Genomic DNA, 288358 nt, shown 5'->3' with positions numbered 1-288358 from the left:
TGCATCATGATGCACTTTCTGGCTTGTGACTGTCTGGTGTACAGCAATTGAAAAATACAAGAATAATTACAGAAAATACAAACCCTTTGCCATATAGGAGATGATTTACATAGCATACAATATGTTAACAACAACACAAGGTAAAGTCAGTGCCAGTTAATTGCCTCTGTCCTTTTAGATGTTCTAGGCCACTAATGGGCTACAAGCAAAACAGTGTATTACCCTTATTTTAAAAACAAAACCACAGTATCCAATCTTCATAGAGAAGTTGTTGGGGTATGGGCTGGATAAGCAGATGGTGAGATGGATATCTCCTATGAAGACAGGATGAGAGAGCTGGGGTGGTTCAGCCTAGGAATGAGAAGGATGTGGGGTGACTTTATTGAGACCTTCCAGTACCTAAATGGGGCTTATAAAAAAGGGAACAGTAGCTTATTACATTGACAGGTACTGACAGGACAAGGGGAGACAGTTTTAAACTAAAAGAGGACAGATTAGGCTAGTTATCAGAAAGAAATTCTGTACTCAGTGGGTGGTGAGGCACTGTAACGGGTTTCCCAGAGAAGTGGATGCCCCATTCCTGGAGGTTCTCAAGGCCAGTTTGGATGGGCCTCTGAGCAACTTGGTCTAGTGGGTGACATCCCTGTCCGTGGCAGGGGGTTGGAACTAGATGCTCTTGAAGGTCCTTTGTGGGCCAAGCCATTCTATGATTCTGTGATGAGTGAGCTGGATGGTAGAGCAGAAAACTGTGCTTCCAACCAGTGGGATCTTAAAGAGATCATTACTCATATCTTACCTAGCCTTCTTTCAACAGAAGAGACTTTGTATGGACAGGGAATTGAACTATTTCTTTGTGTGTGTTTATCAGAAGGGAACATTTCGAGGGTGATTTTAACAGGTGTCATGTAAGAAAATTGCCTCAGCAGCTAAGTAGCATAGCTCTTCTTTGACTGCTACAATACAATTGTTTAAGAAGGAAACATTGATACACCATTAAACAGAAGACATTACTAATAGCTCCAGACTGACATGCCATTGGTAAAGACTCTCATATTGAAAGGAATCTGTTGCTATCTCATGAGAGTGCTTTTAGAAAAGTAAGAAATTTGTAACAGGATAATTGCCAAAGCTATTAATTTCCTAATATAGATCTTGAACAAGATCCTAATCACCCCTTATTTCTATGCAAATGATAAAAGGAGTTATGAATCATGTTAGTAAAAAACAGAATTAGTCACTCTCTGTTAGGTTTTCATCAGTAACAATGGAGATGAACTCATCCCTTTAGTCAATGATTTCTCCTCTCTCTCACATACATTCTTTCTTAGTTCTTCAGAAGTAGACCCTTCTAAACACTCATGCCATGATAATTTTTCATCTCCCAGATATGTAGTGGTCCTGTTGCATTTATATATAATTGCAAAGGCAAGCTGAGTGCCTGATGAAGACAAATTAAAAAATGCTATTGACTTTCACTGTACCTGAGATTAGCTAAACTCACAGCGTAAAGGAACAGAACTCCAAGCATCTGCACTGGATAAGGTGATATACTTTGTGAATTCAGGATTTTATTTCAAAAAGCCTAATCTGAATGCAGTACTCCAGTGGGAGTCTTAGGAGAGGAGTGCAGAGGGGAAGCACCACCTCCCCTGAGCTTTGGATGCAGCCCAGGATGTGGTTGGCTTTCTGGGCTGCAAGTGCAGATTTTTGAGTCATGTTGAGTCTCTCATACACTCACATTCCCATGTCCTCAGCTCCAGTTACCACTACTGAGAATTTATACTTGGAATTATGCCTTCAAGGAGACTCATGCCCTCCAAATCCAACCATTAAACCAGCACTGCCCTGAACTGATGTCCTGCTCATGGTGGTACCCACCCCCAGTTCTCCAGCCCATCTATCTCTCCAGATGCCAGCACACTCACTGGAGTACCAGATACCCCAACCCCCCTAGTCTGGTGGGTTTTAGCAGTGCTCAGTCCCCACTGGGGTCAGGCGCTGAGGGTATTGCACCCCTATCTGTGGGATGGATGGAAGAATCATAATATTAGGGCCAAAGAAAATAAGTAATTTTTCACATAATTATATTTTCACATTTTGAATAGGATTTGGGTAACCTAGGAGGTTCCTGACCCCACATTCACTGGATGCTCAGAATTAATGAAATTCAGGTTCTATTAATCATCTTCTGGGTCCAGCTCTGCCAGCACAGGGGCAGCACAGGGGCTTACAGAAGGGCTTACATGGTGGGGTCATGCCCCTATCTGCAGCCTAGTGCACATCCACCTGCAGCAGCTCTGAGGGGACACTGTCCCTCAGGAACCTCAGGAGCTACACCTTTGCACGGACACCTCCACAGGCCCCCAGTTCCACTCTCCACTGGACCTGCTCCTCCTGCAGTGGCTCTCAGTTCCACTCAGACAGCACCTGGGTCTGTGGGAGGGTGTGGATAATCTCCAGGGGAGCACATCACTGTCTGTCTGGGAGGCTGCTGGGGTGCACCTCCACATTGTAGGGATCTGTGCCCTGTCCTTGATGTTTCCAGCAAGCGTCCATGCTTTGGATCTGTTCCTGACAGTAGCTCCAGTGGGGATCCTGGTGAAAGACCATCCCTGGCTTCCTTACTCTCCTCAGGCCAACCTTGCAGAACTGACATTGTTCCATGTCGTTGAGAATGATCAGGTCAATGATGGCATGGGGCCAGAAGGAGGAGTCTGTGGAAATGGAGCTGTGACATGACACATTGGTCCTCAAGGCTCCAAGGGATAGCCATGCAGGTAGGCCAGTAGGGACAGGGACTCCTTTCTTGAAGCCTCCATATTCACCATCCAGAGAAGAGGGAAGAGACCCTGGCCCCTGTGTCAGGACCTGTGGACAGCCGGCTCCTCATCTATTGGACAGCACTGCCCTGCATGGGCACAGACAGGGCATAGGGTGAGAGATTGGGGTTGGATCTGGTGTTCTCTCTCAGCATTCAATGCCTCTCTGAGCTCAGTGTGGGCTCCTGCACTTCTGTGCCTGCCTGGAGAGATGCTGTCAAGAGACAACAGCCCCTGGCACAGTCTTGAGTTGTTGCTGCCATGAGGTGTTGGCCATTTGTGGGGTGCTGGGTGCCAGGGCCACTCTCAACTCTGCTCCTGTTTAAAGGTTTTTGATGTGCTTCTGCAGCACTTCTAGTGCTCTGCAAAACCCACAGGATGGGTAAGAGGGAAGCAGCTTCTGGGCCCACCCTGCAGTCTCTCATGGCTCTCGACACCACATAATGCAATACCATTCCATGTGAGCCCCAAACTGCCCAGTCCCATGCCATGGTGCCATGCAGTTGCTGCTGACCTATAAACACTTGGCCTGAACTGTGCATTGAGCCTGTGGATCTCCAGCATATGTACCAGGAATGCAATCAGCCTTGATGGGGATGTTGGAGCACTTCATGGCACCAGTCCTAGTGCAGCTCCAGTGCTCTGTGTCACCAGCACAGGCTGATGATGAGGATCTCCACTGACACCTGGATTCCCCAGTGATAGCTCTGTCCAAATGACTGGGGCAGCAGAGGTCAAGACTGCAGCCTGTGAAAAGACACTGAACTGTTGTGTCCAGTTGATACAGCAATTATGACACCTGTGCAATTTGGTTTTTTAGATCATCTAAACGATCAGAAAGAAGTTCAGTGTGAAAATTATTAGTGTTTGGCAGTGGAAAAAATTCCATTTTTGCAAATTATTAAAGTGGGGTATTCTACCACAGACAGAAGCTGTACTGTGTGCTGTGTCCTGATCAAAGATCAAAGACACATTTGATGTTGCATAGCTTAAGATTCCCAGCATCTGAGACACTTGAGATTGCTCTTTCTGTGTAGTGTTATCTTTAATAAATGGTATTTGAATTGATACTTTGCAGAGTCTGATTGCCTTTCTTACTGAATTCATAACAAACCGGCAGATTCTGGTGCAAAACAGATGGTTGATGCTGTTCAAAGCTGATAAACTGCAAGCTGCAGTGTCTTTGGAGGAAAGACAGGCTGGAGTTGCAGCTAAGTTGCATCAGCAAGTTCCAGTAAGGAAAAACAAATCAGTAGTCTAGAGGGAAAATTAAACTTGTAAGAGAAATTCCTACTCTTCCAGACGTGGGTATAAATATACGATGAATATGAATAGCAAATGAAAAGTGGAAGAATAAAAATGTAAATACTCTGTGTACCAATCTAAGCAGAAAGACTAAAGTTTTGGTATTGCATAGAGATGACTGCAGTCTCTAATGCAGAGCTTTCCCTGAGTCTGAATCCTTTGAAGAGGGTAAATGTTATCAAGGTACTAGCAGGGAAAGAAACCTGTGATCCAATTAATACAGCTGCGAACATCTGGGCCTGTTGGAATTAAGTGCAAATACTGCTATGTGTTTGTCAGAAATGCTATAATAGTGCCACTGTAAACTGGAAGCAAGAAATCCTAATAGTTTTATCACTTTGAATTAGAGTAACAAAAGTGTACTCCTTCTGCTCTGAAATAAGACAACTTAAAAGCAGTATTCATATTCTGTATTGTTGATTTATGTCAAACTAAGTAATTGCTTTTTCTGTCTATTGCACCCTCATTATCCCTACAGGAGAGGCATCACCTTGGAGAGATTTATGGCAGGGGGTTGCCAAGAAAATTATTCCCTTTCTACTCTTTCACCCCAGGACATTTCCCCTTCCATGAAGCAAAATGAAACTAAGCATATATGAAAAATTTCTTGTTAGGGGTTGTTCTCACTGAATAGCCTGAAGAAATTTTCTGTATGTATTCTGCCCTTGTCAAAAAATGGACATGTTGTGTATGCAACGTTTTCCATAGAGCTTCAAAACTTATAGTGCCAGGCTGAATCTGGCCATAGTTATTTGTTAAGGGGCACATTACTGCAGAGGAACATCTGCCAGACCAGATTTTATTCAATATGCTTTGTCCTAAACATACAAATATCAAATAATAACTAAATCTTGATTATGAAGAATTTTGGCACTGCTCCTCTTGCTTGATTCTTGAAGGAATCTCCTGTTACCCATGATGTTCATGTGAATCTTAATTTTTAAGAACTTTTGAGAAAGATTGGATGAGAAGCAGGAAATGCTTAAAGATGGCAGGAATATCTAACCTAATTCCTCTGTTTCAGAAGTATTTTTTATTCCTTCTGGTGAGAGGGAGGTAATAATTTTCATTTTCTCGGACAGAGAGCCACAACTTTCATTTTACACTCAGGTGCTTCAAAACTGAGTGAAGAAATAGAATGGGTTTTTTGTTACTTTCTTGGACACTTTTTCCTAACCCCTTAAGTGCTCAAATATTAAGATATGTAATGCTGTTCTTTGTTTAAGATACATAGATCAGTCAGATGTTTGGATTATTTTTTCTTCACCCCTTAAGTAAGCAGGTATAGGGTGTAAGCAAAAGTTTTAGGAAGCAAATAAAAATTTTAAATTTATAAATAATAAATTTTTTACATTGCAAATATGTGTACAGATTACAAATTAATGATTTTCTATCCTATGAAACTCAAAAATGGTAATTGAGACTATGTTTTGTTTTTATTCAACTGACAGCTTAATTTATATCTATATCTATCTATCTATCTATCTAGATAGATAGATAGATAGATATACAGATATATACAGATATATACAGATATATCTAGATAGATATATAGATATATAGATATGTATCTAGATAGATATATAGTGAAAGATGCACAGGAAAAAGCTCCTGAAAACTAGAGATACAGGAGGAATTACTGAAACTCCCTTCAAAATACATCAGATTTTCAATGGAAGTGATTTTACATTATGTAAATTACCTTTCACGGCTCTTTTTTTTTCTCCATGTTTTTCTTTTTTTTGCTTCCAACTAAGATTTGTAGCAACAAAAATATCAAAATATTTCTTAATTTGTAATTTTGCATATTCTTTTAGATATAGTTGCCTACAATCACCCATGATTATTCTCTGTGTATTAGGAACAGTTGATAAGTGACAAGTGATAAGAAAAGAAGCTGCTGGCATTTAAATGGTGTTTATTTTAACACAATAGCACATCACAGTGCTGGTCCAGAAAAGAAGTTCCAATGATTTATGTAAGTCTTACATTTTGTCTTTTAAATACTAGGCCTTTGTGACTCTTCAGTTAACCACCTAAACTGAACTCAATAACAACAATTACTTGAAACAGATAACCTGGTTTCAAAACTATGAATGATGAACATGTTCTTTGGTTGTCCTTGTTTATAGGAACGCTCTCAGGCTTATAGAGGCTGAGACAGACTTTGTGTTTCTGGTTCTTTCAGTTAAAATGTTTCCAGTGTTTAGATAAGTTTACCACCACTGCTTGACAACATAAAGGTCAAGAACTGATGAGATTGTTGAACTATGGATATATCAGGGTATAGACAGCAGCAATGGAAAAAATCTATACAAGTTCTGTATAAGATGATGGGTGGTTTTAGGACAGCTACAAATAGGTACAGCTGCCAATGAATCATGAAACTGAACATTAAGCAAAGCTTCTACAAAAGACTCCAAAGAAATGTTAAGAAATTAATAAATGTAGAAATATTTCTTCACTTGCTATGTTTTCTGTCACTCTCAGTAACAGTCTTAAAATGAAGAACTGGAGACATATTTTACTTTGGAGTAATTTCACTCTTTGTACAACAAATAATGAATTTTAGCTGCCTATTTGGTCCTGACCATTTAAGAAGAATTTACAAATATGTTTGTAAAAATATAAGATTTGGTTGAAATGGGTCTTGAATCAGATTGATTAATACTTAAGTACAGCATGGAAACTTACCATAGTGTCACGGACAATGAATTTCTAATGTGCTCCAGTGCGCAGTCTAGGCATTAGAAATGTATCAATACTGTAAATTGTATGCTATAATATACAACAAAGCTTGGATGGTGCAGGATTTACTGTATTGCTAAAGAGGTAAAGTGCCTGACTAATATCTGTACTTTTCTTTTTATTATTAAAGAATTGCTCTCTATTTTGGGAACAAATGACAGTTTAGTATGCATGTTTGGTAAAAAGAAAAGAATACTTGAGCTTCTAGATAATGACATAGTTTAATGTTTCAGGAAACCATTGCATAATAAAATATGAGAATATTGGATAAGCTACTTAAGCAAAAGTCCTAATCAAGAAAAAGACAATTTACTTATTTTTCTACTAAATAGTGGCTTATATTTCAGAAAATTTGATATCTATATCAGTCATAAGTTTAAATTCTGTGAACTGCAATTTGGGATTAATCCAACTCTAGCCGTTAGTAGGCTTCTTCTGCCATGGGAGTAATTAGACTAAGTTCAATAGATTTCACAGGAAGTGAAATTGCAAAGACACCAGAATAAGGCACCACATGCAGCCTGACAGTGAACAAATAGCAGAACAGTGACAGTGAAAAGAGCAAATTTATGAAGAGAAATTAATCCATAATTTGGAACAGGACTAGATGGAATTAAGTTTATTTGCATCATCTTCCTTCACAATGTAGAATCCCTAAGACAAATACTTAACTGTGGCTGCAGAGTGGATGGCAAGATATTTTTGCATTTATTTCAGAAGTAGCTTCTTCTTGGCAAAACAAAAACAAAACAAAACAAAACATTAAAAAAAAAAAAAAAAACCAAAAGGGAGAATTGTGTGCAGAATATATACCTAATTTTTACAAAAGTGTACAAAATGGTTGCAAAATCAGACATTTTTTTCTCAAGCTGAACGTTTTTGAACTGAGATACTGTTAATGCTGCAGAGAGATCTTTTCCTAGCTGAGAAATTATGCAATTTGTTAATTGTATCAGATTACAGTGAAAGTACATAGAAATAGGTAAGTTCTCTTTTCTAAATCATGGCATTTTAAAATACACCAAGCCTACTAGAGTTCAAAAGGTGTTTGGATTAGGCTATCAGGAATACAATGTGATTTTTGGGATTCTCCTGTGCAGTACAGGAACTGGTCTCTCTAATCCTTTGGTATTCCTTTAAATTCAGGATATTCTATGATTTTATGATGCTATAAAATAATCTGGAACATTATAAAATACATTATAACAATTCTTGGTTAGCTGAAAATTATTACACTTCTGTGTAAGTCCAAATGGTTTGACTTTCTACCAAATGGTTATGACTGTTAAAGTAGAAACCATTGTTAAATTAGGCAGCATAAATAAAAATACGCAAAAGTATCTGATCCCTGGATAAGTGGTGCATTAACAGAAGAATAATCTGATAGAAATTAATGAATTGGTTATTTGTTCTTATTTTGCTTTGATTGTTTTATTGTTTTCATTTACCAAATTGACTGCATTTTTTTTTTAAACCTCTTAATAACCTCATAGTTACATTTATGCTACTTCTTGCTGCATAGTGCCTACCCTTCATGTAGACTATGTATAGGAACAGAAGGAAAAGAAAGAACATTAGTTAACACCTTTGAGAATGTGGTATTTTTGTAAATTTCATTTTGGTGCCAGTAAATCAGCATTTTTCTAGCACTGAAGTACCATTTCTTAAGTTGCCACATATGCATGGTTTACACACAGTGGAGATTCCCCAATGTGAGTGATAAAATAATGCTTCCCTAAGCATGCAATGAAGAGAATGCATTTCTACTAGCACTTTGAAGAAAATAATTATTACAGAAAACTTGACAATCATGGTGTTTACGTGTCACAGGTAACATACATTGGAAAAAATTGGATTCAGATTAAGTCCTAAAACCAGCATTTAGTGGGAGATTAATAAAATGTGGAAACCTGTCTATGAATTTGGTACAATTGACCTCCAAGAATTAAAATTATGTAGTCTGTCTCTGCAGAGTCATTGTGCATTGATGCTTTTTAAACAGAAATAATATTTTTTGTTACATTAAAAGTAGGTTATTGACTTTAACCACAATAAAAAAAGTTTTTGTCCTGGCAAAATTATGTAAATGTAACATCATATTCATCTGAACAGAAGTATCATTAGTAGCTATCCCTAGTAGAAAACTAGCACATTCTTTTACAAGGTCAACTCCTCTTTCCTCCTCCTCAGAGCAAGCTGTCTTCTTTGTTCAGAAGGTAATATTTTTTTAGGTTAATTATACTAAACTGGGACTTTAGGCTAAGATAAGCTCGATCGTTACATAGCTGTAAAGCAGTGTCTTGGTAAAGGTAATTTGAATAAAATTTTTATAGTGTAGTTTTCTGTTTTCAGTTAAAAGAAGATTAACATACGTAAAGGAGTTAACATACGTAGTAGAAATAAAGTACAAAAAATATAACTGTAGCAGTTCCTTAACTATTAACAAACCATAATATGTGCAGCAGCACCAGCTAGACTGAAATAGATCACTTCTGTGCTACCTGTAGTGCCATGTGACTTTTTCAACAAAATTCCTATATATCCATTTAAAAGTTATATTAGGAATAAACAATACCTGAGAGAGAATAATTACTTTTTTTAAAAGTACTTACATGCAAAATGAGTTAAATACTCTTCCTGCTTCATTGAAGGCAGAGTTGAAATGATAATATTTCACTTTTCAAGTTCAAAATGGATGGTCCTTATCACAGTTGTCAGACATTCCTAATTTTCCTGCACAGAACAATATGAGATGGAGGACACCATGAGGAACAGTCTTCTCTCCAAAGTCAACATATCTGTAAAGTAGGACAATTGTTTTTCAGGTCTGCACAATGGAAGTCATGGGACTTGGAAAGAAAAAAGTTGTACAAAATATGGGGATATTTATTGAATGCTTATGGTATACATTGAAAAGGTTTTAGACCTCTTAATGTCTCCTGTAACAGCTACTTTCTAGAGTTCTTTCAATGTTCTTTCTGAATTTTGCTTTTACATTCAGAAGCTTATTTTCTTAATGTAGAGAGGTGTCCCTAAATATTGGTCTAAAGTATTGTACATATTTGTTATTTTGAATACAGCTTTTTTGTCAGGACATGCTCTCATAAAAACTCTGAAGGTTACTTGATGTGCTTTTTAATTTAAATAGCCAAGAGTTTATTCCATCAGGCAGCTCTTTAAGCTTTAAAGTTAAAACATTCGCTGCTTCTTTCACTGAATTTGATGGGTGAGAAACAGCAAAGTCATCCAGCAGTTACTAAGACAAATATTTTTGTAGTTTGACTGTTTTATGTACTTTTATGGATTCTATTTATTCTTAAAAATATTGACTCAATTTTACATCCTGATTAGACTTAGACTTTTTCTTGTGTAAACCCAAGCCTAGATGACTGCTACATATGCGCCTTATTTATTACACGGAAATACTTTGTTCGTGTTCAGCTGAGATGCAAATTTTATACAATTGAAGAAAGCTCTTTCAGTGGTGTAATATCCTTGTCACTAATGAACTTTACTAGTTAATTAAAAAATTAAGTCCCCACAATATTATATGTTTTAAACTGTGTGTATATCCATTGTAAATAATAGAGTAGATCAATAGGTGGCATCACTACTGGAAACCCTCCTGACTTTGTTACTAGTTACCATTATAGCAGTGTTATGTCCTCTGCATTTCAAAGGGCTGACAGTCTGCCCTTTTAAGGAGGGGAAGAAATTAATTACAATTATTCTTTTTCTCTTTTATTATCATTTGTGCTGATGAAAAATGATTAGTGTAATTTATGTGTGAATATTTTCCATTTTGTTAATAATTTTTAACTTTTTTTGTAAGTCTTCGTCTAAACTAGTCTGTGGGAAGAGTGGTTTCAGGGAACTGTCTGACTTTTCACTGTTATCTTTAGACAACCCTCCTCAGAAACTTCTCCTGAGGATACCTATATCATGACCTATTTCACCTCCAATGTGCATTTCACAGCACATCCACGGCAAAATAAAGTTTCTTTCCACTTAATTTGATGGATTAACTTGGAAACTGATAATGCCGTGGTCCATAAGGAAAAAATGTCACTTGGTAACCATCAGTAACTAGGAAAAATGGGACAAGATGTGCATCAACTGACGTAGCTGGCAGTAAAGTGACACTGACTGTATAAAATTAGATAATACCTGGAAAAATTCAAATGGCTTGATGTTGTCTAAGGTGTTATTATGCAACTCTAGCTTATGCTTGCTTTTAATAATCATTGATAATATCTGGCTCTTTTGAACAAATTATTGGTCTTTGGGTTTTGTTTAAATGTAAATAGTACATTTCAGTATATTTTTAAACTACCGTATTATTCTTCCTATAAATGTGGAAAACATAGTTTAACAGAAGGAAATAAAATGTAGTTATATAATCATGAAATGAAATGAAATAACATCTAGTAAATTTTTATTATTGTTTTTAAAGTCATTGAAATGTGAACTTATTTGAGATTAATGTTATCTGTCCTGCACAATTCTTTCCGTTTTTCTCATTAAACTCCATGTACCAATTAGTCTGCTAGTTAACCTTCCTCTCCGGTGTCACACTGTGATCTCAGAATGCTACTGCATTTTCAAATTTTAGTTCAAGATGTCACTACTGATATAATTGTGTGTTTTGTACTCCACAAGTTTATTTATATGTAGTAATTTAAATCATAAAATTTAATTAATATTTAAATCAGCAAGAAAGATGTTTGCACTTAAATAATTTACTTTAGTCTTGTTTTACATTAATGCATTTTAGTCAGTGTCTAAAAACAAAGTAGAGCTTCTGCTTAGTAAGAATTTAGGATAGGATGGCTATTGAAATAGTATTTGTACTGCATTTAGTGGGGGTTATCAAATGCAGCAAAAAATTATTTCTTAATCTCTTAAATATATATTAAGAAATATTAAGGACTATGTAATGATTCTATATTTTTAGAGGTATCATATAAATAAAAATAAAAGTATTTTAAAAAGTAAAAACTCATCTTTAGCATTTTTGGTCTATTTAAATTTTTGCGTGTTTGTTGTATTAAGAAATTAATGGACCATCAGTAACTAAAGGTGGAAAAGTACATTTAAATAAAATTTCATGTAACGAAATACATTTACAAGAAAAATGGGAAAGAATTTCTGAACCTATTTGGTTACCCTGTCCACTAATAACAGATTTGCTATCTGCAGATACTGCATTTTGTACCTCTTCTTTAAGATAATTTTAAAAAGGGGTTGATATTTTTATATATGTTTTTCTTCTGGTTTTACCCTTCAATGACAATAAAAATAACTTTAGGACAATTCAGGTTGCAAAGGACCTCAGGAACTTCTTTCCTTCTTACAGAAGGATCAGTTATGTGATCTCACACTAGGTTGCTCAAGACTTCATCCAGTGGGGCTTGAAAACGTCTGGATATGGTGTCTAAATGGCCTCTATGGATAACCTACTTTTTATGCTTGACTGTGCTCAAGAAAAAAAAAATCTTATATCCATTCTGAATATCTTATTTTTTTTATAAAAGATAATATATAAAAAGCTTGCAAAATTCGGTTTCATACTTGACCCTGCACAACATAGTTGATGACAGAATATGCTATCCAATGGTTTTAAAAACTTCAATAGCAACTTTGAAGTGCCTGAATATTATTTTTGTGTTGTATTTTATCTACTGAAGTTCAAGTGAGAAGGGGTCTATACACCATATATCCTAATTCAAATTTAAAGCATTCATTTACTGGAGAAAAATGTATTTCTTTCTTAATAGGTTTGAATTATTTTCAGCTGGCATAAACATTCTGAATTGCACAAATGCAGCTTCATATACCCAGTAGTGTCATGAGATATGGCTGCTCCTTCCATTGAGACTTCCTTGAATAAAGGTCTGGTAACTTTTTAGATAAAATTTAAAAATCAACAAAACAAAACAAACCCCAAGCTATCAAACAAACAAACAGAAAAAACCAAATAAAACCAAGCAAACAAACAAAGCCAACAAAACAGAAAATAAGGATGAATTATAGGAAACCAACACATAAATACATTAGACTGGCTTTATATTCCAGAGGAAGCAGGGAAAACTGATGACTATTTGAAGATGGGAATAGGAATGCAATTACTAAGCAAGCAGGATCAAAGCCATAGGTTAGACACCTTTGTGAAGTTGCCCCTTAGATCTCTTTTCTAGACATTGAGATACGCAAAAAGTTAAAAACCACCACTTGGTCTAATGTACTTGTGGTACAATCAATTTCAAAATTAGATAAATAATTGAAAGTTAAGGACGTTTACCTAAGTTCAAATGACTAGGTAATAAAATGATTTTTCCTTTTTTTTCCCCAGAATCTGCTCAAATATGGAGTATTTTAAGATATTAGAAGAATGAATTGAAAACCAGGGTCTGTAAAATTTGAGTAAAAAATAGCAATACCTCTTATGATAAATGAACAACAGAAATAAATATACATTAAAAAATGCCATACATATACTGTCATGAAATGACTATGACATATCCAAATAGCAGTGCTTACATTCATTTCTGTATACAAAATCTACAAACTGAATTACTTTCTTTTTCTTAAGCCCACAGACAATTTTAGAAAGTAATTTTTAAGGTCTGCCTTAGCTTGTGCTATACTGCCCATTTCTTTGAGCGTTGGTTCAGTGCCGTACTTTCCCCATTGTCACAAAAGGCTAAGGGAAATCTAAGAAGTTCTTTCAGGGAAACAAGAAATCTAAGAAGTTCTTTCAGGGAAACAACTTTTGCCTTTGTACCTACCATTCATTTTTGATAAATATCCAAATGATGGTAATTCTCTAGGTGCCCTAGCCATCTTTGGTGTGGAAATAGACTTAACATGGTTAAATAAATAGCAACAGTGTGAATATTTGAGTACATTACTTAGGGAATCTCCTAGTTTCTTTCCAAAATAGTCTCATACTTCATTTGAGACAAATGAAGGCATTGGTGTGAGCAGGCAAATATGGGATTGTACTGATTCTTACAAACTAGTGCTGCATTTAGGATAGGTTAATTTAGTGTTAAAGTCTTTAATGCTCTATAACAGTAATACCTGTAGGCTGTTTCAAATTCACCACCATTAATACTTATAAGCATTTCTGAACAATTTGACATATCACAGAGTGGCGTTTCAAATTTCATACTCCCAGTCTCCAAGTACTGCATTATTTCTCTGAATCCACATATTTTGCAACAGATTTCTGTACTTTCACAGGAAACCTGTATTAAATCCCCTTTTATTCCTTCGTAACTGATGGCTTTCTCTTACTTTTGCAACATTTTCCATCTAAAAACATGGAAACAAACACTGTGGGTAGGTGAGGGGAAAATTCTGAGCAGTGATCTCATGGATTGCTTTGTAACATTGGTTGAAGAAACATAACTCTGAGAGATATTAATTCTTAATAATAATAATCTGAGTAAAATCACTTTATGCACAAACAGCTCTGCTACTTTTGACCTTGAACATTAAATATATCTTTGGCTGTGTAAGTTTGTGTTGTAGATTTTGCTTTGCCCTGCACCTTTCTCATCTGATAACACCTAAAAGCCAGGTGGTAGCACAAATAAATATGAAAATGTATTTTTATGAGTATCTGAACTCTTTGTATGAGAGTTTCTGAGATATCTGAATCTCATGAACTGAATTTTTATGTATACTCTTATTGTGAGAGATACTAATGAATATGGTGCTTAGTGAGTAATATGCTTCATTATGACTGAAATTATGTGAATCTGCTCACCATTCTTTAGCATGGAAGTATCTGTAAAAGAAGATATATTAAGTCTTTCTTGCCTTGATGTGTCTTGGTGGAGGTTACAGGTTCAACACCAACTCTTCCAAGCATCTGAAAATCTAGCAGAAATGTTTCCACTTTTGCCTTCTTACTCGTTTTGAACTGTGACCACTTTAAAAGTAGCTCTGTAAAAATAAGGTCTCTACTTCCAGTGAATTGTATTTGACTAGGAAAGTAATAAGAGTAAAAGAGGGCCATTTGTAGAAGGATAATCCGCATTTTAAAGTAAAGTAGAAATTTTAAATAAAATCATCAATAGTAAAAAATATTTGTTTATGATCATAACCAACCCTGAAACTGACATTTTAATTTTCTCAAAGCCTGCAGTTAAAATATGTTGAGTAAAAAAAAGGCATTTATTATTTGAAGTTCACAACTGTGATAGAAGAATGTAATTTTAATTAATCAAAGCATATATTTCATTAGTAAGATCCTCTTTTAGCAGTGCTATGTATGTTCTGAATTAAGTATTCATCTGACAATCATGGTCTATTAAAATTAGGAATTATGCTAATTTATGATTCTAAATTTGTGAAGGTTGGTATAATTAAGATAGGCATGCTGACAGAAGAAATGCTTCTATCAAACTTGTTCAAGGTGATCAGTGTCAACATTTTGATATTTAAAGCCAAGATTTTAAAATTGTGCAATATAAGTTAATTATCAAAATGTGGAGGAAGTGTCTTTGCTTCCTCTTGCTTAAGAATGAACGATTATGGCATTTTATTTCTGCCATAAAATAATCCTGAAACTGAAGAAATTATACATGTGAAATTGCTTGAATTTGCTGACTTCAAATCTACCAAGTTTTGTTTTTTGAAATGTGAAGCCATACTAAAATGTTAAATCTATAAAGTATGGATTAATTTCAAAGACTCCAGTAGGCAACAAAAAGCAGACACAAAATTTTATGTCCCTTTGTCTGGGTTTCTCACTAGTGTGATGAGAGTTACATGCTGGTCCAGCAAATTTCATCTGTTCAGCGATTTCTGTGAGGCAGGAGACAAATCTTAGTCTGTGGAATCTGTAAACATTGAAAATGGGCTAATTTTACATTGCATGGGGATTAATAATTTTACAGTTTCCAAGGCTCATTATAATGTTTAGCACACACCTTGATTAATCTCTCCCCCTTTGTTCTTCTGATTTGTCAGGAGAATGAATTGTCTTTGAATATTATTAGACTGAAATAGTTTATAGATTAAGGTGGCAGAATTGTGATCTCTTCAGAACTATGATCTCTTCAGGAGGTGGTCTCTCTATCACTTATGATCCATAAAGTTAGTAAAGATTTATTATTTCTGTAGAGCTGTTCAATCTTCTATCCAAAGAAAAGCATATCTTAAAAATTAGTAGAGCAGAAACAATAACAATATTGGGTGACAGTGCCTGATTCAGCTCTTAAAAGTAAGTTGTGTCTGCTATGTAGAGCTTATCCTAAGGAGGGACGTGTGGTTTAAAAGTAGGTCTCTGTGAATAACACATTTTCCAAGGTGGTGTGAAATTTAGGATCGTAATAAATAATGGTAATCTCTCACATAATAGTCCACTTCTCAGGCAAAAAAAAAAAAGAATTATTTTATTTATTATTATTATTTTTACTTTTAATTTTTAAAATTTTTTTAAATTATTTTTCTAAGCAATCCATATTAATTTTCTTTGTAAGAAAGATTAGAGTAAAAGCTACCTGAGAATACTAGGCGGCCTGACAGACACAGGAGTCTTTTGGCAAGAGAGGAACAAAACCTATAGGAAGGAAGATAAATAAGTCACATATTTATTGGAGAAATATATTAGCCACGGGAAAATTGCACAAAACAGAACAGGAACCAAAATTTTGTTAATGCAGTGATAGGAACTGCAGTTAAAACTTTTATCAAATTTATCTTAAATTCTTATATGGGTCAGGAACAACTGAACTTGTGTTTTCCCACTGCCCGTTAAAGAAAATTATTAATTAAATTTGAATTAAAGTCTTTCCAGAAGCAAACTACTTATTGGTACAAAACTTTTTTGCACACTTGCACCAAATTATTAAACTTTTCTGGAACAATATTAAAAAGCACGGTAAAATAGCACTGTACTGGCCCTCTCTTCACTCTTGCTGCAGTTTCTCTAGTAATAAACATTCTACCAAAAGGCAGAGTTATAAAGAAAACATAATTCAGTCTTGTAACCTCAGTTACCTGGATGACCTGATGAAACAGCAGATGATATAAATAATAAGATTTGCATAAAAATCACTATCTTTCAAATCACATCAGTTGTGGTTCCCCACCTCATCCTAGTTCTAATGGCACAATAAAAATGTAGGTCTAAGTTTATGCCTGGGTGGAAAGTGAATTTAATGTATATTAGGATAGTGAAATGTAGATTACTATAGATTTTAGATATAGCAGACAGGGATAGAAGACACATGAGGCTTCTCCTCCCAGTAGCTGTCAAAACTTTATAATCTAGTCTGCTAATTGTCCTATAAAAAATAGGAAACTATACTTCTTTCACATCACATTCCTATATCTCTAGATTCACACTCAGCCAATATCAAAATCATTGTGAGATATGTATAAAAAAAGAATATACTAAAATTAAATTTGAGAAAGAGTGAAAACATTTACTGATCTAAAGGGAATACAGGTTTAGTTTAACTAGAATATATTTTTCCATAGCTGCAGCAAGAGCATAATTTCCATATTCTTAATCTATCAGATTTAATAGATAATCAACTAAACTATGGCAAAAATTATAATAAAAATTGAATCCTAGAGCTTCATAATTTCATCATTAATAATAGGATTTGTGAGATTCAAGTTACTTATAACTTCTGAAAAGTAAATATTCTTATACTTATCTCCTAATAATATCATTAAAAGTCACAATACAAATCCCTTCATTCTTCACCCTATACTAGCTACACCCAAATTGTTTTTTCCAGAATTCTTTCATGAGAAGCTTCTCAAAGAGGTTTATTTACTGTATATACTACTGCATTTAGGTGATTCCCCTGATAGTCATGAGAAAAATGAAATGCCTTTTTTCCAGTTTTTGACATAAATGTTCAAATATCATATGATTCTAGGCAAATAATGTACAATTATTCCTTTCATCTACTCTCTTTAGATTTCTTAGAAAGAAATAAGTTTTGTTAGTGTTTAATACACGTTATTAGGGTTTCTGTCACATAGCATTGTGTACACTTTTGCTTTCCAGGTGCAAAAAGCTTCCTTCTTGTATTTTGCATTTACATGGAAACTATAATGGCATTTTTGTCTGCTCCAAGGATTTAAAATTCAACGCAAGGAGACTTAAGATAACCCTGAAAGAAACTGGAAAAAAGTATGAGTTTCCTGTTTGTGAAAGATCTCAAGAAGAACCACAGCTTTCCATCACCCATCACACGGGTCTTGATACTTTCCTGTGCTCCACAGGGTGCCTAGGGTTTACCAAAAGTGTTTCTGTTGAAATAGTGTCTTAAATCAGTGGCAACTCTAGTAGCCAGAGTTCATCCCAGCTCTCCCACATTCCAGAGGTGCTGTGATCGTTCACACTTTCTTATTTCTTGAATTCATGTATCAGTTTTTTATAAGAAAAATTTCAACCAGCATAAGAGAATGATTTTCTGCCCCACTCTCCCCTGCCCTACTTTTCTAATCTTTGACAGATTGCTATTCAGTTATTTCACTCTCATTCCCTCCCTTTATTTTGCAGGGTAAGGCCAAAAAATTTACGAAATTCGTCTGTGTCTGCCTTTTTAGTTGGCTTAGACTGTTCTGAAGAACAAATGAACAGTGTGAAATAGGAAGAAAAATTTTTATTTGGCAACAGATGGCATCTAACATGGCTTGTAACCTCCCCTTTGCTTTCTACTCCTTATTTGATTGATAGTACTGACTCAAAGCATAGTATAACCTTTTGACTCCTTACACTACTACACCTACTAGATTTATGCTATGAATAAACTTTGCGTGGTAACTATTTTTTTGTCTGAAAACTTTGTTAAAAATGATGAGCTATATCTATTTCTCATGAGGGTTGCATACCCTGGGAATATTAATGGCTGAGGATGTGGCTTGTCACACTACTCCACAGAAGTTAGATTTTGTGATTTTTTATCTTTGAAAACAAGTTCATAATTTTTGAACTGTGGAGATATTTCACATGTACTTTTCTTCCATGTATGTGTGGTAGTGAGCAAATAATGTAGTTCAATGTAAACTGCCAGTTTTGGCTCTAAGTTTCTAGCAAGGCTGAGATGGAGCAGGAACATTCAATAATTGGAGCAAGTGTTAAAACCAGGTCTGAAAGGATGCTAGATTCAATGTCTAAAGGTTTAAAATAAGTGCTTTGAATTATATTTTACAAAAGGCTATCCTGCTGCTGTTAGAAAGTATGAGAAAGGAACGTGTGGGTGCAGTCTTTTCCACCTGTGCTGGCCGTCGCTGAATCAGCGGTAGGTTGACCTAAGCAGCTGTCTCCAATTTGGCTTTCTACACTGGGTTCCCTGGAGCAAGATTACTGCATAGCAGCGGCAGGTGCACCTGATAGTCCTGTATAAAAGCCCTTTCTAAGGTAAAATGTTTAGGTATTAATGCAGAAGATATGGAAGCATGTAAGAGCGGTGGGGTTTTTTGTTTTGTTTTTGTTTGTTTTTTGTTGTTGTTTGTTTTTGTTTTTTGTTTTTTTTTCTAAGAAATTTGGGGAAGTCTCTTACTGCTTTCCCATAGTTGTCTGAACTCTGTAGCTGTTTTCTTCAGGCCTTTAAAATCTGATAATTTGGTTGTAATTGCAGCTGAGGAAGGGCCTTCTGTAAACTGGTACCATGATGTATCTATACAGTAAATTGTTGGGGTAATTTTACCCTGAATGATATTGGATTCTTCCCTGTCCCCTTATCTATGAAATTAAATCTGTATGAACAATCAGCTAAAGACTGTAATTTAACAGGAAAATTATTCCACTTTTTAAAAGTGAATATCCTGGTCAAATTAAAAGCTGTGGATGGCTTTGAAGTCACCTTTGTGTGACATCATATACAGTTAAATATTATTTTGTTCTTTTAGATGTGACAAAATTTGTTGATTCCGTGTTGGAAAGGACCTACATCTCCATGCAATGTATAGCCTATTTCAGCAGAATGGACAACTTCTTTTTTACACAGAATTTACCTAAAAGCAAAAATACATTGTGGGTGATAGTACATATAAATTCACATTTTAAGAAAAGGACTTGTGTTGCTGTCTAGTAGTTTGTCACTACTTTTGGAACACAATTTTACCTCATTGTTCACTTCTAATGAAATACTATGTATTGTGGCAGACAGTGAGGGAATTTGTCAAGTGCTTTGTAATGAAATTAAATCTGCTTATTAACAAATTTTCTATGTTTAATTATTTAAAAAACAAATCAAGTACGAAACCCCTCATTAATTCCAATAAGTGTTCCTCAGAAAAGAATGAATTTTCTGAGTTTTAGTGTTGTAACATCAGTGAAATTATGGATTTCTTCAGCTATTTATAGTTTCATTTTCTTAGTTACAAAGTCTTGGGGTTTTTTTAATTACAAAAAAAGTTTGAAAAATTAAAAGAACTCTAATACCTCTTAGAATAATTTGCAATATTTTATTTCGTGTTTTATTACATTTTGAAAACCAAAAGCCAGTCAGAGTTTTCTTATACTTGGAGACATGCACCATGAAAAGCTGTGTTGGCAGTTTTATTAAATGTTGTAAAGGGATCTTGTTCCATCCCTACTGTGAGAGCACGTGCGTAACAAATTGTCCACTCACACATTTGCACAGCAACTACAGCACAACTTGTAACTACAGAAATCAGGGCTACAGATGCAAAAAAGTATAAAAGTTGGGAGGGAAAAGACCCAGAAATATTAATATTCAAGGTGTTTGACTAATAAGCATGTAGATTTATAAGAAAGTAAAAGATATTTTCTTTGCCCTGTCCATGGACTGTTCATATGCAAAATTACTGTAAGTTTGCTGTCTTAGCTTTCATGGGGACTGCCGATTTTCAAATGAATCCACAAATTTAAAGAGCCACTCTGTGCCTTTCTGTTTCCAAATGGGTTTAAGGGGCTCTATATTGTGACCCTCTATTTATTACTTAGCAGGCAGCAAGTTAAAATTATACCACTTTTAATATAACATCTGGCAAAATGATATCTGTGAAGACACATCCACTTCATAACTGATTACCCATTTTCCCATCTGCCATGTAAAAACTTGTGTGCTGTCCTCAGTGCTGTGGGGAAGAAAAGAAACAGTTAAGAAGGTGTATGTCTTGCACCTCACAGACTAAAAAAATCCCATGTTTTTTCTGAACTTATCATTAATCTCCTTTCTATGTTGAAGCTACAGGATTTGTGTTGTGAGTGTGGTTTGTGCAAGGAACAGCATTACACTTATAAAGTCAAGCAAGGTATGTAATATAGTATCTCAATTACATAGATAGCTCTTGAAATTATACATTTGGAAAATGTTGATTCTTAATAAATACTATTGCCTACATCTTTGCAAAAAATAAACCCCAATAATTTTTTTGGAAATCAATGAGTATCCTGTGAAATACTAAAAATATTATATTCAGGTTGGTTCAATATTAAAGAGATTGATTCTCTTTGCTTTCTTTGACTCTAGATTGCTGGGATAAATGTTACCAACAATGACTAAAAGTCCTTGTTGGCTCTAGTCTATGTGAATTGGGTTTATAGATTCATCTAGGTTTGGAGTGATGTGTGTTCAGCTGCTGCTTCCTTTAACCAAAAAGTACATTAAAATATGAATTTTTTGTCAAAGAGTTTAATATAAGCAAAACTATAGTACTGTTTCAATGCAGGAATGTGACTCAAGTGGTGGGATGGGAAGTGACCACTCCATGAGGAAACTTGATTAAAAGGCTAAAAATGGCCTCCAAGATTAATTTTTCGTGGTGTGGCAAGACAAAGTTACCAAGGTCATCTCAGAAATGAAATTATGGGAAAAGAATTGGCATAATATATTTATTTATGCAGCCAGATAAGATGAGCCATTTTCATGTGATAGTCTTCTGCAGAAAGGTATTAGAACATAGAGGGGTGAAGATGTAGAGAAAGAGCTACATTAAATATTGTATTCAGATATCAGTAAAAGATGATGGACAAACCAATGGGATAGTCCATAGGAGAAAAAAAGAAAAGGGAAAAAGGGAAAGAAACCCAACAAGAACCCAAAAGAGAGATTTCAAAAATCCTTGAAGAAAGATATTAACATTTCCATTTTACCTATATAAAGTTAATGTAATGGCTGGGATGAGAAGATTGTCTGTGTAGCATAATAAGCTCCGATTGTACTTTTACAGCACAACATACTGAAATTTGACATAGTGAGTGCATTGAATCATAGACTATCCTGATCCACAAGGATCATAATGTCCAAGTTCTGTCCCTGTGCAGGACAACCCTGGGAATCACACTATGTACCTGAGTGTCTTGTCTAAACACTTTTTTCTTTCTCAGGCTTGATGCTGTGACCCTTCCCTGGGGACCCTGTTCCAGTCCCCAAACACGCTCTGGGTGAAGAACCTTTTTCTAATATCCAACCTAAACGTCCCCTGACACAATTTCAGGCCATTCCTTTGGGTCCTGTCACTGTCACGAGAGAGAAGAGATCAGTGCCTGCCCCTCCACTTCCCTCCATGAGGAAGTTGGACCTGCAGTGAGGTCTGTCCTCTGTCTCCTCCAGGGTGAACAGACCAAATCACCTCAGCTGCTACTTTACCATTTCTGTTGTCCTCCTTCTGGCACTCTAATAGCTTTATGTCCTTTGTATACTGAGGTGCCCAAAATTGTACACAGCACTCAAGATGAGGCTGCATCAGTGCAGAACAGAGCAGGACAATTCCTCCTTTTTCAGGAACCTAGAATGATATAATTAATATGGTTGGAAAAACCCTCTAAGATCATGATGTCCAACTATGAACCCAGCCCTGCCACGTTCATCACTAAATGACTCTCGAAAATGCCAGCATCACATATTTTTTGAATACTTCCAGGGATGGTGATTCCATCGCTTGTCTGGGCAACCAACTCCAATGCCTAACCACCCTTTTAGTGAAGAAAACTTTCCAGATATCCAATCTAACCCTCCCCTGGCACAACTTGAGAGTGTTTCTTCTTGCCCTATCACTTGTTATCTTGGACAAGAGGCTAATGCCCACCTCTCTGCAGCCTCCTTTCAGGCAGTTGTAGAGAGTGAAAGGTCAGATTCCTTTTCTCCAGGCTAAACAACCCCAGCTCCTTCAGCTGCCCCTCACAGAACTTGTGCTCCAGACCCTGCTCCAGCTCCACTGCTGTTCTCGGGACATACACACATGGTCCAGCACTTCAGTGGGCTTCCCATAGTGAGAGGCCCAAAAATGAGAACTCAGTTCATGGTGTGGCCTCACCAGTGCTGAGTACAGAGGGACAATCACTGCCCTGGTGCTGCTGGCCACGCTTTTGCAGATCTAGGACAGGATGCCATTGACTCTCTTGGCCACTTGGGCACAGCTGGCTTGCGTTCAGCCATTATCCATCAGCATGTCCTTTTCCACCCAGCAGCTCTCCAGCCCAGAAAGCCTGTCCCAAGCCTGAAGCACTTCTTGGGGTTGTTGTGACTCAAGCACTTGGCCTTGTTAACCTTACACCATTGGCTTCTGCCCATCATCCAGCCTGTCCAGATCACTCTCTGCAGAGCCTTCCCACACTCCAGCAGGTCAATGCTCCCACTCAGTTTGGTGCCATCTATCAGCTTACTAAGGGTGCACTTGATCTCTTCATCCAGATAATTGATAATTAAGCAGGACTGGCTTCAATAACGAGCCCTAGGGAGCACCACTGGGCAGTAGCCACCAGTTAATTGGATTTAACTAAATTCACCACCTTTTCCTGTGCCTGATCATTCCGCCAGTTTTCTACTCAGTGAAGAGTGCACCCATCACACCATGTCAAGCCAGTTTCTTCAGAAGAATACAGTGTACCCACTGTATTATGGTGTTAAATGTTTTATATGGTATTAAAGGCTTTACCAAAGTCCATAGACAGCATCCACATCCTTTTGTTCATCTAATAAGCAGTTCACCTTGTTGTGGAAGGAGGTTATTCAGGTTATTCAGGCTGGACCTGCCTTTCACAAACTCATTATGGCTGCCCTGATGCCCTGGTTGTCCTCTACGTGGAACATGATTGCACTCAGAACGATCTGTTCCGTGACATTCCCTGGCAACGAGACCAGGCTGAGCGCCCTGTAATTTCCCAGATCCTCCTTCCTGCCCTCACATTGGTGACTAGCTGTACATCCCGGTGTTCTGGGACCTCCCTGCTTAACCAGGACTGGAGAAGAACTTCACAATGTCAGACAAAGGACAAAGGTCTGAAATGATCATGAAGATGATGGAGGACACCTTTACATTTTCTGAACTAATCAGAGTAGGAATTTTCATTCACAAAACATAGGAACAGAAATATGAGTTGTGCACAGCTCTAGATATAGGATCTTCTGGGAACAGATTTTAACTAAAAAAAAAAAAAAAAAAAAAAAGTTCAGAAGCCAGTCTTCCATCCTAATGCATCTTTAGATAAAATTACCAGCAGATAGCTTAGCACATCTGTAGCTTGAAGCTCCATTTGACTAATTGTTCCCATTTAAATGAGGACTACTTCTTTCAGCAGACTGTGAATTGCTTTTAAATCTAAGTATGGTCTAGTAAAACATGGAACAATATAGAAGGATTAAGTTTTTCCTGTTTTCTTGAAGCACCTATCATTATTTAATTTTTCTTTAAGCAAAGTAAATGTGTTATTTTTGTATTTTGCCTTCAACCGACTAGTGAAATTCATGAAAACTTTGCAAATTGACTCCAGGGCCTTGTTCTTCTTGACAAATACATTAGACTGTTAGAGTTAATAGGAGCTACATACAGTCATTAAGGTGAAATACACATCAGCTTATCTTCACCTTGACAGGGAGTTAGGGGAGTAAACACCCACGCTGAATTTTTGTATGTGACAGCTACTTTTCCTTAAAAAATCCCCAGCTTGTAATGCAATGTTCAAATATTTAAGAGTGTGGCTTACTTTCTAGACATCTATTCTGAGAATCCTGAGTACATACAGGGCTTTTTACTTGCTGTTTTCTAAAGCATTTTCACTTAATTTTTGTGGTATGAATCTTCACAGCACAGATAATCTACAATTTACCTTGTATGAAAGAACTGAAGGTTGACAGCCTTTTTTTCTTAGAGAAAGTGTATAAATATATATAACACATAAATAGAAGATGTAATTAGGTGCTTTAAGAGAACTGGGTGGTCCTATTTTTTGTATGCAGATTTTTTTTCTGTGATGTAAATTCATTTTGCAATAGCCAATACTTTAAAAAAAAATAATTCCTCCTTTACTCAATCAAGATCTGATCTGGAAAACTAGTCTTTTAAAAATAATCAAAGATTCAACCTAAAATCCTCATAAAATACATACATGAATTAAAGATCATTCATTTTACACTGCCTTTTTACTTAGGTTAGTTTCAGCTGTGCTATGTTCTTTTTAATAGTGACTGTTGCAAGGCAACCATGTCTGTGCCGCTGTTTAACTCACACCCAACTATAACTTACATTGCACATTTATCAGTAGTTGCAATATACTTACTTATGCACAGCTACCCCTACCAGGAGACGTTTCTGCTTTTCTTCCTGTACACCTTCCAGAAATGCTGTGACTCTGTCAAGTATTGATTTGTGTTTGTGACTATAAAGCATCTTTGAGCACGCATATCTTCAAAATAAATACAGCAGCTGGAGTTTCAGAATTGTTTTGCCCTTCACCTTTGTTATGGATCTGGAGCGTATTGAGCAGGGTGGAAGAAATCCCTGGCTGTGGCTGAGGAGAGAGGGATATAAAGACGTCTTTGTACTCGTGCTATTGCGAAGCTGTTCTGCATCCAGGCTGCTGGCACAAGCGTGCCGTGCTTGGCCCGCGACTCCCCAGGCTGCCAACGCAGCCAAGACTGGCTACGTGTCTGCACCCTCCAGGGGTTGTTTCTGCTTCCCTCTTTATTGTGCTCCTTGCAGAAGCCCTGCCTCTGCTGCCAACACAGCTCAGACAAACTTTTACACATAAGGAAGCCTGTCACAGTTGCTGTGCGCAGTGTACACACAGTTGTTATCAAACAGAAAAAATATCTGATGACTTTGTTTATTCGTTTGATTATACACTGCGAAAAGTATTTTGGGGCAACTGAAAATCTGTGTCCGTGCAAGCTACTATCTATATATTCAGATGTTTATTTTCTAATATCAAAAGCAAGTTCAGGCATGCTACTTGAGTTTTCTGAATGTTATTTACCTTGTTCTATGAAATGACCAATAGATATTAAACAAAGAGTAGAAATCACTATCATTCTACAAATAATAAAACACATTTTTGTGTTTTTATGGTTCAAAATGCAAGTTCTAGAACATTCTGAAAGAACATGTAAGAAAATGGATCAATATAGATTTTTTAAGTAATAAAATGAGGAATAATTTTTTTAGAAATTTCATTTTATTTCATAAATTCACAAGAAACTTAACTTGAAAATTTTCTGTCTGCTATATTAATGCTAGAGGTAATTGCTACTGGGCAAATCAGGACTAGGTGATCCTCGTAGATATTTTGCCTATTGAAAAACAAAATTTCAGCCTTTTTGTTTGCAAAGTAAATATCTATTCCAGCACCAATCTTTAAATCCTATTTTTATCAATTTCAGAGAATGTAGCCTCATGAAACTCTGCAGTAGAGTCATTCTGTAGGTTCACAAATATGAATAAGGGTATCACCATGTGATCAGAGGTCAGAACCAGATGGCTGGATTTATCTTTTTCCTTTTACAAAAATGAGCTTTTACAAAACAAAGAATTTGACCATATATAAAGAGTCCAAAATTATGCTCTGAAATTAAGATCTGTAACATATGTCTATTTCTCTTTCAGTTTTTGAGCAGGAAAATGATGCATAAATAGATTTACAGAAACTGCTCTCATGTATTTTACATCACAAATTTCAAGTGGTTATACCTGAGCATAGGTTTTGAACAAACTACTGCTAATTTTGCACAGGTTTGGCAATGGTGTATGTATACATATGCAGTCATAATGAAGATCTTTTGTGTTTTGGAAAAAAACCCCTGTTTTACTTAATTTGTGCATCTGTTCTGAGCAGACAAATTAGAGAATCCTGATACTCTGGGACCTCTCTTAAGCAAAATAAGGACTATAACCATTCCCATTCAGTCTACCAAATATGTAGAACTGTTTTACACAGGTCTATGAAGAATATGTAGTAATTTTGCATCCCACTTCCACAGAATTTACCAATGGAGTAACCAGTTCAGGTGGCATTTCCTTCATGGCCAAACCTTATTAATATATATCTTAATCTTTAAATATTTTTGATACATATTCCATTAAAAAAATGATGTTTTATTAGCACCTAATCATCTTGATAGTGTGTTTCCTTCTATCCATACACTTTGCCTTGTAATGACTCCACTAAACCATTTAAATGTTTCTCAGACTCTTAACAGGGCTTTAAGTATTCAAAAGGGTCTATAATTATCCTTTAAAGGACCTTCATTTCTTTCATGGTGATGAATGTTTAGGTCTGAGAGATCTCTTTATCTCAGCAGGGTTTTTGTTTTCTTAAAATCACCTTAGATGTCTTTTTTGGTAGTACTTTAACACTATGTGTGTCTTGCCACCATAGTGGCTGCTTACCTCCGTATTTCATGGTTAGTTATATTTATGTTCTGTATTCTATATTGCATAAATTTCTGAAGCAGAGTAGAAACTGTATCTTATAATGGTAAATTCATTACCAAATCCAGCAGGGGCAGGATAGAGGACAAGGAGGTAGAAGAGATAAAGAGAAAGCTAGTAGTGAAGCAAGAATTTGAACAAGAAGAAAGGCAAAAGTCAGAGAATATGAATAAAGGGAAAACTACGAGGAATGCTCTAGACTGTAAGATCTGCTTTTAGATAAGTGAAAGGGGTTAGGAGATTTCTATACAATAAATTAGCTTATTCTTTGTAATCAGCATAAAGGTAACATTGCTACGTTACGTGTTTTGTTTTGTGATTTTGGTTGGTGGCTTTTTGTTTGTCTTTGTTTTGCTTTCTGCATCCTGTTATTCAGCTTCTCTTTTCCAGACTCAGAGTCACAAGCTAGCAGTTTGTAAGAGTCTGTAAGTCTAAGAGACTGGAAAGTCAGAAAAGAAAACCAAGCAAGCTACGGCTTTGGCCCCTGCAGGTTTTGATTGCTTCAGAACTTCAATCAAAATGCCTGGTTAATGTATTTTACAATTCCTCCTCTTCTGCTGCTCTTCCCGTTTTCACTCAGGAACAATTTATTAGAAGAACAACTTCTGTAAAGAAATGAAGTGTCAATTTTGAGTGCCAATATGAGAAAACTGAGAATATAAGTGAAGGGTCTTTAAGTAAGTGCCCCTTACTGTTTCAGTTATGAAAACATACGTGCAGGAGACGTAGGAATTGCAGGAATATTGCCTGTATCTCAGACTCTTTTCCCAATAGGCACCCATTCAGCAGGTTATTATTCTGTGGCACAAAGTTGTATGGGAGATGAAGGCAATGGCTGAAACTCAAGGGTTAGACTCTAGATCATATCAAGTATGTGGAGCTCCTTGAAGATAAATGCAAAGAAAATCAGCGTATGTAATAAAAAGCATTTTATCAGGAAGCATTTAAGGCCCAGACACCAATTTCTTCTTTCCTTCCTCCAATTAATGTCTCATTTCTGTCATAGTCAAGTGGACATATTTATGTATCATTTGGCTCTTTTATATGTGACATTTCCACTAATGCAGGTTTGCAATTAGAAACAGAGTAGGTTGCTTTCACTGTCTTCTTTTACTTTTTAAATCATAAATATAATATTAATTTTGATGTTAAACAGCATGAATTTGGGGTAGGACTAGAGGACCTTCAAAAGTTACCTTTCAACTCAAACTATTCTGAGCTGAATATTCTATGTCTATAGCCTATGTTCACTATTTCTATTAAATACATGTACCAGTCACTGGTACAAGAAAACAGTGGAAGTCTAGCTAGAATGCATTTCTTCCTGATGAATCATGCTGGATAGTGGATTTTGATATCTACTAATAATAATAGAACCTTACTCTTGATGTTAAATGAAATGGGGTCAAGTCAGTGATGTTTGTTTTTGTTTTGTTTCATTGCTTTTTCCTGAAAATTCCAACTTCTCTTCCAAGTCTCAGAATTATTTTCACAAGACTTAGAAACTGGGTCAATTAATGTAGGTGCCAACAAAGCAGTACATTCTGTGCCTAATTTTAAGCATTTGTCTTCGAAATGGCCACACAGAACACATGAAGTCTGAAAAAACCAAAAAAGTGCAAACTGTTAACTAAAAAACACTAAACATGGCTTTTATTGTTTGTTTGTTTTAATTTGAAAGTCTGTATTTATATGCTGTAGGTGCACAAATCAAATTGTTTAAGAAAGACAATCTGTTTGTCAAACCTAGCTAGATCACAAAATCTGTTTAATTTTATCTCTTTCTTCCAGAGATTTTTGTCTTTATAAAAAAAATTAAAAATCCCATCTCTGGTATTTCTTCTGATATGGTATGATGCCATGGCCACCAATCTTTCATAGAACTGTTGTTCTAGGGAACAAAAAACTTTTCCCTGTCATTTTTCACTTAACAGGGTACCAATTCTAACTGCAGAATACTATCTTCTAACATCATAGGATTATGCCTTAACTGTAATGCTATCTCAAAGGCACAAAACTGAGCGTACCTTCATTGACACCATCAAAAAAAAGAGGATAAACTGGAAGAAAAACTGTGTGAAAAAGAGGATAAACTGGAAGAAAACAAAGACTGCATAGGACTTTCAAAATCAAGGTATAAGATGTTTGTTGTGGAGCCTGAATATCACATTAAGAACTCCTTTGTAAAGTTAGAAGCAGAAATCTCTGGGAAGGTGAAGAATGTGTGAAACTGTAATTCCACAGTTTGAGCAAAGAGTTAAACACAGATCACTGGCCAGACCATTCTCTCATTGTTGGGCAATCGTACAAAAACGATTGTGAGAAGCCTCACTTTTAGAGCATCTGTTTTCTGAATCACTGCAGGTTGTATTCCAAAACTAGGAAAGTCCACACCTAAGCTGGAGTAGAAGGCATAAACATTGTACAGAACAGACCAGGCACTGCCAGTGGTGGATGGCTCTTACACAAAGATCTTTATCCTGCAGCATTTAAATGACCACTTCCAGCAGTGAGTGACCCTTTGTTTATAAATTTATGCTCACAATTTCTCCAAACAGTCAGGCTATGCTTTTATTAATTCAGTGTGTCATTTTCTGGGCATAATTTGCTGCCTTCAGTTAGTGAATATTCTTCTACAGAGGGCTATGCACATTTCAATTAATGATGACAGGATGATTCAGAAATATAAGCGGCTGTGCAAAACTTTCCTTATCTCTGGAAATGAGGCTTCTAAACACTTGGTTACAATTTTGTTCCACTAATTTTCATCCACCACAAAGCTGTTTTAGTTACCTTTTTTCTGTACCTCAATTAGTACTAAGGGATAATGTCATTCAGATAGTTGCTGGAGATTAAACAAAGTCAGTCAGAAAATAAAATACATGTTATAGAGAAAACAGGTGCTTATAAAAGAAATAAGGTCTTTTTTGTTGTTTTGTTTTGGTTTTTTTTTTTTTAATTTAAGACTAAGGAAGTGTAGCTAGAATTCTTCAATACTGTTAATTTGTTTAATTTATTAGAATATTAGGCATTCTGAAAGTGTTAAACTGGGGAAACAATGTATTTTGTCACCTAAAGATTACTGTCACAATAACGTCACTCTTCTGTGAAGGGATAATCACGCTTTATACATTGTGATACTATTGTAATATTGGTTTTTGCTCCAAGAGTACAATAATTGCTCTGGAATAAGAAATTAAACTATTGAGAAATGTTTTTTAAGTTGATTGGAACATTCTCATCGTCACATTATTATATTCATGCATACATCTTAGCAGAAGTTAGGATAGCATTGCCATTACTGAACCATAATCACAAAAATCCTGATGAAATCTCCAGAGTTGGGGCTCTCTTTAAATCCACTGTAGCCTGTGCTCCTGTGCTGTAGAGGTGCGCAGCAACTATTAACACTGGTACAAAACAAAGAGAAATTTTCACCTTTGAGTTTCATGAACTTCCACAGAGAAGCACTGACACATGGAAAACTTGCTTCCAAGCTTTGAGTTTTCCTACTAGGTACAAAATTTTCGGTTTCCTTTGGATGACTTCTACAAAATCTGTTTCAGCTTCTGCTTGTTCCAAATGCCTTTCTCATACACCTCATTGTAGCTTCGTCTTTAACCTTTTGCAATTTATTGTGGACATTTATCCCTTCCCCACTTCTCATTATATCCAGCCTGTGCTGGAGAACAGGTTTTGCATACACTAATCTCAGACATTTCTAGCTCTGAACTCATTGCACAGGGTAATCTCACGCATCAGGTCTCTCACAGCTTTTGGAAAATTAAAATTTCTAAAGCCTCTAGAGACTCAAATTTGATACAGAGAATCAGCTAGAACAAGAGAAGTTTCTTTGGCTGTGGATGTCTGTGGATAACAGAAACTGAAAATAAAAGAAACGGTTTTATAAAACTGATAATACAAAACCCTTGCTCACAAATTTGACAATTCTCAAATCAGAGGAGTTATCCTAACATGTAAATTCAAGAAAGAGAGGGGAATGGTGCCATATAGTTCTTTCAGACATTTCTGTTGTGCATGTTTCTAACATGATTCTTATATTCTGGCAACGGTTGTTTTTAGAAAAAGACATGTTGGTTACATGAGACATCATGATACAAGTATCGACTTGGATCATATTTAATTTGTGACATTTCATTTTTTTAGTTTTCCTTTTTTATTCATATCTCACATAAATGCCTGCATGTCTTATTCCAAGATACTAAAAACAATTGTGCTTTCTATACAGATTGAGTATACAGAAAATGCTACTACAAAAGTAAAACAGACCATGCGACAGAGGAGACAATTTTTTAAAAATGGTGCTAGTCTTGTTGCTCAGTAATCCCTCAACAAAGGTAAGCAGCTCTTTTTCACACTGGTAACCTGTCCTGAGTGAATCTCCCAAGGATCAAAACCGAGACCAAAGATTTTTAATAACTTACTAGGAGATCTGGAACATGGGATCAAGTGTAGGGATGAAATTTTGGGGCTGCTATAAAATTGAGTGGGTAAGTGAACATTTCAGCACCTGCAGGGACACCTGGATAGGCTGAAAGAGGGGGCTAACGAGAACCTTATGAAGTGCATCAAGGACAAGTGTAGGGTCATGTAGCTGGGAAAATACAATCCAGAAGCGCAGCACAGGCTGGGATCTATCCAGCTGGGCAGCAGCTCTGTGGAAAGGGACCCGAGTGACCTGGCCAACAACAAGCTCAGTACAAGTGAAGAGTGGGCTGCTGTGGCAAAGAAAGCCAGTGGGATGCTGGTCTGCATCAGCACCACAGATAAAGATATTGCCATGCTCTACTCGGTACTTGTCGCCATACCTGAAACCTTGTTTTCAATTTTCATCTCTGCTATACAAAAGAGATATGAACTGGCTGGAGAGATTCCAGGTAAAGGTCACAAAGCTGATTAAAAGACTGGGAAACCTGCCATGTGAGGAAAGACTGGATTTGTTCAGCTTTCAGAAAAGAAGATTCAGGGGAAACCTTATCACTGTGTTCCATTATTTAAAAGGGTAGTTACTAAGAAGATAGAGAATCCTTTCTTACAAGAAATCACATGGAAAAACCAAAGTTAGTGAATATTTCAGCACATGCAGGGACACCTGGATAGGCTGAAAGATTGGCCTAACAAGAACCTTATTAAGTTCAACAGGACAAGTATAGGTTCTTGCACCTCGGAAAATACAATCCAAGGTACAAGTTGAACCTGGAAAGATTCTGATTAGAAAGAAGAGAAAAATATTTTACAATGAGAACACCAATATTGGACACTTTTGAGATTCAGCTGGACAGGGTGCTGGGCCATGTAGTCTATATTGTGCTTTTTCCGGAAAGGCTGGTGCAGACGATCCTCAAGCTCCCCTCCCACCAGGTATTTTGGTATTCTATAAATCTAGAATACTATCTAGATTCCTTTTCCATCTCAATTACTTACCAGCCTTCCTTCCCCTAGAAGCTTGTACTCTGCTTCTACAGTAAAAGTAAGAACAACATATTACAACCATTATTTTTCTGTGTTGCCAGCCAGCCTTTCCTTGAAGAATGGAGCCCCCTGTGAATCTGAGTGACCAGCCCTGAAAGTTCACTGACACAAGATGGGTCATTGCTGTTGTGTTTAAAATACTTGAAAAGATTCTAGGTGGGACTTAAATTAAAATGAGAGGCCATCATTACCACTTGCTAATTCCTTCCTTTACTTCTTAAGATACAATTGCTATAATAATTATTTTAACTAAAATCTACATAAGCTTTTCTGTACTTAGCTTTTGATTTTAATGATGTTTTAGCAGATTCAATTGTTTGATTCTTAAAGCAGAAATTGAATTTGTTGGCTCTAACCACTATCAACTTGTTGCATTAACAACCTAGGGGAGGTATTGGCAAAAACCACCATGAAAATGATGTAATTTCCTTCAGTCATATCATCTCAGTCGAGAACAAGTCTACTTCTGGAAGTCAATTAATTACATGCACTTTTATATGTAAAAACAAATAGGGCTTGCTATGGTATCCTCAAAATTAAGAAAACTGAACATAAAATATCATTTGTGGCTACCTAAGGTGTAAGTTTGCAAAGAGGTTGCTTCATGAGACACAAATTTTTATCCCAAATACTGTGCCCCATACATATGAGGCAACCATAAAACAAAACCAAAACAATACAAATCTAGTTTACCACATAAAAGAATAATTTTTTAAAATTATGCATTATTAAATTTAATTATATTTGACATTTAAATGGCTTCACCATTGCATTATCCATGCACTTCAAAATTAACAATATTTTCTTTTTATATACATTGCAGCCATGAGAAAATATCAGTTATCTATATATTTAAAAAGGGGAGGGAGCTAGGAAAGGCATAAGGCCCAATTCCACAGCTGACAGAATAGGAAAGCTAATTAAAAAACCTGGAGCTCTACCCTGATGATTGTTTCAGCATTCTGCATACAGCAGGCACTTCCTAGAAGACAGACCAAATCCACGATGCCTGCTGGGAGTTCAGATGCATTCTCCTGACTCCTAGGTTGTAGTATCATGTTTGCTGGCTTGCTTTTTTTCTCATTTTTTACGGGCCAGGGAATCATAAACTACCTTTTTTTAACAAGGGAATAGCTTCAGAAAATGGAAAATACTGCCTTCTACCATTGAAAATCTATCCTTTGAGAAGCTGAGAGACATGGCTTTCATTTCTTTTGAGGCTGTGTGGTGTTTGCCACTCCTGGGGCAACATTTAGGCCATTGTGAGAGAGGAAAGTTAGAATGCCTGGGTGGTTTTGCCAGTAATGCATTAAATAATTAAACTCCTTGTATATTCACCAGACAGTGGCTATAAGTGCTCTGTGAAAGATGCAGCAGGGTGAATGCTGTAATTACGGAGGTCAGCCACGTTTCAGAAAAATGGCTTGCTGCTCAGCTCAGGAAGACAGATGTAGTTTGGTGATTAAAGGTGATATCAAGACTAGTAGGTGGCTCTGCAATTTGGGATGGAACACCTAGCTCATAAGTCTTTGCTACCTTTCTTTTGATCTTGCCTTAAATGGCTCAGACTTATTCAGAAAAGCTGTGCCAACAAAGAATACTCAATAACCTGAATTAGATTAGCACCAAAATTATTGGCTTATGCTTCCTCTGTTATTAAAGCTGACTGAAATTTTCAAGTTAACCAAATTCCAGAGGCTGAGAAATCACATGTAAAGCAATGCCAAGATGAACTTAGTTATTTTCAATTAGTCAAAACACCAAGAATGTATAAACTCCTTGACATCCTAGACCAATAATAATTAAATGTCATATGTGGTAACAGAAATAAAATCATAGGCACCTGTTCTGAAGATGTTAATCTAGATATAAAAGACTATGCTTTTTATTATTCCTCTGCTTTGAGTCTGTTTTCTACTTTAGTAAAACTCCCATTGATAGCTTTGTGACTGAGACTGGAACACGGGAAATATAGTCCTGTGCACAGACATAAGAGAGAGAGTTTTGTATTGTTTTTGTTGTTTGCTAGTATTCTAAAGTTCTGGAAAGTAAACTAAATGAAGGAAAAATGAATACATTCTTGAAATATATGATTTCATTGGAAATTTTGAAACCAGATCCATAAAAGGTGTTATTAGTCATCAACTAACTCTTTTCTTCCTACATATTAAATGCAAAGAGTAAGCGTTATTCAGATGAAGTCATAAATCAGTTAAATCTCATTACTCGGTTCTCAATATAAAATCCCAGGTTTTAACTATCCCTGTTTCCCATATAGGTTATATAAGAAATATAAGCTTATTATCATTTGCATTCAGAATGTGCATGATGAAGTTACATTTTAAAAGACAGTGAAGCCAGTTGAATATGTAATTTGTTTCTTCCCTATTATTAAAACATGAAATAGCAAAAGAAGACAACAACTATAAAACATATTGAACATGACATATATGAGATTAATGTCTGATCATGTACAACATACAAATGAATAAGCAGATTTGTCAGTATACAACATTGTGATTTCTTTAAACAAGGACTTTATAAAAGCAAAAAGCCCTATTATAATCTCTGTGTCAGATTTTCAACATAGTGACTTGTATTACAATGACTATGCATTTAAAGTTTTTAAAGATTTTTCAGAAGAAAGGAAAGAAGTTTTGAGGTGAAGAAAGTTCATAGCAGCAGTATAGATGACTTTCAGGGATAGTTTTGAGGAGAAGAAAGTTTGTAATCAGCAGTATAGATAATTTTCAGGGATACAGTGTTGCTCTTACTGGATATAAGAAAACGGGACTGGGAATTAAAGAGCGTATAGAACCTCTTTCTGCTAATTTTCATTAAAATTTGCGAGTTTCTGTGGAAAGCAGCAACGGATCTGTTCTGTAGAAGCTCTAGTGATGTCAAATTAGAAGTAAATAGGAGTAAACCTAAAAGTCCTTATTTTTTTCCTGTGTCTCTTAGATTTTTTAATCTCAGAAATACACATCCAGTCTTCGCCAATGTGTGCTTCTGAGATTATGATAAATAGAAACAAAACCGTACCTGATTGTTTTGGCTGACTCTAACCAATTTTATAAGTACCCTTGAATTTCTCTCCAGCATGACATAATTAATGTTTATGCTCGTCCGTCTGTCTGTTGCTTGCTTACTTTCTTCTACATTTCTGTAAAATCTGTGTGTTTCCTAACCCTGTTTAGTTTTTAACTGCATTAGCAGTATTGCTGATATCAACAGGGGCACACAAAGCTCAATCAAGGTTATATTACAGACAAATTGTTCCCTTCTATGGGAAAAGTGCAGAGAAAGATCAATATTAAACCTTGGTTTGTGGAAAACCCAGGGCATTAGCTACTGTTTCAGGAGGGATAAATGGAAGAATGGAAGGCCTAAAGAACATAAGCTTCCCTGTAATTGCATCAAGTGTGAGGATCTGAAGGGAATCTTGATTCCTAATGCAAAGATACAGATGCTTAGCCTCTGCAGTACCCCTTTCAAGGCATTCCTCCTCTTTGCAAGGTATACGGTTCAGTGGATGCTCTGCTGCTTTCAGGTTGAGTATTAGTTCTTGCTTCAAAACCCACCAGTCTGGACTCAGTGTTGTTTTAAGTAAACTGCAGTGGCAGTATGGCAAGAGCAATTCATATATAAAGACAGGTGCTGCCTTCAGAATGAGTGTGCAGAGGATAAGTGTTGAGCACAAGAGCAAATAGGGCAATACTACATGATAATACAGTTCTGTATTAAAACTACTAGGCACTTGCTTTTCTTGTTTGTTTGTTTTGTTTGTTTTTCCAGCCTTGGGTGAAAAGTCTTGCTGGCAGTAAGGATGCAGTAAAATCTGGGAAAATCAGAGGTGCCTCTGATTCATTTACATCTTGTTTGTCATGCCAGGACTTTGAGATGTTGTATCTCATGAGATTTCCCTAGAGATCAAACATAAAAAACATAATTCCCAAGGAATTCTCCTTCCCAGACAAGATGTGGTCTGGGTTCTTAATGCATTATTCAGCAAAAAAGACAATGTAAACATGTGAGTGAATTTGTCCAGTCAAGTCTGTAATAACAAAAAGAAGCACAAAAATAAGTTTTTTTTTCTTTTTGGTTATATAAAAGAGCATCAGAGAAGACAATTGCTCATTTTACATTCAGAATAAAACTGCATTTGCAAGAGCTTGATTGCTTGCTGATACGGATGGGGAGAACAACTCATGTGGTTGCTAATCTTTCTGTCACTGCTCATATCCCAAATGTCTCTCCCTCTCAGTGTCTGTTTCATAATGAAATAAAGAAAGACTACTTACCTGAAGCACACCTCCAAAGCAATCTTACACCTTGAAGAGATAATGATCATATTTAACAGTGAGGCACTGGTACTAAGAGTTGCTCATGGTATCATGTGATGTTTATATTCCTAATATATATACATATATGCAAAATATTCAGGCTGGATACTTTGCATATAATCCCAATAGGCATATAAAAAAGGAAAGGGAAATAAGAACATATAAAATGATTTTCCCTTTTCTGATGTCTGCAAAATAATATCTAAAACAGGGAGAAAAAAAGGAATTAAATAATTTCCCTTCAGAGAATTGTATGTGTATGTTTCAATGCATTGAACAATGTCAACAACTGTTAACCTACAGTATGTAGAGTCTGACCCTGGTTTGTAAAATACAGCCCAGATCAATGAAACATTGGCTATTTGCAGCTTACTCTCAGTGCTGACAATGCAGGTGAGACCTACACATTCAATTCAGAGATAGTCACATTTTTGAAAGAGCTGAGTCCCATATTTTTTGATCTTCTTCAACTTGCAGAAACCTGTTTACTAACTTTCTTCTTTTGTATTATCTCTCTGTTACACATTGCTTCAACAAAGCACCAGATTAGTATCCTAATTCTGCTGTCAAATGAACAATTTCACACAAATTAAGATAGAGAAGACATATTATATGCCTTTTTTTCCTAACATGGTGGAAATAAGGCTTGCAAAGTTACATCTTCTGTTGCACGACAACTGAACACTTGACTGCTTTCCACAAAATTTATGGATTTTAAACATGAAATAATTACATATAACTAAAGCCTTGTAGCACTGATTTTGGTACAGTCAAAAAAATTTACATAAACAACTTTTTCATGTTTACCTTCCTAATATTCTTCTTCAAGGAGAGTATATTCCTACCTCAAGGAGACTTGTAATTTGCATAGAGAAATAAACCCAGGCTCATTATAGAATCATAGTTTCATGACTCTTGCCTTCTTGGCACTGAAATCCAGGCTTGATACAGGAAGAAATACAGAAAATATCTCAAACAGAGAAATACAGAGCTGAGATTCACTTTTCATACGTCAGGTAGACAGACATATTGGAGCTCCAGGCTGGATGCTTTGTAGTCTCATTTACACCTGTGTTTGTAGCTGTATTCTTGGGCATGAAGATATCAAACAACTTCACAGCAAGCAGCTTCACCTGACTTTCAGGTTCTTGAAATCTCCAGATTTCAGCCAGGCAAATAAGCTCCCTATGTGATGCCCAGGGTATGCTAGTTGTGAATGAGAATTATACCAAGACAAACACTCACTGAGCAATGATGGAAGTTAGTCTTCATAAAGCACTAAAGAAAATAATCTTAATTCCCTGTTTCTGTTGAAGGAAACTATATAAAGTAGAAGTCAAAGAACAGAGTCTTCTTCAAGATTTACTTGACTCCTTTGGCAAAGGAAGAAAATGTTATACCAATATTTGAAAAGATTTGCAGAACATCTGGGAGTTTGCATCCCAATCCAAGGCATGGATCTTGAGTTCTTGAAGATTTTTAAATTCGTATTTCGTAACACGGGTACACAGCATGGGACAGGGAATCTCTGGTTACCTTGTTCATTTCTGCTCAGACCCCTTTGGCTCTCACTCCATTCCCAGCTTCCCAGCTCAGAAACTTTCCTTTTGCAAGTTACAATTGATCTCTTTTTTTTTTTTTTTTTCCTGTGGCTCAAACTAAACTTATATTCATCTCAGAGTTGGCTGATTCACCTAGGATCCTCTGCTTCCAACTAAAGAACTAACTTACAGCTGGCGTCATCAATATTAGCCTCGGATAATGCACATTCTTGCATATTTTACCATTGCATAGCCTCTGACTTTTCTTTGGGAAGGTCATCTGTGTGACACCTTTCCTACACTGAGTGCATTTTCCTAAAAATCTCCCAAACTGTATGCCCCACAAGCCTGTTCCTGCTTTTTTCACTGTAGCCATATGAATGAATACATTAAGCAAGGCTTATACATAAATGACACTTTTTTCACCTTTCTTTACTGCCTTTTCTTCTGATTCATTGCACACATGCTTTGCTATCCTCCATCTTTTTTACATTATCAAAGAAACATCATAACAGTATCATACTCATATGCATCCAGTGTCAAAAATTTATACTCTTCCTTTAGGAAGGAAGCAGATATCAAAGAGAACTATGAGCTTTGTATACTATGATCTGCCTTTGATAAATCCATATTATATTTTATGCCTTCACTGTGCCTTTCTGAACTCCATGCCTTTAAATATTCTATCCTTCAAGACATGGTTTAATTAGGTAACAAAAATCACCAAAGTACCTTAGCATCAAGTCCTCAATACTGTTTACTTGCTTTCTTTTGTTATTCACACATTTATTTCTACAAATGACTGTGAATAACATCCTTTTAAAAAATATCCATGCCACATGCGAGATGTTAAAAATACTTACTAAACACTGTTGTTTTTTATTATTGTTGTTGTTGTTATTGTTATTACTGTTGCTACTAAAACGCTTTTTATTGTCTCTATTAAATATTTAGAAAAATATTTGAGGCCAGTTTTGTTTAATACCTTCATCAATGATCTCGACAGGGGAAAGGAATGCATCCTTTGTAAGTTTGCAGGTGATAGCAAGTTGAACAGGAGTCTTGATCTGCTGGAGTGTGGGAATGCCCTGCAGAGGACGCAGGCAGGCTGGATCAATGGAATGAAGACAACAGCATGAGGTTCAGCAAGGTGAAGTGATGTGTCTTGCACTTGGATCACAACAAACCCAGGCATTGCTGCTGGCTGAGGCAGAGTGGCTGGAAAGCTGCCTGGCAGAAAAGGGCCTGGGGGTGCTGCTCAACAGCGACTGAACACGAGCCAGCTGTGCCCAGGCTGTCAAGAAGGCCAATGGCATCCTGGCCTGTGGCAGCAATAGTGTGGCCAGCAGGACCAGGGCAGTGATTGTCCCTCTGTACTCAGCACTGGTGAGGCCACACCTCGAATTCGGTGCTCAGTTCTGGACCCCTCGATTCAACAAGACATTGAGGGGCTGGAGCACGTTCAGAGAAGGGCAGTGCAGCTGGTGAAGGTTCTGGAGCATCCTGTGAAAAGCTGCTGAGGGAGCTGGGTTTGTTTGGCATGGAGAAAAGGAGGCTCAGGGGAGACCTTACCATTCTCTACAGCTGCCTGAAAGGAGGGTGCAGCCAGGTAGGGGTCAGCCTCTTTCCCAGGCAACCAGCAACAGGAAAGAAGGAAATGGCCTCAAATTGTGTCAGGGGAATTTAGATTGGATATTAGAAATAATTTTTTGACTGAAAGAGTAGTAAGTGTAACAGACTTTGTAGCAAATGATGGAGCGACCATATCTGAAAGAATTTAGGGGGCATGTGGATGCGGCACTTGTAAACATAATTTAATAGCATAGATGTCAGTACCGAGGTAATGGTTGGACACGATCATCTTAGAGGTCTTTTTGTACCTTAAAGATTCTATGATTGTGTGTATAAGTTCATTTTCCAGTACCCTGTATTTATTTCCCATGTTGGGAGGCACAATACACAGGGTGTTTATGACAGAAATAATAAAATTCTTGACTGTGAAATGAGAAGAGCTAAGAAGAAGCATTTTCACAATCTCGGAAAAAAAGCTGTCCCCAGGATTTTCATGGCACCCTTTCTTGTGAAAACCCTGAATGGTCAGACAGTAGCAGCAAAAGAACTCACTGTGTAGCCACGTATCTTGTTACAACCTTCAAATACAGATTCACAACAGTGCTAAAGGCATGAATCCTTCTGAAGGTGCGTGGAGCCATGTCTGCTCTGGTTTGTGTTCTGTGTCTCATCTGAGAAAATAAAAAGGTTTTAAATCCTTAATGAAGTCATTAGTGTAGGTGCAATAAGTGTAGCTGCAGTAGGCAGTAAAATGAGCCATACACAGACGGCTTCCATCCCCTCCCCTTTTAACAACTACAGCCTAAAAGGAAATTTGTAACTTTGCAATAAAACAAAATGTGCTATGCTGGCACTACTGGAAAATAACAAACCAAACAAAAACCACAAAACTAAAACATTGTTAAGACTAGTAGTTTTGCTACCCTGATTTCTGAAAATCAATTTTTACTCTATCTCATACCTACTATAAAGAGATCTATGATTAAAATAATACATGTAGCAACATAAGGTGCATATGAGAATTAATTTTTCTTTAAAAATGGCTTAAAAACATTGCAAATATCACTTACAGTGTACCTGGCATTATGTGGTTCTGTTCATTTATTTTTGATTTATATTTGTCTTTGAGCATTTCTGCTGTCTGCAGTCTCTGCAGACAATTACAGCAGGTTTTTTTTTTTCTGCAGCGTTAGGAATAGTACTGAGAAGATTTTACGTGATCATGAAAGAATTCGATTGCATTAAAAAGACACATTCTCCAGCTGCATGGTACGACTGGGTGCTGTGAAGAGGAACCTGCAATGCCAAGGCAACTGCAGCAGGTGGCACCAGAAGGAGGGTTAACCAAGGCCATGACGCAGACGAGGGCACCGAGGAAACCAAATAGGAAAAGATGAACATAAACGTTTAAAATTTTAATCTTTATTTCTGGCCTCCTGAAATAAAGTTGCAGTGTCACTGTTAGTTGGATAGTAAATGTGAGCTTGATGGAGCTGAATTAGTGAAGGGTGAGGTGAAGAAGGTAGTAAGTGAATAGCTAATTTCTGATTTGGTTGATGTCTTTGAATGAGGAATTTACTTGGAAGGAATAAAACAAGTGTTCTCAGTTAGCCCGTATGGACGCTGCTGAATTTTCATACTTTTATTATTGTGCTCTGCAAGCAAATTATTATTTTTTTGTTATTAAATAATGTGTATTGTATAACTGTGATACACTTAAAACAATTGTACTGTTGTGAAGTGGATTTCGTACCAGAAACAGAAGAAGGTGCTTATAACCGTCCTTTTTAAAATTGGTTTACAATTAATAAGCAGATCACAATAATACCAGGACAATGGTTAACATGAATTTAAAAGTGTTTCTTCTTTATAGACAAAAAGTCTCAGTGTAAAAAGAGGAATTATTTCTGTTAGTTTTTGTCTGCTAGAAAAGGACTTCGCTACAAGGTCCTTCATCTGTAAATGAAGGCTGGCAATACCCAGGTCAACTAATTAAAGTTTTGAACAACTAAACTTTGCAGATGCTTTATCTGCAAGGATTAATTTGTAACAAGACACAGTTCTTCTGGGGAACTTGCAGTCTTTCTAAAGAATACGTATATGAAGATCAACTGGAAAGATTCTCTATCAAATCAAGTGTTCATAATGCTGCATTTCAAAGGCAAATAAAATGAGTAAGGTTTTTGGTGTTTAGGGGAAATTTCAAAAGTAAGCTATGAGAAGAAAAACAAAACATTCAAAGAGTGGGGGAAGTTTTAAAATACAATAGGAAAAGAGGCTCGTAAGAAACAGAAAGACTTGTCTGAATTCCACAAAGAGGATCTCGGAAGTTAGTGAAAAATCTGGACACTGTATGGAAGAGAAATGGCAAACGAGATGCTGGCATACAGAGATAAGATTATGTGAGCAGAAATATTTCACGGATGCAGGAGAAAGATACGATGCAGAAGCAAAGAGGAGGTTGCGATATTCTGTGTGAGTCACGCTATGCTATTTTATGCGCTTTACCAGTGCCAGATACCATAGATTCATCCCTGAATAAATAGATTATTATCTTGATATTCCAGATACATATTGTATAGACTTCTGTAATTCTATCTGTCCAAACAGAAACATATGTACATTTTTCGGCATACCATTTTATTCTAAGACTGCTTTTTCCATAATTATAAAAGTATATTATATCAATTTGTATATTTGCATTCAATTCAGTCAAAAAAAGAAAAAAAAAAAGTGGAAAATTCTATGACCTTTGTCTGTTAGATATTCCATTTTGGTGACTGTAAGCTATTTTATAAGACAAATATTTACCCACAATGGCATTGGCCTTTTTACTGAATTTGCATTACATTACCAGAATAATAATTCTTTCTGATTCAAAGCCCTGGGGAACTTAGAGCTAATCCTAAAGAACATCATTACATTGAAAGTCCTTGCCAAGATTTTATGTGATATTTGTCCTATTTTTAAGCATGAAATTTTGTATAGCTGCAGAGTCAAGGACCATCTCATGGGATATTTTTTAGAGATGGGATGCTGCACATGGAACATTTTTATGCTCATATTAATTTAGTTAGAAGGTCAATATTAACTCAAGGAACTATATAGCAAAGAAATCCAGCTTCTGGACAGTGACTCTATGGTTGTACTAAACTCTGGAAACAGAATGTAGAATTTAAAGGTTGATTTAGGAGAGCTGGAAGGCAGCTTATGATTCACATAATCTTTAATACAGTTTCTTCATGCATTTTTGTTCAAATAAAAGTTGACATGGAGAAATGGAAGGCCAGCTGCGTAATAGATTATTAACTTCAAGATTATTAACTTGAAACTTTCTACCCAATTTAGAAATAGGCCTCTTTGTCTCAATCATGCTGATTTTTAAAAGGATATAAAAAAACCTGCCTCTCAAGTTTTTTACTTCAGTTGTTTTGGCTGAGCTGAAATACAATTTTGTAACACCTAACACAGGTTGGCTTTGGTAGCATGAAACCAGAAGCCATTTTACTCTTACTTCTGTAGATGAATAAGAGCATCCTTCAAGGAGTGAGGAAACTGATTTGAATAATGAACAAAAATTCAGAATCTATGGGAGCTTAATTCATGTTTTGTTTCTATCCCACAGTTATTCTTGACACCGAACAGTTCTACATAGGAATTTGCTGAAAATTCTCTGCAACATGGAAGAGAGAGCAGTCAGCAACATTGTACCTAGTGTCTAACCCACACACAGCAGTATCACTTAGGATGAAAAATCCCGTTGGTATATATGAACTGCTAGATAGCTCACATGAAGTAGGAAGACAAAGTTTAGACCACTGGGCTGAATATAAAAATGCTAAGTCTGCTCTTTATATATCTCAGAGTCACAAGGCATGCAGATTCGTATTGTCATAGTAATTTCTGCAAAAACGTGGACAGTTCATACAGCTTAATCACTGCAGAAGCAGCGGGGATGGGGCCATTGATGTGGTCCTTTAATGCAGCTTTTACCCTCACTAATGTCATGAGTTTGCTAATACGCAGTTATTACACAGTTTCTCATACTTGAGAAAAAGTGTCGCTAGAGTTAGCATATACAGTAACTCAGCCTGTTTTGCAAAAACCCACAAACAAACAAACAGAAAACCAAACAAAACCACAAACCAAAACCATACACTTTTAAAATATAGTTTGAAAACAATTACTTAAAATTTCTCTGAAACTTTTTCTCAAATGAAGCTATTTCCCAAACACAAGCAATAGGAGGGTTTAAAGACAGCTTTGTGAAAGGATAGGAAGCAAAATGCTCTATGTGCTATGTGGGGCCCAAAGTATTTTGGGAAAGATATGTTTAGGTGTTTACTCTTAGGAGTTGAGAATGTAATTCTTTAATGCCAGCATTAATAGCGATAAAGCCCGCCAGGGACAGTGGTGGTGCCTTTTCCTGAGGGACAGTCAATCACTCACTCCTCAAATAAAGGCAGGCTGCTCATTTTACTCGCAGGCTTAGGCTCTCTCCTACAGGCAAATCGCTTTCCTTTAAGAGAGCAAAACTCGCAACGCTTTTGCAGCTGAAAGTGTAAAAAAAAAAATAAAAAAAAAAAATAAAAAAAAAAGGAAGACATTGCTACGCCGGGAGAGGCTGAGCGGCGGGCAGAGCGGCGGTGCCCAGGCGCAGGGCAGGGCGGGCTCCAGCGGGCCGCCCAGCGCCGCCCCCGGGGCCGCTCGGTGCCGCCCGCCGCCGCCGCCAGGGGTGTCCGGCGCCGCCCCCGCGGGCTGCCCGCTGCAGCGGCGTGCCGAGCCGGCCGGGGCGCCCCGGGGCCGCTCTGCCGGCGCGGGCAGATTCTCCCTGCTGCGCCTCTGGGCTCGCTGCTGCGAGACTGCGAAGCAGATCCGGAGGTGTGCGTGCGTGTGCCAGGAGATGCGGAGCGCGTTTGGCTGAGGTGCCTGGCCCCAGGGAAGCTGCTCTGCGAGGAGAGGCGGAGAGAGGCGGTGGGAAGGAGGCAGGAGCAGAACAGAAGTGCAGCACAGCTGTTTCCGAATACTCTGGTTCTTTTGCGTGCCTCAATGATTGTGAACATGGATTCTGTCACTGAAATCTTCTTGAAGCTGCTCTTTTTCCTGTGTGTTCACCGCCAGCACATGGCAGTGACAGGGAATAAATGTAAGTATTGCATATGATTTAAAACTCAATCCAGAGTGTGTTGAAAACTTCTGTGATTTTTTTTTTGTTTTTGCATTTGGAGTAAATATAATTTTTGAGATAAACATTTATGCTTTGAAATCATGACATCAAGCTTCCAGCCTGAAAATGTTCTAAAACTCTTTTTTGATTTTTGTCATGAGTCTATGTACAGAATGTTGTTTATAAAGCTTACTGTATAAGAGTATTTGAAAGCAGCATTTTGCTAAGGGATGCAGGTTCAGCTGTATTTTCATTTTTGTTTTCCCTTTTGAAGTGCAGTATTTTCCAAGAAATTTTGTCTTACCTGGAATTACTGGCAGACTTCTATTGTGCAATGTTTCTATTGTGTAGTGGATTTTAGCATTTGAAAATTTTGAAAGCTAGTATCTGCATATCCTGGATTAAGCTGGCACTCAACTTGAATGGCAATCACAGTGCAGTTCAAAAGCAGTAGAAATGTAACAAGGAAAAATGTGGCTAGCAAGACTTTAGAGTCTCTGCATTGATTGCTTAGGGAGTATTGTTCATGCATGACTACAGAAGAGAATGCTAACAGTTACAATAGAAAGTTTGGTTTTTGTTTTATTTTTTTAATGAGTTAGCCAGCAGGGTGGTATCCCAAAATAAAAACCGTGACTACAGTTTTAAGGACAATCTACTCTCTAGGAGGTAAATCATATATATAGAGATATATAGCTAGATAGACACACACACACACACATACATATATATATATATATATATATAAAAAATATATGTATCTGAAAAATCTGTTTCCAGTACTGAATTAGATTAATTACCTTTAAATTAAAAAAGGAAAACCTTATTAAGTAATTAATTTTCAGGGCTGTTATAATTCAGTTATAGAAATGAATTATTCTTGTTCCATTTGATTCAGCTTCAACAAGCTGAAGGATTTCATTTTGTGTTCTGTGGTAGTGCAGGAGCCTAAATGCCAGATGCTCATAACCTGAACTGAACATATTTTCTCCCCTTCCTGTTAAGGCACTGCTTGTGCATCACAGGAATGGGAAGGGATGAAGTAATGATTCCATGGGAAGAAAGTACATGTCAAAGCACTGAGGAATGTTCAGGAATAACCTTACACAGCCCAGTGGCAGGGGACAGCTCCCTGGAAACATTTGAGCAATGGCAGAGAAGTTTGAAGTGCTCAATGGATCTATAGCCTAGGGTTTTGCATATGGATGGTTTGTAAACTAAACATGCTCCCCTGAGCCAGACATTCACACTGCAGCACCAAAATGATCTTGTGCTGTCATTCAGTAATGATATCTCATTTGATACTCAAGTGCATAGTGTAGCCCTAAACATGAATACTAAGTTCCTCATGTTAAACACCCTGCTGCAATCCAGTCACAGCTTTAATTCTCTTCATCATTCTGCATTGTACAGTTTATGAATACATCCATTTTCACAAGACCATGATAATTGAATTGCACATTAATAGCATTTGGCACTATGCACGAAACTAAATCAGTTGCTTACAGGAAGGCATATTAAAACCATTGCAAAAAAAAGACTCGCATCACACAGCAAAGCAGTAAAGCACTAGAGGTCACTCTTACAATTTAGGAAGCAAGGTTGGAGGAAGAGGCTCAAGCTTCTTTCCAATACAGAATTCTGAAGGATGAAACAAATAAAGTATAAAATACGTTCACTACTGGCTTTCTCAGAAACATCTCAAAAACAGGGAAAAATCATGTGTCAAATGGTTGAATTGAATGAACAGATTTTTTCATGTAAATGCTGTTATTTATAAATACAAAGTATTTTTATTTAGGAATAAATCCTTACAACTGTGTCAAAACACTCATCCAAATGGAAAATACAAGAACTCTGCCCATGCTACAGAGAAGATACCATTATTATGGAAAAAATAATTTTTTTTATTTGAACACTGAACAATAATATATTGTTGAGAACTTGGCCACCCTAATGCATATTGTTAATTTTCAAGATCTAATCTGGAAAAAAATTCCATATATATATATATATATATATATATATACACATTGTTTAGGAAGTGAAAATTTCTGTAGGAGAGGTAGTTTGTTTTAGAAGTGACAACTTACATCTGAAGTATTATGGTATAAATTTTGTTAGCATGTTACAATTCAAAAAAATTACCTTAGGAGAAAAGGTTTTTCGTAATTGCTGATTATGGTAGATCCATGCAGGAGCCATTATCTACCTACTTGAACTTACTTTACTCCTTTCTTCTTGTGTGTTAACCAGGAATTGAAATCCTTTTAAGTAGGTGCTTCTACTATTGGCATTAAAGTTATTAAACCCATTTACAAAATCAGGTGAAGTTTGAATGTCTTGAATGAATTTTGATGGCTAGATTTTCCAGTAGGCTGCCAATCATCAAAGATGATAGGATGGAGTTTTAATTTTTCCTCTGTATTAATGTATTCTTCTTGTTTTAATTTTATGGTTCCTTCTGTAGTAATAGATCCTGAATACTTAAGTTTTCCTTTGCCTTTAAGGCCAGCGGCCAGTAAGAAAAGACAAAAGTAAAGACCTTTAAATGTCATCTTGAAGTGTCATTGGTAATATTACTAAGTCAGTTGTCCAAAGAGAATTTCCTAGATCAAAAATTGATGTGTTTAAAATAATTTCTATCTCAAAGAAATCACAATATTCTTCTTTTGATAAAATGATTTTTAAGTTCTTAGGTTGTCAGCATATTTTTAGTATTTTAAATAAGTTTCATTTAAATATGAAATTTTATTTCTAGGGTGTTTTTTTTTTGTTTCCCCTGAAAATTAACTCTGACACTTCCAACCAAGAGAAGTAATAATTGGTGCTGAAATTCCAAATATTTTAAAAGTTCTGTAATAGTGCTGCTTAGAGCTTTCCTCTACTTTCTTCCTCCCAAAGAATTGAAGTTCCAGTGTAGTTGAAAGAAGTTTGAAGTGCAGAGCCTTAGTAAGTAATTGTATAAGGTCAAGTGTGAGTTTTAAATGAAAGATTAAGGCAAGTACTGCTCTAAGTTTTTTTCCACTGGAGCTATGAGACATTTTTATTTTATTGGTAACTGTCTCTAGTGTTGTAAATCAGCAAGTTACTAAATCATCACTTGAAAACCTGCCAGAAATTGGTACTCCAGTAGGTGCAGGGGCTTTTTTTTTAAACTCTCTAAAACTGAAGTGTTGCAGAAAATATAATTAAACCCTCTATACAGATCAAGTCAGCTGTGACTAAAAATTATTAAGGGAAATTGTTGCAGTGAATGGAAATAAAGACGAATTGGGGAGTTTCCATGCAAATTCTCACTTCTGCATACCTACTTCTCTGTGTTAAAACTCCCCAGTTTTTCAGAAGCTTTTATGAATTCAGATTTTCACATGTGTACTGTGATGATCACAAGTTCTGTAAGCGCATAAACATTTATTATTATTATCACTACTACTACTGCTACTATTATTATGACTGCTGTTGATTTTATTTTACATAACAGGAATTTCTCATTAATGCTAGATTAGAGGACCTCTCTAAAGATGACAGAGAATGACTATTAATGAAACTGAAGTTTTCAAAGAGAGGACTGAGTGAATACATACCTTGATTATACCATCAGATGCAAGTCATTGTACAGGTATTACCTGTTGGGAAGGGATTACTTTCTACAAGGAAAACAGTGTATATCAGTTTTGAAATTATTACCATTCTGATGTTAATCATTGGTACCAAACAACTCCGTAGAATAACTGACAATTTTATGGAACCGCATTGAAATGATACTGAAGTGCTGTTAATCAAAAGCAATTTAATTTAAATTGTAATTCTTTTACTGTTAGTTTGTCGTTGATATGAACTGGAGGGGAGGAGAAAGCAGTCCCTTCCTTAATTTTCTTTTAGCCTAATCAATATTTATTTTCTGTTTATTATCATCTATCTCTGCTATGAGAGGGCAATGGAGAACTCATCAGAGATCAAGCCATCTCTGGGCAATTACTTACGTGAATAAAACATTACAGACATCTCTGGTATATTTCATATGTTGTTTCTACAGTAACATCAAAAACTTGCATCAACATCGAATCTAAACTAACACCAAAAGAAAAATATTTTTTTTTTAGACTTTAAAGGCTTAGAATTCACAGAAAAGCCTTGGATTGATCACACTGAGTATAATCAGCAATTCACATCCCATTGCTTCAGGCTTTAGAATTTCCATGAATACACTTGTCCCTGAGCCCAGTCAGAAGGATGGATGGAGCAAACTTGGTCATGACTGGAGGAGTCATGACTGGAGAAAAGTGAGAGACAACTAATGACGTTCTCAAAGTATGATAGTATCAACCACAAGCAGAAAATGCAGTAGGATATATGTTAATTATTTATTACATTTGCTGTGTAAGTTAGGACATCCTATATTTTGATTAAATGCCATTCAGAAATTCTATAGGAAGCACTAACTTCTTCATGTTCTCATACATACTCAGTCATGGCCATTCTGCTTTCCTTCTTAGTACATTAGAGCATGTAAGCCTACATCTGTGTTCATCCATGAGAAAGACAACTTTTGGCTAAGATGATTTGCCAAAGTCTCACAAAATAATGTGCACTTCTGTCATATTTTTGTGTATGAGGAACAAAGCTCAGGTTTAATATTCTTTCCAGGCATTTCTCTGTTGCATTAGAAAAAAATCCACAAACAGATAATCTGTACTATATATTTATAGGTCTGTGTTGTTTTAACCCCAGCCATCGACCAAGCCCAACATAGCTGCTCAGTGTTTTCCCCACCAGCAGGTAAAGATGAGGAAGGGTGATAGGTAGAAAAGTTGTGGATGGAGAAAAATTGAACTTGATGGTCCTCATAGGGCTTTTCCAACTCAGAAATTTTCTAATTCTGTGCATAGAAAAGGCAGAAGTCACATGCACAAGCAAAGTAAAACAAGGAGTGTTTCTTCCACTTCCATGGGCAGGCAGGTGTTCAGCCATCTCCAGGAGAGCAGGGCCCCATCACACATAGCAGTGCCTTGGGAAAACAAATGCCATCTCTCCAAATATCACTGCCCCACCCCTTCCTCCCCCTTCCCCCAGTTTTAGATGCTGAGCATGATGCCATGTAGTCTGGGGTATCCCTTTGGGTCATCTCTCTTGGCAGTATCTTGTCCCAGCCTTCCATGCATTCTTAACTTCTTTCCATTGAGACAGTGCAAAAAGCAGAAAAGATTTTGCCCCTGTGTGAGCCCTGCTCAGCAATAACAAAAGAAAAAAAAAACACCTCTCTGTATTACCAACCTTGTGTTCTGCACAAACCCAAAACACAGACCCATAGCAGTCACTGTGAAGGAAATTAACTCTACCCCAGTCAAAACCAGCACAATATCTCATATGATATACTTGCTAGTACTCTGTCTACTGATTAATCTTTTGAAAAAAACTTCAACAATCTCACCTTCAAACAAGTTAAGCTGAGAAAAAATAGGCCACATATCCTGCATCCCTTCTCAATCCTGCTACCTCCCCACTCCAAACAAGCAAATCAAAGAACACTTGAACAGTCAAGATGCATTAAATCTTTCAAATATTTCTTTTCTTTCCCCCCCAGATAAACCTGTGCCTTTGTGCTGCTTGTAGATCTGAGAGTTCGGTGTGCTGTATCACACAGGATTGTGGGAAAGTTAGAACTGCTTCTCAGTACTTTTAATGTTTAATGTTAGCTGCTCTCAACTAACAAGGTGATAACAGAGGTGGGAGCTGTGAGAGCCATCACTAATTCAAAGGGCTTTCCTTCCTAGAACACTCCAGGCAATTTTTTAAAAACAGTGAAGAAATAACAAGTAATAAAATTAATCATGTCTGTGTCTGTCACTGACTCCAGAAGTATACATTATTTTTAAGATGTTTCTGAAGTAAAAAGTTAAAATTTGCTTTTCCCTCTGAATTTTCAGTTGTTTTATGAAAAGGAATTGAAAAGTGAAAACAACAGTGAAAACATTGATTGTGATGAGTTTCTGTAGAATTGCTTGTATTTTGCACTGTTAACTGTTTTGTTAAATTGATCTGATAGTTCTTAAGTATAAAATTTCTTTGTAACTTGTAATTTTGGCAGTCAGGGCCTACATGTGATTTGTAGATTAAAAATTGAAGAAGAGGTGTCTTTCTCAGTATACCGATATATATTAGATAAATATTATAACAAAGGCTGTCCTTCTAAATTTGAGAAATAACATAAAACATATAGGAGAAACAGCATGCTGTCAATACCAAAATGTGTTGCTCTATTTGTTTGTAAAAAATGATGCATCTTTACTGCTAGAATTTAGCCAACTGTGGTTTGCTGGAATTTTACCTCTGCAATGTTTTGTATCTCTGTACTTATTTGTCATGTGTTTGTGTTTTATATATGTGCGAGTATCCCATTACAAACTAATGTTATTCTCTGTAGAATATACAATACTCTGTAGGTCATCTATTACCACTTGAAATTGAGGCCAGTAACCTTGAGTTAAATCTATGAAACACAGTGGAGGATTTGTGTCCAATTATTTTGCTTTCCAGAAGAAGGTTTTAAAGTGTAAATTGGTGTGCTATTTTTAGGAACCAAAATACTGTGAGGACCTGAGGTAATATCTATACTGTAATCTACTTAATGAGCATTTTTTGTGCAATAATTTGAAAAGTGATTGAAATCTTGGAAGCTTCATTTTAAGTAGATTAAAATTAAGAACAACAGAATTATTATTTAAATATCATACTCCCTTAATGCGCAAGTAAAGAAAAGTGCCTCTAGGGCCCTAAGTCTCAAAAGATAGAGAAAAAGTATGGTTAGAAAATTTGTCCAGCTGGGTAGTGGGTCTAATATTTTTTCATTAAGTAGATCTTGTTATTTAGTTGTGCTCAAGAATAAGTTATTTCTTGTTCCTTGCTGTTACAGTCCTTGTTTGTTTCTAAGATATTATTTGAGCAATTAGAATATTTGCATATGAGGTCTTGAGGGAGAAGTAGATTAGAAGCAGTATGTTGGAATATTTGAATTTATTTTATTACTTAATATAATTTTTTCAGCCAACAGCTGAAGAACATCTTTCCCTTTTTCAGGTTTTCCTCTGTCCTCTTCTAAATCTAAGTAGAAAGTGTTTTCAAAACCTTAGTTGTATCTAAAAGTAAGATTTTCTATTTTTTTTCCGATTATGTTTAATATTTGCTGCAAGAAATCCCTGTCTGTGTTTGCTTGATCTGTTCAGAGTTATTGTGAAATAATACCTTTATAGAAAATTCTAAAGAACAAAACAAAATTCTCATAAAATACGTGGTTAAACAGAGTATGAAAAATGTTGTTACTCAGGTGCCACATAACCTGATAAACCACACCTGGAGAGAAAAACAGAATATCTTGTTACTAAAGAAGCCCTGGCGCAGAGGTTTTCAACAAGACAGCAAGAGTAAAACCTTTTGAGGGGAACATGCACTAAAAAAGTGTTGTTCCAAACAAACCGAGTTGCATACAGGGAGCCCATAACACTGGTTTAGTTCACTGGCAGCATTTTGCCGCATCCTGAGTTACATTAGACTGGATGCGCTCAATATGGATGTTCTGTAATTACCTGAAAAATTTAAGGGGACAGGCAAAGTTGATTTCTTCAGTATTACTGATTATGGTAAAGTTAGATGATGTGTATGGAATACTAATAAGAAAATACCAATTTGAACCTCAAAGACTTTTGGAATTAGAAATAAAACTATAGATTTTAGCAGGAGAAGGGAGAATTTCCTTGTTCCATTTATTTGCAAATATTACTTACTTTTGAGGCGTATGATTAACTTCTGTCTTCCTCTGAGACAGGAAAAATGAGATTTATCTCTATGAAATTAAAAATCTGAAATTTAGATATTTGCATCTGAGCTAGCTAAGTCCCTTATTAGTCATATGAAAGAAAAAAAGTTTTTCTTATGTGAAGAAGTTGTGACAAAGACGGAAGGAAGAAATCGTATTCAAAGGGAATTTGCAGTATAAATGTGCCATTTGGCTGACATTACTGATTTTGACCAAGTAACTAGGTAATCTGTATGCTTTGTAGACATCTACGCTAGATGAGATGGGTTCCAGTTCTGTCAAAATATCTTACTGTAAGTAAGTGTTAGAAAAAAGTATACCAATCTGTATTGATTATCTTGTCCAGAAATCACCAGCTATACCTGGCAACTCATTCATGTTTGCTGTTAAGACTCCCCGAGTCTCCCTTTTCAGTGTTTGGTAACAAAGGTGCTCCTTGATTTCCCAGGGTTTAAGGCTGCTGCCATTGCTAGACCTAGACAAAACATAGGCACTAAGTAAGAAGCTGGAAATGTCTTACCAGTGAGACTGTCTTTCATTCCTGGAAGTGTGAAACAGGTATTTTGACCATACACAATGTTCTGGTAAAGTGCAATCTCATCAAATTAAATAAGCTGAAACTGACTGTTCTGTCCACCTGAGACAGTCTGATCTTTCCACCCCTTTGATAAACCATGATTACAGCTCCATCTTAACCCCAGACTTGTCAAAAGTGTAGGAATTTTTTTTCTTCCAAAGAAAGCATCGAGTGAAATAGACTCAATTATGAAAAAAAACCAAAACCAGAACGCTACAGCATTTCTTTTCATAAAACAGTAAACGAAATAAAAATGTCCTGGTACTTTTGTGGTTACTTTAAAGCCTTTCTACCATCCAGACTGATGGTTATTTAGATTAGGAAGCTTCAAGGCAGTAAACTGTGGCTCTCACTATAATTTTTATTTTCATTCAATGACAGGAAGCCTATCTGCAGTAGTCTAGTTTGCAATACTTTTTAATCATAGTGAGATTTACTTACCCCTCTTTTTTAAGAAGAATAAGCAATCTTTAGGAATTGGTGGGGTTTTTTTTTTTTTGGTTGTTGTTTTTTTTTTGTTTGTTTTTTTTCTTGTTTGTTTGTTTGTTGGGGGAGAGTTGTTTTTGTTTCAGTCAAAAATAGCACTGAATTTCATCTTTATTCTTTATACTAAAGCTCCTAGGGAAATCAATGGAAGCTTTGCGTAAATAAATATTGAATAAAAGCTTTAGAAAGAATGAGCTGAATATTCATTCAACAGTGATATGCTGCATAGTTTGAATATGACTGGTCTCTTTATTTCCTTTCGCTATGCCTTGTTTGGAGGGCTCAGATACACAACTGTACAATAAACAAGAATTACTCATTTGTCCTGCTTGACAAAATACAAATATGAGAAGAAAAAGACATTTAGAATTTTAGCTACTTACTGTGGTTGGGGAATTTCTATGCCTGTATTGAAAAACTACTGCTGTTTTCTGAGTCAATGGTAACTTTTTAAAAAAAACTATCAAGATGATTGATTTTAATTTTCAAGGGTGAAATAGCCCTTAAAACTAAATTCTTTCAGGACTATCTGGATGCAATGGAGCACACTGACGACTGCTGAGCTCTGCCCTGAAACTGATAAAGTATGTTGCAGTAAACTCTTAGTTTTATCAGCCTGAGTGTGGAAGTTTTAGGGCTGTTTTTCAGTTTCACCATGCCAGCAGGCTCTGGAGCTCCACTATACTTGTCAGAGATTACATTTCTGTTTTCAAGCAAGGTCTGTTTCAGAGGCTACTTCTCAAAGACTAGACATGTCCTCCAGTAATTAACACTGAGAACAAACCAACCCTGGAGAAAGGAAGGATTAATATAAAACTTGTTTGCAAATACTAACCCATAACTTTACTCCTAACATACTTGCTCTTCCATAAAACATATTTGTAAACAAATGTGTATGCCACTGAATATGGTTTTCTCCCTGCAAAACAGAACAAACAGTACCATGGTACTGTTTGTAATCTTATTTCCTGGTGTACTTTTGGAAGATCTGGATAGCAGTGTTCAGCCTGGCACAAGAGAAGACTATGACAGGGTTTTTCTCAGGGCACAGTTCTGTAAAAATGTTATTTGGATGTCAAGTAAAATAAAATACAGAAGGAATTCAGTGATAGATCAATCAGCTGCCAAACCTTTGTTAGGTTTTGATCTACTGTTACCCAAAGAGACTATCAATAGGCTTTTATATCTGGGTAAAATTTGCAGTGCATATAACAATAATTAAGTTTAAAACTCTCACCTAGACACAGATGACAGGTTAAATGTTGCTATAGCATTCTCCTGAAGAATCCTTTCAGTTATGATAGGCAGTGTGTAAGATTTTTTTATGGAATATCACTTTAGCATCTACTCCTTGTATATTTTTAATGTGTTTGGGGTATGATGACTTTTTAATTTTTTGTTTTTCTTTCTCAAGGGCTCAAAAACCTCCATCTCTACTCAAATTGTTTTGACTTTTGTGAACAGTCATTACCTCATGGATCATACTTATGCTGTATATCTGTGCTTTACTGTGTTCTGATTAATTCTCTGTGGGCAGGAAAATAAAGAATTTAAGAGGTAGAGACTGGGAAAAAGGAAGATTGATGTGCAAGTACCTGTATGTACATTTCTGTACTGTCTGCAATGAAGTGTTGTTATTTTCAAACCCTTTACAAATTGTCTACATCTCTTTGCCAGTTTGCTCTTTGTAGCCCACCAGTGGTAGATACACAGTCAGACTGACCCAAATTTAGAGTGATGGGTGAGTGATGGATTCACAGTTTTCTGAACTTCCTCTCTGTTATACTTAGGAAACTGCAGTAGAAAACAAGCTTTTTTTTCACCATTTTGTGTCATGTTGGGGCAGGGTGGGAGGGTGGGTGGAGGTGGGGAATCTACCATGGCAAATAAGTCTTTTCTTCTTGCATCTCTACAGTGACTACATAGAAATTTGACCACATTCTGCTTCTTGGGAAGGATGGTAGTATATTCTCTGTGGATATTCTACACAAGGACAGCCTGAGAAACTCTAACAGAGAATTCTCTGATCTAGCTCTCAGCTCTAGTAAAGTCTATATGTGTGATGGAGGTACCGAAGAGAGTAGTCTCTGTTTTGATGTTTCTAATATATTTTTGTAATGTCTCAGTGGAAGTGTTTCTAAGGTAATGCCGCAGGTGTTGAAAACGTATATTGAGTAGAATCAAATTATGTCAAGTTTCAGTGCATGGTTGTGCATACTTGAATATTATGGATTTAAAGATGTTCATATTTACATGTTAGCTTTTATAGTTACATGTATCCTTATCTTGCTGAATGCTTTAATGCTGTCTCAATAGATTTTTTTTTCATGAGAGATTCATTCATCTTTCACACCTGAATTTTTGTTCATATGTTACCATTTACTGATGGCATAGATATTTAATTATAATATCATTTTTGTGGCTTTAACTAATGTAGAAGTACGTTTGGGAAACATCCCAGACTGGACATGTGTCATTTTCTCAGTAATTCACAATGGTTAAATGTAATAAATCTACTCCTAAACCAGGAAGCCCAGAAAGAATTTTTAAATGTTTCTGTCATCCTTCCTACCCTGTCTCTTGCCAGTAAAAGCTATGTGTAGGAGAAAGTTGTGATGAAGACAGTGTTCTGCTGACTTTGGAACCCCACTGCTAAAAATATGTTAGAACCACTTTTGTGGTAGTGGACAATTTTAGTTACAAAATCAGGTATTGTTTGGTACAATTTTTTTTTTTCCAGACTAGAATATTCTAAAATACTGGATATTTCTTAAACTGTAATTTTTCATAAAACATAACCAGGTAAATAGGTGGCAAATAGCAGTGAGTGGTAATCACTCAGTGTGTTACTTCTTGGAGTATAAACAGTGGTCTGTTTTATTGGACCTTTTAATATCTGCCTAAAAATATTTGACAGATAGTATCTTGATTGCTTAAATTTATTCCAAGCAAATAATTCATTCTCACTTTTACAGCAATTAATCTATCATCACTGAGAGAAGAAATACTATGCCAGATCAGTATTATCAATATTAGAATATGGAATTTTTATGAAAGAAGAATTGTGTTATTCCTTCAGATTAAACAGAAACTTTATTTTCAAAGCCTAAATGTACGACTCAGAAGAAAATAAAAAAATTTTTAAAATATAGTGATATATATATAAAATAAAGTGATATACTGCTTAAACTAGTTGGGGAATTTTTATTTTATCTGTCAAGGCATATAAAACACATGTTCATGCTTAAATATATCTATCTATATATCTATACCTATATCTATATCTATCTGTCTATATATACGTGATTGATGAATAACACAGTGAGCAGAATCTCACTTTAATAAGTTGTTTTAAAACAAGTCTGCATAGATGCCTCTTGACAGATGTTTTCTACCCACTAGCCCCAGAACCAGCCCTGTGAGTGGTCACACCTTGGTCCACCCTTTGGTCTAGGCCTTCTCCCTGTTCTGCTGCCCAAATTTGGACCCAATCACCTTGCTGGTATTCCTGGATTGCTGTAAGACAATAGGGAGTCATCTATTTGGCAATCTTCCTCCTAGACCCTTTAATCCCTTCTGAGGCATTCTTACCCTCTGTACCAAATTATTTCTCAATCACAGATTTACTGCTGATGACCAGTTAGAATTTGACTTTCCCCTTTCCACTTTTCTACTTATGTAGTTTTGCAGGTAACTGTTTTTTTTTATTGTAGTTGAGAAGTCTGATTTTGTGGTTCTAATGTTAAAATAGAGTTTGTACCCAACTTACACACAATACTATGTTTGAAGTTCTAGACTATGGGCAGCAACAAAACACAGATGCCCATGTCTCAGTCTGTTATGTTTTCAAACAATATTAAAATTGAGGAATGATGCCTTGCCCAGATTTTTTAGGACTTGAAAATTCATTCATTTACTATAAAAATAATTACACTTCTATGCAGGATTTTTTTTTCTTTTTTTTTTTTTCTTTTTTTTTTTTTTTGGTTTTTTTTTGCAGTGGTGGAGTTTGCTGTAGTATGAAATGATGTTACATGGTCAGTCAAAACAAAGGTTTGTGGAACTAGACTGTAAGGGATACTCTTTATCTCATAAACTCCTTCAATTCCCTTTTGCAGGTATCAGAAATTCAGATGCTTGATTGTTTCATTCACCATGGCCTCATTTGTTTCCCTGGCAATTTTTCCAAGATTTGGGATTATCTCTATTTCTCACACTTGATTTGGTTTCTATGATAGGCGTTGGCCACTCTGCTCATTACTGTTTCTTACTATGAGAGTGAGAAATGTGCAGTTTTCTTTCATAGGGATATGAGCAGATAGGTCCTTTGAACTTGGAAGTCATGCATATATTTGAATATTAGAAGGAACAGCTCATAAAATAAAGAGGACCCTGATAGACACTAAACCTGTGTACTGCTGACATTCCATCTGTAACACATCATCTCTTGTGTTAGCAAATGGGTTTACTCAGAACCATTGGTTGTGCGTGTCAGCGCTGCATGCAGAGTGTTGCTATGTTGTGTGGTTTTAATGCTGGGTTTTGATATTGTACACCCCCTGTGTAACTCCAGTATTCAAATGGTTTCACAACATGAAGTCTTTCCAATGATTTTTTTAAGAATTAATCTTTCTAATTGTGGAAGAGAATAAAACAAATTCATGAGTTGCCTCAGCTAAGGCATGAAATACCTGTGTGTGGCTCTAAAGGATTTTAAGTCTGGGTCCCAGTCTGGGCTCCCAGTCTGTCCTTGTTCAAGAAAAGATTTCAATAGGAACCTAGCTGGCATGAGCACCTTTAAAAGAGCAAGAATATATTCCCTGATTTTTCCATTGTTTTGCATCTTAGTATTTTTTGGTTTTAAGAATTGGTTTTATTGCTGGGAAACTCAAGCTAACATTGATTGTATTGCCAGGTAACTCAAAATCGGGGGAAAAGAAAATCACAAAACCAGCAAAGCACTATAAAAGAACTTTTCATCGTTTAATTGTCAGGAGCTAAACTTCTTAAAATTTTTATACATAATATCAATGAATTCTATAGGGCGGCAAGATAGCACTTGTAACTGTACTCACAAATCTATATGTAAAGAATTATTTCACAAACCAGTGGAGCTTTTTGTTATTATTTTTACAATTATGATTTAAAATTTCTTTTAATGAAATATCTAACATACATTAGGGTTTTTTTTAATGTGCCTTAGATTGTGGAGCTCTCTTAGACCTTTCTTTTTTGCTCAGTTTTAACATGGTTTTCCAATTGATGTTTATGTGTTTATATTCACATTTGCGAATTTAACACAGGACACAAGCGATCAAATTGCGAATACCAATGCAGACCCTGCCTGAGGGTGATCAGGAAGATATCTGTCATTACTCTTCAGTGTAAATTTCAGAGTTAGTTCTGACATGCATTCACAGTAAAAAAAACAAATGCCAAACATCCTGCACAAACATTTCTGTGTTTTTTTAGGTGTGCCATTCACAGCTGCTGTGTGTTGAGCTCACATCTGTAAGAAGGGATGCCTTTCCAAGTAACAGAATGCTTCACTTAATATGTCTTTTTCTGTCACTAGTACAAGTTTTAACTATTTTATGCAACACCATTGAACAAAGTGAAAACACCAGTTTCTGTCAAAGGAGGAGGAGAACAGCCATGACCTCCTCTAGATGTGTATGTCTCTGATAGTGCTCTCTTCAGTCAAGCCCCCCAAAACAGCTGCTTCCCTCACCACAAGTTTAAATTATTGATCTAACAGTAAGAAATACTTGGTTTGATATTATAATTAGGCACTATCTTGAGGAGAAAATGGATAGATAATACTTCAATAATTAGAGCAGGAGCATTCTACGCAATGAAAGATGAGTTTTATTTTAATTGTAGGTAAATTCATTAAGCAATAATGAAATGCAGTGTTTTTCTATGTGCTCTGCTATGCTATTAGATGGGTCAATTTGTTTTCTCTAAAGGTGAATCACATTTCTTTAAGCAGACCAGCAAGATAAGACAGGCTCAGCATAGTCTTTTTGTCTCCACAGCGATTTTTACAGCTGTGTATAGAAATGTGAGAAGGCAGTACTAAATAGAAAAGTCTAGCAAGGGATTTCCTTTCCATGCAAAGACTGCCTTCATGGAAAAGAGTGAAGAAAAACTTGATGAACTAGGGCTAAGAGAAAAAATTAATTAATTCTATCAAACAATGCATACTGTTGAGAAAAAAAAAGAACCCAAGTTATTTCATCTATTGTATTTTTGAGATTTCAGTATTTTCCAAGAGATTAAGATACCAACTTCAGCCTAAAACTATAATTTTTTTTATGGTTTGAGTAAGCACAACAGTAGCTATCTCATACAAATTTTTCCCTACTAAAAAACTAACATAATGATAAGAAATGTGATAATTAAGCTAACAAAGTAGGCTGGTCTTATAACCAGGAAGGTGAATTTTTTTCAAAATAATCTTTCTTCTTGAAAAAAGAGTTATTGGATTGCAAGATTTATGTAGCAAGTAAATTGAAAATTAAATTATACCTCAAAGGCCTTACTAATTCTTCAAAACCAATTACTAAATTGGTTTTAATGTGTTATTTTTGCACTGTTACTTTAACACAGTATTTCAGTTCTACTAAAATGAGAGAGTGCAAAAAAGATCTTTTTCCTTTCTTACATTTCTGTTTTTTTCTTGAAAGATTTCATAATAATTTTGCAATATTCTACTCGAGGAACAGGTTGAAAGGGAGTGTCCTTGTGAATTACTTTTGTTTTCGTTATTTCACATAGGCAGCTTGAATAGCTTTACTTATACTCACATGAATATGATAGTGTTAGCAATCAAAATAAGGCAGGAACTCCTAAGGTTGACTGTCCAAATGTTTCTAATTGGCCCTCAATTATAGTGCACTTGGAAACTTTAAACAGACAATAGGCACAAGATGTTGGTTTTCACTAAAAGGTCAATATTTAAAAATTGGTTTATCTGTTTTAATAGTTGTTTTGGTTTTCTTTTAAGGCTTGGTTTCATCAGTATTTTGTACTGCTTTATAGTGAGTGTGTCATTACGTCAGTAGAGCTCTATCATTCATCTGAGAGCAAGCAATCAGTAACACTGGATTTTGTTTTCTATCCTAGTACTGTATTCTTCCTTGTGAATATGTAAGGAAAGATGAGAAAAATGACCCTTGAAAAACGAATTTTTTACCTTTCTCTAAGTCTCTTAGTCCAGAATGAACAAAACCTTGATTTTTTTCTGTCTTGGTTTGAAACACAGGTGTCTGCTAAGGAAGGCAGGAGCCTCCCTTGGAATGGAAAATGTAAATCCCCTCCCACTGAATTATTAGAATTTTGAAATTAAGGGGGTCTCAGGCAAAGAGATGAGGATAGGAATAACATTTCTTTACTGGTGTGTATGATAAAGCAAACAAGCACCCACGGCTGCGGCACCGACACCGAACAGGCCCCGGGCCCAGTCCCGGCCGGCTCGGCCGCGGGCCCTTTCCCTGCGCTGCAGTTCCGGGCACGGCCGGCAGGGGCGCTGCTGCTCCCGGGGCGGGGCGGGGGCGGGGATTCCCCGCGCCTGCAGGGGGCGCTGTGGCGCGGGCCGGGCAGCGCGCGGTGATGGCGGCTCGGCCCGGCCGGGAAGGGAGGGAGGAGCGGCTTCGCCTCACGGCCCTGGGGCCGCCGATCCCGGTGCCCCAGCAGGGCTCTGAGGAGCACCAAGCCGGGACGGCAGGGTCTCGGCAGGCAGGCAGGGAGGGAGGGAGGAGCGGCTTCGCCTCACGGCCCTGGGGCAGCCGATCCCGGTGCCCCAGCAGGGCTCTGAGGAGCACCAAGCCGGGACGGCAGGAGTCTCGGCGGGCAGGGGGAGCGGGGCTGCAGAGCAGCGAAAACTCGGAGCGGTGCTGAAGAAACAGCAGGGACAGGGTCAGGAGAGGCGAGCTCAGGATCCCGGGCACCCCAACAGTCGGGCATGGGTCCCTCTTTTAGTGAGGGAGGTGATAAAAAGTCTCCGTTCAGTGGCTGCTCTCACGAGCAGAGGCTCACCCCACGTAGAAGCAGCAGCTCCGGGCTGGGCTCTAGTGGCAGCAGCGAACTCCCTTCCCCAAGCAGCAGCTCCGACCGTCCTCCTCCAAAGCCAAGAGAGAGAGAGAGCAGCTGCTCCAGCCCCGTCCTTTACCTGCCCAATTCTCGGAGAGAAACTCCCAGATAAGAGAAGTGCAACCAGACGCCCTCCTCCCCTGAGCTTGGCCCCTCCTTTTGTTTTTCTTAGGTAGCCGCTTGTTAATATTTCTTAGCAACTTATGGGGAAAATTCTGTAAGTAAAAAGGAACAAAAGGAAATAAACCCAACCCCCTACAATTTTCTCCTCTGTTTTTCTTTCTTGTCCGTCCAGATGATTGGCGGTTGTAGATGAGATGTTATCCACTAGGACTGGCCTATAGTAAATTGTATATATCCATATCTTTGGGGCTGGGACATGGATTTGTAATTCTTCATGTTGAGGCAGCAATTGAATGTGATAAATTTTAAGCATCCACTTGCTTTTTTACACGTTTAAATAATTTTATGTCATTTTGTGACTGACTAGTACGCTTTGGTCATGTCTGTTTAATAGGCTTCTGACTTGAGCTGAAATTCTTGTTGTTTTCAGTCAGGTACATGACCTTGTATTTTCTGATGCCAGACTTCATTCTCTGTTACACTGCCATCATCTAGCTCTGTCTTTTGACATCTTGATTCTGCTCTGTATTGATGACACCTAATTGTACAGGGAGATGAATTCATGGATATATCTATAGTTTTTGTTTCATGATCTTAATGAAATTAAGGAATTCCTTGATTCTGTGATTACTAAGTCATGGGTGGTTTGATTCTTCCCTTCTCAGTATCTCATACTGCCATTTTCCTGTTTTTATGCAGTATGTAGTTCCTTTTCTCGTGTACTCATGAATGACTAGCAATTTCCTATATAACAATAGATAAAATCAGCCACTGCTTTTCTAAAAATTGCCTGTCACAGAAAACCACAGATTACTTTAACTTGATCTACATGAGATAAAGTTTGTTCCATTTGATCTAGTTTTTGATTTACCTTCATTTTCTTAAATATTCTTTCAGAATTTTCCTAAATTCTTTTGTATTATTGAAGTCAGATTTACACTTTTTTTTTTCTATCAGTTTTTTTTCTGTATAGATGATTTTGTCCACTTACTCTGTTCTAATTCGCCCTGTTAGATTAGTTTATTTGCATCTGTAGTGACATGTATCAGGTTTTCAGAATTCAGAGACAGACACTTCTGAACAGAGCTGGGGTGCTACAATACACTGCTCTTGACTTTTCTTTGTTTTTCATTTGTTCACATTATGCATTGTACTTCAATATCTTTGGTCATCAGTCACATTTATAAGATCGTTTGAGGGAATTTTTTATATAATTTAGTACATAACATTGTATTTGTGGGAGCAAGGAAATTTCACATTTAAGCCTGGATGTTTTCATGCTTCAAGAGGAAATGAGATGTGTGTAGTGGAAAGTTGAATGTCTCATCAATAAACATAGGCACTCTGTACTTGTTGGACATAATGATATGCAGAAGCATGGATATTAAAAGATACATGTGTACTCAGAATTAATTCTTAAATTTCATCATAAAATAAGATGGTAACAGCCAATAAATGTGTAAGTAATATGAATATTGGAATTCTTTCTGGGATTATTGCTTCTAAGAATACTTTGCATGTACTTTATATTTGCTTTTTATTACATTATGAGGGAACAATCTGATTTAATTCTGTACTCCTGGCTTTTCTTTTGCTTTTCTTAATCTGGTTAGATCAAGTAATGTGTTTGAGCTGTTACAAGTGAATAAATGGTTTTCATATAATAAAAATACGTAGTAAAATTTAGATCTTCACCAAACAAAAGCAGATCTAATAGCAGTAAGTTCTGTTTAACTGCCTAAATGTGTTGTGCCCAGTAGAAATGTTTTGTGTAGTAAGTTTTTTTTTTTAATTCTTAAAAATATATCTGTTTTTCAAGTTCCTGCACAGAAATTTTTGGAGCCCCTTGATTCTATGGTGAGAGTTATTAATTTATGCCATTTAGCTAATCAAGTCTTTTCAAAATCTGGTATAGATCTGAAAAAGTGTGAAACTTGATTCTAAGTATCTACGTTTGTATACCTTGAAATAACATACATTAATAACTTTAAATAGTTAAAATAGTAGTACACAGACATTTTTCTAGATGAAGCAGGGAAAAGTACTTTGTTTGCCATTTGTCTGAAGTTACCAAGTTTTTGACTTCTCTCCATTTGTATAAATTTAAAAGAAAATTATTAAATTATGCTGCATTATAACTCTAATGGCCCGTCATTTTGAATAAATACAAGCAGTTAAATGTAATGATGGTTTTATGAAAATTACTTTGGCTCAATCCCAATTTTAGGGTACTTTTTACCATGTAACAACTTTTAGATAACTGTTATATTAAACAACAATATGAGTATTCTAATAGTATCTCATGGACTTTAGGTAGGAAAGAACTGCCAGTGGCTTATATTAAAATGTGTCTTTATATGACCCTCAGTCCATTATATAAGATTATACAAGATATGCTTTTTTCACTATTTTTCATCTATTGTTTTGATATTACCATCAGATTGTGTATTTATCTGCTTGATTTAAGGTTTTGTTTGCTTTGTCTAAAGAAAAAGATTAGTATTCTGCAGTAACATTGTGCCTTCTCAACCCTGAATAAAAATACAGGAAGGAAGGAAGTAAACTTGATGACATTGCGTGATTGACTTGAGCTTTTATAAGCTTTCAGACTGTAAATATTTATGACTTTTTTAAGGAGAAAATGTAGTATTTTACTTCAACCTTAAAATGCTAAAACATCCCAAAACCAATTTTGACCTGCTTTAGAGTAAGTTTCATCAGAGTGTACTAAGTATTGATACTAATAAAAAATACTGGGGAATAAGGGTTAGTTATCCCTCTCCCATAGGTATCTCTGTTTTGTTTGAGTTTTGTGGGTTTTTTTCTTGTTGTTGTTTTGTTTGGTTGGTTGGATGTTTTGGGTTTTGTTTGGTTTTGTTAGTTTGTTTTAAAATTTCCTGGCAGGCTCACCATGAACTCTCCTGCTAAAGGTCAATGTTCTTAGTACTCTTTAAAATGATGAGTGTCAACCTTATTCACAGGCAGTTGAAACCTTTGAAAACTCTCAATTTTGATAGAGCTCTTTTCAAATTTGGTTTTCCTCACCAGTATTTAAGACATCATCAGCACATTTCTTCAATTGCCACGCACACTGATTTTACATGACTGTGTGCACGTACACTGTTCTGTATGTAGAGGAGAAGAACCTCTGTTTCATTTCTACTCTTTCAGGTTTTATTTCTCCCTCATATTAAAACCTGAAATTTTTAAGAAGAATGGCAAACAAAATGAAAAACTTAACAGATATGATATTATAATAATAAAACCATTTCATTTCTACAAATAACAACTTCTGTATGGGGAAGAAGTTGGCAGGAGCTGATTAAAGATTTTAATACTTCAAAAGCTGCAAATGTGTGCATGCAGGTATGTCATAGTGTAGTTTGGTCCTGTCTCTAATAAATAACGTGATTGAGAGTAATTAATGAAGCTGAATTAAGGAAAGGTGGAATTGAATTTCTAGAGGTTTGTATTTCATATATCTAATCTTAAAATATTTTTCTATTTAAAATTTTGATTTAAAATATGGATTAAAATTTGATCTTAATTTTTTATTAAAAATGTAAAATATTTTTCTTTCCTATACCTAGGGGTTTTCTAATTCAATAAATTGGAAATACTTAAATAAATCCGAAATATTTTGTATGACTGAATTGATTTTGTTCTGTTTGAGGAAGAAAAAGAATAGGTCACCACTAAAGAAGCCACCTTTTGATGGACTTACATTTTGCAGTATAGAATTGAATATATTTAAACTGATATAGATTTACATTTTTCCATATTTTGCAGTATAAAATTGAATGTATATAAACCAATAAAAGACATTTTGAGTGCCACTGTAAGCATTTGTCTGTGTTGGTGATTATTTGTAGTTGATTGTTTAGATTTTCTGGTGCCTTATAAGAAGAAGGTCCATCTGGTATCCTTAATAAAATCCCTTTCCGTTATGATCTCAAAGTTTTGATGAACTTTACTATCGTTATAACCTCTCCTGTTCTTAAAAATGAGTTGAAATAAGGAAACATAAAGCAAAGTTGGACAGCAGAATAGGGGAGAGACATAAATAGACACACATACTGTAGAAATACATAGTTACAGAATTATTATGTCTTATTTCTGTAGGGAACCAACTTAAACATTATAACACTTTCTTGATGTAGATTTTTTAAGTTCTTGTATGAATTGTGAGGAAATAACTGTCTAGTTGCATATTGCTTGTGCTACAGCCACCAAGCCTTTTCTTTGTTTATTCACACCACCTGGTATGTGTCAGAAACTTTTGTGAAGGTGAATATCTTGAAAATTACACACTCTGATGTCACAGTAATGGGTATTGTGAACTAAACAGGAGAGAGAGAAATTTCTTTCAGTTTTGGTCTGTGTTGCACCAGAACACCATGGAAGCTGTAAGCTCCTGGTTAAACTCTTAAGTGCAGAAAAGAAATATCAAACCTTTAGCAGTTTGTAATACATGTATCTGAATCAAATGTCATGAAATTTAAACTGGACATGAAGATGGGCAGATATTTTGCTGGCTAGTTTTGCTTCAAAGTAGGTAGATAAGTCTGTGATTTCATTTCCTGTTATTTGCTTTTGGTGTAAATGTTATGAAATTGCTCTGAAGGAGAACATTATGAATTTTGCAGATTAAACAAGGACAGTCTGTAGTTTCCTGAATATGGTTGTGCAGCATCTTCATCTGAGAGCATTTAGGTTTGCTGTGGCAAAAGTATTAAGCACCTCTTTGCTTTAAATAGATGATTCTTGGATATGATTGAAAATTTATATTTTTTAACCTTCCAAGAAATGACTTATGTGATTGCAAATTTGTTATTGTTTAAAATATATACTACTTTAAGTCAATGAAACTTGATTCAAATTCTCTTCAATGATGGACAGAAATATTTTAATCACATGGCTCAAAGATAATTTTCCTTATTCTCAACCCTTTTAAAATCTCTTTGTGCTCTTAATTAGAGCTTTGTTTTGTAGTGAAAGTGTATATTCTTGTGAAGCACTGAATTCTGAGGTTCATGCTGAGCATCTCAGAAAAGTAATCTAATGAGCAAATCTGAGAGAAAAAAATGTGGATGTGTATACTACTGCTCCTTGTTTGTTTGGGTTTTTTTTAATTTAAAACAGAATATAAATTAATTATTCTAGGTTCCGGTCTCAGAGATTGTGAATTACAGATCTTTTAATTTCATATGTACTTCCCACCCATGGTCAGAGGGGGAAAAAAGTCAATTGGCCAGAGAGAGAGGAATATTCCCATTTGTTTCTTCATCCATTTTATCATTTTATGAACCACATAAATTCTTCTTCATGTGTAGAGCAAGACAGTTCATTTGAATAACATTGGGTGAACACTTGTGTTGTGATTCAATATCTTATGGTCACTTTAAGAATCACCTGCAAAGGTATCAGTGAATATGAGCAAATAATGTAAAAGCTAAATCATGACGGAGTTCATTGGCAAGGTTCACTCTACTTGCTGGATGCTTGAGACACACTAAGAAAAGCAGACTAAATTCTAAAATCAAATTAAAACCAGAATCAACCCCAAAAGTGTCTGTCTCAAAGGAAGGGAAAAAGAGCAATAGTAGGAAAGGGTAAGGATAATAGGAATGTTATTTAAGGAAACTTGAGATAAGACACCCCGTGCTAAACTGATTTATTTTTAGCACTGTGAATAGAAGAATTTTGTTGTAAAAAATACTCTGCATTACACATATCAGAAGTGAAGTTGATTTATTCTTTATTGCAGTGAATCTAAACTTTATCGTGCAAATAATTTCTTTACAGTGGGTGATATCCACTTCTGGAGCATTATCTCTCTGAGGGTCATGTGTGTCCAAAAGAGAATGTTTCCAAGAATACTATGAATTTTAGGTGTGATTTCAATTCAACTCAGTATTCAAGTTAAAAAAAAAAAAAGAAAAATGGAAAAAGAAAACCAAACTAAAACTTGAGTGTTTTCCTCAGAGTTCCTGACTAATAAAATGGTCCTATAGCAATTCCATAAGAAAAGGAAGGGCAATTTTATGCTCTGTTCACTTTCTTCATGCTGAGATCAAGTCCTTCCTTGTGCTAAGACCTTTTAAAATTAAAACCAGATTTACCAAGAAACAAGAGAAATGGTAAATGAATTATAAGTGAATCTTTTCAGTCTTTACAAACCTATAAATGGTGGGATTTTGCCTTTGGGAATAATTGTTAAGTTATCACAAACTCTTCTAAAGTATGATCAACACAGCCTTCTTTCTGAAACTAACTAAATGCCCTTTCTGCAGAATTAAACACCTGACAAGTATCTCATGCTATCAGTTAAAAAGAAATCTTCAGTGAATACGTAATTCCGTTGAGTTTGTGTGTGGTTGAATAAGTGAATCTTTCTGTAAATCATAGAATTAAAATTAATAATAATAAAAATTAAAATTAGTAATTAGTAATAATAATAATAAAATAATTAGTAATAATAAAAATAAAAATTAGTAATAATAAAATTCAGTTTTTAACCATGAGTTGCTATGAAGTTTAAAAATCCTATTTTATTATAATGCAAATATTAGAATTGTCTTCTATGGAAAAGAAAAAAACGTATTTTTTTAATTTAAAAAATATTTTTTAATTCAAAAATAAGGTAATTACATATCAGAATAAATACAAACACGCTTTGCTTCTGAAAGCAACATCAGTATTTGAGTGTTATTCTTCTAATACTTTAATGTGTTTGAAGTTATAATCTATAGAATCAAGTATATTTTTAATCTCTGTATAGCTAAAGGAAGATAAACATGACAAAAGCTATAAATCTATTTAAAATTTTCTGATATTTTTACATCAGTCAACGCTAATGCTGTAGAGGAAATTGTGGGTTAAACAAAGTTTTTTTCTTCTTTTCAGTGCTGGATGACAGTATACAATTTCCACTGTCAATCATGCATCTCTTGTTTGATTTTTCCACTTTTATTTGATAGACTACCAAATTCCAAGTTGTTTTGAAAACTTCTCAGTGCATTTGTTTGCATAGAGAGGCTTGTAGGATTGTTGTTGTTGTTATTTGTAAGACAGAAAAACATAACTATTCTCTTTCATTTAGACATGCTCTTTGATATAAAATGGAAGGGAGGTAAACTTGGGGTGTAACTTTTGTTTTTCGGGTGTTATGTTCAGGTCAAGCTGAAGACAGTTCAGTAGGAAAGACAAAAGCCATGCACGCAAGCAAAGCAAAACAAGAACTTCATTCAGATCTTCCCCTTGGCAGTCAGGTGTTGTGTCTTCTCCAGGAAGGCAGGGTTCTACTCCGTGTAATAGTGACTTGTAAAGATGAAAGAGAATTGTGCAAAAGGCAATTCTTCCTTCCCATTTCTTCCCCCAGTTTTCTACACTGAGCATTACACTGTATGGTATGGTAGTGAAGAGGTTTTTCAGCATCAGCTAACTGTGTGATTTGCAGTTCCTGAAGACACCAGATTGGTGCAGATTAATATTTTGGTGACTGATACTACTTTATTTTAGAAAGTACCTACTCTTCTAGGATTTTTACAAAGTACCTGCTCTTCTAGGATTTCTTCACCACCTACTGGACTTAATTTTTGCCTTGTGACTTCGTTTTTACTCTACCCACATTTTTATGCAAGAAGAAAAAAGTAAAATGACGGTTTTCCTACGTCCTATATTAATAGATCTTTTTTGTTGCCTTTAATTATAGAATTATCTGTTTTCAGAGTACTTTACTGTGGATCTAATTAATTGATAGATGAAATAATTTCTTTCAGTTAATTTAAAAACCTCTAAAAGTTTGCTTTCATTTTCTTCCTACCACTGCAACCCTTTGGGGTTTTTTTTCCTTTTTTTCAGTAAATTTTATTATTCATAATCAATGAAGTGCTTCAGTTTTGAGTAGTTTCTTGTAAAGATTTATAATCCGTCTTTATTGAAATGTTTGCAGCTTTACTCCTTGCTTACTGTCTATGTAGCGTTTCATAACTACTGGAATCTTTTCTTTCGTAAATGCATTTTTCCATAGCAACTAAATAATAAGAGGCCTCAAAATGATATTAAAGTGTGATATGATGTATGTAGACTAGATAAGATAAGCCATGTGCTAACATCAAATTGATTTTGTAACAGAAAACTGTAAAATTCCTCAAAATCAAGCATGAAATTCTTTACTTTGAGAAACTGTAGATGTTCGTAATATAAGGATTTTTATTTTCAACTTTCTGAAAAAGGGAAAATTATTCACAAAGTTTAAAAAACATGAAAAATAAACCAATTTAAACCAAATACTGTAGCTAGGAGTGAAAATCAGTTTCTTAGCTGAGTATCTCCATTATTGCTTGGCTTTCTACTATGAGTTTTACATACATAATATGGGACTTGGATTTTCCGTGTGATAAACTGTGTCATGTATTAAATCCAAGCAAATGCGATACATCTCATATTTAGTTAGGTATACTAGAAGGAGCATAGCTCACTATGCAGCAAAGAAATTCAGTTGTAATGATTTAGAGAAATAATGTTGCCTCCTTCAGTGGGATTTTGTGAGCACATACTGTGTTTTCATACTTAAAAGAAACTACTCCTATGTTTTGGAAGTCCTGTATTGATCCCACAGTTAATGTAAGTGTAATCTTAGGAAAGAAAAATTGCTGTGAGATCAATAAAGTCAGTCTTCCCCCCATATACATCTATATAACTTAGTTTTGCATCCAAAATGCTTTAATCTTCTATGCTAACGTAATTGTGAGGGAAGGCTTGATAACTTTAAGCACTAAAAAGTCTCAACTTAAATTTCTGAAATCAAAGGACTGCTCCTTTGTTTTGAGTTTTGATGTTGAGTGTTTTGTTTTTTTTTTTTAAATACTAATGTGAATAATCTAGCTGTAGAGACTAATGACTGCAAGACAGCTGTGGAAAATAACATTCAGAGATATGGCTGCAGAAGGCTGGTGATGATTGAAAGGAAGATATGATTTACTCAAAAGTCAGGTCATAATGACTTCTGTTTTTTTCTCAGGCTTTCTCTCTCTGCTGAGGGAAAACAAAAATGCTTTAGACCAGATAATTATTCTTGCTTTCATATATTAAAACAGTCATGAAGCTGGTGAATTGATGACCTGAAAATCATCTTCTTTAGGGGGATATGCATGACTTTGACCTGTTATAGAAGGCCCTAATTCATGTCAGTCTTAGCCTTGCACTCCTGGTATGAATGTTAAATAAGAGCCTACATGATTTTTGATACTGAAGGTTTTTGCAGGCACAGTAAATTAACAAAAATTATCAATGCTATTGCATTATTTTGCTTTCCTTAGCTATGTAACTAACTGTATGTTAGATGTTGTTATGATAGTAGTATGTTGTTGATAGTAGCTATGTAGTTACATATCTACTTAGATGTAGCTATGTAACTGTATTATCTGAGGCAGTTGTTTCTGATGATTTCAGTGTAAGATTGGGTGAGAATTACCTTATTTTGAAAATTATAGGTTACAGGAGATATAAATCTGCAAATGCCATAATGTGATCAAGAAAAAGCAGTAAATAATTTACTATGTGAAAATAAACGTCTAAGATGTTACTTTTCAGTGTTAATAATTTAAAATTCTCAGAATATAATGACATATAATTTTAGAGGTTTTTTTCATTTAAATTTTCCTACAATTAGTGGTGAATCAGCTGATCTGGAATCCCATTATGCCACTGTGCTTCCTAGTCTACAGTTTAAATGAAGTTCCAGATACACAGTTAGCTTCCAATGAACTTGTGCAACAAAACCAAACCAACCAACCAACCAGCCTATCAACCAAAAGTTCCTTATTGTAAGGCCGTTCTTTCCCAAATCACCGTAGAAATCATTGTGAAAAGACACCATAATTTAAAATGGGCTGCCATCTGCTGCTTTTCTGCCCTGTGTGGCATTGTGTGGCTTCTATTTGAATTTGAACAGTAAAACTTCATTGTAGTCAGAACCCTGTGTTCATCCCTTCCTGAGACAAAAAATTTGGTATCTAGGGTACGTTTTCTTCAAGTCATGTCAAGAAATGATGAATAAAATGTTGACAAAACAGAATCTTGGAATTCAATCTCTTTGCCATCCATTCATAGAAATGTAGTTAAAAACAAACAAAAAACCAAAACCAAGCAAGCAGACAAAACCACAAGGAAGACAGGCTTGTTTTGTTCAATGTAGATTTGTTCTTTCATTGTGAGTTGTCCATTATTTGACGTCACTTTAAGTCACTTTACTTAAATTGGGTGGAAATGAAGTTTCAAAAAATCTCTGAATGATTTGCTTAATAATTTAATTATTGAAGTGTTTATAAGGGGAAAAAAAGAAAATAAAGGAAGAAGAAATTGTTTCCCTATTTTGTCAAGTATGCTGTTGGAAAATGTAGGATTGACTCTGTACAACATGGATATTACTCTTCCTTTCACTCTGTGCCATATTGCACTAATGTTATCCTCATAAACTTAGGTTCTAGTTTAAATGAATGCCTACACATCATAAAACAAGCATCAGTTTGAGATGGCACTGTTCAATGATTTGGACATGTATTAGGGAGTTACCGTATTCAATTCCATTTACAGTGCTAAAACAGTGGAAAAATCTATATGGCATAAAGTGGTTAAAGTCCTTTCTCTGGGCTAGGCTGACTTGGCAAAGCATGGTGCTGCAGTTTTGCTTAGGCTATGTTTTAATGCAGTGCCAGATACACAGACAGCTTCAACTAAACTTGTAAAGAAATGGAAGTCCCTATTGTAAGACCTCCTTATGATGAGTATGCTGCTGTGCTGCTGCTGCTGATGATGATGATTATTACTACCCAAATCACTGTTAAAGTCATAAGGCTAAGATATCATAATTTAAAATTGTGTACAGTCCCCTGTTTTATTTAGATGTATGGTGTCATTCCCTCTACTTTGTTTCATTACAAGCAATAATGCAATTATTTTAGAAGAGATTTTGCAGTTTTGGTTGCTATACGAAGACTTATCCAAAAGTCTTACAAATAATTTTGTTTCCATATTTCCTTCATGTTTTTATTAATAGCAGTAATAGAAATTGCAGTAGTATCTGGTTATTCAAGTAGATAGAGTTGTGCAAAAATTTAATTTAACAGAGAAAATTATTTGGGAGGATTTTCAGGGAAATGTCCCAAAAAATATGGCATGAAGTAAAACTCTCACTGCTTAGCATTTAGCCAGGTGGCATAAATTTGTAAAACTAGCAGATTATGGAAAGGAAAATATCTTCCTTTGTCTCTCTTCCTGGGATAGAGTTGAGCATTGAACCAGGAGTGGAAATTTGCCCACTGATAGTTTTGGTCTTCCTTCTGTTCTTTACTCAGATTTAATCAATGTCTATTGGGTTCCACATGAAATATCAATTTGTTTTACTTTAGAGAGGAAATAATTATTGAGGTATTTAAGAGAAACTTCTGTGTAACTCCTAGAGAAATGTTTAATCCATTCTGGATCTCCAGTCACAGAAGAAATTGCTAGATTTTGTCCCTGTGAAGCCTGCATTTTAAGGAGTTTAATTTGTGGAATCCACCCTGATATTTTAACATTTGTTATATTATTGTAGAATGTTTTCTCTTGGGAAACATGGAAAAGACATAAGTTATGAAAACATTATTTTATCTCAACAAAGAACTTGATCTTCTCTGTTTACTGGACTGCAGCCAAGACTTGCAGGACATTTTAAAGTGTGCTTGTGATGTAGCATGATGTAGGTCACCTCAAATTCTCTCCCACCCCAAACAGATTAAATGGATAGTCACACACAGGTGTTTTTAATCTTCCCTAGTGAACTGATAAATACTAAATAACTCATCCAGTGCAAAAGACCTGTGTGGTAGCACGCTCCAATCCAAGAGTTTGGAAGGGGTATTATCCCTTTGGAGCAAGGAGCTGTTCATTGCCTAGCAAAGTAGATACGTCAGCCAGCCTAGAAAAGATACAACTGTGTATTTAAGAAGGTGGAACAAAGATTATTTTAATTATGAAGTGTGGTCATCTCAAGAAGGGAATAGAAGGAGATATGGGAGGAAAAATTAAATCTTTCTGAATCCCTAGGAGACTTGGAAGATGAGTTTGCCTGTAAGAGTTAGGGAAGCAGTCAAAAGGGGGCAGCTCAGCATGTTCATTAATGGAAGAGCTCTCCCCAGCTGGTATTTTCTGTGACAAACAGTCCTGAACAGGCAACTATGGTTTATAAGGACTGAAGGGCAAAGTAATTGAGCAAAAAATTGACAGACAAAGAGAAATAGAAAAAATATGGTTGTTGTCTGATGTTATGGGCTTTCACTTTTCATAAGAAGAAATTTTCCAAATTCTTTCTTTATCTTCTTTCTTAATTGAAAGTGAATTTAATGAGGTTGAAAGTACCTGGGTAAGAAGTAGGCATTATCTGTCTGTGCAGGTAGTTTGGAATGTTAGCTCTCAGAATAATTCTTCCAAAGCATGCAAAAAGTAATAGTGTGTGTATTCACTCTAGCTGAAGGGGCAAGTGGAAAAATGTCACCAAAAATGAAAGAGAAGTTTGTTCCAGCACAACATAATAATTGAGAATGCACTGTAGCATGCAGTGACATGCAATGAGGTGTGCATGCCTAAGCTTCAGGATTTGTGAGGAGTGTGTAACATTTCTGCTGTAAGTATTTGTACTGGTTTTTTATTGTATCCTTATACAAAATGATAGATTAATAAGAAGTTTATATGGAGATATTACCTCTGCTTAAAACAATTTCCAACTTTCGAAATACTGCTTATTTTTATTCGCAAAATCAGTACAGTAAGTTTGCATGGGCATTCCTGGGAAATCGAAAATATTTCCAAATTTAATATGCTTTTCTTGTTGATTGTTCCTAATTTTTTTTATTTAGGGTTTCATTGTGTCTTTAATTATACCAGATTTAATCATACATGCCGGTGAAGCTGACAGCCTATTGCATTGTTTGTTATACATGATGATACCAGGTGTCAGTTGTTCCCAAATATTGCAAAAAAATAAGATGTTACTCCTTGTTATCCATTCATGCCCACGCATTCTAAAAGGGTCTTAATACCCCTATTCCTTATTGGCATTTGCAAGTTATAAAGTGGTTAAAAAACTTGTGAAAGGAGGTGAAAAGGAATTGTATTTGGACTTTGATGAAGTTGTAATGAAAGTTTTTAGTGGCAGAAATCACTTTCATAAAGGTCTGGATATGATTTAAGAAGACAAACTTATGTAACATCCTGTAGGTTTGATCTACTGTGGGACATTATTTAAGGCTGTAGGATTCAAATAAATTCTTAAACTTAAAAATTCACTAATAATCAGAAGGAGTAAATGACATATTAATTGAAAACCAATTATAAAAGCACTTCTAGTATATATTTCAATAATTCAGTCATGTGAGGGATTTTTGGGTAAAATTTTGATTAAAGAATTTCCTTCTGTGTTATTTATAGGAAATCTTAAATTCCAATAAACTGGCTCAGTGCCAGTCTTGAAGCATACAGGTGTAACTAAGGTGAGATCACTGGATTGAGCATTGTTTAGAAGGATGCCTGAGAGACACGTACTTAATCGAATCCTGTTTTGTCAGTAACATATGCTGGGGTACAAATTACATGCTGCTAATAACGGAATTACTTGGATGAAGAAATAGACTGCCTCCTCAGCAAGTTTGCTGATGATGCAAAAGTGGAACAAGGACCTGTACAGGCTAGGAACTGACCTGCAGGAAAGCACCTGTGTGGAGAAGCACCTGGGAGTCCTGTGGGACAACAAATTGTCCGTGAGCCAGCAGTGTGCCCTTTGAGGCTAGGAAAGCCAGTGGGATCCTGGGGTCCGTTAGGAAGAGGATTGCTAGTAGTTCATGGCAGGGGATCTTATTACTCAGCCCTGGTGAGGCACAATTGGAGTGCTGTGTCCGGTTCAGGCCCCCCCAGAACAAGAGAGACATGGAGCTTCTGGAAGAAGTCCAGCAGAGAGCTATTAAACTGACTAGGGACGTCTCTATGAGGTGTCCTGGTTCTAGCCAGGACAGAATTAATTTTTATCGGGAGTGGACATGGCCAGCACCCAGAGGTTATTCTGTACCACCTCACATCATCTTCTGGGGATGGAGGAAGGGCTCCTTTTCATGTTAGGTAGCCTGGAAGAGAGAGATTTTGGGTGTTGTCAGGGGTTTCCACAGAGGGTGAGCAATGTGAATCCTTCCTCTCTTTTTTTGGTGCACTTTATCATTAGTATTGTTACTTTTATTGTTCTTTGTTTTATTTTGTTTCTGTTTCCAGAGAAGATTGGAAAAAAATTTGATCTAATAATTTGTCGGTTTAGATCCAGAGTCACTGGTCACAATTTGTTTGGTCTCTTCATGTGATTGTGGTACCTAATCTGTATATATTCCTATATATGCACTATGTGCTCCTTATAATGTTCTTTTTCAGAGCAGGGAGAGGGATCACAATTTTTTTTTTTTTGCTGTACTGTGTGATACCAGCTTATGACATCAGAACATTAAGGGCAATGAAGACAACTTGGAATGTGTATTCAGTGTTGTTGTGCTATCCTTACCTTGGTTGTTACCTTTGGGAATCTGTTAATAACTGTACTCACTGGAAAGAACAGGGGAACATGAATTTCTGCAGCCTTTCACCCCCCACCTTTTCTTCCTTCAAGCCTGTTACAACTGCTTTTGAGAATTTTGAATTTCTCTTTGATGTTAAGGAAAACATGTTCTTGTTGCTAGGTCTGAGTGTGGTTCACACCTGTGTTTGTGCCAACAGGAGTGACAAAAAAGATTTTTAGGATGGTCTTTCAGACATCTGCCCTCGAGGGTGGATGAATGGCATGGGAGGTGGAAGAAAGTGGGTCAGCTTTTGAAGGACTGATCTGCTCCAGTGGTTCAGAAGTCCGCCCCTGAAAAACTACAGGACCCTGATTAGGTGGCAGAATATCTGGAAGATAAATTGTGTGACAGCTCCAGAGAGGCACGAAGTTTTGCAACATGCTGGGCTGTGGCTGCTACTTACCAGGCACTGCTTGTTACTGTACACTCGGGGAGGAGAGGAAAGCAGAGCAACAGGCAGCAAGCCCATTCAGACTGCAGCTGAACCAGAGGAACAACCCATGCCAGCAGCAGTTGCTCCTATACAAAAATAAGATCCAAGAACAAATCCATTAGCTTAGTGAGGAATGAAGAGGAAACAGGGCTGTCAGAACTGGAGGAAGTGACAGAGCAAGAGGTAATCATCCAGTCTCTATTCTTGGGTGAGCTCAGAGATACATAAATAAATTTCAGCTGCCAGTTGAATGGGCCCCATGTGACACGCCCACTCTGATGCTGGGATATCATGGCCCATGGTATGAAACTAGATGGTAGTGAAGCCAAGCAACTGGGATCCCTGTTCTGGGATGTAGGTGTTGACAAGGGGATTAAGAAGAGGACAGAAACTCTCGGCCTTTGGAGGTCTTCTGTGAATGAGAGAAAGGTGTTCTCTCAAGGGTGATCTAATAATGCATCCAAGCCTTTGGAGAACAATGGACAAAAGTACCCAGTACCTGAGAGAATGAGCTGTGCTGGAGGTAATCTATAACGATTCAAATAACAAGTTGTAGACCTCTTTGTAGATCCATGTGAGGACCAGTGTACACAATCCGTGTGGCAGAAGTTTGTACAGAGTGTGCCACTGTTGTAGGCCATCCCATCATCTTTGATACCAATGAAAGAAGGAGAACAAACAATGCTTCAGGTGACTACCTGACTCTGTGAATGTGAAGATCATCTTTTCTCCTCCCTGCCAAAATGTAACTTGTCTGTGGAACCTGTCCAGGACTGCAGACAGACTCAAAAGACTCAAATAAATTAGAAAGAAGATGCCCCGTGCCCTGCCAGAATGGACCAGAGTCTCTTCTGCAGGGAGCAAGCATCCCATGCTTGTGAGAGAGAGGATCCATGCCATGAGGTAACATGGGGTTTTGCCCACATGACCACAGAGAGGACATGAGGAAGTGGGATGGAAAGCCCACTTCTGCACTAACAGCAGGGGTACATAAGCTGAAAGGAAAAACAGGTAGCACAGGAAGTTCTTCAGGGATAAATGCCACTCCAGTTTCCAATGGCCAGATCCTCCCTCAGACAGAATAGGAGGGCTGGTGTTACGTGTGGACCTCTTGAAGGGACATTAGTTTATATTTAAAAGAAGTGAGCAGTGAGAGCCATGACCAGGACTAGAGGGGCCCTGACTCCAGCCAGCTAATGGAAAGGGACAGTCAGATCTGTTGGACTGTGAGGATCCCATTCCCTGGCACATCAGACACGCAAGGGTATAAAGCTTTAGTTGACACCAGGGCACAATGTACCCTCATGCCATTGAGATGTGTAGGGGTAGCATCCATCTCTTGTTTCTGGGGTGACAAGGGAATCCCAATACCTGACTGCACTGGAAGCTGGAGTGAGCCTGGCTGGGAATGAATGGCAAAACACCCAACTGTGACTAGCCCAGAACCTGCATGGATCCTTGGCATAGATTACCTCAGGAGATGGTTTTTCAAGGACCAAAAAGGTCATGGTTAGGCTTTTGGAATAGCTGCTATGGAGACAGAGGGAATTAGACAGCTGAATAGCTTGCCTAGTCTCAGAGGACCCTTCTGCTGTGGGGCTGCTGAGGGTCAAAGAACAACAGGTACTGATCGCTACCACATCACTGCACTGCCAGCAAAACTGCACAGCTGGGACTCTGCGTCCCCAGCCATGAGGTGATTTGTGAGATGGAGACCCAGGGAGTGGCCAGCCAGCCTTGCTCACCCTTTAACAGCCCTGTATGGCCAGTGTGTAGGTCCAGTGGAGAATGGAAACTGACAGTGGACTGTCAGGACCTGAATGAAGTCTGCTTTCACCTGGAGGGGCATGGAATACACCTGGAACTGACTGCCCCAGCACTGGAAACACAGCCCCACCATTTGCCATGGATTGATCCAGACTGCAGTGAAAAAGGGTGAAGCTCCAGAACAATTTCAGGACACTGATGACATCATGATGTGTGGCAACACAGCAGAGGAAGTTTTGAGGAAGAGGTGAAGACGATTCAAATAATCCTGAAGGCTGGTTTTGCCATAAAAGAAAGTAAGGTGAAGGGGCCTCCCCAGTAAATTCAGTTTTTAGGAATAAACTGATGTCACAGTCTAGGAATAGTACTCCCCAATTTAGTGTTCCTACTGGGACTCTCCAGACCACACTTCTGCTCACTTGCTTCTTTCTGCCTTCCCTCCCGCCCTTGCAGCAGGCTGGAGAGGAGAATTTCAGGCACAAAAAGTAAAGATCACAGTTGAGATAAGAACAATTTATGAGAAACAGCAATGAGATAAGGAAATAAATGATAACAGCAATAGCACTAACAACAGAGTGTGCAAAAAATAAATCTTACTGCTCACCAAGGAAACCCCTGAAAACAGACAATACTCAACTGCCCCTTCTGCAGTTGAGAACTGAACCCCCACCACTCCCTCTGGCACAGAACCAGCGCACCCAAACCACTCCAACCAGCATAAACCAGAGTTACCCCACCTCTCAGTCCACTACACTTGCTCGATGGGAAGGAAGCCCTTCTCCCCTTCCCCTACACCCTGTCAGGTTATTCTGTACCACCTCAGGTCATCCTCAATGACATGAGGTGGTACAGAATAACCTGACTGTCCTGGTCTTCTACTGGCTACTGCATAAATTAACCCTGGAGTGAGCCTGGATGAATGGTAAGACGGATGTCATTGGGATTCCAGTGGATGTGGTCAAAATAGCAGCTACGTCCCCCACAATGGGCAAAAATGAAATTCAGCCTTTCATGGGTGTTGTGGGGTTTTGGAGCACGCGTATTCCAGATCACAGTCAGATTGTAAACCCTCTCTCTCATGTGACCTGGAAGAATAATTTTAATTGAGGTCCTGAGCAGCAACAAGATTTTGAACAAATTAAATGGGGGATTGTTCATACAGTAGCCCTTGAGCCAGTCAGAACAGGACGGGATACAAAAAATGCACCCTACACTGCAGTTGGAGAGAATTGTCCTTTCTGGAGACTGGCAAAAAGTATCCAGGGAGACTCATGAGGTTCTGGAGTTGTGAATACAAAAGATCTGAGGCCTGTTACACCCCAAATGAAAAAAGGCAGCTTATGAAGTGATTTGAACTGCTTCAGAAGTGATTGGCACTGAAGCACAGCTCCTCCTGGCTGCCTGAGTGCCGGTGCTGGGATGGATGTTCAAAGTGCCTTCTGCATATCATGACACTGATGTGATGTGAAGTAAATGGGTTGTGCTGTTCACACAGCGAGCTCAAATACGAAACCCCAGTATTCCAGGGATCTTAGAAGTCATCACTAACTGACCTGAAGTCAAAAATTTGGGACCATCATCATCATAGGAAGAGGGGAAGATGATATGTGCTGAGGAGACCACTCAATATAATCAGCTACCTGAAAATGAAAAGTGATACATGCTCTGAAATGATGGATCTTGCCATCTGCAGGGGTGCATCAAAAATGGATGCCCTACGTGATGAGTCACAAAAGTTGTTGAGGATCAAGTCAGAGCTGAAAGCCTGGCTTTAGATATTGCTGAAAGGGAAATGGCCAGCACTCTGTCTCTACACTGACTTGTGGATGGTGTCAGATGCTCTGTGGAGGTGGCTGCAAGGATGAAAAAAAACCAATTGGGATCACAGAGACAAACCCACCTGAGCTGCTGAACTGTGGCAGGATGTCACTGCCTGGATAGAGAAATTGGCTGTAGAAGTTCATAATGAGATGTACATGAGATGCACAACTCATGTGCCCAAGAGTTGGGCTGCTGAAGAACATCACAACAATGGACAGGTGGATTGAGCTGCCAAGATTAAAATGTCTCAGGAGGAGCTGGACTGGCACCATAAGGGTGAATTATTTCTGACTTGGTGGGCCCATGATGCCCCATCAGGGAAGAGAGGCAACACCCAGATGGGCTTGTGATGAAGGGATGGGCTCTTTATCCCAGGTTGTCCATAACTGTGGAAGGTGCTGGCGTCAGGCAGGCCAAGAAAAACCTCTGTGGTATGCTAGACAGTAGTCACAGAATCACTGAATATTCAGAGTTGGAAGGGACCCATAAGGATCCCTGAGTCCAGCTCTTAAAGAAATGATCCACATAGGGATCAAATCCTCCACCCTTGGCATTGTTAGCACCATGCTCTAATCAACTGACTCAGATCAAAATGCGAATAAGGAAAGGTTTGATTGCGTCGCGCTCCTGCAGATGTACCAAGGCAAGAGCTACATGCTCTCAATGGTGGAGACAACCACAGGGTAGCTGGAGACATACCCCGTGTTTCATGGAACAGCATCTTGGGCCTTGAGAAGCAAATTTGACAGATATGATATATGAAAGTAATCAGTTAAAATTTGCTTTCAGCCCAGAGGAATGACCCCTGCTACCAGGATTTCTGCTTGTACCTTTAGTTCAAGAAGAAGCTGGAAATGCTGACTGTTCAAAGTATGCCTACAAAGTGATGCAGGGTGTGGAAAATAGGGCTTGCTGGATAAGACGGAAATAATTTGTTTTATTTAAGAATTCTTCAGGTAATTTTATCACCATTGGCATAAACTTTCACTTGAAGTAGTGCAACTGATAGTGAAGAAAGGAGATTTTTTCTATACAAAAGACACCTTTGGATCTTGCTGTACTGCAAAATTTGAGGTAATTAAATCACAGTCAAAGCTTTCATCAAACCAAACAAACAGCTCTTTCCCCCTTTCGTGTGAAATCTCTCTGCATCTGCTGGTTTAGGAAAGAGCAAAAAGATTTCTGTGTACTTCTGGTAACAAGACATGTAAAATACCCTCTCTTGTGTTAAAGAAGCTTTTATTGATCTCGAGAAACATGGATATATTATCTGATTATGTTATTCTGGATGAAAAGAATTTATTTCTAATAAAATATTCCAAACTTAAAAATACTAGGACATAGCACTAAGGTGGTGAAAATTTAATCAACCAGCAAGAAAGTTAAGGAAATACCTCATGAGAGGACCATACCTCATGGTGCTACAAAATTAGTTTTCATATATTGCACAATGACATGGGAAAAAATGAATGCTAATGGTAAAGTTTATGTGCTTTTGATCTATATAAAATATTTTAATTATAAACTGTTAGTATTTTTTCAGTTCCCTTACAATGTATGTATTCATTTTCATTCTCTCTAAAAACCTTGTCTTTTCTACCACACATGCTTGAAAAACTTGCAACTGACATTATAAAGTGCATTAGTCTTTCATAACTTTTCCTAGAAAAAACTCTGTTAGACCTACTGGAAAATTTGATCTGATCTTATTTACCCACAAGATCATACTTACTAACATTTAATTTATTACTGTCTTTTTATACTAAACGCATTTTTTTCACCCTGTAGTCCAAGTTGCTAAGATCCCCACCAAAACTCAATGAAAATGCATGATATTTCAGAAATAGAAATATTAATTAAATATTATTTTGAGTTTATACAACCAAATAACCAAAAAACTCTGATTCTGTGATGTTTTGGAAAGTATCCTAATTTTGCCATTCTGACTCGTTTTGAGAATAGGCCTTTAAGTCAAAAGACACAAAACTTGCCCATCTAGTAGAAGCCTTTCTACTTGATTTACTGTAGGATACATCCTGAAGAAGTTAATCTAAAAGTGTTATTGAAGCATATTTGCTTAATTAATAAATTTTGTCTTATTCTTTCAAAGTGAATAAGAAGTTCCTAACTGGAAGTCATCCATTTCCACCATCACCTCTCAGGTCTAATTTGTCCTAGTCTAATGTTTTTTTGGATCATATGCTTTTTCACTACTGAATTCACAAATAAAAAATGCAAATGGAATCTGTGAAAAAATACAATCTTTATAAAATCATCTTTGGACTTACTATAAGAACTTTTCAAATGGTAGTAGGAATTCTGGAGGTTTCTGGAAAAGACCAAGAGAATCAGGAGTGAGTTAATTCCCTTGTCTTTCGTGTCAGTTAGTAGTAGTAGAGTTTCTGACTTGTGGCTGGTTTCTGAGTACTCAGAACAAGAAAGTCTTTTATTTCACTTGATCACGGATTTTCAGAACTCTTTGTGATTTTCTGGCTCCCTTTCCCTAATATATATATAACAAAAGTATCATGTCAGCAGATAAAAGCAAAATAAAAATAAACAAATAAAGACCTAAGGAAAGCATAATTTCCAGCCATATAGCAACCATGCCAGCAATTGAAGATCTGTTGCAAGGTGTGAATCTTCACAAGTGTCTGTAGGGAAACATTTTTTGTATCCCTTCCATTCCTGTATAATTAAATTCTGATCTATATTTCTGCAGTGTTTATCTTATTCCTTCTGGTTTGTCATTTTACGTTTGCTGTGTTTAGTCACAAAAAGTCTTTCATGTCCCTGGAGAGCAACAAGGCTGTCTGTGAACACAGAGGAAATTTGGCTTTTTGTACTCACTAGCTGTTCTTGATTTCTTGTTGGCGTGAAATAGCTGCAGTTGTGGAAGGGGATGGCTCCTTGAAAGGAAGAAAATATAGCATTTCATGTACTTTGTTAGAGTAGAAGTCACATGCCTGATGTGAATACAAAAGGAAGAATTGACTGCTAAGTGTCGGAATCCTGTGCTGAATTTGTGTTAGCTGCTGTCTGGAGAAGATGATCAGAAAACTGGAAGACTTTTTTCAAGTTCAAGAAAATCATCAGCCCTGCCATGTGGGTTATGTCCCTGATAAAGTCTTTACCTTTGCAGAAAAACTATTTCAAAATCCTAAAACCTTCTTTTTTTATCTTGATCAGTCAGCTCCCTGCCTTCTCTTTCCACCGTCTTCAAGAAATAAGTGAAATCTATTAATGAAAACTGGTCTTTAAATAATAAATAAATTAAGAAAACCAGCCTGAGCTACTCACAGGTAAAATTTCAAAATTTCAAAGGTTAACATCTTTCAAATAAGCAAACAGCAGAAACCTTAGTGAAGTAAGGCATTATGAACTCATTTGGCTACTACATGCAGTTGAAATGTAATTATGTGGAAATACCTAATATGTTCCATAAAACGAGCTGAAGAATGGAAAACACTGGTGGCTATCAAAAGGCATGAGTGAAACAGTGCAACTTTCCTAGTGAGTTGTTTTTAAGCTTCTAGCTGCAAAAAGGCAGGAGTAGACCTGAGATAAAGAAGTTCTTCAGCTCTCTGAAAAAGGATAATTTATCCCTGTCCAGGAGGCAAATGCAAGCATAAGCATATAGCAGCAGCAGTAATGACAGGCTGGGTCATCTTAAGTGACATTGCATCTTGTGTTGCTAGGCAGCCTGAAGACTGTGAAGGTCTAATGGTCTGTAAATCTGTTGACTTCTCCTCATTTCTCTTATTGATGAAGATTTCACTAAGATTGGGACCAGCATAATGGTCAGTGCCTCTCAGGAAAACAAGGAGAGGGGAAACCTCTTTTCACCTATGTCATAGGAATCTCATTAAATTCAGTGACTCTTTTGGAACTGATTACAAGCCTGCACTCTGACCAAAGACTAAATTACCACAATTAGCATACTTAAAAATTCTGTTAGGTAAAATGACATCGGTGCTCGCTCCTGGGGAAACTAAAGTCTCTTTTGTTGAAAAGAGTAGACAGGCTAGAGAATATGTGGTCTTCTCACAGTGTTGGGAGAAGAAACTTCAAAGTGCACATAACAGAACCAAAGATTTAATAAATATCTGTTGGAGGGCAAATTTTGTGGCACCTTTTTTTAGGTTTTAGCAAGCACTAGTCTTGTTGCTACAGTATGACGTGCTTTATTGTTATGAGTCTTGTTCCTTTTCATGAGGTTTTTCATCATAGACATTAATTTATTAAAAGTTGGTAGCAAAGTTGATCCTTCTTAGGGCTTACTTGCATGGGAAAGATGAATTCTATTACATTTTTGAGAGACTTCCAGAGCTGTTGCCTCTTCTATTCTGTTCCACTATGATTGCATTTCTAGTTGTTTTTAGCTGTTCTATTTGTCTGATGATTAGGTATTTAGTTTTCCCTACTTGAAAAAAAGTTGCAAAACTTTCTTTGATTTGTTCTTTTTACTCTTGTGTTGTTTTCATGTGGTTTACTGGAACATTTTTTTTTCTTCATAAAACTGAAGAACTTGATAGGTTTCTTGGGAAGTCAAACTTCATAAATTTTTTCCTTCTATGTTTCTTCTGTCCTGCCTTATGAGAAGTTTAATAGTTAATTTAGGAGTTGGTAGTTCTTGTTGGTTGAGGGAGCTTGGAGTAAATTGAATTTTAATTAAAAAAGGTGCATGAAACAATATAATAGCTGAAAATAATTTCATTAAAATGTAAAATAAGTGAAATTGCAATATATTAATTTGTGTATGCACTTGGGTTGGGGTGTTTTAGTTTGAGCTGAGATATGTCATGAGTAAAGTCAATGTGGTGATGAAATGCATGTACGTTTTTGATAGTTATGAACAGAATATAATTTTTCACATCAACTTGTGGTAGCTATACACTGTATGTTGACATTTGCTTATTTAGAGTAAATTTGCATTCAAATTGAAAAGCATTAAAATCTGTTAGTCATTATTGTGGACCAAGCTGATAATTCAGACAAATAAATTGTTCCATTCAAAGTAAAATCAGTGCCATATATTTTTTAAGTTTTCACAGAAAAGAAAAGGTTTATGCCTATAAATGAATTTAGGTTTTTTTCACTACATGGAAATTAAAATATACACACATGCATTCTGATTTAATAACTCTCAGATTGTCCCAGTATTCTGCTATTTTTATTACAATTTTTATTTCAGCAAGCAGCTCCTTTGGTAGAAGAAACAAAATTTATTTGTTCAACCATAATGTTGTAAACATAGTGATGATAACTGCAAATATTGTTATTGTAACTGTTATTATTATAGGATGATATCCTATTTGAACTCTTTAGTTGTAGTTCATATGGCATGATCTATGTAATTTATAGTACTTGTGTATTAAAAATTTCTTGGCTTATTCTGTGTATGCATAATGGGATATTGTTTGGAGCTGGAAGAGAAACGATAGGCATACTTCATTCATGCATCACTTCAGAGTTTTATTCCTTTAAAATGTCTCAGTTGCTTTGTAAATTTGATTAAATTCACACTGGAATTACGGTATATGGAAAGGCATGCCTTATATAGCTTGAATAACTTTTCTTGAATAACAGATAATATGTATTTTGTTTATATATTTTTTCTTTCACAAAACCTTATTTGTTACCAGATTTTTGTGCATACTGAAGAAACCCAAGGGTTCTTTATGCGTTTGGTATTCTTGTGTATTGTTTAGAAAATATATATTTATCACAAAAAATGTAATAAATGCTATATGATGGACAACTTCTAACTAAAATGCCTTGTTTTAAATCTTGTGGTAGAATGGTCTATTTAAGTGTTCCTTTAGCCTAGAAGAAGCTGTGTGAAATATCACCAGAAAGCCCTACATTGCCTTCCGCAGCAAGATGTGTTCTGTTGAACAGTAGAAGGCTGTCCAAGAGAAATGAAAAGTCACTGTTACCATGTGAGAAAGCACTGAATTCGTAGAGTGTTTCCGTTGTGTAGAATATCTTCCAGTGTAAGTGAAAGCATACAGAATTGTCACCCTGTAGAGAGTATTCTTTCATTTATGTTTATTTACATTAAGAAACAAGTTCATACTGGCCATCTGGTTCTTGACAATTTTTACAAAGTGTTTTGATTTCACTCTGGAATTCATACTAAATTTTGAGTTAAATTGCACAATGGAAGTTGCCACAAGAATATGTTTTAAGCTACATGTGCTAAGCAATAAAGCAGAAGTTTATATGAAGTAATTTTCATGAAATAAAGCATAGTCGCTGTTGTAAATTAAATGTATAATTATTCAGTGTATATCTATTTGTGACAAATTGCTCATTTCTCATATTGTGCAAAAGGCAGAAAGCCATATCATGTTCTGTTGGATTTTGGATAATACCTCTTTTAATATTCAAAACTTTATGTGCCTTTCTATTATAAATCAAGTTTGACATAAACTGTTATATGATAAATGCTAAGTGCTCATAGAATTCTTCTGGGAATATCTCAAAGCAATATGTGTGTTTCACAAATACACATGTATTAGACCATCTGGGTAGAATAATTCAGTACCATTGATTCCTTTCCAACATGTACATTAAAAAGAAAAAAGGTGAAAAATGTATTTGGCAGAAGCTAACATTACAAAGGCAGATGTATCATCCATCCAGCGGAAATGTAGCTTTTTTTGGTTTATTTTGAATTGAAATTTGTGAAGCTATACCCAGGGGTGATTTAAAAGTAGTGTGCCTGCTGTTGTTTATCTACTAGTGCTTCTATGTATTAATGGCATGCTCTCATTCCTGATGATTCATTTCATAACACATGTCACCTCTCACCAGAAGATCAATATTTAAAATATGAGGCATTTGAGAGAGATGAGACATTCTGCTGCAAGTAGCTCTGCAATTCTGAGCACAGGGAGGACATGGACCTGTGGAGCAGGTCCAGATGAGGGCTGAAAAAATGTTCAGAGGGATGGAGCAGAAGCTTGCCTCGAAGGAGAGGCTGAGAGAGCTGGGATTGTTCCGTCTGGAGAAGAGAAGCTGCCACGGAGACCTCGTTGTGGCCCTTTCAGTGCTTAATAAGAAAGTCTGTAGCAAAAGAACAAGGGGAAATGGTTTTGAAACAAAGGAGGGTAGATTTAGATGAGTTACAAGGAAGAAAATTTTTATTATGGGGGTGGTAAAACACTAGAGCTGTTTACCCAGAGGGGCTGTATATGCTGCACACTCAGAAACATTAGATCAGGTTGGATGGGCTCTGGGCAGTCTGGTCAAGTGCAGGTGTCCCAGCTTATAGCAGGGTGTTGGGCTCTATGACCTTTAAAGGTCCTTTCCAACTCAAGCTGTTCTGTGGTTCTGTGGGTCCTTGATTGTATATCAGGCAGATAGATTTGAGGAAAAATGGCTTTTATTTTCTCCTCTTAATATGCATCTTGGTGTCTAGGCTTACAGTGTAGGCTTTGGCTGTAGAAAAGGGATCAGTGACAGCTGAAGCGTTCCCTTGAATCAGCAGTGTAAGTAGCTCTCTGTGTGAAGCACAGCATCATGACATTCTCTTTCTAATGCAATTTATGACTAATAAGTTCTTTCTGTTTTCTGTGCTGTAAAGAAATTTCACTAATGAGATCCTTTTCTAAGACGTGCCAGTGCAATGCATTTACTCATAAAATCTTCAGTTTTTTTTTCTTTTTTGTGCTTACCGCTTGGACAATTTGTCCCAAGTAGAATTCTTTCACCATTGTAAATCTAATCTGTGGATAATGAAGTGAAAAAATGACTTTGTAGTTGGACACTAAAGAGTAGTATAATTTGTTTTCCTTTTTTATTGTGTAAACCTAGAACAGGAAATAAAGTTCTGAAAGTAAGAATAATTTTATTTTCATTTTTTTTTTTTGTTTAATGAGAGAAGTACTCTGATCTTGATAGAATATGGCATATGTGACTTTATCAAGAGCAATGATTTAAACCTGCTGTTTGTTGTGAATGGATATTATTTATAGAATTTAGGAGAGAATGTTTAACTGTAACAGTCAAGGCCACTACTAGGCCTTTCCTTTAGAAAGAGTTTTCCTCAAAGAACTAAATTAAACAACTTCAAAACCAAAATTTTTGAATGTGATCAAAAATCCCCTTGAGACATTCACATTAAAGTCTGCGGTTAATTAGAAATATCTATAATTACTTAGCAGAAACACTTAATTATTAATTAAGGTAAGGAAAAGATTTTGTATTCATTAATATTTATGGGTTTTGACTGTGAATCCTAGTTGACAAATAGAAGGGTTGGAAGAAGAATTCACCGATGACTTGTCAGTTACTAGTTGCATCCAAAGAATGTGATTGTCCTGAAAAGAAACACTTCATAAAGACTAAAATTTGACATAATTTCCTCTTTTTCTAAAGAACTGATGCCAGCCCCAGTAGAGTTAGGGAAGGACTTGCTGTACTTGAGTTTTTTAAAGTTAATTTTCTTTCAGCTGAACTAGATCAGATATTGATTCTCAATTGATACATTTCAAATTTAAATGGAGAATGAACACATATACTCTGTAGTAATTCAGCTGGAGAGGCATTTAAAGCTAGAGTATTGATTACCATTTGCTTGTTTCTTCACAATTGATTGTGAACTGCAGTTAAGTCTTCTTTTTCTGAAATGCTCAGGTTTTATTCTGTATGATATTAGGACTTGCATACTAATAATTGTGAGATGATTATTTTGTTGTGTCTGTGTCAAATGCATATACCATTTGAAAAGCAAAAATTTTTCCATTTTTTCATGTTCACTGTGCTAAAAAGGGGTGAGATAACTTTTTTATTTAATTTCATTCCGTTTGCTTGGCTTTATGATTTTTTTGTAGAAACAGCTGTATTAAAAGTGATTGCACATTAAAAGTGATTGCTAAGACCTGTGCTGGCATCAGGTCAAAAGTACATAAAAAACATGTGGTGAGGTTGTAGGTTGGTGCTGTAGCAGAGAATTGAATGTGTCACTTGCTATTTATGTAAATCATAGTGAGTGGACAGTGAACCATTCCTTGGTGTGATCTCAGAAGTTAAGTCAGAAGAGGGTAAAACCAGCTGGTTAAAGAACATGGTAAATTATTGTCTGGCTGTCTCATGAAATGCTGGGTAAAGAAACCCAAAACCTGTGCCTCAGTACTGATACTTCCACACATGGTACTGCTAGAGGAAATGTTTAGAGATATGCTGCTCTCAGTTGCAGAGCTGATTATGTTACAGTTCCAGTACATGGTTCTGTGTGATTAACTTGAATATGATATTTTTCATTGACAGATAATTGTGATGATCAGCTGGTGTCTGCCTTGCCTCAGTCATCATTCAGTAGCTCATCAGAGCTGTCTAGCAGTCACAGCCCTGGATTTGCAAGGCTTAATCGAAGAGAGGGTGAGTGATTTTTACTGGTCAGTTGTTAATTCTGGGTTGGAATGAAAACAGTTTAGATACTCAAGAGCATATGTTATCTTTCAAATAATTTTTGCCTGGTGTTTGTATACCAGCCATGGATGACAGTGTAGTCTCAGCTCAAGGAAGTTATGAATCTCGACTTCTCACCCTGTGGTAAGCTGTCTGAGAACATGAGCCCTCAGTGGCTGGAGCTGCTCTGTGAACTTATTGAAGAGGCAGCATCTATGGATACTGACTTCTGTTTAGTTATTACCAATGAGGAATCTGATGAATTAACTGTTTCAAAGGCACTGTCCTCGGAAAATTCACTAAAATGTTACATCTTAAGTCAGAATCTAGTTCTTAATAATTCAGCCACAATATTAGTGATGGTTCCTTAGAGAATTCATACCCATATATAATGTCCCTCATGTAGTCCGTTGTTGTATTTTGCATTATTTAATTTAGAGGTATATAAAATCTTAATAATATTTTGTCCTGCCAAAGTAATTTCTGTCATTGAACCTCTATGATTTACTGGAATATTTGCTATGTCTGATAGATAGAAATACTATTGTGAAGAAGAAATATCCCTATCTGTTTTATTGACCTGGTATGAAGTATAAGCATGAGCTTCTGTTTCGGATGAAGTTGCGATATCAGTGGAAATTATATATCCTGGAAGGAATTCCCTTAGTGTGAAGTAGTATATGCTCTTAGAATTTTAAATAATGCCTGTATTATCACCAAAGTTAGCATTTTCATATTGGTCTTCCCTAAAACTGTATGTTTGAAAGCTTTTTCCATTTGGCTCTTTTCATGTGTATGAAATTGTTTATGCCATGTTAAAATGCATTTTTTAGATTTATAATTCCCTTTACTTTGCCCTGTACCGTATGCACGCATTAGAAATGCTTATAACCTTACATCTGGTCTCATTTGAACTCATGTAGATACAAAACAGCAGGTAGCTTAATTAGAAGATTGTGGCTGTCTGCCTTCTCATTCTGTGTACCTCAGGTTCATGCAACTGAACAGAGTACAGCTTTAAATGTCGTATTCATTTGTCGTTTTTTAATAATATGACCAGATTGTTTGGCTAGATATCTTTTGCATCATTCAGACATAATTTTATGGAATGCTGTAGATGTGGTGAGATGAAAATTTCTTCAGTCTTCAGTAAATTAGTCCTAATTAAATTAGTTTTAACTTATATTTATTTTTTTTTTTTATTTTTCGGTGAGAGTAGAGACTCACTACTTGCTGTGGAACCAGGAATACATTTTCTACATTGAATTTTTGTTTTGCTTTTTTTTGTGAATTTCCTGTGCAAAAGCTGATTATATTTATAGGTGTATATACATGAAAGTTTTATTTGGATGGAACAAAGCTTGTTATTATTATATACGTGGTTATAAACAAAAACATTTAGGCACACAAGAAATGATTGCTAAACCATACAGACTGGAAAAAGCATCTGTTAGGAAAATATGATGTGGGCTGTCAGTGATTTTATAAAAGCAACGAACACATCATTAGAGTTTTAAAAGAGATTGTGTGATAATTGAAAGTGGGTTTGCATTTAATAGAGATCATTCTCTACTTTGAACAAGAGCTTCTCTTTTTACCAGCCAAAGTTAGATTGTGACCTCCTAATATGCATTTAGGACAAGCAGATTGTGTTTTTAATACAATAATATGCTTGGTTCTTAAAATGCCAAAGTTAGGGAAAATCAAATGTATTTTTGACAGAAAAAAGTTGAGTATTTTTACACAGATTACATGTAAGTCAAAATGTTGTCCTTCATCAATAAAAAAATAAACTAAATGTCTATCTACACCTCCACTGTTTCAGTTGGCAGTGGAAAGTTAAAAAATAGCAGGAAATTTATCAGAAATGTGGGAAGTTGCACTGAAATGGTACTTTAACTGTGTAGATTTGTGTTTACTAAATGTAGAAGATCAATAGGAAAAGTAAGAGGATTGAGGAAAGAAAACTTAAGCCTAAAAAAAATAAGTACAATATGTACTTTATGTGAAGACATAGCAAAAATGATAACAGCAGTGAATGATTAGTAAAACAGCTTACTGATAATATGTTTCAGCTTTCTCTCTGTAAAGCAAAAAGATAATGTGGTTGAACTCCTTGATAACAAAAAAAAAATTTCCAATCCATTAGCAGTTAGGGAAAGTGATAACATCCAGGAATAACTCATTAAATGTTCTTCAGAGTTTTAATTATTACTAGTTCATTGATTCCCTGAAGTTTTCAGATACTCAATACTCAAGCACAGCTAATGAATACTTCTGGTAACTGCTAAAGTAGTTACTCTGACATCAGCTTTGCTTGCAATAATGGAAAATTAGATAGAAAAATTAAGTAAAAAGAACTAAGTCAAAAAACTCCAATCACTAATAGTAGTTGAATATTTTTAATGGAAAAATAAAATTTTTAAAGCCACGATTTAATTGTTTGAGGCTAGCAGATATAAAATGCAGGGATTTAATACAAGTAGAGTTTGACTTGTGGGCTAATTTTGTATGAATTTTTAATTTTAAATAGTAGCACCATATCAGTGCAGTTCAAATTAAATGTATTGAGATCTAGCTGGTGGACCTCATGACGCATTTATCATTTTTATGTAAAGGTGTTTTCAGAGAAGTTCAAAGGAAACTCTAATGCCAGCTATGTTCAATACTTTTGTTGATTATAAGGAAGTAAGGACAAATCATTTATGATGAAATGCATAATGAAATGAAGATTGATGAAATAGTGACTAAGCATGGCAAAGCAATTATGAAGAAATATGTAATCAATCAAATATACAATATAAATATACCTAAATGTATAATATAAATAAACACTTTAACAGGGTGAGTTATAAAGTATTTAGAGGAAAGAGCAGAGGTCATACCTATTAAAGAGGAACTCTATTCTACAAAGCTGTGGCTCAGATTAATTTGGGGATTTAATAAATTAGCAATCCCTCTTAGCTTCTTCTCTAGCAAAAAAAAATACCCAAACCAAAACAAACCAAAGCAAACAAAAACCAAAACCAAACAAACAAACTTACGTGCAAGCAAACAGAAAAAAAGATGTTCTTATTTTCTATATAGCTTTATACTTTACCACTGAGCTGTGTACTAAAATTCTGGATGCTGAAAGTGTGGTTGAAATTCTAGACTCTTTTGCTATACCAGTGGGAATAGGTGACACAAAAAATGTTCAGGGGAGGCGCTCTCTTTTTACTATCTATCCACAAGAGAGTAAATTAAACAAAAAGGAAAAAAGAACAAAGATAAAGTGCACCTCTTTATAGGGCAAACTGAGGCATCCCAAAAGAAGAGAAAAGGCAGACAGCATTCAGAACATGTCAGCCTGGGATAATGATAGGAATTTAAATACCAATACCTAACCAGGACCATCAAGGATGTGTTTCTGTCCACTCATTGCCAATAATTTACACGATGAGTACTCAGTTGAAGTCTGGTGCTACAGAGGGCTTGTTCTGTTTGCAAATTCTTGATGTATTGACCCCCAACCATGAACTGTGAAAGAGCCCTTTACCACATGGAGAGAAGGTTGTGTCATTGTTGAGCTCAGCATTTTCTGGTTTTGTCTGCAGTGGGCTGTCAAGCTGGTTGTACGAACTCTCTAATTCACCATTCCAATACCCTTGGAAAAGATACATTAATTGCACTATGAATCACCACACCATGAGCCTTTATACCCAAGAACACAGGCCTTCTGTTGAATTAATGAACTTCTGAAACCTTGCAAGAAAAAAAATTCAGAAGACTGTTGTTCTACAAGACTGAACATACCATTGGAATAGCCTTAATATTTGGACAGCTAAATAAGCTGGATAAGGATTTGGCTGTGATTATCTTGCCCCATATTCACACACAATTAATTGATCAAAATATGACAGAGTAAAATTGAATATAGAAGTTGTTAAGTAGCCAAAAAAACCTGGCTTACAGCTTTCTCTTTCCCTGAAGTAGGAAGAAACCCATGTATTTTAATTATGCTGTCAGCTTACCCTGCCAGTTTTTCAAAAGCAGCCTGAAATTTTGAATGCCTTAACAGCAGGTGTATTTTTTTCCCCTCTGGTGTATATATGGAACTTCTTTGTCTTTTTCATTACCTTTACCTTACCATTACACTGAATATCCTACGCTTTATCACATTCTTTTTGTTACAAGGAATATTTAAAGGATCGTTTATTCAGTAAACTCCATACTTATTTTTTTTTTTTTTATAAAACAGTATGCTTTGATCACTTTTTGAGAACTGACACTAAGTAGGTCAAAATGGATAAATGAATTCTAGCAATCAGTATTTAAAGAAAACATCAAGTCAACAGTTAAAGAAAAAAAAATTGTTACACAATAAGAAAGTCAGTTTTCATCAATTTTTATAAGAAGCAATTTAGCCTTCATAATGTAATGCTTACAAATAAAAAAAAATTGTGCACAAATTAAAAAAACTTAATTGCAGCTAGGATTGTATGACACCAAAGGATAATTAGGAAAAGCTTACCCCCTCCATTTCAGCAGTATGCAAATAAAATTTATTAAAGCTGACATTTTACTTTAATACAGGGAACAACAAAAGGAAACTAGAATTAAAAAAAGTCAAGTCTGATGTTAATCATTATGTTTTTATAAACAAACATCAGATCTAAGTTGAAGCGTCTAACATTATGACACATTTTTATGACTTACCTGTTAATGTACGTATATATGTTAGGAAAAAGGCAAAAGTAACAATCTGAGTCTTTTGCTTTTAAACAAAAAACATTAAGAACTTTTACAGTGATTTCTTCATAAAGGACCGAATGATGTACTGTTGTCCAGTAAAAGCACAGGACCATGCAGTTTCTGAAGAAGAAATCAAACTGGTTTTCTTTGGTTGGTTTCTTTCCTGTAGCTAACTATTACAATAATTATATCTTTTAGTAAGAGCCTTACCATGGATCTCTCAGCATGTTAATTAGAAAATTGTTTTTAATGCCAATTTACTTTCAATTTTTCTGCAGAAAATGTTTCTAATAAGGGTTTTAGATACCTTAAAAAATTATGCCTCTAGGCACATAGAAAAGTTGTTTACGGTGTTGCACATGCATATGTTGCATATACACAATTTTAAAAATACGCAGGTGTATATCAGCCTTATAAAGGTAGAATTTGAAGCAGTATTATTGCATTAATGTCAAATTTTGAATTTATGCTGCTTTTGTTTTGCTATATCTTCTGTTTATATGTGTATATGGTGTGATTCTAATAGTGCAAAAGCATGTAGGGGTGAGAAACAAACTGAGAAAAAAAGGAAGAGAAAGATAGAAAGAAGGAACTAAATTGCACTTAAGCAGAGTGAGTAAATAGGATCAAAGACTCAATAATATTTTAAATATTTGCAGCCCACTGTACTTTCATGAACATTTATGAGTTGGAATATTTGTACAGTTACTTCAAGAAACTTAATTTCAGACTTGTCATCAAAATTCATTTAAGCATAATAAACCATAAAAAGAGGTTTCAGCTAGCTATTTAATGTTTCATCACTGGAATAGCAAAATCCATGGTGAAATGCACAGAAGAGGTAAAAAATGTTAATAAGGGTACTTCATTCTTGAAATTGTTTGGGACTCTTTTTCTACCTGAAATATAGCTATGGGAATAGAAAATTTTTTGAGAACTGACACTAAGTAGGTCAAAATGGATAAATGAATTCTAGCAATCAGTAGTTACAGAAAACATCAAGTCAAGAGTTAAAGAAAAAACAAGTTTTATAAAAACTTGTGTTGAACTACTCTTACAAGCAACCTTGAACAGGCTTGAGAATAAGATTAAATAAAGATTGACTTCAAAAATTTTGAAGCAAAAAAAAAGTTTGCTACAACCCATGTCTACTGTCCCTTTTGTTAAAGTTAATAGAATGAAAAATAGAAATTTGGATATAGCCATTTTTGGGGAGTTTAGATAGTTCTAAATAATAAACTTCTAAAATCTTAGATAAAGGCTGAACTTTATGCAAAATTTGAATCATTAATATATCCTTTAGAGAGTCAAAATAAATTTGACTCCCAGGATTGCTTTGCAGTAACAAAGAATTTAAGATCATGCCGCCTTTAATTTTTTGAGGGATGGAAAAATAGATCATAAGTGATCTTATTTTCTTCTTTTTTTCTCTTGTATGTTTGGGCCAAGGGTAAAGGAGCTTAAATATTTTTTCAAAAAAACAAAAAAAGTACCAATTGCTAGATGGGATAAAACCAGATTTTGGAAAAATTCCTGACTTAAAACAGTACAAGATCTTCTATGTTATGTAATAATGACTGATTTCAGCTGTAGTGCAAAATAAGGCTGAGTGTCATAAATTCCAGTTTCTAGAGAATTATGACATTTTCATTTTTAAAGGGGAATGCTATAAAAATAGAAAACATTCTTCTTGCCACACCCCTACAAAAAGTTATGAGACTTTACTTGTACAAAGGATCTGTCTTTTGACAACTCAGTTATAATAGATTTCCTTAGCTTCTTAAGGACCAGCTTCCTTGCATTAGGAGACATGGGTTTTTCCCCTTTCATCATCCTGCTCGTACTGCTGTGTTAGTGCCATACTTGATTGTTTGAATGGAGAACTCAGGATTCCTAGAATAATCTCAAAGCTTTTCAAAATGGAGTTATTCTAATGAATATACTCTTCACTATTTCCCTCAGTGTCATATAGGCATACAAATATGCCTATACCATTCATATAAATATTGTAATTTTTATGACATTTATATATTATGTTATAATCTGCGTCTTTAGGTATCTCAAAGAGACAAAAAATCATGAACTAAGCTACTTCAAATAAGAGATAAGAGCTGAAAGTACATCAGACACTCTTGAAACAGGTCTGTAGAAAGTATCACTCATATTTAGTTGACTAATGTATAAAGTAGAATTTTCTGATGAAAAATGACTTTGACTTGTCTCAGCTTTTTTATTTGTGTTCAGCAGGATTTTATTTTCAAAGATAGATGTAATAATAAAGAGTAAGTGAAATACACATATCTATTAGATAATGGCACTAGGTTAGCAAAATGTATGTTTGTATACATACTACCTTTTTCATACACATTTTTAAACTTTCTGTCCCAAACTACTCCTGCTCTGGACTTAGCATTTGCCAAGTGAAATAAGAAATGAATTTGTATTACTTAGCGGTTTTGAATAAATTTCACTGCTCTTGGGGCCAGATAAAAAAACAGCAGTCTCTGTCTAGCTGTCTTATATCCCAAAACAGGAATAATTTAAGTTCCAGAAGAATAATTTTCAATTACCACCTGTTGCATATAAAGAGTTAGGCAGAGAAATTAGTGCTAGGTCATGAAAATGAGTGTAAAATAAACCAAAAATCTACTTGTTGCTCTGTTTTCTAGAGATTTTTAATGGACAGTGAAGTTTATCCATCATTCTTCAATAAACTTCCCTATTACAGTACCTCAACTGCTAATCAGAGAGATTGTAACAAATTATTTTCATGTAGATAATTGAAATTATTTTCATGTAGATAATTGAATGAGCATATAACAAAGGTTTGGAGCTCTACAGAGAAGAAGAAAACAACACACTAGCATTCTGTTCCATGTTGGAATTAATTCTAGTCATTGCTCCTGGTGCAAATATCACATAAAGCTACAGTGGTTCAGCTGTATTAACTTGGATGCATTAGCTTGCAAGACAATTTTGTGTACTTGACTTAATGATCTGCTGCACTCTCAAGGGAGTTGTTTCCAAAACTCCTCCCAATAGCTTAAAGTAGTAGATAAAGGTCAAATAACTACATCAGCAGAAGGTTTATGTAAAAATAGAAGTGCTAATGTACTTTTAGGTTTGATTTGTTTTTTTCTTATTTCGTGGTATGATGATCAATATCGTGGTAAAGTGGGCGGAACTGATTGGGATGAATTCAGTAGAAATTTTTTATAAATATTTTTAAGTCCTTCATGGAAGTACCCTTTTTTGGAGAGCTGTTTTGCCTGCTTCTTCGTTTCCTTTGTTATTATTTATAAAAATTAATAATTCTGTGAAATTTTAGTTTATTATTTAACGCCATTTGAGAATCAATAGATTATAATTTATCATAAAATAATATTTATATCATTTGTAGGATTTAAGATATTTCTATTAGTAATTTTCTGCTGTTAAATAATTTATGAACATGTGGATCCTCCAAAAAGCCTTCACCTGTGTGTTTTAAAATTTCCATGAATATGGCATGCCAGGTCCTTTGTATGATTTTGTAGGTTTCTTCAGTTTTAAAATACCAGGGACCTAAATGACAGTGTCATGAAGATTCTAGAATTCAAATAATTTCTTTAATGTTCTTTCTGTTGTTGTGGTCTCTTCCTAGTGTCATATTGGTAATTGTAGATTATAGCTTACCAACCATGTTAAATGAAACTAAAAGGTCATCAGTAAATTAAGCTGCTCAATCTTCAGTATCTTAGGTTATAAAAATCATTGTTCTTTATATGCTATGTGAATTTATCCAGACTATCAGCACTAATGCTGATTTGTTTGTCTTAAAAATAAGAACATTACATTTTTTTATGATTATCTGGTGTGTTGCTTATGGGATTGTTTGTTTTTGGGGGTGGAAGCTTCTCCATTTTTTTACAGTCATTTATCCTACATATTAGTATGACTTTCATTCTCTGTTTGACAACTGAAATACAGCTGTGCATTAGTGTCATCATGACTGCGTCTAGAAAGAAGATGAAGGGTTCCCTATTTATTTATGCACGTGTTTTATTTCAAACTTTTTCTAGAAGGTGATGTGGGTATTTTATTTTCCAGTGTCTTAACATGCTAGAATTGCATGTATGCAGTGATAGTCATTGCAAAAGTCAGATCTGCAAGCATTCTGAGGTCAGAAACTGAGTGTAATGTATTTATCATACTTTTATTCTGTAATCCTTCAGTAGAGAATTAATTTGAATAGAAATTGTGCTGTTATCAGATTCCTGTGTATCAATTCAGGCTAAGGTGCCTGTCTGCCTGAAGCATGCATGGGTTGCAGGATGTCTCACTCATAGATTGTTCTCTCTACCATTTGCGTGACAACATTAAGAGGTCATTGATAAATAGTATGACCTGCAAAGGAACAGAAAAATAAAATATATTTTGCAATTAATGGTAATTTTACATTGATATGAGTATATTTCACAATATCATCGCCAAAAGGCTAATCTCCCTTGTTTTGGAACAGAAGGATAAGCAGAGAGAAATGTAACCTTAAGTAATGCTGTTTGAGGAAGTTGATTTAAAGGAAAAAACAAAATAAAAACCCAAAGTAAAGTCCAAATTATTAAACTGTTGCCTACATTAACAACTATGTCTCAGGACAGGTAATTTATTGTAATCTAAACTAATTATTGCTTCTCAAAATATTGCAATCAACCTGAAAATTCAAGAGGGGTCTGCCAGACTTTTTAAGAACTGAATTTCAAAACAGAATTTTGATTCCATTACCTGGGAATTTTGTGAAAAATAATTATATAAAAAAAATTACAAAGTAAATGTCCAGAAAAATGGGGAGGACTTAGTTAAGGTCATTTGCAACTTTGCTAGCCTAGTATTTTGCTGCAATGTTCAATTAAAAAAAAAAAATACTCTGAAGACTAAAAGAGCCTGTTTTGCTTAATAGGGGCCAAGAATGGTGGATAATAAAATAGGAAAAATATAATCCCTCATTTAATGATTCGGTTTTGCATTGATAAATTGAAATTATCTCTTTTAAAATTTCTCAAATGTAACAAAATAGATTTATTACTGAATATGTTGTGTGAGCAGGATACTACATGTATAGCTAATAAAATTTTGAAATGTAGAGGGCATTTTAAGTACATAATTCGTGTCATTGATCAGTCATTGATTTAAAAATACACACAATTGAGATCTCCAGTGTTGCAAGCTACAAGAAGAAAAACATGAAGGTGGGAATTTTAACAGAGGTACAATACAGAATGCTTTGTGCTTTTAGCATCATTTCAGATAGGTGGTTATTTCAGTAATACTACGAAATTCAATTGAAAAGTCTGCATTTTTAAAAGAGAGTGTTGAATAATTTTAATAATTGAATAAAAATATTAAGAAAATGGATGAATAGATTCCATCAAAATGTTTTTCAGCATTATAGTTTACTTGTTTTTTGAGTGATGAGTATAAGTTGTGCTCTTTATTTTTAGATATAAAGCAGCTGAAGTCTTCCTTTAATATTAGATCTTTGAGCTATAGAAAGGTGAATGTCTTTCTGATGGGAAATCAAAAGTGTCTATTGACTAAAGTGTAAATTGTCAAAAAAACACTGGCAAGAGCTCACTGATAAATCAGTTTTCAGAAAGCCTTGATATTTCAACTTCTAACATTTTAAAAGGGATTAAGCTGCCTCGTGTTGAAGTGCACCTGGTTTCTAAATATAGAATGAAGGGATGAAATGGAATCTTCACTTTTGCTTTTGTTGAGAGGGATAATAGATTTACATCTGGCAAGCAGAACCCTTTGTTTGTGGTTATTGTATGTCTTTAATTCTGAAACAGGATGTCTGCAATTTAAGCCCATTTATAGAACCCCTGATGTTTTTAATTAAGCCCAAAAACAAACAAACAAAAAAGAGCAGACCACAAAATGTGAACTATAGCAAAGGATGTATTAATCTTGAATTCAGGAACCTAAATATTGTAAAGTACCTTAAATCAAACAAGATCAGGGTTGATTTGGAATGAAAAAGAACTGGAAAAACTAATGGTTTTTTTTTAATAATTTAGATTTTTATCCTTTTATTCCAGCTCATTTTACACTAAAGGTTTTTAATAAGATTTTCAGTAGACCATTCTCATGTCTTTCCATGTATTTTAACAATATTTATCTGCACAGTGTTCAAGACATCCTCTAAGCATGTTTAGATTAATAAATTGAGAGAGTTTAAGGAGACATTTTAACTCTATTAGAATTCTGGACAATGCATGCGATTTTCCTTTGTTTACTCCTTTTTTATGGAATTGTTTTATCTCTTTAGATCTTCACTGTGTTCTAACAAATAATCACCTTGTTAACTGAATATCCTTTTGTTTTTTTTTTTAATATTAAATGTGTGACTCATTACATTGCGAAAAGGAGTACTGCATTCTAAAGTGGACACTAGTTGGCAAAAGGAACACATCTTCCTTTTTATAGAATAATTGCTCCTGAATATATCTGGTAGTAAAAAATATCTTCAGTTTCCTTAAAAAGTGAATGCTTTACAGTTTTTCAGGGTGCAGCTATTAGAGGTAAACTATTCTGAATTACTAAAATATAAGTATTCTGATAGTTTTGCAAAGTTTAACACATACGTTGCCATTTTGCTGAGAAGCAAATACTCAGTAGAAATAGGAGCAACAGCTCTTTGATCATTAACTATGTGTGCCTCATGTCTAATCTAAAATACAATGAACCAGAGCAGAGTTTAGATTTGCTATTGGTTTTTAATGATTGATCAGGATCCTTTTATTTTAAAGAAATAGTTCAATAAGTTTTTTTCTGTGTCACACTGTTTTTTGCACTTACCCTCTAGCTCTGTGGCCACATTTAGGTATAAGGTTTTTTTCATATATTGAATTTTTTTTTTACTTACCTAGAGACTTCATTCTATATTGCTTACCTAGACTTCATTCTTTTCCACACCCTCTAATAGCAGTAATATCTTTAAAATACATTTTGGAGGGAAATCACTGTATAGTAAGTAATAACTGTATATACTCATAGGACTAGATTCTAATATGATGCAGAAGGCCAGCTGTCTACATTTAGCAAAAAGTCGACCTTGAAATTGGTAAGCTTAGAAGAGTAGTCATGAAAGTGCAGTTCAGGCAAAAAGGAAATGATCCATTGAAATCATAGCTTTCACAAGTCATTACATTGTTTACTGTGTTTCCTCTAGGGATTGTTTTGCCTTTTGGATAACTAAGAAGCCTTGATTATTTTGCTAGCCTTCAGAAATATAAAAAAGATTTTATTATTTAACCTTTTGCTAGACACTTACATATATATACATATTAAAAAAAAAGGTAATTTCAGATTACTTCCTAATAGAGCAAAAGAGAACAATGAAAAAACCCCACCTCACCTTCTATTTATAACTGCAACAAATAATGTCTTATTTATGCTGTTACATGAGTATTTGTCACATAAAACTAGTTATGTGATCATTTTTGGGTCCTTAAAGTTTTCTGCTGTGTTTACATGGAAACAAAGATTAACCTAGTCGGACTGGTATGGGTAGAGATGCTTAGGGGGGCGCATGCATACATAGGATTCTTCACACAAATGACAAAGCACAAAACCCTTCGTGGATTTGTTCTCATTTCTCAATAGCATGCAAGGTATTTTTTCTCTAACAAATCCAGAAAAGTTGTCTGTGTTCATGTTTCCCAGAATTCTTAAATACTTGTTTCTAGATTAATCTGTGTGACCGATCGTGCCTCTCACTGTAGTCCCAAAAGGCAGTATTTTCAGCTAGAATGGGATTTTGTGAGCTGCTTTTAAGCAGTTTTCCCTCAGGTATTCATCATTTTCTGGGACTGGGGATTGCAAAGAAACCAGGAAAAAAATTTGGTGAAATTGACACAGAACTGGGATTTCTGGCACACATAATTACAACACCAGAAGCGGCAGTATGAATACTGCTGTACTGTTTGACCTAGTGCCAGGATCTGAAGCAGCTGGAGCCTCATCCTGGGAGGGCATACATAATAAAAAAAAACGAATTTTCTAAATGTCAAAATTTTGCTTGAGGGAGACCATATTCCCAGTACAGTTTCTGGCTGCATTCCACTTGCAGTAGCTCTCAGGTCCTTTTATGTGCTTTTTACACTCATTTCCCTAACATTTTCACAATTTCTAAGATCAGAAAAGACAAAGGCACAATTATTTTTGTGGCTTTGTGCTTGCTGGGGCAGTTTTGGCTTATGTGGTTACAAATGTCCTTCTGGCCTTTAGTCCAGGTTCCAGACTGCCTGGACTCAATTTCACAGTTGAACTACCAGAAATGCAAAGCAGATATGAAGGCAGTGCTCCTGGCTGACTGTCACAGGTAAGAACTGATCTTACAGATACAGGATGTCCCACGTAGCATGAAAATAGCTATCGAAATACATTTTCCACCTCAAAATCCCTATGAAAATAGAACATCACCTGCAAATGATTCATGTTTTGGAACCAATAAGCTTTTGGCTTCTCATCAAATCAAAAGCAAATAGTATCTTAGTAATCTCATCCATGTCAAAAAGTTGATTATTGACAATATCCTTCATTTGTGCAACATCTTTGACCTTGTTTTTTCTTCATCTTACAGCATCCATATTTATGGGCAAAAAAATAAGAAACAAACAAACAAACTAAAAAGAAACCAACATTCAAGGAACATGTTCTTTCCAAGATCACAGTTTATTCTTTCTGCATGTCACTCATTGCCATTCCCTTATTCAGCCTACTTAAATACTTTCTTCATATACTCACACATTCGGTATTGATGGTGAATCTGGTGCAGTTATTTTAAACTGCTATAGAAGAAGTCCACTTTAAGTCACAGTGTTCTTTGTACCAATCTGTACTTCTCATCTTTGATCAAATTCTTATCTTTCTCTATTGCATGTTCTCTTCACTGAAAGAAAGCAGATGGAAATGAACTGCAAAATAAATTTTCTCATTTCAGTTTTTGTACCTGGTTCTAGCCCATAAATTACAGCAGTGCCTGTACTTCTGTGGAGTAATGCAAGCAGACCTTTCAGGGTTAACTAATAACCTAGTAATATCATGATCATTTGTTTCTGTTTTATATATCAGCTAAATGTGGTGGTTGATAAGAAAAAGGTGGAAAAACCCACATTCTTGGCACATACTCATCACATAATAACAAAAAAAAATCCTTGTATTAATCTTAGAATGCTAAAAGCATTTCTCAGATAAGAAAAAACAAAAACAGGACTAGAAGAAGAGAGGAAATAAACCTGAAAGGTGCAAGTTTTCAGTCTACTTATAAGTCTGACTGAATTTGAAGTACCTGGAAATAATGGATAACCTTAATAATAAACTGTACTACCAAGATTTCCTATAATGTAATTCTTCGTAGCTTTTTTACAGATCAGTGGATTTGAAATCCAGATCTATATCTTTTCAATTTCACGTAACTTAATAAGGGAGGAAGAACATGTAGCTCTTGGCAAGCTGTGGTTGGGCAATCAACATTTGGAGCTGACATCTAACTGTAAAAGGCCCCTGTAATGTGATCAGCTGAGGGCAGGTTTGGGATTGATTTGTGGCCCATTCCGAGCCCTTTTGTATAGTATCCTATTCAGTAAAAAGCAACATACTTGTTAATGCTTAATTACTAAAGGAATATCAGTTGAAAGTGGAATTTCAGCTATCAGATTTCTTATTTGTCTGGTAGCTCATATGGCAGATTGTCAGATCTAAGTAAGAAAAAACCTAACATAATATTTGTGGGGGATTTTTCATCGAGTTTTTTGCTACAGGCTGTACTTTGACCTCTGAATTACCAACACTTTCTTAACCTAAGAGCAGATACTTGCTTTTTGGTCGGAGTATAGTATCTTGGTATGGAGTATTATACCTTTGTATATATGATTTAACCACTTAAAAATTACACAAATTCGTTCTATGCTAGAGTATTTTATGAAAACATTCAATATAATTTCCTCCCTTTCACCCCCAGGTAAGTCTGTGATACTGTGGATATACCCTGTAACAGTGTTAGGGAATAGATCATTCTTTCTCGTCTTATTTTTGAAGTAGCTACATATTAGTAGCTCTCCAAAAATCCTAATTACCTTCCAGAAGAGAGTCCATCTATGAGACTTCAAAATGCAAACATGTAAGAAATTTACAGTTAGAATTTGGGGAGCCTGGTTTTGTGTGTTATTTTGTGACTGCCTCTACTAGGTGGGAGATGACAGATGTTGGATAAAATATCTCTGATGAAAAAAAAGGGAAGGCTTTTTACCCTGCTTCCTAGCAAATAGCATTGTGAAAAATTTGAGTTTTTTAACACCCTTTTTTAATCTGTCATCTACTGCATTACTACAGCATTCTAGTCTTGACTACGACAGCCGGTTTATTTCTGTTCAAAATTATCTTTTTGCTGGGAACTCCAGTTAAATTTAATTATCAGAATTAAGATCATGTTGACCTTCCTATCCAAATTTTATGTGCCGTATCTGTATTCCTCTTCATTTGTTGGCATAATTTTTAAAGCATGTCATAAGCTTTTTGTGAGGTTTTGGCTTCTATTTTGGCCTTCTCTTAAGATATGAAACTGGTTTAGTATTGGTAGTCAGAATATAAACTTTTCAACCAGCTGCAGTATTTGACAGTTTCTGCACTCAGTCAACATTATTGTTATTGCACAACTGTAAAAACGAACATTCTGGCAAAAGCAATTGTAAATTATTTCCTTTTGTTTAGCTTGTGATTTTGTTGTAGCCCAGTAAAAGGAGAGACTGGTAATACAATAAAGGATATTTCTTTCTACAAATGACAGCCGCAACACAAAAAGATTCAAATATTGATGCATAACTAATTAAGTATCCAACTTTAATTATTAACAGCTTCACTACCATCTAATTGTTTAATAACAAAGATCAATATTCTATAAATATTAGTTTTCAGTGTGAATAAATCTTTACTGTATTACATCTTCATTACCCTGTATAAGTAGACAGAATTTCTTCATAAGGACCGAAACCTGCAAACCCAAGAAAATTAAGTATTATGATGTAGGCAAAAATGTAATATACATAATGTCTCAGAAGTTTAAAGCTCTAAACCCACATCTCTTAGAGGCAGAGACTGAGTTTTTATTCTTGGACAGCTTTTAATCCGTTTGGCTTCAATCCTTGACTAAATCTCTTTGGACTACCCAGGAGTAAACAGAAGGGAGTTCTTGAATTCATAAATCCATTTGCAATCCAGTTGGTAATGTACAATTTTTAGCCACCTTAAATCGCTATATCAAATAAATAAAATGCTTTTAGAATTTAAGGGATGTTAAGGGATCTCTGTGTGTGTATGTGTATATATATGTGTGTGTATATATATATATATATATGATTTTTTGGATAGATTGAGTCAGCTTCTCTTTTTCTATTATACGTGTATATACACACACACATGTATTTATTTATATGATGTGTTTATGTGTATTTCTACATATAATATACATCTATATATAGATATATGTATGTATACATATATACATCTGTAACGTTTGGTATCATATTCTACTTCCAAAACTGTTTTAAATATAGAGGGGTAAAACTTCAACTCAGTTCCATAACACTTTACACATAAAAAAAAAAAGTGCAGAGAGAACAGTATGATTTTTTAATTGAATATCTATCTAGAAAAATCACAGATATCCCATAATCCAGGATAATGTTTTAGGACATGGTGTTAGTTAAACTGGGATATGAACATTTTTACTTAAAGAGCAGCACCACAACAATAATGCTGTTAGACCTTAGCTTGCAGTTGGGAATAAATAATTGTATAAATATAGGTTTAAGTGAAGGAGAAATATTGTCTGGCCACATCCTATTACTATCTATATTTTTGGCTTTTATTTTGTATTAAATGAGTTTTTTAATTTTATTAGTTAACATTTTATCTACCTGTGTGTTGTGAGAAGTTGAAAATAATTGGCAGTGATTTTATACCTCAAAATACAATAATTGTATCAGTAATTCCTGATAAAAGATAAACTTACAGTTCTTTAGGATCATGCTAAAGAAGTCTCAGTTCACAAAATTAAATCTTAAGGACAAGAAAAGACAATATAAACATTAGTAAGTTGCACTGGATTTCATTAAGTTACATTTTTACTGTTACTTAAATTTTCTGCAATATTTTAGGTAATATAATACTTATGAAGAAAAAAGTAAAGTTGGATCATGCTAGCCTGCAGAATTTGTACCGTTCAATTCCTCAAGGTTTTAACAGTAATACTGCTTTTCTGAAAACTGTAGAAATTTTTCTACATAATCACTACCATTTATTTATCATTACATATATTATATAGTCTGATTCTAGTAGCTGTCCAAAACAGCTGTCATTAAAAGTAAAAAGCTGTGATGACCTTTGAAGATGGGATCTGAATATGCATAAATATGCATTTTTTAGTCTGAGAAAAGCTTTTCAGTTAAGCATAATTTTAGAAGTAATACAGCTTAGTTGTGCATTAGTTATACACCAGTTGTCCTAAATCTGATGCAAATAAAAAATCCCTAAATTAGTCGTTTGTCTGTCGAGATTGGCTGATTTAGTTTCATAAACATTATAATGCTAGTTTTGAAAATCACAAATGAGGACTAATATTATCATCATACTCTGGGGAAAAAAAATAAGATCCAGAGTGCTGAAAATTTTTCTAAAATTAAGTTTCCCGAGGGACAAAATCTTAAATGAATGGAACTGCATTTTTCTTCATTGTTAAATAATTCAATTAATAATTTTTTCCTCCAATATGGTAACAATAATAACAATTGGAACAATAATAAATATCTTTTATTAACAGCATACCACCTACGATTTAAACATTTAACCAACAAAGATGTTATCTCCTAGGTAATCAAGCCAGATGTGATTATATTTCTTAATCATGAAATTCCATTAGTCTAGCTCAATTCCATTTTCACTGTTATTTTTTTTTAGCCATCATTATTATACTCTCAGGCTTTGTGCCAATAAAACTGAGTCATAAATCAATGCTGTATAAAAAGGTTGAAACCCCAAAATATTCAAATCTCTTCTTATTTATGAGCACTTCTTTCCAAATTATATGAGGAAGTAATGAGGTCATAATGCATGGACTCTGAAAAACACAGATGTTACGCAAATACACAAAACCAGAAATTGACTTAGATTTGAAGAGGAGCAGTATATATATTTTTTTTTAATTCTTTTTATAAGAATAGGAATCTTAGACCATGGAAGGTAAATGATTGGTCAAATCTCGACTTTGTAAAACCTCCATAAAAAATTTCTCTAGCAACGTTTTGTTGTTGAAATCAGTATGAAAAATATTATTGGAAACTAAATACAGGAGTTAGGGAGAGTTATACTGACTTCCCAGCTGAGGATCGGGCATAGTGTCTCATCTATAGATACCAATTAATGAAGTGCTAAGTGTCATATGAAGTATATTTGTAAGTTAAATTATTTGTGTTGTAACAAAATGCGGTGAGTAATGACTAGAGCAGCAAATTGGGGAAATACTCTACATGTAGGGGATAACACGTGTACCAGTTTTACCTCATCCTTTTATATTCTTGTCAGGTCAAGTCGCTCCAAGGTGTACAGAAGTGGAACTGCACATGTGTATGCATACTGTTATAATTGTACCTTACATAAAGCCAAAATGTAATCAGACTGGACACTTCTGTTGACTTATAGAGTATCTGTCATTTCACTGCAGAATATTCATATTCTTGTGCACATAAGCACAAACAGATTTAAAGAGTAAAAGGCTGACGCTGCACTTGTTTTCTTAAAAAATCACATTCTCTTTGTGCATGTCAGATATACAGATATACAGATATGCAGGCTCGTAACTAGCTGGAGCCAGCCAGCATCTCTCTGGTGCCACTTGTAGTAATTTACACCCACAATAATGGAAATAAAATAGAGCTTTTCTGTTTTAAATATGTATACTTAGAATATTTTTGCTTGGAAACTGTGCATGTCAATATTTTTTCTGTTCGCTTTGCTGTACTGAAAGCATCATGTGTACTGAAACAGGGGGCAGAGTCAGTGAACCAGCATTTTGAAGGCTGAAGTAAGTTTTTCAAAAGTACCACCAGAACTACCAAAGTGGATTACTGAGGATTGAGATTAAAGTAGTGATAAAAATGACAAGCACAAACATGTTCATCAGCTCAAAGTTACAGTCCTGCTCATTTTGTTGTAAAGTATACAAACATATCACTTTGCTAAGTAAAACTGGAGATGATACATCTAGTTATATATTAGAACTGGGTGATAAATGTCAGGGGATTTAAGATTTGATGGATAGTATTTTTGAACTTGTTGCTGATCCTTCTACAGTTCACTGATACTGCTGTGCAACATTCTTCAAAGCAGTAGTCAAGTCCTCAAGGAAAGTACAGTAATAGCTGAAATACTCATCTACTGGGTTTTTTTTGCAGCGAAGTTTAAAAAAAAAAAAGTTACTTCATACCTGTGTCAATCCATCCTTAAATCTGTTCTTAATAAGTGTCACCATTTCCTATTAAAGTGGTGGATGTATATTTGAGGAGACAGGGACACAAATCACAAATGAATGTTTGTATAACATTCAATTCCATGTGTTCCACGGGGTCGGTGGCTGGAGACAGGGACGACACACACACCCCAGAGCCCCATGGGACAAACAGCCTGTCCTTCTTACAGAGGGAGTTCAACACTGCCAGGTCTCCACAGCTCACTGCTCTGATCCTCTCACAGCCCAGCTCCTGACCAGGGAGATGCCAGCAGCTCAGGATGGAATGGGATAGGTGAATGCCCCTGTCTCCCAACCCAGAGCCCGATTTATGAAACCAGGCTGGGTTTCTTATTTATCAGTACAAGCCAGCTTGTACAGTAACATGTTTAGATCAGAAAAATACAATTATGGTACACGAATTTGTATGTTTTGGTGTAAGTCACGTCACTGGAGATTGTAGTGTATATTAGGAAATTTAATTTAATTACCCTGGAAAACCTTGTCAGAATGCTGTCATAGTGACAAATACATAAAGTGTTCAGTCTTCTTGTGTCAGATGTACTAAGGCCAACTGATCAATGCCAAATGTTTTGTGTTGCTTTCATTTTCTTTTAATTCTGTGGCTGTAGTCAGTAAAATATTGGGATGGCACCCTAGCTTGAAGTGAAGAGGAGTAAATTCTAAAAAAAAACAGGTTTAATTTGGTTTCAGATTATGGTTTTGCCTAGTTGTTTCACCCTGGAATTAATGAAAGCAAAACAGCTAAGAAAGAAAGAAGGAATACTGAAATACCTGCAAGTGAATTAATTGCAGATATTTAACTGTAAAAAAAAAATCAATGTCTCAATATAAAAATATTTTGGCCACAAAAACTATGGCTAATTATCACTACTAGCTTTAAATTGCAAGACACGAGTGTAACATTTTGGGCAAGACCACTGAACAAGAGAAACAAATACAGGTGGCTCAGTGAGAGCAGCTGCTCTGTAAAGAACATGTAAAAATCTATTAACTTGAAAAAATTATATAACTGTGATGCATGGTGTATTTGAACTAACCATGGGGTTTTTTTGTTTCATTGTAAGAAATATTTATATATTTTCCATTTCCATGCAGTTAGTTTATATTTCCTGACATAATGCTCTATATCCAAGAAATTACATCAGTACAGAAATTTAAGTGAGAATGCTGCTTAAACTCAGTGGTGTAGTGAAGGGTGGTGGCAATGAAGTGTCATTATTTTTGTTTTCCCCATTAAATTTTCTGTTCATCATCTATGAACAAAATAAGTGCCTCGGGTAAAATGTAGAATGGTCAGTGATGCTCATTTCACTGATGGAGAAAAAGAGAGAGAAGGTTAAATATTGTAAGTAGTGAACCAAACTTCATGCAGATAGGATTTACTAGTACAGCATCCTAAACGTGGATATGGCCAGAGGCTAGAGATAGAGAAGAGAATAACACTATCACAAGAATCCATTCTCCTAAGGAGGAGACAATCTCCCAGATTAAGTTCTGTTTTACATTCAGCCTTGGATTATTGTCAGAATATGTGCCAAAAAGGTGTACAAAAGCTATGTGAAATTCCTAGTTTGTAGTAAGGGAGATAGTTTGCTTATTGTCAAGTAAAAGTGGATGGCAATAGCCAAGAATGATGTAAGTCTTGCAATGAACTGGGACGTTTCCAAAATAGTTTTTCCTGAGAAACTTTGTGGAGAATACATCCTTTTCTTCAGCAGAAATCTGTTTGAATGACTTTTTTTTAGTATTTCTTTCCTGCTAAGGAAGAAAAATCCACCTTTTTAGTACAGTGCTCAGAAGTGGCTCAGATTATATCCTACACAATTACAGCTTGATTACCTATATAAAAGTTCTTTACTCAAACTTGGGCTTCCCAGTGCACACAAAAGATATTTCCTACTATAGGGCACTGATTTATAGCACTGTGTGGTGTGCTGGTGATGAAAAATCTGAGCAAAATAGTGGCTTTGATAGGTCTTTGAACCATTGCCAGTTTGCTTTCCTTTTGATAAACCATCTCAGCTTATCAAACGATCTCCTTTGATATATTTACATAATGATTAATTGAGGAGAAATTTCTTCAGAGCTTTCTGAAGAAACATAAAATGGGATTCACCAACGCACTCACTCACCTAATTTAATGTTAATGCAGAAGGGGGAGTGAAATAAAGTTATCTACCTTCTTCTGTTTGAATGATTCAAAGTAGATCAAACTTTGTCACTATTAATGCCATTTTCTAGTTCCTTTGTGTTGCGCTGATTCAAATTCAAAATGCCTCTGAAACTCCTCCTGACATAGTAACTACTACTTGTCACAAATTATTACTAAAACCTAATATTCATTTTATAGTACCTGTCACAATTTTGAAAGTCAAGTTCCTTAAATATTAAATATTCTGACAGTTGAAAAAATAAACGCAATTGCTCCTTCCCTTCTAAGATTGTACATGTTTTCTTAAGTGATATTCAGTTCAAGAGTATCTTAAAATAAGGTTAGACCTTCCTCCAAAATTAACCTTATTCTGCCTTTGAGGCCACGTAAGTAACTGCTACACCCACCTCCCTTAGAAAGTTCTGTCTGACTGAAGCATTAATATAGCTCTCTTTATCTTCTGCCTTGAAAGTATATGAAATTTTTTAGTAGTTTTGATTTCTATTGTGACACCTCTCCATGCCACTCATGAAATAATCCTTAGAAAACATAACTTCCCTACATGGATAAGCCAAAACATACTTGTTATGTCTATACTTATTCCTGAAAATTACTCAGGTAGATTAATCTCATTCTTCAGATTTTAAGAGGCAAGATTTCTTCATTCATTTCTTAACAGCAAAAGTAATTTACAGGTTTCAGAATCAGATGCCATTCATGGGATTTTTCAGTCTTTATTCAAACACTATGTCTCATAATAAATTCCTGTGAGCGAGAAGTTCTGATATCAGGCCCTCAAAAATGTGTCTCTTAGTTATTCTCTCACAGTATTTGCTGAAATCTGGCCAAGAGCTTTCCTAATAATCCAGAAAATGGCGGCTTATCTGTTCAGAAGGAAAGGGTAGTACTGAAGACCTTCAGAGTTTATATAGTGCATCAGATTTGGTTTTGTTGTAGTATACAGAGAAAAGTACTGTTTTCCAAAAAGAGGACATAATTCAGAAGAGTTCTTTGAAGGGGAGATACTGTTTTTGATTTCTTGAAATATATCCCAGATTCCATTCTGTTTCTGTGCTTTTTTTTTATATTGAGCTTAACTCATATCTGTCAGTTTGCAACATAGGAAGACAAGACTAGAAAACAGCTAAGAAGCTATCCATGAAGCTGGATTATGTAAGAGTATTTCTTTTCATCAGTTCGTCTTAGTAGTTACAACAGCATCAGCTAATACTTGGTTTCTTAGATACAACTTACATTATTTAAACTGTTCTAAAATAGAAGGACAGTTGTGAAGACGTTGAATGATTTCCTGTGAAATCCAGTTATGGAAGGATACTAAACCATGACACTGTCCCGAAGGACAGCCATGGAGAATTTCAATACACAGGTAAGATTACAGGTAACACCTGCTTTTAGTCTCCTTCATATGCAGAAAGTAACTGTGCACTAGAAGGGTTAAGATTCCCCAACTATTCAAAGCCCCTTGTTCTAGTAATCTTTAAAGAGATGTTTCTGTGATCTTATGCTTTGGCTGAATGCCCTATATCATCCTTACTTGCAAATCTTAAAATCAGAAGAGACTGTGGAGATGAAAGCATCAGTTTGTTAGAGTATGGTGCTAATAACACCAAGGATGCAGGTTTGATCCATTTATGGACCACTCACTTAAGAGGTGAACTTGTTGATCCTTGAGAGTCTCTTCCATTTGTAATATTTGGTAGTTCTGTTTCCAAGGCTGTGCCTCTTGAGACCAGCTAGACATGGGTCTTTCATCAGGCAATAGCAACTCTTTTTGAAGAGCTGCGTTTTCCTGCACTGAATGCTCTTGTGGTTTTTTAGGTGCTAAGATTGGTTGTTTTGTATGATAGTTTTAAATATAGATGATATGTGACTATGAGAAAGACTTTTTAGTCCCGATAATAATCTCATAGAAAACAATAGAATGGAAGCTTCAGATAAAGTTTGTCGAGGACAACAAGGACAAAGTTCAGAAAGAAACACTTTGCTTTGTAAACTCCTTCTTAGAGAGGAATCTAGGTGAGGCAGGATCCATCCTAGTCCCAGACTTAGTCAAAAGTTTATGTCTAATGGTTTATGTAGGTGTAATTCGGCCTTTATGTAAATTTCTCCGACAGGATTAAGGACAGCAAACCAAACATATTTATATGAATAAAGTATGTTGTTTTTTGAAATTGATGATGATATGATGATAGTGATTAGACAAAAAAAACTTTAATCAGAATTACTTCCTGCACAGTATATCTACTACATTTTAAAAGCAATATTGAAATAATTATATTAAGACTATCAAAATAATTATTAGCAGGAGACTTATGTTACTCAGCCATACCAATGACCCTGGGCAACTCTTTCATTCAGTCTCAAGGAGTAGCCTTGAGGTGATGTCCCCACTCAAGGGAGGAATCTCCACATGCACTCCTAGAAGGAGTGTGTTGCAAGTCCCTGCTGTAAGAGGGGCTTATACTGTGAGCTTTCATAGAATAAAGTGGTTGGCTGTTGTTCATGTATTTGAAGCCTGCTGTGTCAGCTCAGCAGCCTTTAGATAAATTATGACTATTACCACTTACTGGTTCCTTTATAAAGATGTCTATATGCTGCATCCTCGCTGGTATGAGTTTCTGTAGGGAAATGTTGTTCTTCACATCCTCAGAATGTTTAGCTTTGGGATTGATGTGTTAGGCTCGCCTCAGTGTTCTTTAACAACAAAAAAGCCCCTCCTCTTCAGATATAATCAGTAAGTTTGGAAATGTGGTGAAGACTGTTTTATCTGCACTTAGGCAGAGCATCATGCTACATATCAAAGGCAAAAGATGGACAGCTGTCAAAAATGTGGCTGAAAATTACCATGCAGAAATTTTATATGTGATGCTGTAACTGCAGAACTGGGTTCTGATCTAGCTGTCCTTCTCAGTCTTCTTCAATCTCTGTGGAAAAAAAAAAATTCTGTGTCTTTTTCTTATTCATAGCTCAAGGTCCGTCATCCCTGGTTTCAAATTTTGAGGCTTTTTTCTTTGTCTTTTATCACTGAAATATGGCTCAGAACAGCATTGCTGTGGTAACTTCCCCACAGTCTTTCTGAAAAATATGCCAAGTTGTGATTTATGTTCTTTAGCATCTTTGGCTATTTAGATTCTTCTTGATAATTACTTTTCTTGCATTTTGCTAGGCTATGAAGGGGAATTTCTAATTATCTGAGCTCTGTGTCTTGAGTTGCCTCATCCAAACACAGGAGAACTAAAATGAAAAAGGCTAAGGGTTTATCACAACAGTACTATTACTCCACACACCTTTTCAAGGGGCCAGGAGGATTATCACCTGCTAGCAATGCATCAACATAATTTATCAGATATTGCACCCTACTCCCCACCTCCATTATCTGTCAGTAAACTTAAAGAACAATACCCTTGGACTGTTTATATAGGTATACACCTAGACTTTTATTTCTCAGTTTGTGAAAGAGGATACCATTCAGCTTAAGAAATTAAATAGCGTCATATTTTTGTATTTTAGAGGTTTTGAATGCTGTAAACCATGTAAACCAGTTCATTTTTCATTTCACTAAAACCTTAGAAGACTCAGTTGTCAATTGCTTGCATGCAGAAAATCTGCTTTGTAATAAGTGCAGGCAAATTCATCCCTGCTGCAACTTTATTGACTTGAAATTAAAATCAGCTTTTGTTAAATGATCCATATGGGGAAATACACAGTTTGATTAATCAAAGGAAAGCATCCTTTCTGATGTGTGTTAGTTTTAAACCTTAACTTTTGCTAAGGTCTTGCAGTTATTTCAATTAAATATGCAAAAAATTCACAGAATTTAAGAGTGATGTAAATGCTGATGCTGGCTAAATGGTCTAATGAACTGCACGTGAAGAAGCAGATGTCAAGACACGTATGAGTGTGGACTGTTTTGTGGTTTACATGACAATACAGGTGATTGCAGTCATAGAGCCAGGTAAGCAAAAAGTGGGGTGCTGTTCACACAAAGGGGCAATCTTTAGGTCAATTTCTATGCTATATAGTTTGGAGTTTTTAAAATGAAGCAAAAGTAGCTAGACATCCTGATAACTACACAGAGAGGCATCCTGATAACTACACAGAGCAAGTTTGGAAAGCTTAAGCATCACCTAATAAATTTTCTGCCATCAGGGTTAAAAGTTTTTAACCTGATATAGCACTCCAAGTCCACTGTAGCTATAGTCAGGTGTTTTCTGCCCTAGATGTGAGATTTGGACCAAATCTTCAGTCATTTTGAGTTTTGTTCTCTTGTAGCTATTTGCTAACTTTGCTGAGTTTATTTTTTTTTTCTATTTACAATGTTAGTGATAATGTTATTGTCATCCCAGTGAAGCTAAGGAAATATGAAGGCAGAAGCTCTTTAAACACATATCTTAGCAGACAGGAACCCAGGGTAATTAAATAATACCCATTCAGTGTTGTGATTTGTTTATATTGGTGGTCATGGAAAAGGGCAGAGGATTTTTTAACCTCCAAAAGCAAGAAAGGTAGTTAATAAAATTTAAACCACTTATGGAGAGCATAAAAATTGAATTCTAGAAATAAAATATCTAGAGGTATCTGAAGGAAAGTAAGTCTTCTGCTAGAATTTTAGTGCATAAATCCAGGGCAGATTTAAAGCTGCAGTCTTGTTTACAGTTTGACAGTTGTAGTGATGAAGAAATTGCTGGCTAAACTGATGAATGGTGCCACCTTGTATAACTCCCACAGAAGAGCACTGTGCATTGCTTGGAGTGAATGTGTGAGGAAACTCCAATATATTTCACTTAACTGACTTGAAAATAAGTGTATATTATTGTAGAAACAGAAATCAAGAATAACAGAATTCCACAGGCAAAATTTGAAATATGAAAGATGCATGATTGCTTAGATTTTAAATCTAGCACATTAGTCAATTTTAATGCATTAAAACATAAAAACTTAGAATTTTTTTCTATCATTTAATAATCAATTTATTGATTAACATAGTATAAAATGAAGGAGGCTGTTTATGAATTAGTATGTATAAGTGACTGATGGAAACTCTAAACTTTGCTTTAATTCTCCCAGTAACCACAGATCCTTCATTTACTTATGAGCCATCAAGTAAAACTGGCAAGTTCTTACTAAAATGGGATTCATGATCTGGAGACAGATCATGAATCTCTGTCTTACTAAAAGACAGAGATTCGTGAGTTAAGAAAAAGAGTTAGTACTTCAGAAAAAAATATTGCTAAATGTTTTTAGTGAACTAAGTACTTCAAAAAAATACATCATGTCTACAAACATTTTCAAACACTGGTATTTAAAAGTATATAATAGGAATTATAAGTGAAATGAAAAAATTCTTTTGTATTACCTGTGTGTTCAACTTGAAGTCAGCATGTTCTTCATAAAAAGAAAGTGTGCAATGCTTGGGGTTTTTAACAGAAATAAAGGATGAATCCTGAATGCTCGGGCAGCTTAGATTTTTTGCATGTTGCATACAAATCTCAATATTGGCATAAAAAAGTGGAAAATAAAAAAGTTTAAAAGCCCCCTGAGATAAAGTTCAAATAAAAGAACTCTACATACAGATTTTCTCTCCTTTGAAAATTATTTTTCTGATTTGCTGTTTGTTTGCAACAAAAGATGTTTCATCAGTTACTGTAGAACATAGGTTCAGATGTAATTGAAGAAAACATGTGCTTTAAATAAAAGACACTGACAAAAATAAGAGAGAAGAGAAATAAAGTGAAAACTTCAAAGTCAATAATTCAAGAGTTTTATAAATCTTAGTCTATCCTTGAGTGTTCATACATTTTGGCACAGCCTTGTTTAATATAGGTGGCATCTGCATCCCTGTGAGAAGCTGTTTAAGACCTCTCCAGATCTTCCCAGAAACACCCACACCGTACAGCATGAAATCTGACAAACAAGATCCTTTTGACATCTGTTACGCAGCTGACTTCTGTGCATCACCATCACCAGATATATTCTACAGCCAAAAGCGACTACGGTTTGGTACACACATTAATCTTGCTGCAAGGACAGGACACCCTGTAAAGAATGCTGGGTCAGAAGCTAACATGCTCTTCTTGTGTTTCCTGCAGGACTGGGCAGACATTTCATATTTGTGATGTTTCAGGTGGCAGTCAGATGCTGGGGGACACTTGGCTGCTGGACAGTCAGACAAAAGAGCTCATGAAGAGCCTTTGACAGATGAAAGCATCATGTGAACCAGTGTTGTGGTTTTTCAGGAAACGTGCTGCAGCTTCTGCCTGGTGGTCCAGGCTGTGGCTTAATACAGGCTGTTGGAGATACCATGCTGCTTCTGCTCAGTGGTTATTCTTTATGGGACTTAAGTTGTATTGGTCAGATGACTTCTGGGACTGCATCTTTACTGCAATGCCTCAAATCAAACAGCCCTGACGTCAGAACACTGTGTACCTGTGTCTTTATCTCTTCTTTCTTTTCTGGATGTAGTGCAGCATGGTAAGGGTGTATACGCTACGTGGTGACGTGCCTTGCACAAACTTCTGGAAAACACAGTAATAAAGACAGGAGTGCTTAGCTCAGGCTAGAACCAATGAGTACTGCCATAACACACTGCTATTCAGGCATTTTTTTTTTACATTCTTCTAATTTCCATTACTTCATTCTGAATAAAGTTCTGCAGTCACCAAGTGAAGGTGTTTTGTCTAAGAAGGAATTTACAAATTATGTACTCAGCACAGTCTGCCAGATTACTCCTGTTGACTACAATTCAACCCTGCCTTTCAAGTGGAAAGTTCAAAAACGTCAGCAAACTTAGCACGGTGACACCTAATTCTAGGAAGGCTTTGGATAACACAGCATGGCAGAATGTTGTTGTGCCTGTAAGTGTTCATGCATGAAGTGAGCTTTTGCAAGTTAAGGAGGCGGTTAAGTCTTAGTGTGGCGATGTCACAGGATATGATGTGAATGTGGACCACTGTGCCTGGGGGTGCAAGGACCCTTGTTTAACCTCCAGTGCTGACTGTTCACAAAGTCTGCTTGTTTGATGCCACCACACTGTTCTGCACAGCCACTAAAGGATGAGTTTATGTGGTCATAAGGAAAAGCTTTGGAATCTGCTTGAGAGTAATTGAGATGCAGCCACTGAAATCACGTATTTGCATAAAATTCAAAATACTGATTTAGATAAAGAAAGAAAAAAGTATACACAGTATTTAACTCCATAGTTTTAACTGTGCTGCATTTTAATTTGCTCTTAAATGTGTGGACAAAGGAATTGCTACATATATGGGACTTTATGTTTTTCTCTCAGTTCTTTCTGTACAACAGACCTCACTTTTTTGCAATTTATGAATACCTATATAATTTCCCACCATTTCATTTTTAATTTTTATATTTAAGTAAAAATTCTTTTTCATTTTCTTTTGTGGAGGAGGTAATGTTTAGAACCTGGCTTATGACTCCAAGCAGAATTAAACAACATGTAGTATTTAGCTATGAATTTTTCTACATCTTGAAGCCCATACAAGCATAAAATTGGATTGTAGCAAACTGATTGTTGTGGAAACTGGATATGTCTGTTCTGATTCTGTGTATGCATGCTTTAAAAACTTTTCAAGGTACCTCTTATATTGTGTTTTTCAGAGTCAGATCTAAATATTTTCTTAAATAATGGGTATTTTTTAATTTTTACCACACCATTCTCTGATAAAACTCAGCAGATGCTGTGTCTGAATACTTGCATATTTTGCATTGTAGTTCAGTAAAAAAGTGTATTTTCTTATGAGATTGTTTGATACCTACCTTTGACCTTTTCCACCCAGCTTTACAGGAAAACTAGCATGATCTGAGTAAATGAAAGCAAACAAAGGAAGACAAAGCAATGCTGAATTGATTTAATTTCTTCCTTTTAATATCTTTCTGGTTAGTTAAAGTACTGGAGGGGTAGCTCTCCACTTTGGGTGAAATATTTTCTTTGCAGACAGGTGTACCTGTGCTTGAAACTGCATGTATATCTTGTACTCTTTTATCATTTTGCTCACAAATGTTTTGGTCATTTTAAGGAGCATGTGCACATTTGCCATCTAACTGGGCTTTATTGTTTCATATGCAAATTTAAATATCCAGGCCTCACAGAACATAGTCATGCAGAATCACTGAGACAGGACCTCTGGAGATCTTCTAGTCTATGTAAAATGAAATTGAGATGCATAAAATAAAAAGAAAAAAACCAGATTTTTTTTACTTGTAGAGTCTGGTTGGTAAAAATTACTCTGTAAAATTTATTGTAGAACTTCAAGACAGAGAAAAGTGTGTGAATCGCTTATAATTCAGAATAATTATATTTGGTTACCAATATTTAGTAATCTAGTATATATTTTCAGAATACTTGCTAAATAATATCAAAATAGTTTTGGTGCAACTATAGCTGAGAATCATTGAATTGTTTGAGCTGGAAAGGACTCCTAACAGTCATTTAGTTTGAAAACTAGATGAAAAATGCTGGATATTTTTCACTAGATACTGTTGCTCAAATGAACGAAATTATTTTTGTATGTACAAGTTTTGTGCTGACTTGCTTGTTTTTAGGAATACTTTTCACTCTTTTTTATTCTTTTTAAGGTGCTGGTGGCTGGTCTCCACTTGTGTCCAATAAATATCAATGGCTTCAGATTGATCTTGGAGAAAGAACTGAGATTACTGCTGTTGCTACTCAAGGTGGTTATGGGAGCTCAGACTGGGTAACAAGCTACCTTCTGATGTTCAGTGACAGTGGACAGAATTGGAAGCAATATCGTCAAGAAGAAAGCATTTGGGTATGTTCTTTCAATATTGAAAATTATGTTTCTGCAAAAGACTTAAAGGCGACTTACTGCGCATTGTTGCAAATCTAAGCAAAGCTGTAGAACATAAAGAGCTACGCTAAAAATGTTTAGATAATTAAATATACAAAGCAATTTAGCTCTTGAAAAGATGAAAGACAGTAAAAAGCAAACAAACATCAAAAACCTAGCCACAGAAGTACTCCATTAAGACACAAGGAATTATTCTGAGGATTACAAATGCACGACAAAATTTCTTTTGTCTTACTATGTATGGCAAACTTTTTTTCCCAAAAGTATTGATCCCATTGCATGAAACTTGGCTTTTAGTTACAGTTAAAAACTAAAACAAAACAAAAGACTTCCTTTATTTTTTGTGCATTTTTTGTGCATAAAAACATTTAAACTTATTGTAAGAATAAAATGAAGCAAACAAAGAACTTAAAATCTTAACAAGCAAATCCCAGTCCATTTACAAAAAATAAATAAATTAAGCAATATTTAAGTTTTGGTTATTGAATTCAGAGTCTAGTTTCTGATGCCGTAACCTGCTTGTCTCTGACTAGCTTTGTAAATTTTAATGATGATTAATAAGCCATTAATAAGATCATAATTTTCTTTTTGCATAAATATAAATGAGGGCAAAGGGTACAACACCTGAGAGATTATGTCCAAAAGATTATGAAAAAGTGGATTATATAGTTTTAGTAAAGGGTTGCATCTTTCCTTGATCCCCAATAATTGGCAGCTTGCACTAGAGGAAGAATATTGGAACTTGTGTTATGTTATTGTAGCCTGTCAAGTGAATTCTGTTCTCCATGCATAGAGCTGATTAATTTCTAAATTTTTCTAAGCCTTAGACTTCACTTATTTCTTGCTGCAGTTAAACATTATGTTAAAATGTATTTCATTTTATGCGTTTTGATTTTGTTGACTTTTAATTCAAAATGTTCTTGTCACTCTTACTGTCAAAACCTGTCTGTGGTATAATGAGATTATGCAGTGTTTTACTTGTTGCATAATTATCCTGCTTTTTAAATTTGCTACGTACTTCCGCTTCAGATTGTGTTTTCATAACAAAGCGAAATAAATGAGTTTCTAATCCATATGGCTGTGGGGAGTAAGAAAATCAATCAATTTTCCAAATGTTAAATGAGCATAAGCTGCTACAATATTGTCTTTGCTCATCTTAAGACAGACTGACAAAACATATCTGAGAGGTAGGGCAGCTTGGTCTCTAACATGACTGCTCTTTTGAAATCTGATAATCTGATATTGGTATTGCAAACAGTGATGCAGATTGTTATTTCTTGAATATTGCCACCAGTAAAATATCAAATGAAAGTTAAGAAAAATAGCTAAATGCTGATGCAGACATTGGATAAAGGGGGTTGTTAGATCTATAGGAGCGAAAAAGTGAAGCTTCAATTCCATCATCTCAAACTTAATAAAAAATGATTATTTTAATGATTGCAATGCAGATTGAAGGTATGGCTTGCAGGCAGTAATGAATAATTCAAGAATGCAAACCATCAAATTCAGGGCAGTCTATTGATCTTTTTTATGCATCTTTATTTAGGAGTTCTGCTTCTAGGGGAATATATTTTCTCTTTTCTAAACTAATACACAAATGTAGTCTCGAAGTGAAACTCTTAAATCCCTATTTATTTTATAGATTTTCTCTGACTGTTATCTCTTTATGCTGACTTCTTAAATGACATGCTCAAGTTCATTAAGGCAAGAATCTCCAACATTTTATAAAATCTGCTGTGTTGCTGTGTTATTTTTTTCTTATGTTTAACTGAGTCATTGGCCTGTTACAAGGCTACTGACCAGAGGTAACATGTAGGGTTTTTCTAATACTACTCTGCGTTAGAATGATGGAAGTTGTCCAATTCAGAGGGCCCTGTGTTGAAATCTTCACTATAGAAAAGAATTTTTACTTCATAACCACTTTTTGTAGACTTAAATAGAGATAATCTCTTGTCTGCAAATTCACCGCTTCCTAATTTCTATATATCTTTTCAGAAGATAGTTTTGAATTTTCTTTATTTCCTTACTGCTTATCTTAAGGTTCTGAAGCTCACTGTGCAGCTATAACAGCTTTTTTGTCTTCTGTAAAAATTTTATAACAGCTGAGGTGAAAGAATATTGTCTACACATCTGCAAATTATCTAGTTATCAAAACTCTCTCAATAGTCTGTGAAGTGGGTAGTTTTTTCCAAGGCTGGCTCCTCTGACCAGAGGTGTCTTGCTTGGGTTGAAATGAACCATGTTTCACCTTCCTTTGCCTATAAAACTTCATTGTGTGTTAGTGCTGAATTTGGATGTAAAATTTCTGATGTTAGATGGGATTATCCTCTGTCCCTTCCCTGCTGCTAATTATTAAATATTTGTTTTCACTTTTCTGTATATTGGGAATTGGTTTAGAAGGCATCATGGTGAATAGCGTTTATTCCTGCAACATATTTTCCTCTCAGTGTTCTCATTTTTTTGTTTTACTGATGTCCTAAATATATGCCTTACTTGCTGTCTCATAACTGGAGGAAGTCTGTATTTTATGTAGATTTTATTTATTGCTTAAAGTAATTTAATTACTAGAAGAGTTTTGGAAAGACTAACTCCATTATTTTTAATTCATAGGACTCCTTTCACTATAGATAAAGTATTGTTAGGTATATTTAGCTATATGTTCTACAATATTTCAGCCATACATTTTGATTTCCGCTCTCAGTGGTATTACTGTCACTGTCTTTTTAAAGTTAACTGTAATTATTTTCTACCCTCTTCTTGGTATTTATGGTAAGATTTTTTCAGTCAGACCTTAGCAGAATCAATATTTTTATCTCTTTTAGTAATTGATACAGTTTCAGTCAAGATATAATTCTCAAGCGAAATAGTTGTTATTAGTGGTAAAACACATGTTTTTGCACAGAAATAATTCCCTTTGGTAATGATTAGTTGAATTTCAGAAAGAAATCAATTCAACTCAATATTATATTTTCTTTAATTTTACCATAAATATAGAAGTGTTAGAGCAACATATGCTGTGCCCTTTTATATTCAATCTTTTTATTGTGTTCCTATTCATTAGGATGTAGTTTCAGATGCAGCAGTGTTCAAACTCCCAAGCCCAATCTTTTGCCCTGTTCTTTTTTTACCTTTAATATGAGCAGAGGCCTCAAATCTCTTTGTGTATTTTCAGATTATTTTCTCTAGAAATGATTATTCTTTTCACTTTTCTTCTGTCAGACATCAGGTGGTATACAGTAAAACATCATAAAAATATATGTTAAGTTTTGGTCAAGAAGTGCTAGGAGATCTTATGTCTGGAAATACTACTTTTATTAGAGGTATTGCTATTCATTTGTCCTCTTGATTTGTATTTGTATTCTTCCTCATAATTCTAGATATCATCACTTGTATTTTGGTGGTAAAGAATCTCCTATTGTAATTATATTTATCAGTTTGGGGCTGTGTATACCGATCCTTTCAACTAGTATAATTTCTGGGTTTACCTAATTTCATAGTTTTGTATCACAAGAGTTTTTGTGCTGTATTCTCTCCTTGACTTTACTAATGGCTCATCTTTTAAAAAGAGAGTAATAAGATAAAGAGATTAAAAGAGAGGAGTTAAGAGGGGGAAGAAGTATAGCAACTCACAGTTTGAACAAGTTTTCCATGGCTGACAATTTCCGTGAAAACATGAGTCATCTAACTCATGGAGAAAAGCATCTCAATGTTATTAATTAGCAGGAGTTTTGAGGAACAAAATAAGTGCAATTCCTCTTTGATTTAATGGTGATTGTTTCTTCTCTGACACATCTTTGGAAATACACATTTATTCAGCCTTCAGTTTTTATTTTTTTTCCTGTGAGAATAGTGATTTATCCATTCCATAGCTGAAATTGAGTTTTCACTTCTATTTGTTTTGAATCTTCCCTTTAAAAATTATTTCCAAAGAGAGAAGTCAAAATTTACAGAGAAAAATAGCTAAAATGTGGGGAAATTATGACTATTTTAGTAAATTTTCTTTTAGAAGACAAATTTGTTTATATCTGTTTATTTTTGTACATACATTTAGGTTCTGAGTCTACTGGTTTTTTAATTAAACTTAGCCGAAGTTAAAACTGTAAGTTGGTTTTATCATAATATATGCAACCCTGTGAATTTGCACAGAAGTATTTTCAATGTAACAGTTACTATTTTAATGGTATGTAGGATAATTTTATGGATGGTGAAGAATTAATTGCCTATGCATTGCTACACATATTCACAACTTTCTTTTTGAAGGAGTTGGGGCTTTTTATTTTATTGGAGACTTCTCATGGTGTAAAACAACTCACAATTATGCAAAGTTGAAGGTTAAGAAATACCGAATCACAGGTATTCTGTGATATTCACATTGTGAGTTTAGAGAATGCACTGTTTTGGTAAAGCTGGTGACTCTATCTTAGGCTCAGTGATTCATATTTGCTATGATCCTCCTCCTTAGAGAGCGGAGTCATCATTCTTTGTCATAATTTGCTTCACTTTAGTAGCAAAAGACTGCTACTTTTATATATGCTACTCTTTTGGACTTCTGCTGATGACTTTTTGAATCCAGGAGGTTTTTCTGTGGTTTCCTTCTGCAAGCCCAGTCATAGATCATTTCAATGGGTACTCCATCACTACATTTTCCATAGGTACAGTTTTGGAATTTTGTGACTTCAGACTGCCTGACACTTCTTTTGTTAGTCACAGGAAAGAGACAAACCTCTTTATCTATTAATTAAAGTAGAGCATATAGTAATGACCCCCATGGGGGACCCACACCGGCCCCTAGAGTAGCTGAAGGACTGCAGTCTGTGGAGAGGACACATGCTGACGTACAGAAGAGTGTGAGGAGTCACCCCCTTAAAGAGGAAATGTGTGACAGAAACCACTTCTCATGGAAGGTATCCCTGCCCATGGCAGGGCTGTTTGGACGAGGAGATCTTTATGATCTCTTCACACAACTGGCCCCAGCCCGTCAGTCCAGCCTGTCTGAATCCATTTGTAGAGTTTTCTACCCTCCAGCATATCAACACATCTGCCCAGCTTGGTGTTGTCTGTGAGCTGATGGAGGGGGCATTTGATGGTTTTTGTTTTTGTTCTGACTGGGGAAAGATGTAGGGGAATGCAGGAATAGGCGGGAAAAAAAGCAAAGGAGGAGAATAGTCTTAACTCGAGGTATAAAAGGAGCTTCAAGGGAAATATGAAAAATTAAGTATGAAGAAAAAAATACAAGGAATCTTGGGTGGAATAATACAGGCAGAGGACTACTCTGCAAATGCCTTTGTGAAATTGTTTGCATGCATAAACTTCCACTTCTGAGGACATTTTAATATTTATTTAGGACATTTAAAACATAAAATTTCTGAACTTATCTTATGAGCTTTTGCATTTCTCCGTCTACTTCTATTTCAAAAGCACTCTGACCGTAGTGCTATTTTTAGACACTTAAATGGCAATCTAATAAGGCTAATTTTGCAGTCACAATGATTAATGTACTGTATAAAATATCTTATATTAGGTGAAAAGATGAATGCATGCATCAAGGTTAACCTGTCCCAGAATATTTAAGATAAGTTAAAAGGAAGGAAAAAAAGAGAAACATCAGCAAAAAATGTAGTGCCTTAAATAAAGCCTATATAATTTTTGTGTGTAAATATTAAAGGAATTGTTAATGCCAAAACCAGTAAAATATATATTGACACTATGTATAATATTGCAGACCATATTGTGGAAAAAAACCTACACACACACGCATTTAAAAAACGTGTATAACCAAAGACAGCAAGATACCTTGAAAATATGCAAATCCAGCAGCATACGGAAGTAAATACTCTAGGTTCAGACATTCGCAGGTTATTTTAAATGTGTGTGTTAATGCTGCAGTCATAAAATTAACAGCAGCTTTGGGAAACAAACTAAATGTGTTGGAATGATACTTTTTTATTTTAAAGATTTCCGCTATGCAAACTACTAACTTTGTACCAAAATTGGTTTCTGGGACTGATCTTGATCAGGGCTTTTTTCCAGACAGTTTCCAGCTGCATCATAAGCAATAGCAAAAAAGTTACAACTTTCTATATTTGGGTACTACAAGAGAAACAACAACCATTGGGTTCTTTGCTTCTGCCTTGTCTGCACGTTTAGTGAGTTTGCGCTATAAATGACTTCGCACTTCTAAGATGCAGAAATCCTGTAAATGACAGTGCTATTATCTTGAGTCTTTTTTGTAAGTTAAAAATAATGCTTTTTCATTAATGTAGTTATTTTCTTTAGATGTCTGATTATCTGTACTCTAAACATATTATCTCTACTCAAATATATTGATGCCAGTACATAATTTTTCCATTAAAATAATTCACTGTGACATATGATGAATTATTTTATATCGCCTTTACCTATTGGTTATCTTAGTAACATTGTAATATTCATACGTGTGTGGAAAATGCCATAGCAAGCATTAGAACTACAAAAAAAAAAATTAGTTCTTTGTCTCTCCTCTCAGGTGTTGGCTGCTCTAGAGTGATACTGCACTCATCCCTATCATTTTCATTCTAATATGAGAATCTTATGCTTGAACACATATGCCTGCCTGAAAATGACTTATGATGGATGAAGAAAATTGTGCTATGGCTGGGAAAATATTGTCCCTATTTTCTGCAACAGACAGATTGTGTGCTTGAAGAAATCAAGCTGCCTTTGAAGAAAGCATTTCATCTTTATAATCAGAACAGAGTGTGTTCAGTTTGCTCAAGGCTTATTGAGCAACTAAGTAGTAGCACATATTCAGCTTCTCTCTTGTTTATTCCAGCCACTCTCCTTAAACAGAGCAAAAATACTTTGAGAAATGGACTTCAGACCTGATTTGAAGAATGTCTCTGTCATATAGGGATTTGTTTTATGCCTAGTATAATTGAAGTTAACAAGGTGAAATCACTGATTTTTTATAAGAACTTCAGTCATTGAGCTTCAGAGAAAACCTCTAATTATTTTGAATATATAATATATCTTTACCCTGGTATTGGGATGGTCATGCCATTTTAATAGTGTATGATTTATTTTATTAATATATCATGTCTACAACATAGTAATATTTAAATGATTTTCACATTTCCATTTTAGACACCTATATTTCCTTTACAAAAATTTTTATGCATTGAAACTAAAGTCCTAAAAGTAGAAAAAGGAATTTGGAGATCTAAGTGTTTCTTGAACTTGGCAGTTCCACCATATGCTTAGATGCCCAATTTCCTCTTTTAACTTTTAGAAATCTGATTTTTGTCAATAGCATTTCAGTGTTTTCAATCTGTTTTCATCTGCAATTGTTTCATCAATTTTCATCTGTTACTGCTCTTTCTTTGTATCTGCATTTCTGTAAAACACATGCCATGGCTAGTAATCTTCTTCTCTTACATGACTGAATGCCAGTTTTCAGGCTACTGAGGAACTAAGATCTGCCTTTATTCTTTTGTAGCTGTTCTGTTTCATAAACTCATGCCTAGCATTCACTGGAAGCCTAGATAACCTCTGCCTCACAATTTGTTTATGAAGTAAAGGCTGTAAATAATGGGTAAGAATTTGCTTCTGAACACTTTCAGAATGCAGAGAGTTTTGGGGAAAAAAAATCAAAATCTATTTTTGAAGTATTTTTCTTAATGGGCAAATACAGTTTAAATATAGGGTGAATCACAGAGTAGTTTGGGTTGGACAGGACCTCTGGAGATCATCTGGGGTCCCTGAGGCCTACCTTTAGCAGTAAAGACTAAACTGAAAAAGCCATTCAGTATCCCCTCCTTCTCTGTGTCCTCTGTAGGACACGTACAACATTCTGCATCAGATCGACATTTCCCCTAATCTTCCTTTTACTACCAATGTCTTTGAAATCCCTTTCCAGATTTAATTCCAAATAGACCCTAGCCTTCCTTGTGACCTTCCTGCATGCTCTAAAAATGAAATCTTTATGTTTAAGACAGACGTATACACAAATAGAACTTTTTTGAGATAGTGGATACAATTTTTGTTGCTTTTTGAAGTAAAATGTTCATATACCTTTTAGTGTAAATGTCTTATTTTATCAACATCACCTTCAGTTGATACCAACCTGACCAGTATCTTGGTAAAAACTTAACTGTGCATACTTTTTTAGCTGTCTAAGAGTCCATGTGATCATCATATCTTCATAGTGTTGGTAATGGCATAGAATTTGCTAAAGTTTTACAAGCTTTTACTTTATATATTTTTGATTATTGGAAACTTGAATATTGGGACGACAAAAAAGGTTAGTAATTTGTATATCAATACTGTGTACTTTCTTGTTTGAATATTTGAGGGCCTTTTCATAAATGGAGAGAAATGTTATTCCTCTACTGGACATGTACTTAAATCTCAGGACCTTGCATTTTTATGCTGAATAAGGAGTAGATTTTAGGAATAGGCGTTTAGCCCATTTAAATCTACATTTTCTGCTGCCAGACAGTGACATTTGCTACCCCTTGTTTTAAAGGTCATTGGTAAGTAGTTTTGAATTAACTTCATTGCATATTTCTTCCCTTGTATAAAACTTGCTAGACTTAAATTGTGTAAGGAATATTTCAGTGTGTTTTAAATAAGTGATTCAGCAACTATAGCAGTACTATTCATATCTAGTGAAGATTTCTGTGTTATCAGATCTATACTTTGAAAATTCAGTGAATACCTTATTCTTTCCCACTTCTTAAATTGGCTTATTTTTTCAAGGTTAAGTAGCCCTAATTAAAATAGCATTGGAAAGAACTCCCTTAATGTTCCTCAAGGAGTCCCTTCCTCTACTTTTCTATATAGTTATCTGTGAATATGCTAGCTAGAATTCATGGGGTTTTTATCTTCAGATCTGAGTCAAAGTATCAGAAAAGTTTCATGAAACATTCTAATTTACAGCATTTAACTTATTTTAAGCAAAAGCATGCCCTTTATCAAAAGTTTTTATTTCCTATATCTGTTTATTTATCTGTAAGTTTTCAGCAGACTTCCTAGTGGGAAATTGACATCTTTGAACAGGAATTGAGCATAGAGTCTTTTTTGGGTAGACTTCATTAACTTCCACAATTTTCTATTAAAAAAATCTGAATTTTAATTTTACCTGCTAGATAAAGTTTTATTTGGGTTAGTAGACAGGTCATGGATTCTCTATATTTGTCAGTTCTGCTATCACATTCTATGTTGTAAAAGGCATTTCCTATGGGACTCCATGGCATTTACAATAATTATATTTTTTAAATAGCTGGCTGTGCAGCTTTTTCCTACAACATTCAGTATTATTTTTTAGGGTTTCTGACAGGAATTTTGGGGGAAAAAGGATAGAAGCTCTTTACTAAGGGCTTAGCACAAATATCTACAACCACCTGATAGGGATTATGCGGTTAAATTACTATGTTCTTAAGAGAATTTTAAGAACTCGGTGGTGTTAGTGCCTAGTCATAGATACAAACTGGAGTCAGCATGGAATTTTTTTTTCAAATTTGTGAGTTATTATCTTAGGCTTTTTTCTCTAGCAGTCTAGTGATTGGAAAATAGAAAAAGAGTGGAAAGTATTTTTTAGCTTTTATGCATGGTTTTGCTGACTTAACTGATTATTTTCCCTCAAAGAGACACATCTATCTATATTAGCCTTGGCATGGCAAGTTTTAAGAGCTCTATCAGTTACTTTTATGAATCTGTTTATCTTAGTCAAACGTACACTATATTACTCTTTCAAACAACTCCATCTTTCAAAACTTAAAATGCATTATTCACCTCCAGTTAGAAATATTTGGGCATTTATTACTGTTAAGAGCCATTAACCATAACATTTCAGTCTCTCACAATTCAAATATGTAATGAAAAATAACCTTGAAAATTTTAATCAGTGAAATGCAAAATTTATCAGATATATCGAAAAGAGTTTTAGCATTCAGCATATCTTCAGTTGTTGCTAATTATGTTTTAATACCTGTTTGGTCTTAGTGTTTGTTGCTGTAGGTGGAGATAAAAAAAGTACAAAGGTCAGGCTTTACCTCTGATCCCTAGAAAAACACACAACAGCTTGTTTTGAGGCGTGAGAGGAAGTAAAAACTTGCTGTCCTTCAAACTCTTTGTATATTTGTGAAAATAGTTATATTTTTGGGGTTTTTTTCCCCCTTGGGCCAACAAATCTCCAAAAGCATGCAGAAGCATTATAAAGCTAAGGAAGAATACCTTTAAGACACAAGACGAGAATTATTAAGCCACAGTAGTCTTAGCCACTACCAATCATCATACCAATGTCTTCTTAAGGAAAATTGTCCAGTGCAATTTTTTGTCATGATTTAATGAATTGATTATGTATAGGCTAATTAAGTGGTGAGTTTATGTGATGACTTTATGAGAATGTGCTTGCTGCAAAGTTATGACCAGGTTAAGACTCTGAAGTAATTTGAATTTTAAAATGAGAGACCCAAAGATGGGCTTTACTTAATGCAAGGAAAGGATTGAAATTTAAAGTAGGGGGTTTCATGCTTTTTCACCTAGCAAAATTAACAAGTTGGGCAGGATTTTATTTCTTGATTCTGATGTATTTTGTATATCTTCAGTGTATTTAATTAGCCCTGAATGCACATGTTTTCTTCAGGTTTTGTTTTTCGAAGACTGAGTCTAGGTTTCAGAGGGCTATCACACTTATGCAAGCTGACTGTGAGAAAATTTGGGATATTCCACTAGAAAATTCGTCAATTTAAACTCTTCTTCATATCTTAATATTGTTGTGGTTTTTATAAAAGCATACTGAAATCCATAGTAGATGAGAGATGAGTAGTTGCATATCTGGAGTTTTTAAATTAATCTGTAAAACTGTGTGCCTTGATTTAACAAATGAATTTATGATTAGATTGGTCTTATGATGTCTTCATTAAATATACTCTCTTATGGAAAGTTGTTATTTCAGGGTACTGGAAGATGAGGAAAGGAAGTGGTCAATTTTGTTGTTTTCAGGGATTCCTTTTTCCTGTTATATGTCAAAGATTTTTCTTTCTGCATAGTTTCCTTCTCTGCTTTAGCTTATGGAGTTACCAAAGGTTTATATCAAATTTAAACAGGTGTGATGTTCCACTCAGGGCAGTTTGAGTTGTAGAAAGAGGGATTTGTGGTGATCTCAACAGCGAAAGCTTTCCCTTTCTTCTTTGCATTGCTGTAAATTGCAAGCATTCTGGTTTCTCCTTCTGTCTGTCCATCAATCTTCATCACATTCTGGCACAGAGTGGGTGGTAAGAGTTGAAAAAGTTTCAGATTCAGGACAGCCGTTTTATCCTTAATGTTTCTCAGACTGAAAAAATTGTCATCATAAACTCAATTGTCCCACAATCTTATTGTTCATCAACAATAGAGCAGTAAAAAACTGAAATTAGCAAACTAGTGAAGTGAAAATTTATATCAAATCTTACCAGGGTCTGAAACAGTGTCTTCATCCACCTATATGTCTCTTTGTTTCTCCTGTTACAACACTCTTAAATTAGACTTAGTGGAATGCCTAACAATGGAAATATTGAATCTGGGACAGAATAACAGCATTTCGCAGAAAATATCACCGTTTCTGAAGATACCTGTGAAGTAATATAGGCAAGTCATATACTTTAACATGGTGTCTTGGTTTGAAAGTCAAGTGTCTGCCAAGAAAGATGGGAACCTCCCTTGGAATGGGGGATATGATGCACTTCCCACTGAATTATTTTAACTCTGAAGTTAAGGGGGTTTCAGGCAAAGATACGAGAAACAGAACAGCAGCTCTTTTCCAGTGTGCATAGCGAGGCAGGCCAACAGCGGGGGCAGCGACAGCGAAGCAGAGCGGAAATCCCGTGGAAGTCTCCTTCCGCTCTTCAAGCGCTTTCCCATCGGTGCGGTTCCGGTGGCGGCCGGCAGGGGCGCTGCTGGCTCCCGGCGGGCCGGGTGAGGGCAGCGCTTCCCCCGCGCCTGCAGGGGGCGCTGTGCGCCACTGCCTCACGCGGTGATGGCGGACGGCCTGGTGAGAGTGGGCCCCAGCAGGAACCTCAGAGCAACAGCTGGAACCTCAGGGCAGGCTGTGGCTGGAACCACGGGGTGTCCCAGCAGGCAGGGGGGCCGTGCTACTCTGTAGGAAAAGCTCAGAGCAGCGGCAGAGGAATGAAAGTGCTGCAGCCCTGCTCTGGAGCCCAGAGGCTCCCTGAAAGAGGGTAGGGCTGGGGTCCCAAGGTTTTCTCCTGAGGCAGTGGAGCAGATAGTAAAAGGCTTTTTTTAAATGAGGCTGTTAATAGCATCCTAATAATGTTAATAACATCCTAGTTCAGTGGCTGCTCTCACAAGCAGAGGCTCACCCATGACAGAAGAAGCAGGACCAGGCTGGGCTCTGTTGGCTGCCATGAATTCCTTCCCTCCTCTCACACCTCCCCCCCAGTCCTCTCTAAGCAGCAGCTCTGACCATCTTTCTCCAAAGCTGAGAGAGCAAGAGAGCTGCCCCAGCCCCCTTTTTCCCAGACCAATTATCACGATATCTCTGCCCTTCCTAAAGAAACCCTCTGATAAGAGAGTAGCCAGCTGCATCCTTCCCGGGGCAACTTCATTTCTCTCACTACCGGGTTGTTAATGTCTCTTAGCAACAAACTGGGAGAAAATTCCCTAACAGAAAGAAAACAAAAGGAAGAATCCTAACCTCCAACACATGGTTTATAATGAATTATCTCTTGCTAACATGAAAAAAATTATAATGTTCACTGGAAAAAAAGTTGCTTCTGTCAAAAAGTAGAGATCTCTGTACATCTCATGTCTCTATTCTGTCACTGGCCATGATATTATTAAACCCTAAGGGTAAGTAGTTGTTTGAGATGTTTGAGAGTCATTTATGCCTATGCAAATAATGTTTTTACATTAGGGAAAGAGTAAACCTGTATCTTCTTACTAGACCTTCTTGTAGACGGGGCTCACATTTGCTAACTTTGAATCACCGGAGACATCTCCGATTAACCAGGACTGCTGATCAGTGGTTGGAAGTCTCTCAGTAAGCACTTCTACCATCTCCCTCGGTACCTGTGGGTGAATTCTATCTGGCTTGGTAGACCTGTGTGTGACTAAGTAGTGTAGTAGACTAAGTATTAATGTAGAAATTAGATTTCCCCTTTAATTTTGGTCTCTTCATTCTTCTCCTCACCCTGCCTTCCAGCACAGGCACCGAAGTATCCCCAGAACGAATGGTCTTTGTAAGACTGTACCTCCTGTCACAAAATTTCTGGGAAACAGCGTCAGTATATGTTTCCAAAAATTTATTTCCGAAAGCCACTCTAGTTTAGTTCTGCATTAAGAGTTCTTTTCTTTCACTTTGTAGTAGTTTGCCTTCTGAAATAAAAATAAGCTATCTTGAAAGCTTAAACTTAGTATTGTAAAAATTCAGAATAAAGAAGGTATTGGCAACAACATTTTGATGTTAAAACCTGATTTCAGTATAAGTTACCATTTTTGAGTGCGGTCTGTGATAATAGCTATATTGTGAAGCCAGACAAATTTTTAGAAGGAATTTTATGCTCAGGTGTTGTAACTGGAAATGCAGTTACTTGAAACAGATTACTGGAAAACAGTAGTTTCTGGCCAGCGGTAATATTATGGAAGTCTGTCCAGGCTACATTAGTTCAGTCCTTGTTTTGAAGGAAAATCTCATGGACAATAATATCTTCTGATAGTGAGAGGGAGCAAGGGACAGACATATGTGCAGTGGATAAGTTTTGATGTAAGAAAAACAGCTCTATTTCCTGTCTATTGTTCAGCCTAAAAAAGAGCCTGTGATTTGTGTCTGTGTGTTATCTTCAGCAGTGTTGAACACCGTCTTTTATGAACCCTCTATATTGGTCTTACATCCTTAGCTATCAAAAAAATGTAAAAAGCCTTATGTTATATGGAAAAATGTGCACATGAAGAATTCCGTACTGATCTTTTGTGTCTTAAAAAATTTAAGTGGATGTATGCCTTTTCCTCAGGTCTCTGTATGGGTCAGTCTATTTGTGAATAATGATTAAAATGGACAGAACCTCAAATACACTTAGAAAAAAATCCATGGATAGTTCAGGTAGGCTTCTTTGATTTTTTTCAAAAACCAGTGATCACCACATAAAACTGATGGCATGTAGTTGTGACATCAGTCTATTAACAGTAAGACCGATGTTTAGGGCATCTTAAAAACTGCCATCGCTTGAAATTGTTTAGCTATTACATTTCAGTTCATTGATAGTACAACAAATTGCTGTCTCACTATTAGGAACATTTCTTAGCTATTATTTTTAAAAAAATATGTTGAATTAAAAAGCTTGCTCAACATGGTTTAAAAAAAGAAGTAAAGTTGTTTATCAGCATCTATGCAGAAGTGAGATTATGATTCTGGTAAATAAAAGTATGCTTTAAAAGATTTGCATTTTGCTTTTCATCTTCGTAAGATGAAGAGTTGAACAGAGTTGAACAGAAACTTGAAATTCTGAGGAACGCAAATTATGCTTTCTTTTTTTTAATTTTGAAAATATTTTGCATTGAAGCCATTCGCAATGTCAGATTTATTAACAGGCTGTTATGAATGACAGGAGATAAAGTGGACCCAAGTTTATTGTTTTGTCATCTCTGCTGAAGATGAGATGTTCAGTTTTGTCTTATATTTAAAAAGTTAAGATATTCAGACATTTTATTATGCCTAGATCTTCAAATTTAGTAGGAGGTCAAAGTTTTTGGTTTCCTGATATTTAATTGTAAGACTTTGCATGAAGCTTTCTTTTTCATCAGAGTTGTACTAATTTAATTTTAACTGAAAGAGAGGAAGAACTTTGGATAATTTCTGTTTCTTTTCAGGAACACTACCTAAACTGCAACACATATATATATATATATTTATATATATCTATACATATTTATATATATTTATATATATAAATATGTATTTATATATAAAAATATATACTTTTTATATATTTGTATTATTTTTATATATTTATATATATTTTTCTATATTTTTATATATTTATATGTACACACGCACCTAATTGTTCAAACTCTGAAATGTAAGGATATATCAGTGTAGTCACACTACAAATGGCATGAGGAAAAGTAGTACATGACCCCCTGAAATCCCTTGCCATTATACTCCTATGAAAATTGTTGGCTTCCTTTTGTTTTGTTTTTTAACTCATAGTGATCAAGAAGCTTTTCATAAGCTAGAAATAAACTTGAACTATGATTGCCATTCTGAAATTTCAAAAAATTTTAGCCCTAGTGAACTCAAGCCTCTAAATTCACTTTCTTTATTTGTTTCTTAAGTGTGTTTGACCACAATAATGTTGTCTTTTTGTATTTGTAATTTAATAAATACTTTCCATATGTGAATTTGAATTTTTTCTTCACTTTAACAAAATTTTATTTCTTTCTTTGAGACTGCAAATGACTTCCATTTTTTCTTGAATGACTGTATTGTCTTGAGCATATTTATAGATTTTTGGCATCCTGCTGCATGCAAATTTTTTCCTCTGTTCCTCATATATCTTCTTTTAGTTATTCAACTTATATAGTGTGAGAGACAGGCAAATTTTATTTTTCCTAACCTTTTAAATGCATTTTTAATGAAAGAATACCAATTCCACTCTGGTTATATTAATCTGTATTTCTTGCATGATCAGATTGCACCTAGGGTCAGTTTTACAGTTAACACGATGTGAAAATAGCATGGCACTTGGACATACACAAGAACATATATAAAGCCACATCCTTCTTTGTTATAAACCTCTAGACAGCATATCTGCTGGCAAGCACTGGTTCAGTGGAGAAAGCCAACACCAGCAAGGTGTCAAATGGAATTGACAGGTCAGAGGTATCATTTACACTGGGAAATAAAAAGTCACTTTAAGTGGAAAGAAAAATGCTTTTGACAGTTGCATTTCTTGCTTTACCAAAAGTCTGCCCAAAGCCAAATTGTCTGCTCCAAATCCAGTGCTATTCTTGTATTATTAGGCGCAATGGAAAATACTTGGCCAGAGGTACTTGCTGTTTCTTTGTCCTAACAAGGTGGTTTCAGCAAAATGTTAAAATTTGAATGGCAGTGACAAAGCATTGCTGCAAAGCCCTGTACACAGGCTGAAGAAAAATTTTCATGGTTTCTGATTCTCCACTGACCAGATGTTAAAATCTACTCCTTGTCTCCATCAATTTCGCTTCTATGGATCTATTAATTCATTAAGAAATATCTTTCCTGTTTATGTCCATATCTCATCCTACCTTACTGGACTGACATTGTGCACGATAAGTGTTTTGCTTTTTGTTTGTTTTGGAGGTTTTTTGCTATTTTGTTTCTTTGGGGTTTTGGTTTTTTGTTTGCTTTTAGGTTGTTTTTTTGGAGGTGGGTTGTTAAGTTGGTTGGGAGTGGGTTTTTTGTTTGGTTTTTTTTTTGTTTTTTTTTGTTTTTTTGTTTTTTTTTTGTTGTTGTTGTTTCACATTTTTTTATTTCTATGTTTAAATATGTGAAGGAAGTGTGTAAATTTTGTATGGTTTTCCTGTTCTAGTGAATATAAATACAGTATTTTTCCTCCATAATAGACAAAGAATAGTCCGTTAAAATGAACAGGAGATGGATCACAAATCCATACTCATTTTCAAATTCTTTATCACATATAGGAAAGCACACTCTATTAAACTAACCTGTCATCAAAATTGATTTCTTTCATTGTATATATTTCTTTTCTATAATGCAGTGCAAATTTCAGCTCTATATAAAAGACCATTGATGAATAAAAAACAACCCCATTAATCACCGAATACCGAATCTCAGAATGATTAAATTTGGAAGGTTCCACTGGAGACCTTCCAGTCCAACCTCCCTTTTTGAGAGGAGTCTCCTGGAAAACATTGTTGAAGATTATGTCCAAATGGCTTTCAGATATCTCCACAGAAAGAAACTCCTCAACTTCTTTGGATTGCCTGTTCCAATCCTTGGAAAATAAAAAAAAGATCTGAATTCCGATTCATTCAAAAACTAACTAAAGATTTTTTTTTCTCTGACTTGTGAAAGAAGAAAATCAGAAGGATGGTAAATGTTAGATCAACCCTTCTTTGAAGGTTAGTCTTGATACCATATTTACTTAATATAGTGTAATTAATATTGGGAGACCAAAAAAATCTAGAAAGTGTTAATTCACATGCATTTGTGCCCCCTACAAAGATGAAAAGGCACCCAGCTCAAACCAAAAAATGCTAAGAACAGAGTAGCTTATGAACAAAACCAGTTAACACTGGATATTAAGGCAGTAAGAAGGATGTAACTTGAATTGAATGAATGAAGGAATGAACTTGAATGAACCAGGAGCAGCAGAGAGCTCATCATTTACAGGACCTTTATGGCTTTTTTTTCTCTTGGTAATATCAATCTAATGCAAACACCATCCAATTTAGTCCTATCTTCCTCATTCTGTTAGATGCCTTTGGGACTTAAACACTGATAAACATTCTTTTTATTTATTTTTATAGCACCAGGAAAAATATGTTTGGCCTATGATACATGATTCGCACTAGGAATTTACTTAGGTTTACTGGGATATGGAACCATTAACACCCTGCAACTCCAGAAACCATTCAAAATCATTGCAAAATATGGGGAGAACTTCATGTTTACATGCACCAGGGTACAAATAGGTACACAGAATTTTAGCAAAGTGATAAAACGTCCAGCTATGCTTATTTATATGCTTATATATAATCTAGTCTGTACAATTAAGCATTGTATTTGGACATCTGCTGATCTGTTCTTTCACAGAGTAGGAAATTAGGTATTAAATATTTTTCTGTTTAGTTCTTTGGGGTTTTTTAATTGTCATATTTCCAGGAATTGATGAATTCTCCTTCTAATATTTTCATTTCTGTTGGGTTTTTTATGATCTTATTCAGATCTATGACTGCACTTCTTGTAGATTTTCTGTGGGATCCTCACTTGGGTATGATGTAATTTCTTTAGGTGGTTTTGCATGCACTCTCCTGCTTGCCCTGTTTTGACAGTAGTTTCCCTTTCTTCTCATAACTAACAAAACAAATTAAACAAAGACCTCTCTTTCAGAGAGAGATTTAAACATATTAGGGATTATTTGATTTGGATTATTGATGTGTAAATGACTTGACATTGTTTCTTGTGATTTGCCTTTCTGACTCATGGGGTCCTAGTGTTAATAATATTGCTTGCATGAAATCAATATATAAACTCAAGTTAGGAAACTGTGCATGATTGCCTAAGTGTCTGGAAGCTGAGACTAATAAATGAGTCAATTCTAGCACAGTCAGACATGTATCAATAAGTGTTTCATCCACACCAGCCTAATACGTACTTTGATCATGTGCTAATATACAAAAATATACTGTAGCAATAGAGGTTTTTATTTTTGTATTTCTCTGTGAAATTATTGTGCACAAACGAGAAAGCCTGAAGAAAATGAAGTAATATAGATCCTGCCAAATTAAAATTATTCCTCTTGTCCAACACCGTGTTTATAAAAAGGCAATATTTTGTCTTATATGTACAGAAAAATATGATTGCTTTAGGGGAGGAAGTATTTAAGTGTTATGTTCTGCAGTTTGTATTATACAAGTTTTAAGTTATGTTTTATACAAAGGTATTTAGGAAAATGAATCTTACCTGCCTGCACAGCCTGAATTCAAGGAAGTATTGAATTACTCATGAATACAACTTTGGAAAAAGCAAAACGTAAAGATAGCAAAAATGGCATTTTTAATTCTAGTTTTTACAAACTGTTACATATTAGTTTTTACAAAATCAGTGTAATAATGACTGTGCTCAGGATAGAAACCTAATGGGTTTCGGAAACAGTTTATAATGAAAAGTTTCATGAAACATCTCACAGGCCACTTGTTTGGTTTAGCTTTATAGTCGTCCTAAATTTTCTGCTAGCTGAATGTATGTAGCTGTGAATAAATGCACATTATGCACATTTTGAAAAGACTGAATTGTCTTTAATCTATATGTTAATGCACTTTCAATGTAGTGTGGTGTTTTCTCTTTTATAATGTTACTGATGGAACCGATAGCATACTAAATACTATAATAACTGAAACACAAAAATTATTAACAGGGAAAATTATTCATTACATAAAAAATAGAGCATGGAAATTAAAATCACAGAACTGTTAGTAAGAGGAAAAACTGAAGAAGGAATGTTTTCCTCTTAATGGCAGCAAATATAAAATATTTTTGATCAAGTACAATAAATTATTTAACATGTATGAAACCAGTTTTCTCAGTTATTGAGCAGAAAATCCTCAAAAAAGACAATTTTTACATGTTGTAAGTCAAGATTTTTACTGTTGTCCAATTGAATTTGCTGTGTTAGATAATCAAACAGTGTTTCCTGGATTTTCCTTGCAAAACTAGAGTTTAATTTGGTGTAACCTAACAAACATAAAAAAGAAGTTGCAGTTCATGAACATGGCTCAGAATACCTTTTTTTGTTCATAGTTTTCAGCAGAAACATGTTCACCTTTTTTTTTAGAGATAGTTCAAAATTTTTCTTGATTTTTTTTTTTTTTTTTACTTTTTTTTCTATTTGTATTTTTGGACAACTTTGTATTACCTGCTAAATTCGTTTGACAGGCTGTATCTCAAACAGAAAATGTGCTTCTTGAAAGCAAGAACACCTCATTTCTGCATGGACTATCTTCAACTCATTAGAGTGCTGGTACCGATTGCATAAAGGCCCTGAATACCCCACTTACTTATGCAACATTCTTGAATGATGACACTCGTTCACAGGATATCAGTGAACGGCAAGATACATAGATCCTTGCACAACTTTGAGAGCTGGTTTTGGGGTTTTGTCTTTCATTACATGTTATGTCAGCACTTCTTCCCATTATAGGTGCAATTTGCTTCCTTGATAGGATAAAAAATGCAGTTCTTATTATGTCTTTTTTTTTCCTCAAAATACATTCAGTAATTGGAAGGTACCTTTGCTATATACTTGCACATATAGTGAGTAGCTAGAAAATTTTAGGATCCTTGGTGGAGACAACTGGATGCTCAAGACAAAATCCATTTCCATACTCCATGAAAATATAACACATAGACTGATAAGAAGGCTACACAATCTTCATATTTCTAAAGTCAAATTAATTTTCTAAACTACTTCTCTTTTCAAATAAATTAAATACCTCTCCCTCTGACTCCCTCCCTTTTGTTTACTCTTTCTCACTCTCTCACTCTCACAGAAGTCAAGAAAAACCAGAGAAAGCACACTAAAGTGTTTTACGTTCTCAAGAAGAATGTGGAAAATTTGTTAATCTTCCTTAATTTACATATTTTTGAATTTTCTAAGTTTTGACAGTCATGGCAGATTAATATTGCTATAGGGGCTTCATGCATTTCCTTCTGTGAATATTAATGTATCCAGATATTTCAGATAAATACCTTAAATATAAAGGTAATTTTGAATCTAGATAAATTTATTTTTCTCTTTTGCTTTCTTCTACATGGACCATAATCATACCTTGGAGTGGTGAAAAAAAAATACAAAAAAGAAGTTGTTACACACCACCTACGAGAATTATCATCCAGCTTTGTGCTTGTCATCGATCACATAAATATCCCATTTAACTCCAGTGCTTGTCTTTGTAGTTGATTGTCCACTTACATTTAGGAATATTGTCTGAATAATGGCAGAGTTACAGTCCTAGCCTTAGAAAAGACCATACTGGTTTTGAACTCAACAGGCAATTCCTTAGGGAAAAGCAGAAACAGAAATGGGGTGTGGGTGGCACTGCAAATATCCCCCAGGAAGGATGATATGACACATCTATTAAGATATTTATTGTGGGTAAACTTTGCTGTGTAACAGTTTTGTTCTTCAATTCTCTTTCTTTTCCTTACCATAGTCAGAAAAAATGTGTATTTTAAGTAGTATTCAGAACCAGATTGTGTATCCTTTCATTTTTTTTTGGCTCTTCAGAGGGATTGTCTTGCTGCCATTTATATAGAAGTAGTTAATCCAGTGTGTATGAAGCTGTGTCATGGTATTTAGCCATGTGTATTCAATTAGATGGAAAGGATTTCTTCTTTCATGCTACTGACTTACTGAGAACTGCTTCTAATGGAAATGTGGGGAAGAACCTCATGTGTGAGAAGTATACATTTCGAAATTATTTTGTGTCATTCTAAAAAAACAAGTAGTTTTGACTGGATGTGACAGTTTCAGTGGGAAAATTAGACATGTTTCAGACTTTCAATAAAATAAATGGAACCGCATGATTTTTTTGAGACATAAGATGCTATTGAAGGAGTTAAAAAAATCAATAATAAATAGTGAATCAAGAGCTGTTCTTAAACTGACTTAGATTATATTGTACATTTATATTCTATATACTTTCATAGAGGTGGAGTTTCTTCGTAGGACATCTTTCTCTGCCTAATGTCATAAGAGATCATATAACATTTCCAGTTTATTCTTTCTGTGTTCTCTATATGCAACCTAGTAATTAGGGTGTGAATGAGCATTAATGGATCACTAATATTGCAGGCAATAAATAGATTTTTTTTTTTTCCCCTTCTAAAAAAGGATACTTTCATGTTTGATTTCCCTTTTTCAGTCAGTGGGTGGAACTATAGAGAAAATAGAATAAGAGGGGTGGAAGTCATACTTATTATTATGAAATCGTCTTAAAAATCCCATATCATTGCTCTTGTATGTTATTTCAGACTACAGAGTTTATTGATCGATTCTGTGGAATATTATTTAGCTCTGGATACTATATTTTGTTTTCTGTGGGTTTCTTGATTAGCCTGCTGTTATAAGAATCTTGAACAGGGGGTATTCTTTTACTATTTTATAAAGGGCTTATGAGGATCTTGCTTTGTTTCTGAAATATTTTGAATTTTTTTATTTATTTGTTAATGTAGAACTTGATTTGGGCTTTTATTTAACATGAAGCATCACTAATGGTTTATGATTAAAATTAAATTAAAACTTTTTTATTACTGTGTCTCAGCATATGTCATTTGAACACAAGATTCAATACAATTACAAATTAGGATTTTGTCAATGGGTTTTCATGGTGTGAAAACATTTATTCCATTGCTGTTACAATATCTCACCTTGAAATTAGAATGTGGTAGTCATTATGTTGGTGCCAAAGTCATTTTAAGGAGATGAAAATTAGTGTAGTGGATGAGTTCAGGTATAAGGTAAATAATCAGTAGTGGGATTTCATCGGGGTGTAGTCAGGGTTTAAGGTGAAAAAGAAGCCACAATTTTTGCTATGTATATCCCTAGTAAAAATAAAAATTGAAACTTAAAAGGGATTTTCACCCATCTAATATTCATATGATTTCCAGGGTGAACAGAGGCAAAAGAAAGAAAAAAACACCTGTTTTTTTAGTATGAATTTTATTTTCCTTTCTTTCTCAGGAAATGTGGGTCAAGCACACTCTCTCAAGTCATAGAAAACTCCATTAATTTCTCTACCTTCTTCTGTAGTAAATGTGACCTGCTAGTCCTCTCTTTTCTAAGATACAAAATCTCACATGGAAGAAGAACATAATTGATTGCAGACATTACATTTTGGTAACAATTGAACAAAGGATAAAATATGATTAACATGCAGATAGTGTTTGCCTAGGTATACGCAATGTCATTTATATGTTGAATATATAAATAAGTTCCAGGAAAAAAAATTAATTTGTCTAATTAAGTATTTTGTGTAAAATGTATGCCCTTCTTGAGGCAGGGTGGGAATTTGTTTTATTCCCAAACTGTTAATTTACTATTCTATTGCATTAAACATTGAAGAAGATCATTCTATTGCTCTTCTATTTGCTCTTCTTTGCATTAAACATTGCTAAGAAAGAAAATTGTCACTTTCTGTGAAGAGCATAAAATATCTTTGGTATGGAGTGATTTCTCCATAAAAATAGTGCTGATATTTGGATGCATCTCAGTCTAGATAAATATACTGAATCTCATAATCCCATATACATTCAGCCTCCGTCAATTTTTTAAATATGTTTTAAACAAAATTAAATATTTTATTGAAATATGAAGGAAAAAAATCTGGGTTACAAAGAAATACAATGAAATTTGAAATCAACAAGGAACTAGTTACCTTATATGAAGTCAGTTTTTTTCTCAAAGAAACATTGCACTAAAAAGAAATTTAACCTTTTCAGGCTAGCAGAAGAGACATCTAGTAACTACTAAATAAGAAATTATGTGGTCCCTAGAACAGCTGTTACATGTGCTCAGCTATGTATTTAAAAAACCTAAAACAATATTTTTCATTCCTAGAAATATTTTCAGCTTTTCAGGATTTAAATTCTATTCCTAGAAAAAACTTTCATTTCATGAATTTTGTTTTCCATTCTTGCAAGGAATGGCATTTTACCATCAGAAATTTTTTGAAATTTTAAATATTTCAGATATTTCCATTGAGTTACTAAATTAAAAAAAAATAAGAAGAAGGAGAAGAAAGTTAATTCCTGACATAGATATCAATTTCATAATTTTGTTGTTGATGACCTTGTTTGGCAGTAATTTTTTTACCTGGTGTCTTTGTTATTCTTATGCTAAAAAAACTAAAGTTGGGCAATGCTGGAGCAAGACAGGCAGGACTACTGCAACCCTCACCTAGTTCTGTTTTGCCTGACAGTCCAGTGAGCTCAGCTGCTTGATTGTCTGATAGAAAAGATTTCTGGGAATTCATGCAATTCATGCAAATTCAAGAATTTGCCATCCTACTGGGAACAAAATAGTAGCCTTCTGGATTACTTGCGTCAATTTTTTCACTGAATGATGTCTCAAAGCAAAAAACAATGGACAGTGAGGCTGGTCTGTTGAAATTAGAGATTTATTGTGGGTATTTGTTTCAATGTCGTTAAGTTTGTTACAGTTTAATATAATCATGATTAGCCCTGATCAGCTCCAACATATCTTCTTATTCTCATATAAATGTGCACAACTTTTAGGCCACATCTTGAAATCATATCACTTTTTAAAACAGACTCAATTAATGGACATTCAAAAATTGTGTATATACGGTTATGTGATTTCATTAAAGGCAAATATTTGTGTATTATGTGGCAGTATTTTAGATTTCACAGTGAAGCAAAAAGGCTGTGTCTTTTCCTATTATGAAAGAGAGAAAAATAAGTCTTTCATTAGAAAATATTTCCATCCTAGTTACATTCATGTACTTGAAGACATAATCCTCTTCTGAGCACTTTCCACAAATCAGTCCACTGCTGTCTTAGCATATTTAAGGGCTTGTAATGCAGAATTCAGGAGGGGGAGGGAAGAAATTACCATTATATTACTGTTACGCTCCTGGAAGGTGATGTAAATTATTTGACTTAATTCCTGATAATAAATTTTCAGGAGTACCAAATTAGTGCATAAATATACCATCCTACAGAGTGCTATTTAAAAAGGAACTGCAGTAAAACTCTTTTTAGTAAACCCATTTTAATTCTCAAAAGACATTAATGGAAAGGAAAAGGTATTATATATGAGAAGGGCATATGGAAAGTTTTGCTATAAACAGCATTCCACTGTTCAAGAGCTTTATGGGCCACTTAAATTTCTTTTGATCAGGTTAGCATTTAAGCTGTATTTATTACTTTTTATAACAGTACTGGGTTACTGATACTGTGGGGTGTAATATATTTCTACTCCTACTGTCTTCTAAACCAAGATCAATTTTGCCAAATCCTTAAAATAATGAGAAAAAAATCTAAGAGCAGAATGAAAAAATTAAATGTCTGTGGGGTAATAAAGATGTTTAATTCAGAGACTGATAATGAGGAAAACATGAGGTGATCACTTTATATTTAAAGTCTTCTAGGATCACAGTATCAAAGATGTTCTTGATATTAGCTAAAATGACCTTTTTCTTCTTATTTGCTAAAATAGGTAATGTGCTTAATAATATTTAACTGCTGCGTTCTGACAAGAATGGAATATATAAACATTCCAAAAGAAAATGAGGAAGGAGTTCAAGGATGCAATAGAAGGGGTTCTTAGGATACAATTTCCATAAGGAACAATGAGGGGTAGAGAAGAGGCTGTGAGAGTATTCCTAAGACAGTCATTATGATGTATAGAATAGGGAGTGGTTTTCAATTGAGTAGTAAAGCACAACACAATTTTTAACCTGAAAAATTTGCTTGTGTTGAACAGAAAAATAGCAAAATTCCCACCTGATCTGATGAATTTATCTTGAAGATGTGTAGATTAAAATAAAAAATGAGAATTTTTTAAAATAAATTATTTAAGTTTTTGCAGTTTGTCTTATATTCATTTTTTAAATGGAAGAGAAGTATCCAAAATGAGGTACTTTTATTTGTAGATTCAAGTCAACTGAACTTCAATAACCTAAAAGGAAAAAAAAGAACAAGTAAATGTATCATTAATGTATTAAAAAAAAAGATACCAGTATGTTTGAATGCTTCTTTTACTTGTGTATTTCATGTTTACATAAAATAAAGAAAACTAATCTTGAAAAAAAAAAAGATTTTATTATTCCCATTGTACACTGATTGCATGAAAACAGAAATAGAAATGTACAGAAGATGTGCACCCTGCACTAGATTTTTAAGTTCACCAATTTCTTTGAAAATTGATAACTTTACAATGCTATTAGCAATAGCATTGATAACACTATAAGTAGTGTAAGAACACGTATTTAGGCAGAGAAAAAAAATCATTTTTTCTTTATTTAGTGACTTTATTTAAAACAAACCACAGACTAAGTAGAGAAGCTACATTTATTCTACCTTTATTCTACCTTTATTATATTCCTCATTGCTAATTTAAAAGTGTCACTTCCATTGAAGGACACTGTATTAACTTTTCCAGTCTTATATGGAAGCTGGTAAGGCTCAAAACACAAAAACTAATTCCAGATTGGAATTCTGTGGTTTACAGAACGACAGAGTGCTGAAGCTTTCCATTAGAAACTAGATTAAGATCAACAAAATCTTCACAGATCAACATGCAATCTTTGTCTGTATTATTCAATCACTGCTGAGTTGAAATGAATTTAAACTGTCACCTAGAAAAGAAAAGCTGTTTTTCCCATTTCTTGCTCTCTTCAGTGTTTAAATTCAGATGCAGGTGTAATATCTCTATCTTGGTCAAGTGTTTCAAAGAGTGATGTCTTCAGCATATGAATTAATTGGGCTCCTGACAGTTACAATGATGACAATGACTTAAATGGTATGGAAATAATTTTAAATCTCTAAAAGCCACTTTTATCAAGTTATAGTTCATTTTTGTTGATTTACTTGAGTAGTGGTTCAAGATATTCCTCAGAGATATGCTAGAAGCTGAGAATTCTACAATAAAAATGATATACTGTGTAGCAACAACTATTCTTCAGCTGCAGTCAAGATGGAAACTGCTCTGCCCTGTATTTTATATTGTGTTTTCTCTTTGTGGCCTGCCTTTGATTTTGTTTGTGCTTTATATCATAGGATCAGTTTGTCCCTAGAATTCTATAGGGAAACCTCTGATACCTCTTGTTTATTTTCTCAGATCATATACCACACTATAGTGTGTGTTCTAGGGAAAATTATTTGTAGTTTAAGGTTATTTTGTTAAAAACAGATGTTTGCAGTGCAAGCCTTGAATAAGATTCCATTAGAGAGCTCACAACTCTCTTACTCTGAGTGTGGGATTGAAGAAAGATTTTCAGATAATCCTGTTTATTTCTGATAGGAAAAAAAAAGTAACTTTGCTACCTGAAAGTGTGCTTTCAGAACTGCTCTTTCAGGGTTTGTAGCATTCAGCATCAGAACAGAAGTCACACGTTTGTAAAGCCATATGTATTATCCAGTAATAGAAACTTATTTTTGCACTGGAAAAATACCAGTATTTCTGTGTCATTGCAAACGCGAAAAGCTAAGGCATTTGTAAGTACTTTAATTTAATTCCTTTTGCCACAACAAAATAATTCTGAGATAACTGATTTTTCAGGGCCAGTTTACATTCAGGTGAAAAAGATTATCTCTGATTCAACAGTATTAAAATCAAATTTCTGATCTATATAAATGTCTTTAAGAGAAAATATCAGCCACCATTTCCTTGTAAGCGTAATTTTTTAATTTTTGTTTTCCAATGTAAATGTCTGTGAAATATATGGAATTGCAAGAACAGAATAATAATCAATAATATGCAGTTGGTATCTCTACAGGCTTGAATTTTCTTCATATTGTACCTTCAACTAATTGAGAGAAGTTAGCACTACAGTTGTATAAAACCAGCATTACTTGTGAATAGTAGACAAATTCTTGTGGCATATTGTGAATATATCTTAGATGAAGTACAAAGAATTCACTGTTTTAATTAAATAATCAATTTAAAAGGGTTATTCAGTTTTTTTAAAGCATGTTGGTCTGCACTTAACTTGCGCTGCTAAACTCACTGCTCTCAAGAGAGATGATTAGTCTTTCTGATGTTGGTAATGGCAAGTTTTACATCATAAAAGGAATTAAATCAGAAGTCTGTCGTTTCTGGTAGGATGGCTGAGAATCTTCCTTTCTACCCAAACTGCAAAAATAACGTTCAGCAAGGATATGAAACAATGGTATGGTGTCTGCTCATCCTACAGCACATTTTAAATTCTTATGTAACAGGCACTTGTCATTAATAATGTGAAGATTAAAGGTTTCATATGTTCTGTTTTCCTCATAATTACAATTTAGGTTACTTTGAACCACTTTATGGAATATTGTTCACATGAAAAGTTCAAATGCCAAAATCGGCAGAGAATCTAGCTAGAGTATGTACAATAGTATTTTTGATGTTGTGGTTTATTGATCAGTTTGAACCACAGCAATGTAAACACATGGACTCACAAAGCTACAAAAAAAAACCCCACCACCACCAAAATTAACAGGTTTTGCATTAAAAAAATCCTCATCTACTTAAACATTTAAAAAACACCCTAATGTGAAAAATTCATATTCCCTTACTTTTCAGGATTAGATTGATTTTTTTCAATAGATTCCTGAAATTATTTTGCAAAATATAAATGATATTTTTTTAAAACTCAATTATATTTTTCATAAGCGTTACATCCCTTGATGGTTTTTTTTGTCTACTATCCTGTCTGAATTTCATTACCGGCAACATTATTTTCTGCCTGAAATTCATTACAACAGCTTGCACTGTTGCTTTTCTCCATATATTCCAGTCCTTCGGAAAAACTACTTTTTAAAACTTAATTCAGTTCTTTTTCCATGGTGAAGGTTGTTGACCACCAAAACAGGTCTGAGATATGTTAGAAATATAGCTGACATTGAAAACTCTTAAATCAATAATTAAATAAATAAATGTTAGAAATGGAGCTCTTTGCACTATCTCAGTGTTGCCTTTAAGAATATGGTCATATATATTAATGTGTTTTTAAAGATTATTTTGAATAAATTATTAAAGATTCTAATTAAAAATTATCATAGTTTGTCTTTACTTCTTATTTAGAATCAGATTTAAAATACCCTCTTATTCATTCCTACCTCTGCCATTCCTGTTATATCATCATTTTTGGAATTCAGGTGTCATTCTCTTCTTATCTTTATCTTCTCCATAACTATCTTCCTCCTGCATCTCCCTCAGAAATATCAAGCATACTGGAAAATCCGGCAATATAGCTGAGAAATTAATACTTTTCAGATTGCCTGTACAGTCTGTTTGTATTTCATAATGTCAAATAATTTTGACATAATGCCTCTTCAAAATATTTCCCAAAGGAACCCTGTAGACTCATCTATTCATGTTGCTCAGATTGTATTGTATCTGCATTTACTCCCAGAAACCTTTTTATTTGCAGTAGCACCTGGTGAAAAAAAAATCAGAATTTATTCCCTTAATTCTTCACTGATAGGTTTCTCCCTGAGGTACAGAAATGAAAATTTAGCAGCAAGTTATTCAGTAAGTAAATTAAACATGTGTCAACTTTATGGTAATAACATTTTAGAAAGTTGCCTCTTAGGATATTTTTGAGCATGATGAGATTTGATATTTCTTAAGAACCTGCTTGAGTGGCATGAATCAAGTCAACATTAAAAACAAACAAACCAGCAAACCCAAACCCAAAAAGACCATAAAGCAACCAGCCAAAACAGCAATGAAGCAACCACCAAAACCCAGTTTGATGGCAGTGAAATTCTGCTGCTTTTTTTGTAGTGGAAGTCTGGGTAGTTTTATGTGTTCTTTTCAATGTCTACAGACTGGCAAGAGATATTGGAAGTTAATATTTCCTCTTATTTAGAAATCAGACATTTCAGAAAATAAATGCCATTAAAGAAATTTCACAGAATCACAGAATAATCTGAGTTGGAAGGTATGCTTAAGTATCATTAAGTCTAATTCCTGGCTCTGCCCAACACCATCCCCAGGAGTCACAGCATGTGTCTCAGAAATTTAATTTAATGCTATTACCATTTCTTAATTTATTATCATGACTAAAAGACTATTCAGAGATTATGAAAAAATAGAATTATACTTCATCAACATTCTTGACAAAAATAAGTTAAAAGAAAACTTGAAATAATTTCATTGAGTTTTACTTTTTATTGTGGCTATGGATGAGAAACCTGTGATTTTCAGGTGTTTTTAAACAAGGAATTGAAAAGTATTGACCTGAAATTGTGAGATAAAATTCTGGAATGAGGTGATGAAAACTGTTAAAAATAATCATTAGCAGTACTACTGGCAACATGGCACAGTAGTTATTTTTTACATTCATATACCTTTTTCTACACATAATAAAATATTTTATAGAGTGTAAAACTGTATTTCCATTTATTATAAAATATGTTATTTATGTACATACAGAAGCATACCATGGTTTATGTTGTAAGGGACTGTAAAAATCATCCAGTTCCATCACCCCTGCCATGGGCATGTTCACCGTCTGCTAGACCAGGCTGCCCGCACAAGGATGGGCACATCCAGGGATGGGACATTGGGACATCCACAGCTTCTTGAGCAAACTGTTTCAGTGCCTCATCACCCTCAGTGTAAACAATTATTTCCTAATTAATTCCTAATCTTAGTCTATTCTCTTTCAGTTGAAAGGCGTTCTGTCATATCCTGTCACTTCACGCCCCTGTAAGTAGTCTTTCTCCATCTTTCGTGTAGGCCCCCTTTTACTGGAAGGCTGCTCTAAGGCCTCCCTGAAGTCTTGTGTTCTTCAGGCTGAGCAGCCCAGCTCTGTCAGCCTGTCTTCATAGGACAAGTGCTCCAGGCCTCAGGTATCTTCATGGTCCTCCTCTGCGCACAGGAGAGTCTAGCCTTAGATTTATATTGTGAGAACAATAAAAGATGGTGAAGATAAGATCTTGAAAAACCCTATCAGGACCTCAATGTAAAGTTTCCATAATTTTTTTTCATCCTGATTAAGTTCGCAGTTAATTTGCATTATTAAAAATGTCACCTGACATTGTTAGTGTAATATTATGCTGATTTGTGACCTTTTAGTTCTGAAGGGTAAGCCCAAACAACCAAGCAATATGCGTAATTGTGTTGTATGTTACTTAGTTTTTGCTGTGTTTCTTTAATTTAGCCGATACAAATTCACAAAATTGCAAAAGAGGATAATGATTCTTGCTTCATTGTTGATGTGAGAAAACTTGATTTCATAGTGAGGAAAAAGATCTGCATTGTCCTCGAGAACTTTTCTTCCCTCAGTGAGATGGTAATTTTCAGCTTCTCCTTGTTGAGTTGATATCAAGGAGGGCACCAGTAAGATGAAACCAGTAAAAGCAGATATAATTGAAGAATTAAGTGAGTTGAATTTCATTATATTCTTCCATGATTTTATTTGGTCTTAGGGAATTCAGGTAGTAGCAGGCTGTAAGCAAAGTTCTGTCCGTTTATATACAAGACAAAAACTTTTGGATAAGCTGAAGTAATGAAAACAAACAGGTCGTCCTTAATTATCAGTACTGGTATTTTTTTCACACTGTTTAGGGAATACCATTTAGGGGAAATGTGTCTCTATTCTCCTGAGGTGCAAATACTTCAGATGCAGAGAAGCTTTAGAGACTTACAAGATACTTATTGTGTCATAAATTATGTACAGTAGTTCAGTTGTTTGCATTTTCTGAGAGTGCAGTGGCACAGTGTCGAAACCTGGAACCTGTACTGTGGAAGTTGAGGTGATAAAATAAACATACATATCAGGGAAAAACTGGTGAATAGCTAATATATTTAATGCATTTTTAATTGTCATATATATTTTAAATTTTAAAATTAGATAATATAATTTCTTGATGTTCTATACTATCTATATATTAGTACATAAGCAAATAGAATCTAATTCTCTCTAATTTTTTCTTCCCTGTTTGTTAATGGCATTTGGGAATTGAAGGTAATGAAGTCCAAGTAAAATTGGATTAATAACGCATTTTTATTTCCAAGAGTCTGGCTAATGAAATGAGATCCTCATGATGTGCCCAAGCTGTTTAGTTTGTAACAGTCAGCATCATGTCATTTTTTTTTTTAAAAAAAGGTCAAAACGCCCCCCCACCACCTGCATATAATTATTCACATCATGTGATATCCATGATATTTCATCTCTCTTCCAGCATATTTTCTGCAATGTAAAGCGAAATTGCTCTGTTAACCTCTAATCTACTTTGGGTGGTGTCTGGAGAAATATCACCAGAGGCAGTGTCCCATATGAGTGACTTCATCAAGATATGATATACTTTGCATCTCTGAAGAATCAAACCATTAATAATCTGATATAAACAGAATGAATGCTTAATTATGCTCTCTGCTTGTCTCATTTCTTTTCTAACCTGTTGTAAAAGTGAGAAAACTGGGGAGAAAATAAAATTTTCCTAGAAACAGGTTCATGTGACAGATGTAAGGATGCACAGCAAAATATTAAGACAGGTACTGGGAAAGCCCTGAGAAACCTTGTCTGTCCTAGTAGCTGACCTTCTTTTAAGCAAGAATTTGGAATATATTACTTTCCAACCCAAATTACCCTATGATTAAATGAAATAGTATTCTCTTCAAATATTTCTGAAGTTTAGGTTAGCAATTCACCTTCTCCTTTTTTTATATTGTATGTTTCTATACTTCTGTTTTGCAAAAGGGAATACTAGTTACACGATATGGAAGCAAATGAAAAACTATTAATGTTTTATTTCATTTTTGTAGAAGCAGGATGATTTTAACATTTACAATTTGTTGAGCTCTCATAAAATTCCTATCCTCATCTACATACCCAATGCTGAATTATCACAGGTTCATATTCAAATCTGTGCAAATTAATAATGATAGCATGCATCCATAAAATATGCACATATTTGAAAAGATTCCATCAGTGAAAATTACAAAGCTATACATATTTTCTTAAATATTCACTGTTTCCTGCCTCTTTCTCACACAGACATAGAAGTATCAGTTTAAAATACTGTTTGACATTATATGTGTGTAATTTTGAAAGTGTGTTCCTGACAACCATTCAGGTCTTGTTTTGTTTGTTTTTTATTAGACCAAACAATAATGTAACTTTGTATGTCAGAGAAAATTCACATTTTCTTTGAAGCAAACATACTGTATTGATACTTCACCAAAGGCATCTCCTTACCGGAGGTAGGAAAAAATGTGTTGCAGTAACAAGTGCATAACTCAAAATGTATTAAACAATTAACATATTGGTTTACTCCATAGTCTTGTATATGACCTTGCTATTTTAAATTTTCTCTGATATGGTCCAAAATTTCTTCTTGCCTTCTTTTATTTAAAAAAAATTAAGAGAAAAAAAAAAGGAAAAGTTAAAGAAAAATACTTCTCCCAGATGAAGTTATGACTTAGCTTTTGGCCTGGAGCATTTATGAGGCTTTCTAATATTTACATATAAAGTACTGTAATTAAGCAGAAATACAAATATTCTGTCTTCATTGCTAACAAAATGTACATGGCAAAAAATTCCCCCAAATTACACCCCCAAAAAATCTGCCATCCTTTCATGTTAAATGAGCGACTTTGGGATGCTCCTTCCAAGATGACACCTGAAAACTCTGGAACATTTATAATTATCAGCTTAGTCTTCTGGAACAAAGATGAAAATAGAGTGTTAGAATTATTAAGAAATTTGTAGCAAATGAGACAGAAAAGCTTATTATTCCACTGTGAATGTGTATTTGTTGTTGATATTTTCAGTGCTGATCTGATCATTCATTGCAAAATAATATAGCTGAACTGGAAAAGATTCAGAAAATTATGTTTTAAAATATTAAAAAGCAGACATCTGGCATGGAAGAAGTGACTGAATAGACTGGGATTCTTTGGCCTGGAAAATGAATATTGGGTGCGAATATGACAGAGTTCTGTAAGCACAGTGTCATGAAGAAAAAGAAGGTCAGTTCTTCATTGCCTCTACCAGTAGACCAGAGTGAAAATAACATACCCTGCTCATGACTCAACAGAACTCATCAACTCATCCCTTTGGGGATGTTTTTTCTGAGTAGGCTGCTTAAACTGGCCCTTTGAAGACCAAATAAGGGACGCATCTTACACTGCAGCATGTCTGACTATTCCTTATTGATATTGCATTAAAAAAAGACTCCATTCATTACAGGAGTACCCTTAAGGGCAAATGTAATGGTGAATATTGTCACTAAAATAAGCATATTTCACATCATACTTTATATATTTTCTAAAACATCTTGTAAGTGCAAATAACTAGGGATGCTTGCTGTGATGAAATAAACATTCTGTGTTTTATAATATTCCCAAATGCAGAAAATTTCACTTCTTCTTTCTAAGAATTAATTGTACCAGTGGTTTGTATCATATGGCAAACACATCTTTGATATTAAATTTGGGATGTTTGAATAATGGATAATCACACTGTGGTATTTTCTGTGGCTCTTATCTGTTTAGACAATATTTATCATAATGCTATTATAATTTGTTTGAAGACAGATTTTGTTGTTCATATGGAGTCTGCATTACAGTTTGGTTAATTAGTGTTGTGAGGTGTTGATATTACGTTTTCATTCCACTATGTTATCTCAGAAAACAAATGTTATTCAAGCCAAAAAATCCTACTTAGAAAATATCTAACATAGAATAGAAATTAGTCTGGAGTAGTAAAGAATCTGTAGTTTTTATTTAGTAAGGCTAGAAGATCATAGTCTTTAAAAGAAAGAGGTGTATTTTTGTTAGATCCAGATGCTCTGTGCTGTTACTAGCTTCCATATAACAAAGAGCTAACATTAAAACAAAAAACTTGAAAAAAAAAATCCTCTGTCAGAATTACTTTAGTGCAGGATATAATCTTTTGAACAACTGCAACCACTCCAATTCTATTTGTGGTGGTGAGCCTTAGGAACAAGAAGTACCTTGCCTCTGGCAATGTAGACAGGAGAAGTTTAAAGTTTGAAAGATATTGTCATGAATGCCAGCAGGAGAAATCTGAACTCTTTAATGGTAGCTTCTGCAAGACTGAAAAATTTGTGTGGTCTCAGGTGCAGAAAAATATAAAAAGATATATGTGAATATAGTGTACATAATATAAATAAATTGCATGACAAAAATAACACTCGTTATTGAAGCTAGGACAAATTTATTAATGAAAAACACTGTTGGACTTTGATTTAATAATAAACTTATCTCTTAATGGTAAAAAGTTGAACTCACTAATGTGATTAAATTTTTTCTTAAGAATGGTTCAATCAAGCCCTCAAATTCATATAAAAAGAGATTTAATGTACAAAAAAAGAAAAACAATGATACCTCTCCTTACTGAAGGCTAAGCTAACTCATGATTTTAAATATATTTAAAATTGCCAGGACCAATATGAAACATGAATATTTTTAAGTTTGACTTTCCCTTAGTTTCCATTCTTTTGCATTCTAAGGTAGCTTATTTAAAATAAATTCTTAAGAAATAAATAAAAATACAAACCGCAAATGCACCTGCATTGTATTAGTTGCTAAAAAATGAATTATTTTTAGTTTGTTTATAGCACATGCTTTCTTTCCTTTCAGAAATAATGAAAATACATATAGTTAGTAAACTGACTTTTAAAATAAGAAATAAAGAAAGAATTATAAAAAAACCCAGAGGAGAAAAAAAGAACAAAAAACAACAGAAAAACAAAACTCTAAAAGCACAAACAAACTTTCTGAAAATAGGAAGATGGGAAATAATTAAGACTGCCAAATTCTAGTTTGATGAAGCGAAACAGTAAGAAAGAGCTAAGTTCTTAATTGGATTAAGTATCCATAGCTAATTTTCTGACAAACAGATTTTACTTAAGGAGGGCTTGAGTGGTTGATTCATCATGCATGCATTCCTCAGTCTAAATAAAGCACACTGCAATTATTCTAACTTGCATTATTGGTTTGTTACGGCAGATTTTCCGCATACTTTGTTCTTTCATCTGACATGTTTTTCTTTCTATTTTTCTAATTTCTCTAATAAAAAAATTAAACTTTATTACTTCAATTGAAAATACTCTCCTCAATGGAATTCTTTTAAAATGCTGTCTTAGTCTTTTGTTCACATGAGATCAGATCTTTGCTTTGTTAAAAATGCAGTCAGTTTAGGTGATATCAGTGGAATTATGAAGCAGTATTTTAGCTGAGCAAAAGTGTTTTCTTAGACATGTATTAAAATAATAAATATTCTGAATTTAGCAAGTAGGTTTTTTTTGGTGTTTTTTCCGCTTTTTCACACTCTGTGTTGAATATACCATTGAAAAAGTTTTACACTTATCATGTTTTCTGTCATTGTTGAAGACTGTAATTAGTTTTCATACTTGATTTTGATCATCCTTGGAAGGTTAGTTGTAGCATGGAAGGAATGTCTCTAACACCGTCCTAATTTACAATTTTCTGAAGCAGTGAGTAAATTCTAACAGAGTTTTGGTGGCATGGATTGAAATTCACTTCATAACAGCCTGTATCTTTTCCCAAAATTCCCTGTATTTTCAATAATAGAAGTAATAACAGGACTTGAAGGTCATATTTGAAGTACAATTTACTTGTGTAGGGCAAGTTTTTTGTCTGGGTGTGTGTGTAGCTTGTAGACCCCATACTCAGGCCTTCTTGCCAAGGTGAAGATGAGCAGCATGTTGGCAAAGCTCATGTTGCAGGGATCAAATCTCTGGCAGCATGAGAGTGGATGTATTGCAAGGGTTGCAAAGAGTAAAAGGGCGCGTGAAGGCGCCCTGATGTGGCCAGGAAAGGGCAGCTGGTTGTAAAACTGCAGTGTCCTCCCACAGTGGGACACTGACTGCCATCCTAGCTGAAGATGTATTCATATGATTTAGGGTGCCCAGCAAGGATCTCTGCTCAAAGCCTTGAGATCTGTTGAAATGCTTACACAGCTCTGATTAGTTTTTCTGTTAATTTAGTTTTGCTGAGCTGGAGCTGGATATCTCTTTCTTGGACCACAATTAGAGAAAACTACAGAATTCTCTGTGTTCAAGGTAGTCTTTAGATTTATAATGCTGGTTGTAGGCTTAGCTTAGCGATTAGAAAGTTATGACTGGGACAAAATAGAAATTGATGGTTCTCTTTTTATTGCTGTCACTGACATCTGTCAAAGACCTCAGAACAAGTTGGGGGAGGTAATTTACCCCTTTGTGAGCACGATAAAAACTATGCTGTAAAACCATGGAATAGTCCTAGAACAGAATTGAAAGTTTCTCCTCAGTCTGGTAAGGTGCAGAAAACAGCAAGGATATAAGCTGCCAAGAGACTTTTTAGGAGGTCTTGGTCAAAAAGAGAGCCTGGAAGAAAAGGAAGATTTAAAAGTTAGGTAGCAGCCTTGTCCTCTGTTTCTGTAAAGGGCAATAGCTCTTTGCTTGATATAGAAGGGTCTGTTCCCAGAAGAAAACATGCTAAAAAAGCCTTTCTTTAGTTCTGTGTTTCTAAAGTAAACATATAGTAGACAACACAGCAGCAGCTTACTTCAGTTGTGCAAGGAGAAAAGCTACAAAAGTCATGAAGGATTATTACAAAATTAAGTAAGATTGAATGATATTTTTTTAAATTATTATTGATGAAAGATGTTCTGAATCTTCTGCATAGTAGGTCTAAGTGGGGATTTCAACTCCAAACGTAGTGTCAAGCATTCAGCATTTTGAACTGAGTGGTGAGAGGGAGCTAGGCTGGAGTCAATTACAATATCCTTTCCAAGTCAATGGATATTTTCAATGATTACAACTATATACTTTCATTTGTTAGAATAATTTTGCTTTTTTTTTGGTACTCCTGAGTCTCTGCTGTGTTGCACAAATAGGTGTAGATCAGGACAGACCCCCGTTGTAGAATTTTCCATCTTGATCTTTAGCAGCTAAAAGCTGTTGGAGCCACCTCTGACTTTAGAAGCAAATGTCAAATAGAAAGACTTGATTTATCCATCTAATACGATGGATGAATAATTATTTTTGTCTAGTTGGGTTACAGGAGGGGAAGCCAGGTAAACAAGTAGAGATCATGGTTAATTACTTCTCTGCTGGATTTTCCTTTTTCTCTGTTAGAATACAGGTAAATTTGTAAATTCAGTCTGAAAGAGATGGTCTTTTTTATTATTTATCACTGTCAAAATATCTAGTCATGCCAACAACATAAAAAATACAACACAGAAACTCACAGATGGTTCATGTTACAAGACCAACTTTCATAGTCTTCATCTGTAAAGAGTAAAAAACTACAGAATAATACCTGTAAGTTTGTGTTTCATATTCATTTATCAGCTTCAATCATTCCACATCCTAATTATGGTCCTAGAATTTATTATCTGTGGCAGAATAATTTTCTCCTCAATTTATTTTCAATGCATTCTGCATCTTTGGCAAGATGACTCTTGATCTACAGTCTCATGTATGTAAAGAGCTGATCGCTACACAGACTACCGGCTTCTGGAATTGCCATCTTTGTATGAGAGATGGTAATTTAAATCTGTTCTTTACCAGCTAACAAGTAAAGACCAGGTACACTGGCAGTGAACATGACCATGTGCCTTGTTAAGTATGACAGAGGTGAAGTTTTGTGCATTCCTAGTGACTGCTGTCCTCGTAAGAGTCCACTTAGGACAGACTTCACACAGAGGTAGTATGACAGATAACTGAGCATATATACTAAAAGCAGAGTCTGAGAAGTCTGAAGGGATGGTTTTGGTTGAGTTTTTTAAATTTTTTTCTAGTTTTGAGTTTCAGTTAATAATACTTTAGAATAAAAAAATTTAGTACATTCAACATATCTTAAGGAACCCCATGTTTTAATCTATCATAAGTAGCTTAAAGTCGCAAAAGTATTAAAATAATAACTTTTTTTTTAAGAATTACATGAAGAGATTATGTAATGCATCACAAATTAGTGTTTGTGATAATCCATGATTGTATTGTGTGTTTCTTGTTATTGGGTTTTTAAAATGTGTATTTATTTCAAACGTTTGTGAAGAATTTTTTATATTATAAATACATTTACAAAGCAGTGTCATACTCTTTATAAATACTTAAAAAGCTTCTTATTTTGTGGTTTGAAAAATTAAGATAACAAAGTGTGACATTTATTAATATTTTAAATACAATGTGAATGACATTTTCATTTTGAAATTATTAGAAATCTTTTACTCACTCTGTGTTATATGAAGATAATTTGAAATATTGTTAGGCAGTTGAAGAATGACTTCCATTTTCTGACAGATCTAAAAATATTTACAAATGATACCATATTGAATTTTCATGTCCTTTTCCTGTGTCATTTTGAAATTACTTCTGATGCAAAGGTGATAATTTGTCTAACAGAAGCAGTCTTTTTTTACAATGATCCCAATCATTGATTCATTCAATGATAACAAAGGTTTTTGGGAGCAAACAATTCCTTGTTTAAAAGAGAAGGTGGCTTTTACAAAGTATAGATTATATGACGGTGATTTAATTCATAGCTTTTAACATAGGTTAAAAAAACCCCAAAACTTGTGTAGCTGTCATGAAGTATGAACTTGCCAACTTTTAAAACAAATTAGATTGCAAGAATTAGGAACTTGAGACCGGTCTTTAGAATGAGTGTATTGACTTCTGTGAGCACTTCCTACTACATTGAGTGGATCACTCAGTATCAGATGGAGGGACCACATGAACTGATGAAGTGTTTCACCTCCTTCCTTTTCCCAAATATTTATCTGCCCCTACTAGTTGTAAAAGACACTGGTGAATTACTCTGTAATTGTTCAGTTAATTATATTGTATTGTTATCTAGAAATTTGTTTTTAGCCTTTGCTCTCTGGGTTCTCCAAGGAAATCACTCTCGTTGAATTGTGATCAGGTAACTTCATGCTTGATCTTTATCTTAATTTATTTTTTTCCAGATTTTGGCCTGCCTTAAGAAATATAATGGAGTTTCTACTGTAATACACACATACTGAAATACACTTATCAAAAGGAAGGAATAAGTTGTTCTCCTATGTGGTGACAAAATGTTTTTTAAACTGGCTGCAGTTTAAATATCAGCTCTTATTATTTCTTTTTGCTTTCTTATTATTTCTTTTTTCTTTTTATATATAAAATACCTGAAGTCCTTTCTGTCCTTAACAATGAATTGTGAACTGTGCACACTTAAATGTTGGTTGCAAATGAAGGAGAAAACAGTCCTCAGTAGAATTACCTTTGTCTGATTGCAATCTGTATTTGTAAAGCAGAGTAAGAACAATTTTACTAGTATGCATCTCTGCAAATTCACCTGTCCCTAATTCAACTGGGGGAATAACATTGAGACAGATTTTAGTGTTTGTTACAAGCATCACATGATATTTTCTTTTTTTCCCCCAAGAAATCCTACAGGAGACTAAAAAAAAAAGGTAAAAAGTTGAAGACAAACCCAATACTAGAGTTCAAATTTAGATATACCTTTGAATTCCTTCAGGTTCTCAGTTAGATCTTTGCTTGAATGTTTTTCAAAAGCATTTCAGAATCACTTCATCTCTTCAGATGCAGTTTTCTCAAGGTGTAAGAGGATAATTCTCCATTTTCTTCTGCCTTGCACTTTGCTTTTTTCCAGATGCACCAAGTAGGTAGTGATGACTTGCAAACTAAAAATATCCACTTGAAATAGCTTGATTTATAAGCATTCTGCAGCATCAGTGTGCACCAAAGGCAGTTAAAGATGTTACAATGTAAGCAAGATCTTTAGGTTGAAATATTCCAAAAAACCTAAAGCAGTAAACATTAATCTACCACACTCCTTCCTACAGGTTACTGCAAGTTTCTATACATTAAAAGTCATCTAAAAGTTTGTTTGAAATTACATCCCATTTCACAAACATTTAGTCAAAGAACTAGCATTCTTGTATTCAAGATTCTTGTAAAAGAAAATAGCAATTTATGGAGCTCCAAGTTCCACAAGCAATGTCTACATGAAAAAAAAATTGTTACTATTTAGTTATTTTCTTTTCCTACTGTACAGAAAGGCATGATGGGCTATCCATCCACTATTTTGGTTTACAAAATGGACTTTGGACCATCTTCATTCCACTCTGGACTGGTTTTTTTTCTCTTAGAAAAGCCGTTCCCACATAGTCTCTTTTGAATATCAAAGCTAATTGAATAAAAATTAATTTCCAGACTACTCTTGAGCAAGGAATAATTTAGTTTGAGAGAAATGGCCACCTATGTACCTGTACTCATCATAATTTCGAGTGCCATGCACGAATGACTTTCACTGTCTCTCATCCCTCAAGCATTTCGTAAGTGTTAGACATGAATTCAGTGTTCTGGAAATGATGATATTAGAAGCTGGCAACACTTTTACTTCATGAGAGTTGTGTGGCTTCATTTTTGTCTCACAAGCTTGTTGCTGGTATGAGAGCCTCCTTCTAGGGATACCAAGTGAAAAACAAAATTTCTTGAAATTCTTTTATTTAAGATGAATTCTTTTTAGTATAAAGAAACAATCTTCATATGCATATTCAATGCCACTTTATCCAGAAAGCAGTTAGTTATTTTAAAGAAATGGTTGATTTTCTTGCAGTGATATTGTGGTTGATGTCTTGGTGTGTGGACTGAATAACCTGTGTGAGCTTCAACCCATTTTCTTTGGTCTGTATTTTAGCTTTAACCCATAGTGATAGTTGTACACGTAGAGGTACAACTAAATGTTTGCTCTGTTTACATGAACTAAAGAAATTAGCATCACAAATAACCAGTATTATTCCCATATATTCAGTCATGAAGTCATCTTCTCCTCTGAAGAATCAGAGTTAGGGTTCATGATGTCATGTGCATTAAGTGAAATTTATTCCCATTTATGCCATGTAGTCTGATTTCTGACTATTAGAGTTGAAAAACCTTAAAAGACCTTAAATATTTGAAATTCAGTGCTATGTTCACCCTGTTGTATCCTTAAGATACATACTTTTGGGTTCTTACTTCTGGGTTATGCATTTCTCTCATGCTATAACAGCCTTAGCCTGGAGCTAGATCCCAGTGATATATGCAGTAACACTAGGGACTCTGAAGTAAGAATTAGGGACTCTGCCTATATCTGAGGTAAATCAATATTAGTAACTTGGATTTGTGTTTTTAAACTTGGGATACAGGAGTTGGGACAGCTGAAGTCAAAACATTGTCAGTTCCTGATACATTTTTGTTTTATTTTCCTCTGCCTTTTTACCTTAGTGAGATGAGAAGATGAAGTAAAATATGCTGTGGAGGAGATGGGATAAGAGTAAAGGAGCCTGATCATTTTAGGTTTCACATAGAAAGTGATGTATCAGAATTACTGTTAGTACAGTATTGGTACAGGTGCTTTCCTTTTGCTTTCCACCAGATAGCCCTATCTGATGGAAGAAAGCTGGTGACCTCACTGATGTGTCTTCAGGCTGAAAACCATGTGTCAGGTTTTCCCTGTGAGCCATGGAGTTATTGAAATTTGTACCTGGAAAGAGACTTTGTCACCTAAAATTGTCCTCTCCAGTCTAACTTTGAGGATTAACTTAATGTTGTTTCTGCAAAGTTTTTCTGTATTGCTTTCTTTTGTGGAGGCACCTGTGCCAATCTGCTTGCCTTGTCCTGTAGCTGATGGGCACCACCGTATCAGTCACTTCTTTCCCTCCCACAAAGGTACCCATTCGCTGAGGGTTGAAGGTGTGTCCATTCTGTTGGCTGCCCATCATGTGTTCTCTCGTTGCATGCCAAACTTGCTGGTCACTGGTATTTTCTAGTCATTAATTTCTATTTAAATGCACAGCAGTACCGGAAAGAATCAACTGCAGTTGGTTTGTTGCTTAGGTTATCCAAATACCGAAGTCTGTGTTAGAAACGAATTCTCCATATGACAAATAACTAGGAAGTTGATTTTATTATATTCAGTGTGGCTTTTAAGACACATCTCCTGGGCTCAAAGAGAGCACTCTAGTTAATATTCCTAAGTGATCTAGTAGTATGTTTACAGTGCAGACTTTGCTCTCTGCATTACATTTCTGAGGCATCAGACGCCTACTAGAGCAATAGGCTCCACCATGAATGCTGATGTTTCTGAAAAACTGAAGGTCTACTTTCGTATTCTAAATGTTCTTAACAGGAAATACTTCCCACATATTTTTACTAGTTCCTGATAACTACTGAATGCAACCCTAATATACATTTGCTGAACACTTTTGTGCAGAATTATAATTAGTAAACAGAATGTTCTTACAGCCTTATTGTTCTCAATCATATCCAAAACATTTAATCTCCGTGAGTTTTTTCAGCTTTTCATTTCATAGTATCTTTTTTCAGAGTAAAGCTAAAAATAGGGAAGTTGGTTGCTTTTGAAAGGTATTCTAAGTATCAGAATGGCAAGCCCTATATGAAAAGAAAAGTGAAATTTTACCACTAAAGTTTTTGGTGAAATGGGCGAGGTATTTGACTAATGTTGCAGCAACCTAAGAAACAGATTGTCATGTTAGTTTGATGTTATACACTAGTCTAAATCCATAAAGATGAGTTGAAAAAGAATTAATTTACAGAAATTTCTTTAAAGGTAGAAATCATGAGACATCATGTATGAAAAGCCACAGAAATAATTTAGTAGGAAAGCTTATTATTGAACTATTTTATTTTTTATGATCCTTAGAATATAAGAGTATTTGCTATGCCATTTCTATATTACAGTTATTAAGGTTTCTTTCCTTTCTTTCTGATAATTAATTTCATTTCAAAGCAAGGTGTGAAATTTTATGAAAAGAAAATTTATAATATAGTATTAATCAAATGTTTGTTTGGGATTTCTTTTTTTATACTGCTTTGAGCAAACAGAATTCCCACGTGCTGTTTTGACATTTCAGTGGATTTCATACCCAGCTGTTGCACTAAAGGTATTGTAGTTATAAATTACCTGGATTACCTTTCTGGTAATCTCTGGGTTATGTCACGTATTACAGAAGTACAATAGTGAATTGTGATTCCTACATAAATTTCATTCAATGAGAACTGTACACCTGCATAATTTTCTTATTTTCAAATTTTAACAGGCAAATATGTGAATAAACAGTTTAAATATGTTGTTGCCCCTTTGAAAACATTTGATAACACTTATGGAGTTGATTATTTCTAAGTGTATAAATTCAATTTTCTACTCCAGATTAAAGAAACTAGTAAAAGCATTTATTTTCCCAGAAGAAGAGTAGTGATTAAACTTCAAATTGATTTGAAAGTGAAAGGACAGTTGCACTTTAGCCCAGCTTCAAAATACAATGTATTCATATTTTACAGATTTTTTCAAATGGATTTATTAAAAAACAAGGGGGAAAAAAGTTAAAATACAACTACCGAAACTTCTTTGGTTGCTACCTTCTGAGATCATCACAGCTACCTTTGGAATATCAGAATCTAAATTCATTGACTACACATCCATATTATAAAAAGCATATCTATATTCATTTCAAATAAAGAGTTAGCTAATCTTCAAGCATTGTTAAAGAGTGTGTAAAATTCCAGTAATACTTTTATGAAACACATTCGTATTTTCAATTTTCAGGAATATTTCTGAGGTTCATGTAATTAGGTATTAATAGATAAAACATAGTAGATTCATACTCTATATTGGGATTTTATAAGAAAAAATTGCTATGATAATTTTTAAAGGGAAATGTTGCGCCTAGTTGTGTCAATACAAGAGCTCCCTCTGATGGTGACAAGTTACTTCACATAACATTTTTTACTACATCTGAATGATGAAATAAGGTAGATGGAAGAATTCAAAACACCTGTTGTGGCTGGTGGCTTAAACATATATATTTTTAATTTTTATTTTTATTTTATTTATTAGTCCCCATACCATATCATTTGGAAAATTGAGTACCTTTTCATTTCAGCTATATTGAACATAAAAGGAATAAAGAATGAGAAAGAAAACAGAATTTATTAAGCCCATTTCAAAATGAGCATGGCTAGCTGTTGATAAAACTCTTCTGATTAACAGAAGCTGTTCAAGGGCCTTAGATTCAAATATTTTGTGCACCCCTGCAATGTTATATCCAACTGCTACTATTGTAAGAAGAGAAAACCTCACGATCTTTTTCCATTAGCTTAATTTTAGATATTGAACTATCCCTCTTCTATATTAATACGAAAGCAAATTGTTTCACTTGTTGTCTCAAAAAAACCAAAATCCAAAACAACAACAACAAAAAAGAACCCCCCCCCCCCCCCCAAAAAAAAAAAAAACTAACAAAACAGAAGGGCAGAAGTAATATCTGGAGTCCCTTTAGAAATGCCAGATGTCACCTTTGATAAATTAACTGATAAGTGTGGTCTCATCCTCTCTTCATCTCTTAGTTCTGGAGCTATTATGGAACTTATGTAAAGTTCCATAATATATATAAAGTTCCATATTCCACTCACATGGTGAAAGACAAAAAAAAAAAAGGGGAAGAACCATGACAGTGAATAAAACACTCACCATATGTAAAGAAATAAGAGAAAGAGATAGACTGAAAGAGTATTTGTATAATTTACCCCACTGTCCTGTCTCTGAGTGACAGTGATGGAAAGCTTTAAGTGCAGGAATAGGGATTTAGGTGGTACAAGCAGTGAACATTGACTGGAACAACAATTTATGATGGTTTTCTGCTAAGTTTTTTTTCTGTCTTGTCTATATTAATCAGGTTGTCATTAATATGTGCTGTCTTTTCTTTACAAAAGACATTATGAACACTTAGATTTATGAGTATGTGTAACTGCTCTGTGTTTTGATCAACTTAAGATAACGCTATTATATTTCAACTGTGTCTTCAAACAATTAAAGATCTAGTGAAAGGTACAGTAAATAACTGCACAGGGCTTCTCAGTATAATATCACTGTTACTATTTTATATTAGACATATCAGCTAGCTTTTGCATAAATCATTTATAACCAACGAAGTCTTAAAAACCTGTTAATTTAACATTTGTGATCATTTTGTCCTAGCCCTATAATTGTAATGCAGACATCTAAGAAAGGAGGCAATTGTCTGTTACAGTGTTCTCTGGTCAGAGGGAAGGACTTTCACATTTTTTCAGTTTAACTGAAAAGTTCATAGTTGATGACTTTGGGGAGCCACTTCAATAGACTAACAATAACTCGCCACAGCGGTAATAGGATGAGAAGGATGAGTCCGAGTGTTTGGATTCTAGTTCAGAAAACCTGTCAGTTGATGTGTACTTGTACTGTGCACTAGGTTATCTGGAATAGGTACTCCTTTTTTTTACTGAGATATAAATAATTTAAACTGTAATATAAACTTGGATTTAGACATATTGGGAGAAAATGGGAGAGATTAGTTAATCCTGCAACATTTTTTAAAGGCAGTAGTTTATACAAGCAGTTCCAAGTTACTTCATGCTGATTTTTTCTGTGGTTGGTACTAGAATTTATAAACCACATGATGAAGTTAGACCCATCCTGAGGTACACTAGTACCACAACTTCTCTTCCAACGAAGTTATTCAGGTTTGGTCCTATTCTAGTACTTGTTATTAATCACTACATGGGGCTTTGCAGCCAAGTATACCTATATTTATTTATATATGTACATTTATAAAAATAATATTTGTAATAAATATATTCACAGCAATGGGTACACAACACGTAAAAGCTTTGTGCATATTATTTAGTATTATTTTTTACAGTGTCTATTTAGTATATTATACAGTAAAGTTATATTTGTAAATAAGGGTCATGTCCTCTAGATTATCTGAATTGTGGGTCCTAGACAGTTTGATTTCTGGGAGAATTTTTGAATGGTGGGAAAGTTTTGAACAGGATGCCTATATTATCCCTGGTCAACACCCACATGTGCTTTCTACATAGAGGATGGACAGAGAAACCAAGGAGCTGTTCTACCTTGTCTTGATGCAAGCTTACCTTCACAATCACCCTCAGCTTGCCAATGCCCTCCTATGGACAGGACTTAGATCTACCACTCCAGAGTGCATCTCTGATTTCTGACACCATAATGAACTGAATAATTCTGTCTTCAAAGCAGGGTTAAAGTAGCTTGAGATAAAGAAGTTACTGGATTAGAAATTGAGTGGGACAGTTAAACTCTCCAAGTCTGAGAGCAGTTCAGGCTCCCAGTTCAGGCTTCAGTACAGCCCGGAATGCTTCTACTTCATGCAATGAAATATGTTGTGGAGTGTCACCTACCTAGATATCTCTGCTGCTAAGTGGCCCTGTTACTGTTTACAGCTAAACTGCAATATAGTATTTCAGTGTTTCAAAAACTGCATTCTTTAAGGAAGACGGTATGTTTTCAAGCTATTAGGAATCAGTATAATATGTAGTTGATGTAAATACATTAATAAGAGTCGACAAACAGTTATATTGGGTTAAGTGTATGACCCTATTAATATTTATCCAAACATTTTAAACAGTGTTTATTAGGTGCAATTATTAGGTGTGTTATTCCTATTAATAGAGATGTGTTATTCCTATTAAAAGATGCCACATGGCATCTTTTTAATCATTAGATATCTGTGTAGGTTGTGAGGATAATCTAAAGTAATGGCACGTTCCCTATACATAGTTTGGCATAAGAGTGAAGTGGTCTGAACAGTCTAAAGAAGAGGGGTAGAATGAAAAAAGCTCATTATGTGGTTATAAATTCTGTGTTTTAAAAATTGTTGGATTGGACCATGAAACAGTAGTTGTGTTCCACTGTAAAGACAGGACTGTTTTAAACGTTGAATATGATTCTCCTCTAAAAAGCTTACAGGATACTTTCATAGGTTTCAGGTGCACCTTTAATACTGTAACCTAGAGAAAAGGCAGTCTGATATTGTCCTCTCTTTTTTTGAAGGGGTCTTGGACTGAAAAAAAATCAAAATACCTGTTTTAACCTTTAGACTGTTTAAAACAAGAAATAAAGACCCATTTAGTACTCAGCACAATTGATACGCTGCAAAACGTGGTTTTCCCAGATAAAAGCCTTGTAAAATTACATTTTAAAAATACTGTTTTCCAAACTAGCCATTCTGAATGGTGTTAAAGAAGTAGTCTGAAGTATTTTTAGATTATTGTTGAAGCCAAAACCCAAATTTTGAATTAAAAAAACTACAGTCTAAATATACCCTACAGCAAAAATATCAAGCCACATACAGTCTGTTTTCAAAACTCAAATTAATTTTTATGAGGTGGCTGCTCTCCAAAAGCAATTTTGCAAAATTTAAATCTTAACTGAACACTTCATTTGCTCGCAGTGCTTAAACTTCAGGGGCCTGTTTCTGGTTCAGTCAACAAACTAATTGGTACTTTCATGGGCAGTTATATTTGTTACAGACTGCAAATAGGATTTGAAGGGATAAGATGTCTGGAAGGGTCTCACCCTCCAAATAGTAGATTTCCTCTGATTTTTGTTAAATTTCCACCTTTAGGTACTGTTTTAATGGAATTACAAAGCATAAAGCTAAAAATGGGTATTCAAAGTCACTAACTCTCATTGCTCGTTGCTAGCCTGATGCGTTAGCTTAAATAAGCCAATTCACTAACTGTTTTGATTTTCATTTTGATTGGTTGGTTTGGGTTTTGGGTCTTTTTATGTAATTTCCTTTTTTTTTTCCCCATTGAAAGTTTAGTGATTAAAATTTACTGAAATTTTACTACTACAGGAGAGAGAAGGTGCAACGATCTATGTATAGAAAGATAAATAATGAATGCAGTGAAGCTCATCTTTGTTTCTAAAACTTATGGAAAGAGAAGCTGCATACCTAAAGATGTTTGTTGCTATGTACTTCTCCAGCTGCAACGTCTGTGGCTTATAGCTATGGCAACAGCACTGTTCATACAGCCAGAAAGGTATAATCTTTTAAATACGGCTCATCTAAATATTTCAGAGAGCCATCAGATATTTGGATTCAAAATGTCTGAACAAATTCTTCATGCTTCACATACCAAAAACAGGTAATGACAAAAAAACACCACACAACCCAGAGAAATCAGAAAATATTCTCCAGTTTTTAGAATGCTATGGCTTATTATTACAGATTTTTTTTAATTTCTTCTCTAAATTTTTATGTATTTCTGGGGTTTTTTATGTAAGAAAATGGGAAAGTAGTTTTATCAGTTAAGTACTGTAAAAAAATGGGTTTTTTTTTTTTCTTTCACCTTGTTACAATACTGAAATAAAGATTCTTCTCTTTTAACAGGACACTGAAACACATCCTTTTTACAGTTTGGATTCTTTAGTTGGAAATAAGTCTTTTATTACCATATTCTGTCAATATAAGATCATTTTAAAAACAGCATGCTATGCATTTAAAACATAGGCTTGCAATGAAATCCATTTAGCCTTTCAGTAGAAGGAGTTTGTAGACATCACTCAGTTTTCTTATGCTAAAGTGTTCGATAGAGCCATACACTGAAATGTGAGGATATTCCATGTGTTTTTTGACAGGAATGTTCGGGTTCGTTCACTAAAATTTTAGAAGCTGTTAAATACTTTGCTACATGGGGCATCAGCCCTAAATACACAGATGAGTTAACACCTTATCCAAAGGAATCATCAATATTGAATCGTCCTGATGTTCCTGTAAAATTCACTGACAATTGCATTTTATTCCTGTGCTTGACTGTTTGCCAGGTGAAATGGAAGTAAAATATATAAAATTAAAAGATCAGTGATACTTCCATATATTTCTGTATTCAATGTGGATGTGGCTGATTTCTTTTTCATTTTCTAGGCGTTTTCTGGAAACACGAATGCAGACAGTGTCGTGTACTATAAGCTTCAGCATTCTATTAAAGCAAGATTCCTCCGTTTTGTGCCTTTGGACTGGAATCCAAATGGCAGGATTGGAATGCGCATTGAAGTGTACGGATGCACATATAGTAAGTTTATTTCTGAGTCAGCTAAATGAAATTAATCTTCATCAATGTCTTTGGCTTCCTAAATTGCATTTGAAAGTAGATTTCCAAGGCTGAATTTAATCTCAAATAAAACTGAATTAATAAGTTTATGTGCATACTACATTATTTCTACATAAGCTGTCAATATGTGATGCTTATTTTCCTGTACTTTCTGTATTGGAATGAATGGTATGCACAAAATCCAATTCCTGATTTTATGCAAACTGTTTCTTTTTTTTTTTTTGTCATAGTTGTAAAATACTTGCTGTCTATCTGAAGGCCAAATTATGCTAAATGTTTACGGTTTTAAATCTATATGGTCTAGATCCTGAGAGAGTAGGAGTACAACTAGATAGATCACAAATAAAAAATTGAAGGACACTTCCGAGTTTTTTATGTATTTATATTTTATATATTTTATGTATTTAGAATAGCTTTTGTGCCCTCAATAACTGACATAAGCCTTTGAAAGTAGATTGTGTAAGTGTCGTGGTTTTATTGATTGGCTGGACAGTGTAAATATTCCTGACATCTTCCTTCTGCAGTTTGTCATCCATGGATTTTTTTTAAAAATTCCTCTATGTAAGTTTTTTACTGTTTTTTATTCTTCACATCTTTTCTCCGTGATGAAACAGAATTTATTTTAGCAACCTCTTTAATTGCTTTTTGTGCATACTTTTATCTTTTGTTCTTTTTTTTGTTTCAGGGTTCTTTTTCAACTTCCTTATTTAAGTTACATTTTGTACGGTTGATTTCTTTTGGATGGTCTCCATATAACTGTTTTCTATTGCCATGCATTTTTATCTGACTTTATGTGCATATCAGGAAAACATTTCTCTGGCCTTTCTGCCTTAAACTTGAATTTTTGAAATTGGTAAAAGGTAATGAACTAAGGATATTGAAAATTTAACCAGGATGCAGGAGATTGGGTCACCTCAGAAATCAGGTAAATCTCCTCATCCCAGAAAACAAACATCTCATACCAGAGAAAGAGACTGAAAGGCTCACACAAAATTCCTCAGTGACAGCTGCCTTGAGACTGGGAACATGACTTATGATTCTTAGAACAATCTGAGAAAATGGCCTTGAAATTGAGTAACTGAGAAATATGATCATGATTCAACTTATCCTCAACTCTTTTAAGTTCCAGAACAACCAAAGTTTAAAAATGGAAGGTAGACAAATGAATTTATCATTCAAAGCTAAAATCTCATCTAAATCTTCTATTTGAGACCTGATTTCTGAGGTACATGATGGCAGAATAGTCTTTTTTCTCTTTAAGCTTCACTTTAAAATTCCTTGATAGTCATCAACTTTACTTCTTCACAGTCCTTCACCTTTTGCATGTGATAACATTTAAATCCTTACTCAGTTTTGCTGTCAAACATTTTCAAACTGAAGAGATCTCTTTTGACCATGCCTAAAAGTCAGATTTTATTTATCTATATTCACTATCATAATTTTCTCTTACAAGATCCATATTATGGCTCTCTTCTGTGTTATGCTTGTTGCCCACCACTGGAAAACTCTGTGAGTCTAAAGGACAAATAAAGAAAGTGTCCATGCAACTTAAAAAAGAAAACATTTAGAATAAGCAGTTATGAAATAAAGTATTTTTGTGTAGCCATTAGCTATTTTTGAGGAAGATTATGTTTTTTTCCATGTTACATACGTGGCACAGAATGTATCCTATAGACAGCTTAAAGAAGTAAATCAACTATAGTTATCTTCTAAGATTAGGATGAATTTAAAATTAATATTTACTTGATCCATTATTCACTGTAATACAGTATGTGAAGAACATGATGTCATCAAAAATATGTAATTTTTTTTAAAGTTTGTTAAGATTTTATTTGAATTAATGATAATGGGTGTTCTAGAAATGCTTTTTTTCCTATCTATAATGCTATCATTCCAAATGAATTGCAGTCTTCTTATCATCTATGTATTTTTTTTTAACATCTACTGATTACCAAGTGCCTTTACTAGGTAAATTCAGTGGTTGCCATTGAAGACAAACCAGGTGATTATAGATTTACAGTTTTAAAAATTATTTAAAAATATAAAAGCTTAATTCTTTCTCTCCAGTCTTTTTCTCCATTTATCAGGCACAATGAGGACATGCAGTTATTGTTACAGTAATTATGCCTGGCTCTTTTGAATGACTGTACTTTTCGAAGTGGGACCAGAAAAAAAAAAGTAGAAATGCCAGTAATATCTACTTTAGCTTTGATTCACATGTTTTACATGTCCCATTTTCTCATCCTTTTCTTCAGGGATCTCTCACTGCATATTAGATTTTAAGAGTAAACAACTCTCTTTTTGTTTACTGTCAAGTATGTGAACTGTGTTCTGTATTCAAGTGCAAATGCACTAATTTCATTCTTCAGTCTTACCTGTTAGAAATTACAGAACTAAAACTAAACTTGTGAGATTACAGTGTGTAGATCTCTCTACGCCGTAAAGTGATGTGAAAAATGTATGTCTCTATGTTCTAAAAAAGTCATTACTGTCTTAATGAAGTTGTACTTACAGGGAAAATTTTGACACCACTTCAAATTTGCTGTCTTCCAGTCAAATGCCTGCTCTGAATAACTTTGCCTAGTATTCTCAGAAATAGTGTTTAGCCTTTAATTATAGGCTCAGTGAGGCTTGGTAATACTCATTGTATTTTCCTGTAGGATGTAGCAGATTATTATGGGGTTTTTTTGGGGTTTTTTTGTGTTTGTTTTTTTTTTTTTTTTTTTTTTTTTTGTTTGTTCTATTTTTTGTTTTGTTTTGTTTTTTTTTTTTTATGTGCAACTTGTTTTCTACCTTTTAGATCACGGACTGTCACATTTCGATGTTTGTAAAGTGTGCATGCAGACAAGCCCTTCAATTTTTGTCTCAGCATTTATTGAGTAGAAAGGCCAAATAAGGGCAGTCAGTTATAGACCTAGATGAAATATTTAAAGAGTTCCTTTTTTTTTTTTTTTTTTTCGCTTTGAGTTCTTCTCCCTGCTCACTCTGATGTCTCTGCAATGTTTCTTAGTTTTTTTTACTCATGTTCTATAGTCATTTAAAGGAAGAAAAGGGCAGAGGCAGGCAGGCAGGCAGGCAGGCAGGAAGGAAAAAGAAAGAGAGAAAGAGAGAAAGAGAGAAAGAGAGAAGAGAGAAGAAAGAGGAGAAAGAGAGAAAGGAGAAGAGAGAGAGAGAGAGAAGAGAAAGAAAGAAAGAAAGAAAGAAAGAAAGAAAGAAAGAAAGAAAGAAAGAAAGAAAGAAAGAAAGAAAGAAAGAAAGAAAGAAAGAAAGAAAGAAAGAAAGAAAGAAAGAAAGAAAGAAAGAAGAAAGAAAGAAAGAAGAAAGAAAGAAAGAAAGAAAGAAAGAAAGAAAGAAAGAGAAGAAAAGGAAGAGAAAGAAAGGAAAAAGGGAAGTTCTGGGAAGGGAAGTTTCAGGGAAGGGAAGGTTCAGGGAAGTTTCAGGGAAGTTTCAGGGAAGGGAAGGGAAGGTTCAGGGAAGGGAAGGTTCAGGGAAGGGAAGGTTCAGGGAAGGGAAGGTTCAGGGAAGGGAAGTTTCAGGGAAGTTTCAGGGAAGTTTCAGGGAAGTTTAAGGGAAGTTTAAGGGAAGGGAAGGGAAGGGAAGGGAAGGGAAGGAAGAGGGAAGGGAAGGGAAGGGAAGGGAAGGGAAGGGAAGGGAAGGGAAGGGAATGGGAAGGGAAGGGAAGGGAAGGGAAGGGAAGGGAAGGGAAGGAAGGGGAAGGGAAGGGAAGGGAAGGGAAGGGAAGAGAGAGAGAGGAGAAGGAAGAAAGAAGAAAGAAAGAAGAGAAAGAAAGAAAAAGAAAAAGAAAGAAAGAAAGAAAGAAAGAAAGAAGAAAGAAAGAAAGAAAGAAAGAAAGAAAGAAAGAAAGAAAGAAAGAAAGAAAGAAGAAAGAAAGAAAAGAAAGAAAGAAAGAAAGAAAGAAGAAAGAAAGAAAGAAAGAAAGAAAGAAAGAAAGAAAGAAAGAAAGAAGAAAGAAAGAAAGAAAGAAAGAAAGAAAGAAAGAAAGAAAGAAAGAAAGTTTGTTTTCTCCCTCGAGGTGTTAAACCTGCCTTCCTGTGAACTGATAAAACATCTGCTTGTGCCATGACTGCACACTGCGCTGCAAATACTCTGTACTGAACCTCAGCCCCAAATCTGTCTGAAGCCTCTGCCTGATAGCTCTTTCTATTTAGTGTGTACAAAAGAGAATAGTGAATCTCTACTGACTTTCCTGTGTTGTTCCTGAAATGCCAGATTGTGACAATTAAGCCATGTAAAACACAGTTAAGGTTAAGCTATGTCGTGTCACTAAAAAAAAAGGGATATTAGGAATGTGTTTAGCTTACAGTTTCCCCTCTTCATTCCGTTACTCTCTTATTTCTTCCTCTGAAAACTGGTAGTGTAAAAGTAGAAATCAAAGAAACAAAAAGGTGGGGATTTTTTGTGCCCTGGTGGGCAGAAACATAGGTTTAAATCTGAAACTGACAAATGTATAAAGTAGAAGAATATAGGTAACTGGAAAATAAATATATAATGCACATTAAAAATTGTCTGTTATGTATGTTATGATACCTAACAAAAAGCACTGCAGATACTGATCAAACCCTTTTGTTTTCTTTCTATCATTTCTAGTTGTACTGAGGCTTTTTCAGCATTTCCTACCTGACTGAAATGCTTTAAGTCAGCATTACAGTTACATCAGTCAAAGAAAGGACTTCATATTCTCTCTCTTCATAACTGGAATAATGCCAGTTGGTTTGCATTGGTTTAATTTGTTTGGTTTGGTTTTTTTTTTTTCTTTATAGAATATTAGCATTGATTTCAATTGATATAAAGATAAAAAAATTTTTTCAAAGACATTTCAACTAAAATTTTTGCTCAGGATCACTAGAATTCTTGGTCCTGTGGTGTGTGAGGCCTCCAGAATTTCCAGTTTCTCAGGGGCATTTTGTGATTTCCAAAGATATTTTCATAGTGCACTTAGGATTTATATCGCATTAATTTAAGGAAGACACTGCCAATTGTGGAAACAAAAGATGAGTGTTCATAAAATAAGTCCACCTGTTTTACTTTTCTTATTTACAACAGTTGAGAAAACCATATAGAGGATTTTGAAGTCCAGTAAGTTGCAAGTAGTTGGTAAATAAGAGAGGAAAATCCACAAATCTGGATATGTGCCCACAATCTTTTTATCCTCATAACCCTGCAGGACACCCAAGCTGTCTTTCTCACCCCTCTAAATATATAGCTAAGGGTAATTCATGGATGGTGAAGACAAGACCTGGCAATCAGAATTCTGTGAAAAGAATTTTGGTTGCCATCTGCAACAATTTTTCAATCTTCATTAATTCCTGGGATGAGGGCAAGGGCAAAATTTAATTTTCTTTATTTTCCAAATTTGACAAAGCAGATATTGCTTCTTAGGAACCACTGCTGCAGAATAGTATAGGGGATTTTGGAAAGCCATATTAATGTTCTTTATACTCTGTCCCAATAAAAAGAATATGTTCCCAATCCTACAGTTATTATTGCCTACTAAGTAGATGGTTTGATAGATGTATATAAATGTAAAAGTGGTCTTATTGAAGTCTTTATTGAAGCTATTCTACATCACATTCCTTATTTTAATTCAATATTAACTAACACTTTTGCTGTCCACATTCATTCAGTGACAAAATGAAGTAAAATCTAAGGTTCATGTTTAGGTAGAGCATCATATTTATTCATTGTACATTTGATAAATTAGTTCTTCATTATCAAGATATGAAGAAAATCAAGAAACTGTATTTAAAAACATAACTGCATTCACTTCACAAGAGCTTTGTGAAAATGGAATATAAATTAGTAACCTAAAGTGCAAGAGGTAATTTGAATTCATTCCATTTCCATGCTGAAGATATGGAGAAATATTTATCATGAAATTATTTAAGTTAGTAAAGAGATAATGGGTTTCCCTTGACTTGCAAGAAGTCAACCAGTCAGTTGAAAAACACTTCATATTTTATTGCGTATCCTTACATCTTCATTCACTTCAAAAATGTATTTTTCAAGGGTAATTATTTTTTCTTCATTACATATGAACTGTGAATACTCTATGAGCTTTTTATAGTGTTATCAGTTCCTCCGTGTGTGTCTTGTTCAATCTGTGCTGATTTTGATGGATATTCTTTTATACTATTGAGATAAAATCAGTTAGCCCTATTTCCTTCCTTTCCCAAAGGTCAACCGCAGCCTTGGCTTCTTTTTTTTGTTTTGATTTTATTCATTGGAATGAATTGCATATAAATTAATAGCGATTTTCAGCCTAAGAGTACAAGTAAAAACAGAAATGGTCAAAGTACTTTATAGCTCCAAGGAAAGGAAGACCAGCATATGAGAACATTATTAGAGTTGAATAGATGCCAGATCTCTTCTCACATGGTTTTATTATCTAGTTATACCATCATCATTAAAACACAACAGTCTTAATATACGGGGAAAAAATAAAGTACAATTTACTGTGCAGAAGTGATCTAGACATGTTAGTGATGGAACTTCATACCATATTGAAGTAACATGCAACTGTTTCTTTTAGACATAGCATTATACATTATCTTTCATTTCTTTACTTCTAGGGTCTGAGGTGGTTGGCTTTGATGGGAAAAGTTGTCTAATTTACACATTAAATAAAAAACTCATTAATACACTGAAAGATGTGATTTCTCTGAAGTTTAAGACAATGCAAAGTGATGGAATTCTCCTCCACAGAGAAGGACAAAATGGAGACCACATCACCATGGAATTAACTAAAGGGAAGCTGTCCCTACTCATTAATTTAGGTAACAGCTATAGTCTCATAAAGTCTCATATAGTTACTAGGCATTATTTGACTAAAATTTCTCTTAAACTGTTAAGTGGATTTTAATGTATGAAGTATGATAAACTAGCAGTATATTTTTGAATAATTTTATTTTTTCAATGAAATTAATAGTTTTTATTTTTCTTCTTTCAAGGTGATACTAAAACTTACCCTTCTAATGCCCAAATTAATATTACGCTGGGCAGCCTTTTGGATGATCAACACTGGCATTCTGTTCTCATTGAGCATTTTAACAATCAAGTAAACTTTACAGTGGATAAACACACTCATCATTTTCATGCAAAAGGAGAATTCAGTTATTTGGACCTTGATTATGAGGTGTGAAAATTACCTTTCCTTTATTACATTTATTACCTTTGTTATGCAAATGCATTGAAACAGGCAAAGGAAACAGAACTTAAAGAAGTTTGTAGTCCTTAAGACCTTGGGGATTCTCTGTCTGTTAAGGGAATTAATCAAAAAAAAGAGATGTTCTTGGAGTACAAATCTTCCACTAGACTCAACTCAGTATTTTCAAAAGACCATCTTTTTCATCTCAGAATTCATTATTTTAATACCTTTGTTTTAATAGAGCTGCAAGTGTGATAAACAATATTGTAAACATAATGAATGAGACCCAACTCAGTGCTATGATTTAATGAATATTAATGTTATGAATATAAAACTTGATTAAAATTGCAATGTCAGCATAAAAACTGTTGTAGAAATATTTATATCAAGACTTAAATCTCTGTTAGATCTGAAAATTATCCTGTGAAAACATCTTTCTTGCACAAATAGTAAATAAATGAACAGGAGTAGATACAATGTGCTGTGAAATTTTCCTGCCTGTGGTTAAAAATTCCACTGTTTCACAGTTGTAATGTGATGACTGGCTGCTTTATGTTTGCCCTATACTGTTTGTTGGATAAGACAATGAATGATAGAGCAGAATGTCAGGAACCTGCAGACTTTATTGTACTCATTCCAATTTTTAAGCATTTTAGAGTTAGATGTCATGCTGTTCTGTGTCAGCATTATTCTATTTCAAAAAATATCTGCTCAGAATTTCTGAATGTAAATCATAATGTTAAAGTTTGGAGGATCATACTCATTTAAAAAACCCAAAAGCTAGAGGAAAAATAACTGGTTGGCAATTTGTTTTAAAAATTTTAAAAATTAAAAGGTTAGTAGTTTAGACTGTCCTTTTTTACAATGTTGTCTAGAATAGCTTTGAAATATGTGAGCTCAAATGTTCACTTATCCTGGAATCCTATTGCTGGTGGTGTAAAAGAGTTAAAACATATACTAGAGAAGAACTAAGGTCACGATTGTAGCAGTGCTTTTCTAAAATAATTTACTGCTTTCTAGCAGCTTTTGCCTTAGGGCAGGGATGTATTTAGACAGAATGCTATTCTTGAATCTAGTAGCCCTCAATGGGTTTTTATTTTTGTTAAATCTTCCAATCTCTTTCTAAAATAAGTAATTTTACAGCACCATACAAAGTAATTGCGCAGCCTAAGCATTTTGAAAGGGAAAATGTGCCTCCTTTAGTTTGTTTTAAATCTGTCCTAGAATAATGTAATTTGATATACTCTTCTTTACTGCTATAGTAGTTATGGTGTGCACAGAGTGGAGAAGTTAGGGTCAAGTTGCTAAAGAAATTGTTGCTAATTGTATTCTCCCTTTTTACACTGTTTTGCATAGTCTCCTTGTACTTGGCCTTGTCCTTGTTCTTGGTTTCACAGCTGTAATGGACCCTGAAAACTGATTGAAGACGCAGATACATCAGAAGAAGAAAAAAATGCCAAAATGTCAGAATGATTTGCTACATACATTGGACTTGATATAGCCTATTTTTTTGTTAGCCTATTCTTTTAGCATGTAGATGTGATACAGTGAAATACACAAGTAACAGATTCATTATCGGCCAGTCTTTGACTTCTACTCTTACTGTATAGTCAACTTCTTTCCTTAGAAAATTACTTAATAGTATTATTGATTTCTCTTCTCTTTCTAAGCTCAGCTTTGGAGGGATCCCAGTGCCTGGAAAATCAGGGACATTATCACGCAGGAATTTTCATGGGTGTTTTGAAAATATTTATTATAATGGAGTGAACATTATTGACCTGGCCAGAAGGCATAAATCTCAGATCTACATTGTGGTAAGAGATTTATAGTTAAGAAAGAATAAAAAAGAGACAAAAAGATCACAACCACTTTCAAATCCAACCAGTTAGCACATGTTTCTGGTAAAATCTATGTTAGGTAATGAAAGAAAGATAAAGTAATTACCAAGTTGGGCCACTTTTCATTTTATGCTGAGTAGACTCCTCCTGTTAGAAAAGGCAGGATGCATTTTATTCTTGAGATCTTTAGCTGATATTTAGCTATGTCTGATACCACAGTTGTTGTGTGCTTTCTAACTGGATGACCAAAGTCAATGAGTAACAAGATGCATCAGAAACCATCAAATCTTTGGCTTTGTAGCAGAGTATTAAGAATATGTGTCTGACTAATAAGAACACCAGCAGTACATTTTTTAAGTTCTTTATTACTGAGGACGCTGGTTCACTTTGTCCAGACAGTTAAAATTTTGATAGATCAGTTCTGTTTTTCAGTTTATACTGATCTGTTTCTGAAAACCTTTAGTTTAGGTTGGTGAGTTTAATGTATTCATTGTGACATGGCCAGAAGTCATATTATCCAAATTCCTACCTTTTAGAGAAGGTAACAAATGTGTTCTGTGTTACAAAAGGCTTTCTAGAAATTTTACTGAGTCCTTCGCTGTTGGTTTTGTTTTTTGTTTTCCTAGTACAACAAGGGTCATCTCTGTAACATGTGTTTATTTAGTAGAAGGAAATGCAAAAGTGTCATGGAAATCAGCTCAGAATAATTAAAAATGTATTAAATGCTTTCATGATCCAAATATTTTAACTTGGATTTCTGTTCAAAATACGAAGAATCAAATTTGGTCTCCGTCATAGAAGAAGTGAATGAGAGGCATATCTTCCCATGTATAATTCACTTGAAATATTCCAAAATTATGTGAGCTTGTACTGCTGCATAGTATTCTTTCCATGATGCTTATGAATATTGGGGAATGGGCAGTTATAGTAGGCTCTGTGTGGACTAGTGGAAGGGGATCTATGAAATTATCTGTAATAGGAAGTTTCATTACTTTCATGTCAAATGTTTTAAATTGTTGTGCACTACTTTCAAAACTATTTAGGAGATATTTCATGATCTAAATAATATAAAAAGAATCTCTGTTACCCAGAATCCCTGTTACTGGGGAATCTGCACTTTACTGGGGGAATCTGCAAATGGCCAGCTTTTAGCATTTAACAAGGCTTTTATAATCTGCTGAGTATCTTTTCACGATGTGTCAGTTTAGCTGACTATTCATTTCTGTACAGCTGAGTTCATAAGATAAAGCTTTTACTTATTTATCTATTTTCCTTTAAGAAAATGAAAACCCATAAACTCTAATACTTTGCCACACCAGGGACTAGTGAATATTTTTCTTAAATTGATTTTAAAGCTGCTTAATGTGTGGTCAAAGTTTTATGTATGCTCAAAAGTTTAAAACCTCTTAGTGTTGAACAGAAATTAAGTGCACTTTAAATTCCAAAAACATTAATCTTTGGTAATCCTTTTTCCAGAACAAATTAATTATAGTTCAAATGGTGTCAGCAAGTCATTAGATCAGAGTGTACAGTGTACTACTATCAAGCACCATAAAGTCTTAACTAACTCTGACACCTGACGCAAAAAATTCATTATTCCCTTTCTAGATTTCTTATCTGCATTACTCAGTACAAGTATAGATGCAGGTTACTCTCAGAGTTTTTCAATTAATTCAGCCACAAGTTTACCTAAGAAACAGTTATTTCAGAAGAAGGTAAGCACAAAGCAAGCGCTAGGTGCATAAATCCAACTCATCATCTAGTCCATATAAGCCTGCTTGAAAACACATTCCCTCTTAAATTAAGAAGTATGTGTTGTGCATTTGTAAGTAGCAGAAGTTTATATGTGGAATTTTTCTATTTGTGAAAACAAATACTGGAGTTGGTGCACATCTCCAATTGCATTAATTTGGATTTTTTTTTTCGTAAATTTAACACCATCTTAAACAATCAGTGCCAGCTCAACGTTCTTCTCTGCATCCAAGAATTTAGACCCATGGAGGTGTTTACATGCAGTCAGTGGCATGGTATTTAATTGTCACTGAAGAATTTGTCAAGTTCCTAATGCTCACTGAGGCTGAGCCAAGCTAGGAACAAAGCAGATCTTTCTAACTCCTGAAGTAGCATTAAATCAGCCTCATAATTTAGGATCTTTCATCATTCCTTCAAAGGTCCTTGCCGCTCTGTGCAGGCAGATGAGTCTACTCTGATCAGACAACATTAACATTTCTCAAACTGATGATGTTCATGTTTAATTTTTAGACTAATACATCCAAGTACTATGTACCATGTTTTGAAACTCTGCAGTTTCCATGGTGAAATTCTCATGACTCTTCCTAATGCCATATTTGTTTTATTTATTTCTAGGGCAATATGTCCTTCTCATGTTTAGAGCCACAGGTGGTTCCTGTGACATTTCTGAGCTCCAGCAGTTTCCTGGCCCTGCGAGGCACATCAGGGCAGGATGAAGTATTTGTCAGTTTTCAGTTTCGCACTTGGAACAAGGAAGGACTTCTGTTATCCAGTAAACTGCACCAGTCTTCAGGTGGTTTCCTCTTATATCTGAGTGATGGGAGAGTCAAAATCAATCTTCATAAAACAGGAAGAGTACTGAGTGACATCGCTGCAGGTAACAGAAATGAAGAAAAAAATTACATTTTAAAAAAAATTAAAAGTTATTTATTTGCTTTCTTGACTTATTTTTACAATTAGTTTTTGTGCTTTACTTGTGGGAATTTTACACCCAATTATTTCTAAATGCGTTTTTTTCTCACAAACATACCTATTCCTTTTTTCCCCATGAGTGAGCAGAAATTACTTGCAGTAATATAGACTGAAAAATTGAGTCCTTAGCTTAACACATATACAGTATGTACAGCTCATGTGTATGACCTGGCAAATCTAAGCAGCTTTTTCAGTTGTGAAGTGTAAGAAATTTAGTCTCTTATTCTGTCACGCTAAGTCATTAAGATGCTTCTCACCATTTGTGCTCTCAAAAGGTATCAAGTAAAAATTTTTTTTATAAAGTTTTACATCACTATAAATATAATGTCTATTATTTTTTAGAGCCCTCAATTGCAGAGATATCCATTAATCTGGGGCAGTGGATGCCCAATACCAGATTGTATTTCAGAAAACCAGGGCAAGTTGGAGTGTATGATTTAAAAAAAGGGAACTTGAGGAAAATGAATACCTGAGAGCTAAAAGGTCACTTTTGTAGTTAAACACTGAATCAAGACTAGATCATCTACTTTTGGTAGTGCACTGCTAGGCATCCCTCAGGGTAAAACAGATTTTCAGAAAGCTAGTACCTAGTCTAGTCTTCTGATGAGTAATTTCACCCTTGGCAAACAAATATGTCAAGACAAAAGGATGAAGCTACTATAGTGAATACACAGTCATGTTAGAGAGCATTCAGTTGGGATTCTTAGCAGATTCCAGCTTTAACTTTCTCTCTGCCTGGCAGGAATGGGAGTAAGTCTTTCACAAAGAGTATCCTCAGTTTTTCTGAGCACTGTTGGCAGTTGATGTGGGATCAGCAGGACTGCTGGCCCAGTCAGGAATCTCTGTCTTTGAGGAAATATGATAGCAGGACAGAAAAATGTTGTCTCCACCTTCAGAGGCTTCTTATAAAATGCTGCTATCCAGTAATGTCCCCATGTAATAATATCATCAACTTCACCTAGCAGCTTGTCATCAGTATTGTATTATTCTCTGGCATTCCATAGATTACAGCTACCTTAGAGCTTCTCATTATTTATGCAAACAAATTTAATTTTGCCCTTTACTTGTAGATGGATTATATGATGTGATATGATAGGATGAGACCTAAGACAGGAAAAAAGACAGTAGAGAATAGGTGGATACAAGGGATTACAAGGAATTTATGATATGAGGAAATTGAGGCTGGGGTTGGAGTCGTTTCTGTATGGACAAAGACGACCAGAGTCCACTAGCTGGAGCAATATATTGTAGAAGCAATTGTGAATTTGGATGCAGAAAACACATTTATGATATCCAGAACATCACTTGATCTTTGATTCATTCTGATCCATACACAAGCCTGTATTTTTCATTTTATATTCACAAAGCAGAATATTATCAGTGTAAAAGAAGCCAGGTTAGTTCCAGTTAGGTAACAAAGACCAAGTGAGAAAGCCCCAAACTAATTATAATCAGTATAAGGACAAAATAAGAATCAACTGTCTAAATTTTTCTCAAAACTTACTAGGCAGTATAATGCAAAGGGAGCAAAGCAGAATGAAAGAGGACAGAGAAACAGCCACAGAATTTGAACATGAGGTCTCCTTAATCTTTGTTCCATGCCCTTGTTTTTTTGATTGATTCCTTACTTTAAATTCTCTCAATAAATGAAAATTCCTTCCCTTTCTTGAGGGGGAAGGGAAGGGAAGGGAAGGGAAGGGAAGGGAAGGGAAGGGAAGGGAAGGGAAGGGAAGGGAAGGGAAGGGAAGGGAAGGGAAGGGAAGGGAAGGGAAGGGAAGGGAAGGGAAGGGAAGGGAAGGGAAGGGAAGGGAAGGGAAGGGAAGGGAAGGGAAGGGAAGGGAAGGGAAGGGAAGGGAAGGGAAGGGAAGGGAAGGGAAGGGAAGGGAAGGGAAGGGAAGGGTAGAAGCGAAGGGAGACGACCCGTCCTCTGATCAGCATCGAACTCCAATTAATTGATCCAACATGCACATTTTATAACAGTGTTAATTAAGTTCATACATATTGCAAAACCCGAGCTCATCATTGGTTACCGATTACACATCAACCCCTCCTTTTGTTTTCAATACCTGTGGTTTGTTATTGAGACCAAGACTTTTTTTCTCATCCTGTTATGAACAGTTCTCAAGGCCTCCATGTTTGTCACTTTTGCTTTCCCATACCAGCCAAGGACAGAATATTTACTTGTTATTAAAAAACAAGCCTGAGAACATGCCTGAGAATTTTGTTGTTTACATGATCAGGCATGAGAATTTGCTGCTTACAGCTACCTTCCACTTTTCCATCGGCTGTATATTGTCATGGCCTTTTTTTCCTTCAAACCATATCTGAGCAAAATTCCCCAACAGGGAAGTTTCAGGGAAGGGAAGTTTCAGGGAAGGGAAGTTTCAGGGAAGTTTCAGGGAAGGGGAGGGGATGGGAGGGGAGGGGACAGGAGGGGAAAGAAAGAGAGAAAGAACCTGTGAAGTTCATTATGTTTCTACAGGTGTATGATTACGAGTAAAATTTTGAACCATTGATTGTTTTAACTCAGGAAAAGACTAAAAGCCTTTAATGACCACAGATAATGTTGAAAATTGCATAAATACTTTGATCCTGTTCCTGTGGGTGATAATAGGTATGGCCCTGGTATTTTTTATTTTCTAAAATAACTAATGCACAAAGAATACCACTTTAAGGACAAGAGATTTCCCTAGGGTTACCATTTGAAAATGTCAATTTCTTAGTAAGAATGTCAGTGGTATATAGTTAGCAGTGATGAATTTGGTTTTTAGGAGCTATTTCAATTGCTGTTCAATTATGTGATGTGTGTTAAAGAAACTGTTGCCATGCACTGTCATTTTAACAGAGTGGCTGATGTTGGTGGCACTTTAACAGCAGTAGGTAGACTTGCACGTGGGGCAGTTTATTCAATTTCAAAGCTGCAATACAATACATAAAATATTAGTGTTAGCATCCCAAAATAAATTGTGACATTCTATGCTGAAACAGAATTTAATGTTCTCATGCTAGGTTAAGCTTCCCATTCATAAAGTCTAAAAGGAGGAATTGTGTTTGTCTTTTTGAAGGCAAAACCTACAGCAAAATCATCTTATCCTCTTCTGAGAGGAAATTTATCTAACAAAACCATATGGGAAGCTTTTCCTTGAGTTTTTGAAGTGTTTTGTGTAGCAATCATTGAAGCAATTTAAGTCTGCATTTGGAGGTTGAGTAATTAAATTATGGATGGTTGGACAGAAGATTTGCTTCCCCACAGGTAGGGACTTTACACACACACACACACACACACACACACACACACACACACACACACACACATAATATTTGATAATTAAATCTCAGCATATTTCTTTGTGCACAAGTCTTAAATTAATTATCCCATGTTTTTTAAAAATTTCTTTAACCATATAAAACCGAGGAGAATGGCATATCATTTCCTAACTAATTAAGTTATAGTAAGTTCTATCTTTCTTTTGCAGAATGACTGCTTAATGTCTTTAATTGGTAGCCTCTTTTGCAAGTGGGACATCAAATATTCACAAAGAAATAACATAGGTTTAAAAAAAACAGAAATCAACACAAAGTTAACTTGTTTTGAATTATGAGACCAAATTGAATTACAATATTTGTAAAAGTTGGACCCTGTTACTCAGTTTGTTCTGTGACCCTCTATTTCTATGAAGCTTTTAATTTCCATGCAGCTTTTAGTTAAGTGATGTTAATAATAATGGAATTTCATTGTTATACTTCAGACTAATCTATAAATTACTTCCTCTAAACTTTTTTTTTGTTTCTCACTGATCTCCTAATAATTTATATACACTGCATTTTATACATGTGTTCCTGAGGTTTGGTATCATTGTTCTGCAAGACATCCCATAGACCCAATTTTAAAACTTAGATTTAAAGTGCTAGAACTAATGAAAATAAATGGACATCTTGTTTAACAGCTACGTTATTATGTACTGAAAAAATCAATTGCTTTGTTTTTCCTGTTTGTTTCTGGTTAAGCATTTTTTTAACTCATAGTAGAGCAGCAGACAATATAAGTTTCAGATGGAATGTAGATGTTGGTACTCCACTGGCCTCTTCCACCTAGATGTTTTACCACTCAGTGGCTCCACAGAAGCAAACATGAACTTAGTCAAAGTTCTCAAGTCAAGGGCTAAAATGAACAGTTTTCTTCAGAGTGTCTTGTGCTCCCACAATGGAATTCCTTAGTTCTCAGACTTAATAAAAGGGATTTCTAGGAAGTCTTAACTTCAGCTGTATGAACATTGGTGAATATCTCTAACCATGCCGACCATTAAGAAGGGGAGATAAAATACCCATTCCAAAACAATATAGTAGGTCAGCAAGGTGAATTGCAATCAACAAACCATACAGTGTAAAATTAATATTATTAATTTTCCAGTAACCAAAATTTCTGGTGGTCTAAAATACCATTCTTTATATGTTAGGACAGTCTCTTACCTATCTTCACTGTCAAATATTACAAGATTTGGAATATGGTTTATCCACCAGAACAAGAGGCTACTGAAGGAGGATACACAACTAAGAGTTGAAAGCATTTATCCTTCTAACAATTAAAATAAAGTGGCAGAGTTTATTGCTAAATTTAATATTTTCAGTAATGACACGGGTAGTGAGATCAAGTGTATCCTCAGCAAGTTTGCTGATGGCACAAACGTGAGTGGTGCAGTTGATTCGCTCCAAGGAAGGAATGCAACCCTTGGTAGATTTGAAGATGGATGATGCTTGATAGACTTGAAGAATGGACCCATGTGAAGCTCATGAATCTCAGCAAAGCCAAATGAGAGTTCCTGCACCTGGGTTTGAGTGCTCCCCAGTATCAGTATAGGCTGGGGGAGGAAGGGTTTAAGGGTGGGCTTGCCAAGAACTTGGAGGTGCTGGTAGATGAGACCCCCACCTCAAGAACTCCTTCAAGCTCTAGGGTCCCCAGCACAAGAAAAACATGGTCCTGCTGGAAGGAGACTGGAGGAATGCCATGAAAATTATCAGAGGGCTGGAGCACATCTCCATGAAGACAGGCTGAGAGAGTCGGTATTGTTCAGCCTGGAAAAAAAAAAAAATTAGGGAGACCTTTTTGTGACCTTTTCATACTTAAGGCCTATAATGGCGATTTTTATTCCTTTTTTCCTCCCAGGATCTGTAGTGGCAGAACAAGAGGTGACAATTTTAAAGTGAAACAGGTTATATTTACATGTTCCACTCCTGGAAATGATCAAGGTTATGTTGTATGGGGGTTTTGGCAATGTGATCCAGTAAAAAAAGTCCCTGCAAGAGGGGCATAGATTGAACTGGTTTTTAAAGGCCACTTGCAGCCCAAAATGTTATCTGATTCTAAGATTTTTTAATTTCTAAAGGAAGAGATAAAGTATTAAAGAGTTGTGACTGAGGAAAATTTCAATCACTTGAAGTACTCATGAGAGGCTGGGGCTAAAGCTAAATGTTTAGGATTTCTTGTTACGTGTTCCTTGATAAATACGCTTATTAAAGTAAGGAAAAAAGGTATATAGGACTAATATTATCTTAAATATATCGGAGATGTTATCTAGGTGATAGTTCATCTAAGTTTGCAATGTCCTTCTAGGGTTTATCTCTTCATTTTATTATGATCTTGTATTTAGATTATGGTAATCAACAATCTGTGGATCCTAATTATGCTATAATTTAGCTTTTTGAACCTTCTCATCTTTCTCTTTTTATTTCTTTCTGTTTGAATGAATCTCTTAACTCATGGACTGCTACTGCAACATATACAGCATGTTCTAGAGAGGACTACATAAATACATGAAGTTTCAAGAGGGAAATCACAGATCACAAATCATAGACACTCTGCAGTCAGAAAATGCTTTGCCTAATTTAGAGGTTGTATTCTTTATTCTTCACTGAAAGAAGTACCTCTGCTCTGAGGAATACTCAAGAACAGGATTGACTTAGGCACTTGTTAAAGATAATAACATGGTTACAAGCTACCCTGAGTAGAATTTATTTATGTGTACATAAGTGCTTTCCAGAATCAAGGCTATAGGTTTATTGCTTTGTGGCACCTTACACCTACACAGCCAGGAGTAATGTAAGTTTGTGGTCATGGCTTAACTCTCAGAACATTTTCCCACAAATGTCCAATAAAAGAATCAGCTGAAAGCAAAATTGTCTTGTGACATTGACATGATTATTACTGAAGCTTTTAGCATCTGCAGTATTTTACTATTTTGCCATATTGTAATATAATGACCACTTTGTAACAGTGTAATAAAAATATTTATTATGTGTAAAATACTGTATCCACCATCACAATGATGTTTTAATGATAGCCTCCTTGGATTGGGAGGATACTCCTCGCAGTCGTTACATTAAATGAATATATTACAGATAATTTGGCTACAACAATAGTACTATAACACTAAGACTTATTCAGTGAAGTAGCTTTATTTTTTATCTACCAAATGTGAAGCAAGGTTCTGTCTTCACAAAAGATGCTTATGCTTATTAAGTTCTTTTTCATTTTACTATCACTTGAAGATTTTATGTGGGCTATGATTGCTCTCTCTTGGTTCTTTCTCCTTTCAATTCTAAAACATTTAGGTAGTATAATAATAGGTGAAAGTTCATACTAAATTTTGGGGGTTTATTTTTCTTTCAGGTGCTGGATTAAATAACGGCCAGTGGCATTCTGTATCCCTCTCTGTCAAAAGGAATCGGATCAGTGTAAGAGTGGACAATGATGTGACCTCGTCTGCTCATGCTTTGACACCTCTGCAGATTTATTCAGATGTTTTCTACTTTGGAGGTAAAATATCGTTGTTTGTTTATCAAAGCTATATCCAACAGTTACACATCAATTTTTCCTGACAAACCTAATCAAATGAAAATAGTTATTTAGCTTGCTTCAAGTCTTTTTGCCTAGCTTGGTTCAGGCACTGTTCTGATATTTTCAGTTTTCGTTAAATTTTACCATATTGCGTAGAATAAATCACTACCTTAAATTTTTGGTCACTTTTTAGATAACTTGTATTGTGTTCTGATAATTGAATATAGTCTGGCTGGCAATCAAACAGACACACAAAGGTTTCTCTTTCTGCAGACTTCTTGTTTTGCCAAATGAATATTTTAGGGAGTCTTCCACTGGAATGACTTCAAGTTTTCACCTTAAGTAAATGCTTATCTTGTAAATACCCTCTTTGTACATAGACTTTTTAGGGTTTTTTTTGGTTTTTTTTTTTTAACGCAGTGATATAACTTTTCTACGTTTGATAAATATAATTTCTGCCTAAAAACTTATACATATGTACATATGTCTTCCTTTTTCTAGGAATATCAACAGTCGTGTGTCATCAAGGGATTTTGTCATTAATGACATGTATTGTTATTGATAGAGTGGAGCAGATTGCTCTGTTATTCATATAATTCTTTTGGGAATGGGCTGCATAGTAGCAATGATAAATATTACCTGAGTTCATTGGTTTTTTGCCTAGTGCTTCCTCTCTTTTTAACATTAATGGTTAAATTGTTAAATTACTAATTATTTAATAATAATGATGAAATTTCTGTGAAAACTGAGAAGGTTATCTACAAAACACTAAATAAGTATGGACCCAGTCATTGTCCACAGATCACTTCCCTTGAAACAACGGCTTTTAAATAAATTTCATGTTCACAGATATGCACTTAGTACAGTAACTGCTAAATGAGCATTCACGTGAATTTTCATGTCTGGCATCTACCATGTAATATTAAAAATACCCCTTGACTTGGCTAGTAGTCAGCAAAAGCAGAGAAAGATGCAAAATACTACTCTTGAGTAACCCTTCTATGTTCGTTCAGGTTCCCAGATCTCTGATGAGGTGATTTTCACCATTGCAGGCTTGATGGCACAAATGAACAGTTCAGAAGGGATGTGGGGATCTACAAAAAGAAGCATATTCAATTAAGTTGTAGAAGGACACTTCTATTCATGTTTTGCAGTGTGGAGAGGACAAATTAATTCCATACTGGAAGTAGCAACTGCATATCCGTCCCTCGCATTCTCTGACCTCAGTCTTATCACTGAAATCTGCAGCTCATGCATCTCATACAAAGTTAGGGAATTCTAGAAGTGGTTTTCTGAGTTTAGAAAATTCTTTATTAAATTTTTATATTATATGCCACTGTCAAAATCCAGACAATGCGTTTTTACTTTCTTTCCAAGTTTATATGAATATTTACCATGTTTGTGCTGTTTGTTAAAATATGAGTATCAGCCTTTCAGGGGAGATGTCCTGGGGACATGGTGATTTGTTTACTTGTTTTAATGAATACAAATTATGCAGGAAATGTGTGTGTTTAACTAGGAAAATGTGTAATAAACATGAAAATATCTTAGTGTTTTGTCATCACTATTTCTAGTCATGCCATCATCAAAGATCTCTAATCTCTCTCAGTTCTTGTAATAAAAACTCACCACAACTAGAAGAGAAAATGAGATAATTGAATTTTGCAATAAGTAAATAATATAAATTTAATGATTAAAGGATTTTATCGTCAATATTCAGTCAACAATTGTAAGTAAACACAATTTAATTAATGTTAATGGTATTTGTCTCTTCTCTAACAGAAGACAATTTTTGAAAAAGAGACACCAAGAAAAATATCTGACACACCTTTTTGTAAAATAGCTATGCCAAAAATTTGTAAACTTTTCCTACTTTCTCTGGCCTTTATTTATTTGTTTGTTTGTTTATCTACTATTTATTTATTTAAGCTCTACTGGAAGTATTTCATTATCAAATGAGCATTATATTTTTCACCAGAAATGACAGAATTTATGTTACTGTTCAACTGTAGAATGCTGTAAGGCATGTGGTTAAACTTGTAATTCATTTGTTTGGTACTGAAAACTTCCTGTGCTCTTATTTTTACTTTTGCAAGTTTGCATATTTGTTGTTCTTAAAGCAACACACCAAGTAGATGAAAAACATTTGCCTTTAGAAACATGATAACAACTTTGAACAGTTTGGCTCCTGAGCGGATTTATGAACACTCCAAGTCTATCAACTTGTAAAATTTCAGTTTTAATACTTTTTCTAATCTAAATTTCTCAAAAATATATCTATACTATTTATGTTTTTGCACACTTATTTGAATATATTTAGTAGTTTCCACTATCATTTTGCTTTCCTGTATCATAAGCCTCTTCAATGTCTTTACTGGACTTCAGAAGTACTCATTAGCTCTGTGGAACAGAAAAGTGTCTTAAAACTCATTGCTTTCTATTTCCTAGAATAAGAAAGTCTTCAAATGCTGTGAACCAGAATGCAGTATTGTTTGACTAAGATCAGGGGATGACCCTTGTACATCATTGCAGAAACAACATTACCCTGTGGAAGAAAGACAATAAAGCATTGCAGTGTAGTGTTTACGTGCCACTGGGAAAAACTGCTCAATGTACATGTTTTAAATCAAATCAGCATTAAAGCAATTTATTTATTTTTACAAATGTTTACTTATTTGGCAATCAGTGAACAAGGCATTTCAGGACCAGTAAGATGATAGATAAACCACAATATTAAATTCTTACAGAGTGTGTACATCCAGATGGTATGTAGTCTAAGCCTCAGTTCTAATCAAGTCTTAGATCAAGATGTACTGGGATATGACCACTCAAGCCATTTACATCTGCAAAGATGGAAATCTTAAAACTTCTTGGGGCAAATTGTTCTGATATGGACCACTGTCAACCTAAAAACACTTGTTGCTTGTGTCTTATGCCTTATGATCCAAATATGCAGGTTTATAGTTTTGTCCTTTGCCTCCTATCCCATAACCACGTACTGCTGGAAGTAGTCCTGCTCTATATTCTCTGTGCCATCTTATTTTCTCTTCTTAAGACTGAGCAGGCCCAAATCTCTCAGCCTCTCCTTATAACTGCATTCAGCTTCCAGCCATCTTGGAGGCCTCCCCTGGCCTCACTCTGGGACACTGATGTTCTTCCTCCCCTGTACTGGGGAGCCCAGAGCTCCAGCACTCTTGATACGGCCTCACAAGTGCCATGTAGGAGGAAGAACCACTTCCCAAGACTTGCTGACTATGCTCTTGGTAATACATACCAGAATGGCATTGGCCTTCTGTGCTGCAAGAGCACTTCCCCAGATCATATTCCGCTTGATGGTCACTAGGATTTCAGGCCTCTCTCTGGACAGTTATCCTCCAATTTGGATTGTTGCGTGGACTTGCTTCATGTCAGATTAAAAATCTTGATCTTGTTCTTAATGGATTTCATGGCAATCCTGTCCAGGTCCCTTTGAGTTTCAGCCCTGTTCTCCAACATTTTGTCCCTGCCTCTGGTTTGGTATCAGTTGCATGCTTGCTGAAAGCACATGCTGCCTCATCATCCAGGTCATTAATCAAGACACTGTAGATGTCACTACTGATCTCTAAAGAATCTTCTGCTCCCTGATCATCAGCTGGACTTTGCAGCATCAACTGTCTGCTTATCCCACCCATATATATTGTGAATCTGGTGATAGGGACACTATAGAAAGCTGTCAAGTTTTTGCTGAAGTCATGATATGCAATGCTCAGTGCTCTCCCTTTATCTATACTGTTCATCACTTCAGAAAAGAAAGAAGAAAAGAAAATAAAGACCTCAGTCAGGCATAATTTAACCTTGAAGCTAAAGTTAGCCAGTTAACTTCCTGTCCTTTGCATGTTTAGAAATGGCTTTAAGAGGTTTTGCTCTGTGAATTTGCCAGGCACCGCAATAAGACTAACAGCCCTCTAGTTTTTTGAAGATGGGTGGAACTTTTCTTGTTCAGCATATTGCCAAGACCCTTTGAGGACTAAGATGTTAATGGATTCACAATGACAATGGCAATTGTTCAAATGGCATTGACCAGCTCCTGCAGCATCCTCAGGTACACCTTGTTCCTTTGCTGTGTTCCTTTACCACAGATACTCCATTCATTTTTTCATGCTCTGCTAGGTTATGGGAATCCTAAGGATCAGTTTTACTTCTTCCTTTCCAGTAAAAGGAAACAGTTCTTCTCTAGACCCTTGTTGTTAAGTCCCCTGCCCCATGAGATATATGTATAATATCCATAATCTCATTAGCCTTCGTTTTCTTACTGTTGAACCTCCTAAATTTTTTTTTGTTGTATTTCAACATCTTTGGCAAGTTTTATCCCCTCTTGGTTTCCTAAGTGCATTCCTAGACACGCAGGTTATGTCTTTGTATTCCCCTATATGTTGCATGTCCCTGCTACCACATTTTGTGTCCTTTCTTTTTGTGTTTGCACTCACTCAGGAACTCACTCAGGAGTGTTTATGTTTGCAGGCCTTATGCCACACTTGATTAACTATTTTGATACTGCTATGGACTTCTCTTTTGCTCTGAAGACCTTTTTTGTTGAAATCTATCCAGCCCTTTTGGTCTCCAAGGCATTTTTTAATGGTATCTTCAAAACAGATCCTGAACAGAAAAATTTTGGCTCTTCTGAGGTCAAGGGTTATAATTCTGGAGTTTTTTTCTCTCTTTCTTCTCTGTGGCTCATAAACTCCACAGCTTCACCTTCATGTTTGCTGCAACCAAGCCTGTCCTTGACCTTTACATTTTCAATCATCTCTTCCTTGTCCATGAGTGGCAGGTTCAGTGGCAGGAGCATCTCTCCTATTTGAGTCATTGATGGTCTGCAACAAGAAGATTCAGTACTTTACAAAATATTCTTAACAGCTGACAGAGTAAAGTGACTTTAGTTAGTAACTGGTTTGGGGTTTTTTTTCTTATTTCACTTCAATTGTGACTTAAAACTTGTTCTAATCATGTGACTGTGTTGTAACCTAACATTCTGTTCATATCTTGATTCTACTCATTGCTTTGGAGCTTTTGTTTCGGTTATCCTGTAATGAAATTTTTAGTGATATTTTGCATATGCTTTCAAAACAGTAAGACTGCAGAGAAGTATTTCTTTTCAGTCATACAACCATGGCTTAATCAGAAGAGCTTCTGGCTAAAGTCCCCCAGTCACAATATTTAAAATGTGTAGAGGTTATAGAAGTTCAATTTACTTTCGGAGTATATAAAGTTTTTCAATAAAATATTTCTTTTCAGTGACAGTTTTTATTCTTTTTTCAGGCTGTCCAAGCAGTGGAAACATTTCTGAATGTAATACCTCCTTTGGTGGTTTTCAAGGATGCATGCGACATATTTCCATTGGTAACAAAGCAGTGGATATCATCTCTATTCAGCAGAACGGTTTTGGCAATTTCAGTGATCTTCAGATAGATTTATGTGGCATTACAGACAGGTGAGGAAATAATGTTTAGTCATTAATTTATTTATGCCTGTGTTTTGTTTCTAATAGTGATTTGATGACAAAGAACAGAGCACTGTTACAAAATAACATGCTATTTGTTTTGTAAGAATTTAGAAATCCTGAATAAATGCAGAATATGTAGCATATAGCAAATAGACTTCCTTTTACTGCAAATAACATTAAATTTGAATAAAATTATTTTATGTTTCTGACAAATTTAAGTATTTTGCTTTCTTCTCAAGTGAGCTGCAGACACAAATCCCCTACTGCAACCTGTAGTCCCATCCACCTTTTAATATACTATGTTTTTTACAAGTTACTGCTGTTTCCTATCTTCTACCTCTCCAGAAACACAGTATATAATATCCCTCACAGTGAGTGAACAATTGTCTTTTAGACCACGGTCAGAACTAATCTCATAACCTGCAATTAGCATCTATCTAAAAGAATGGCTAGTTGAAGTGTCCCTCCCCAAAGGAAAGTCCCTCCCCAGAGAGGGATACATTCCCAATAATGGAAATGCTTGAAGGACATTGCTGACTTCAGTGTAGTGAAAGCAGAGAGGGTTGCAGAACAACACAAGCTGCTGAGAAGGGAGCAAGTGAGCAAACAAACAGTCAAAGAAGGAGAAGTTTTATTCTGTAGACTCCAGAGAATGCAGTCACAGACAGATACGCTGTCCTTAATCCCAAAGTGTTTTTCTTGGATGCAGCTGAAAGGCTGTACTGAAAGGACACAGCAGACAGAGGAGAAATAATGTACTTTTGAATAATTCTCCCTCACTTTCTATATTTCTAGTCCTCATAAGGTGTCTTTTAGTTTCAAAAACTCTGTCTGTTGAATAATAAGACTTTTCAAAAGTTGTATCTTTTTCGGAAAACGCTGTAGGCAGAGATCTGCTTTAAGACAATAGCCAGTTTCAGGATCAGTCACACAACCTTACTTCTGTGACCTGCAATCCCTTCCTAGAGATAACACGGTGTACTGATATCCATGTTCTTATTTTGGAAACAGTCACTACTCCTTGTAGATGAAAGATGGAAAAAATACTAGCTATTTACCTAATTCTTCTTAAAATTTTAAGGAGAGAAAAGTCCAACATGAGGATAAAATTTCTCAAGATCAGTGATACAAAAGGAAAATAACATCTTTATGGGAGATTCTGGGTTGGTTGGTTTTGTTTTCTCTAATATTTTCAGATCTTAATTTATGTCTCTTCTTCTATCTTGACCATTGTACCTTTCTTGCATTGGCTCTCAATCTAAGCAAACATTTAGTTTTCAGTTCCCATCATGCTAAGCATATGTCTTCCTGATTTATCAAAATGGAAGTTCAATCTACTCATTTTTATATTTCGTTACCCTCATTGTATTTTTTTTTCAAAATAGACTACTTTTAAAAATCCTGTCTGATCTTGTGCTGTCTTGCTTCTGGGACTATTTCTTTCTCGTTGCTTTGCACAGTCTCATTTAATTCAATATCTGCTGCTTGTAGTTTGGAACAAACTTCATGTTTCTCTTTATCAAATTAATTCTACATCTCATCATAAATCCCAGGTGGTAAAGCACATATATTTGGCAAAATTAAAACTGCTTACATGTTTTAAACAATATTTAATAGGTAGCTTGTATGATCATGCGCACCATATTGTTTGAGAAAAAATGCTTTATTCCTACCATGATTTATAAATGTCTTTGAATGCCCTAAGCTAATGAGCATTTTGTGTTCCCAGTAGTAAATATCTCCCTAAAGGTGAGCACAAACAAATCCCTTCTTTGTCTTGGAGTCTTTATGCGAGTCTTTAGATCTTCAGTTCCAAATCATGAACCATGGCCCAAATTCTGGAGTTATTGACAGCTTTTTGTAATAGAAGTGATTGACACCTAAATGGAGTCCTTTTGTATTAGTTTTACGTATTTGAAGTGCATGAAAACAAATAATATTTACTCTTTGCATAGCAAACTGGATTTATATGCAATGGTAAATAAACTGAAAACAATTCTATTTAATCCGTTCTTTACCTCACATATACACATTTAGTATATGAAGAGTGTTTTTTATGAGATCTACAATCTTCATGGAGAGATGTTTAGTTAATAATTAATTTTTCTGAATATAAATTATTAACTTTTTTTATCCATTTAATACAAACAAATGCTGTATTGTTTTCCTATTTTCATTTCTCTCAGTTTGATAAATTTTCTCATTCCTTATCCTACTCTTCAATTGTTATGACTGTTTGCAGTCATCAATCTTTCCATGATCCCTCATTTAGCCATTTCATTTCAGGACATCCTTATATTGTTCTATTGCTCATACATCTCTTATGTGTGCAAACAATTCTCTTCATATATTTCTCCTTACTATCTTTTTTCTCAGCTCCTTTATCAATATATATTGGTTTAATAACTCCTAATTAGCTATAAACCATTCACAAAATCACTTTAAAGGACACAGTGTCATTTAAATGCCTTGCAATGTTAGCATATTTAGTCTCTGAGGAGAGAGTACCAGATGCGTCTGTCCTAATTATATTGAGCCCTACACAGAAACATACCATTTCCTACCAGGAGCTCTTGCCTTTTTGTCCTGCCAGCAGCATACAAAAAAAAATGATTGAACGGGTTTATATCTTTAAAAAGAAAAAGCCAAAAATAAAAATTATGATCACTGCACAGTTCTGAAATAGATTTTTTCACTTTTTTTTTTTGAATAAGCTGAAAAATGAAGAAATAATAGGTATAAAAAATGCAGCAGTTATTTACTTTTTAAAAAGGATATTTTAGCCATAATTTAGAACCAGGATAAAGAAATCGTATACAGAAAAAAAATATATCTAGTTAAAACTGACATACAAAGTTCTTATCTTTCCCTTTCTTTAGCGCAGCTATATTCATATTTTGGATCAGTATTCTCCTCTCAATATTAGTTTATAGTTATTAATAGGCTGCTGCCTTGGTTTAAAATATTATATAATTTTCAGAAGCCATGCACTTAAAAGCATATTATCAAGAAATATGCGGTAAATGTTTCATTAGCTGTTGCTTTTCTGGTTTTAGCAGACATAAAAATTATTTTTTATAGATTGAGTATTAGAAATACTGTTTCAAATATGAGAGTTTTTTGAGAAAATTACCTTGTTCAAAGAAAGCTGTGTCCTAAATCTTGCTTTGGGGTAGGGTTGCAGCATATAATATAATTTACATTTACTTTGATGTAGCAAGTGGCTACTTTCTATTATACATTCTGAAGCAGACGAAAAAACTTAATGTTAAAAGATTTAAATTTATTGTTTTAGGATTTAAATTATACTTTTAACTTGTTTGCACTTTCATTAAGGTTGGTTCAAACATTATCAATTTCTTCAAAGCTTTTCATCTTGTGAAAAATATTAGGAAGATTAATTAGTAGGGACAGGGAGTTAATACAAGTAAAGGCCATATAAAACACAATTTTTAGATAATGTCTTTATCAAAAAGGCGTAGGACACAAAATGTGACTGAAATAAAAGCTGACCAGCTGTCAGTGAATGCGCTGAAGGTCTTGAATGGCAGTTTTGCTAGAGATTTGTGTTTATAAGAACTGATGATTAGAAAGAGAAATAGAGTATTTACCTAAGAAACATTAGTATGTATATTTATGTAATTCTGTCAAACAAAGTAATTAAAATAATTGTAAGCCTGATGCCTAAATTTTATCTTTAGGCTCCAAAACATAATTCAGTGAGACACATATCATCTGTTGACTAGTCTTAGGAACACGTTTTTTGAGTGAGAGAATAGATACAAGATTAGCTGTTTCACTGCCAAAAATGTCACAGATTGCCTTGAAAATAGATGACATCTATCAGTTTACTTACTTTACCTATACTTCACCTGCTACTTCTTTTTTAATTCCCTTCTGTGAAAACCACTTATCCTTGTTTATAAACACGAAAGAAAGATAAAGTTCTTTAAGTGTCATGAGCAGTGAATGTGCAAAGACCCTGAATTATTCATAGGGCAGATGTGTGAAATGCTGGACTTTCTGCAATCCTAATTTAATATTCTCTTAATATTTCTTGGATGAATTAAAAGGTATTTTAAGATCCTGTGAATGTTAGTGGGCATGTTGTTTTTGTTAATTTTTTTCCTGTGGCTAATGTCAACAGTAAAGTAATTTTACACTTTCTGTACTGTATCATGCACATAAACTCAGTGCAGTTAGAATGTTAACTAATTTCTAAGGTGAAAAGCTAGTTAATAATTGGTTAAAAGCTAGTTGATAATTAGTTGAAGTGTGCCGATCTATTTCAATGTATTTTCAGCTGCCTTTATAAAAAAAGATAATTCCTTTTTTTTTTCATGTAACAGTTATTTTATACTTTAGTACAGTGCTGCAGTCTTAAACACTAAGAATTTACAGGTCATTTATTTTTTCAGTCAACAATTGTATAGTTAGAAGAAAGTAATCAGAACTTTTCAGGATCTTAGTCATATTACCAGAGTGGAAATGGCTTTACAAGTACTTAGTTATGTTGGAACCAACATACTGAACTCTTTCTAGGATAGAAGGTAAACAGGATTTTGGAATAAGAAACCGATGTCTAGTGCTTTGGTAAGATGAATTTGTTAGGTGAAACAGAAGGAAATCTGCTGTAATGTTGCTTTGTTTATGATATATGTTGTTGAAGAAATCCCGGTCATTGTAAAACTTGCCATTGAATTATCAGCACATGAGTCTTTATTAGTCTGTATTGAATTGTGACCAGTTGAACGCTAATAACAATTCTCTATCTTATGCCTTATTTCTGTTCTCATAGGCTTGTTACATAATTAAGATATTTTATAAGTAAAAGGAATGCCAAGGAAAAAATTATCTTAATTTTCTTTTACTTACATTGGCATCCTTACCAATGACTTGATGACTTCCTTCACATTATACTTTTCCAGGATTTTGCCTTTATTGCTAAGTACAATAGTAAGTGAGGAGAAAAAAGAGTGAAAATGCGCATTGTTTTTTGTTTTAGGTGTTTGCCTAATTACTGTGAACATGGTGGTGAGTGCTCACAGTCCTGGAACAGTTTCCACTGTAACTGTGCCAATACTGGTTACAAGGGAGCTACTTGTCACTATCGTAAGTATAAGGTGTTTTCTGATTTCTGATTATGCTTTTATTTCTGATTTAATTTCTTCACCACAGAACAAAACAAAAAGACAAAGCAAACCAAAGTAAAAAACATTTGAACTTACCATTCATAAAATATTCTCAATTATAAAAATACTCATAATTTGGTTTGAGGAAAGGCCTTGGGAACTCAAAATATGTAACAAAAAATTGATTGAACTTTTAAGTGTTTTTCTTCTACATTTTTTTTTGTATTTTATATAAGATAGCAATATCCTCTCTCATCCATATAACTCCACTTTCTGAATCAATGTATCATTTAGAAATACAGCAAATTCATCTGTATTAATCATAGTAACTAATATTTATTATTTCTGAGCCACTGGGACGACATGCATTTCCAAAGTAATCCTATGCTAAACCTCAAACACATGTTTATACAGTTTTCTAGATCAAGAAGTAGATTAGAAGAAAATAAAATAAACACATTTTGAAAGCCTAAGTGAGTGTAATTTAGGTAATTTCACAGGAGATGCTTTACTTTAGTACTGCTTTCAGCATGTTCTGGGAAGAAGATAAAATAAGTATGCTGGCTTTCATTGCATGCCTATAATAAGTAAAAATCCATAGGCATTTACTGGTTTGGGGTTTTTTTAATACAAAGATTGCCCTAATCTCAGATAAACAATTCTATACTTACATATTGTGTATATAAAATCATTACAATCTTTTTGGCAGCTTTTACAAAAAGAATGTATGTCCACCTGAATGGGATTTTTTGAGAAATCACTGATTTTAGAAGACTGCCTATTTAAAAACTTGCTTGTACAAAGTCAACAATAGTCATAACTAACAATATTAAGAAAAACTATGTAAAATAGAAAATATGATAATAGTAGCTTTTGAATACCATGTCGTACCCCATTAAAACCTGATGAGCCAGAGTGAAGATGAAGGTGATTTGATTCATTGCAATTTGAAAAGTCACAGATTGAATCATCTGTTAATTTCTATGAGGACGGAGGGAGGCGAGAGTTTCCTGATGATTAGGACTTGAGAAATGTAATAATATGAGTTACCATTTTTTTTATTGTCTAAAATAATAATGAATAACTGAACTTTTGTCATTTCTAAATTTAGCTTAAAGTATTTACTGTACAGAACCATAAAATTGCGTTTGAAAATTGCAAAAATTGTTTATTGTGGATATTTCATAGAGTAAATAAAATGAATGGTTTGTCTCTTTTTATAGTTGTTGCCATATAATGTCAGTAGCCATCAGGCAAAAAAATAGAAAGATAACACCCTTTAAAACAATAGCTTATTAAAAAAAAAAGGTATAGCACTCAACACTACTTTTCATTATTAATCTAACAGCTCATTCCTTTTGGCGTAATCTTTAGAAGTTTTGATAACTGATGGAGTGCAGTTTAATTTTGAAATGTAAGATAAAAACATTATGACTGCTCAAAAGAAATATAATAGTTAAAGGAGAATTTAGATTAATGTGTCCAGCTGTGACATTATCATCATGTTTTCTGAGATCCAGTTATAGAGGTGGACTCATATATCTTTTTTTTCTCAGATATTTGATATATAGGCGGTATCACAGATTTTTTTTTTAGATCTTGACTGATACAAAGTATACATGACAGGGAACCAAGGAGCTGTCATTTTGTCTTTGCTAATTTAGTTCTTTTACTGAAATCTCTGACATGTCACTTGCTTTTCCATTTACAGTGGTAAGAAACTTAAGAAGTGTGAAAGCCAAAAAATGCTTACCTTCTGCTTTATGTTGCAACAACAGCAACAAAAATCTGATTTGGTTGAGGTAGTTAATGGGGTTTTCCTCAAAATCAGATTACCAGAGTCTAAGTAATACCCTTGGCATTCTAGGATTTTTCGGAAGTTTTTCAATCATTTACTCACCCATATTTCATGTTTTTCTCCCAAAGGTTTTGAGCTGGAAATACAGAATAAAATCCTTAAAAAAGCAACATGTAATCTCCATGTTAAATAAAATGTGCTTAACAATTTCTAATAAAGGCATAGCTTTGATTGCATGAATTTTTCTTAATTCTTTAGCAGACAGCACACACCCGACTTCTTTTCCCAATGTCAAGGGTCATGCACTTTTTATTGTAATTTCTTGAATAAAATGTAAAATCATGCCATTACATTTGTGATGGAATATGTTCTTTTACAGCCATCTATGAGCAATCATGTGAAGCCTATAAGCACAGAGGGAACACTTCAGGCTTTTACAATATTGATTCAGATGGAAGTGGCCCCTTGGGACCATTTCTCGTGTACTGCAATATGACAGGTGAGGTGATAAACTTCCTTAGCTTACAGCTGTGGCTGTATGCATGCTCATTATATTGAAACACGACTTATCAAGTGAGAAGTCTCTGCAGTTTGTGAATTTAATGTAAACATGAACAACAAAATGAAGGCGACTCAGCTCAGGATATTGGGCAAATAATTAGCTATAAAAATTAGAATTATAACAGGATTCAGGCTGTGAAGCTAACGCAGCATTCCTGTTATGCTTTGCATAAATGGGGCATGGGTTCCATATGGAGACAATGTCATACTAGTTCATTTTTGGGGAGCAGCTTTGTTTTCACTGAAGTTGCAGCCTCTTGAGGATACTTAGGAAAATGAGAAATAAGTTATGTTTATGAGAAATTTTCTGACTTTCCCTGATAGCCTTCTGAAAAATTTTAACTTAGATCTGGCCTTTGTTGGGAGGAACATTGATATTAAACTTCATCTTTCAAACTGCACAGTGATCTTTTGGAGAATACAAATGCAACAGTTGGTCTGCTTTTTAACAAAGCAGTTAATGTTATTTCTGTATGGTATGTTGTATATTGGTAAAGGTCCTTTCAACTAAGCTTAAATTTAAATGGCTGTTTGGAATTTATTATTGCTGGATTTATGGCTGTCTCCTTTACTGTTTACTTAGCTCCTTATATTTGAAATTCTTTCCAGTCAAAATGACGGGAACATTTTATTGTTTTGTTTGACAAAAAAAAAAAAAAACTTTTACACAGTTTTAACTGTTTAAAAGAATAGATGAATAAGCTAGATTTGAACTGGCTAGGGCTAGATATGCCCCAAGTGTTGAGAACTTGACTTAGAAACCTTATGGTAAGATTTTGATGTCGACTTGAGCACTTTACCTGGTCTCATGGTGTCAGCTCCTGACTTTGACTTCTACAGTGAACTGTGCTTGCTCACAATAAGCACGTTTCAGATTGGCACAGGCTCTTAAAAAGAAATATTCTAGTGTCCTGTGAGACTAAAAGAGACCAAAGAATCATGGCAGAAAGATGACAATTTTTATAAGTGGGTATAACTCTCCAAGGTACAGTGTTGTGTCTGATTTATCCTTGTGTGTCCATGAACAGCTGTTCCTGTTTTCCTCAGTCACTCCTTATTCACCACATTAAGCAAACATCATTGATCAGTTCGTCATCTCAAGATGCATTCTGACAGGACGAATCCTCTATATTTGTTTTGTTCCCAGTTTCCTCATGACTGGTATTCCCTTTTCCCACCAGAGGCAGGAAAGACAGATGCCCACATTTCTTACTGCACTGCCTTGTCTTTGACATTCATGGGGCTCTGTTTTCAGGCAGCTGGGAGGGAGGTGCCATTTCCTGAATTTATTCTTGGAGGTCAGTTTCAGAATCAAAAGCCTACAGTCCACATTGTCAATTAAAATGCTACAAACTTTGCTGTTAGCTGTTTTTCTTTTTTGTATAATTTTGTGAGTGTGACAATGAGTTGAATATCCAAACTCTTTGTCTTAATTTTTATGTTCAGTGTAATGTTTAGATGTATTCGTGTCTGTATGTGTATCCATCTACCAAAAAAACCCACAACTATAGAAAACAGTACCCAAAACAAAGGAACCAAAATTTAAATTTGTTTTTCTAGCTATCTGGTTTTTGACAGTCTAATTACATCCTTAAAAAAATTTTATGATTAGATGAAGAATATTTCGTTTAGATTTTCTGACTATTACCTGTCTCTAAGTGACCATCATTCTTTCCTCTTCACGGATATTTTTATATGATCTGCCCTATATGGCCTACAGGCAGCTGATGATATAAAATACAGGTCAAGTAGTTAGAGTAATGTTGTTAGAATGTCTGAAATATAATGTCAATACTAAAATTTAGGAAAAAAAATATCTTTTTTTGTTTTTTTTTTTTACTTAGCTGGCCATAAATATGCAAGAATTCAGTGACCGTGAATCTGAATTTGACTGTCCCAGATGGGCTTTAACGGAAGCCTTCTCACCCCTACCTTGAAAGGGGTTTTGGTCAGGAGAGGTAGAGTTACAGGTTTTGAAAGGGGGAGTTGAAACAGAATAAGCTCATTTTTAACCTATTCACAGGTGAAGGATCTTGGCAAAAATACAAAACAGAAGAATTATATGAGCCTTCACCATGATTACTATTTAATTTTAGGTGGCAGTAATAATTCACCTTCATGTAATCTTAGTTTTACAGTAAACTCAGTATATGCAAAAAATTTCTGCTTCTATGTATTAAAGAAAAGGCCTATAGGCCATTTTCTCATACTGAATAAATCAGTTCAAGCTGTAAGGATGTATTTAATGTAGGTAGATTCTAGGATAGAGTTAGTGTTATTTTATGCAGTATTTAAACCTAGGGAGAGTGGTTTTTTCTTCTAATCTTTCATTGCAATTTACCAAGTAAACAATATTTTATTTCTGATATACAAATATTCAGGTGTCATCAGATATTCTTTCCCTATTGAATAGTCCTAACTAGTTGAATATCTGTTACAGTCATGGCACAATGATCTACCTATGAATAGAAACAATGAATAATTGTTTTCATTTTTGCTAAATGATTTATGTCTTTTTCGTGGGCTCCAAGGAGCTTTCTGTGATCAGAGAAGTTATCCTGAAGTTTGGCTGATTTCATCATTCATGCTCTTTCCCTTACTAACTTGCACAATGCTCTGATTCTTTATTACTTTTCACATGTGTTTGGAAAGATGCAACGTGGACAGTTGTACAGCATAACAGCACCAACCTAACCAGGGTTAAAAGTGCTAATCGAGAGAACCCACACACTGTGTTTTTCAAGTATTCTGCCAGCCTAGACCAGCTTCAGGCTGCAATAAACCTTGCAGATCACTGTGAACAGGAGCTTGCTTACTACTGCAAAAAGTCAAGGCTTTTAGATAAGTCAGGTAAGTAAAGCAGACAAACCTTATTATGTTGCATCATGCTTTTATTTTGCTAGCTACTGAAGTTATTTATTTCTAACAAGACTATGGCTTTTTGCTACTGTGGAGTTTGAACTACTTCAAATATTAAGTTCTCAGATTTCTGTAAATTGCCAAGAGATATTTGAACCAGGAAAATGCAGATGTCGATTTATAATGATTTTCTTTCAGAGAATTAAATTCGCAAGTTAATTTCTCTCATAAGACTTTTAAATTAACAAAGATTGTGAATAAGATCCCATCTTATTTAGTCTTCCAAGAACTTTTTAATTTTAAAGAAGGAATTAAATTATTACTGAGGAAATATTTTCTTAAAAGAGCACAAATTAGTGAGTAAATACCAGTAGGAGCTAATGTGTGCACTTAATGTGCATTTTGTGAGTACTTGACAAAACACATCAATAACATTGAATTTCCACTATCCAGTATAAACATTCTTAGAAAGCTCAGTAGTTAAAATGTGGATTATTGACAAAATTATAATTGCCTTAAGAAATAATGGAAGATCTGATCTACTTAAAATAAAAGCGAAGTTATGTAGTCTATTTAAATTTTAATTTTATTGACACAGCGCTGGTGTTAAAAGACCTTACTCTGAACATCTAAGCACTCCAAATAATGTGAAGGTAAAATCTTCATTGTTTATTTTCTTTTGAAAAACTTAGTGAAATTTTTTGGCTTGTGCACCAGGAACTCTTAAAATGCTAAAAATTGATTCGTTGACATTCTTTCCTACTAAGCAGAGAGAATGCCTCTGCGTGAAACCGTCTCTGGTTCTAGGTCTAAGCTCTTTACTTATGCATTATTTCTCACTAATTATGGCATGGGTATCTCTGGACTTCTCAGGCTGCTGTTTGCTCTTGGAACAATGCCTTTTTGAAAACACCTCCACAGCAAAAAAAGTGAACCTGCTGCTTAAGGTGTCCTGATGAACCTTCTTTTTACTGTGGGCTCCAAATTAAAGCTATGTTTAGATGTTCAAAACCCTGGTTTGCCTCAAGCAGAAAGTTTAAAGACTTTTTTTTTTTTGGTCCAGGGAGATTGCATATAAATGTGCTAAAATCATTCACTATCTATATTGTTATGCTGTTTATATTGCATATAGCTGCATGTTTATAAAATGCACATAAATGTGTTAAAATAAATGTTTTTAAAGTGTGCAATCAGATGTGGTAAGTTATTTAAAATTTAGTTTTGAATGCTAGGAATAAATAGATGTGAAAGAGACTTATATGAGACTTCTACAAATTTTCTAAAATAATTTCTTTTTAAACCACTCTCATTTCTACTGTTTACGATCTTCACTAGGTATGCCTCAGAAATAGAAAATTTGGTGATGGTTACATAATATATTTTTTGGAAAATACAATCCACCTAGTAATTCTAAACTGACTGTATTTTAGGAATGCATTGTATTCAATCAGCCTGGATAGCATTTGCAAATGATCTCATTAAAGAAGCCATTGCTTAACACATTTATGTGATCATTATGAAGAGATCTCTAACCATTTTAATTAATGGCTTTATTTTGCTCAGGCAGTACTTTCTGCCAAGGCAGTGAAAAAAATCTGAGCTAATCAGTATGAACTTGCAGCATTTCAGTAAATACTATCTCCTCACTCTGCTGTATGAACAAATAACTGAGACCAGCTTTTAAACATACCTCAGTGTCCCTAGTGAAATGTTGGGAATGCTAATTCAGGACTACAGTATAAACCTATGGTATGCTGTTAAAGCAGCAGAAATATTCTGCTTTTTACAGTCTTAGTTGCTAGAACCTTTTTAAAGTGTTGTCTGATAAATTATTTATACGCAGTCTCTGGGTTTTCTTCCTCCTGTGATGGTTTGCAAACGCAAACACTGATATTGGACATTGATGCCATTATGCAAGCTTGACTTTTCGAAAAACTGCACATTCTGGTTTTTTGCCTGCTGGGCTGACAGTTGTGTGGTAATGAATGCAGTCAATATGTTCACGATCTGAAAGATTGCCTGTGTAACAGAGGTCTTATCTAACAGTGAGGTTTAATAAGCAGTGGTGCTTGTAAGCAAAGTTGAGAGTAGAATAAATTCCAGCTTCTTCATGGGGGCCCGGTGCTGAAAATGGAGCTCCAGCAGAAGCAAAAAAAAAAGTATCTATAAGAAATTCTGTAGTTTAACACTACTTGATTGCTTCTCATGCCTTGACTTTCATGCATCCATCACCCTTCTTCCATCTCATTTGAGATGGTTTATCTTTTTGCTTCATATCATTTAGCTATCATGTGTTGTGCAGATATTTCTGTTGCTATACTTGCTTCGCAATATCTTTAAGCTTATTCTGCAGTACTGTACTTTCATTAAAGTGCTTTCATTAAAGAAAGTAAGTTTCATCATTTTGCTACAAACAATGCTGACTGGATGCACCACAGAGAGATGTGATAGTCCTGGGCAACTTCACTTTTCCTCATCAGATATACCAGTTTGCTTATGGGATAACCATTAACATGATTTCTGTTGTCTCTGAGTATATAAATTCTGAATCTGCTGTCCATGACTGAACAGCTGTCTTTGGATGTTTCTGTTTGACACCACGACTCAGCTACTCAGAGCTCATCACAGATATTGGTAGTAGTGCTCTGTAATACTCTTGGTAGTGGGATGAGGCCATTTCTGTAACTTCCCTTATTCTATTTCTGGTGGTTCCAACATCTGAAATTGATCTTTACTAGGGAATATAAACTATCCTGATTTTTAGGATGATTATGTCTCCACTTTCATGGACCATTTTAAAATGAATTATATAAATTGACTGCTTAAGATAAATTATTCTAATATCATGGCTGGCTGAACTAGGTACTGTGAGTTCCCTTTTCTACTAATGCAAGCAAAAATCTGTGACAATCACTTAGTATGTGATAACGAAGTATTAAAATGAAAAATTGCTTATCAAGAAATTTATTTTCTTCTGGTCATTTAAAGGTGTTAGATTTCAGCAGGTTTTTTTGTCTTAAACTTTTGGAAAACTATTTGGATGGGAAAGCTGAGAGAAGTAGGAGACAAGACTGGGCATTGATTTTCTCTAACCTTTTTAGATGGGATGCCACTGAGCTGGTGGATTGGAAGAACCAATGAAACTCATACTTACTGGGGAGGTTCCTTGCCTGCTGTACAAAAATGTGCTTGTGGACTGGAGGGAAGCTGCATTGATTCCCAGCATTACTGCAACTGTGATGCGGACAGGGATGAATGGTGACTTTTTACTGTTCATTATTCAAAATAACATTTTTGTTAAAAGTAAATAAAGAAAATATACAGGCCTTAGCACATTTATAACACCAAGGCATTTGGAAATTTAAGTTGCCATACTGTCATCTGATTCTTTGCTATAGAACATAATTTTTCATAAAGTTATTGCTAGACATATTAAGTATTATTGCTAATTCTTTCACTGTAAATTTTGGGGAAGACTTAATTTTACAGATACTTTCTAGTCTTTAGTGTATTGCATGTTATAAATTTAGACAATACTTCTTTAGCCCAACTTCAGTTAGTTTTAGATTACTGAACATAATTAAAATTAAAATAAAGTGTTCTGTTAAAAAAGTTAATTCTTAGCATAATTTATAATTACACTTTAAGGTTTAGACTTTTTACATCCTTTTTTTTTTTCATCTACAACATAGATAAAGAAAATTAATACTCTTGCTATCAATGAAACAAAGCAGTCATATGGAGTCCTATTCAAAGAGAATAAATGGATTTCTAGGATGTACATCTTCCACTTGTGCCTAAAATTCTCTGGTGTCATTTACAATAACTTTCAAATAAATAATATAATGAACGAGTCCTTGTTACAATGTCAGATCTGAACCTTACTTTTCATTTAGTAGGATCAGATGCAACTTTCTCAACAATAGCTCCAATGCAGCACAGGATTTGATAATGCGGAGGGACTTTTCAAATGAAAGCTCTTCTGTTAAAGAAACTTTTATGGTCTTAAAATTATGAAGTTCATTTACCTAAATAAATAAAGTTCAGTGAGTACATTAATATATGCATTTTAAAAAATGTATCAACATCTATTTTTTTTTTGAAAGTGGGAAAATGTAAAGATTAGGAACTTAGAAACAACTTGATGTATACAAAATCAAGCAATACATCATTTTTTTTCTTCTGAAGGTCCACCCTTCCTTTAAAGGAGTGACTACTGAGTTGGGTTGGAAAATGTTTGTTCCCTCAACATGAGCAGGGAATTCAACAGACACAGAAATGAAAGTACAAGAAAGAGTTAATCAAAGAACAATTCTTCACAAGCTTCAAAGATTTCTGGAGAAAAGAATTTCCTATTGCAGTAAAATTCGCAGAGTGATATCTGTGACATTTATTCCAAAAAAGAGATTAAAGAAACACATACATCACTAGGAATTTCCCTAATATTATGCTGTATGAAAATAAAAACAATATTAATTTCTTACACAAAAATAAGGTGTTAAAAGATGAATGCATTTCGAGAAAAAAATTAGCACCATTTCCCAGACATGTAAAATGGTTTTCCTCAGCTTTGTCATGCATTCAGTCCATGCTAACATATATACATTAATTTTTAATGGCAACATATTTGTAAATGCAATAGATGCGAGGCTTATGTGCATGTCTTCACATGCACATCCACTTCCAGTAAGTTGCTTAGATGTTTATGAGTGTATTAAATTCAAAGTACAATGACACTGGGTTTGTATTTCTGTTTGTATCCATTTTTGATACTCATCTTCCCAGTGACTCCGGTGTTACAGCAGTTATGTGTGCACTAATTTTGGTGCTTGTGATTAATGTTGTATTTGATTCCCTAGAGACAACTGTTCTGGATCAGTTGACTAGATACTGTTCAGTGGTGGAAAAAGTAGGCAGAAGCTCTGCTTGTTTGAGATACATTTTGAGCACAGGGAACACCATGGTTTTGAAACACTGGTTTTGACAGTCTACTTTTATAGTGAAATCTATCTTATTTCATGCGTTGAACATAGATTTAACTCTAAACTCCTTATTTGAGTAGTCAAAAGCTTTAAGCCTATAGAACTCGACAACAGATTTTTTTTTTTTTAAATCTGATACTAAAAATTTAAAAATTTGAAATCCTCTCCACAGAAGATAATTTATATTCAGTTTCCTTTTGTTTACAGCATCATTTTACTGAAGGAAACACTTCTGATGTTTTGAGGAATTTTCTTTTAGTTCTAAATTAGAAACCTGCAATATCTCACTTCATGAAAAATTAACATTTAAAAAACATCATGTTTTGCATTCCTCAGTGAAGCAAAATAGTTTGCTAAAAAAATGTCCATTTGTTTGCACTGTGCTCCAAAACAGATAAACAGAAATTGTATGCAGAAGAAGGATGATGATGATGATGGTCATGATGATGATGATGATGATGATAGGAAAGGAAGAGGGGAGGAAAAAGTCAATAATTTTATTCAGTATGAGGATTTTCTGCTGTTTGTTCTGAACTATTTGCTTTGCCCTTAAAGGGAGGATTCAACCATGAATGGACTAAATAGACAGATTAAATTTTCCAGAATAGACCTGAGTAACTGAGCATTTCCATGGATTTAGGGAAGGAAATTTTAGGGCCAAAACTGGTGCTTATGAAATTTAAAAATTCGTTTCTGGCACTAAGTCAACAAAGATTTTAAACAAGGAACTAAGACTAATGTTACAAGTACTAGATGTGTGCTCAGAGTGCAAAGTTGCATATTTTTTTTCCTGCAAGTTTCATATTTGTAGCATGTACTGTTTTTCCTGTAGTCAGCATGACTTTATACTTTTCTATTTGATTTTTTTTTTTAACTTTTGTCAAGGTTGGAAAAAAAAAAAGTTAGACTTACTTGAAAGTTATATTAACTATTGATGACGGAGTAAATTACAGATACAGTATGTCCTCAGCAACATAAAACTCATTTTCAAATTTGACTTGAGCAAATTCATTGTCTTAGGCAGCTAGTGAGGTGCCCCTTTATTTATTTCTCACAACCATAACAACCATGGTCACAACCATAAGACTACCTGCTTCCAATGAAATTCTTTTAGTCCTGTCAACTGAGCCCAGTGTCAACTCCAAAGCATACGTTTCTGTGTACAGTTTTTTGTATCACACATGCACAAACACATTATACACACATACATATTTAGGCAGCCTTTTTCAGTTTTTTTTTAAAATTTCTTTCCTTTTTCTCAGGAGTGTGTCAATGATAATGAAATATTTATTGGAGACATTTAGGAGAGCTGTGACTTTTATTTTACCTTTTCAGGACAAATGATACTGGCTTCCTCTCCTACAAGGACCATCTACCAGTAACTGAGATTGTGATCACAGATACTGACAGACCAAACTCGGAAGCGGCTTACAAACTGGGGCCTTTGCTTTGTCGTGGTGATAGTAAGTAATAAAGAGTTTTGCTAAACAGTGATGCATTTTTTCTGCAATACCTTTGAAATATTATTTGTTACAAATGTAAGATAGACTTCTCTAAAAATCTCATCCAGTTCTTCGTGGAATTAGGAAAAAAAAACGCCACCATCGAGTGCAAACCATCAAAGTTGTAAAAATTTATTTTTCACTATATATGTCAATAGTGAGAACAAAAAGTGTTATAATAGTTTTCAAACAGATATTTTGGTTTACCCAACTGGAATTAACTTATGAATAAATCATTACATGAAGGGGAATTTGTAGCTGGTTGCCATGTCTTGGGGACATACCATTCACTAGCTATGAATGCATCCATCACAAAGCATTACACATGTTATCTCCTCTGAATATTTATGCATCTAGGAAAACTACACTGTAGGAGAATAATGCAGTGTATGCAATATCTACATGCAAATTTTCTACATGTAAGAATTTAAATTTTGCAAATTTAATCATAATACTAGATTTACATTCTAAATACATATATGTAACAACCAGAATAATATGTTTGTGCAAAATGACACCTTATTGAAAATTTGTGATGATACTTCTCTTTTTAATAATTTCCCTTCTCAATGGAAAAGAGAACGTTTGGCTTATGTTCAATAGTAATGTATTACACAAAATTTTATGTCTGCTGCTGTTTGTAATCAAAAATTAGGAATTAGGAGAAGAAATGCTCTAAAAAACCCCAAAGAACTCAGCTGAAGAATTGGGTGGGCCATATTTGATAAACAGTTGAGTAAGTTATTACAGTATTCAGATAGGTTAATTTTCTTAAATCACATTACCTTATGAATTTTCATGAACTTAACTGTTATCTATACTAATTATTATATTTAAATATAATAGATACAGTATTTAGAAATATTTTTATTCTTTATGTGATTTTCCGCCTTCATCATATGGTGTCATGTTTGGTTTTCAAATTTCTTCAGTTTATAAGAGTAAGAGAAATACCAGTAGTGTACTGTTTTCTAGTTTTAAGCACCCTCAGTACAGCACATTGATAAAAACATATAAATTAGTATGTATTTATTTTTGTCATCTCTGTCTTGTCAGAGTAATTATGCCTGGAAAATTTGTTAACAGATGTGTGTTTCAGCACTGCATTCTAATTTTCTTATGAAAATTCATAAGACTTAAAAAATCCCATTGGGTTCTTTCACTTTGCTAGTCTGACATCTGATTGTGAACTGATCATTTGTCCTACATATCGTAATACTATGATATAGTATTATGGTATTAATTCAGAGTGATAGGACCTACTGAGGTGTCCTGCTTGTAGCAGGATTAGCCATGTGTTGAGATCACTGGTCTCTCAGTGCTTTGTCAAACTGGTGTTTGAAGCACCAAGGATGGAGCCTGCACTGCTTCTCTGGGCAGCTTCTACCTCTGGCTGTCCTCAGTGAGAATTTCTTTTTGCTTTCATTAAGCCTGAAACTCTGTGCTTTCACCATAACCACTGTCTTTGATATTCACCCCTTACACCAATGCAAAGACTCTGTATCAGTCTCTTTGATGATTTCCCCTTAGGTTTTGGAGTCTGCTATCAGGTTCCTCAGAAAACCTTTTCCTTCCCCTGGCTGGAGCAGCCCAGCTCCTCCTGCCTGAAGGGCAGGACAAGTGCTCCAGACCTGAACATTCCGGTGGCCTCCACAATGCTTGCTGCTGTTTATTAATGTTTTCCTTTGCTAGAGGAAAGGAAATTGGAAACCCAATGTAGGTGCTCTCTTACAAATGTCAAATAGAGGGGTAACCACCTCCCTCAGTTGGCTGGCCACGCTCACTCAGCCTGTGGTGCGGCAGACCTCCACTGTGGCCACAGACAATGAAGCCAGTGACAAAGACAGCAGTGAAACAGAAACACTTACAGCTTGTGTAGTTCTAATTACTGGGGGGAAGAATTTGAATGCCACTACTCACCAAGTTCCCAAATATTATTAATTACATAACCTGACCTCAGACGTGACAGATCTTAAAACATGGAAGTCAACTAGTTTCCTTGGAGTAATCTCTAAAACATACAGACAGTTTTGACACCCATTGACCTCCCTGAGTTCATTTGATGTTTGCTTAGTCTGGGTGATTGAATTGCTGCAATTACATGTTACAATATCATGACAACAAGCACAAGAACTCAGTCTGAATGTCAGAGAAATATTCTTGTAATGTCATACAACTTTATAGCATTTGACTTCAAAAATAAGCAATTTTGAAATGAAACAAGCTCAGTGAAAAAATTTCAGAATATAACAGTTCATGGTCATAATACAGCAAAAACCTTGGAATAAGAACATTGATTTAGATTGTTCAATAATGCAATTTTTCTCAGCCATTTACATCATAAAGACAGTATGAGAAGACATGTATTTAAGGAGGTAAGAACTAAAATTTGAGAAAACAAAACAATTTTTGAAGGAAAATAATTGTGTCATAGATTTTGACATAAACCCAAAGTGTTAAAAAACCCACAAATTTTATGAGTGTATATAATAAACTATCTCAATACAAGTTACTATATCATTTTGGCATGTTATATGTATATTTAATATTTTTATGATGTATAATATATGATGTGTCACCTATATTAGGAAATTGTCATATAAATATTTTATAGCATGATATATAATGAAGTCCAGGGAAGGGCAGTAAGGCCAATGAAGGGCCTAGAGGGTAAGTCCCACGAGGAAAGGATGAGGAAGCTGGGGATGTTCAGCCTAGAGAAAAGGAGGCTCAGGAGAGACCTTATCACTCCCTGCAGCCACCTGAAAGGAGGATGTAGCCAGTGAGGATTGGCCTCTTCTCCCTGGCCGCCAGTGGCAGGTGAAGAGGACACGGTATCAAGCTGCACCCAGGGACGTTCAGGTTGTACATCAGGGGAGTTTTTTCATAGAAGGGGTTACTAAGCATTGGAGTGGGTTGCTCAAGGAGGCTGTGGAGTCATCATCCCTGGAGGTGTTTAAGGGAGGACTGGACAGGGCACCTGATCAGTGCTGTGGTCTAGTTGGCAAGGTGGTGACCACTCAACAGTTGGACTCGATATTCTCAGGAGTCTTTTGCAAAGTAAGTGATCTATCCTACACAGGAAATTATACATATATATATTTATATGTATATGCAATATATAAATATATATATTATGGGCATATATATATATAATACATAGACTTTATTGCAATATATTAATATAATTCCTCATATATAATATGTGCTGTAATAAATACTGAGTACAGGACATAGTAGATTTTTTTCTACTCATTGTGTATCAGCAGTGGAGTTTATAATGAACATTTTCTTTGATATTCAGTTTTATGGTTAATGTAAATAGCTATGACTTGCAGTAATTTCTGAGTTCTGCATATTAATTTTCACAGTAGACCAAATTGATGAAGTTTAAACTCTCTTGCCAGGCTACTGCTTCTAGCATCAATTTGAAGCTGCAGAAGGAAGGAAATCTGCTGTTAAAACTTTTTTCCTAACCTGAGGTTGCTGACACCCATGAGGGTGTAATTAATGTACATTAATGTATTTAGAAGAATGTAATTAAATATACATTTAATGACGTTTACCTTTGCGTAGATGAAGAATGCAGAAAAATGTCTAGTGGCAAATACCCATTTTTCAGAAGTGCTGTCAAACAAGGCAGAATAGGTATTCCTGGACTCACAGTGCCATTTGAATACTCTTCAAAGAGATCATTGATATTTTTACTTCTGTCACTCTCCAGAATTAAATTATACAATTGTATTTCACAGGGGATATCTTTTATTAAATTGGTTTCTGTTCCATCTGACAGACATTAGTTTTTTAGGATAACTGACTAGCATACCATGTAGAAACATGGAGGAGAAGGTTTACTGGTATTTATAATACCTTCAGTACTTCATTAAATTACCTGAATCTAAACAATCAGAAATTCTTTTTCCATCAATAATCTATTCCTTGTGGGACAGTTACTTGGGAGGAAAAGAAAATGTTAATGCCTACAGCAAAATAAAAGTAGAACCATGAATAATTGGTTGAATTGAATTGCCATAAACCATGCACTCCACTGACTTAAGTTTCCAAGTTAGATTTACTTATTTGGGTGCTTCTGAAAAGTCATGTATCAAATACAGTCCAGCAGAAGGTGGCACTTTATTGTTTTAGTTAACATTCCATTTCAGTACTTGGCTTCTTTATTTTAGGCTTTAAGGATTGATCCCTTCAACGAAGTATGTTACTTAAAAGAAAATCAAACCAATTGGTCAGAGCAAGGCAGGAAAGGGTAGCCTTCGGTAAGAAAAAAACTCCAAAAATAAAATAAATACAATATAGTTTATTTTATAAAAGTTTTTAAAAATTACATTCAGGTGTTATTTATTTTTTTCAGCATTTTTATAAAGTTACCTTACTATAAGATGCCAAGGTAGGACTCACACTATTCTGTCACCTTCAAAATGAGGTACTGATTTATTACTGATTCATTTCTATAATCCCTTTTCTGCTCTACAATATGTTTAATAAATTGTATGGTATGACAGCTGGCATCAGATTGAAAAATGTATCTAACTATAGTGAAAGTTAAGATTAACACCAACTAAGCAGAGTAACAGGAAAGATTTTGAAGTATATGAGAATGAACAATGTTTTTGGTACATTAACAGATATAAATTTTATGGTCTTCATGAAAAAAGAAAGTTATCTTCATTTTTTTTTGTCATTATTGAAGTAAAAGCTAGATGTTGAATAAATTCCAATAGAGTCAGTTAGTGGGAGTAGATTAAAAATACCCACCCTTCTATGTTGGGTGGTTTTTGCTCTTGTTCTTTTTATTACAAGGGCTGAGTAGACATATTCTCATTTATTACTACGAATATCCAGTAAGTGTTAGGGCATAAAAATAAATCCAAAATACTGAAATATAGCTAATGTGCCAAAATTATGTATATTAAATGGGTGATTATAATCTGTCAGCATAAGACTAATTCTTGGGCCAAAAATAAAATTATTGATTTAGATCCTTAAAAAAAATAATATAAATGCATATTTATAGATAATATAACACATTGTAAAGATTACATACCATTCTGCAGGAATTTACATTAATAAAGATAAGGGTAATACTGGTGAGGACACCAATAGAATTTAATAAGGTATTTGATGGAGTCTTGTTTACTTGTCTGAATAAAAGAAAAGTAAATTCAACTGCAGAGTGACAGTGCAAGCATGTAAATGCAAGCAGATAATCCATTCAATGTGAGTTCTCTGTTTGACATTTAAATAAAAAAAGAAATATTGCCAGCTTTGGATGTAACAGAGACTAACTGTATCAACCACTTGCAATACCGTCATTAAAGCAGTGCAGTAAATTTCTAATTTGGCAAAAAAAAAACCTGTTTCATCTCTCTTCAGTACCCTGAGAAATCAGGACATGTCTTTCACTTTCAATAGCAGAAGTATTTGTAAACTGTGTATTCAACTCTTCCCTTTTATTTGGCCTTATATCAATTATTATTAATTCATATTTGTCCGAACCTCAGTCTAATCAACATTGTTTTAGTCCTCTTTGCAGCTTCCTGCATAATCAAGAGGTTTAATACAAGTCTGTGATTATACTTTTACATATATGAAGAGAATGTAAGGTTAAAGGATAGTATTTAAGAAGTTGAGGTTCATTTTTTAGTGAAAGCATTTAAATCCCTTTTTTGAATTTGGGTGTAATCTAAGGTGATGTGTTAAACTTAAAAAGAGTTTCACAGAGGAAGAAATTTCAAATAATATTCTTGAAAGCAGGAGATAAAATCAGGAATGTATTTAATGTTTGGGATTTGAAGCTACACTGTATGTGAATACATACATATGCACAAACTGACAGTAAAAGCATTTGCGAATTTTCCATAAATTGACATTTTTAATGCAATCAATTGAATATTTTTCCTAGACTAAATTCTCTTTTTCAGACAAGACTGATTCAGGGAATTTATATAGTCTGTGTTATATCAGACATTGAACTAGATGATCACAGTTTTCCCTTCTGGACTTTTATCTGTGGAACTTACAGTTAAAAAAAAAATCCCAAGGTACAAAATGTACAACATAAGATCTTTATTTTGTTTGCCTAAATACTCAGTGTCCCTGCTGACAGAATGAAGATGCAGCCATTAGAGATATGACAAGGAATTGACACAAATGATGAATAGATTTCAGTTTTGAGTAGAAACTTGAAGAGCTCTATGAATTGCAATTGCACAATTGTTTTGAGAAGGCTAATTTATCTGTCTTATTATTATTGTCCCTTTTTTTTTTTTGTTTTACAGTGTCACGTTGGTAAGGCTAGTTGATATATGCCAAAAACATATGTATATTTTTCAATAAAAATGACTTCATGTATAATTTACATTAGGATCTTCCTTCTTTTTACTCATAGGAACACTGCAGTCTTACAGCTTACAAATGCTAAATAATATTGATTTTCTAACAATATGGTGTTTGGCAGTTCCAGAAAACTAAATGGGAGACTGTGAGCCAGATGCTGTAAAGTTAAGAAATTCTTTTCCCACCCTGATTTACAACAATATAAGATACTTTGTAATATACTTTTCCTAAGCCTGTATTTAAGCTGCTTGATCGATAGAGCGTCTTTACATTAATAAATTACACAGTTCTCAGAGCTGAGAAAAAGAATGGTTAGACAAGAAAAGGCACTAAACTAAGAGAGAAAAAAATAAAACTTCCTATCCCTGCCCTCCCCCAAGGACTCCATTTTGATTTACAAATATCATTCAAATGCTTCTGTGAAACTAATTGTATCATTACTTTACTGGACTGCTACTGCCCCAATTGCCTCTTTGCTAATTGCTGGCAATGTTGTACCAATTTTGTATAAATTACAGTATTAAACTTCCTATTGTGTTGGAATGACTGGTATCAGCCAGCCCATTATTTTTAAGTAGCTGTGATACACAGCTGTTAGTCACAACAGTTGTGAAGTTTGCTCTGTGGGAGCCATGACCTGACACAGTTGAGGAACATGGGCTTAAAATTGATGCCAATATGTGAGGCTGCTGCTTTTGTCTGGTGGCACTTTTCACAGGTTGGCAAGCTCAAGAAGCCCATAAGGCAGCACAGGAGAGTGAGGTGCAAAGCTACATGTTCCCTTCCCAGCCCGAGCCATCTGTTCACAGCTGCCTTACCGTGTAAATGTTATCCCGATGGCTGCTTTAACTTGTGATAGCTGGCAGTACTCCCGGGTGTCAAAAGTCATAATAAGCAATTGCCAGAATATGTGTGAAAATCCTCCCATGCTGCTTTTCTAGGGTTTTCTAGGTTTGGGTTCCAAACTCTTCCAAAAATGGTAAAAACTCTGCTGGAATGAGGGAATGGACTTTAATTGTACTTCTCTGGCTGTGGATTAGGCCTCCATATAAACTGCATAATAAGGTTTGCTTTTGCAGGGAAGAAAGAAATTTTCAAATATTTTTTTTTATTCCCCCTTCCCATCCTAAAAGCAGAACATGGCTGGAGCAAGAATTATAGTACTACATAACTATAAGAGTGAGATCACAACATTATCAGGAGAATATTCAATAGGCTTGATCAATTAGATAAGAAAATATTAAATGTCTCATTTTGTTTAGAAAGCAATATAGCTTAATAAAGAAATACTGATATATCTGTAATGATTCAGCAATATTAACCAGGTACTTCTAGTTGAACACCATAAATGAAGATTTTTGTCCTTATTAGAAGAAGGTGATATTAGAGATTTTACTTCAGCATTTTAAAAATCAATAACAAAACCTCGCAAATCATGATTGGATGCTTACTAAAAATAAATAAAACCAGGAAAATATCTATGCTAATTTATTAAATTTTCCAATTTACTTCCTTGATTTATTCTACACTAATTGCAAGGATATTTGTCATGCATTCTTTGAGATATCTGGTAAATTTCACTGGACTGCAACAGTAACAAGTCTCTTTTCCTTGTTATGTAAAATATATATTTAATAAGTCTCATAGTTATTGCTCGTGCTAACTAATCCTAGAGTTATAAAGGTTAGATATAAGTAAATCTGTAATAAAAGGTCTTAGCTGTTAGCTTTGCACCACCTCCATGTTCACCACTGAACCACAACCTCAAGTGCCATATCCACAAGCTTTTCAAACACTTTCATGCATTATGACTCCACTCTGGGAAGTCTGTTACAATACTTTACAACCCTTTCAGTGTAAAGAATATGTGTAATATTCTAAATCTAAACTTGAGGCCATTTCCTCTCATCCTGTCACTTGTAAGCTGTGAGAAGACAATGGGCCCTGCCTCACTACGCCCTCCTTTCAGGCGGTTGCAGAGAACACGGTCCCCACGAGCCTCCTTTTCTCCAGGCTAAACAGCTCCCTCAGCCAAACTACTTTAATGTAGGTAACGTACTTCATTCACAGCTGCTGTGCTTGCTTACTTCATGAAAGGATACGGCAGGCCATAACTGGACTTCACAGCTGAGATGCAATTAATTTTGTTTCCTAATAATTGTTTTTTTGTTGCCTGAGCTAAGCACCTTATTCTTGGTGAAACGTTATTCTACATTCCCAATAATGCGCACCTTTTTGTGTTATGAGCTAATGGGGAAGCTTCTGTGGATGTGAGACTCTCTGAACACTGCAACCCATTCTTAGACCTTAGGGAATTCCTTAGGGAATTTTCTTTTGTTTATCAATTATAAAACTTACACTAAAAATGTTAGATAACACTGTATCTATCATCCTTTCATTCTCTTAACCAGGAACATTTTGGAATTCAGCTTCCTTCAACACAGAGACATCCTACCTGCATTTCCCTACCTTCCATGGAGAATTCAGTGCAGATGTCTCATTTTTCTTTAAAACTACTGCATCCTCAGGAGTGTTTTTAGAGAACCTGGGAATTCAAGACTTCATAAGGATAGAGTTGCAGTGTAAGTAACGTGACTGATGGTTTTGTTGTTGTTGTTATTATAAAAATTGAATTTCATTTAATTTAAAGGAGGACTATTTAAAAACTCTACCTTTTTTACTTCTATTGCTACTACCAAATCTTTATCATTATTGGAAAAAATTACCGCACTGAGACCAAACAAGCATCCATTTGAAGAAATTTTCTGCCCCAGGGATTTCTTAATCTAAGAGCACAGCAATCAGCCCCTGACTGCTAAGACTGTTTCTATTTCTTGTGTTCAGTGTATCTCTACCACCAAATTCTCTTCCTCCCAATTTTAAGACCAGGCATTATATGTGGCTGCTGGAAGAATCACTCAATTGCCGTGTGAGACTCAGACCTCTTGTGCCACAGTATCTTAAGTCACACATTCTCATCTTTTTTCTTTCTGGTTTTTTTCTTCAATTTTTTTTTTTTTAATTTATGCAGACACAAATCCTTAGACTTAAAAGCAGCAATAAATTTTTTTTGCATAACAGAGAATTAAATATCCCACTAAATCTGACATAAGGTGACCAACGTAAAATGAAACCTTTATCTTAGTTGACCCAATGTATTATTCTTATATTGCTCATTATTGAAAAGGAGAGTATTTGAAAGGATAAAGCATTTTTTCATTAGGCTTTTGAATTAATTTGAAGTGTCACATTAATTGAAAAGTCTTATTCTTGCCTGGTGACTCTGAGAGTTCTCTAAAATTGTTATATTAGAACAATTTTTACCTTGAGATTAGACAGTTCCTCATTTTTTTCCAAATGCATTTTCTTATCAGCCTCCCATATTTTCTAGAGAAGAGTACAAATATATATATATAAATGTTGTTTTGCAAAATATTACTATAGAAACATTAACTATTTCTCATTAAAAATAAAATATTTTGCTTTCTTGGCTTTTTATTTTTGTCCATGTTAACATCTTATGTTAATGAAACAAACAGGGAAACACCTTTTATATTAGTTTAATTATAGATTATTGGTTTGTGTTTAATGAAATTGTGTTTCATCATCTCATACTATAGTGCTGTACTTGAAAACTACCCTGTTTTCAACACTATTTTTGCCAGGTTTTTGGCAGTGTGAACTGCCTTCTGTTAAATCTCTGTGAACAGTTTAAAGGTAAACTCAGTGTCACGCAATACAGAAAATGTACTGGATCAGCACTTCAGTGGAGGCTCTCTGAAGCACTGATGATAGTCTTGTCTGATAAATTATTTTCCATTTTCAAAATAAACAGTTAAATCATGGAAGCATTAAAGGAATGGTTCTGAGAATTGAATTTATTCAGACATTTGTTAGAAGACTGTAAGTTTTTCTTCAGAATAATAATATGAAGACAGACTCGTGTCACTTGTCCCATTCATTCATAAGCATAAAAACCACTGCATACTTATGGGTTTTAAATGACTTTATATGAATAGGGAGGTGTGAGAGAAAGCAAAAGGCTGAATGGGTCTATAATTTCAGCATCTAAAAAAGCAAAGTTTTCTCATTATTGTATAGAATATAGAGATATTTCTTCATCTCCATAAATACCCTAATTTGTTGAGTAGACAGACCCACTGTTTTTTGTATGACATATCTAAATCAAGTGGAGGATTGTTTGTAGTGGACCCAGAATTGTCTGCTTTTATTGTGGAAAATATCAATCAGAGGTGAGCAATATATATTTCCATCAAGAGTATTTTTCTCAAAAAAAAAAATTTAACTTGAGTGTTTCATATGGTATAAGATGACTTATATTTCATCATCTTATAAGTCCACATCCTTTATAAAAAATGTGAATGTAAATTACCAACCTACACTTATGTACTACTAATAGTTTCAAATAAATTAATATTTTTTATTTGTGTAATAATAAATAATAATAAGGTAGATGTCAGATGCTGCTCTTTAGGATGATGATGTGAGAAAATGTTTAAAACTTTATCATATCATTAACATTTGACATTCAGTACTTAGGAAAACTTATTTTTTGTTATATATTGATTGTTTTCAAACTTTATATCTAATTATTTTATTTATGGAGAGTGTTCTTTAGACATTGAAGTCTGGCTTCAAACAAAAAAGTCAGATCCAAAAATTTAATACGAAATGTGAGACTTAGAGCTATTCTGCTGATTTTATGAAGTTATAGACACTGTAGTGCATCTGTGTACACATTCTAGAACACTATTGCAAAAATGGTGTGTTGCATCCTAACTGTATTTTAAAAGAGAGGATAAATAAAAGAAGATACTTGTCTCAAAGAAGACATTTAATCCCTTATTTTTGTTTTGCAATAAGTTATAACTGCATGTTGAACTTCTTCCTGATTGCTGATTTTCTGCAGAAATACTGGTTGACAGCTACAAAGCTGATTCAGCACTGAAGGGTACACTCTGCTAAAACAGGACCAAAGGTTACGTTCTCTAGCCAAAGGTCTGGGTATTTTATATTAAATGCTCACTGAAGGTTTATTTCCAAAGAGTTAAATAGAAATTTGAAGTAGGGTTGGAAACAGAATGGTGTATTGATTTGGCTGGGCTTCTGCAATTGCTTTGGAAGTAGTTCAGAACAGTGCAATATGCAACTACTGGTGGCCTTTGCCCAAATTTGCGACTTACTCTCCAGGATGAGTGCAGTTCAACTTCCTCCTTTATGGAAGATGCTGGATTTTGCATTCTGTAGCATATTAGCTGGTAATCACTTTCTGCTTCTGCACATGATGCTTTCACTCAGTACTCTGGATGGTTCTCTGTAGCTGTGCTTTCTGTTCGTTGTTCTAGCCACAGCTAGCCACTGACCACTCTCCATGACTACCATCAACTTCCACTCCCCTTTGCCAGTCTGTAGTTGTGCTCTGCCTGGGTTTGAATGCATTAGGGTTACAAGAGTTCTTGCAATGCTTGGATAGTTTTTAAGTGAGACCAGTGTATGTAGGACCCAAAAAATATTTTTGTGCCAGAAGTCCAGGGTGCATTCTCTTCTGCTACCTAGGATGCATTCTCTTCTGCTACCTAAGAAATGACCAAAGTGCTCTGTGCGTATGTCCTTTGTTGCAAGATAATATATTTTAGAATCCAGTATCATCCTTCCATGTTCTGTGGCATATTCTCCTGGTGGTTCTTATAAAACCAAGTTTTCTTTCAAATTTGCAGTATTGTTCTTATAATATTATAGAATGTTAAGTGATTATATTATATTTCACTTTTTCTGACGTATTCTGGTTAGTCTTCAGACACTACAATGGATGACCATGAACCCATTCTTGTTATTGCAGCCTTCATATGTGGAACTTCAGGGATTTGCTTCCTTTTTTTCGAGATTGTATGAATTTTTTAGTGGTACTAACATAATTCACTATTTCAAAATCTTTGTTGTGCACTTTCTTGCCTTTAAAATTTAAACAGTGACTTTATCAGATCTGTCATTCTGATACGCTATTCAATAGGCCCATTCAGTGAGTTCAAAGCAGAACTTGTGTTTTCAAGCTTAACTCCAATAGTATCTAGAAGATTACAAAGACCTCTCTGCAGAAGGTAACAGTCAGTAGAAATTCTTTTTAGCCAGTCACATGGATTTTCTGTGGCTTTTGTTCTCCTGCTGTGTGGTTGTGGTTGTTTTTTGGTTGGGTTTTATTTTTATCCCTCTATAAGAGAGAGTGAGTTCTCAGCTTTTTCCAAAGAAAAGAAATTTATCCTAAAGCTAATTTATTTTACTGAGGAACTGTGTTTAGATATCAATTATCTCTTATTATTATGTAAAACTTGATTTTTAAGCAGAGGAGGTAATTTATTACAAAAGGCATTCCATTTTTAAATTGACTGCACAATATGCTTTATTTAATAACTGAAACAGTTTATGTATTTCCCATTTTACTTTTCTGTCTTAGGTTCAACTATTATAAAAAAAACGCTTTATAGCAACAAGATTTAGGGCTTAAGGATTGCAAATGTGTGACATTACTCAGTCTAAAGGTTGGCCAAAGTGGATTTAAATGTTTAAAAATATCTAATTTCTTTTTTAAAAGTGAAAAGAAAGTAAAAAATACTGCATGGAATATTTTTTTCCACTTCAGTTAATTAATGTTTAAAATGTTGTTTGAAGCTCATCTAATTCCCTTGATTCCTAATTCTTTTGCTTTTCTGTCAGAATTCAATGATGTCAATACAAAACTTTTTTTTGGATTTGTGGAATCTTCTCTATAATCCTTTAATTAAATCCTTAATAATACAAAATTATGGTTATCCATTGTCAAGACAATACTTTTTTTCATACATTATTGTCTTTCAATATATAAAAGAAAGACTTTCAGAGAGAATATTCACAATTTTCAGATCCTCAGTATTCTGACATATGCCTCATCTTTTTATTTTGACCTGCAAAGGTTCAGTGATTTTCTAGGCAAACTGTGAAGTTGTGCAATGTGAAAGCTGCTCAGAGAAAAACTCAATTTAAATCATAATTTTATAAACTACATCAAAGTCTTCTCTCTGATGTTCGTAGAGGCTGTATGAGTAAATAACAAAAGTGAATAGACAGTAGAAGATGCTGGTTGGATTACAGTTGTGATAATTTAAATATAGTTAAAAACAGCAATAAATTAACATGTAATCAAGAGGTGCATTTCATCCAAACTGAAAAATTGCAAAGCTAGCACATTTCACTGTTTCTTGACTACTATGCTCTCCAGGGGTCCGCAAACTGATTGGTTTCTATGCGGTGCATAAATCATTGCTCTTGCTGTCAGTGAGTGTGAAGAATGAGCTGCAGGCCTCTGCAGTAAACTCTTCCTCTAAAACAGTCAATCTTATTCCATGAAATAGTAGCTAAACCTTAAAGTATCTTGTTCTGCTATTAATTATTTTGTGACTCGATTAATTATGAAATAATTTAAATGTCTGCTACTACTTCGCTCTTTCTAGCTCCATATGAAGTGGCTTTTTCATTTGATGTGGGAAATGGGCCTAGCGAAGTCATAGTGCAATCACGCAATTCCTTAAATGACAACCAGTGGCATTATGTGAAGGCTGAACGAAATGTCAAAGAGGCTTCCTTGCAAATAGATCAACTTCCTCAGAGATCTCACAGTGCTCCGCCTGATGGACATATTCGCTTGCAACTCAACAGCCAGCTTTTTGTAGGTAGGCGCTGCACAAAATATTTCCTAATGATCATCATAAAAATGAGAAAATGCTGCGGTGAGGAGGGGAAGAATAAGTGTTGCCAACCAGATCTTTTGAAAACACTTTGTATGATGGCATGAGAGACTTTGTGAAAAATCTGTGCAGAAATTCACTATTTTGAGACTATAGATCTTGGATCTATAGATCTAAAGCGCCTTGGCCAGTAGTTTCTCCAGGACAGGATTTCAAATGAAGTTTATTTCTTCTGAGATTTGTTTGAAGGACCAAGGATCCAAGGATGTAGATTTGCAACCTTTTTTGAGAGGACGTAATCTACTAAAGGAAGTTGTGCCATTTCTGTAGTTTCAGGGGAATTTTGTTGTCTCTTTATCCACAGCTTCTCAGGTTGAAACACGAGAAAGCACATTAAGCACAAGAGAGCTGAAACACTTTAAGGCACTTGGAAAAATGCTGAAAAAGTAGAAATGGAGTAAAATAGAATTAATTAGTATTTATTTAGCTATTACAGAAAGCTATATAGAGCTATGTGTTATATCCACAGTAGTGTTCTTAATGTAATATTGACTTATTATGAATTCATAAGTCTCTGGTGTAAATATATGTTGTATATATAAGAGCATTTAAAGCTGACCCTACTTTTAAAGAGGTCTTTTTTTATGCCTGCTCTGAGAAACTCATACTAAATTAATGTAAGTTTTATTTGCTGTGGGCTGGGGAGGAATACATTTAAGGACAATAGTGTTCTTAAATTGCCACCACCAGGTTGTTTTAGTCTATTATAACTGAAAATAATGACAGCTATGTCAAGATATTCCATGTAACACAAATAATTACACAAACTTTGAAACTGAAAAAACTTAAAATGGATGATCACATGGAAGCATTTATCCAAATGAGAAATGGAAATGTATGAGAATTATAGTTTACAGTCTCACACATTGTGGAATATTTTCTGCTTTTACTTTTTAAAAGAGGACAAAGGACAAGAAACATCAGTAGGCTGTGCAACAAAGGACAAGAGAGAGAGTATGTAGGTTACACACCTTGCTAAGTAACATAGATAAATAAAATGTTAGCTATCATGAAATTTGCTAAAAATAAGGAACAGTGAAAAAAAATGAATTAACAACTTTCACTACTCGAAGGATTGCTCTGTATAGTTATCACCTCTGCTAGGTAGTCAGACATAATCTGGCTGTTATTTCTCTGCATAGAGGGGCTTTAACCTTCCTATTTTTGAAGAGTAGACACAGCTTCCGAGACAAAGTATATCAGAACAGACACCAGCTGAGGGGTATCATGGAATCATTAAGGTTGGAAAAAACCTCCAAGTTCACCAAGTCCAACCTTTAAATGAACACAACCTCATCAACTAAACCACAGCACTAAATTCCACATTCAGTTATTTCTTGAACTTTTCGAGGAGTTGAGACTTCACAACACCCCTGAGCAGCCTGTTCCAATGCTTAATCACCCTTTCCATGCAGAAATTCTCCCTGATGTCCAACATAAACATGCCCTGGCACAGTTTGAGATTATGCCTTCTCGTTCTGTCAGTATTTTCTGGGAGAAGAGGCCCACTCCCACCTGGCTGCACCCTCCTTTCAGGCAGTTTTAGAGAGTGATAAGGTCACCCATGAACCTCCTTTTCTCCAGGCCGAACAACGCCAGTCCCCTCAGCTGCTTCTGTCATGAATTACTCTCTTAACCCTTTTACCCACTTCATTCCCTGTTCCCTGATATGCTCCAGTGTCTTCATTGTAGTGAGGGGCCCAGAACTGGACACAGCACTCCAGGTGTGACCTCTCCAGTGCCAAGTACAGGGGGACAGTCACTGCCCTGTTCCTGCTGCCACACTATTGCTGATACAGGCCAGGATGCCATCGTCCCTGGCCACCTGGACACAGCCGGCTCACGTTCAGCTGCTGACCAGCAAACCCAGATCCTTTTCCAGCATGCAGCTTTCCAGTCACTCTTCTCCAAGCCTACAGACTTGCATCAAGTTGTTTTGACCAAAATGTAGAATTACCAAGATCCTGATATGTTGAACACACAGCTGACCACAGCCCCTTAGTCCAGCCAGTCCAGACCCCCTACCAGATCCTTCCAACCCTTCAGCAGATCAACCTTACCACCCAGCATAATATCATCTCCAAACTTACTGCAGGTGCACTTATCCAAATCACCAATAAAGATGCTAGACAGAGCTCCTCCCCTCCCCTCCTCTCCCCTCCCCTCCTCTCCTCCTCTTTTGTGAATTAATAGAGTCTTCAAGGGCTCTCTGTAATTACTTGACAAAACAGAAATCAAATGTACTTTTAAAGCTACTTATAAATATTTTCATATGAATAATTTTGTCTGTTGGAAAGTCATAATATACTGTTTATAGGCTGTAAGCTATAAAGTTTGTTTACATATCAATTATTTAAATGTTTTTAAAGCTCCTGTAAATTTATTTTCAGGTGGAACAGCATCCAGGCAGAAAGGATTTTTGGGATGCATTCGTTCATTACGGTTGAATGGAATGGCCCTTGATCTGGAAGAGAGAGCGAAAATAACACCAGGAGTTGAACCAGGCTGTCCTGGACATTGTAGCAGTTATGGTAACCTGTGCCACAATGGTGGAAAATGCAGAGAGAAATACAGTGGATTCTCCTGTGACTGCACTTTCTCAGCCTATGCTGGTCCATTCTGTAAGAAAGGCAAGCATGTCTTTTAGCTTTATCAGTTATTGAAAACAGGATCATACAGTCCAGATCAAGATCTTCAAATCCCCTTAAACATATGTTGAAATCTTGCAAAATATGCACTTTACATAATGTTGGTAAATATTCAGCTGAATTTACTCAGCTGTAAGTTTTAATATCTGTAAGTTTTGCTAAACACTTTTTTTTCAGAGATAACTTCAATATATACCATTTAAACAGGAACCACATTACCCTCTTATAGCATGAAGATGCTGAGAGGATCAGCATCTTCATGCAACTATTTTGATTCTTTGATACTACAGTAAATCTAGGAACTATATTTTTGTGGTAAAGCATTTGGATTTCTGTCTTTCAAATAGTAATCTCTAAAACTAAGTCTAAATTTGGAAAACAAACCAAGGAACAGAAGAACTTAAATCTGCTTTTTGCTGTAAGAAAGTAAGATCTTTGCAGAAAGGACCGAACCCGTTTTCCAAGTCTTTTTAAAGTAGCTCTTTGGTGAAGTTATCATAATGGTAGATGATGACAAGTCTGAATTTCAAAAATGAATGAATGAATGAATGAATTTCAAAATTATCGAGAAGTTTTAGTGTTTGCATATAATTCAGATTTGCAAAAAATCTTGCTTCCTCCATGTATTAAATGCATTCTGCAAAGTACTAAGCAGCTTATATGCCACAACTTCATGTTACTCTAAATTAGCACAAAATCTGCCCTGTCATCACTGCCACCACAAAAGTGAGGGACCCAAAGTCTTTGGACTTTCCATATCTAGCACTGCAGGTCTGATGGCACTGTATGAGGAATGGTGTTTTCCTCCTCTGCATCAGAAAGGACTAATGGTCACACTGTAATATTCAGCAGAGGCAGACTAGCTTCTGTTGCTAAGAGTGTGGGGTGACCAAAGTAATAACTTTCAGTCAGCTTTTTTCAAGTACTTGACCAGATTACAGAAACTTCAAGAAATTCCTCCGAAGTGTGAAAGCTGTGATCCAAAGCACTAAGACTTTTTCTAAGAACAAAGACTAAAACTTTTCTGCTTTTAGCAGAAAACGGCAGAAAACAGAAATCACAGAATTACAGAAGCTCTCTTTAAGTGATTCAAACATAAGAAGAGCATAAGTAGGTTTCTATTTTCCTTTTTTTTTCTCCCACCTGACCAGTCTCTTCTACCACATATCTAATCTAAATATTAGGATTCAAATTGCTGCACCCAAATTGCTGTTGTTTGTAGGAGCACTGTGCATGCGAGACAGGATATACTGTGCTTGAGGACCAGGATGATCAATAGAAAATAACCTAGAAAAACATGTTCTTCATTAAACAGATATTTAAGACACACATCTAAAATAAGCTTTTGCCTTAGACCAGGTTGTGTCTTAAATTTCTCTGTAGTTCTAAATGCTAGTTTCATTTAAATTTACTTTTTAGCTTTATCACAATAGTCTAGAATACATTTTATTTTACTCTGTGGTGTGGCAGAAGGAAAAAAATACCAACGAAACAACAAAAAAAAGCTCTCTAATGTTATTTTGCATTATATTAAAATATTTAATTACTTTTTGTTTCAGAGATCTCTGCCTATTTTTGGACTGGCACTTCTGTGACATACAACTTTCAAGAATACTACACATTAGCTAAAAATTCCAGTTCTCATGCTTCTTCTTTCTATGCTGACATGACACTGGCCAGGGAAGCAATCACATTTGCCTTTCGAACAACACGGACACCAAGCTTACTGCTGTATGTCAGCTCCTTCTACAAGGAATACCTCTCGGTCATTCTCACCAGGAATGGTGAGTTTTCAGCTTGGATGTCTGGAAATACTAATGAACATCATAACTGTCAGCTTGGATTCTCTCGGATTTCCAGACCTGAAGCAGGAACTACATATTGTACTGTTGTTTCTTTAGATGGTATCTTTGTTTTTCAGCTGCATCACGCATTTCTTTCCACATGAAAAGCATTCCTCCTACTGTACTTTCAACTTTCACTACTGTTTTTTAATCATGTTGCCAAAAATATTTATTTCTGAAAATCCTTTAGAAATGTTTGGGTTTTAGAGTTTGGAAATGAAAATTGAAATTTATCTGAGCTGTGTTCTATTCATGAGGACTATTAATTGTCATCCTCAAAAGAAATTATGAAATAAAATACTTTTTAAAGTGCATTATCCATTTCCCAAATTAATCAGAGGTAATTTCATTAAATTTATTTCATAAGCTACTTATATAACTATGAATATATATATATATATATGTATGTATGTAAAAATATATGTAACATTACTGATATTTCTGTGTAAGCTGAGCATTAACTATTAGTCGGATCTTTCCATTCTTTCATCTAGATCTAGGTGTTTTTTTCTTTAAGTAAAAGCACCCCACGGACTGAGTTAAATTTTCAGGTTTATCTTTGCAGTCACTGTGGGTCTGTGCTTGAGGAAGGTTCTGTGCTTTCCTAGACACATATTTGGATATAGAATAGCTGTATTATCCTCCCCGTCGTGTGACACAGAACATGTGTTGCTCATGACCGGCCTGGATCTCACATGGGCCCCTATTTCGAGAGCATGAGTAGAAAATTCTGGTCCAACTGCAGCTGAGAAGGAATTTCTGACCAGGAAACTACATTGCCTCTGTGTTCTCTTCTGAGTCTTTGTGTGATTATTTGTGTACAGATGGTATTTTGGGAGTTGACAATAAGGAATGGAAAGTGAGCTAGGAGTTAGTACACTGCATTCAATTTAATTTTCAAATGGTCAGAGGTTAACAGGACTGGACAGGGAAAACATTATTCAAGAATTACGAGTTATATTTGGTAAGTCACAATTATGAGAGCTACCAGACTAAGTCTTTCTCAGCTGAATTTTGAAAGTAATTATAAAATTTCTGCTCAAATTTTAAGTCAGTAATCAAAATTGAGACAGTTTATGACTATTTTTGCCACTATATCCTGCTTCTGACATTGCTGTTACTCATTCTGTTGCCTTTAATGTCTCACTTATATCCATTACTCATAGCTAAGTCCTTAAACAAATCAAGCATTTGTTTTGCTCTTGCAGTATACCCCTGTGAAGCATGTTAGATCATATATTGTATAATATCTTTCACAAAATATATGATCTATACTGCTTATAGTGTATGTAGTGTACTACAACTTTTCTCTCTTTATCCCTGCAGGAAGTTTACAGATTAGGTACAAGTTAGATAGCCATCAAGATCCTGATGTCTTCAGCATCAGTTTCAAAAGCATGGCTGATGGACAACTACAGCATGTGAAGATTAACAGAGAGGAGGAGACACTTTTTGTAGAGGTAATTCTGTTAGGAGTGGGGTAAAAAGTGGATTATCATAAAAAAGTAGACAAGCAAAATTCAGTAAATACTTGCAACAAGACAATTACCCCCAAATAAAATGTGCCTTAATATCTCAAGTAATCAAAGCAAAGTTAACACTCTCGTGATGCACAATCAAAATTAATGTTAGCCAATCTCTTTGATGTTATTTTTTTTTTATTTCAACAGGCCAATATCACCTCCTAATTTCATATGAAAATGCAAGTAATTGTTTGATGGCTGAATTTTCAAAATTTAGTAAATGTGTGTGACTGCTGTTGTTTGTTTTGGGTCTTGGATTTTCAGGTTTTTTAGTTAAATTATGCATTAAACTACAGTACAAATATATTACCACACAGATAATAATGTAGGTCTTTTAAAATTCTTCTTTGGTCTCTTTTACATCATCAAAGGAATGTGGCTATTAAGGAAGATATTTTTTGCTGTTTTTGTGGAAATTTCATGATAAAATACTAACATTTATTTTGCTAATGGTTGATATTAACAGGCAAAAAGTCTTTTTTTAATATAATTTTAAATTCAAAATACCTGCATGTTATAATTTAGTATTTTGAATCTAGAACTTGAGTAATGGTTCTTGGCTTGAAGTTGTTCTAGAGGTACCCTGAGAGGCAGAATATTTACAATATAATATTTGATCTTTATAAAATTAAATACTGAGTGCCTTTTTAAAATGAAAAGAGAGTTTTTCATATTCTTAAAGGTTTGCTATTTTTTATTCATCCTAGAGGTGAAAAAGAAAGAATCAGGCAAATAGCTAAGATAAATAAAGGTTTATTAAGTGGGATGCTTAAGAATATCAGTTATAATCAGTGATCTAAGGAAGCTAATAATCTATTTCCTGATGAGTTTTTATGCTATAAATAACAAATGCTTCCCTCAGGTCTTCTTATTTTTAGCCTTGATCTTACTTGCTTTTTTGAAAATATTGACTACTATTTCTTCCATTATTCTACTTTGTTTCTCACTCTATCATTCTGTAGGTTAACCAGAATGAAAGAATGAAGTTTATTCTGTCTTCAGGCACAGAATTCAATGCAATCAAGTCTCTCACACTTGGCAAGATTTTAGGTAAGTGGAACACCACAGCATTTTCTAAAACTACAAGGTTTTCTAAAATATGGATCAAACGTCATCATGAGGTGTGAAAAAAACCAACACAAATGTCACTGAAAGGTATTTGTTATTGTGGATTTACTTAGACACTGAGTCACAATCAAGGTAGAAACTTCAGTCTTGTGGAAATACAGATATAATCACAAATAAGTGCTTCCTGAAAAAATGATCAAGTGGGTTCCATTAAAAATAATTGTACACTTCTCTCTCATTTTGCAATCAAGCATTAAGAAACACCACTTTTTTTTCTATTCTGGATAAAAAACAAATCAAATTGAAGTCGCACACAAAGATGATATAATATTATTAATCACGTATTGTACTTGAAAAACTTCCTGTGATTAGATTTTGATGTAAACAGTGAAGAATATGGTAATGTGAGTCAGATCTTTGTTGGAGATTCTTTGTCTAGTGATGATTCTTCAAAAGACGTCTGTTTCTCTTAAGTAATCATCAAATGAAGTTTACCAATCTACAATCACCATTTCTTTAAAAGAAAATAGCAATAGCCTGGACTGAAATTCTCAAGATCTTGTTATTTTCATACCTTTCACTTTGGCAATGATAGAGGAAGATTTGGTGTTGGTGCAAATTTAAAGGGTATTTCTCTTTTCTCTAAAGTGATTTCATAGAATCACAGAAAGTTTTGGGTTGAAAAGGACGTAAAAGGTCATCTAGTTCCAACACTCCTGCTGTGTGCTGGAACAGCTTCATCCAGACCAGGTCATTCAAAGCCTCATCCACTGGCCTTGAACACTTCCCATGAGGGGGGTGAATGGATTGAGAGCAGCCTTGAGGAGAAGGGCTTGGGGGTGTTGGTGGACAAGAAGCACAGCATGGGCCAGAAATGTGCACTTGCAGCCCAAAAGCCATTGGTGTTCTGGGACTGTTCAGGGCCAGGTTGGATGCAGCTCTGAGAAACCTGGCCTAGTGGAAGGTGCTCCTGCCTATTATAGGGGGTTGCAATGAAGTGGTCTTTAAGGTCCCTTCCAGTCCAGGCCATTCTATGACTCCAGGCCTCATCCAAAGCACTGTGGCCAGCAGGGCAAGGGAAGTGACTCTGTGCCTCTCATCTGCTCTGCTGAGACCCTACCTGGAACCCTGCGTCCAGCTCTGGGGTCCCAGACAGGAAAGACATGGACTTGTTAGAGCAGATCTAGAGAAGGACTGCGAAGATAATCAAAGTACTGGAGCAGCTCTCCTATAAAGACTGAGAGAGTTGGGGATGTTCAAGCCTGGAGAAGTCTCCAAGGCGATTTTATAGCAGCCTTACACTACCTAAAGGAGGCTACAAGAAAGCTGGAGTGACGTTTTACATGTGCATGTAGTAATAGGACAGAAGGGAATGGCTTTAAACTGAACAATTGTAGATTTAACCTGGAAATAAGGAAGAAATTCTATGCTGTGTGGGTGAGAGATGCTGGAACAGATTTTCCAGGAAAGCACTGCATGCCCACCCCAGTCTGTATTGATACTGGGGGTTGCACAGATGCAGGTGCATAACTTTGCACTTGCCATTGTTGAATTTGATGAGATTCACTTAGTCCCAGTCCTCAAACCTGTCAATGTCCCTTTGGGTGGCATTCCATCTCTCAGGTGTGTCAACTGAACAGTTCAGTTTAGTGTCATCCACAGAGTTCCTTCAGATGCACTCAATCCTGCTCTTGGTGTCTTTAGAAAAGATGTTGAACAGAAATAGTGTTGGCCCAGAGGGGCACCACCTGTCACCAATCCCTGTTTAGACATTGAGCTGTTGCGTGCAAATGTTTGGATAAGGAGATCCAGTTAATTCTTGATCTGTCAAATAGGTGGTTGTTCTCAATCATGAGAATGTTATCTAGAAAAGGCAGAATAATAATTTTAAATATATCATAAAATTCATACAGGGATAGTTATTTTTATGAGAACAATTACCAAATGCTAAATAGCTTAAAATGTATTAAAGAAATTCAGAAACCATGTTTATAGGCTATTAAAAAAATTCTTAATTATTATTTAGTTATCTTTAGGAGAATCTCAGTGTAGCTAATTTGTTTTCTTACTGTAAAACTAAGCACCTCTAACACAAACAGAAATATATACTTTAGAAATGTAGATTTTATATATAAATCTTACACTCCAAAATAGAACTGGTGTGTAAATATGCACAGAAAATGAAAAAGAGAATGATCACTTATGCATAACTTTAAAGCAGTATTAGCTGAAATATAAACTATTACAAGAAAATGTTACAAATATTTCCAAACTTTACAATATTATGATAAAACTGAATCAGGAATGTATAATATTTGAAGTGTGGTAGTTTAGTGCAGTCACACTCACATAAGGTTAATACCACAGTGACCAGTACAGAATGAAAGCCTCTTCTATCTTTGTTATAAAATATCATATCAAAACTTTTATCTGTTTGCATAAAAATGCATTTGATTAAATCTATGGAAATGTACACTTTTAGATAAATAGTCTATTGGCCTTTTGACCAGGACCAATAATGTCTCTTCTGAAGGGCCATACAGTTACAAAAACTCAGAGGTGGAATTTTCTTCAGTTATATGATGGCTTTGCAATGACACAGCAGTTCAAAGCACAGAGTTATAATGACCTGGGCAGCAGTCAGCCCAATTTGTCTCAGAATCTGTACTGAAGAAAACATTTCTTCCCATTTCAAAGGAGTTACTATTTCTCTTAGAAATCTGATTGCTTTAGGTTCTGATTCTTGTGAAGTCCTATCTAGAGACTGAAGAAGACTTCACGAAGGCAGAGGAAAAAAGTAATGAATGTTTATTGCAATGAAGAGATCTAAACATAAGGAAGGAGTTAACAAAATATGAGATCATGTATTTCTTGTACATGAAAATGTTGTTCAGGAAAACCACACAAGGAAACTTTTTTTTTTTAAGAAAAGAATTATCTTCAGTTGGAGAAGTATTTTTCTAAGCTCTTCTGCATTTGAACATGACAGTTTTTTTGTTCAAACAAAACTTGTGCAAAATCTCCTGCTCTAGCTGGATCACCATGAGTCTGTGGGACCTGAGGGGATTCAAACAGTAATACTGAAAAAGCTGGCTGATGTCACTGTCAGGCCTCTCTCCGTGGTTTTTGAATTATGGAATCTGTTCAAGTCCCAGTTGACGGGAAGATCACTGATGTTGTCCCAGGTTTCAGTAAGAGTATATAAGACTGACCCAGGGAGCCACAGGCCCGTCAGGCTCACTTCAGTGCCTGGTATAATTATGGAGAAGATTATTATAGAAGGCATTGAAAAACAGCTGAAGGACAATGTAGTCATTAGTCATAGCCAGTACAGGTCCATGAGAGGAAAGTCTTGCTTATCAAACCAAATTTCTATTTATGACAACATAAACATTCTTCGTTAATCAAGGGAAGCCATTTGACATAATCCTTTTCAATAAATCTTTTGAAGCTGTCTCTCGCAGGATCCTTCTGGACAAAATGTCCAGCCCACAGTTGGATAAGCACATCATGTGGTTAGTGAGCAGCTAGCTAACAGGTCAAGCACAAAGGGTTACAGTGAATGGGGTGACATCACCTGTCACTGGTGGGGTTCCACCAGGCTCCAAGCTCAGCCCTCTGCTCTTCAACATCTCGAGAAATGACTTGGATGCAGGACTTGAAGGTACAGTAAGTTTGACAATGATACTAAATTAAAAGGAACTATTGACTCCCTTGAAGGCAGAGAGGCCCTGCAGAGAGACAGAAACAAATTAGAGGGCTGGGCAGTTGCCAGCTGTATGAAGTTTAATGAAGACAGTTTCCAGAGTCTGTAGCTGTATGTAAGGACATAATGGGAATGAGATGTTGGAAAGCAGCACTGCAGAAAGGGACCTGGGTGTCCTGGTCAATGACATGTTGATCATGAGCCAGCAGTGCCCTGGCAGCCAGGAGGGCCAGCCCTGCCCTGGGGTGCATCAGGCACAGCATCACAGCTGGGCAAGGGAGGGCATTGCCCTGGGATGGCCTCACCTCAAGGTGTGCAGTTTTGGGTGATGTAATATAAGACATAAAGCTATTAGAAGACGTCACAGTTCTTGTCTTAAAATATTCTGATAGGAGCTGTATGTCTGCTGACTTTCTGCTTGACCACTTCAACTCTTTGAAGTGTTGGTGGTTAGGTACATTTACTTTGAAGTAAAAAGTAGCAAAAGGAAATAAACCTAACCCCCAAGATTTAAGGGTGCATAACTTCAGTTTACTGTAACATACAATAAACAACCTGTGAGTGTTTTTGAGTGCCACTTTCAGTCACTTAAATTTTACTTTAGGAGGAAATTGCCCCATCCATTCTAAAACCTTACTTTATCTAGCAATATTTTCTAGTTAAGAAGTCAAGTGAAATCAAAGGATTCATTTATTTCCTTTCCTATTATATGTAGTTTAGTAAAGGATTTGTATAGGAACTAAAAAATAATAGAAACCACTCTCCTCTTGAGGTTTTCAATCTGACGCATATTTAGAGGTATATATTTTTATCACAGAGGGTTTGTGAAAAGCTTTCTTGCCACTTCATTGTTAATCTTCTTCTTAAAATATCCCATCCTAGCAGATCTTTCAGTGCATAGAGGCAAATATTGAAAACAGCTGCAAAGAAAGCACAGACAGTTAAACATCTTATGTAATCCATCAGTGTAGGTGAGCAGACTTTTGTCTGACACCCTTCTATCTCATAGTCCATCATCACTGCAATAAGCAGAGATTAGTTGAAGAAAATGCTACTCTGCTTTTTTGCAATATTCTACCTGAACACTCTATCCCATTTTTTGCTATTAACCTAAATTTTATTGAGCAGTGCACTGTAAAGCTTAAAGTTATTATGGTGGTTATTGTAAAGGTCGCAAGTTCATTTGTGGGTTCCATGACATGTTGGAAGTGAAAATTGAGATGAAATTCCTTTTTTATTTGCAAATTTACTTCCCTTTTGAGTTCTCCTTTTATAACTAGTACTTCCAGAGTTTTTGCTAAAATTGGAACTGTCAGGGTAAATAAACTGTTTGTTTTCTGTATCAAAAGTGGTGCTTTAGTGAGCACTACAGGTGAATTAACTGAGAGTTCTAATGTGCAAAGTACTTTTCACAAGCGTTTGGAAAGGTAACTCAAGAGAAAAAGTGGGGAGGTATCTTCTTTCTTTTTTTTTCCTCCCCTTTGTGATATCACTTATGGTATCACGTTTTAAAATGCATAGTAAATTGGAATACTATTAATTTTTTAAAATTTCACAGAAAATATCTTGATGGATTTCCAGGATGGGACGATCTGAGAACTTCATGGTTTGTGCTTTGACAGACTTAATGGTGCTGAAATGGAGTAGATACATGAGTCTATAGAATGAATATATTCCAAAAATGTTTATTTATGAGAAAAAATCCAATAAAATGCATTTTTCTGGAATTCATTCTTCAGTCTTATATTTTTTCAGAATGAAAAATAGTTGCATTTTAATTTAAATACTTTATTTACAATAGAAACTTTTTGCTTTGGAACTTGCTCTAAGAATTTAAAAGCATTTCCCTCAGCAAATTAGCAACTGTCATCTGTCCAAAAGAAGGGGAGAGGTGTGAATGTATCTGACTGTCTTTTCATTAAAGTCAGACAAGAAAGAGATTCAGGGAATCTACATATGTTGCTGCAATGCAGATATACTCAGAGGAACACAGGTTAATTATTCATTTATTCTTCTGACACTTTATTTTGTGCATTTGCACTATGATTAATTGTGTTCTGTTCCTTTTGATTAACAGAAAACAGTGATGTAGATGAGGAGACTATGAAGGCAAACTCTCAGGGGTTTGTTGGCTGTCTATCTTCAGTGCAGTTCAACCACATTGCTCCTTTGAAGGCTGCACTGCACCACAGCAGCTCAGCCCCTGTCGTTGTAAAAGGGCGTTTCACTGAATCCAGCTGTGGTACTTTAACTGGAGCTGACTCAACATCAAGTGAAACAACCCATTCATTTGCAGGTAGCATATGGTTATCATTTGTTCTGATCTCTGAAGCAAAATCCAAATAGAATACTCATGACCTGAATCACAACTGACTTTTTATTTTCCATGTGGGTTAACATCCCAGGAGTAGTTTGTAAATAATTCTCTTTTAAATGTACTTACTTCCTTTTCTCTAGCCTTTCTCTTTTCATCTGAATGTTTGCATTTTTCTTTTTATCTCTGCAAAGTGTCATCCACGTTGATGTTCTATGCATGCTTACTGACCCATACTACTGCCACTGTACCGTATTGTAAATGAACTGTGACTGTGAGAATTTCTTTAAAAAAGTCTTCTATTTGTCTGTCATTTTCTTTTTTTCTTTTTTTTTTTTTTTTCTGCTGCAGATCACTCTGGACCAATAGATGAGGGAAAGCCCTTAGCTAATGCAATCAGAAGTGACTCTGCAATTATTGGAGGTAATAGGGACGGTAACAAATCCACAGGAAACATTTCTTTCTAATTGTGAATCTGTCAGTGATGAATTGAAGTCAGTTTAGTTTTGTGTGCATACAGAAACAAGTAAAAGCTCTTCATTTTACTACATTTGGTAGACAGAAGTCAAGCATTGTTTTCAAATGCAATTGATCACGCTCTTCTTATTACATAAATTTATGCTGTGTTGCTATATATTGAAACATTCTGATGAAATACAGGGTAGTTAGGACAGAATTTCAACCTGCATAATAGTTTTGTCTATGACTTAAAAAAATGCTTGGATTTCTTGTGAAAAAAAGCATATATTTAAGAAAGAACCATCATTTCTTCTTGACTTTGCCAAAAAATTACCTCTTGTTACAAAGTCATGTTTAAAATCTTCTTTAATAAATCTGAACAAGAAAGACTTTTTCTTAGGAATATGAGGTGTCACTGCTTGAATCAATCCTCTGACAGTCTGAGGAAATTTCATCCTGGTTTCCTGTTTAGAAGGCAATGTTCTCTTGGAAAGACTCACTTGTGTTGATTTACAGCTTAAAATGCATGTTAAAATAATAACAACAAAAATAGTTATAGTTGGTTTGAAATACAATCTCTTCTTCATTTTCTTCCAATTTCTTTTGGACATTTTTATCAGGCTAAAATAGAACTACAAATGACCATTCATAAATTTTTTTTTTCAAAATACTTTTTTTTTTTTTAAATCAGAGGAATAGAGGAAGAACCATGTAGAATTCACTTACTTCCAAAGTGAATATGGTGATAGTCCCTTTTTTGTTTATGCCTGTCAGATCAGAGCATAAACCTTACAATAGATGTGTGTGCTTAAAGTACAGGACTGATAAGGGACCTGATGTACAGCTTCCATCACTATCCCTTTCTGGATGATTGTCCATCTCATATGAATCCTTTATGAAGGATCCAGCTCATATGGATACCCACATGAAATCTACCAGTTCTGTTTCTTTGCAAAAATGAGAAGTACTCAAATGAGCCTTAATAGGGGCAGTTTGTGGTTGGGGACCCTCATCAGAAACCCAACTCATTTTACCAGCATTGAAATATGTATATGTCTCTGTCAGTTCAAATTTTCTTTCAAGGCACAGTGTCTTCTCCTGTGACAATCATTCTCTGTGAGAATTTCTAGGAGTATTTATTCTTTTGGGAGGAGCTGAGGAAATAAAACTTGAAGATGATGTTTTGACAATATAATTCTGTTACAAATTGCATAGATACTTTGACAGGGCAGTGAGATAAAAAGGTCACCCCCTCTGTCTTTTAAATTCTAAAAATATTTACTTTCTAAGATTTTTTAAAGCCTCATAGACAAAGGAAATAATGGAATTTAGTAGAACAAAACTGTCCAGGCTTTTCATTTAAGTTGAAATTGTTTAGGTCTATGAATGGTTGAGTTAGGATAAGAACTAGTCACTTTTGTCTTCCATTTATACAGTGATACCTGCTATGGTCACTGCATGCAAAAGCACACTGCATGACCAGTGATCTTTAAGAGAGTAGTACCCAAGATACTAAAATGAGATTATTAAGCCTAGAAACTTCTCTGCTTGTAAAGTGATACTTTAGTGATTTTGTACAGACCACATGAGAATTGTACCATTGATTTCAAGGAAGGTAAGAATTTAAAAGTACATTTTTTACAAAAGTGAGTTTTTTACATGTCTAGCTTTGTCAAAACTTGATTTACTGTTTCAAAAGATTAATATTTTTTACATAAGTATCTGTACATAAAGATCACTATGTACTAGATAACTTAGTGTGCGTGGGGATTTTTAAGTGTGCTAACAACAAAGCATTTTTAAACTTCAAGCTGTAGTAGGTACCATCCTTTTAAGATAGTAATAACAGCACAATTTTTTTGTTATTATGAGAATTTAGCACTCACAATTTTTCTACTGGCTATGTTTGTTTAAAAGTCAAAACAAAGCAATCTGTGCAACATTAAGCAAAATTTAAACACCCTAAATGAATATAACTAAGAAAAGTATCAGTTCAACTACTTCAGACAAAACAAGTTTATAGAAAAGTCCTTAAAGAGATCATCTACTGTGATTGAAATAAAAGAATGACTATTCTAGTTAATTTAAATAAAACCAAGGTTTACTTAGATTGCAAAGTCCATCTCAGAGAAGGATTTACTGTATTAAAACCTTTATATTCCTACAGTGCTGCTCATAGTAGAGATCAAGAAAATAGGCATGTACCAAATTTTGGATGCTCTGTTTTTATCTACAGTGCTAAGAGATTCGGTATTTTTATTTTTCTTGCAGTGGTGACCAAGTTGTGCAACAGACTGTCCCTTTGTCTACTGAGGCACTGCATTACAGCTGTTTCCCAGTCTGCTTAGTGTTCTGTCCATCCCAACAGCCTAGTCCTATTTTCTGCCACTGACAAAGACGATCCATTTTCCTTCTGTTTCACATCTCCTCAAATTCCTCTCCTGCCCATCTTCTGATTCATGAAGCTAAAGTCCTAAGACCATTATGACAGGATGAATGAGGAAGAGAGGAGATGGGCTGGCCGCCTGTAAGGTCCTGCCTGTCTCTGTGAGAAGTATCTCACCTTACTGTTCCTTGTCTGCGGTGGCTTGAGCTCCCGAACCAGCAGAGATCTAGGGCCTGATAGTGAAGGAGAAAAAGAAGCCCTCCTATTGAAAATAAGGCCCCTAGTGGTTTTCCATTCAATAATTTCAGAAATTATAATGATCTGTGGATTTTATATTATTATTAATAGGGTGCAAAATTTCAAAACAATAACTATGAAACTTGTACTAGAGTGCTCTTTGTGATTTGAAAGTAGCAATGTCTTCTCATTTCCCAGGCTTTCCTGTAAGCCCTTCCATTATGTGATGTAGTCATTCCTTCTTCGTCCTGCTCTCTGGCTTACGTGTTATTATTTGTCTGTCCTTTCTCATTACTTTTTTTCTCTTTTCCTTTTGTAGGTGTGATAGCAGTTGTCATATTCATCCTGCTTTGCATCACGGCCATAGCCATACGCATTTATAAAAAAAAAGGAATATACTCAAAAAATGAGGCAAAAGGATCTGAAAACGAAGACAGTGCTGAATCTGCATTGAAAAGTGAGCTCAGCATGCAAAACACAGCCAATGAAAATCAAAAGGAATACTTCTTCTGATTGTCATTAATGACATAATCTAATATAATGATGTGACAGTCTGACTTTTTGCTAAGCCAGGGGGCTCTCACTGGGCAGAAAATGTTCTTGCACACTACTCTAAATGCAATGGATTTGAGACTTACTATACTTGATATGTTCAGTCTCGGTGATTGCTGTAGCGGGCCTCTTTAAATTACATGCATTCCTTAGCTATTATACCGTAAATGCATTTTATGTAACAGTGAATTAGATATTGTAACCAATTTCATTGTTGGTAGTTTCCGACTGTTCTAATGTGACCTTCTACAAATGAATTTTAATGTACACACTGAATATGATTTTTGAATGGGAAAATTGTTATGAATTTATTCCTATCCTTTTCTTTAAAATTTGATTGATGATTTTTTTGTTCAAGGTGAAAGGTAGATTCTAATACTTTGTGTTACTAAAGAAATTCTGCTGTGCTGCATTATGGTGATCCGTCTTACTTCCTCAAACTGAAAATGCCTTTTGAGCTGCTGTTGGCTGGTGTCAGCATCTGCTTGTGAGCCATGGCATTTGATGTCCAGAACAAACTGTATTTTTTCCCCCTGGGATATGACTGATATCTTCATTATCCCTTCCTTTTGTCGGGCTTAGCAGAACTGAAGAGTGTACAGTGGGTTGAAATATTTTAAAATCTCTTTTGCTGTAGATTTTCATTTATGGTCAGGTGATGGCACCGAGAGACTCATGCACATTCTGGGCATTTTGAATAAAACTGGGAGGAAAAGGCAAGACCTTTGCTTAGAAAGATCAAGTAAAAGATAACAATAGTTAATTTATCAAAAGTTAAAACAACAAAAGATGGTCAGGGTTACTGTCCCTAGAAATTAGTGATAATGCTTCTGTCAAGAAGTAATGCTCAGTGCTCTAATCGGGTTGTATTCTCTGAAACTGTTTTATCTATCATTTGCTCCAGACCTCAAGTCTAATTTTTTTCAATGTTATAGAAATTATACAGTGAACACATGAACACTTTCATTCTGCACTCTTAATAGTACCTGCAATACCTCTGTGAGAAAAGGTCTGATTACACCACTCAAAATTAAAAAGGTGCTTACTATGCTGACAGAGTAAGTGAAAGCTATTTATATTGCACAAACAAATTGTTAGATATGAAGGCTAGGTTTAAGTTTTCTAAAAAAAAGATTGTAAGGTCACTTCAGACACCATAGGGTATCTGAAATACCCATGTGGCCTGATGTGAATGTCAGATTCTACAGAAGGTATGTGTGTTTTGGTAGAAGGCATTATAAGTGGCATTAGATGACAATGTTTAGGTAACTGACCCATGCAAAGCATTTTTTGGTTTTCTCCAGTCAGATGACTGGGTGTCTGGAGCTTGGATTTGAGAAAACAAACAGGATTTCTATGACCTTGTAGACTTGAGATGGAAATTTAAATATCTTCCAAATTTATTTATATCTACTCCCACTGAAAGCAGTGAGAACAGTCATTGTTTTTTATTCAAAGAATCAAAGCTAGACCCTAGATTGTGCAGTTTAGAAAATGTTTATCATAGGTGCCCAACAACTTTATAAAAACATGGAAAACTGACATGGTATGCCAAAACCCTTTATATGTAAATTTCTTTACATAGATAGTAATTGTAAATATAAATATCCAGCAGATGTTTTAATTTAAAACTTATTTTCTTCCATCAGTCTTTACTTTCTTTTTTCAGAATTCTACCATTCCTTTCTCCTTCCTTCTATACAGATTTACTTAATTTTTAGGAAAAAATTATTTCCTTTTTTGGGTTGCCTGGATGCTCTGCAGTCATAAATTGTTCAGATTAACATGTAGTGCTTTCTTGTTTTCATTTTTGCAATTCTGTTTGCATCTCTGATAGATTAATCAGGCTGAGGACCCAGGATCAAGAACTGTATCCATGTTGTGGATTTCATACAGTTTGCTTCATGGTAAGAAGTCCCCTTTAGGAAGGCCAGATCACTGGACTAGTCTTAATAAAATATCATGAAAATATCCTGTTTGTGGGTGGAGAGTGGTAGTGGTGGAGGTGAAAGCCTCACATGAGCCATGACAAGAAGACTTTGAATTACGAAGTTTACTAGTCTGAACCTTCTCATCTACTTACTTTGAAGTGAAAATTATGACTCCTTTTTGAGGCTGTGTCCTAAATTGCATTAAATTCAGGAGGAGCCCTCTTACGGACTTCTCTGCAACCAAAGCCTCTGCATTTCAGGAGGTTTTCCCTTTCTGCCATAGACATGTAGGTGTCCACCTCTTAGTGCCACTTATATCAACAGTGTCACCTGCAGGGGTGTGTCCCAGTCAACTCCATTTTTTAGCCTTGTGGGATGTAGTAACAATGTGGGGACAAAACCTATAAGATGATTATTATAGTACACCAAAGCAGATATTTTGATTGAATAATAAAAGAGAGGTTCTCTTTTATCTTAACTCTCATAAGAGAGTTACTCATATAAACCTAAGAAAGCCTAAATTTTACCCACAACAAGACAAGTTGGAAGAATGTAAACCTAACTTTTCAATCACTTGCTCTTGGTTTTATTGCTATGTAAAGTTTTATTGTGTGTCTTCATGGAGAGAAAGTTCTCTTTCCTTACTTTACTTTGTTCCAAATGAATACTTTCCCTATTCCTCAGAACTTTTAAAAGGAGCAGGAAAGCTTAGTAAAATCCCTATTTCACAGACTAGATGAAAAGGCAGAGGAGGATAAAAATGCCTGTATGAGTGGTGCACTATTTCATTCAAAGACTTCTTTTAAGGCATTTTATTTTGTGAGGGATTCTAAGAGGGAAAAGATATATGGATTTTGTTGAATGAACATCTGTAGATTTGTAGAATAAATCAGTTACGTCTCCCTGAAGATGCAAATGCCCATTTTCATCTGTAGGAACAGTGATCATATGTTTGTCACCTTTATCTAAAATATACATGTTTGAAATCAATGAAGCAGCATTTTTCATTACTTGCTGCATTTCTATGGGGATAAAAAAATGGTGGCACCGAAGTGCGCTAAAATGTCATGGAACATTGTGCTGTCCCTTTTTGATTCTCTATTCCATTGTGTGATTTTCACCTCACTGTTAATAAAGACTTTTTAAAATAAAGTGAGGAAAATATTTTTTAAAAGAATTTGTATTAAAAAGTTTAAAACTGGCAACAATATACTGATTTTTTTTTTCAACAGTAAATATATGTAGAAGTGCACATAATATATTGGTGAGTGTGGTTATTTATAGATACTTTGGAGCACTAATGTGACAAATTTGCTATGCATTGACACATTTTCCATGGCAAATATATTTTTTCTTAAGTACATACCAAAATAAATAGCAGCATGTATGCTGGTACATTTTTAAAGCTTTGTGTGGGCTCCAGCTATAAAGGGCTTATAATTATGTATGTACTCAACATTTAGCATATAAATATGATTTATTTAGGTTTTGGGAAAACATTTTCCAATACATCCACTGTTGTGTGAATGAAGAATATGTTATAAAACAAGTACACAACTTAACATGAAATGTAGTCACAATCAAAATAAATTTACAATATTGTTATTCATGGCAGCGATGTACAAGAAAAAAGGCATGTAAAAGGCAAAATTTCTTTAAGGAAGCCCCTGCATAAATTCAGAACATGCAACTATTGCAACTTAGCAGGGAATTGATAAGAAACTATCATTTTGAAAAAAAAGTAGTTACTTTTAGAAGCAATTGTAGTTGTTTGCACCCAAGGCAGAGATATAAGTGCATAAGCTGTGTTATGCTACAGGAAAAGAATGTTCTTTGTAACAGAAAAAATATTTCCAGAGTCAGAAAACCTAATTCTGAAAAAGCTTGTGCCCTAGTCTCTGAGTGCAATGCACATTCTCTGGAGTAAATATGCAGAAACGTGACATAATTTTTTGCAGATTGAGCACCTAATTCTGCAGCCGAAATTATAGTAATTCCTTAGCGTTCCTGAACATTTAATGAGATTGTGCATTACCAAATGCACAAAAATAACAGTAAAAAATCTCTCAGAAACTAGTGTTGACTGAAAATATACACATGTAAATCTATGGAAGTAGTTTCAGTGTTGTTTTTGCTTTCAATGCAAACAACAACATGTTTAAAATAATACAGAACAGAAGGGACGTACCCTTTAAACTTCCTCTATTTAGAACCTTCTCCTAAGGCCTTTTGGCGGTGGTGGTAAGACAAAGATTTAGTGAGTTTAAGTACAGAAATTCTGAAGCTGCTAATTTGAGAAACCGAAACAAAACCGCAAAGATGTTCATAGACTGTGCTTTGCTAAGAAGTCATACTCATCTTTATTCTTGAAGGACTGTCTGAGAAGTAATTTTTGAGCTGGCACTCAAAATTTTTGAGCTGGCACAAAAACTGGCACTACTCTTTGGATACATTCCCTAAACCTCTTAATCTTTGCTCTTCCCGTTTCTTAGAAAGGAATCAGGCATCACAATATCATTGCAAAGAGATGGATGCCCTTATACCAAACACTGACATAAAATCTCACTTAAATTTACATGAATTTCTGATGCATTATGAAATGTTGATGTTTCTAACATTTTGTAGAAATAGCACTGAATAAATCATTCCTGAAACACTTATTAAATAGAATGCTAAATCCACAGTAAAAATCAACTCCAGCCTCTGAGGAAACGTGTGTGTAGAAACACGCACACACACATGCATGTAGATGGGCTATGATGTCAGTTCTAAGATTCTTTAAATTTTATAATTTTCTTTGTGTTATGTCAAATGTTGAAGAAACGTCCAGAGTGCAGAACTCCCCATACTCCCCACACTCCCTATGTTTGGAAATATTCAAACTATTTCAAGAAATAGCTGAGATTTTCAGAGGTTTTTCAAGGGGGCAAAAAATAAGGCCTGTAAGAAGTAGACACCCAGGCTTCTGATAAAAAAGGTTGCAGCATCCCTCACACACATACAGGGATTTTTTAAAATTGTTTTTTAGTTACATCTAGGGCTTGAGAAATTATTTGACTGATATCAAAATAAATTTCATACACTCATACACAAATCACAACATTGATCATCATATTTAAGCTACTGTGTACTGTGTGTGGTAAAAAAGTTCTAATTCATTAGTAATCCCTGTCCTTTACCAATTCAGTTGAAGTGTACTTCTCCCAGTCAGTCACCTGTTTTATTTAGCACCAGGGCTCATGCCTTTAGATTAGGTGAGACAGTGGGCATAAAAAAAAGATTCCTAAATCTGCAGAGGAGAAACAGATACTCAGAATCATTCTGAAGTCCAAGAAAATTGACAATAAATTGTCAATTAGTTGAACCGGATTTCATCACTGTGAATTTGTCATCAGAAACCTAGTGATAATAACATAAAAAGAAATATTAAAATAATGCTTATATTCTTCTACAAACCAGCTGATAACAGATAGGGCCTGGTAATCTTTATATGTTACACTTTTTAGCACAGCACAGTATTTTTGTCTTTAGCATACTGATACATGCAAGATCCTAATGCAAGTACAATGCAAAGTTTTTGAGTCTGTGCTGATGGTTTATTTTTCCCGAAAGCAACAGTGCCTTGCAAGCAATTTATAAGACCAATGTTAATTTATCTAAAAGCAGCCATCACAAAGTCTGGATTAGAACCAGGAAATCTGCAGGACATCCCTCACTACGTACTACAAATTCAGGATGCACACCTGCCTATAAACTATTTAAGTAATTGACAGAATTTCAGCAGACTTCTCTACAGTTTGTGGGCTGAACTCTGAGAAGCCCAAGAATATCTACCCCACCCTTAACTGTATGGCCTTGAAAAAAGCCATTGACCTTAACACTCAATTTATGCAATGCAAAGAATACTCTGAAGTTTTGAGTAACTTGCTTAATTAATATTTGTGAAGCCCTTAGAGGATGAAAGCTTTTATGTAAATAGACAGCATGATAATAGAAATAAGATCCTATCTTTTATTTAGCAAAAAATGATATGGTAACTAATATTAATTATCTGTATTTGTTTTAATACATTTAATTCAGGACATGGTCCTGTTTCTTTCAGTCAGAAATAATAGCATTTTCCTGTTCTTTTATGCACAGAGTAACTCATGAATAAAGAGTAGAAAAACAGACCTTGGACTACTTGGTGTAATATAGATTTGATTGCTTGTCTTCTTGTATCAGAAAATTAGAGCCCAGAACACTTTCATCCAAATAGATGGGAGATACTTGAAGTAAACAAGACAGGTTTTATACAGATAAACACAAAGCAGGAATTACAGCCGCACATCTACATTCTTACAAAATGTTTCCTACTAATTGATCATGTCATCAAAAGGAGTATCATGTGTCAATGTTTTAGTGTTCTTAGTAGCTTGATCAGCTTCATTAATCTCATTTTCTGCTATTTTTTAGTTACTACAGAGTCACTCTTCTAGCCATGAGTAACTGCTAAGCATGCCATATCTTATTTTCTAGGTAACAGGATAAAAAATCTACTGTTTTCTAATACCTTTAAATCTTTTGCTGATAGAAACACTCCTTATCAACATAAAATAATATTGTGTATTCTTTATGAAGCAGCAAATCTAATAGTAAACATATACTGATGTGGTCTTTGGTTCTTTTATGGGTTTTGGGGTATTTTTTTGTTGGTTACCCACACCATCCAAACACATTCACAGTAAACAGAAAAGGCTTTGCCCCTTTTAGTGAAATCCCATCCTGTTTGTGAATAAATTATTTCAAAAGGGTCCTATACAATGTTAATATTTAATTTAAAAACTTTAGACTTGGTAAGAAAACATTAATAATATTTCAGTAGTTGCAGCCCCAAGGAATATCCTCTCTATTTTTAATTAAAAGTATTATTAAACATTCTTTATGTGGTGTATTTTTTTTTTCTCTGTTGCGCTCAATGACACTAGAAATAGAGGTTTAAATCTCACCATTCAGCCATGGTCCCTTTGCTGTGGCAGTTCAAAAACTTTATGTGTGAAATGCTTTCATATTTACATATAGGAACAGGAAATACTTTTCCAGCTATGGTGTTTCAACTAAAAAGCATAAAGGATCTTATTTTTGCACAGCAAATGCACCCCATGAAATTAAAATTCAACCGGATTGTTTAGTGTCCTGATCTGTAAATCAACTCACACTTAAGTTATTGGTGTTGCATTGCTATGATTTTTCTGCTTTGATATTCAGATTCCAAATATATTCATATGATTTAAAGTAATTTTTCAGTAATTCTTGTCATAAGCATGCAAATTCTGTGCTTCAGTTTTTTTACAGATAAATCCTACTGGAAATTAGCAGTTAAGTTTGGAATAGGTGTTTTTTTAATGTTTCTTATATTCCTTTACATGACACATTTACAAAAGTTCATCTATTTTTAGAGAGTGTACTGTGAGGGATTTTTTTATGTATTCCCAGAAGTCATAATACCAATAAAAGGACAAAATTCATAGAAAAGGAGGAGAATATAGAGGAATATAGAGCAGGAATTTGTTGATAAAACTTTTTATAAAGTTCTGAAATTTTGCTTTTATGATATATACTTGTACAGATATTTTTCAGTTCATATGAAGTGCTTGTTTGGGATCATGTCATTAAGCATATAAAATTTAAATTATTTATTTTGTAGAAACAAACTAAACAATTTTAGTTTCAAGCTGATATTTAGATGTCTGTTTGCCTCAGTAAAGTACTCCAATATGTAAATTAAGCACAGCATGAAATGCTTATTATGTACATTCTCTCTATATCTGGTACATTCTCCATGAAAAATAATAATAATTAACAGCCCCCTGAAACAGGAAGATCTTTGAGTGTCTAGAGTTCCCTTCGCAGTATTATTTTATCATTACAAGCAAACCTATGTAGTTAGAAACTAATTAGGAAAGCATTAGTAAATGCTTGTTATTCAGTATTCTAGAATGGTTAAGTGCTACATTTGAGAAAAGAAATGCTTTTTAGATGAGTCGAATAATCCATATTATGGCAGTAACGCTGCCCTTGTACAGTACCTGCCTTCCCACTCTAACACCTACTAGTCATTAAGAGTCATTTCACCACTACCAAATTCACCTTAGAATCTATGGCATGCTGTAACATACTTAAAAACTTAACATGCTTGCAGCAAATATGCCTTACTGTTTCACACTGGCCTTTTAAAATTCATCTAGGAATTTCCTTATGTTTTGCTTATAATCATATATCTAGTGGAGAATCTGTAGTTGTAATTACATAAAAGGTAGATGCTTTGCCTATCATAAGGTGTCTTTTGTACCTTGAGTTAGCTCAAAAAAGCTGTCTGCACTGCCAACTCACTTGTCTGTTTTGTGTCTATTTTGATGAATTGTGTCTCTCCAAATGGTTTTCCTGAGATGAATTCATGGGAAAAGCTTCTGTCGCCCATCTTTGATGCCAAGGTCTCCCAAGGAGAGTGTGATCCAAGGTCTGGCTGACCAAACATCATCAGCCATTCTCTGCAGTTCCAGGGCCAGCTTGAATCTGGGTGGAAGCATGCATGCTGCTGTTTGTACAAGACACTATGCTGCAGGGTCACCTGCAGAAGACACATAGGGACATACCTCACCTAGAAGCTTTTCTTGTTCCGCACTCAATAAAAAGAATAAGAGGGTCAAGGGTAGCCACTTTTGCTCAGGCCTGAGAAAGGAGACACACAAGCTGATGGGCTGTCTGCAGGGAGAGGGCTGACAGTGACCTGCTCTGTCCAGGGAGCTGAAGAGGATGGTGCAAAGGAGGAAAAGGAGCTGATGGGTTCTTCTCTTGTTAGCAGGAAAAAACTCCATAGCAACATGACCTTTGGTACCCTCTTGAAGGCATTTCTGGAAACAATAAAAAAATTAGGACCCCCATACATCATATGAGCACAGTTCTTTCCCTGTGTAATTGACAATGTCAGAACAATGATGCAATACAGCCTCACCAGGGCATGTGATACATTAAGAAAAGTGCAATTGGAAGGAAGTTATAATAAAAAAAATCTTAAATAATACCAACGTCAAATTTCCAGCATGGCATAGTTATTATCTAAGAAATCCCTTGCATATTGCTCTCTATCCATTGGGTTAGGTCAACAAACTTTATACCTCACTAACTACTTCCCTCCTGCTGAGAACCAAGACATCTCACTCAAACCATTTTTGCTTGCTCCAGAGGACAAACATCAGGCAATATCTGTCAGAGACAGAAATATGAGGTAAAATAAGACCTTGTAATGCCTTAAGAACATGTGGCAGAAGTCCGTCCTCCTCCCTCAGTTAGGGTAAGCAAGCTCTTCAAAAACATTTGTGTTGATTCAGGGGCCAGCTATGTGTTCAGTGCTCTAAACAAAATTACTAAACTTTCAGTTCACAGAATCATAGAATGGAAGGGAGCTTTAGGGGTCATCTGATCCAATTTCCCTACTCAGGCTGGGCCACCCATAAGAAATTGCCTGGAAACAAGACAAGATAGCTTTTAAAAGTAGCTAAGGATGGAGACTTGACAATCTCTTTCAGTAACATCTGTCAGTGATAAGTCACCCTCACAGTAAAAAAGTGTTTCGTTGACATTCTGGAAGAGTATGCGTTATATCTATTTATGCCCACTGTCTCTTGTTCTATCACTGAGCAGCAATGGACAGAGCCTTCTTTACACCTGCCCTTCACTCGTTTATGCTCATGCATGAATTCCCCTCAGTATTCTCTTTGCCAGGCTGAACAGTCCCATTACTCTTAGTCCTCGTTCAAGGGAGAGACCACCAATGCCTTGATAATTTTGTGGCCCTTTCCGAGTCTCTCTAGTGCTGAGGAGAGGAGGCAGGATCAGCTCTCTCAACCTGCTGTCAGTGCTTTGTTTATTTCAGCCAGGATACCACTGGGCTTCCCTGCAGCGAGGGCGCATTGCTGATTTATGTTCAACCTTGTTCCACCAGGACTCACAGGTAATTTTCTCAAAAGTTACTTTCCAGATGGATTACCACGGCGTATACTGAGGCATGAGCCTATTTCTTTCCACAAATGGAGTTTGTGTCTAAAAACTTATCACATTGATTGGATGTTCTGATAAGCACACCATTGACATAATAAGCACGGTTCATCAGTTGAATTTCTTCATTCATATGTCTTTTACTCAAAATGACAACACTTAATTTATTGTAATCAAAGCCTACATAAATATCTGACTAGGCTATGTAAAAAGTGTTTCAGGAAATGCTATAAAAAGAGATTCAGCCGTCATTACGTTTTTGCAGTTGTCTGTATGCTCTCTGTGTGTGTGTGTGTGTGTGTGTGTGTGTGTGTGTGTGTAGATCAATTGTTGAGTGAACAATAATATTCTGGTTTTATTCTGACTGTGATCACATCTCTGACTTTTATTTAGAGGGAGCTTGGTACTAGAAGTGGTGAGGCTCCAGGAGGTATAGGGAACAGCATTAGTCAAATGACCACTAGCTCTTTTCTTTATGTAAGTTCTAGATGTCAGATTCTCCTTAAATGGTAGCTAATAAAATAGAATTACAGCAATGACAAATCAAAGTATATCACACAGTACTGTTTCTTTTCAGTATAAATTATACAAATGTTCATCTTGCTGTAAGGTCTTGATTGAATTAGTTTGTGAATGCATTTCATATATCAAATTTTGATATATGATAACAAAATGACATTGTTTCAACATACTGAAAAATTATATGTTCTAGAATAAAAGAAAAAGTGAATTAAAAACTAAGAGAAAGCCCTGTTAAAAATAATCAGAGCAATATGTGATAATATATTGTCAAATATCTACGTGTCCTTAGGATACACTCAGTAATATCAAGTCAAACAACAAAAACCTTAAACAAGTTGGAACACTAAAAAGTTTCAAGATTCTATCCTTTTTTCTTTTTTCTTTTGATAATTATTGTAAACTTTCAGTCACAACACTTCTTTTAAAAAACTTCCGCAGGAGAAATGCAAACTATCTGATACAGTATAAATAGCTTCCAGTTGATTTACATGCAGAGCTTAGAAGATTAGTGTATCTGGTGGCTTAACAATTTTAACTGTGCATTTCCCTAGACTGTGTATTCCTTATTTAATACATCATTTTTCCTGGATTTTTATTGTTCGGGTCTGTTTTTTGTTGTTTTTTTATTGCCTATAATCCGTCTGAAAATCCAAAATATCAACATTAATATTTTCATCTTAAAGGTGTCAAGAGATTTTAACTTAAACAATGACCTCATTGCAGTAATGGAAAACTATACACATATGTAGATGTACAGTATTAAATTGAAAGAATCTTGAACAGTATCTACTCAGTGACAGAAACAGACAGAGTAAATGAATTGACCAAAACACAGGAAAACTGACAGGGCTAGAAGTTGATCCCATTACTCCATTTCTTCTCTTCAACCAGCAGTTCAATATGCCTCCACACAGAACAATACTTTACTTAATTTTTCTTATATATGAATCACCTGTAATTCAATAAATAGGAGGTGTAATTGGATTGTATCCCCTGCCGTATGATATTTTCAAATATAAAGTTTTAAAAAAAGAAAAGAAACCCTTTATTCTATACCTGGTTCTAATTAAAATTCTGGTAATGCTTTTTATATTATTAAATTAAAAGACTGTCCTTAGCCACAGTTCTTTAAACAGCAGGAAATGGTATTAAAAATACATTTTTGTGCTTTCTGCATGTATTTGTCTATATTTTTCACTTTCTCAGAATGATAGAGTGACTCGTCAGTGAATTTGATCCTTTGACAACAGTGTATACCAAGAAATACTGAAAGGGATCTATGGGAACTCAGGGTTATAATGAGAGCACTTCATATAGAATAATTACACTCATGGCCTACTTTCTTCAGGCTGTGTCAATCAATATGTAGGAGAATGAATTCTTACTCATATATTTCCCTTTTTCATCCAGTATTTGTTTCCCTGAAATGCACTAGAATAATCATTCTGGGATATAGAGTTTTTATGTCTTCTCTATGAATGAAAGATAAAACCATCAAGAAACCATCAATGGCAAAGCTGTTGTTGCTAGTGCACTGATATCAGTTGTTCTTGATTTTTTAATGCAGACCACAGATGTTGTTTCATCCTGTGCTTTTATTTTCAGATATATATTTCCGAAAGTAATTTTTTAAAAGAAAAATAGTGTAACAATCATTCCTAAGTTGATTGTGCACTTGCATATTACATAAAAGGGTATCTGTCATACAAAGTTTTTGGATAATTTATTAAATGTGCAAGAAATTTACATTTTTCAAATACTGCATTGCTAGGTTAGCTCTTCTACCTTCTATAATAATGGTTTTCTATTCCTAATGTAGCTGACAGGCAGTTATTGCCCTTAGGAGCTGACCTTGCCTGTGGGCATGTTCTGAGACCTGTTGGCAATGCTCTTTGGAAGTGCTCCCAGGTGAAAGCACTGGTGAAGGCAAACTGAAGTCTTATTCATGTCGTACCAAGCAGGGCCAGACAGGGAAGCCAGTTCAGAATGCCAGTGCTCAAGCCCTCAGCACCTTGCCTTTTTATTTGAAAAGTTTTTCTGGCCATCTGCACAATCAGGGGAAGAGAAGGAAGGCAAAAACAGCTCACGTGGATTCTTCCTTTTCAAGGTGGTGAATATATAACCAAGAGCAGTGAAAATACAGGAGGTCTTTATTATAGTGCATGGCTAACGAAGGGTGAACACATTAAATTGACAAGTATTGCTAGTAAAGATCTAACTCATTTTTATTGCCTTGTGTATTTGTCTTACCTTTTTAGGTTTTTAATACTTTAAATTATTTAAATTTGTTCAATTTTTTTGTCTGGATACTTATTATTACAGTGATTTCAAAATTCTTTGCTCACATGACATTTCTAAGCCCTAAGATATACTGAGGACATAGCGAAATACATAGGGCATCTCTACACCTTCAATTCTTGAATCTACAGAAAAACCTCTTTAGCTTTGGAAAAGAATTCCACATAAACTTTAGATTAAAAATTTTTCCACTGAAGAAAATATAAGACAGTTGCTACAAAGTAAAATCTGTTCTTCCACATTACTTTTCAATGATTGTAGAAGAATAATATCATGGGGGTTTTCAGTAGGTAAAGAGGTAAAGTTTTTATTAACACAGATTTTAATCTTTTTTAGAAAGCATCCCTTTAATACTCTTATTAAAAAAATTAAGTTCAACTTCTGGATCAGATATGGATGACTACAATTAGATAAGTATTGTTCATGGGACTGTCATTTTTTATTTCTCTTTACAGATTTCTGTCTATTTATTGTTGCTTCAGATGGACTATGAGGTTTTCTGTTTCTCAGAAATAACGTTTGAAAGGAAATAAAGAGTCTGAAGTGAGGAAAATAAGGAACAAAAGCAAAAATACTTTTTAGGCAATTGTGTTTGTTTCTTTGGACAGAGGTGAAAAGGTTTTACTCACCTCTCTCTCTCTCTCTCAGTTCCTTATAATTCACTAGAATGTTATTCATTTCTAAGCCAACAAAAGTAATGAGAGTCAAATTGATGGCATTCAGGGGGCTAAGCTATACAGAAAGCTAGCAATGAAAAAAGTCTGGAAGCCTCTTTTTTCATAATCTTTTGCGAAATATGTATGCATTTTATAATCTGAGGTGAAACCACTTGACAGCAAGCAAGAACAAACAGGCTTGAGTAAAAATCTTCAGCTTCAGGAAGAGAAGGCACATTTTCATGGTATAAAGTTCTCCTTAGATCACCTACAAATACCATATGTGTGTATTTAAACTTCTAAATTTCATAAACTAGACATCAGTAGTTCAAAAAGTGAATTTCTTTGATAAATATACCGCATAAGAAATTATACTGACAGACAACCTGTCAGCCTCTAAGAAGTACATATAAAAGGAGCTTTAGACTAAGATTTTTGCAACATGGGAATCTTCTTTGTGGATTAAAATGAAGTTGTCAGGAGTTTATGCATCCACCAGCTAAAAAAACCACTTTGGAATGAAATTATTGAAGCAGATGTAGTGACATTTACTGCAGCCCTAACACTGAGTAGGAGCAGGAATCCTCAAGAACCTCTTTTCCAGGATCTGAGGCCTTTCTGAGTGTTTCTACCTCAGTAAAAAAAATTGAGTCCTTTGGTGGCAGGTAACTGGCACAGTGGGTAGAAAAGAGGGAGAGGTGGCCAGGTGGCTGCTGCCATTATTTATTAGGCCCCCTGAAGCTGTGCATCAAGCTTCCCTACATTTAATGCACTTTTAATGTGGCATTAAGAAATGAAACGTTGTTTGTTGGACATTCAGGCACATGCACAAGGTAATCTGCGCTGCATCAGAAAACGTGAAAGCCAATTTTGTCGTTTGTGAATCAGTGTTGACACAGTCATAAAATTTATTTAGAGGATTTTTAGGGAAAAGTTAGTGTAAGGGACCATAAAAACTAACATTACAGACAGAATGAAATAAAAATGTAACCCCCTTCTAGGTTTATCTAAAAAAGGTTAAGAGTTCACAACTTTGAGAAAAACTTGAAAACTATAAAAGGCATTAAGCTGTCTGTCTTTAGGACTTAATTGCCAAAGTTTCTTCATGGCCTCACCAACACTGAGATGTAGAAATTTTATATATATTATAAATATACATGTTACGTAAAGCTATTCAAGTCATCTTGTTTCCTGTCCCTTTTCTGTTTTTATTTTTCCTCATTTTCACTACATCAAAGGCAAAATACTTTCAGTTTCATCACTTACAAATATTTGTTATTACAACAGGCATGTTGATTTGTAATTTTCTATCACTTAAAAAGGAAATCTCTCCTTGCCTCACACTTATGCCCCAAAAAAGAGGGCTTTTTTTGAAAAATGAATTCCTTCCCTGCAGCACTCAGCGTGAGTTCTAATTAAATTTCAAGTTTCTTAACACCATTAGGGTTCTTATCTGTTTCTTATACAGAATGAAACTGTAGAAAACAGCTTATGAGGTTAAGTTGGAAAAAGCCTACATGTAAAAACAGATAGTGACTGTTCTGTGAAGGAATATCAACAGTCTGGGACTACTTGTAGCACAAAGACATAAAACATTATAATAGTTACATGATTATAATATTTAATTTTCATTTAGAATTGGTTTATTGCAGCAAGAGCTAGAAAACAGTCAAGGTAAAACTATGGCAGCATATTTTGTAGGGCTTCTGTTGTTAGCAGTACAGCCTGTGCTGCAAGCATTCTCATAAATAATGGCACCAAAAATGTGTTTTTCTCAGTACTGTTCCCCAGATTTAAAATATACAGGAGCAAAAGCCAAAGTAGCATGCCATGGTGCAAGACAAGAGGGAGATGATAAAGGTAGGAGTTCAGCTTACTGTTTCACTTGCTTGCAGTCAGAACCTTTTCCCTGTTATCAGAAGTGTCATTCACTGCCCCAGAGCAGACCTTGTAAGTAAAAACAGAGGTCACTGGGCTGCCTGCAGGGAGGAAAAAAATAATTTAAAAATAAATCTAGCCTTTCAGATACTGTGACTTTCTATGGTAGGTATTTTAATTTTACAATAGGATGGATATCTAAAAATTTCCACTTCTACTAATTTTCTCTTGCTCTACTTGCAAAATCTGAGGTGTGCTTTGAAAGCTCATCCTTCATTATGTTAAAAGATAATGTTTCAAAAAACTGCAAACTTCATTGCTGATGTGAAATTTAGAGTTAAGCACTGAGATTTTCTTTATAATCAAGTAAGAATGGATTTGTCTTGTGATGCTAGAAATAAACAATCCAGCACACAGACTAAGGCCACTGAGGGCCAGAATAAAATGTGCAACAGAGAACAGGTAAAGAACACACCTGAGATGGGCTTGCAAGTCAGTAATGTGCCCTTGTCTCTAACCTTTTTACACATGCTAGAGAGAAAATACATTAATAATGAACACTGTGGTGGATATACTATATGTTAATTCTGAGTCAAAGTTCATGTTACGAACACATAGTGGCAAATGTGTATGTATTTCAGTCAAAATTAATCAGATTTAGGATTAGCTTGTTTCCAGTTTCATGGTGTATAGTCTACAAACCTCCCAGGCAGTAGTAAAAAAATATACCTTGCTGAGCTACCATGGGTCAGAAGGAAAATAGATTATAATGCTTAATACCATAAGAAGAGATACTAATATTGAAAATCTCTTTCTCAGCAAACCTGAATAATAAAAAATGTCCCTTGCAAGCAGCAATATTGCTATTTCCTGGCTCTATACTCCAGATATATTTCCTGGATCACCCCAGTCTTTGGTACAAAACTGGAAAGAAAGATATCCAGAATTAATTTTAATCAAGGACTCAAAGTCACCTATACAATGCATTAAAAAGTCCTTCCAGTTTGCAGCTGAGAATTCTGGAAATACGCAGCCTTAATTTGTCTATAGAGGATCCATTTTGCTACTTCTAAATTGCTTAAAGACGAGATACCGTAAAATCTTAAGCGAGAGCTAGAAGTCAAAGGCCAAACAAATTTATTCTTGATAAAGAGTATGTAACAACTTAAATGTAAACTGGAAAGAAAATATTTTTGTTCATGATTTGCTGCCCCTTTGCAAAACTGTTCGTATGGTGAAGTCAGGGAGCGAAGCAAAAGACAGAAAAAATGGAGAAGAAAATATGAGTCTGAGAGGGCAAATAAAGCTCAAAAGAAGTAAGAAAACAGCTTGGCACACAATCCATCCCAATTTCAAATGTTAATTGTTCCATTTCCAGAGATGAGATATTTTCTGAGTTAAACAAAGAATACCCTATAAGTGGCCAAGGTTAATTTATTCGACTTTCTTGCAAATACATTTAGACAAGTGGCTTAAGTCAGCCCCGAGCAGCAGAAAATAACCTGAGCTAGGTGGTGTAATCAGCATTACTGGACCTTCCCATTCCTTCTTCCCTAATATTCCTCAGACACTTGAAAGTGTCTTTCAGTATGCAACATACAGCTACATATTTCTAGCAAAATATTGTAACATCTACTATATATTACATAGATAATGGGCTACTGTGTTATATATACATAGTAGATTATTTTATATATGGATACACTACTCAGTAATGTTATAATTCTATATAGTACACTGCACATATAATATATTGTGGTATTGTAGTAGATAATGTTACAATATTTTCCTTAAAGCACCAATCAATTTTCTTCCGTTGCCATTATCACAAGAAGAATTGACATTTCATACCGAAGAAAAATATGCAGAGTCAAATAGGTTTTTGCAGCCCTGTGTGTAAATGTCCTCAAAACTTTAAGGCCCTGTCTCCTGGGGTTGACTAGACTATTAGCCTAAATCATAGTCATATTATTCAATAGTGCTACAAAAAGCTGGGGTGGAAAAAGGAAAATGTGTTTGAATGCTTTTCCTTTCCTTTCTGCAAGTGGCTGACGTATTTTTCCCCTTGAAATATATAGACAATGGTCTTAGATATTTTCAAATATATTCAGGTTGTTTAAAAGAATGCTTATCTGACATTTATTAATCCTTTATTGTAGATGAGAAAGGATTAGGGCCAGACAAGGTTGCGAAAGAGATTATGTTTCAGGTTAACCTAATAAATTTCAAAAATCATTATTTTTAGTCTCTGTCTAGATCCAAATTTCACTCTCAATATGGTGTAAATGCAATGCTAAATATAAATATTCTTTGCATTTATAATGCAAAACTTCATTGATTCAGGTATACAAAACCTAAAATTTTTGAAAAGGTCATACAGTTTCTTGTAATTTATTTTTCGACTAGGTTAATTCCATATTTCATCATACCTGCAGATTTAATGATTATCAGTTTGCTCCTACTTTATACCTTTGACATCTAGGTCTAATAATCTTCACCTATCTCCATAACACTGACAGCTCTTTAAATAAGTAACTGGTGCAATGTGGTGCAGCAAAGCATATTCAAATGCTGAATTATTTCATTTTAAGAACTTCATATATAATGACAATTTCACCATTTGAAATGTCACGTCTGTACTTAAACCTTGAAAAAAAATAATAATCCTGTGATTTACTTGGTAGTTATTAAAATTGCAAATAAACATCTGGCAAGCCTTTATTGATGTCTATCACACAGAAAATAATGAAAAGGCAAAGCTGTTGAGGAGATCTCTAGCCTTAAAAACAGACATCAATGCATATATGGGGAAAGCAAACAGTTTAGAATTTTTTCAAAAACTTCTTAATTCAGGGCTTCTAAGTTTTGAAAGCCATCTTTTTTCTTATGGTTCAAGGCTCTTTTAATGCAAATACAGTCTCACCTATTCACACCTCTTTTTGGATTGGAATAATATATAATGTGTCCCTAGAAAATTTAAATCACCAGAATCTTTTAAAATACAGGTAATTACTTTCTTAATAAAATCTCCTTTCAGTGATTCATTCAACTGCTGATTTAGCAGTCTGCTCAGAAGTAGAGGATCTGAATCTGAGGTAGCAGTAAGCTGAAAAAGAAGATCCAGAAGTGAAAAGGGTACAATGGTGCTGGACATGGAGTAGCTCTGGCCGTAAAAAATGGCACCGGAGCCAGGAAAGCAATCTGGTCAGGTGATACAGAAATGTGGTTTTCTCTTACCTGCCTACTGTGTTATTGCTACTGACAGTTCTTATAGTTTAAAGATAAGGGTCAGTTTTAAGGAAGAACCAAAAGGTGTACCAGGATCATGATCTTTCAATCAATTGCTTTGTGACCTGCATCTGCCAAACCTAGTGACTTTATTACAGATTTGGTTTTGGTGTTGTCAGAAGTAAAGACTTTCATGAGTCACTAATTAAAATTCCAAAATTACCCCTCCTCAAATTTCCTTGACTTCTCCGAGCATATTTTCCACAATTTGACATATGCCAACGATCCTCTCTAAAGTATAAAAACAGAAAAAGACAATCTACAAAAGGAGAAGAAAGAAATCACCCTGAAGACTCTGATATACAAAACTGTAAGTCAATTTCTTTTCAAAATACACTATTCATCTGAAAATAAAAATATAAATATAACTTTCAAAGAAAACATAATATATAATTGGTATAATCTGTCTATAAGCAGACATGACAATGAGTTCTACATAAAGCAGAAAATAAAGGTAGCTTGGGATTTCTGAACTGTTGAATGCATTCTTCAAAATTGAGACCTGAAGTTTGGTAGAAATTTTACTCCATAAATTTGAGTGTAGAGAGAAAAAAGAAGTGTTAATGGTTTCCTTAAGAAACAGATCATTGCTGACATCTTATAAACTGCTGAATGTTATAATTTTGTTATATTTACTAGTCTCATACTGCTACTGCTCAATAATGAGTTATATGAATTTTTATCAATGCTACTCTTTTGGGGTTTTTCATCCTTAAAACATCTTTGTGTAACTGGCCCAGAAGCAATGTGTAGTCTTAAGGGTCATATTGCATATGGGATAAAGTGGAAACAACAAAATCTTTGATCTTGTACTCAAACTTCTCAAAAAATATTGTTTTAATAATTTTTTTAACTAACTTTTCTCTCACATGTGGGTATACCCAACTGTGGCCAGTGGAAAACAAGGCCACAAGCCTGGTCCCTGTACCATTTCCCAACTTTGCCTGTCAATAAGTGCACAGTCTGCTGCATCAACTCTTTTCTGGGAAAGGATAATAAACAGTAAATTAGCGCAGTGACAATTCATTTGGCCAATGGCCTTGGAGCTTGTTACGTGAAATGGCTCACCGGAGAACAGCAGCATTTCTTTTTTACCTGTCAATTTCAGAACCTATTCCATAAACTTATGGCACTGTTTACATTATGTCTATCTAACATTATGTCTATCTGCATTTCCTAGGTCCTAGAAGCCCTTATATCTGTACCAGAATTTAGCACTGATGTACAATTCACTAACAGAAAAATTGATGTATATTTCATTCACAGTTTACTGAATTCTCAAGGATACTTTTGAGCATTAAAGAGAAATTACAGTGCTGTCAGTGGTTGATTTCTCCTCATCCTAATAACTACAGTAATTTTTTTATAGTTAAAAATCCAGTCTGAAGGCGTTCCTCTGGCCCCTGGCACCTTACTTCTGTTAAGGGTTTCCATGTCCTACAATATTGCAGTTTCCTTCATTTTTACTACCTCCACAAATCTTCCCAGGAGATATGTAAGCAAAGATTTGTTACCTCCTAATTGAAACGTATCATGCGTTCTTCTGTGAAATCCTTAAAGGTGGAAGAAGAACAGTGGAAGAACCGCTGAATGATCTTAGTCCCTGGAATGCTCAAGTACCTCAAAACAGTACCATTTCTTTGTATAAAGAAGCTCTGACCAATATATAAAATAAAAACTACACCAGCCCTGTTTGATTTGATTGATCACAAGGGACAAGATTTATTTCTCTTACAGCATATTTTTTAATTTAATTACTAGTCCTTATTCAATGACCAATAAACTTTGAATGTACGTGATGGTAGTATAAAACCACGCAAAAGTCTCAGAAATTAAAATGGATAGTGATAAGAAGTTCATCATAGTGACCTGTGGATAAAATTTAGCTGTCAACCAGCAAGGTCTGAGACTCATGGGGGCAGTATGATAAAGGTATGGCCTAAGAGGGACCAGGTTGATTGTAGTAGAGTATCTCAAATAACCCATTAGCATTTAGGTACCTGAATGCCAACCTTTACTTTCATACAAATATATCTGTCAAATAATAAAGATCAACTCTTTTAATTTATTTTAAAACTTCTTGCTGAGGTTTTAGGAAGTCTTTAATATCCAGGTATAAAAAGAACATTTTCTTTGTAAGTATCTAAGATTTACTGCTGTATGAAACGTGAATGCTGTTTATTGATAATAAGTTTATTCTATGTTGAGTATTTTATTATTTCCTTACATTTTTTCAATTGTTTAACCCAGCTAAGGTTTGCTTTTGTCCCTTTCCACTTAACATTATTTTGAAAATAGATTGATACTATTATTCTGCTGTTTGCAGACACTAAAATGTAGCAGATGGGTTCACAGCTAATAAAGGCTAAAACTCTGAGTTTAATTTGCAGGTTTTTAGCCTTAACGTCTAAAATGAGAATATCAGTGTCATCTCTTACGAGGATTTTGTAAGTTAGTATAATGTTCTAGTTGGCTGAAAGAGCAGATAGATAGAAATATTATGCTCCTAGAGTACTCTTTTTGTGCTGTAAATATTTATCCAATAAATATCTAATCTCTAACACTATAATGAAGAGCAGTTTCACCTTCATCAACTACTTTCTAAAAGAATAAAAAATTATGCTCCTGGATTTCAAGACTACTAACAAGTACCAAAATGGAAAAAACTCTAGAAGTAAATATGGTGAAAAAATATTTTTTTAACGAGTTCTTCCAGTGACAAGAGGGTTCTGCATTAAATTATTTTCGAGGCCTACTTTTGCTAGCTAAATAGAAAATAGGGCTATACAATACACATCAAGTTGTAAAATTTGGCATATTTGCACCCATCTGATCGTTTGGATGTGGTTTTCCAGAAATGCCGATGTAGTTAGATGGGTATCAATTTACAGCAGCTCATAATTTGCTTCATTATATCAATACCTGTAATAAAATAACACTATGCTTGCTGATTTACCTAGCACCATGTTTTTCTGGGATCTGGGATAGAGCAGCTATGAAGTACCCGTGTGGCTGTTCCTGGAGGCAGAGGCCCCTGCTGACAGTGATTCTGGAGACAGTGCAGTCCCCTCTCCAAGATGGAAATGTTGTCGCATGATTTGTGCAAGTGAATGAAAGATTGAAGAGGGAGAGTTTCTGGCTTGCCAGCAACGCTAAAACACTCTCAAGCAGAAAAAACAGAACAAAGGTTGTGTCTCCAAAGAATGTGTAATCAGCTGAACATCTCTAAGGGCCTAAATACAAATTTGGGTACAAGCAGATTTTGGCAACATTAGAATGACACTGTATCACAGTTTAATGAACACTCAGTAAAATTTAACAAGAGAGTGATTTTACCAAACAGGATCAGAGACCTTGTTATGTCCAAACAGAGGAAGAATCAAAAGTAAGAAATTGCCTCTCTGGATCAGGTCAGAGCTCCGTCTGGCACTGAGGCATGAGCCTGACAGTGACAGATCCTCCAGAGGAAGGCACAGCACACTGCCGACCTGGCTGCTGGCGGACTTTCTCGCTTTCCCCGACAGAAGTGGCAACAACTGGCTTATGCTCTGAGGTATAAAGATTTACATTTTTATCCTATAAAAAGCATTAGTTTATGTTCTTGATTTACATGTGAAAGCAAAATCCTTTTTCAGGGTCATTAGTTATAATCCCAGTGACCTCTTACGGAAGTAAATCCCAAGGCTCTGGGTCTGGCAGTATGTGTCGCAGAAGATCTTTCTCCTCCTCCTCAGTCTTTCCTTTGTTACGTCTGACACATTTGCAGTTCCACAAAAGGGAAAAATGTTTGTTGTTTTTTTTATTTTTACTTACATGAAAAGACTGAGGGCAAAGTAATGGAGAGGCTAGATTCAAAATGATAATAATGTTTTGGCAACCCTGTCACACAGAGTGATGTTCATGTTTCTTGTGTATGTGGGCTTGCTAGAGGGGCTGTCAGGATTGGGGAGGACTTTCATATGCCAGAAGAAGGTCTTCCAGCTCACTGCACAATGTGCAACTCTTTGGATTGTCCGAAACACTAGTGTTGAGTAACAGTGTGGGTTTAAATATTTGTTTGACAGTTGCAGCCAGTCTGAATCTCACAGCTTCTGAGACTGCTGCTCCCTCGGATGTGCAGCTAGGTAGGCCGCACGCCGGTACAAAGGCAGGCAATGAAATTTCACTGGCATGTCAACATGAGGAAGACATGCAATGCAATGACTCTGCACTTACTGCAAGAGATCTGCCCATTGTGCACATGTATAGAAAAGTGTGAAGGATTTTATTACCTAAGACAGGATTGCTACGGTTTTAAACTAGTTTTGAGATTTTAGGTACTTGGCATGCCCTTTGTCACTGGCTCTCAGCATTGTGTGTGGAAAAAGTTATGCACAATCACAGAGGACTGTAGTAGCTTGTCTAATGTAGTGAGCTCCAGCTGAGAAATACTCTTACTTGTAAGTTACTAATAAAGAAGTAGGTCCTAGAAAATTAGTCAGAATAACTGGATGGTTTTCAATATGATGTCTTTCTTTCAGACACTGAAGGTTTAGGTCAGATGATGTAGTAACAGAGTTTAACTTCCAAATAGAGTTTATATCAACGAGTGGACGTGGTTGGAAGGAAGTGTGTATTGAATTTCAATATTCTCATAAAGTTTAATCAAGATTTGCATTGAAGCAAAATGAGTGTAACATAGGAATCAAGATCCTCTGTGCAGGTTTGAAAGGAGAAATTTTCTCTGCTGCATGGAACATAATGAAATAACTTGGAAAGAAAATCAGCATATAATTTTCTATTTCTTCTTGTGAAAGAAAGTTATCATGAAGTTTAACATGTGCTATTTCCTTAAAGAATAATTTCACCAACTTGCTTTTTATAATGTAATATATTTGCATATCAACACACTGAGTTTCTCCAATTCTAGAACAAAAAATATTCTTTATTCACAATTTTAAAAAGTCCATCTCCCAGTAAACATTTTCAGGAAATATTTACATATACTATTATGATGAGAAAAAAAATCAACAAATTAGAAAACTGATAAAACAAATTGTAGAAAAGAAGCCTGTCTTAGAAGAGCTGATGGAGAGACAGATGTCTGTTTTTATCTAATATGTCAATGTATTATACCAAATTGTGCTTTAAATGTTTTAAACTGCAACAGCTCCAGAACTACTGTATGGTCCAGCATGCCAGGAAGTACATTTTTCCTGTAAAGACACCAAAGTGTCTGAAAAGGCACCTCAGAGCATGTAAGATGCACAAGAAAAAAGCATTGTCACCGGCAGAGAAACTGGGCATAGAGCTGTCCACGATTCAGAAACAAAGGATGAGGCAGAACTGCTTTGTCAGAGGATGTGTGAAAATCTGCATTGGTCCATGTTGCTAGCATAGCAGGTTTTCAGGTAACAGTCATCTTCAAATGGTCATCCCTTCCACGCAAACCAGCACAGCCTCTTTGGGACACTGGCCCTGTCACCACAGCCCACGGCGCGCTGGCCTGCGCGGTTCAGATGGGGTTCAGAAAGACAATTATACAAAAAGGAGAGGACCACCACCCTCTCTAGGCCCCTACTGATGTAAAATATATAAATTAAGTAGTGAGTTAGCTACTGGAGAAAAAAATCAATTATTTTCTAATGTGTAGGTCTTCATGCAGTCTGCATCTACTTCAGAGAATCTGAATATAGATTTTTTACGTTCAGAAAAACATAGTGGAAAGTTGTTGTTTCAGCATTAAATTTATGTGTCTTCATCTCTTTATTTCCAGGTCCTCAGGCACTTGCACTCCTAGATATGGAGCCTGCATGGGGTGATATAATATTTAATGAATCTCTTTTATCATCAAAAGTCATGTGAAAAAATAGCTTTCTGTCCTTTTAATTAAATTGGAAAGATAGAAATCTCAGGCTGTGGCTTTAGAAGGAAAAGCCATTTTACCAGCATGGTGTTTCTCTTAATTTGTTTTAGTTGGATATTTAAGTTAATTCAGATGTAAACAACTTTTGGGTCTATTTTTTGACTAGTGTTTTCATTGACTTATAATAATACTTTAAAGTTAAGGTTGGGCTCTACCAATAAAATGAATACAAGAAAGGATTTTAGGGGTTTTGTTTGTTTTTGGCTTTTTAAACTGTCCATTTTGCTGCTTAACATTCTTTGAATATTTATTAAGATAAAGGTTTTACAATTTTATTTATTAAATTTACTAAATTGACTGTATTTAACAGCTTTTAGAAAAGGTTTCTGTTTTCTCCTAACAATGAAGTAATTTTCCATGGCAAGATTTTTGTGCCTCTTGAAAGATTTTTGTGCCTGTTTCTGCCTCCTCTGGCAGAAACTTCTTTTGTAGAGCTCACTTGATCTTGTGTGTGATTTGTAGAAATCTGGCTAATTTACTCCTTCACTGTTTCTTACTTCCATTCTAGCTTGCTTCTTCCCAAGAATGCCCCAGTTCAACATCTTGATTTTTAATACGGATTCTTTCATTTTTGAGTTATGTATTATGAGTGGTCTACTTATTTGACTATGCTGCGTAGAGTCTTACATTCCCCCAAAAATAAATTAATTTAAAAAATTATTATACAACATGTGAAAAGTCATAAGAGGCTGTAGCTCATTTCTGGGCTCTTGGATGAGGCTATCCACCACTGTAATCAAGAATTTTGGGGTGAAGTATTTGGGTTTTGGTTTATTAATGTGGGTTTGAAGGACCAATCCAGGTTTTATTATTATTTTATAACAAACTGCAGTGCTGGACCTATAAGAGAATCCCTATATAAGTGATGTAGCTTTCTAATAAGACATATTTTCATTATTAGTTCATTGTCCTTTACTGTTTTAAAAACAGACTTTGAAACTAGAAACTTCCTATTATGTCTGATGAAGAAAACCTGACTTTATCATGTTGATTTGAGAAATCAGATTTTGCCTCTGTAATCCATTACTTATACTTGCCAAGCTATTTGAAATGAGTTTCAGTGCTTTGGAAGATTTTATATAAAAGAATATGACAGAATTTTTTCAGCCTGTCAGATAATTTGACTGGCTATGCATAAGTACTAAGGATTTTAATAATTGCTGTTCTGCACGTAATGCTTCTTGCAAATATAATTCATCTTTCTTGAATTTTCTGTCAGATGCCTGAAGTGACTGCTTCTATTTGAAATTGTAATTTGGTGCTAATTTGAAGTCACCATGGCTCAAGTTTCAGTATTGGTTAGTGTTACTAGGTGTTCAAGAAATAAAGAACAATCAGTCTACTGAACTATATGGGGTTCTTTATATAATTGTGGTATATATTTATTTATGTGTGCATATATATTTTTAAAAAGAGAGAGGAAGTAAACTTTATATTTCTTCTGTGATCAAAAAAACAGAGAACAGAAGTAACTGGATGATATTTCTACACAATTTGTAGTACCCTCTTAATCAAAAGGAAAACCTGTCTGTATCTTGCTCCAGCTATCAACACAGGTGGTTCCTTAATAAATATAGTCAGCCTAACATAGGTTAGAGAAATCCCCAGGCTACTTGAAAACCTCAGGGAATGCCATTTCTTTCCTCCTGAAACACAAGATTTCCTCCTAGCAGAGAGAGCCCTTAAGTGTGAGAAGGCAAAGGACTGAGAAATTCAAGGTAATACTTTCTAGTCCTTTAAATAAATTCGTTGCTATTTCTGTCATGCTCTGGAGTACTATTATTTGTTCAGAAACTTTTTTTTTGCAACTTTGCACTCTGTTTCGGCAGTTGCCTGTGCTATTGTATTGTTCAAGCAAATGCTCTCAGAAGAAAGCACAGACAGTGAGTATAGAGGAAAAAGATGTGGCTGTTTCTCATAAGCTCCTTCCCCAGTGGCAAAGCTGGTCTAAAGAGAGCTGGACGAACAAGCAATAAGAAAGGTAAGTTACAGTGACATAAGGCACTGCAGCACTGTGCTGCCTTTGTGCTGGTGGCCATGTCCCTGTGAGGCTGCCCTAGCAACCTCAGGCTACAGCCCCAGCTCAGAATAGAGATGCCAGCACAGACTCATTGCCTCCATCAAAGGTTTTCTAATCTTTGCTTTGCTGGACGGAGGAATAACTCAGCCCTGATAAGCCAGAAAATCCTAAACAATTTTCTTTAGTCAGGCAGTGTGTCACAGGAGAGGTGCCCAAGTAATAAAAGATGCTTCCAGTGCGTATCAAACGAGGCACAAAATTTAAGTCTTACTTTCAGGCACTCTCCCAGTTTGATTGCACGATTGCAGTATGGGATATATTCTGTTTTCCTGACAGACTATATTTATTTTCTAATATATTTTTATTTTCGCCATGGCATGTGATTAGAATCCCATCTTTTATTTTTACTTTCAACTAATTATTGATTCAAGACTTTTACCAAAAGGTCTTTATATTAATTCCAAGTAGACATGATATCAAAATGTAATTCTTAATTTTGCAGGTTTTTTAAAAATATTAACACAAATTAACTAGTTAATTATACAATTTTTGCCATAGTTTGAGTAGACCAAAATAAATATTTTTAAGTTGCTACTTGTTTTGATTTGAGAGGAAATTGTTTGATTTCCCCAATTACTTCTTAGTGAAAAGTAAAACTGTCTTTATAAACACACAAAAGTTATTAATGTGTTTAGAACTGCTATCTTATTTTATAAAAAACATTTTTCTGAATTGAGAAACAGAACTAGACAAGGCAAGGCCAATCTGACAAGGCTGAGTACTTTGTTGTAATTAATAGAAACACTCAGTAGTTATTTGAAGACACCAAAGGCAAAGCAAGAAAGCACGTGAGAGGGCAAAATATCCCCCCAAAACACTAAACAAATGGAGGAACAGTTCAGTTAAGAAGAACCAGACAATCTCAGTTTTCACTTTTCTCCCTGAGTCAGCTCAACTGAAAGGTAAACAAATACAGGTTTGGGGTTTTTGTGGGTATTTTGTGTTTAATCAGTGAATATAGTCTTAATTATATGTGGTCCCTGCTTCATCAGAAACTAATTTTGTGACAACAAGAAAAATTTAAGAGGTTGTGTTGGTTGTTGGTTGATATTTACAAATGAACGGAGATGGTGTACTCTGAACTAGTGTTCAAGAAAACAAAAAAAAAGAGCCCAAACCCCACAAAATAAGGCCTTGTGTCCTTTTAATCTGTCCTGAATATGGGAGTAATAGGTCAGGTTCACGGGATAAATGCATCTCTGTGCATACAAATTATGCATCTGGAGGGTGTGTGGAAAGTTTTATAACCTGTCTAAAAATTCTAATAGGTGTTTTTTTCAACTTTATGTGTATAATTTAAAGAAAAAAATATTGCCACAATATTAAGGAGCTACCTCATAGAACCTTGCAAAAACCATCCAGCTGAAACAAGGCAAAAAGTTCTGCACACCATGCTGCTGATTTTCTTTTTGAATTTGTTTTAGTGCTTTTGATTTACTAAAAAAATGGAAAATTCTTAGCATAAAAGCATAGATATATAGTGAAGTGGTACATCTCAGAGGAAGAAATATTGTCCCTTTGCAGAACTCTAACATGCTAAGTAATTTTTTACAGTATTATATGAACAGGAGTTCCATGCTTTCATCTTCTGTTCAGAAAGTGACTTGCAGGACCATAAAATAATTGCTGCTAGGCTGCTCTTTGCAGAGGAAACAACAAATAGCAGCACTATGATCTTACAACCCTCAAGGTGGGACAAATATTTTGTCCGTCTAAGTTTTATGTATGTGAGTCTCAACATCCGCTTGAAGAACTAACTGGGTTTATTTCAGCTTCAGGGAGGAAATTTAACACCAAATTCAAAGTAAACAAACCAAAATAAAGAGAATCACACCTATTGTGAGGATCTTTTACTGATCTCATACTGTTCTAACTGCTGTTGGTCAACCTAGAGACCTGCAAGGTTGCTCAAATGATGGTAGTGCTTAAAAAATATTACAAAAGGACTCATAAAAAACTAATTAGAAAAATTAAATTTCTCTTTTCAGTAAGCTGTCTTCCCTGTACTATGATCCTTGTAACAGAATCATTGTCTAAAAACTTTTCATTTACTTCCAGGACTTATCTAACATGTCCAGGTGATACGCCCTCAGGAGTCATGGGCTTTTGCCTTATTTCATAAGGACTGGAGCATGTGGATTTCCTTCCCATAGAAGCCATGACTTGTAGTCCAGCTCTTTAATATCCAGTGATAGCTGTGATGTATTAGGAAGCAGGGAAACGCTCTCAGTCCATCAATATCATCACAAAACATATCCTTAATGGGCTCTTGTGGCTGACTGAGATTACTCTGACTTCTCACACCATGAAGGTTATATTTAAGATTACGTTTAGTATTTTTTCACATTACTAAGTGTTTTGATCTAAGTACTTTTAAAAAGACAAACAGGTGTTTATTTTCATTTTTAGGTGAATTTCTACCTTTAAAATCTGACCTATCTTTATGAATAGTAGAAGATCTCCACTTTAACCAGATTTGTTGAAGCATCTATAATAATGAGTAGATCAAGGGTCCATCTAGCTGGACAATATGGTTTGCAATGTTTTCACTGCAGTCAGCTTATGTTATAGTTATATTGCATTTAAGTGTTTCAAGGGAAAAAGCTTTTCTTCATTTTTAATGATATTTTTCCCTTTTAGACAAATAAGTATCAAAACTCTGTAATTTCTTTCATTTTCAAAACAAAGCTTTGAAGAAAAGCTATGGGAATTGGGGGTGTTTGGCCTGGAGAAGGCTCAGGGGGTGAGCTTACCAATCTCAACAGCCGCCTAAAAGGGGTTTGCAGCAAAGAGGGGGTTGGCCTCTTCTCCCAGACAACTGGTGACAGAACCAGAGGAAATGATCTCAAGCCAGGGCATGTTCAGGTTGCACATCAGGAAGAATTTCTTCATAGGATGAGTTTTCAGGTGCTGTAAAGTACTGGTTAAGGCGTTGGTGGAGTCCCCACCCCTCTAAGTGTTCAAGGAATCACTACATGTTGTGCCTAGATCTGTAGTTTAATTGATGTGGTTGTGTTCATAGGTTGGACTTGATGATCTTGGAGACTGTTTCCAATCTTAATAAGTCTATTCTTCCATAATTCTATATTTACCCTAGTTTTCCCAGGGATAATGTGGCACCCCCATCTCTGGAAATACTCAAACTGGACAGGATAGAATTTGGAGAAAACTTATCTGACCAGCCCTGGTGTGAGCAGGCACCTGGCCTAGATGGTCTCCAGAGGTACTCATCAGGACTCAGTCATTCCACCATCTTTTAGAATGAAAAAAACCATGATAAATTACAAGCAAAAAGGTGTTTCAAGTGTTCTGAAATATCAATACCTGGGATGTTGTATTAATCTGACTTCTGCAAGTGTTCCCATGGACCAGGTAATCCTTTGTGTTCATGTGTTTGGGTTATCCCTATGTTCTCTTCTGAACATATTAAACATTTCACAATTAGGTGTTCCAGGATGTGAACAACTGCTGTGGTTATGTCTGGCCACAGCTCTCTTCATAGAAACCAGCAGGCACAAGTTCTCCAAGGATTTTTTTTTTGGATAGGCAGTGATAATCTCAGAGAAGAAGAGAAAACAATTCCTATCTCTACTTGCTGCTCCTGTTGTTCCACACATGTGGCATGTGTTATGGAGATTGTTCACCCAAAGTGATTTGTTAATTGGACACTGTTGAAGGTTGTTTTGATTCCTTGGCCAATTGGGCCAAAGCTGTGTCCTGGCTGTCTGTAGACAGTCACGGGTTTTTCTTGAGTATTTTTTGGTATGGTGTCTTTTCAGTATGTAATTTAGTATAGTATTCATGTAATATAGTATAGCTTAATTAAGCATTTGTTCAGCCTTCTGAAATCATGGAGTCAGAGCACATCATTCCCTGCACTGGAGGCTCCCTGCAGAGATAGTTATGCATAAATCCTCCTTGGAGCTTGAGATGGGGAAGAGGTATGATTTTCAGTTCTCCTGCTCTCAGGGTATGGTTACTCACACAACAGCCCCCGTGGCACTGGGTTGCCCACCCATTTCTTGTGGCATAGGATCCTTTTTCTAGCCTTGATGGAAGTGACTTCCACATGGAGGAGGCTGGGATCCCTCACCACTTTGTGTCCAGCTGGCTCGTGGCCGTTTTACTCACAGAAGGGGTTCATGAGGCCTGCTGTCCGGTATGGTTTGAAATAGTGACGTATACTACATTTTCATATGCTTTGAGAGTATTATGTCATCTTATACCATGTATATGTGAAAGTTTTGAGTTGGAGACTGCCTCCTGTCCTTGCCTGAACAGAAATAAACAGATTTGTCTTTTTTTTTTTTTTTTTTAATGAAGTGTTTGTGAGGGATAAGGAGGGAAGGTGTATCAGTGAGAAAATGACCTGAAGATTCAGGGGATCACTATGCTATACAGACCCTCTGATGGGTGGCAAAAGGTTTGCAAAAGCAGTGTGAATTGAGGCATTGCCTAAGGCAATTCCAAGGAGTATGGTTTCCCCTTAATTTTACCTTTTCTTGTTTAATTCTTCTTCTTTAAAGGAGTCTCTATAAAAGCCAGTTATCTAGAATTCTCTATTTCAGATGTAGTATACATGTAAATGGATTTCATTCTTTCAATTTAACAACTCTGGGCTAAGACTGAAAACAAAACACATCAACCAGCTAAACAACCCAATCCAGACATACATCACAAGAATCAAGCAAATAACCTGTAAACACTCAAAAAGCTTTGGAAAAAAGGTAAAATCCAAACAACAGCAAAAACCTGTTATTCTTGTCCTTTAGGGCAAGCATTTGACAACTTGCTCAAAGCAAAGTCTCTCCTTTTGAAAAATCCTTTAAAACTACCTCCCTCTTCATCTACATAATACTCGATACGTGGTGAATAAATTAACCAAAGCAAATGAAATAAAACACCGACCCATTAAAACCAAAAATCCTCACTCATTAAATTTGATTGAGAATGTAGTAATAACAAATGGAAATTTGTGATATTCACTCTCTTTCTCTCTTTCTCTCTTTCTCTCTTTCTCTCTTTCTTTCTCTTTCTCTATACATATACGTACTATATTTCTCTATCATTGCATATTGAATATATAATTTTGATCATATAAACAAGAAGGGTGTCTGATGTGACCAAGACAAGGTTTTGAGAATACTGGTAAAAAGAGCTTGTAAGAAAAAAACAAGAATTTTTTTCAAATGTTATCATACTGACATACTTATCCTTTATTTCCCAGTGTCTGTCAGATTATCAGGTGGGGCTTTTACATAAAACCAGAGAGTATTCTAAAGATCAAAGCTACAAAGCCCTGAGTTCTTATTATATATTTGTAACTATGATCCATTTTCCAAATCTTTATTAGCCCAGAAGCCCCTCCTCCAAGGAGATATATCTTTATAGGCACATTCACAGATTATACAAAAATATTACTGGATATGAATATTGTAATGACTGTAAACATCTTGCAAAAAGGCTGAGGTGTAATAAATTAATAAGCTACATGTAATATGTTAATCTACTTTTTATTTCTGTGTATTATTGGCATCCATAAATATTAAGAAGATCAGGTAAACTGTAATATTCTTAGGCAGATTGATCACTTTCAAGTATTTAATTTTTCATCCTTTTCTATGGGTTCTGTTTCAAACTTACTACCCTTTTTTACCTTTATTTGTCCCATAATATTTAATGTAGGCTATTACTTTTAAATAAGTTATCACTTACAGCATATGTTTATAAGGAAACACAGCATTTATGGTCACCTTACTGATCTGACTTCAAAACTTATACTCGTGTTTTTGAAATGTTTTGATTGATTGCAAATAAATTTGAGACAATAGAAGAAATCCTGTCAGGTGCTTGCACACATCATTTGAGTATCTCCAGTCTCAGTTTTGGCATTTGTCTTCACTGTACAGAGTTAAAAGGGAAACATCACTCATTATTGTATTTCTGTATCCCTACTTATTTATAAGGCTTATATGCCTTTCTTAGAAGACAGTCTTGTGAGAACATACCTGTTACTTAGTATAGTGACAAATTGAGTGGTGTAGCCCTAAATCACTTAATTTTATTTTACTTGTTCCTAATTTAGGTTAATTGCAAAATGCATAACAATTATTTAAACTCCAAAGACTATATTTATGCTTATTTGCAAATAAAACCAGACTTTAAGCATCACATTTTGTTCTCCATCCCCATTCTGCCAATCTATTTTAACTGTAGCTCTCATACTGCTAGTAGTTAAGTTTTGGAATCTGAAGGAGAGGTCTTACCAAAATTTGCCAAGTAAGGCATTTTTCTTATGAAAAATTGGAACACTCTTTTAAAGAAAATCTGTTTGTTTTTTTCACTGAATATCCATTTTATGTAAGGATTTTTTTTCTTTGTTTGCTTTGTCATTTTTGGATTTTATTGGGTAGTTTAGCAAAATTTCCTGTCTTTTCAGGGCCATGCATAATCTTCTCTTTATCTGTGGGGATTTATTCAAAGGTACTATGGAAGTTATACACACAACTTGCTTTTAAAAAGAATGTCCTGTTTCACAAATACACCCCAGTACAGGTTAAAAATGGATGTTGAATTCTGACACCCACTCTGATCTACCTCCACCCACCGAGGCGAATGTCCAAGCAAGCAAACAGAATATTTTCTTTCTGTGAGACAGATTACTAGGTCATTTGCCTAATCAAGGCTTTTAGAATCCAAATCCAGTTACACAATATGCAAATTTTTCTTTTCCCTTGTAACTGCAAATACAAGATGGCATTTTATCTTTCCACCATATTTTGAACAGCCAGAGACATTTTGTATCTAGATTTAGGGAGTTTATTTGTTAGTTAGTTTGTTTTTTTAATATAATTGGTTTAGATTTTTTAGTTTTACTTTTTAAAGTGTTAATGAAACAATATAATTTATTGATTAAAAACAAAACCAACCAAATTTTAGGAGCTTGATTTTTTGTGAAAAAAAAAATTACTTAAGGAAACCTATTTACTGAAGCAGTTTTAAGTTGAGATTTAAATAGCTAGAAATGGATTTATATGTGAAGAATGCTTAAAGCTATGTTAAATGTCTCTTAGACAATGGAATTAAAATGTGAGAAAAAGAAAGTAATTGCTAACAGTAATATTAGGTATAAATATTGAAAAGTGCATATTCAGTATGCATTGATTGTATTATTGCCAAATATTATCTGCATTGAGACATCTTATGTGACCAAAAAGGATACAGAGAGAAAGAGGATTGAAAACTTAATTTCTTTTAAAATAAAATATTTATAACTGATTTTTTTTTTTTTTTTTTTTTTTGCTATGATAATCAGCAGTATGGTTTTGGAAGTGATCATTAAGGACATTGCTCATATTGGTACAACAGGGAATTTGAAGATATATGTCTATGATAGAGTGGGTAACAGCTATTTTGAACCTCTGGAGAATTGGGATGGTTTTTATGACTTTGGCACTGAAAACTTTGCTGTAGTGTGAAGAAAATACTATAATAGGAGAGAGGAGAAAGACTTCTAAGTTTTCAGATGAATCTGAAGTTCATGAGGTAGTTTGCAGCAACCAAAAGACACCACAGAGTCTAAAAGGATGTTTCTTACCTCTATCCAGGAAACATTTCATTAGAGGGTCAGGAGAAAGACCACAAATCCTCATTCCTCCTCTACCTCTGCGTCTTCTAGTCTGCACTGTTTTGTCTCACCATGCCCACAACTCCTTACCTAGACTTATCTACTCTGTCAGCAGACAATGCAAGGATAGCAAAGTCCAAAATCCTGCTGAAGGTATGTTACAATGTGCAGTTCTAAAATACAACCATGGCCTTGCAGCTGCTTTGTCCGAGGCTTGGTTTTTCCCTCTCAGTCCATCTTCAGTTTATTCTCTTATCTCTTTCTGGGAGGATTAATCTTCCAGAGGCTATCCTTTTCACAATTTCAAGGATAATCAAAGGAAAGGGAAGACTCTCATCTTCTGTTCAGACCCCTATCTGGCACAGACTTTTATTTTGAGACTGACTACTAGCCCAAATTTGTCAGCAGATCTTGAATCATTTACATAAAATTTTCTTACCCTTCTCTTCCAATATTATTGCTCTGCCATTTGTTTTATTTCTTTAACCTGATTAATTACTTTTTTTTTTTTTACCTTTGGAGATGAATCCTTTAAATTATTCTTTCTGGAGGTTTTCTACAGCACTGTAAACATCACCTGCAATGTCCCTTTCTTCTATTCCCTATATTCTTCTTCCACATTGAAAAAAGGATTGCTGACATTTTTTATGAACTGTGTCAAAATTTCAGCATCTTCAGCTGAGAACAGACACAGTTATATACACAGATAAAAGGAAGATATTATTTAGTATGGTATGAAGTTAAGATGCTGCTTTTAACATGTCATATTTAATAAAACAGACCCTAGAGATCAAAACTGAGTTTAATGGTACAGAATAGATAATATATAAATGCCATTTCAAGACCTTTTCTAAAATCAAGTTATATTTTTCAACAAAGATAACATTGGTTTTTACAGTGATGCCTGGGGAGAGTGGGGTAGAAAGAAATTGTTTAGCTTAAGGTCCCATGGTTCAAAATTATTTCTTTCTCTTTCCTCTCAAATCCTGAGATTAACATAAAGTTCATCTGTTGTTTATTAAGAGATAAAAACACGACAGTATTAACCACAATAGTATTCTAAAACAGTCAGAGAGAAAAGAAATCTGTTTGGAAGGATTATGTGCAAAAATAGTGTTCAGAAGTAGAATATAATTATAGTCAATCCTGGTGACAGAATTAATCACATCAATGTTTCAAGACCCTTTCTTTGCTGCTGAGTGACATTATTTTTATTGAACACTGTGACAGTAAGGACATGCTGCTACTAATATCATCACTGTGCTAGTTTTTGCTTAACCAGAGTTAATATTCTTCACTGTAGCTACTATGTTTTGGATTTATGCTGAATGCTGTTATAATGTAGGGATGTTTCTGTTATTGCTGAGCAGAGCTTACATGTGGCCAAGTACTTTTCTGCAATTCTTACTGCCACTGAATCAGTAGGAAGTACACAAGAAGCTCTGAGTAGATACAGGAAGGACAGCTGGTCAAAACCAGAGGGATATTCCATAAATGTAACACATTCAGTAGGTGAAACTGAGGAAAGAAGAAGGAAGATGGGAATTCTCAGAGCTATGGCATTTGTCTTCCCCATTAACCATGATTCATGTGTAGCCCTACTTTGAAGGGGATGGCTCAACACCTGTTTGCCCATGGGAAGTGGTGAAAGAATTCCTGGTTTTATTTTGCTTGTGTGTGTCACTTTGCTTTAACAATAAACTGTATTTATCTCAACCCAAGAGTTTTCTCACTCTTATTCTCCCCTAATTCTCTCCCATCCAACTGTGTGGGAGTGAACTAGCAGCTCATAGGGCTCATCAGCTTGCTGGCTGATTTTAAGCCATGAAAATCACACAACAGTGTCATTCAATAACTGTATCACTATCATAGTCACATGTTGGTTTTCACTTTTGTAATTATACACTAATCGAGCCGATCAAATAATCTTTGCCATTATTAAACTTCATGGCATTTTCTCCAAGCTCCCTAACATGCTGCATTTATCTACTGGCAGTATGTGAAGACCCAGAAAAAAATATGATTAATTGTCTGTACCTATAAATTCAGCTTAAGCCAGAGAGCTTAAACAGTAGCTGTGTATGAGAGCTGTCATGGTGATTCTTTACCAAATGAAAAGTAGCAGACACTCATTCTTGTGTTTCAAATGACCATTTGTTATAGAAAGAATTATGAGATAAAATATTAAGGGCTAACTACATAATCAAAGAAAAAACCTGCATGCATAGAAGAAAACAAAGGCTGCTAAGAATTGTAAATCAAGAGGCAATTTAAAAGAAGCCAAGTAACAGAAGAAAATCTAAAAATTGTTGGGGATGAAGAACTATCATGGCACAAAAGTGATAAATAACATTAGCACAATAATGATAATGTGCCAGGAGGAAGGCAACATGAGTAATTTGATCTGAAATCTATGAGTGCAAGAAAGGCAGACCAAAAACTTAGGCTTGGCCTAACATTGAAAAGGCAAATGTATAATTTGACACATGTGAGCTGGAAACTTCCTCTCCAAGAAACGGGCATTGGTACTTGACCAAAATGACAACCACAACATTTTAGTACAGTCTGTATGAGAAGACTTTCCTATTAAGCAGCATTGCATTTCAGATTATGACAGTGTTAGAAACTGGCTGCTATTGCTACTGCATGATTGTGGAAAATGAATGTATTATGATTTTTCTATAGGAAAGGTAAGATGATTTATTAAAAACAAATCAAGCAGTATTTATTACAGAGCAGGGACCTGGCTGGGAACAAAAAGGTAAAAACAGAATTTAATTTTAGGAGCCAGAAAATAGTTATGAGAGTCTAAGGCACCTATCTCCATATTATAATTGATAAGAACTGATAATAGTTTGAATGGATGCAATAAATTGATTTTATTATTTTTTCCCCTCAGGGATAAACTTGATTAGCATAGGTTTAGAAGCAGACAACTGGCTTTATGTTAATTTTCAATGTATGAGAAAGCAGAAAAGGTAGCTCCTGCACTGGCACCTGAAAGAAGCATCATGATGCATTACAGCACAAAATTGTGTATTTTATCTTTAAAAATGACAAAAGTAACTCACTGTACTATGCCATTGAGAATTAACCTACATTTGGGTGTTTTTTCCTTTCCCCTTTGAGATGATATCCAGCATACCAGCTGACTCACAGGCAATGTGATTACAGCAATGACTCCTACAGAAAGCCCAGACCCAGAAGTAGTTCATGGGAGATTTTCAGCATTGAAAAGAGGAACATCCTTGCTAAAAAATGCACGTTTGAATTAGGAATTAAGGATTTTCAGAATCAAGACCAAAAATGTGAACAAAGTTCCATCTCCTAGCATAAGTGCCTGATGACATTCTTTTGACAAAAAATTCTTTTTTCCAATGCGTACTCATAAACTGCTGCTCAGAAGCTGTTTCAAAGACTGCAAGCTGTGTCACTTGATCAAGGCTTTTCACAAACTCACTGTGTTTTAGCTCCTGTCCATTGCCATTCAATGAGCACCAAGGGGGCAGAAAGCTTTACTACAATGTCTCATTACAGCCAGTTTCAGTGCGTTTTCTGTCAATTGGTATTTCTTAGCTAGAGAAGCTTGGAAAGAATATACAATAACACATCTGAGCTCTAGCATACACAAAAATTACATGTTATGACAGAACTTCACATGTTTTTGCATATATATGATTTTCCCACAAGAGCTGTGATCACTGCAAACAATAGCAATGAAGCCTAATTTTATTCAAATTTTACCATGTCCACTAGTGCTTAAATTAATTTCTCTCATGTTTGAACCAGAGGGCATCTTTTGTCATTGTCTTAGCTTAGATATAGGACTTTTCTAAGAAACCACAGAAAATCGTGACTTAAGAATACAGATGTTTTTAACAGGTTATCCATCTCATGGGATTTCCGACACTACAGCTTTTTTAATCTTTTGATACCCTACTTGCATTTGAACTGCAGTCTTGTCAAGTTATAGTAATTGTGAGTAAATACTGAAGCACCTGTACCACTGTTTATATGAAAAAGGACACCACTGCTAAATGAAATCTCCACTTAAGTTCTAAAGTGAAAATGGAACTTAACTTTTCAAAACCACAAGTACACAAATTGATTAAATTCTAGATAGCTAATTATTGTCTACAGCTCTGTTGGGAAGGATATAATTTGGGGGATTCGGATGAGTAGAAAAACATACGCTAATTACTTTCTATTTTCACTTTCATGTGGGATTTAACTGGATTCCCTAGAATAACATGTATTTTGAGGAAATGTCTCTGGTTCTGTACCCTGCAAAGAATCAAAGGAAAAGTTGCTAGTACCTATTCCTGTGAAAGCTGTTCTGAAAATTGACTTTATTAAACCAAATAGTGAGAGGAATAGTGTTAGATCAATATGACACTCACCTGAAAATGAGAAGGCAGATTTCAGGAAATGAAGCATATATATTTTTTCTACATTTAGTAATTTAGGTAAGAAAGAAATCTGGTCACACCATCTACCTACCTATAAGTAGCAGGGACAATTTATATTACGACCTTCATCTGACTGATCTTCATCCGGTATCTCAAAGGAGTTGGAATCCTATTCTCTCTAGACAATGCCCTTTGTGGGCTTCAGCATCATCACTGTGAAACATTTCTGATATCAAAATGGAATTTCCCTTGTTCCAGCCTGTCTTTTAACCTCTGTTCACACCAGAATAAGTATGACTCTTTGTTTTCTTATTATTTCCAAGAGCAGTAAGCTCTCTCACTGGCTCTCATTGCTTCAGAATGAGGAAGGTTTCTTCATTGTTTCAGCCTTCCCTTTCCTAAAGCATGAGGCCTCCCTCTGTTATTAAATAAATTTAAAAATTTGATTTGGTTTCATCCAAAACTGAAAGCAAAAGTAGAACTATAACTAGATGAACTTAAATGCTCCTGAGCATAGCATTTAAATGCTCTGCATGGCACTGCAAATTATCTGATAACTGTAAGGAAATTTTGCAGGTGCTTTCTTCTGATAGATGTTGTTGTTGCTTTTTGAGAATAAATCTCTCCTCTGAAAACAAGGAAATTGCCAGTGTACTGTTAGAGTTTAGCATTTACATGTGAGTAATCCACTGCCCTCATTTAGTATGATTGAAATGAACATTTCAGAGGAAAATAAAGTGGAGAAAAAAAGTTATCTTTCCAGTACGCTTTTCGATTTTGATTGTTATTTGGATAAAGTAACAAATCAAATTGATCCAGTGCTGTCAAATTTCAGAAGAAAGACTTTAAGGACTAAGACCTGTAAGGTTTTGAAATAAAGAAAAGTAACACAGCCATAAACAGCAATGCCCATTAAAAAAACTTGCTTCTTAAAAATAAAAGACATTGAGCCACGAATAAGTAAGTCAGGATATGGAGTTTCATATTTTCAACAAAAATATTCCAATCAAACTTTCCAGCATCACAGATATATGTTCTTGGCAACAATGCAATAAAGATCAAATCTACTTTAACATGGTTTTGATAAAAGTATTTTGCCTGAAAATGTTTAAAGTGTGCTTATTATTTAAGGTTGGAAAAATTTTTGGATAGGTTGACCGCGAATTTGGCTTGCAGTATCCCAGATGACAGTAGCCTTTCTGAAATTTCGTTAGTATCAATGTATAGGACAGTTGCTATTTCTGCTATATGCATCTATATACTACACATTTTTAAGGGAGAATAAATATACACACATATAGTAACATAAAATAATTTTGCAGTGCAGTCAGAAGTAATATGGCTGACAGAATTCACTGCAACAAAAATCAATCACAAATTTTCAAGTCAAATCTACTAACAGATTAATCTAGATTTAGAAGATAATATTATATAGAATTTTAAAATCTTCTGTAAATAGGTGGTGTATAGGTATTTATTTCTAAAGGAAAACCAACTGCAAACAACTATAATAAAACTAAAATTTTAGGGACAGGCCACCAAACAACTTTTACTTTTGAATAAGTATACTCCTACACGCTTACTTGACAAACCTCAGTAGGTGTGTAAAACTTTTTAGGAATGTGCTGCAGCCCTCATTTACCTATGAAAAACTGTAGCAGCTGAAATACCTACTAATAAAGTCCAGGGTAAGGAAGCAAAAAGGACTTTTGCATAATATCCAGAGATGTTTTATTTCGACACCTGGTAAAACGTTCAGGGTCCCAGGCACACACATGGAGAGACTCCAGGTTTCTCTGTCTGGAGGGACCCTGGGGGTGAACCTGCTCTCAAGGCAGTACCAAGATGGGAGCCAAACAGGGAATAGGGAGGGAGGGCAGAGGGACACAGGAACAAGGGGAAGGAGCCAATTGGGTCAAACAGAATAGGGTGTCTTTTGAGGGAAGCTTCTTGAGTCTCCCTAACCCAGGGAAAGCCTTTCAGGTTCTCCACAACTTCCCATTTTGATATTATTAAGAATGCTTCTCTGAAAGATAACTGAATGAACACAAATGAAAAAAACAATGAAAAGCACCCATAAGACAGTTTTGAAAATGTAAAGAATCCTGTGTCCCCAGTGTCCAAACAGATTTTCTGGAGCATCTAAGAGATAGCAGGAGGGATGTGGGGTTTTCTTGGCATGGTTTATCAGGAGACTGAGCACGGAGAAGGTTTCTTCAGCAGGGATTGGTTCTCTGCCACCTGTGGCAAAGAGCTTGTCTGTGATAGGCTCTGCACAAGGTGGTGTAAGGGGTCATGTGCATGTTGGAAACTCCAAATAGAAATAATTAACTTTTAAGAAAAAGATGCTTACTTTAGGGAAATTTTCCTTCCTTTCCCTCCCAATCACCCCCACCTCTGGTATTGAGAAGGAATTATGGGGAAAAGGATTAGTGGAGGGAGACCATGGAAGGAGGGAGAGGGAGCTAGGAATTTGTGGGAACATAAAAAAGGGATAGTGGGACAATGGAAAGGAAAAGGGGCGAGTGGGAGGGAGGCAGGGAGGCCACAGGAATTGGAGAAGGATATTAGAAGAACTGTGACTTACCCGATTGGAAGGTCCTATAATTATGGAGGTGGACTTTTGGATGCAGGATGGCTCATTAGTGTTCTGTGCTCTTTTTGCTTTTAGGCTGTTGCTGGATCTTGATGGTTGTTGGGTTTGGGTTCTACTTTCTTGGTAGGTGTGTGGAGGACTTCTATGACATGGATAATATGTCACATGTTTGCAGTTTGGTGCATGTTTACTACCTTGCACGGAAACTCCACCAGATCCTGTCACATTGACTCCTTGGGGGCCTTTTATTCCTAAATTTTGGATAGGTACACCTGTACACTCCTACATGACAAACCTCAATAGGCATGTAAAACTTTTTAGGAATGTGCTGTAGCCTTCATTTACCCATGGAAAACAATGATGGATGCTTTGTAAGCACAGCTTACACACTGTGGGATTCTGCCACCTATCCTAAATTCTGGATTGTCAATTAGTACTTCAGTGCATTTCTTTTATGCCACTGGGCTGGCCAATTAAATGTTGGTGAAATAACAGACTGCTGACTGAGTGCAGATTTTTTTAATTACAAAGCCTCAGACATACATATTACATTCCTTAATTGTAAGCTCGAAGGAGAAAACAAAGTTCTGGAAGCAGAAAGATAAATGGGAAATTAGTTAAGAACAAGCGAAAATCCTATTATGGGGACAGTGCAGAGAAAATAAATGAAATTTATCAGAAGTTAAAAATTAATTTTATAAATCTCATTTGGAAATAGCCACACAAGGAAAGACTCTGCGCTAATTAGCATATTTTGTATATTGTATAAGTTTCATTTTTATCTGTTTTTCTTTCTGTGTTATCTTTAGGCATTGTATGCTGGTAATGATTTTAACAGTCTCTTTAGAATATATTTTCATTATTTTTATGATTGTGTTTTGTAAGAGCGCATGTGCTCTTTACCTCTCCAACTTTAGTTGCATCTGTGTCCAGTGCTGAGCTCCTCGGTACATGAGAGACAAGGAGCTCCTGGAGAAGGTCCAGCGAACGGCAAAAAAACCAGTTTGGGGTCTGGGCCATCTTTCTTAGGAGGAGAGACTGCAGGAACTGGGCTTGTTTAGTTTTGGATGAGAGGACTGAGCAGGCATCCCGTAAATGCATGTAATTACCTCAAGACAGATGATATTTTAAGAAGATGGTCCCCAACTCTTTTCAGTGATGTCCTGAGACAGGACAAGAAGCAGCAGTTATAAATTAAAACACAAGAAGTTCCACACCAGCATGAGGAAGAAACTCTTTACACTGAGGGTACCCAAGCACTGTAACAGGGTGCCCAGGGAGTTGATGGAGTCTCCCTCTCTGGAGACATTCCAAAACCATCTGGATGTGTTCCTGTGTCACCTGCTCTAGCTGACCATGCCTGGGCAGAGGAGTTGGTCTGGATGATTTCAAGAGATCTGTTCCACCTCTAACAATATTTTGGTCCCACGATCTAAAACACAAAAATCCCTTTTTTCAGAAGTGAGTGAAACTATTGCACTTTTGTTTTAAGAAACTAAACCTAAAGTGAATGTTACTATGCTTATTCAGAACAAAAAAGCAAAACTTTATGCATGTATGCTTTACCAAATCTTTATCAGAAATACTCATCTTTGCATAATATTTTAACTGAATCATTGTGTGCAGGTTTCTAAATGCTAAGTAATCTGAAACTCCTACAGGCATTTTAAATACTCCGAGATATGTGTTCACTGGTATTTTATGAAATGTGAATTTATTTGTGTATGTGTTTGTATTTATTTTTACTGTGTTATTTATTGTTTACAAAATATGTTGGGTAGCATCTCATTGTTGTTTATGGCTACAGAATAAAATCTTTAGAAACAGATTTTTCCTTTTTTCTGGAACACTGAAACATCAACCAACATAGTACTTTCCTGGTCCTTAAAATCTAGTAATATTTTCTTCCTCACTGCAATTTTAATTTCCTACAATAAAAAAGTAATTTGACAAGTTTTCAAAAATTTTTCATGTTTCAAAACTTCTTTCCACGACAGTCTCCTTGTTTTATTACACCATAGCAGTGGCTTTTTTTTTACTCTAACCTTTTGACCTGCCAATAATATGAAGTTAGTCAACATCATATTAAAGAAATAATACAATATTTTAAAAAATCATCCAAAATTTAGCTGCTTAAAGTTTCTGAGATTTATTTGTTTTGATTTTATTTCAAAGGAAGCTTGCAAAAAATTTTTGAGTGTTTCATCACAAGTGTAAATATGCCTGAAATGATGAAATTATCAAAGTGAGTCCTAAGATATTTAATTCTTTAATAATGTAATTATGGTCCCTGTGAATGCTAACATTTGTCTTTCTAGAACAGATTACAAGACATAAATAGGTCAGATGCCAGAAAATTTGAAATTTTCACATATTAGGTTGCTAAATTAGAATTAGTCAAAGTTTTTAGGAACAAAGTGAATTAAAATGTTTTTGCACTGTTCCATTTCAGTGTACCCCTAAACCAAAGAAAACTGAACACATTTTAATTTGTTATTGTTTACAAATTCTGCCCCACTGAGAATTATTCCCTTTTTGTGATTTTGCTGCACCAAGAAAAAAAGAATTAGCTTCAGCCTCAAGAAAGACAAAATACAGCATATATTTGTAAGAGCTGAAAACATGGAAATATCTGGACTCCAGCTGCATGAACAGGTGTAACACCCACTCCTTGGAAAACAGTTGCAAGTCTACTGTCTCATTTCAGTAGTCAGGAGCCAGTGCAGTGTTACACAGGAGGACCTGTAGGACCAGTTCTTTTGCTTAAGATTAGCTCAGATAAATCAGTCCTCTATTCTTTTGTAGTTCTGTACATTATATCATGTACTAGGAAGACAATTTAAGTACCACAGAATCTTTGCCTTAGCTTTAGGTTTGAGTTTGTTTATAAGCCTTTGTCCCTCCGTTTTTTTGTCCTTTGTACTGCATAAAATGGAATGCATACAAGATAAAGTAGCCTAAATAGATGGAATTTAACTTTGATTGTTAACTTTTCCTCTTTTTTAATGATATTATGAAGCACTAATGAGGAACATTTTCAGCCCACACACATTTTTTCTCAAATGTCAATCCTCAATCCATCCCTGACACCCCACTGTTGTGCATCTAAGTGTGTTAAAAGACAGAGAAAGGGGATCTGACTTTTTATTCTGCCAGGCATGAAGATTTCTTGACTTCACCCTGGCTTTATTTTTTGTTATTGTTCTCTTGGGGTGTTTTTTGGTGTTTGAGGTCTTTTGTTTGTAAATTAGGTTTTTGTTTCTTTGCTTGCTTTTTTTGAGGGAGTTGTTGGGTTTTTTTGTTTGAGGGGGTTGTTGGTTTTTGGTTTGTGGAGTCTTTTTGAGAAATGTGCCTTCTGATTTCTCTTTCTCTTTATGTTTACCAGACACAAAGATCCCCTTTAGCAAAAATAAAAACTAAGAAATCCCTGCCTTTTGCATTTTATTTCTTTTTCTTAACAGTTGCCTTCTCTCCTTATTCTGAGTTGAATATATATTAAAATTCCACGAATGAATAAAGTTCCCTATCTAATATTTCCTGTCGGTGATTATTGATCTTGTTTCTGATGACTCATTTGTCTCCTGATCTTACCAATTCATGCAGACGTACAAGTTTTCTGCCATATCCTACAGCATTTTAGAACACTTTTATTGTCTTTCTCTACCACCGCTGCTGTAAATCTCCTTTTATTTCTGCAGTGGACAAAGTGTAAAGCTTTACTTTTAAACAACAGTTTTGACAGGGAGGATTTTTTGTTTGTTTGAGCTTGATTCTCAGCACAGGATCAATGAATGTGAGCGCAAAAGAGGTAAAAAGAAGACACAAGATAGAATAAGCTTAATTTAAAAAATTATTGCTTCTCTCACCATTTAATTTTAAAATCACTTTCTCTTGCACTCTAATTTTTCTCTAATTCCTGAAGGATTGGAGCAGTTGAACCTCGGAGGTTTAACATTTAATTGTAATAAAAAGTCTGATAAATGAGAAGGAAGAGGACAGAGAGAGAAGATAAAAATAAAGAATGAGGAACAGCTGACAAAAGTGGTCTGGCAACAATAGTAGGAATAAATCTCTATTAGAGTCAAGTAATATGTTTCCAGTACTGGCTCTGGAGTTAAAAAAGGAAATAATGAGGCTTTAGTAAGAGGAATAAATTTCAGCAAGAGCCCCCTCTTTAGAAAGAAACTGGGAGCCATTAAAATGGAAAGAAGACTTGTACAGGGTGGCAAGAGGTGACAGGAGGCATATGACTACCTCATTTGTGTAAACACAAAATTTCATTATAAGAAGAAGATTTAAAAGGAGGAAACAAAAAACCCATTGTACTTATAAACTTTTATAAGTCAAAGTATAACAGCAAAGGAGAGTATAGTTGCTACTCCAATCTTAATATTGCTTAGATTATAATTTGGTAAATACATTTATACTCTTCATAATTTGTAGACATGAAAATAATATGTATGCTGAATTTATTTTCTTTTTATAAAGCTTAACATTAAAAAAAATCAAAAACTTGCAGTCAATTTTTTCCAGGCTCTTATCCCACTTTTATATTATATTGTTTTATGATTAACATATACATAATAGTTTCATTACATTTAAGAATATGAGAAGAATATAGGCTTCTAAAGATATAGCTTCTTCATCTCCCACTAGAATGTATGTGTATACATATGTGTACACTGGTTTCTTGCTATCAAATATGTGTCTATCTTTTTTTTACTGACTATATAAGATAGTCAGTAAAAAAAAGATATAGTCAGTGAATAAAATTTTTACTGAGTATATCACTTTACAAGAAAGGAAAAACACCTTAACACATGAATATCGTAATACAAAATTCTGAGTAGTGAGACTTTAATAAC

At 35.1% G+C, this 288358-nt stretch overlaps 1 protein-coding gene across 4 annotated transcripts; it reads left to right on the top strand.

Annotated features, from left to right (window-relative positions):
- Positions 1–45275: 45275 nt before the first annotated feature.
- CNTNAP4 (contactin associated protein family member 4) lies at positions 45276–249076 on the top strand. Of its 4 annotated transcripts, none has more exons than XM_063179793.1 (24): positions 45305–45619; positions 90670–90780; positions 120882–121075; positions 170312–170459; positions 177089–177292; positions 177467–177651; positions 179334–179477; positions 181869–182130; positions 188893–189039; positions 194359–194530; positions 199548–199654; positions 201852–201971; positions 204686–204883; positions 207994–208150; positions 211210–211337; positions 220142–220312; positions 225236–225454; positions 227920–228159; positions 229737–229961; positions 231348–231481; positions 232507–232594; positions 238396–238614; positions 238984–239055; positions 242034–249076. In XM_063179793.1, exons 1-24 carry the CDS (start codon positions 45523–45525, stop codon positions 242225–242227), a joined length of 3936 nt encoding a protein of 1311 aa, XP_063035863.1. In that variant the 5' UTR covers positions 45305–45522; the 3' UTR covers positions 242228–249076. The 4 variants fall into 4 exon arrangements, with proteins under 4 accessions (XP_063035864.1, XP_063035865.1, XP_063035863.1 ...); XM_063179796.1 differs by lacking the exon at positions 45305–45619 and adding an exon at positions 103816–103909 and having other exon boundaries at positions 90672–90780; XM_063179794.1 differs by lacking the exon at positions 238984–239055 and having other exon boundaries at positions 45276–45619.
- The last annotated feature ends 39282 nt before the right edge of the window (positions 249077–288358 follow it).

This window comes from Melospiza melodia, chromosome Z (assembly GCF_035770615.1).
Source record: "Melospiza melodia melodia isolate bMelMel2 chromosome Z, bMelMel2.pri, whole genome shotgun sequence".
In the NCBI taxonomy this organism is placed as follows: Eukaryota; Metazoa; Chordata; class Aves; order Passeriformes; family Passerellidae; genus Melospiza; species Melospiza melodia.
The sequence above is the reverse complement of the archived record's forward strand: the minus strand, read 5'-3'. Positions and strand labels throughout refer to the sequence as shown.

Coding starts and splice junctions, on each gene's coding strand:
- CNTNAP4 (XM_063179793.1), top strand. CDS start 45,523: ATGATTGTGAACATGGATTCTGTCACTGAAATCTTCTTGAAGCTGCTC. Junction 90,781..120,881: donor AAGGCTTAATCGAAGAGAGG/GTGAGTGATTTT, acceptor ATTCTTTTTAAG/GTGCTGGTGGCTGGTCTCCA. Junction 239,056..242,033: donor TGACTCTGCAATTATTGGAG/GTAATAGGGACG, acceptor TTCCTTTTGTAG/GTGTGATAGCAGTTGTCATA.